The sequence below is a fragment of the Amblyomma maculatum genome, chromosome 1 (genome assembly GCF_055883805.1).
Source record: "Amblyomma maculatum isolate TAMU_Amacu chromosome 1, ASM5588380v1, whole genome shotgun sequence".
Taxonomy (NCBI): domain Eukaryota; kingdom Metazoa; phylum Arthropoda; class Arachnida; order Ixodida; family Ixodidae; genus Amblyomma; species Amblyomma maculatum.
In genome coordinates, this window is record NC_139344.1 from 499,381,470 (window position 1) to 499,636,080 (window position 254,611).

Below are 254,611 nucleotides of genomic sequence, written 5' to 3' on the forward strand. Positions count from 1 at the left end.
GGAGTATACAAGCCCTTCTGCGCATGTTACGGCGGGATTCTTGTGCCTTGTGGTGCAGCCATTATCTCTCTGTCGTTTTGTTGACCATGCGACAAAGTCTTGATAGGCGGTGCGGGGCTGAAAAGACCACGTGAACGCCTGCCTTCTTACCAATCTTCTTGACATTATGAAAAATCTTGTGGATATAAGGTATTATTGCTACCTTATTTCGCTGTTGGACTTCAGCTGAAGGGCCTGTCATCTTCATTTTGTAGTTCTTTAACATTTTTCTAGCGACAGAAGAAAGAAGTTTCTGCGGGAAACCCGACTGCGTCAGCCTGCACACTAGAGCTGAAAAGCTATCCTGAAATTTATGCTTGCGTGACTTCGTCAAGGCGTTGCTAAAACCAGATTGCACAATATTCCTTTTAACCAACTTTGAATGAGCAATACCATAAGCTAAAATGGGTTTCTTGCTTCTTGGTTCGAACGCCCAGCAAACATGATTAGGAGTGAAAATAAGTCTTAGCTCGAGAAAACGAATGGAATTCTTGTCTGGCACTTCGTGGGTCAGCTCAAGTGGCGCCATTGTGTTCGCAAACACAGTCAGAACTTGAGGTACCCGACTTAAAATGGTTTTATTATTGCAACCTAAGATAACTAAGTAATCATCTACGAACCGGAAGATCTTTAAAACGCATGAGTTATCAAAGCTTTCATTAAAAGCTCTGTCATGCATGCCGAGGTAAAGGTCACTGAGAACTGGGGCAATGCATGATCCTATACAGATCCCCTGCCTTTGTATAAAAAGAGACCTATTCCAATCTGCAAAGGTTGATTTGAGGTAAACCGACAACAATTCCAAAAAACCATCAACAGTAATGGCTGTCCAAATATGGCGCCGTGGCTTTTCAGAATAAGTGCGGCATTAGTGTTGATGGTTTTTTGGAATTGTTGTCGGTTTACCTCAAATCAACCTTTGCAGATTGGAAAGGGTCTCGTTTTATACAAAGGCAGGGGATCTGTATAGGATCATGCATTGCCCCAGTTCTCAGTGACCTTTACCTCTGCATGCATGACAGAGCTCTTAATGAAAGCTTTGATAACTCATGCATTTAAAGATCTTCCGGTTCGTAGAAGATTACTTAGTTATCTTAGGTTGCAATAATGAAACCATTTTAAGTCGGGTATCTCAAGTTCTGACCGCGTTTGCGAACACAATGGCGCCACTTGAGCAGACCTACGAAGTGCCAGACAAGAATTCCATTCGTTTTCTCGAGCTAAGACGTTTTTCCAATCCTAATCATGTTTGCTGGGCGTTCGAAACAAGGAGCAAGAAACCCATTTTAGCTTATGGTTCTGCTCATTCAAAGTTGGTTAAAAGGAATATTGTGCAATCTGGTTTTAGTAACGCCTTGACGAAGTCATGTAAGCACAAATTTCAGCATAGCTTTTCAGTTCAAGTGTGCAGGCTGACGCAGTCGGGATACCCGCAGGAAGTTCTTTCTCCTGTCGCTAGAAAAATGTTAAAGGACTACAAAAAGAAGATGACAGGCCCTTCAGCTGAAGTCCAGCAGCGAAATAAGGCAGCAATAATACCTTATATCCACAAGATTTCTCATAATGTCAAGAAGATTGGTAAGAAGGCAGGCGTTCACGTGGTCTTTTCAGCCCCGCACCGCCTATCAAGACTTTGTCGCATGGTCAACAAAACGACGAGAGATAATGGCTGCACCACAAGGCACAAGAATCCCGCCGTAACATGCGCAGAAGGGCTTGTATACTCCATCCCTCTATCGTGTGGCAAAGCATACATCGGCCAAACTGGCCAATGTATTATTCATCTTTAATGAAGCATAGCAATGATTTTTCAGGGTCATCATACAAAAACCTGCCAGTACATTGTCGCACATGTGACCGCAATAGAAAATGCTCCCCTGTCTTTCAGAAAACGACCCTTCTAAACCGATCCCATAACAAGCTTACACGCGAAATAGTGGAAGTCGCTTTGATTGCTAAGCACAAGGATGAATCCGTCAGCACATCCTGTTTTCCTTTCGAACAAAGAAATTGCTTTTCTCTCTGATTGTGCTTGATTTTATCTTTGATTTTATTTGTACTCTTTACATGCCTTCGTTTTATACATTTTGAATTGCAGTCCGTCATATTGTTTAATTCATTGTTGTTTTTTTGTTTTGCAGTGTTAATTGTTGGCTTTCAATTTTGTTTCAACATTTGCATCTCTCTCTCTTCTTTTTTCATGTTTAACTTATTATTTTTTGTCCATCTCATAGGTTTCTCTGCGGTTTTTTTAAACAAGTTCTAATATAAGAAATGTTTTCTGCGCATCCACCTTTTTTAGCCATTGTTGCTTGTTAAGGACTGGGAATTTTTGTTAATTTTTCACGCACTTTCCCTACGGCCACTATTATCATGTTATTTCACTGTACCATGTCAATCGTGTGTTAAGCATTTAGATTTATCGAATTTTTATACTCGTATTTGATTTTGTTGCACCTGTTTCCGCCACGTGTAGATTTTGTTCCTCTAATGGGCGTTTCTCTGTTATATATATATGACATGGTTGGCTGATTTCCAAAAATAAAGTCGCAGTTCAGTGCCTCTGCATCTTACGTGTTCCTCCGTCTTCGTCCTTGTTCGGCTACGCGCTGCAATAACTATGGAAAACCAACTAGCCCGACAGCTTGTCCTCTTTGTATTTTTTGTTCACACGAAACTATGGGTGATGTGTATATGACCTACATGTAAAACAAATAAAATGACCTTGATAAAATGTTCGTTATGGCAGCACAATATCCATTCTAAAGTGTTATGCAGCTTTTCCTTCATTTTCCCAAGAAAGCTGCCATTAAAATCTTAGTGTGCTACTTACCAATTTCATGCAATGGCAAGTTCACATTTTATTTCTATTGTTCTCGCTTGTGCGACACACTTCTGCTCCCTCTTTCCTCGTATGCCAATGCGACTAGGAACCTAACAAAATAATATAGCATGCTTTCGTGTCATGCACGTCCGTTACCCAGAGGTGCAGACTAACCATTGAAGAACCAATCAGGGATCGTGCACGAACATGCCTGCAGGCAGCCAAATGTACAATTGCTTCGTGACGTTTCTCGCGTAGCAAGTGAATGGGACAGCATGGCTTCAATCTTCATGAAACTGCAAAGTGCCATAATTGCATCTTCCAATCTTTCACTTCCTAAAAACTCATCTTAGGTATATGTTAAAATTTGTTTTCGTGTGCTTGAAAAACTCATTGAAACACATAAATTTAGGGGCACACTGGTCTCGAGGGTGCAATAAAAACCACAATTCTAATTTTAAAACTATCAGGTTTCTAAACTCTGTAAATATTTCAGGTGTAATATGAATTTATAAGAAGTCGGGAAACTAACTTTAAGTCAGTGTTTACACTAAAATAGCCCATTGTCATAATATAACGTATGCTTTCCGTTCCCTGCGCACGTTAGCTGCGGTCTTCGTCTCGTTTGGAAGAGTACATCTTCGTTTCAAATTACATGCTCCAGTGTATAGTTTGAATCATTGGCTCGATAGATAGCAAAAGAAAACTAGCACATGTTCCTATTCACTGCCTGCCACACTATACTGAAAGGAACCCTGCATCTCTCACCATCGGCTGCACAGGTCGACGTCGTGCCCCAGGATGCCATCTTGTCTAGTACCTTCGGCCTTGGACACTGGAGATTCCGCAACAATGTGCTGCCGACGAGAAAGCATGTGACGCTGCACAAGTATAGCAAAATGTCATTGATCGTTAATGTTAGAAATGTGCCTTTGTGTTGTGAGACACAGAGGAAAAGCATATTCCTGTGCCAAGTGACAGCGTCAAGGAAACGGGACCAATTAGGCAAGCGGGCCCATTAAGTAAGAAAAGTTGCAGTGTGGTCGGACCCGTCATGATACAACACTTTTGATGCCTTTTGATATGGAAAATGAAGACTAGAGCTGACATGAAACTGTGGGATTCGGAATTAACACCGGGAATGAAACGTAAGGCCAACTTAGTCCCCAGCGATGTCGCTGACCATCTGCTTAATCCCGACGAGCTTTGCGTTGGTTTGCAATGAGTTGCTCAACCGCCTGCTGAATGGGAAAACAGCTAGGTACGATAGTGGTGGTCTGCAAAAAGAGCTGAGACACAAAGTGCAACACGTTTGGAAGTAGAGTAAGAACCGTTTGGGGCGATCGAGAATACGACCTCTCTATTATGCTTTTCAAGACGTGTGATAACTGCTAGGACAAGAGATCAGTATGGAGTATGCTGCCTGTTGAAGAAAAACAAATAAATCTTTTAGCTGCGAACATTCTGGCTGCGTCCACTATGCAAAATACTAGACCCAATAAAAGTTTTTCAGTACCTTCACTGATAAAAATTTCTCGCGTGGACAACCACAAAAACATGGAAGAACACCATAAAGGAAAACCTGACACCTGCCACGGCGTGCTCCGCTACGGAAGTGGAAGTGCAATGCGCGAGAATTCACCAGTTTCCTATCTATGTAGCCTTGTCGTATGAGGGGCATTGGATGACTCGTGGACTCATTCACACATCAGAGCCGCCCCAAAGTACTCTAAAGACATCACCAGTGAAGACGGCAAGGATGCAAACACAGAGTTGTTCGCGAAAATGTTCGCCAGCAGGGTACTTCAACGCTACCGATGAATCTCCTGTGTTGGCCCCTCTGCATGCTCTCCCCAGTCAGCACTTGGCAGCATGTGCATGGTTGTACTGCAGAAGTGGTGACATTTTTTGAGCGGAATAATCTTCGATTACATCAAATGGACAAACAAGGGGGTTTTGCTGTGCTACCAGCTGGGCTCTTTGAAGAGAAGGCGACAGTTTAAATTACAATAACTTTGTTAAAGAGAAGGAGAAAGTCAGCAGATCAAAAGCTATTGCGTTATGTAATGATTAACCACCTACAGTTGAAACACAATTAATGCTCTCTTGGAGGCCATGTTTTGTTGTTGCTGTGTTGGGTTTAGTGGCGCATAGGCAGCTTAGGCTATCATGCGCCAACTTCAAGGTTAAGAGTGTTGCATTTATGTAATTTAAGCTTACATTCTGTTTAGAACGCTTGCTTCTTTTAAAAACCTGAAAACCCAGGGCAAATCAATGAGCGAATTTTCACCTAAAAGCATCGCTCGATAAAGAGGAATGTGTTGTTTGTAAAACTGCGTAAAATGTTTTTTTCTTAGTTGTTCAAGTTGTCTGCATGAGATTAAAATGTGGGTGACTGTTAGCTCGTGTCCGCATGAATCACACAGGGGCTTATCCTGTTTAGTTAAAATGACACTGTGTTAAATGTGTGTGTCTTATGCGAAGACGGAATAGAGATACTTTGGAACGTTCAAGGTGGGTGCTCGATTTCCACTCTTCTATTACAGGCTTTATGAGGTGTATTTTGTTATTTGTTTCAATGTTCCAAGCCAACTGCCATTTTTGTATCAGCTTACTTTGTATCAATTTCATGCAGTCTTGAGATGGTACCTGCACTTCTTTTATTTTCTTGTCTCGAGCTTTGGCAGTGCACATATCTGCTTTTTCATTACCTTGAATTCCGACATGACTGGGAACCCAGCAAATTTTTTTGCTTTGTCCTTCATTTGTAAGTGTTGCTATGCTGTGTATGATGTTTCCCAGAATTGGTATAACTGCGTTTCTTAGGAAATCTGTGTAAACAATGCTTCTCCTGAGGTTTTCTTTTATTATTTTCTCTATGGCAACAGACACAGCATAGCATTCAGCAGTAAAGATGGACGCGCACTGTGGAAGTCTTATTGTTTTTTCCCATTCACTTTGAACAACTGCGCTTCCGACATAATGATCTGTTTTTGAGCCATCCGTGTAAACGTCTGTGAAGCTACTGTACTTTTCTTTCAGCTGAAGGAATTCTTGTATGATGAGCTCTTGTGGGGTTATTGTTTTTTGGAACTGTGTAAGTGAGAGGTTGCAAACTGCAGGGACCAGGTACCAAGGAGGCAGAGGGTTAGGTCTTTTGGCAATACTAGGTAAACAATCCGGTAGCTCAACCTCTTGACACATTTGCTCAAATCTTAGGAGCAGTGCTCTCGCTGCATTGGGTTTGTTGGTGAATAGTGTTCTAGAAGGGCATTTAGTTACTAGGGAATAGCAGATATGCTTTGGCAGAGATCTGATTTTAAATATATGGGCACATGTAAGTTATGTTCTTCTGATTTCAAGAGGAGGTTCATTTGTTTCCACAAGCAGACTGGATATAGGAAAAGTTCGGTATGCTCCACATGAGAGTCGAAGTCCTTTGTTATGTACCTGGTCTAGTTCTTTTAAGTATGATGGTCTAGCTGACCCATACACTATGCAGCCATAGTCAAAGGAGGAGCGTACGACAGATCTGTAAATGTGTTTAAGGCATGTCCTGTCAGCGCCCCAGTGTTTACGGGAAAGAACCTTTAGTATGTTTAGAGATTTGGAAGCCTTTTTCTTCAGGACATTTATATGAGGAAGAAAGGTGAGTTTTTTGTTGTTCAGGTGTAGTATAGGATCTGTCTGTAAGCTTCGTTTGAGAGAGAATAGAACAGCCACTGTGCTATCGCCATCTATGAACCGGCAATGGCACCAACCTTTTCATTCTTTCTTTCCTTCTTTCCGCTCACCCCTCTGACTATATAATACCCCTTGATCTGGAAATAAACCGTCATACTTTTGGCCTGGCTATGCTGTCAGATGCATCACTCGGGAGCGGCGCTCCCATTGACTACGCCTTTCCAACAGTGGCGTTCCCATTGACTGCGCCTTTCCAACAGTGGCGACGAGGCTGAAGCAAGGATATCGGGCCCAGGACAGCGCCAGACATGGGTCACAAGCTATCGGACTTCGATGAGGAAGAAGATAAGTGGCAAGCTTACCTGGTGAAAGTAGAAGCGTACTTTGAGGCCAATGAAATCTCAGCTGATGCAATGAAGATCGCTTTACTAGTAGCCGCCCTTGGGACGAAGACCGTTCAAGTTTTATGCAGTAAAGTAGCGCCGGCAAAAACAAGTTCGTTGAGCTACGACAAGGTAGTCGAGACCTTGAACAGCTACTATGATCCTACACCAAATGAAATAGCAGAAAGTTTTAAGTTCTTCAACCGCTATCAGAAAGAAGAATCCGTGCAGGAATTTATTGTCGCTATACGACAAATAGCACAGAACTGCAATTTTTCGTCTGTGCTAGAAAGAATGATCAGCGACCGCATCGTGTGTGGCGTCCGATCAAAGAGTTTACAAAAGCAGCTTCTGGCAATAAAAGACCTGTCGCTAAAGGAAGCAGAGGCTCTAGCACTAGCTGCAGAAAGCGCCGAACTAGATTTGCGAGGCATAACCGGCGAGGCTCGGGATCCAAACGTGTTCAAGATAACTCATCGGCGCCAATCAGCGATACGAAAGCAACCGCGAACGCAATGCCAGTGCTGCGGTAACTACGGCCACAAGACTGCAGCATGTCGCTTTAACAGAGGGCAATGTTTCAAATGCAGACGATACGGGCATCTAGCGAAGATGTGCTTAGCGGCCGACAGCGTTAACAGAACTGGTACCATGGAAGCACAGAAGCGGCAGGAATCGGAAGACAGTGATAGCAGTACATCGCAGATATCTACCGCCCATTCAGAAAACATTCACATGGAACGGCGTTGACCTAAAAATGGACACTGATACTGGATCCCCAGTCTGCTTCATTTCAAAAGCTATTTATGACAAACATCGCAATGAATGGCCTCCGCTAGCGGAATCTACGATAAAGTTATCGTGCTATCTTGGAAAGCTACCAGTGCTGGCCGTCATGAACATGGACGTGCGTTATCAAGAACTACAGTGGAATGCAATCTGGTGGTGTTAAACTGCAGAGGCCCCAGTCTTTGTGGCCGGGATTTATTGCAGAAACTGAAGGACACCGGAATGACTCTCCTGCACGTAAAGGCGTAGACTAACGTGGCCAGCACGGTTCCGCCAGCTGCCCATCAACCTGCCGGGGAAATTCTGAACAGCTATGCTGATCTTTTCAGCGAGGGCACCGGACTCTTGAAAGGCCCGCCAGCACGGATTCATCTCAAGAGCGGAGCAACCCCCAAGTTTTTCAAAGCAAGGAAGGTTCCTTTTGCGTACAAACAAAAAGTTTCACAGGAGTTGGATAGGCTTACGGAAGCAGGGATAATATCGCCTGTACCATATTCGGAATGGGCCACACTCATTGTTCCCGTCTTGAAGAAGGACGGCTCAGTGCGCCTTTGCGGAGATTTTAAAGCCACACTAAATCCTGTGTGTGAGATTGAGCAATACCCGCTACCAGTTATTGACGACATGTTTGCCAATTTAGCGGGAGGAGAACGGTTCAGTGTGCTAGACCTGAGAGACGCCTATAGCCAGGTAGCGTTGGACGAGGAGTCGCGGAAACTGGCCGTCATCAACACTCAAAAAGGGCTATACTGCTACAAGCGGCTACCATTTGGAATCTCTTCTGCGCCAGCAATCTTTCAGCGGAAAATTGAATCCATGCTCCAAGGGTTAACCAGCGTGCAGGTCTATCTTGACGATGTGCTGATAGCTGACAAGAGCCAAGATGACTCAAACCTGAAAGCAGTACTGCAACGCTTCAGGGGAAATGGCATTAAGCTACGCTCTGACAAATGTCGCTTCGCCGAGCAAGCAGTTTATCTCGGTCACCGCATTGATAAAAACGGGTTGCACCCGGTTGAAAAGAACATCGACGCTATCAGACTAGCCTCTTCTCCGCGTAATGTTACAGAGTTGCGTGCCTTTCTTGGGTTTATCACCTTCTACCATAAGTTTCTCCCTAACCTGTCCACCTTACTTGCGCCTTTGTATAAGCTACTGAAGAAAGGAGCCAGGTGGATGTGGAGCGATAAAGAACAAGCAGCATTCAAACTGTCGAAAAAGGCTCTTTGCGCAGCCCCTGTGTTGACATATTTCAATCTGAAGCTCGAACTACTTTTGGAATGCGATGCCTCACCTCACGGTGTGGGAGCGGCACTTTTCCATTGCATTAATGGGGAAATGAGGCCCATCGGATTTCGGTCCCGGACCTTAACTTCGGCTGAAAAGAAGTATTCTCAGATCGAACGTGAAGCGTTGGCTCTCGTTTTTGGTGTTTCACGTTTCCGGGACTATCTCCTTGGCCGGGAGTTCAACCTGGTGACGGATCATCGGCCACTGCTCGGCCTCCAACGAATGGATCGTCAGACCCCCATCATGGCCGCCGCGAGAATACAAAGATGGGCTCTTCTGCTGGGAGCGTACAAATACAAGCTGCTTTGCAAATCCGGAAAAATGATGGTTAGCGCGGACACCCTAAGCCGTTTACCTCAAACCTTGCAGGAAACGAAGACCGCACCGGAAGGAGACGCAGAGTTTGTCCTCGCCATCGACCAGTGGGACCAGTCGGCCATCACTATAGAAGAATTGCGGTCACTCACAGAAACGGACGTGGTACTAGCACTTGTCCGCAGGTACGTCCAGGAGGGTTGGCCCAAAGCATGTTGCTCCGGTAACACGGAGGTGTTGCATTACTACAAAAAGCGACATGAATTATCTGTTCAGGATGGCCTCCTACTGTGGGGACATCGTGTTGTAGTCCCCAAACAGGCACGCGGTAGACTGCTGATGATATTGCACGAAGCCCATTAGGGCGTCTGCACCATGAAGAAGGTAGCAAGATCAAAAAAACAGCGCGGCTACTTGGGACAAATAGAGAAGGGAGAATAACGGACAAGCGCCGACCGTTATTCCGTTATTCTCCCTTGTCAGCGCTTGTCCGTTATTCACCCTTCTCTGTTTGTCCCAAGTAGCCGCGCTGTTTCTTGATCTTGCAATGCACCAACTAGCTCAGATTTCCGTTCTTCTGAAGAAGGTAGCACATCCCAACTTTTGGTGGCCGGAGATCGACCGGGACATTAGCCGAATAGCCGATGAATGCAGAAACTGTGTCCAGGCTTTACCAATGCCTCCAGCACGTGAACCAGTAAACGGGCCAGCTACAGAAGAAAAATGGCCCCGATAGCACCTCGATTTCGCTGGACCTATCAGGGACAAAATGTTGCTGATCGTCGTTGATTCCCACAGCAAATGGATCGAGGCCCTTCCACTCTCGAGTGCAACGTCAAGCAGCATGGTAAACGCGCTGCGTACGCTCTTCAGCCAGTTCGAGCTACCGCGCACTGTAGTAACTGAAAACCGCACCCCCATTACCGGGTCGGATTACGCCGAATTCATGAACAGGAATGGCATTGCCCACATTCGAAAACCGCCCTACCACCCACAAAGCAATGGGCTGGCAGAACGCGCGGTCAGAACCGTTAAGGATGGGTTAAAGAAGATGCCTGGCGTGGATCTCTCAACCGCACTCGCACGAGTTTTGTGTCGATAACGGAATTCCCCAAGGCAGTCGAGCCTATCACCTACAGAGTTACTGTTAGGTTATCGACTACGCACCAGACTTGACATGTGTTTTCCTCTCAGGAGCAAACCTGTCCAGAGCAGAGCAGCTACACCAGAGTCGGACGACGCCAGCGGGAGTTTAGCTCCGGAGGACCCTGTACTGGTCCGTAACTACGGTGTTGGTGACAAGTGGACACCAGTTGTTTATGAGACCTCAGCAGTTCCAGTGTATGAGGAACGCCATATTTTTTTATGGAATGTACCTGAGTTTAGGTTTCAGGTTTGTCTGGTCCTGTAATAAGTTTTTCTCTCCGTTATCTTTCCAGAGAGTTATGCCGCCGCTGCAGCGTGGACGAGGAAGGGGTTGTGTCCATTGTCTCGGGGGCTTTGGACGTTTGGGGAGAGTTAGGAGTGTTGGTTGCAGGCTTCCCTTCTGGGGGAGAAGCCTTTTGGGCTGTTGGTTCTGGGACCAGTGTGCCCTGTTTCTGCGATGGCAGGGCAGCTTTCACTGCTTCTGCCTGGGGCAGGGATGGCCCTGCCTGAGGCTTAACCTCGGCGGAGACCAAATCCTGTTGTGGTGTGCTGCCCCTATGCTCCACCACATTGAAATAGTTCGGTTTGACTGTGAACAAAAAGTGCCGTTTAACAAGATATCGCTGTCGCGCCTCTTTAAACCTTATGTTTTCATTGATTTTTATGGTAATGATGTCCTTTTCCTTCTTCCAAGAAGGACATGACCGTGAGTATGCGGCGTGTTCACCTGCACAGTTCGCGCAGTGTGGCGCAGCTTCACACTAGTCAGATTTATGTTGAGTTGAGGCACATTTTGCGCATGTTTGTCGGCCACGGGAAATCTGGGAGCCATGACCGAATCTTTGGCAGTTGAAACAAAGCCTAGGGTTTGGGATGTAGGGCCGGATGTCTACTTTGATGTAACCGACTTCAATGGATTCAGGGAGTTTGCTAGAGTTAAAAGTGAGAACTATGTGCTTTGTTGGTATTTCTTGGTTGTTCTTTCGGATTTTGACCCTGTGTACACCGATTACATTTTGCTCGGAAAGACCTTCTAGAAGTGCTTCAGTGAGTGACAGGAAGTCAATCTCTGATATCACGCCTTGGACTGTGTTCAAGCACTGACTGTTATTGGGCTATCCCCAAATGTAGCAAGTTGCTGAAGGTTGCTGTACTGGAGTTTGCTTTGCAGCTCAAGCAGGAGATCCCCGCTAGCCAGTTTACTAACTTTGTATCCTGGGCCTAGTATGGTTGTGAGAGACCTAGATACTGTAAAAGGGGATATAAGCCGAGCTTGTTTGAAAAGGCTTTCACTGTGGATCACATGATATTTAGAGAAAGTTTCATGCTTCGCTGAAAAGAACTGGGCTGATACATTGGTCCGCCCTTTCTTGGAAAGGCAATCAGTTTGGAGCAAGGAGCCATAAATAATGTATGATGTTCGGCTGCTGTGCCAGCAGCCCACCATTGAGCCCAATGAGGGGAAGGGGCAGGAATTGGCAGGCAAGTCCTGTCCACGTCAACTGTACACAGTAACTATAACCTAATATGGCGTAACTCAGGGTAGTCAGCCACACAAGGTTAACCCTCGCCGCCTGGAAGTAAGGAAAAACCAAGAAGAGAGTAGAGGACAGGAGAGTTGTAGGATAGAAGATAGGAACGTGAAAGATGAAGGGAAGGATAGGAAAAGGCGACTGCCGGTTTCCCCCGGGTGGGTCAGCCCGGAGGTGCCGTCTATGGGAAGCGTGGGCCAAAGTGGTGTGTTGCCTCCGTCGAGGGGCCTTAAAGGTTCAAACACTCGGCATCGGCTCAACCACCAGGATCCCCTTTTCCCCAGACACGACGATGCCACGCACGGCTAAGCGTGGGTGCTCGGGGTGCGTGGTGTCGCACAAAACACACAAACACCTGCTTTAACAGGTGCCCCCTGTGGGGGGAGGCCATGTTTTGTTGGGACCCCAGGTCTATTACAAAATAAAGTAAAAACAGAGTCTTATCAGACGCTGATTGTACTTGATTTTGTGCCTGTCTATTTTATAATGATTATTTTTTGTAATTTTAATGACATGTATAATGTGTTACGACACTTCTGATTTTCAATGCATGCAGTTGTGACAACGAGCAAGTTTGAGCGGGAGATGCATGCAGTACTCGTCACTACTAAAGCGAGCAGCCCCGTTGCACAGGAAGCCAGTGAGTTATCGATCCATAAAACGCACTGCGTCAAGAGGCAAGACGTCGCCGCCTGCTACGACCCACAGATGGATCCGAGACCCAAGATTGCACATACAAGGAGAAATGGAAAGCAGACTATGCCTGGATCATGGCCACCTCCAACGACAGCCGCCAGGAGCAAGGTAAAAGCAAACTATGAATAAACCTGCCAGCAGTTCTAACAGTTTGTGCGATCAGACCGAGCTATTTGAAGGTGTTTCGGTCAGGTGCCCATTCTTACGTAGGTATTGAGAAATTTGTTCATGTTCGAGCATTTTAATGCGATTTATTTCAAAACGATATGCATCTGAACTTAAACTTGCGTCATGAACAGCAGTTTCTACTTCATATATGGCAATTTAGTGCAAAAACAATTCACGTAAAAGTGGAATATAAACTATATTTCTCAGGCGGCATGCGTCAAAGACACCCCCCCCCCCCCCCCCCCCGCGGTAAGCGCATGCCCAATTTCCCTAGCAGGAAGTTGTGGTCAGCCTATGCTGCGGACAAGAATTGCTCCTTGCACTTTGTCTCTGATTTCCTCCATTTGTTGAGGAATCTGCAGAACAGTTTGTTCAGCCCCCTATAAAAACTGCATCGTATGGATCCATGAGAAATGCCAGTTAGATCAACACAGGCATTATCATATAATGCACAAAGGAAAAAGCACCGTTCTAGCATGATGAGACTGTATGAGCAGTTCTTGTTCACGACGAAGCCTGGAACGACAAAAAATTCAACTACATATTTCTCTCTTTTACACCTTCCTAGTGTCCGCTCGATGCTCTCGTATATTCTGATCTGCTTTTTATGTAGCAGGTTAAGCAGGTTTCAATGCATGATCTTGCACATAAAAACCATCAGCTTGACAATACTGACAAAGGTGACGATTTCCATTTGTGAACTCCTAAAAAGGTTTTCTCCTTTCAGTTTTATATTTTTAAATCCAACTTCTATAGCCCCATATTGGTGCTTCGCTTGCCTTATTCATGAATGGACTCTATTCCTCCTGTAGCACCATCTTTGCTCGTTGCAGATCTGGAAATGAACTGATGCTGCTGACGACAGACTATTAACGTGATTTCAGAAATGAAGATGCCGAAGACATCCTTGTCAGCGACAGTTAGAGTTCCCGCTGGCCAATCTTTGAAGATCGATCATCTGCGCTGACGACCAGGACGTAATGCCTAGCTCGCGTGGTCATCCTGTGTTACACAAATGCAACGAGCACCGCAGGTTTTCCGCGAAAAACGCTACGCTTTTCCTCAAGGGACACTGACGGTAGACGGCATGGCTCCTATATAACATCGAACAAGCCTGGGGGGACTATCACTCTGGAGCAGACCAGGCAGCCGTAAGGTTGAGCAGAGATTTACCTTCTGTTTACCATTTGTGCAGGCAGCTTTGTTTGTATTTTAGCCACTCAATATCTAGCTCCTGGTCTGCTCCAAGTGTGCTTGGTTTTTTGTGTGTTTGTTTTTTTAGTGTTCTGTGGTGTGTATCTTGCAAACGAGTCCTACTGTGTATATGAAGATTACCTTTTCAGCCTTTTGCGCTCTGCGGCTGAACTACAAGTAATTTTTTTATCAGACTGGCTACTAGCTTATATAGCTATCGGCCGAAACAGTGTTTGTACATATTGTTATCGCAATAAAGTTCCCCCCCAAAACCAATCACGCAACTTCTTTATCCAGGTGTAACCACCGCTTGTGGCACATGCAGGAAGTTTCTCTTAAGATATTACAGTTGATGAAGATGACGGTTTCACTGCAGTGAAGAAGGCTGCACCAGAACTTATGCAGCAACCTTAGACACCACCAGGAGAAACATCGGTGCAGAGCCTGGTCCAGTGCACCCATTACAGCCCAATGTTGACAAGACGTGTTGGCAACTTGCCTCCTTAACAAAAAGAGTGCGATGTCATACCATTGCTACCCAGGTACCAGAACATTTGTCTTGTACCAGCCTAAATCACCATGTTTAGAGAGATGTGTAAAGCCATTCTAGAGTTGTTTTTATTAAAAAGAGCAGCATTACATAAAAGCAGAACTGGGAATTCGTGAGCAGCATTATCAAAGACAACAGCCCGTTTCCATAAAACTATGGTGTAAAGCCAACAGATCTGTCGGCCTAGATGACTCACGCCGTTCTCAGTCGTCTATGGCAGAACACCCTACATCCCTCTCGACGCGCAGTTGGGCCTTCACCGTTAGACTACGTCACCAATTGACTCTGCCCAACGACTTCGTTACGCCCACCTCGACGCTCAGTGCAACCTTCTCACGGCTCATGCGCGTGTGAGAGTGGCCAATGCAGCATCACCACCACATCCCACCTTCCGGTTGGGTGACTTGGTCCTCGTTCGCCGCACCATCTGCACGACTGGCCCTTACAGGAAGCTCATGCCCCGATACTGGGGCGCTTACCGTGTCGTTGAACGGCTCGGCCCCGTGACATACCACCTCGAAGACCTCCCCGAGCATAGACGATGCGGTGTGCACCACATTTTCACGGAGCATGTGTAAACATGAATCAATATGTCAACAGCGCCAGCATTGACTCCGACTTAGATATCAGGCCATCACCACTACTGTTGTCGCCAGCTGCCTCACTGCATTCCCCACGAAACGCCAACTAATAATTGGAGCGCCTGCAGCAGCTCACTGAACCCCCCCCCCCCCCCCCCGGTGGAAGGATGTTACGGTACACGCCGAGGAGCGCTGCGCCAGAAAACGAAGAGGCGCAGGACAAGCGCGAGACTAGCGCGCGGCGCCAGCGCGAGGGTTAGAGAACGAAAGAAGAGCGCTGGGGCAAGTGGTGTTTGCCTGGTGTCCTCTGTTCTGTGTCTCTCTAGGCGGGCACAGGGTCCCGCAACATTATATAACACATTACAAGTTCTTCAATAAAATGACTGAAGGACAAATTTTGCAGCTTATGTGATGTGTCGCACTGAAACCAAACTTGTCAACATGCATGGCAGTTTTCTTGCCTCGCAGTGTTGTGTGCAAAAGCTGCCGCAGAAACAAAACGATCTGTTTCTGTGGGACGGAGCCACGAAGGAGGCGAGTATATCCGTGATGGTGCGGTTAACACGCTCCACGAGGCCATTGCACTGGGGATGATTGACGGATGTAGTGGAATGTGCAATGCCAAAGGAGCGGAGGGCTCGCTCAAATTCATGGGACAAACACGAGTATAAAAATCGATGTATCTAAATGCAGATAACTACGGATTTGCTGAAGGACGGGGGGATATCGTGTTAGAAAAACTGGCCACCTTGTATACGCAGTGCCTGATGTCATCGACAGTACCGGAACCATGGAAGAATGCAAACATTATCCTCATTCATAAGAAAGAGGACTCTAAGGACCTTAAAAATTACAGACCAATCAGCTTACTGTCTGTTACGTATAAGGTATTTACTAAGATATGCGGAAAGTGAAGTGGGACTCAAGAGACTTCTGATGCGCGTACAAGAAGAGAGTGAGAAGTTTGGGCTTAAACTGAACATTAAAAAGACGAAGATCATGGCGTCTTGCCCTATCAAGTCCTGGAGCATCAATGGACAAGAATTGGAAGCTGTGACAGATTTTCTCTTCTTGGGCGCCAAGATTACCTCGGAGGGAGACTGCAGCCATGAAATTAGGAGACGCCTGCTTCTGGGAAAGAGAGCAATGGTTAGCCTTGACCGCCTAGTAAAGAGCAGAGACATTAGTCTGCCAACCAAGATCCGTATAACCCGTGCTATGGTCTTTCCAGTTGTGATGTATGGATGTGAGAGTTGGACTGTGAAAAAGGCTGACCGCCGAAGAATTGACGCGTTTGAATTGTGGTTCTGGCGAAGACTTAACAGTTCCTTGGACTGCCAGAAGATCAAATCAGTCGATATTGTCGACCATAAACCCTGACTGCTCATTGGAGGGTAAAATTCTAAAGTTAAAGCTCAGCTACTTTGGTCATCTGATGAGAAGAGAGGAGTCGCTGGAGAAAGATTTGATGTTGGGAAAGGTTGAGGGTCGCCGGAGAAGGGGTAGGCAGCGAACGCGATGGTTAGATGGCATTCTCGAGGCATTGCAGATGAAACTATATGATGTTAAGAAGATAGTGAGAGACCGGAAAGCGTGGCGTGACATGGTCCATAGGGTCACGAAGAGTCGGACACGACTGAACGCCTGAACTGAACTGAAGGTAATCGCTAATAGAATCAGAACAACCTTAGACTTCAATCAAGCAAAGGATCAAGCAGGGTTTCGGAAACAGTACTCTACTATCGATCATATCCATACCATCAATCAGGTGATAGAAAAATGCTCGGAATATAACCAGCCCTTATACATAGCATTCATTGATTACGAAAAAGCATTTGACTCAGTTGAAACCTCGGCGGTGATGCAGGCATTGCGAAATCAGGGGGTAGACGAGCCGTACGTGAAAGTGCTGGAAGATATATATAGTGGCTGCACAGCAACCATAGTTCTGCATAAAGAAAGTAACAAAATTCCCATAAAGAAAGGTGTTAGGCAAGGAGACACAATCTCCCCAGTACTATTCACAGCTTGCTTAGAGGAAGTATTCAGAGACTTGGAAGGGGAGCAGTTAGGGATAAGGGTAGATCGAGAATACCTCAGTAATCTGCGATTTTCTGATGACATTGCCTTGCTAAGCAACTCGGGAGATGAACTACAAATAATGATTGATGACCTAAACAGGAAAAGTAGAAAGGTAGGCTTGAAAATCAATATGTAGAAGACTAAGGTAATGTTCAACAGCTTCGGGAAGGAACAGAAGTTTACATTAGGTAGCGAAGTACTGGAAGTAGTAGGCGAATATGTCTACTTAGGACAGGTAGTAACCGCAGATCCGGACCATGAAAAGGAAATAACAAGAAGAATAAGATTGGGATGGAGCACATTTGGCAAGCACTCGCAGATTATGTCTAGCAGCTTACCGGTATCGCTCAAGAGGAAAGTATACAACAGCTGCATCTTACCTGTACTCACCTATGGGGCTGAAACGTGGAGGCTAACCAAGAAAGTTCTACTTAAGTTGAGGACAACCCAGAGGGCTATGGAACAAAAAATGGTAGGGGTAACATTAAGAGATAGGAAGCGTGCAGAGTGGGTCAGAGAAATAACTCAAGTTACCGACATTCTAGTGGACATTAAGAAGAAATGGACATGGGTAGGACATGTAGTGCGACGAGAGGATAACCGATGGCCGCTTAGGGTAACAAACTGGATTCCAAGGGAAGGAAAGCGTAGCAGGGGGCGGCAGAAACTTAGGTGGGCGGATGAGATTAAGAAGTTCGCAGGGGTCAAGTGGATGCAGCTAGCACAGAACCGGGTTAAGTGGAGAAATATGGGAGAGGCCTTCGCCCTGCAGTGGGTAAAGTCAGGCTGATGATGATGATGATCTAAATGCCTAACATATCATTGTCATGATACAGTGACATAACATGATAATAGTGGCCATAGTGAAAGTGCGTGAAAAAGCAACAAAAATTAACAATCCTTACCAACCAACAAAGGCTAAAAAAGGTGGATGCACAGAAAAAAACGTTTTATATAAGGACTTGTTTAAAAAACCGCAGAGAAATTTATGAGATGGACAAAAAATAATAAGTAAGTTAAACATTAAAAAAGAAGAGAGAGAGATGCAAATGTTGAAACAAAATTGAAAGCCAACCAATTGACACTGCAAAACAAAAAACCAACAATGAATTAAACAATATGCCTGACTGCAATTCAAAATGTATAAAACGAAGGCATGTAAAGAGTGCAAATAAAATCAAAGATAAAATCAAGCACAATCAGAGAGAAAAGCAATTTCTTTGTTCGAAGTGAATACTGAGGATGTGCTGATGCATTCATCCTTGTGCTTAGCAATCAAAGCGGCTTCCACTATTTCGCGTGTAAGCTTGTTATGGGATCGGTTTAGAATGGTCGTTTTCTGAAAGAAAGGGGAGCATTTTCTATTGCGGTCGCATGTGCGACAATGCACTGGCAGGTTTTTGGACGATGACCCTGAAAAATCATTGCTATGCTCCATTAAAAATGAATAATACATTGGCCAGTTTGGCTGATGTATGCTTTGCCACAAGAAAGAGGGATGGAGTATACAGGCCCTTCTGCGCATGTTACGGCGGGATTCTTGTGCCTTGTGGTGCAGCCATTATCTCTCTTTGTCGTTTTGTTGACCATGCGACAAAGTCTTGATAGGCGGTGCGGGGCTGAAAAGACCACGTGAAGGCCTGCCTTCTTACCAATCTTCTTGAGATTATGAGAAATCTTGTGGATATAAGGTATTATTGCTACCTTATTTGGCTGTTGGACTTCAGCTGAAGGGCCTGTCATCTTCATTTTGTAGTTCTTTAACATTTTTCTAGCGACAGAAGAAAGAAGTTTCTGCGGGAATCCCGACTGTGTCAGCCTGCACACTTGAGCTGAAAAGCTATCCTGAAATTTATGCTTGCGTGACTTCGTCAAGGCGTTACTAAAACCAGATTGCACAATATTCCTTTTAACCAGCTTTGAATGAGCAATACCATAAGCTAAAATGGGTTTCTTGCTTCTTGGTTCGAACGCCCAGCAAACATGATTAGGAGTGAAAATAAGTCTTAGCTCGAGAAAACAAATGGAATTATTGTCTGGCACTTCGTGGGTCAGCTCATGTGGCGCCATTGTGTTCGCAAACACGGTCAGAACTTGAGGTACCCGACTTAAAAAGGTTTCATTATTGCAACCTAAGATAACTAAGTAATCATCTACGAACTGGAAGATCTTTAAAATGCATGAGTTATCAAAGCTTTCATTAAGAGCTCTGTCATGCATGCCGAGGTAAAGGTCACTGAGAACTGGAACAATGCATGATCCTATACAGATCCCCTGCCTTTGTATAAAAAGAGAACTATTCCAATCTGCAACCGGTTGATTTGAGGTAAACCGACAACAATTCCAAAAAACCATCAACAGTAATGGCTGTCCAAATATGGTGCCGTGGCTTTTCAGAATAAGTGCGGCATTAGTGTTGATGGTTTTTTGGAATTGTCGGTTTACCTCAAATCAACCTTTGCAGATTGGAATAGGTCTCGTTTTATACAAAGGCAGGGGATCTGTACAGGATCATGCATTGCCCCAGTTCTCAGTGACCTTTACCTCTGCATGCATGACAGAGCTCTTAATGAAAGCTTTGATAACTCATGCATTTAAAGATCTTCCGGTTTGTAGATGATTACTTAGTTATCTTAGGTTGCAATAATGAAACCATTTTAATCGGGTATCTCAAGTTCTGACCGTGTTTGCGAACACAATGGCGCCACTTGAGCAGACCCACGAAGTGCCAGACAAGAATTCCATTCGTTTTCTCAAGCTAAGACGTTTTTTCACTCCTAATCATGTTTGCTGGGCGTTCGAACCAAGAAGCAAGAAACCAATTTTAGCTTATGGTATTGCTCATTCAAAGTTGGTTAAAAGGAATATTGTGCAATCTGGTTTTAGTAACGCCTTGACGAAGTCATGCAAGCATAAATTTCAGGATAGCTTTTCAGCTCAAGTGTGCAGGCTGACGCAGTCGGGATTCCCGAAGAAACTTCTTTCTTCTGTGGCTAGAAAAATGTTAAAGAACTACAAAATGAAGATGACAGGCCCTTCAGCTGAAGTCCAACAGCGAAATAAGGTAGCAATAATACCTTATATCCACAAGATCTCTCATAATCTCAAGAAGATTGGTAAGAAGGCAGGCATTCACGTGGTCTTTTCAGCCCCGCACCGCCTATCAAGACTTTGTCGCATGGTCAACAAAACGACAAAGAGAGATAATGGCTGCACCACAAGGCACAAGAATCCCGCCGTAACATGCGCAGAAGGGCTTGTATACTCCATCCCTCTACCTTGTGGCAAAGCATACATCAGCCAAACTGGCCAATGTATTATTCATCTTTAATGGAGCATAGCAATGATTTTTCAGGGTCATCATACAAAAACCTGCCAGTACATTGTCGCACATGTGACCGCAATAGAAAATGCTCCCGTCTTTCAGAAAACGACCCTTCTAAACCGATCCCATAACAAGCTTACACGCGAAATAGTGGAAGTCGCTTTGATTGCTAAGCACAAGGATGAATTCGTCAGCACATCCTCAGTTTTCCTTTCGAACAAAGAAATTGCTTTTCTCTCTGATTGTGCTTGATTTTATCTTTGATTTTATTTGTACTCTTTACATGCCTTCCTTTTATACATTTTGAATTGCAGTCCGTCATATTGTTTAATTCATTGTTGTTTTTTTGTTTTGCAGTGTTAATTGTTGGCTTTCAATTTTGTTTCAACATTTGCATCTCTCTCTCTTCTTTTTTCATGTTTAACTTACTTATTATTTTTTGTCCATCTCATAAGTTTCTCTGCGGTTTTTTAAACAAGTTCTAATATAAAAAATGTTTTCTGTGCATCCACCTTTTTTAGCCATTGTTGCTTGTTAAGGACTGGGAATTTTTGTTAATTTTTCACGCACTTTCCCTACGGCCACTATCATCACGTTATGTCACTGTACCATGTCAATCATGTGTTAAGAATTTAGATTTATCCATTTTTTATACTCGTGTTTGATTTTGTTGCACCTGTTTTCGCCACGTGTAGATTTTGTTCCTCTAGTGGGCGTTTCTCTGTTATATATATGACATGGTTGGCTGATTTCCAAAAATAAAGTCGCAGTTCAGTGCCTCTGCATCTTACGTGTTCCTCCGTCTTCGTCCTTGTCCGGCTACGCGCTGCAATAACTATGGAAAACCAACTAGCCTGACAGCTTGTCCTCTTTTTATTTTTTGTTCACAAGAAACTATGGGGGATGTGTATATGACCTACATGTAAAACAAATAAAACGACCTTGATAAAATGTTCATTATGGCAGCACAATATCCATTGTAAAGTGTTATGCAGCTTTTCCTTCATTTTCCCAAGAAAGCTGCCATTAAGATCTTAGTGTGCTACTTACCAATTTCATGCAATGGCAAGTTCACATTTTATTTCTATTGTTCTCGCTTGTGCGACACACTTCTGCTCCCTCTTTCCACGTATGCCAATGCGACTAGGAACCTAGCAAAATAATATAGCATGCTTTCGTGTCATGGACGTCCGTTGCCCAGAGGTGCAGACTAACCATTGAAGAACCAATCAGGGATCGTGCACGAACATGCCTGCAGGCAGCCAAATGTACAATTGCTTCGTGACGTTTCTCGCATAGCAAGTGAATGGGACAGCATGGCTTGAAGCTTCATGAAACTGCAAAGTGCCATAATTGCATCTTCCAATCTTTCACTTCCTAAAATCTCATCTTAGGTATATGTTAAAATTTGTTTTCGTGTGCTTGAAAAACTCATTGAAACACATAAATTTAGGGGCACACTGGTCTCGAGGGTGCAATAAAAACCACAATTCGAATTTTAAAACTATCAGGTTTCTAAACTCTGTAAATATTTCAGGTGTAATATGAATTTATAGGAAGTCGGGAAACTAACTTTAAGTCAGTGTTTACACTAACATAGCCCATTGTCATAATATAACGTATGCTTTTCGTTCCCTGCGCACGTTAGCTGCGGTCTTCGTCTCGTTTGGAAGAGTACATCTTCGTTTCAAATTAAATGCTCCAGTGTATAGTTTGAATCGATGCCTCGATAGATAGCAAAAGAAAACAAGCACATGTTCCTATTCACTGCCTGCCACACTATACTGAAAGGAACCCTGCATCTCTCACCATCTGCTGCACAAGTCGACGTCGTGCCCCAGGATGCCATCTTGTCTAGTACCTTCGGCCTTGGACACTGGAAATTCCGCAACAATGTGCTGCCGACGAGAAAGCATGTGACGCTGCATAAGTATAGCAAAACGTCATTGATCGGTAATGTTAGAAATGTGCCTTTGTGTTGTGAGACACAGAGGAAAAGCATATTCCTGTGCCAAGTGACAGCGTCAAGGAAACGGGACCAATTAGGCAAGCGGGTCCATCAAGTAAGAAAAGTTGCAGTGCGGTCGGACCCGTCATGATACAACACTTTTGATGCCTTTTGATATGGAAAATGAAAAGACTAGAGCTGACATGAAACTGTGGGATTTGGAATTAACACCGGCAATGAAACGTAAGGCCAACTTAGTCCCCAGCGATGTCGCTGACCATCTGCTTAATCCTGACGAGCTTTGCGTTGGTTTGCAATGAGTTGCTCAACCGCCTGTTGAATGGGAAAACAGCTAGGTACGATAGTGGTGGTCTGCAAAAAGAGCTGAGACACAAAGTGCAACACGTTTGGAAGTAGAGTAAGAACCGTTTTGGGTGATCGAGAATACGACCTCACTGTTATGCTTTTCAAGACGTGTGATAACTGCTAGGACAAGAGATCAGTATGGAGTATGCTGCGTGTTGAAGAAAAACAAATAAATCTTTCAGCTGCGAACATTCTGGCTGCGTCCACTATGCAAAATACTAGACCCAATAAAAGTTTTTCAGTACCTTCACTGATAAAAATTTCTCGCGTGGACAACCACAAAAACATGGAAGAACACCATAAAGGAAAACCTGACACCTGCCACGGCGCGCTCCGCTATGGAAGTGGAAGTGCAATGCGCGAGAGTTCACCAGTTTTCCATCTATGTAGCCTTGTCGTATGATGGGCATTGGATGACTCGTGGATTCATTCACACATCAGAGCCACCCCAAAGTACTCTAAAGACATCACCAGTGAAGACGGCTAGGATGCAAACACAGAGTTGTTCGCCAAAATGTTCGCCGTCAGAGTACTTCAACGCTACCAATGAATCTCCTGTGTTGGCCCCTCTGCATGCTTCCCCCAGTCAGCACTTGGCAGCATGTGCATGGTTGTACTGCAGAAGTGGAGACATTTTTTGAGCGGAATAATCTTCGATTACATCAAATGGACAAACAAGGGGGTTTTGCTGTGCTACCGGCTGGGCTCTTTGAAGAGAAGGCGACAGTTGCAATTACAAATAACTTTGTTAAAGTGAAGGAGAAAGTCAACAGATCAAAAGCTATTGCGTTATGTAATGATTAACCACCTACAGTTGAAACACAATTATTGCTCTCTTGGAGGCCATGTTTTGTTGTTGTTGTGTTGGGTTTAGTGGCGCATAAGCAGCTTAGGCTATCATGCGCCAACTTCAAGGTTGAGTGTTGCATTTATGTAATTTAAACTTATTCTGTTTAGAACGCTTGCTTCTATTACAAACCTGAAAACCCAGGGCAAATCAATGAGCGAATTTTCACCTAAAAGCAATGCTGGATGAAGAGGAATGTGTTGTTTGTAAAACTGCGTAAAATGTCTTTTCTTAGTTGTTCAAGTTGTCTGCATGAGATTAAAATGTGGGTGACTGTTAGCTCGTGTCTGCATGAATCACACAGGGGCTTATCCTGTTTAGTTAAAACGACGCAGTGTTAAATGTGTGTGTCTTATGCGAAGACGGCATAGAGATACTTTGGAACGTTCAATGTGGGTGCTCGATTTCCACTCTTCTATTACAGGCTTTATGAGGTGTATTTTGTTATTTGTTTCAGTGTTCCAAGTCGACTGCCATTTTTGTATCAGCTTACTTTGTATCAATTTCATGCAGTCTTGAGATGGTACCTGCACTTCTTTTATTTTCTTGTCTCGAGCTTTGGCAGTGCACATATCTGCTTTTTCATTACCTTGAATTCCTACATGACTGGGAACCCAGCAAATTTTTATGCTTCGTCCTTCATCTGTAAGTGTTGCTATGCTGTGTATGATGTTTCCCAGAATTGGTATAACTGCGTTTCTTGTGTGAAGGACTGTGACTATACTTAAGAAATCTGTGTAAACAATGCTTCTCCTGAGGTTTTCTTTTATTATTTTCTCTATGGCAACAGACACAGCATAGCATTCAGCAGTAAAGATGGACGCGCACTGTGGAAGTATTATTGTTTTTTCCCATTCACTTTGAACAACTGCGCTTCCGACATAATGATCTGTTTTCGAGCCATCCGTGTAAATGTCTGTGAAGCTACTGTACTTTTCTTTCAGCTGAAGGAATTCTTGTATGATGAGCTCTTGTGGGGTTAGTTTTTTGGAACTGTGTGAGAGGTTGCAAACTGCAGGGACCAGGTACCAAGGAGGCAGAGGGTTAGGTCTTTTGGCAATACTAGGTAAGCAATCCGGTAGCTCAACCTCTTGACACATTAGCTCAAATCTTAGGAGCAGTGCTCTCGCTGCATTGCGTTTGTTGGTGAATAGTGTTCTAGAAGGGCATTTAGTTACTAGGGAATAGCAGATATGCTTTGGCAGAGATCTGATTTTAAATATATGGGCACATGTAAGTTGTGTTCTTCTGATTTCAAGAGGAGGTTCATTTGTTTCCACAAGCAGACTGGATATAGGAAAAGTTCGGTATGCTCCACATGAGAGTCGAAGTCCTTTGTTATGTACCTGGTCTAGTTTTTTTAAGTATGATGGTCTAGCTGACCCATACACTATGCAGCCATAGTCTAAGGAGGAGCGTACGACAGATCTGTAAATGTGTTTAAGGCATGTCCTGTCAGCGCCCCAGTGTTTACGGGAAAGAACCTTTAGTATGTTTAGAGATTTGGAAGCCTTTTTCTTCAGGACATTTATATGAGGAAGAAAGGTGAGTTTTTTGTCAAAAGTTACGCCTAGAAATTTGTGTTCGTTTTTCACCGGTAATTTAGTTTTGTTCAGGTGTAGAGTAGGATCTGTCTGTAAGCTTCGTTTGAGAGAGAATAGAACAGCCACTGTGCTATCGCCATCTATGAACTGGCAACGGCACCAACCTTTTCATTCTTTCTTTCCTTCTTTCCGCTCACCCCTCTGACTATATTGTCACGTACACGGTGACTAAGGATACCAATGATAGCAGGGGGTAGCCCAGACACAAGAACACAGCAGCACAGACGCAAACGTGCAAGCGACACTTCGTCCTCCTTTCACACCTCAGTCATGCGCCACCTGGCAACGCTAGGTGGCATTACCCCCTCCCTCCGAAAAAATGAGAAGGGCCGGTAAAAATGGTGTGAAAAGCAAGAGAGTGGTCACAGCGGGTGGCCATACGCTATCGGTGGTAGTACGGCTTCAGTCGCACAATGTGCACAATGTCCGAGCTGTGCTTTCGACGTTTTGGTTGTGTGGCACCGTCTGGGATAACTTCATAACTGAGGTCACTCACACGGCGCAACACTTTGTACGGCCCGAAGCCTGGACGGCGAACTGGTGTCCATACCCAGACTTGGTCTCCAGGCTTGTAGTCAACCTGGCGGTGCCGGAGGTTGTAACGATGGGCGTCAGTGGTCTGCTGCTGCCCAATGTGCACACGGGCGAGCTGGCGGGCTTCCTCAGCGCGGATGGCATATTGCTGGGCATCTGAGGATAGCTGGTCATCATCTGGGCACGGGAGCATGGAATCGAGCATGCTCTGAACTTCGCGTCCGTAAACAAGTCGAAATGGTGTGAAGCGCGTTGTCTCTTGTAAGGCTGTATTATACGCAAATGTAACGTACGGCAGCACCTCGTCCCAGGTCTTGTGCTGCACATCGACGTACATTGCCAACATGTCCGCAATCGTCTTATTCAATCTTTCTGTAAGGCCATTGCTTTGTGGATGGTACGCTGTGGTTTTGCGATGGGTCGTGCAACTCAGCTCAAATATGCGGTCGATCAGCTGTGAAGTGAAAGCTGTCCCTCTGTAGGTAATGACGTAGGAAGGGGCGCCATGCCGCAAGACTGTTGTGCATGAAAAACTCTGCTACTTCGGAAGCTGTGGCATGAGGGATTGCCTTTGTCTCAGCATATCGAGTCAGGTAGTCAGTAGCGACTACTATCCATTTGTTTCCGGCCTGCGACAAAGGGAAAGGGCCAAGGAGATCCATTCCAATTTGGTCGAACGAAATGCGGGGTACTTTAACGGGCTTGAGAAATCCGGCAGGCTTCTGGGGTGGTGTTTTACGGCGCTGGCATTCGCGACAGCTTCGTACATAGCGTTTCACTGCTGCGGAAAGTCCTGGCCAGTAATACATGTTGCGCACTCGAGCAAGAGTCCGTGAGCAACCCAAATGACCAGACGTTGGTTCATTATGGCAAGCAAGGAGAATATCCTCACGGAGCTCGCATGGCACTACCAGAAGGTAAGTTCTGTCTTGGCTCTGGGAGTTTCTTTTATACAAGACGCCTTGCCGTATGCAGAAGGAACCAAGGTGCCGAGATAGGTGTCGAGGCAGAATCGTATCACGCCCTTCCAGATAATCGATGAGTGGAAGGATGTCTGGATCAGCTCTTTGTCGATCCCTGAGCTCAGATGCGCTGAGGGCTCCTAGAAAACCGCTATCGTCATCGGCTGTAGTATCGCCAGTGTCAATGGGTGCTCGTGACAGCGTGTCGGCGTCTTCGTGTTTGCGGCCGGACTTGTAAACAATGGTTATGTCAAACTCCTGAAGCCGTAAACTCCAGCGTGCAAGTCGTCCAGATGGGTCTCGCAGATTTGCCAGCCAGCACAAACAATGATGGTCGGTGACGACTTTAAATGGCCGGCCGTAAAGATAGGGACGAAACTTCATAGTAGCCCATACGACCGCCAGGCATTCCTTTTCTGAGGTGGAATAGTTCATTTGGGCACGAGAGAGAGTGCGGCTAGCATAGGCTATTACTCGCTCAAACCCGTCTTGATGCTGAACAAGGACCGCGCCAAGACCGATACTACTGCCGTCAGTGTGTACCTCAGAGTCAGCCGCTTCATCGAAGTGCGCCAGAACAGGGGATGTTTGAAGGCGCTCACGAAGCAAAGAGAAGGCCATCTGCTGCTCAGAGTTCCACACAAAGGAGGTGTCCTTCCTTGTAAGGCGCGTCAGAGGTTCTGCGATCTCAGAAAAGTCCGCAATGAAACGCCGATAATATGCGCACAGGCCGAGGAAGCGCTGAACAGCCTTCTTATTAGCTGGAACGGGAAATCGTGCGACGGCAGCAGTCTTATCGGGATCCGGGCGCACCCCATCAGCGCTTACAACATGGCCGAGGAACTTGAGTTCTGTATACCCGAAGTGGCATTTCTCGGGCTTCAGCGTGAGATCAGCAGAACGGAGGGCTTCCAGGACAGCTCGAAGGCGTTCGAGGTGTTGATCAAATGTTTCGGAAAAAACAGCTACATCATCCAAGTACACAAGACAGATCTGCCACTTGAGGCCAGTGAGGACGGTGTCCATCATCCTTTGGAATGTAGCTGGGGCAGAGCACAATCCAAATGGGAGTACTTTGAATTCATATAGGCCATCTGGAGTGACAAATGCGGTTTTTTCTCGGTCTCTTTCGTCTACTTCAATTTGCCAATAGCCGCTTTTTAAATCAATAGATGAAAAATACTTCGCACGTCGCAATCTGTCCAGTGAGTCATCGATGCGCGGCAACGGGTATACATCTTTCTTTGTCACATTATTCAATTTCCGATAGTCGACGCAAAATCGAAGAGTGCCGTCTTTCTTTTTGACAAGGACTACTGGTGAAGACCCCGCACTTTGTGAAGGCTGCACAACACCATCATCCAGCATCTCCTGAACTTGCGTCTGGATCACTTCTCGTTCTTTGGCAGACACACGATAAGGCTGCTGTCGTATTGGGCGAGCGTCGTCATAAGTAATGATGCGATGTTGTGTGATGGGCGTTTGACGAACCTTCGAGGAAGAAGCAAAGCAGTGCTTGAAGTCTAGCAGCAGTTGCTCTAAAGCCCGCCGTTTCTCCTTCGACAAGTGGCAGTTAATGTCGATGTTGTCAAGAGATGGCTCGTTAGTTTCTACTGCCGTGGATGCAAAACAGACCGGATCGTGCGCAACATGGTCAGCAAAAGCGATAGCAGTCCCCGGGAACAAGTGTCGGTACTCATTAGAAAAATTTGTGACAAGGAGTGCAGCCCGGTCATTGTGAAACGACAATAAACTTCGGGGAGCGCAAATGCCATGAGCAAGCAGGAGTGTATGGTTCGCCTCCGCTACAGCATCACCAGTGCGGAAATCGTCACAGGTAACTTCCACAAGAGCACTGCTTCGCGGCGGCAGCGAGACGCTCTCAGCGGAAACACGAAGTGCGGTATTGCAAGGACTGCTACTATCTTGTTCGGTAGATTGTCCCATCGAAAACGTGACGAGTCTGTTTCGCAGGTCGATAACTGCTCCGTACTCCCGCAGAAAGTCAATGCCGAGGATAAGGTCACGGGAGCAGTCACTTAAAACAACGCAACTAACGACGAACGTACGTCCGTTAATCTGAATTCGAGCCGTGCACATCCCCTTTGGAGTAACTATATGACCGCCGGCGGTTCGAAGGCACACACCTGGCCAAGCAGTAAGCACCTTCCTCAAAACAGTCGCCATGCGACCACTCAAAATTGAATAATCGGCACCGGTGTCCACTAATGCATTGACCGTAGTGCGACCGTCTAAAATAACCGGAATGTCCAGAGAAACGCTTTTTGCTTCCCTAGGTGACGGTACCAGCAGCTCGCGGTCGGATCGAAGCGACGACGACGGGAGGTCTTCAACGCAGCGACTACCAGCGGCCTCGCCCCCGAAGGTCGCTGTTTTCAGTTTTCCCGACCAGGGCTAGACGAGCGGCCTTGGTCCTCTCGCGAGGAACCGTGAGTGAACGAGGAGCGCCTTGGCGAAGGGGAGCGGGGCTGACGCTGCGAACGAGATGAAGAACGCAGCTCCGCCAGGTACTCCTCAATAACTCGGGGTCGTTGACCAAACCGGGGAGAAGGCGAGTCGATGCGGAAACCGTGGAGACCAAGGCGTCGATACGGACAATCCCGGTAGAGATGTCCTGGTTCACCGCAGTGGAAGCAAAGCGGACGGCGGTCAGGCGTGCGCCAAATGTCGGCTTTGCGTCGGGGTAGCGGACGATTGTCGAAGTTCTGCACTGGCTGCACCGAGGGCAGCGGAACTGTAGGTGACGCGAGAATGGGCGGTGGTGAAGGGGGAGCCTGACTCTGCAGAACTTCCGCATATGTGGGACGATTGTCGGTCCCCGACAGCAATGGCGGGCTCGGAACTACAGGCGAAAGAGGGCTCTTGAGTGCCTGCCGCACCTCCTCCCGCACTATAGCAGAAACGGAAGATGGCGATTGCTGCAGAGGGCTCCAGAACTTGCTTAGTTCTTCGCGCACGACGCTGCGAATCAGTTCGCGCAATGCATCGGGATGCCGCTCTGAAGATGCAAATGATTCCGCGATTGTGCTTGTATGAAAAGGTCGGTCATAAGCCATGGCACGTTGGTGTAGCACCTTTTCCATTGTGGTGGCCTCCGCAAGGAATCCGTTTACAGTCGACAGTGGGTTTCGCACAAGGCCTGCGAACAACTGCTCTTTCAAACCCTGCATCAAGTACCTGACCTTTTTGTCCTCGGACATGGCGGGATCGGCTCGCCTGAAGAGGCGCGTCATGTCCTCGACGTATGCTTGGACACTCTCATTCGGCCTTTGGATGCGAGAGTGAATGGCACGTTCTGCATGCTCGCGACGATCTGCGCTAGTGTAAGCCTCGAGCAGTTGACGACGGAATTCCCGCCACGAAGTTAATGCTTGCTCTCGGTTCTCGAACCAGATACGGGCGCCGTCCTCAAGGCTGAAGTAGACGTTCCTTAGTTTGGCAGCATCGTCCCACTGGTTGAATGCAGCGCCACATTCAAACTGAAGGAAACAGTCCTCCACATCCTCAAAGAGGTCCCCATGGAAAGTCTTCGGTACCCGAGGGGCCTGCAAGGTGTAGTTACAGGCCGGCGTGACGCCCGTCACCTGCTGCGCAGGAGCACTAGATGTCATGGCGGCGGGTGATGGCTGAAACTCCGGAGACAGTCCCTGGAGCCGTCGACTGGAGCGATGCACGGGGGTGTCCAATGGTACAGGGCTGGCGCGACGTCTTGTAGATGGAGATTCTTGCATAGGCGATCGTTTTTACCCCGCACCTCCACCAGAATGTCACGTACACGTTGACTAAGGATACCAATGATAGCAGGGGGTAGCCCAGACACAAGAACACAGCAGCACAGACGCAAACGTGCAAGCGACACTTTGTCGTCCTCTTCCACTTCGTCCTCCTTTCACACCTCAGTCATGCGCCACCTGGCAACGCTAGGTGGCAATATAATACCCCTTGATTTGGAAATAAACCGTCGTACTTTTGGCCTGGCTACGCTGTCAGATGCATCACTCGGGAGCGGCGCTCCCATTGACTACGCCTTTCCAACAGTGGCGTTCCCATTGACTGCGCCTTTCCAACAGTGGCGACGAGGCTGAAGCAAGGATATCGGGCTCAGGACAGCGCCAGACATGGGTCACAAGCTACCGGACTTCGTTGAGGAAGAAGATAAGTGGCAAGCTTACCTGGTGAAAGTAGAAGCGTACTTTGAGGCCAATGAAATCTCAGCTGATGCAATGAAGAGGGCTTTACTAGTAGCCGCCCTTGGGACGAAGACCGTTCAAGTTTTATGCAGTAAAGTAGCGCCAGCAAAAACAAGTTCATTGAGCTACGACAATGTAGTCGAGACCTTGAACAGCTACTATGATCCTACACCAAATGAAATCGCAGAAAGTTTTAAGTTCTTCAACCGCTATCAGAAAGAAGAATCCGTGCAGGAATTTATTGTCGCTATACGACAAATAGCACAGAACTGCAATTTTTCGTCTGTGCTAGAAAGAATGATCAGAGACCGCATCGTGTGTGGCGTCCGATCAAAGAGTTTACAAAAGCAGCTTCTGGCAATAAAAGACCTGTCGCTAAAGGAAGCAGAGGCTCTAGCACTAGCTGCAGAAAGCGCCGAACTAGATTCGCGAGGCATAACCGGCGAGGCTCGGGATCCAAACGTGTTCAAGATAACTCATCGGCGCCAATCAGCGATACGAAAGCAACCGCGAACGCAATGCCAGTGCTGCGGTAACTACGGCCACTAGACTGCAGTATGTCGCTTTAACAGAGGGCAATGTTTCAAATGCAGACGATACGGGCATCCAGCGAAGATGTGCTCAGCGGCCGACAGCGTTAACAGAACTGGTACCATGGAAGCACAGAAGCGGCAGCAATCGGAAGACAGTGATAGCAGTACATCGCAGATATGGTCCCTCCGTACGGCGGCGCAGACGCTGCTACCGCCCATTCACAAAACATTCACATGGAACGGCGTTGACCTAAAAATGGACACTGATACTGGATCCCCAGGCTGCATCATTTCAAAAGCTATTTATGACAAACATCGCAATGAATGGCCTCCGCTCGCGAAATCGCCGATAAAGTTATCGTGCTATCTTGGAAAGCTACCAGTGCCGGCCGTCATGAACATGGATGTGCGTTATCAAGCAACTACAGCGGAATGCAATCTGGTGGTGTTAAACTGCAGAGGCCCCAGTCTTTGTGGCCGGGATTTATTGCAGAAACTGAAGGTCACCGGAATGACTCTCCTGCACGTAAAGGCGCAGACTAACGTGGCCAGCACGGTTCCGCCAGCTGCCCATCAACCTGCCGGGGAAATTCTGAACAGCTATGCTGATCTGTTCGGCGAGGCCCCGGACTCTTGAAAGGCCCGCCAGCACGGATTCATCTCAAGAGCGGAGCAACCCCCAAGTTTTTCAAAGCAAGGAAGGTTCCTTTTGCGTACAAAGAAAAAGTTTCACAGGAGTTGGATAGGCTTACGGAAGCAGGGATAATATCGCCTGTACCATATTCGGAATGGGTCACACCCATTGTTCCCGTCTTGAAGAAGGACGGCTCAGTGCGCCTTTGCGGAGATTTTAAAGCCACACTAAATCCTGTGTGTGAGATTGCGCAATACCCGCTACCAGTTATTGACGACATGTTTGCCAATTTAGCGGGAGGAGAACGGTTCAGTGTGCTAGACCTGAGAGACGCCTATAGCCAGGTAGCGTTGGACGAGGAGCCGCGGAAACTGGCCGTCATCAACACTCATAAAGGGCTATACTGCTACAATCAGCTACCATTTGGAATCTCTTCTGCGCCAGCAATCTTTCAGCGGAAAATTGAATCCGTGCTCCAAGGGTTAACCGGCGTGCAGGTCTATCTTGACGATGTGCTGATAGCTGACAAGAGCCAAGATGACTCAAACCTGAAAGCAGTACTGCAACGCTTCAGGGAAAATGGCATTAAGCTGCGCGCTGACAAATGTCGCTTCGCCGAGCAAGCAGTTTCTCTCGGTCACCGCATTGATAAAAACGGGTTGCACCCGGTTGAAAAGAACATCGACGCTATCAGACTAGCCCCTTCTCCGCGTAATGTTACAGAGTTGCGTGCCTTTCATGGGTTTATCACCTTCTACCATCAGTTTCTCCCTAACCTGTCCACCTTGCGCCTTTGTATAAGCTACTGAAGAAAGGAGCCAGGTGGATGTGGAACGATAAAGAACAAGCAGCATTCAAACTGTCGAAAAAGGCTCTTTGCGCAGCCCCTGTGTTGACATATTTCAATCTGAAGCTCGAACTACTTTTGGAATGCGATGCCTCACCTCACGGTGTGGAAGCGGCACTTTTCCATTGCATTAATGGGGAAATGAGGCCCATCGGATTTCGGTCCCGGACCTTAACTTCGGCCGAAAAGATGTATTCTCAGATCGAACGTGAAGCGTTGGCTCTAGTTTTTGGTGTTTCACGTTTCCGGGACTACCTCCTTGGCCGGGAGTTCAACCTTGTGACGGATCATCGGCCACTGCTCGGCCTTCAACGAATGGATCGTCAGACCCCCATCATGGCCGCCGCGAGAATACAAAGATGGGCTCTTCTGCTGGGAGCGTACAAATACAAGCTGCTTTGCAAATGCGGAAAAATGATGGTTAACGCGGACACCCTAAGCCGTTTACCTCAAACCTTGCAGGAAACGGAGACCGCACCGGAAGGAGACGCAGAGTTTGTCCTCGCCATCGACCAGTGGGACCAGTCGGCCATCACTATAGAAGAATTGCGGTCACTCACAGAAACGGACGTGGTACTAGCACTTGTCCGCAGGTACGTCCAGGAGGGTTGGCCCAAAGCATGTTGCTCCGGTAACACGGAGGTGTTGCATTACTACAAAAAGCGACATGAATTATCTGTTCAGGATGGCCTCCTACTGTGGGGAGATCGTGTAGTAGTCCCCAAACAGGCGCGCGGTAGACTGCTGATGATATTGCACGAAGCCCATCGGGCGTCTGCACCATGAAGAAGGTAGCACGGTCCAAATTTTGGTGGCCGGAGATCGACCGGGACATTAGCCGAATAGCCGATGAATGCAGAAACTGTGTCCAGGCGTTACCAATGCCTCCAGCACGTGAACCAGTAAACGGGCCAGCTACAGAAGAAAAATGGTCCCGATTGCACCTCGATTTCACTGGACCTATCAGGGACAAAATGTTGCTGATCGTGGTTGATTCCCACAGCAAATGGATCGAGGCCCTTCCACTCTCGAGTGCAACGTCAAGCAGCACGGTAAACACGCTGCGTACGCTCTTCAGCCAGTTCGGACTACCGCGCACTGTAGTAACTGATAACGGCACGTCCTTTACCGGGTCGGATTTCGCCGAATTCATGAACAGGAAGGGCATTGCCCACATTCGAACACCGCCCTACCACCCACAAAGCAATGGGCTGGCAGAAGGCGCGGTCAGAACGGTTAAGGATGGGTTAAAGAAGATGCCTGGCGTGAATCTCTCAACCGAACTCGCACGAGTTTTGTGCCGATACCGGAATTCCCCAAGGCAGTCGAGCCTATCACCTTCAGAGTTACTGTTAGGTTATCGACTACGCACCAGACTTGACATGTGTTTTCCTCTCAGGAACAAACCTGTCCAGAGCAGAGCAGCTACACCAGAGTCGGACGACGCCAGCGGGAGTTTAGCTCCGGAGGACACTGTACTGGTCCGTAACTACGGTGTTGGTGACAAGTGGACACCCGAAAAGGTGAAGTCAACAACAGGAGCTCGACTAGTCACCGTCAAGACGGAGGATAATGTGGTGGTCCGTCGTCATGCTGATCAAATCCGCAAGCGCAACGTCGTGGGATCCACACTCACGGGTACAGACAGTCCAGCAGCAGAACCAGTGGACCACCCACTGGCTAATCAGAACAACGCACCCACGTCAGAGCCCGCAGACCCTGCTCCCCAAGAGACACAGCTGCGCAGGTCTACCCGGGTCAAGAAACCTATGGATCGCTATGGTTATTAGGAGGAAGGAATGCTATCGCCATCTATGAACCGGCAACGGCACCAACCTTTTCATTCTTTCTTTCCTTCTTTCCGCTCACCCCTCTGACTATTACCCCTTGATCTGGAAATAAACCGTCATACTTTTGGCCTGGCTACGCTGTCAGATGCATCTCTCGGGAGCAGCGTTCCCATTGACTACGCCTTTCCAACAGTGGTGTTCCCATTGACTGCGCCTTTCCAACACACTGCTTTTTGAGGAGAAAACTGAAATCCATTTGTGTCTGCCCATGCTGCTAGTTTATTTATGGTCAACTGCACCTGTCTCTCACATGTAGATACGTCGAGGATGTGTACGCAATCTGTAGATCGTCAACATAAGCTGAATACATTATGGATTTCGGGATAACTGTGCTTATGGAATTCATTTTTACTATAAAGAGAGTTGTGCTTAAGACGCATCCCTGTGGTACGCCATTCTCCTGTACAAAGTTCTTTGAAAATGTTGAGCCCAAGCGCACACGGAATGAGCGATTTGACAAGAAGTCCTTTAGACAGTTTAACATCCTACCACGTATGCTTAAATCTGCTAGGTCACGGAGGATGCCAAATCGCCATGTAGTGTCATAAGCCTTTTCCATATCAAAGAAGACTGCAAGGCAGTGCTGTTCGTGAATAAATGCTTCACGAACAGTGTTTTCAAGGCAGACTAGATGGTCCGTGGTAGAACATGCTGTTTTGAACCCACATTGGTGAATGTCTATAAGTTCTCAGGAATGAAGAACAAAGGCTAATCTGGTATTAAGAACACTTTCAAAAGGCTTTGCAAGGCAACTTGTGAGAGCTATGGGTCTATAACTGCTGGGGGCCGTTGGTGGCTTTCCTGGTTTCAGGAAAGGCACAATAGTAGCTTTTTTCCAGGCCTCAGGAATACTCCTAGATACCCATACTTTGTTGAAAAATTTCAGAAGTGTTTCTAAAGCAGGTGTAGAAAGCTATGCAAGCATCTGATAGTGAATTTGATCTGAGCCAGGTGCATTCTTCTTGCCGGCAGATAGAACAATGTTTATTTCTTGTAGCGTTATTAACTTGTTATATGCTTCATTTATACTTCCACTTGTTGGCAGTTTTTGTTTTTCAGCCTTGTTTTTGTATGTTATTGAAGATTTTGGGTAATGTAGTGAGCTGGAATTGCAGAAAAGCTCGCCTAGAATATCTGTCTGTTCCTTTAAGTTTGTTTGGGTGCTAGATGTTAGAAAGGGGACTGTGTACAGGGAGAAGTTACCATCCAGTTTGTGAACAAGCTCCCACATTTTTTTTTATGTGATTCAGCTATTTATTGATATGTATTTTTGCCAAGAAGCCTTCTCAGCGTTTCGGCAGACGTACCGTGCCCTAGCTTTCGCCTGATTGAATTTTACAAGGCTTTCGTTTGTAGGGCACCTCGGAAAAGACCTTTTCCAGGCTGGCTTCAGACTGGAATAGAGCCCAGTTCTCAAGGTGCAGCTTCCACCGCTTGGGTTTGTTTAGAATGATGGAGGGTGAGGGTGTTAGGCTGATAATGACAGGCAAATGATCACTTCCTAGAGGATTGTCAAAGACGTCCCATTTAAAATCAGTAAATATTGATGGGGAGCTAAATGATAAATCTAAACGCTCATTTTCCCCGTGCTTGGGGAGCTCTATGTATGCTTTCCTGTATTTAGCAGGCAGACATCATTGCATAATATAAAATCTTCTAATATACGACCTCTAGTGTGTGTGATCGCTTCTCCAGAAAGTGGAGTGCGCATTAAAATCTCCAACCGGACATGGTTTTGCCAGTTGTTCTAAAAGCTCTTCCAGATCATGAAGGGTTACAATTAGGTGCGGTTGGAGATACAGTGAACATAAAGTTATTGTTTTATAATGAATGATAGACAGCAACAGCTTTCAACTTGGTTTTGAGGCTAATTTCACGTGTTGCTACTCCATTCTGCACTACAATAGCGACATCTCCAGATAGCCTATTTGCTTCTTTTCGGTCGCAGTGAAAGACGTGTAATTTTAAAATGTTTTGGTGTGGTCCTAAGTTAGCTTCCTGTAGGCAAAGGGCTACAGGAGAAAATGAATGTAAAATGTCTTTTATATCGTAGTTGTTTATGAGACCTCGGCAGTTCCAGTGTATGAGGAACGCCATATTTTTTAATGGAATGTACCTGAGTTTAGGTTTCAGGTTTGTCTGGTCCTGTTATAAGAGTTTTTTCTCTCCGTTATCTTTCCAGAGAGTTATGCCGCCGCTGCAGCGTGGACGAGGAAGGGGTTGTGTCCATTAACTCGGGGGCTTTGGATGTTTGGGGAGAGTTAGGAGTGTTGCTTGCAGGCTTCCATTCTGGGGGAGAAGCCTTTTGGGCTCTGGGGACAGTGTGCCCTGTTTCTGCGATGGCAGGGCAGCTTTCACTGCTTCTGCCTGGGGCAGGGATGGCCCCACCTGAGGTTTAATCTCGGCGGAGACCAAATCCTGTTGTGGTGTGCTGCCCCTATGCTCCACCACATTGGAATAGTTCGGTTTGGCTGTGAACAAAAAAGTGCCGTTTAACAAGATATCGCTGTCATGCCTCTTTAAACCTTATGTTTTCATTGACTTTTATGGTAATGCTGACCTTTTTCTTCTTCCAAGAAGGACATGACCGTGAGTATGCGGCGTGTTCACCTGCACAGTTCGCGCAGTGTGGCGCAGCTTCACACTAGTCAGATTTATGTTGAGTTGAGGCACATTTTGCACACGTTTGTCGGCCACGGCAGCTCTGGGAGCCATGACCGAATCTTTGGCAGTTGAAACAAAGCCTAGGGTTTGGGATGTAGGGCAGGATGTCTACTTTGATGTAACCGACTTCAATGGATTCAGGGAGTTTGCTGGAGTTGAAAGTGAGAACTATGTGCTTTGTTGGTAATTGGTTGTTCTTTCGGATTTTGACCCTGTGTACACCGATTACATTTTGCTCGGAAAGACCTTCTAGAAGTTCTTCAGTGAGTGACAGGAAGTCAATCTCTGATATCACGCCTTGGACTGTCTTCAAGCACTGACTGTTATTGGGCTATCCCCAAATGTAGCAAGTTGCTGAAGGTTGCTGTACTGGAGTTTGCTTTGCAGCTCAAGCAGGAGATCCCCGCTAGCCAGTTTACTAACATCGTATCCTGGGCCTAGTATGGTTGTGAGAGACCTAGATACTGCAAAAGGGGATATTAGCCGAGCTTGTTTGGCAGGGCTTTCACTGTGGATCACATGATATTTAGGGAAAGCTTCATGCTTCGCTGAAAAGAACTGGACTGATACATCGGTCCCCCTTTTCTTGGAAAGGCAATCAGTTTGTTTGAAGGAAGAAGCCATTAATAATGTATGATGTTCGGCTGCGGTACCAGCCACCCACCATGGAGCCCAACGAGGGGACGGGGCAGGAATTGGCAGGCAAGTCCTGTCCACGTCAGCTGTACACAGTAACTATAACCTAATATGGCGTAACTCAGGGTAGTCAGCCACACAAGGTTAACCCTCGCTGCCTGGAAGTAAGGAAAAACCAAGAGGAGAGTAGAGGACAGGAGAGTTGTAGGATAGAAGATAGGAACGTGAAAGATGAAGGGAAGGATAGGAAAAGGCGACTGCCGGTTTCCCCCGGGTGGGTCAGCCCGGAGGTGCCGTCTATGGGAAGCGTGGGCCAAAGTGGTGTGTTGCCTCCGTCGAGGGGCCTTAAAGGCTCAAACACTCGGCATCGGCTCAACCACCAGGATCCCCTTTTCCCCAGACACGACGATGCCACGCACGGCTAAGCGTGGGTGCTCGGGGTCCGTGGTGTCGCACAAAACACACAAACACCTGCTTTAACAGGTGCCCCCTGCGGGGGGAGGCCATGTTTTGTTGGGACCCCAGGTCTATTCCAAAAGAAAGTAAAAACAGAGTCTCTTATCAGACACTGATTGTACTTGATTTTGTGCCTGTCTATTTTATAATGATTATTTTTTGTAATTTTAATGACATGTATAACGTGTTACGACACTTCTGATTTTAAATGCATGCAGTTGTGACAACGAGCAAGTGTGAGCGGGAGATGCATGCAGTACGCGTCACCACTAAAGCGAGCAGCCCCGTTGTACAGGAAGCCAGTGAGTTATCGATCCATAAAATGCACTGCGTCAAGAAGCAAGACGTCGCCGCCTGCTACGACCCACAGATGGATCCGAGACCCAAGACTGCACATACAAGGAGAAATGGAAAGCAGACTATGCCTGGATCATGGCCACCTCCGACGACAGCCGCCAGGAGCAAGGTAAAAGCAAACTATGAATAAACCTGCCAGCAGTTCTAGCAGTTTGTGCGATCAGACCGAGCTATTTGAAGGTGGTTCGGTCAGGTGCCCATTCTACATAGGTATTGAGAAATTTGTTCATGTTCGAGCATTTTAATGTGATTTATTTCAAAACGATATGCATCTGGACTTCAACTTGCGTCATGAACAGCAGTTTCTACTTCATAGATGGCAATTAAGTGCAAAAACAATTCACGTAAAAGTGCAGTATAAACTATATTTCTCAGGCGGCATGCGTCAATGACACCCCCCCCCCCCCCCCCGCGGTAAGCGTATGCCCAATTTTCCTAGCTGGAAGTTGTGGTCAGCCTATGCTGCGGACAAGAATTGCTCCTTGCACTTTGTCTCTCATTTCCTCCATTTGTTGAGCAATGTGCAGAACAGTTTGTTCAGCCCCCTATAAAAACTGCATGGTATGGATCCATGAGAAATGCCAGTTAGATCAACAGAGGCATTATCATATAATGCACAAAGGAAAAAGCACCGTTCTAGCATGATGAGACTGTATGAGCAGTTCTTGTTCAAGATGGAGCCTGGAACAACAAAAAATTCAACTACATTCTCTCTTTTACATCTTCCTAGTGTCCACTCAATGCTCTCATATATTCTGATCTGCTTATATGTAACAGGGTAAGCAGGTTTCAATGCATGATCTTGCACGTAAAAACCATCAGCATGACAATACTGACAAAGGCGACCATTTCCATTTGTGCACTCCTAGCAATGTTTTCTCATTTCAGTTTTATATTTTTAAAGCCAACTTCTATAGCCCCATATTGGTGCTTCGCTTGCCTTTCATGAATGGACTGTATTCCTCCTGTAGCACCATCTTTGCTCGTTGCGGATCTGGAAACGAACTGATGCTGCTGACGACAGACTATTAACGTGATTTCAGAAATGAAGATGTCGAAGATATCCTTGTCAGCGACAGAGTTCCCGCTGGCCAATCTTTGAAGATCGATAATCTGCGCTGACGACCAGGACGTAATGCCTAGCTTGCGTGGTCATCCTTTGTTACACAAATGCCACGAGCACCGCAGGTTTTCCACGAAAAACGCTACGCTTTTCCTGAAGGGACACTGACGGTAGACGGCATGGCTCCTATACAACATCGAACAAGCCTGGGGGAATTATCACTCTGGAGCAGACCAGGCAGCCGTAAGGTTGAGCAGAGATTTACCTTCCGTTTACCATTTGTGCAGGCAGCTATGTTTGTATTTTAGCCACTCAATATCTAGCTCCTGGTCTGCTCCAAGTGTGCTTGGTTTTTTGTGTGTTTGTTTTTTTAGTGTTCTGTGGTGTGTATCTTGCAAACGAGTCCTACTGTGTATATGAAGATTACCTTTTCAGCCTTTTGCGCTCTGCGGCTGAACTACAAGTAATTTTTTTATCAGACTGACCACTAGCTTATATAGCTATCGGCCGAAACAGTGTTTGCACATATTGTTATCGCAATAAAGTTCCCTCCCAAAACCAATCACGCAACTTCTTTATCCAGGTGTAACCACCGCTTGTGGCACATGCAGGACGTTCTTCTTAAGATATTACAGTTGATGAAGATGACGGTTTCACTGCAGTGAAGGAGGCTGCACCAGAACTTACGCAGCAACCTTAGACCACCAGGAGAAACATCGGTGCAGAGCCGGGTCCAGTGCACCCATTACAGCCCAATGTTGACAAGACGTGTTGGCAACTTGCCTCCTTAACAAAAAGAGTGCGATGTCATACCATTGCTACCCAGGTACCAGAACATTTGTCTTGTACCAGCCTAAATCACAATGTTTAGAGACATGTGTAAAGCCATTCTAGAGTTGCTTTTATTAAAAAGAGCTGCATTACATAAAAGCAGAACTGGGAATTCGTGAGCAGCATTATCAAAGACAACAGCCCATTTCCATAAAACTATGGTGTAAAGCCAACAGATCTGTCGGCCTAGATGACTCACGCCGTTCTCAGTCGTCTATGGCAGAACACCCTACATCCCTCTCGACGCGCAGTTGGGCCTTCACCGTCAGACTACGTCACCAATTGACTCTGCCCAACGATTTCGTTGCGCCCTACTCGAAGCTCAGTGCAACCTTCTCACGGCTCATGCGCGTATAAGAGTGGCCAATGCAGCATCACCACCACTTCTCACCTTCCGGTTGGGTGACTTGGTCCTCGTTCGCCACACCATCCGCACGACTGGCCCTAACACGAAGCTCATGCCCCTATACTGCGGCGCTTACCGTGTCGTTGAACGGCTCGGCCCCATGACATACCGCCTCGAATACCTCCCCGAGCATAGACGATGCGGTGTGCACATTTTCACGGAGCATGTGTAAACATGAATCAATATGTCAACAGTGCCAGCATTGACTCCGACTTAGATACCGGGTCATCACCACTACTGTCGTCGCCAGCTGCCTCACTGCATTCCCCACGAAACGCCAACCAATAATTGGAGCGCCTGCACCAGCTCACTGAAACTCCCCCCCCCACCCCCGTTGGAAAGATGTTACGGTGCCCGCCGAGGAGCGCTGCGCCAGAAAAGGGAGAGGCGCAGGATGAGCGCGAGACAAGCATGCGGCGCCAGCGCGAGGGTTAGAGAACAAAAGAAGAGCGCCGGGGCAAGTTGTGTTTGCCTGGTGTCCTCCGTTCTTCTGCGTCTATCTCTTGGCGGGCACAGGGTCCCGCAACATTACATAACGCATTACAAGTTCTTCAATAAAATGACTGAAGGACAAATTTTGCAGCTTATGTGATGTGTCGCACTGAAACCAAACTTGTCAACATGCATGGCAGTTTTCTTGCCTTGCAGTGCTGAGTGCAAAAGCTGCCGCAGAAACAAAACGATCTCAGTTTTTGTGGGACGGAGCCACGAAGGAGGCAAGTATATTCGTGATGGTGCGTTTAACACGCTCCACGAGGCCATTGCACTGGGGATTATTGACGGATGTAGTGGAATGTGCAATGCCAAAGGAGCGGAGGGCTCGCTCAAATTCAAGGGAACAAACGCAAGTATAAAAAATCGATAAATTAAATGCCTAACACACGATTGACATGATACAGTGACATAACATGATAATAGTGGCCATAGTGAAAGTGCGTGAAAAAGCAACAAAAATTCTCAGTCCTTAACAAGCAACCATGGCTAAAAAAGGCGGATGCACAGAAAAAAATGTATTATATAAGAACTTGTTTAAAAAACTGCAGAGAAATTTATGAGATGGACAAAAAATAATAAGTAAATTAAACATTAAAAAAGAAGAGAGAGAGATGCAAATGTTGAAACAAAATTGAACGCCAACCGACACTGCAAAACAAGAAACCAACATCGAATTAAACAATATGACTGACTGCAATTCGAAATGTATAAAACGAAGGCGTGTAAAGAGTGCAAATAAAATCAAAGATAAAATCAAGCACAATCAGAGAGAAAAGCAATTTCTTTGTTCGAAAGGAAAACTGAGGATGTGCTGACGCATTCATCCTTGTGCTTAGAAATCAAAGCGGCTTCCACTATTTCGCGTGTAAGCTTGTTATGGGATTGGTTTAGAATGGTCGTTTTCTGAGACGGGAGCATTTTCTATTGCGGTCGCATGTGTGACAATGCACTGGCAGGTTTTTGGACAATGACACTGAAAAACCATTGCTATGCTCCATTAAAGGTTTATTAATACATCGGCCGGTTTGGCCGATGTATGCTTTGCCACAAGATAGAGGGAGGAGTATACAAGCCCTTCTGTGCATGTTACGGCGGGATTCTTGTGCCTTGTGGTGCAGCCATTATCTCTTTGTCGTTTTGTTGACCATGCAACAGTCTTGATAGGCGGTGCGGGGCTGAAAAGACCATGTGAACGCCTGCCTTCTTACCAATCTTCTTGAGATTATGAGAAATCTTGTGGATATAAGGTATTATTGGTACCTAATTTCACTGTTGGACTTCAGCTGAAGGGCCTGTCATCTTCATTTCGTAGTTCCTTAACATTTTTCTAGCGGCAGAAGAAAGAAGTTTTTGCGGCTATCCCGACTGCGTCAGCCTGCACACTTGAGCTGAAAAGCTATCCTGAAATTTGCGCTTACATGACTTCGTCAAGGCGTTACTAAAACCAGATTGCACAATATTCCTTTTAACCAACTTTGAATGAGCAGAACCATAAGCTACAATGGGTTTCTTGCTCTTTGGTTCGAACACCCAGCAAACATGATTAGGAGTGAAAAAAATGTCTTAGCTCGAGAAAACGAATGGAATTCTTGTCTGGCACTTCGTGGGTCAGCTCAAGTGGCTCCATTGTGTTCGTAAACACCGTCAGAACTTGAGGTACCCGAATTAAAATGGTTTCATTATTGCAATCTAATTTAACTAAGTAATCATCTACGAAACGGAAGATATTTAAAATGCATGAGTTATCAAAGCTTTCATTAAGAGCTTAGTCATGCATGCCGAGGTAAAGGTCACTGAGAACTGGGGCAATGCATGATCCTATACGGATCCCCTGCCTTTGTATAAAAAGAGACCTATTCCAATCTGCAAAGGTTGATTTGAGGTAAACCGACAATTCCAAAAAACCATCAACAGTAATGGCTGTCCAAATATGGCGCCGTGGCTTTTCAGAATAAGTGTGGCGTTACTGATGATGGTTTTTGGAATTGTCGGTTTACCTCAAATCAACCTTTGCAGGTTACAATAGGTCTCGTTTTATACAAAGGCAGGGGATCCGTATAGGATCATGCATTGCCCCAGTTCTCAGTGACCTTTACCTCGGCATGCATGACTAAGCTCTTAATGAAAGCTTTGATAACTCATGCGTTTTAAATATCTTCCGTTTCGTAGATGATTACTTAGTTATCTTAGATTGCAACAATGAAACCATTTTAATTCGGGTACCTCAAGTTCTGACCGTGTTTGCGAACACAATGGCGCCACGTGAGCTGACCCACGAAGTGCCAGACAAGAATTCCATTCGTTTTCTCGAGCTAAGACTTTTTGCACTCCTAATCATGTTTGCTGGTCGTTCGAACCAAGGAACAAGAAACCAATTTTAGCTTATGGTATGTTTTAGTATGTACTTTAGTACTTTTAGTATGTTTAGAGATTTGGAAGCCTTTTTCATCAGGACATTTATATGAGGAAGAAAGGTGAGTTTTTTGTCAAAAGTTACGCCTAGAAATTTGTGTTCGTTTTTCACCGGTAATTTCGTTTTGTTCAGGTGTAGTGTACGATCTGTTTGTAAGCCTCGTTTGAGAGAGAATAGGACAGCCACTGTTTTTTGAGGAGAAAACTGAAATCCGTTTGTGTCTGCCCATGCTGCTAGTTTATTTATGGTCAACTGCACCTGTCTCTCACATGTAGATACGTTAGAGGATGTGTATGCAATCTGTAGATAGTCAACATAAGCTGAATACATTATGGATTTCGGGATAACTGTGCTTATGGAATTCATTTTTACTATAAAGAGAGTTGTGCTTAAGACGCATCCCTGTGGTACGCCATTCTCCTGTACAAAGTTCTTTGAAAATGTTGAGCCCAAGCGCACACGGAATGAGCGATTTGACAAGAAGTCCTTTAGACAGTTTAACATCCTACCACGTATGCCTAAACCTGCTAGGTCACGAAGGATGCTAAATCGCCATGTAGTGTCATGCCTTTTCCATATCAAAGAAGACTGCAAGGCAGTGCTGTTTGTGAATAAATGCTTCACGAACAGTGTTTTCAAGGCGGACTAGATGGTCTGTGGTAGAACATGCTGTTTTGAACCCACATTGGTGAATGTCTCGAAGTTCTCGGGTATGAAGGACAAAGGCTAATCTGGTATTAAGAACACTTTCAAAAGACTTTACAAGGCAACTTGTGAGAGCTATGGGTCTATAACTGCTGGGGGCCGTTGGTGGCTTTCCTGGTTTAGGGAAAGGCTTTTTTCCAGGCCTCTGGAATACTCCCGGATACCCATATTTTGTTGAAAAATTTCAGAAGTGCTTCTAAAGCCGGTGTAGAAAGATGTGCTAGCATCTGATAGTGGATTTGATCTGGGCCAGGTGCAGTGTTCTTGCCGGCAGATAGAACCGTGTTCATTTCTTGCAGCGTTATTAACTTGTTATATGCTTCATTTGTACTTCCACTTGTTGGCAGTTTTTGTTTTTCGGCCTTGTTTTTGTATGTTATGAAAGATTTTGGGTAGTGTAGTGAGCTTGAAATTGCAGAAAAATGATCGCCTAGAATATCTGCCTGTTCCTGTAAGTTTGTTTGGGTGCCAGGAGATGTTAGAAAAGGGACTGTGTACGGGGAGAAGTTGCCATCCAGATGGTGAACAAGCTCCCACATTTTTTTTATGTGATTCAGCTATTTATTTATTATATGTATTTTTGCCAAGAAGCCTTCTCAGCGTTTCGGCGGACGTACCGTGCCCTAGCTTTTGCCTGTTTGAATTTTACAAGGTTTTCGTTTGTAAGGCACCTGCGAAAGGTTCCCCAAGCTTTGTTTTGTTTCTTCTTTGCATCTCTGCACTCCTGAGAATACCAGACTGCGATTTTTCAGTACCACTCCTGAAGACTGTGGTATAGCTACAAGTGCTGCGTCAATGATGCAGGCCGTAAATTTTTCACTTATCTCGTCAACACTGAGTTTTTCGGAAAAGCCCTTTTCCAGGCTGGCTTCAGACTGGAATAGAGCCAAGTTCTCAAGGTTTCCACCGCTTGGGTTTGTTTAGAGTGATGGAGGGTAAGGGTGTTAGGCTGATAAAGACAGGCAAATGATCACTTCCTAGAGGATTGTCAAAGACGTCCCATTTAAAATCATTAAAAATTGATGGGGAGCTAAATGATAAATCTAAAACGCTCATTTTCCCCGTGCTTGGGGAGCAGTATGTATGCTTTCCTGTATTTAGCAGGCAGACACCATTGCATAATATAAAATCCTCTAATATACCACCTCTAGTGTGTCTGATCGCTTCTCCAGAAAGTGGAGTGCGCATTAAAATCTCCAACCGGACATGGTTTTGCCAGTTGTTCTAAAAGCTCTTCCAGATCATGAAGGGTTACAATTAGGTGCGGTTGGAGATACAGTGAACACATATAGTTATTGTTTTATAATGAATGATAGACAGCAACAGCTTCGAACTTGGTTTTGAGGCTAATTTCACGTGTTGCTACTCCATTCTGCACTACAATAGCGACACCTCCAAATAACCTATTTGCTTCTTTTTGGTCGCAGCGAAAGACGTGTCCTTTTAAAATGTTTTGGTGTGGTCCTAAGTTAGCTTCCTGTAGGCAAAGGGCTACAGGAGAAAATGAATGTAAAATGTCTTTTATATCGTTGTAGTTGTTTATGAGACCTCGGCAGTTCCAGTGTATAAGGAACGCCATATTTTTTTATGGAATGTACCTGAGTTTAGGTTTCAGGTTTGTCTGGTCCTGTAATAACAGTTTTCTCTCCGTTATCTTTCCAGAGTTATGCCGCCGCTGCAGCGTGGACGAGGAAGGGGTTGTGTCCATTGTCTCGGGGGCTTTGGACGTTTGGGGAGAGTTAGAGTGTTGGTTGCAGGCTTCCCTTCTGGGGGAGGCCTTTTGGGCTGTTGGCTCTGGGGCCAGTGTGCCCTGTTTCTGCGATGGCAGGGCAGCTTTCACTGCTTCTGCCTGGGGCAGGGATGGCCCTGCATGAGACTTAACCTCGGCGGAGACCAAATCCTGTTGTGGTGTGCTGCCCCTATGCTCCACCACATTGGAATAGTTCGGTTTGGCTGTGAACAAAAAAGTGCCGTTTAACAAGATATGGCTGTCGTGCCTCTTTAAACGTTATGTTTTCATTGACTTTTATGGTAATGATGTCCTTTTCCTTCTTCCGAGAAGGACATGACCGTGAGTATGCCGCGTGTACACCTGCACAGTTCGCGCAGTGCGGTGCAGCTTCACACTCGTCAGATTTATGTTCAGTTGAGGCACATTTTGCGCATGTTTGTCGGTCATGGCAGCTCTGGGAGCCGCGACCGAATCTTTGGCAGTTGAAACAAAGCCTAGGGTTTGGGATGTAGGGCCGGATGTCTACTTTGATGTAACAGACCTCAATGGATTCAGGGAGTTTGCTAGAGTTGAAAGTCAGAACTATGTGCTTTGTTGGTAATTGGTTGTTCTTTCGGATTTTGATCCTGTGTACACCGATTACATTTTGCTCGGAAAGAGCTTCTTCTTCAGTGAGTGACAGGAAGTCAGTCTCTGATATCATGCCTTGGACTGTGTTCAAGCACTGACTGTTATTGGGCTATCCCCAAATGTAGCAAGTTGCTGAAGGTTGCTGTACTGGAGTTTGCTTTGCAGCTCAAGCAGGAGATCCCCGCTAGCCAGTTTACTAACTTTGTATCCTGAGCCTAGTATGGTTGTGAGAGACCTAGATACTGCAAAAGGGGATATTAGCCGAGCTTGTTTGGCGGGGCTTTCACTGTGGATCACATGATATTTAGGGCAAGTTTCATGCTTCGCTGAAAAGAACTGGGCTGATACATTGGTCCGCCCTTTCTTGGAAAGGCAATCAGTTTGGAGCAAGAAGCCAAAATAATGTATGATGTTCGGCTGCGGTGCCAGCCACCCACCATGGAGCCCAACGAGGGGATGGGGCAGGAATTGGCAGGCAAGTCCTGTCCACGTCAGCTGTACACTGTAACTATAACCTAATATGGCGTAACTCAGGGTAGTCAGCCACACAAGGTTAACCCTCGCCGCATGAAAGTAAGGAAAAACCAAGAAGAGAGTAGAGGACAGGAGAGTTCTAGGATAGAAGATAGGAACGTGAAAGATGAAGGGAAGGATAGGAAAAGGCGACTGCCGGTTTCCCCCGGGTGGGTCAGCCCTGTGGTGCCGTCTATGGGAAGTGTGGGCCAAAGTGGTGTGTTGCCTCCGTCGAGGGGCCTTAAAGGTTCAAACACTCGGCATCGGCTCAACCACTAGGATCCCCTTTTCCCCAGACACGACGATGCCACGCAAGGCTAAGCGTGGGTGCTCGGGGTCCGTGGTGTCGCACAAAACACACAAACACCTGCTTTAACAGGTGCCCCCTGCGGGGAGAGGCCATGTTTTGTTAGGACCCCAGGTCTATTCCAAACTAAAGTAAAAACAGTCTGTTATCAGACGCTGATTGTACTTGATTTTGTGCCTGTCTATTTTATAATGATTACTTTTTGTAATTTTAATGACATGTATAACATGTTATTATACTTCTGATTTTCAATGCATGCAGTTGTGACGAGCAAGTGTGAGCCTGAGATGCATGTAGTATGCGTCACCACTAAAGCGAGCAGCCCCGTTGTACAGGAAGCCAGTCAGTTATCGATCCATAAAACGCACTGCGTCAAGAGGCAAGACGTCGCCGCCTGCTACGACCCACAGATGGATCCGAGACCCAAGAAAAGACTGCACATACAAGGAGAGATGGAAAGCAGACTATGCCTGGATCATGGCCACCTCGGACGACAGCCGCCAGGAGCAAGGCAAACTATGAATAAACCAGCCAGCAGTTCTAACAGTATGTGCGATCAGACCAAGCTATTTGAAAGTGGTTCGGTCAGGTGCCCATTCTTACGTAGGTATTGAGAAATTTGTTCATGTTCGAGCATTTTAATGTGATGTATTTCAAAACGATATGCATCTGAACTTCAACTTGTGTCATGAACAGCAGTTTCCACTTCATAGATGGCAATTTAGTGCAAAAAAATTCGCGCAAAAGTGCTCAGACGGTATGCGTCAATGACACCCCCCCACGGTCAGCGTATGCCCTATTTCAATAGCAGGAAGTTGTGGTCAGCCTAAGCTGCGGACAAAAATCACTCCTTGCACTTTGTCTCTGAATTCCTCCATATGTTGAGGAATGTGCAGAACAGTTTGTTCAGCCCCCTATAAAAACTGCATGGTATGGATCCATGAGAAATGCCAGTTAGATGAACAGAGGCATTATCATATACCGCACAAAGAAAAAAGCATCAGTCTAGCATGATGAGACTGTATGAGCAGTTCTTGTTCAAGATGGAGCCTGGAACAACAAAAAATTCAACTACATTCTTCTCTCTTTTACATCTTCCTAGTGTCCACTCAATGCTCTCATATATTCTGATCTGCTTATATGTAACAGGGTAAGCAGGTTTCAATGCATGATCTTGCACGTAAAAACCATCAGCATGACAATACTGACAAAGGTGACTATTTCCATTTGTGCACTCCTAGAAATGTTTTCTCATTTCAGTTTTATATTTTTAAAGCCAACTTCTATAGCCCCATATTGGTGCTTCCCTTGGCTTATTCAGGACTGGACTCCATTCCTCGTGTAGCCCCATCTTTGCTAGTGGCGGATCTGGAAACGGACTGATGCTGCTGACGACAGACTATCCAACGTGATTTCAGAAGTGCAGATGTGGAAGATAGAGTTTTCAGCGACAGTAAAAGAGTTCCCGCCGAACATTGAAGATCGGTCATCTGCGCTGACGACCAGGACGTAATGCCTAGCTCGCGTGGTCATCCTGTGTTACACAAATGCAACGAGCACCGCAGATTTTCCACGAAAAACGCCTGTGCTTTTCCTGAAGGGACATTGACGGTAGACGGCATGGCTCCTATATAACGTCGAACAAGCCTGGGGGGACTATCACTCTGGAGCAGACCAGGCAGCCGTAAGGTTGCGCAGCGATTTACCTTGTTTACCATTTGCGCAGCTATGTTTGTATTTTAGCCACTCAATATTTAGCTCCTGGTCTGCTCCAAGTGTGCTTGGTTTTTTGTGTGTTTTGTGGTGTGTATCTTGCAAACGTGTATATGAAGATTACCTTTTCAGCCTTTTGCGCTCTGCGGCTGAACTACAAGTAATTTTTTTATCAGACTGGCCACTAGCTTATATAGCTATCGGTCGCAACAGTGTTTGCACATATTGTTATCGCAATAAAGTTCCCTTCCAAAACCAGTCACGCAACTTCTTTATCCAGGTGTAGCCACCGCTTATGGCACATGCAGAATGTTCTTCTTAAGATATTACAGTTGATGAAGATGACGGTTTCACTGCAGTGAAGGAGACCGTACCAGAACTTATGCAGCAACCTTAGACACCACCAGGAGAAACATCGGTGCAGAGCCTGGCCCAGTGCACCCATTACAGCCCAATGTTGACGTGTTGGCAACTTGCCTCCTTAACAAAAAGAGTGCGATGTCATACCATTGGTACCCAGGTACCAGAACATTTGTCTTGTACCAGCCTAAATCATCATGTTTAGAGAGATGTGTAAAGCCATTCTAGAGTTGTTTTTATCAAAAAGAGCTGCATTACATAAAAGCAGAACTGGGAATTCATGAGCAGCCTTATCAAAGACAACAGCCCGTTTCCATAAAACTATGGTGTAAAGCCAACAGATCTGTCGGCCTAGATGACTCACGCCGTTCTCAGTCGTCTATGGCAGAACACCCTACATCCCTCTCAACGCGCAGTTGGGCCTTCCCCATTAGACTACGTCACCAATTGACTCCGCCCAACGACTTTGTTACGCCCGCCTCGACGCTCAGCGCAACCTTCTCACGGCTCATGTGCGTGTGAGAGTGGCCAATGCAGCATCACCACCACTTCCCACCTTCCGGTCTGGTGACTTGGTCCTCGTTCGCCGCACCGTCCGCACGACTGGCCCTGCACGAAGCTGATGCCCCGATACTGCGGCCCTTACCGTGTCGTTGAACGGCTCGGCCCCGTGACATACCGCCTCGGAGACCTCCCCGAGCATGGATGATGCAGTGTGCACCACATTTTCACGGAGCATGTGTAAACATGAAGCAATATGTCAACAGCGCCAGCATTGACTCCGACTTAGATACTGGGTCATCACCACTACTGTCGTTGCCAGCTGCCTCACTGCCTTCCCCACGAAACGCCGCCCCATAAGTGGAGCACCTGCAACAGCTCACTGAAACTCCCCCCCCCCCCCCCCCCCGGCGGAAAGATGTTACGGTGCATGCCGAGGAGCGCTGCGCCAGAAAAGGAAGAGGCGCAGGACGAGCGCGAGACAAGCGCGCGGCGCCAGCGCGAGGGTTAGAGAACAAAAGAAGAGCGCTGGGGCAAGTGGTGTTTGCCTGGTGTCCTCTGTTCTGTGTCTATCTCTAGGCGGGCACAGGGTCCCGCAAAATTATATAACGCATTACAAGTTCTTCAATAAGATGACTGAAGGACAAATTTTGCAGCTTATGTGATGTGTCGCACTGAAACCAAACTTGTCAACATGCATGGCAGTTTTCTTGCCTCGCAGTGTTGAGTGCAAAAGCTGCCGCAGAAACAAAACGATCTCAGTTTCTGTGGGACGGAGCCACGAAGGAGGCGAGTATATCCGTGATGGTGCGGTTAACACGCTCCACGAGGCCACTGCACTGGGGATGATTGACGGATGCAGTGGAATGTGCAATGCCAAGGTAGCGGAAGGCTGGTTCAAATTCATGGGACAAACACGAGTATAAAAATTGATGTATCTAAATGCAGATAACTACGGATTTGCTGAAGGACGGGGGATATCGTGTTAGAAAAACTGGCCACCTTGTATACGCAGTGCCTGATGTCATCGACGGTACCGGAACCATGGAAGAATGCAAACATTATCCTCATTCATAAGAAAGAGGACTCTAAGGACCTTAAAAATTACAGACCAATCAGCTTACTGTCTGTTACGTATAAGGTATTTACTAAGATATGCGGATGATACCACTTTAATGGCAGAAAGTGAAGTGGAACTCAAGAGCCTTCTGATGCGCGTACAAGAGGAGAGTGAGAAGTCTGGGCTTAAACTGAACATTAAAAAGACGAAGATCATGGCGTCTTGCCCTATCAAGTCCTGGAGTATCAATGGACAAGAAGTGGAAGCTGTGACAGATTTTCTGTTCTTGGGCGCCAAGATTACCTCGGAAGGAGACTGCAGCCATGAAATTAGGAGACGCCTGCTTCTGGGAAAGAGAGCAATGGTTAGCCTTGACCGCCTAGTAAAGAGCAGAGACATTAGTCTGCCAACCAAGATCCGTATAACCCGTGCTATGGTCTTTCCAGTTGTGATGTATGGATGCGAGAGTTGGACTGTGAAAAAGGCTGACCGCCGAAGAATTGACGCGTTTGAATTGTGGTGCTGGCGAAGACTCTTAAGAGTTCCTTGGACTGCCAGAAGATCAAATCAGTCGATATTGTCGACCATAAACCCTGACTGCTCATTGGAGGGTCAAATTCTAAAGTTAAAGCTCAGCTACTTTGGTCATCTGATGAGAAGAGAGGAGTCGCTGGAGAAAGATTTGGCGTTGGGAAAGGTTGAGGGTCGCCGGAGAAGGGGTAGGCAGCGAACGCGATGGTTAGATGGCATTCTCGAGGCATTGCAGATGAAGCTATGTGATGTTAAGAAGATAGTGAGAGACCGGAAAGCGTGGCGTGACATGGTCCATAGGGTCACGAAGAGTCAGACACGACTGAACGCCTGAACTGAACTGAAGGTAATCGCTAATAGAATCAGAACAACCTTAGACGTCAATCAAGCAAAGGATCAAGCAGGGTTTCGGAAACTGTACTCTACTATCGATCATATCCATACCATCAATCAGGTGATAGAAAAATGCTCGGAATATAACCAGCCCTTATACATAGCATTCATTGATTACGAAAAAGCATTTGACTCAGTTGAAACCTCGGCGGTGATGCAGGCATTGCGAAATCAGGGGGTAGACGAGCCGTACGTGAAAGTGCTGGAAGATATATATAGTGGCTGCACAGCAACCATAGTTCTGCATAAAGAAAGTAACAAAATTCGCATAAAGAAAGGTGTTAGGCAAGGAGACACAATCTCCCCAGTACTATTCACAGCTTGCTTAGAGGAAGTATTCAGAGACTTGGAAGGGGAGCAGTTAGGGATAAGGGTAGATGGAGAATACCTCAGTAATCTGCGATTTTCTGATGACATTGCCTTGCTAAGCAACTCAGGAGATGAACTACAAATAATGATTGATGACCTAAACAGGAAAAGTAGAAAGGTAGGCTTGAAAATCAATATGCAGAAGACTAAGGTAATGTTCAACAGCATCGGGAAGGAACAGCAGTTTACATTAGGTAGCGAAGTACTGAAAGTAGTAGGCGAATATGTCTACTTAGGACAGGTAGTAACCGCAGATCCGGACCATGAAAAGGAAATAACAAGAAGAATAAGATTGGGATGGAGCACATTTGGCAAGCACTCGCAGATTATGTCTAGCAGCTTACCGGTATCGCTCAAGAGGAAAGTATACAAAAGCTGCATCTTACCTGTACTCATTAATGGGGCTGAAACGTGGAGGCTAACCAAGAAAGTTCTACTTAAGTTGAGGACAACCCAGAGGGCTATGGAACAAAAAATGGTAGGTGTAACATTAAGAGATAGGAAGCGTGCAGAGTGGGTCAAAGAAATAACTCAAGTTACCGACATTCTAGTGGACATTAAGAAGAAATAGACATGGGCAGGACATGTAGTGCGAAGAGAGGATAACCGATGGTCGCTTAGGGTAACACACTGGATTCCAAGGGAAGGAAAGCGTAGGAGGGGGCAGCAGAAAGTTAGGTGGGCGGATGAGATAAGAAGTTCGCAGGGGTCAAGTGGATGCAGCTAGCACACAACCGGGTTAAGTGGAGAAATATGGGAGAGGCCTTCGCCCTGCAGTGGGTAGAGTCAGGCTGATGATGATGATGATCTAAATGCCTAACATATGATTGACATGATACAGTGACATAACATGATAATAGTGGCCATAGTGAAAGTGCGTGAAAAAGCAACAAAAATTCCCAGTCCTTAACAACCAACAAAGGCTAAAACAGGTGGATGCGCAGAAAACATTTTTTATATTAGAACTTGTTTAAAAAACCGCAGAGAAACTTATGAGATGGACAAAAAATAAGTTAAACATTAAAAAAGAAGAGAGAGAGATGCAAATGTTGAAACAAAATTAAAGCCAACCAATTGACACTGCAAAACAAAAAACCAACAATGAATTAAACAATATGCCTGACTGCAATTCAAAACGTATAAAACGAAGGCATGTAAAGAGTCCAAATAAAATCAAAGAAAATCAAGCACAATCAGAGAGAAAAGCAATTTCTTTGTTCGAAATGAAAACTGAGGATGTGCTGACGCATTCATCCTTGTGCTTAGCAATCAAAGCGGCTTCCACTATTTCGCGTGTAAGCTTGTTATGGGATCGGTTTAGAATGGTCGTGTTCTGAAAGAAAGGGGAGCATTTTCTATTGCGGTCGCATGTGCGACAATGCACTGGCAGGTTTTTGGACGATGACCCTGAAAAATCATTGCTATGCTCCATTAAAGATGAATACATTGGCCAGTTTGGCTGATGTATGCTTTGCCACAAGATAGAGGGATGGAGTATACAAGCCCTTCTGCGCATGTTACGGCGGGATTCTTGTGCCTTGTGGTGCAGCCATTATCTCTCTTTGTCGTTTTGTTGACCATGCGACAGTCTTGATAGGCGGTGCGAGGCTGAAAAGACCACGTGAACGCCTGCCTTCTTACCAATCTTCTTGAGATTATGAGAAATCTTGTGGATATAAGGTATTATTGCTACCTTATTTCGCTGTTGGACTTCAGCTGAAGGGCCTGTCATCTTCATTTTGTAGTTCTTTAACATTCTTCTAGCGACAGAAGAAAGAAGTTTCTACGGGAATCCCGACTGCGTCAGCCTGCACACTTGAGCTGAAAAGCTATCCTGAAATTTATGCTTGCGTGACTTCGTCAAGGCGTTACTAAAACCAGATTGCACAATATTCCTTTTAACCAACTTTGAATGAGCAATACCATAAGCTAAAATGGGTTTCTTGCTTCTTGGTTCGAACGCCCAGCAAACATGATTAGGAGTGAAAATAAGTCTTAGCTCGAGAAAACAAATGGAATTATTGTCTGGTACTTCGTGGGTCAGCTCAAGTGGCGCCATTGTGTTCGCAAACACGGTCAGAACTTGAGGTACCCGACTTAAAATGGTTTCATTATTGCAACCTAAGATAACTAAGTAATCATCTACGAACTGGAAGATCTTTAAAACGCATGAGTTATCAAAGCTTTCATTAAGAGCTCTGTCTGCATGCCGAGGTAAAGGTCACTGAGAACTGGGGCAATGCATGATCCTGTAGAGATCCCCTGCCTTTGTATAAAACGAGACCTATTCCAATCTGCAAAGGTTGATTTGAGGTAAACCGACAACAATTCCAAAAAACCATCAACAGTAATGGCTGTTCAAATATGGCGCCGTGGCTTTTCAGAATAAGTGCGGCATTAGTGTTGATGGTTTTTTGGAATTGTTGGCGGTTTACCTCAAATCAACCTTGCAGATTGGAATGGGTCTCGTTTTATACAAAGGCAGGGGATCTGTACAGGATCATGCATTGCCCCAGTTCTCAGTGACCTTTACCTCTGCACGCATGACAGAGCTCTTAATGCTTTGATAACTCATGCATTTAAAGATCTTCCGGTTCGCAGATGATTACTTAGTTATCTTAGGTTGCAATAATGAAACCATTTTAAGTCGGGTATCTCAAGTTCTGACCGTGTTTGCGAACACAATGGCGCCACTTGAGCAGACCCACGAAGTGCCAGACAAGAATTCCATTCGTTTTCTCGAGCTAAGACGTTTTTTCACTCCTAATCATGTTTGCTGGGCGTTCGAGCCAAGAAGCAAGAAACCCATTTTAGCTTATGGTATTGCTCATTCAAAGTTGGTTAAAAGGAATATTGTGCAATCTGGTTTTAGTAACGCCTTGACGAAGTCATGCAAGCATAAATTTCAGGATAGCTTTTCAGCTCAAGTGTGCAGGCTGACGCAGTCGGGATTCCCGCAGAAACTTCTCTCTTCTGTGGCTAGAAAAATGTTAAAGAACTACAAAATGAAGATGACAGGCCCTTCAGCTGAAGTCCAACAGCGAAATAAGGTAGCAATAATACCTTAAGATTTCTCATAATCTCAAGAAGATTGGTAAGAAGGCAGGCGTTCACGTGGTCTTTTCAGCCCCGCACCGCCTATCAAGACTTTGTCGCATGGTCAACAAAACGACAAAGAGAGATAATGGCTGCACCACAAGGCACAAGAATCCCGCCGTAACATGCGCAGAAGGGCTTGTATACTCCATCCCTCTATCTTGTGGCAAAGCATACATCAGCCAAACTGGCCAATGTATTATTCATCTTTAATGAAGCATAGCAATGATTTTTCAGGGTCATCATACAAAAACCTGCCAGTACATTGTCGCACATGTGACCACAATAGAAAATGCTCCCCTGTCTTTCAGAAAACGACCCTTCTAAACCGATCCCATAACAAGCTTACACGCGAAATAGTGGAAGTCGCTTTGATTGCTAAGCACAAGGATGAATCCGTCAGCACATCCTCAGTTTTCCTTTCGAACAAAGAAATTGCTTTTCTCTCTGATTGTGCTTGATTTTATCTTTGATTTTATTTGTACTCTTTACATGCCTTCCTTTTATACATTTTGAATTGCAGTCCGTCATATTGTTTAATTCATTGTTGTTTTTTTGTATTGCAGTGTTAATTGTTGGCTTTCAATTTTGTTTCAACATTTGCATCTCTCTCTCTTCTTTTTTCATGTTTAATTTACTTATTATTTTTTGTCCATCTCATAAGTTTCTCTGCGGTTTTTTAAACAAGTTCTAATATAAAAAATGTTTTCTGCGCATCCACCTTTTTTAGCCATTGTTGCTTGTTAAGGACTGGAAATTTTTGTTAATTTTTCACGCACTTTCCCTACGGCCACTATTATCATGTTATGTCACTGTACCATGTCAATCGTGTGTTAAGCATTTAGATTTATCGATTTTTTATACTCCTGTTTGATTTTGTTGCACCTGTTTACGCTACCTGTAGATTTTGTTCCTCTAGTGGGCGTTTCTCTGTTATATATATGACATGGTTGGCTGATTTACAAAAATAAAGTCGCAGTTCAGTGCCTCTGCATCTTACGTGTTCCTCCGTCTTCGTCCTTGTCCGGCTACGCGCTGCAATAACTATGAAAAACCAACTAGCCCGACAGCTCGTCCTCTTTGTATTTTTTGTTCACAAGAAACTATGGGGGATGTGTATATGACCTACATGTAAAACAAATAAAACGACCTTGATAAAATGTTCATTATGGCAGCACAATATCCTTTCTAAAGTGTTATGCAGCTTTTCCTTCATTTTCCCAAGAAAGCTGCCATTAAGATCTTAGTGTGCTACTTACCAATTTCATGCAATGGCAAGTTCACATTTTATTTCTATTGTTCTCGCTTGTGCGACACACTTCTGTTCCCTCTTTCCTCGTATGCCAATGCGACTAGGAACCTAGCAAAATAATATAGCATGCTTTCGTGTCATGCACGTCCGTTGCCCAGAGGTGCAGACTAACCATTGAAGAACCAATCAGGGATCGTGCACGAACATGCCTGCAGGCAGCCAAATGTACAATTGCTTCGTGACGTTTCTCGCGTAGCAAATGAATGGGACAGCATGGCTTGAAGCTTCATGAAACTGCAAAGTGCCATAATTGCATCTTCCAATCTTTCACTTCCTAAAATCTCATCTTAGGTATATGTTGAAATTTGTTTTCGTGTGCTTGAAAAACTCATTGAAACACATAAATTTAGGGGCACACTGGTCTCGAGGGTGCAATAAAAACCACAATTCGAATTTTATAACTATCAGGTTTCTAAACTCTGTAAATATTTCAGGTGTAATATGAATTTATAGGAAGTCGGGAAACTAACTTTAAGTCAGTGTTTACACTAAAATAGCCCATTGTCATAATATAGCGTATGCTTTCCGTTCCCTGCGCACGTTAGGTGCGGTCTTCGTCTCGTTTGGAAGAGTACATCTTCGTTTCAAATTACATGCTCCAGTGTATAGTTTGAATCATTGGCTCGATAGATAGCAAAAGAAAACAAGCACATGTTCCTATTCACTGCCTGCCACACTATACTGAAAGGAACCCTGCATCTCTCACCATCTGCTGCACAAGTCGACGTCGTGCCCCAGGATGCCATCTTGTCTAGTACCTTCGGCCTTGGACACTGGAGATTCCGCAACAATGTGCTGCCGACGAGAAAGCATGTGACGCTGCATAAGTATAGCAAAACGTCATTGATCGGTAATGTTAGAAATGTGCCTTTGTGTTGTGAGACACAGAGGAAAAGAATATTCCTGTGCCAAGTGACAGTGTCAAGGAAACGGGACCAATTAGGCAAGCAGGCCCATCAAGTAAGAAAAGTTGCAGTGTGGTCGGACCCGTCATGATACAACACTTTTGATGCCTTTTGATATGGAAAATGAAAAGACTAGAGCTGACATGAAACTGTGGGATTTGGAATTAACACCGGCAATGAAACGTAAGGCCAACTTAGTCCCCAGCGATGTCGCTGACCATCTGCTTAATCCCGACGAACTTTGCGTTGGTTTCCAATGAGTTGCTCAACCGCCTGTTGAATGGGAAAACAGCTAGGTACGATAGTGGTGGTCTGCAAAAAGAGCTGAGACACAAAGTGCAACGCGTTTGGAAGTAGAGTAAGAACCGTTTGGGGCGATCGAGAATACGACCTCACTGTTATGCTTTTCAAGACGTGTGATAACTGCTAGGACAAGAGATCAGTATGGAGTATGCTGCGTGTTGAAGAAAAACAAATAAATCTTTTAGCTGCGAACATTCTGGCTGCATCCACTATGCAAAATACTAGACCCAATAAAAGATTTTCAGTACCTTCACTGATAAAAATTTCTCGCGTGGACAACCACAAAAACATGGAAGAACACCATAAAGGAAAACCTGACACCTGCCACGGCGCGCTCCGCTACGGAAGTGGAAGTGCAATGCGCAAGAGTTCACCAGTTTTCTATCTATGTAGCCTTGTCGTATGATGGGCATTGGATGACTCGTGGATTCATTCACACATCAGAGCCGCCCCAAAGTACTCTAAAGACATCACCAGTGAAGACGGCTAGGATGCAAACACAGAGTTGTTCGCCAAAATGTTCGCCGTCAGAGTACTTCAACGCTACCGATGAATCTCCTGTGTTGGCCCCTCTGCATGCTCTCCCCAGTCAGCACTTGGCAGCATGTGCATGGTTGTACTGCAGAAGCGGTGACATTTTTTGAGCGGAATAATCTTTGATTACATCAAATGGACAAACAAGGGGGTTTTGCTGTGCTACCGGCTGGCGTCTTTCAAGAGAAGGCGACAGTTGCAATTACAAATAACTTTGTTAAAGTGAAGGAGAAAGTCAGCAGATCAAAAGCTATTGCGTTATGTAACGATTAACCACCTACGTTCAAGGTGGGTGCTCGATTTCCACTCTTCTATTACAGGCTTTATGAGGTGTATTTTGTTATTTGTTTCAGTGTTCCAAGTCGACTGCCATTTTTGTATCAGCTTACTTTGTATCAATTTCATGCAGTCTTGAGATGGTACCTGCACTTCTTTTATTTTCTTGTCTCGAGCTTTGGCAGTGCACATATCTGCTTTTTCATTACCTTGAATTCCTACATGACTGGGAACCCAGCAAATTTTTATGCTTCGTCCTTCATCTGTAAGTGTTGCTATGCTGTGTATGATGTTTCCCAGAATTGGTATAACTGCGTTTCTTGTGTGAAGGACTGTGACTATACTTAAGAAATCTGTGTAAACAATGCTTCTCCTGAGGTTTTCTTTTATTATTTTCTCTATGGCAACAGACACAGCATAGCATCCAGCAGTAAAGATGGACGCGCACTGTGGAAGTATTATTGTTTTTTCCCATTCACTTTGAACAACTGCGCTTCCGACATAATGATCTGTTTTCGAGCCATCCGTGTAAACGTCTGTGAAGCTACTGTACTTTTCTTTCAGCTGAAGGAATTCTTGTATGATGAGCTCTTGTGGGGTTATTGTTTTTTGGAACTGTGTGAGAGGTTCCAAACTGCAGGGACCAGGTACCAAGGGGGCAGAGGGTTAGGTCTTTTGGCAATACTAGGTAAGCAATCCAGTAGCTCAACCTCTTGACACATTAGCTCAAATCTTAGGAGCAGTGCTCTCGCTGCATTGGGTTTGTTGGTGAATAGTGTTCTAGAAGGGCATTTAGTTACTAGGGAATAGCAGATATGCTTTGGCAGAGATCTGATTTTAAATATATGGGCACATGTAAGTGATGTTCTTCTGATTTCAAGAGGAGGTTCATTTGTTTCCACAAGCAGACTGGATATAGGAAAAGTTCGGTATGCTCCACATGAGAGTCAGAGTCCTTTGTTATGTACCTGGTCTAGTTTTTTTAAGTATGATGGTCTAGCTGACCCATACACTATGCAGCCATAGTCTAAGGAGGAGCGTACGACAGATCTGTAAATGTGTTTAAGGCATGTCCTGTCAGCGCCCCAGTGTTTACGGGAAAGAACCTTTAGTATGTTTAGAGATTTGGAAGCCTTTTTCTTCAGGACATTTATATGAGGAAGAAAGGTGAGTTTTTTGTCAAAAGTTACGCCTAGAAATTTGTGTTCGTTTTTCACCGGTAATTTAGTTTTGTTCAGGTGTAGAGTAGGATGTCTGTAAGCTTCGTTTGAGAGAGAATAGAACAGCCACTGTGCTATCGCCATCTAAGAACCGGCAACGGCACAAATCGATGCTATCGCCATCTATGAACCGGCAACGGCACCAACCTTTTCATTCTTTCTTTCCTTCTTTCCGCTCACCCCTCTGACTATATAATACCCCTTGATCTGGAAATAAACCGTCGTACTTTTGGCCTGGCTACGCTGTCAGATGCATCACTCGGGAGCGGCGCTCCCATTGACTACGCCTTTCCAACAGTGGCGTTCCCATTGACTGCGCCTTTCCAACAGTGGCGACGAGGCTGAAGCAAGGATATCGGGCCCAGGACAGCGCCAGACATGGGTCACAAGCTACCGGACTTCGATGAGGAAGAAGATAAGTGGCAAGCTTACCTGGTGAAAGTAGAAGCGTACTTTGAGGCCAATGAAATCTCAGCTGATGCAATGAAGAGGGCTTTACTAGTAGCCGCCCTTGGGACGAAGACCGTTCAAGTTTTATGCAGTAAAGTAGCGCCAGCAAAAACAAGTTCATCGACGACAATGTAGTCGAGACCTTGAACAGCTACTATGATCCTACACCAAATGAAATAGCAGAAAGTTTTAAGTTCTTCAATCGCTATCAGAAAGAAGAATCTGTGCAGGAATTTATTGTCGCTATACGACAAATAGCACAGAACTGCAATTTTTCGTCTGTGCTAGAAAGAATGATCAGAGACCGCATCGTGTGTGGCGTCCGATCAAAGAGTTTACAAAAGCAGCTTCTGGCAATAAAAGACCTGTCGCTAAAGGAAGCAGAGGCTCTAGCACTAGCTGCAGAAAGCGCCGAACTAGATTCGCGAGGCATAACCGGCGAGGCTCGGGATCCAAACGTGTTCAAGATAACTCATCGGCGCCAATCAGCGATACGAAAGCAACCGCGAACGCAATGCCAGTGCTGCGGTAACTACGGCCACAAGACTGCAGTATGTCGCTTTAACAGAGGGCAATGTTTCAAATGCAGACGATACAGGCATCTAGCGAAGATGTGCTCAGCGGCCGACAGCGTTAACAGAACTGGTACCATGGAAGCACAGAAGCGGCAGAAATCGGAAGACAGTGATAGCAGTACACCGCAGATATGGTCCCTCCGTAAGGCGGCGCAGACGCTGCTACCGCCCATTCAGAAAACATTCACATGGAACGGCGTTGACCTAAAAATGGACACTGATACTGGATCCCCAGTCTGCGTCATTTCAAAAGCTATTTATGACAAACATCGCAATGAATGGCCTCCGCTCGCGAAATCGCCGACAAAGTTATCGTGCTATCTTGGAAAGCTACCAGTGCTGGCCGTCATGAACATGGACGTGCGTTATCAAGCAACTACAGTGGAATGCAATCTGGTGGTGTTAAACTGCAGAGGCCCCAGTCTGTGGCCGGGATTTATTGCAGAAACTGAAGGACACCGGAATGACTCTCCTGCACGTAAAGGCGCAGACTAACGTGGCCAGCACGGTTCCGCCAGCTGCCCATCAACCTGCCGGGGAAATTCTGAACAGCTATGCTGAACTTTTCGGCGAGGGCACCGGACCCTTGAAAGGCCCGCCACACGGATTCATCTCAAGAGCGGAGCAACCCCCAAGTTTTTCAAAGCAAGGAAGGTTCCTTTTGCGTACAAAGAAAAAGTTTCACAGGAGCTGGATAGGCTTACGGAAGCAGGGATAATATCGCCTGTACCATATTCGGAATGGGCCACACCCATTGTTCCCGTCTTGAAGAAGGACGGCTAAGTGCGCCTTTGCGGAGATTTTAAAGCCACACTAAATCCTGTGTGTGAGATTGAGCAATACCCGCTACCAGTTATTGACGACATGTTTGCCAATTTAGCGGGAGGAGAACGGTTCAGTGTGCTAGACCCGAGAGACGCCTATAGCCAGGTAGCGTTGGACGAGGAGCCGCGGAAACTGGCCGTCATCAACACTCATAAAGGGCTATACTGCTACAATCGGCTACCATTTGGAATCTCTTCTGCGCCAGCAATCTTTCAGCGGAAAATTGAATCCGTGCTCCAAGGGTTCACCGGCGTGCAGGTCTATCTTGACGATGTGCTGATAGCTGACAAGAGCCAAGATGACTCAAACCTGAAAGCAGTACTGCAACGCTTCAGGGAAAATGGCACTAAGCTGCGCGCTGACAAATGTCGCTTCGCCGAGCAAGCAGTTTCTCTCGGTCACCGCATTGATAAAAACGGGTTGCACCCGGTTGAAAAGAACATCGACGCTATCAGACTAGCCCCTTCTCCGCGTAATGTTACAGAGTTGCGTGCCTTTCTTGGGTTTATCACCTTCTACCATAAGTTTCTCCCTAACCTGTCCACCTTACTTGCGCCTTTGTATAAGCTACTGAAGAAAGGAGCCAGGTGGATGTGGAGCGATAAAGAACAAGCAGCATTCAAACTGTCGAAAAAGGCTCTTTGCGCAGCCACTGTGTTGACATATTTCAATCTGAAGCTCGAACTACTTTTGGAATGCGATGCCTCACCTCACGGTGTGGAAGCGGCACTTATCCATTGCATTAATGGGGAAATGAGGCCCATCGGATTTCGGTCCCGGACCTTAACTTCGGCCGAAAAGAAGTATTCTCAGATCGAACGTGAAGCGTTGGATCTCGTTTTTGGTGTTTCACGTTTCCGGGACTACCTCCTTGGCCGGGAGTTCAAACTTGTGACGGATCATCGGCCACTGCTCGGCCTTCAACGGATGGATCATCAGACCCCCATCATGGCCGCCGCGAGAATACAAAGATGGGCTCTTCTGCTGGGAGCGTACAAATACAAGCTGCTTTGCAAATCCAGTAAAATGATGGTTAACGCGGACACCCTAAGCCGTTTTCCTCAAACCTTGCAGGAAACGGAGACCGCACCGGAAGGAGACGCAGAGTTTGTCCTCGCCATCGACCAGTGGGACCAATCGGCCATCACTATAGAAGAATTGCGGTCACTCACATAAACGGACGTGGTACTAGCACTTATCCGCAGGTACGTCCAGGAGGGTTGGCCCAAAGCATGTTGCTCCGGTAACACGGAGGTGTTGCATTACTACAAAAAGCGACATGAATTATCTGTTCAGGATGGCCTCCTACTGTGTGGACATCGTGTAGTAGTCCCCAAACAGGCGCGCGGTAGACTGCTGATGATATTGCACGAAGCCCATCAGGCGTCTGCACCATGAAGAAGGTAGCACGGTCCAAATTTTGGTGGCCGGAGATCGACCGGGACATTAGCCGAATAGCCGATGAATGCAGAAACTGAGTCCAGGCTTTACCAATGCCTCCAGCACGTGAACCAGTAAACGGGCCAGCTACAGAAGAAGAATGGTCCCGATTGCACCTCGATTTCGCTGGACCTATCAGGGACAAAATGTTGCTGATCGTGGTTAATTCCCACAGCAAATGGATCGAGGCCCTTCCACTCTCGAGTGCAACGTCAAGCAGCACGGTAAACGCGCTGTGTACGCTCTTCAGCCAGTTCGGACTACCGCGCACTGTAGTAACTGATAACGGCACGTCCTTTACCGGGTCGGATTTCGCTGAATTCATGAACAGGAAGGGCATTGCCCACATTCGAACACCGCCCTACCACCCACAAAGCAATGGGCTGGCAGAAGGCGCGGTCAGAACGGTTAAGGATGGGTTAAAGAAGATGCCTGGCGTGGATCTCTCAACTGCACTCGCACGAGTTTTGTGCCGATACCGGAATTCCCCAAGGCAGTCGAGCCTATCACCTTCAGAGTTACTGTTAGGTTATCGACTACGCACCAGACTTGACATGTGTTTTCCTCTCAGGAACAAACCTGTCCAGAGCAGAGCGGCTACACCAGAGTCGGACGACGCCAGCGGGAGTTTAGCTCCGGAGGACCCTGTACTGGTCCGTATCTACGGTGTTGGTGACAAGTGGACACCCGGAAAGGTGAAGTCAACAACAGGAGCTCGACTAGTCACCGTCAAGACGGAGGATAATGTGGTGGTCCGTCGTCATGCTGATCAAATCCGCAAGCGCAACGTCGAGGGATCCACACTCACGGGTACAGACAGTCCAGCAGCAGAACCAGTGGACCACCCGCTGGCTAATCAGAACAACGCATCCACGTCAGAGCCCGCAGACCCTGCTCCCCAAGAGACACAGCTGCGCAGGTCTACCCGGGTCAAGAAACCTATGGATCGCTATGGTTATTAGGAGGAAGGGATGCTATCGCCATCTATGAACCGGAAACGGCACCAACCTTTTCATTCTTTCTTTCCTTCTTTCCGCTCACCCCTCTGACTTTTATCCCTTGATCTGGAAATAAACCTTAACTTTTGGCCTGGCTACGCTGTCAGATGCATCACTCGGGAGCAGCGTTCCCATTGACTACGCCTTTCCAACACACTGTTTTTTGAGGAGAAAACTGAAATCCATTTGTGTCTGCCCATGCTGCTAGTTTATTTATGGTCAACTGCACCTGTCTCTCACATGTAGATACGTCGAGGATGTGTACGCAATCTGTAGATAGTCAACATAAGCTGAATACATTATGGATTTCGGGATAACTGTGCTTATGGAATTCATTTTTACTATAAAGAGAGTTGTGCTTAAGACGCATCCCTGTGGTACGCCATTCTCCTGTACAAAGTTCTTTGAAAATGTTGAGCCCAAGCGCACACGGAATGAGCGATTTGACAAGAAGTCCTTCAGACAGTTTAACATCCTACCACGTATGCCTAAACCTGCTAGGTCACGAAGGATGCTAAATCGCCATGTAGTGTCATGCCTTTTCCATATCAAAGAAGACTGCAAGGCAGTGCTGTTTGTGAATAAATGCTTCACGAACAGTGTTTTCAAGGCAGACTAGATGGTCCGTGGTAGAACATGCTGTTTTCAACCCACATTGGTGAATGTCTAGAAGTTCTCAGGAATGAAGAACAAAGGCTAATCTGGTATTAAGAACACTTTCAAAAGGCTTTGGAAGGCAACTTGTGAGAGCTATGGGTCTATAACTGCTGGGGGCCGTTGGTGGCTTTCCTGGTTTCAGGAAAGGCACAATAGTAGCTTTTTTCCAGGCCTCAGAAATACTCCTAGATACCCATACTTTGTTGAAAAATTTAAGAAGTGTTTCTAAAGCAGGTGTAGAAAGCTATGCAAGCATCTGATAGTGAATTTGATCTGAGCCAGGTGCATTCTTCTTGCCGGCAGATAGAACAATGTTTATTTCTTGTAGCGTTATTAACTTGTTATATGCTTCATTTATACTTCCACTTGTTGGCAGTTTTTGTTTTTCAGCCTTGTTTTTGTATGTTATTGAAGATTTTGGGTAATGTAGTGAGCTGGAATTGCAGAAAAGCTTGCCTAGAATATCTGTCTGTTCCTTTAAGTTTGTTTGGGTGCTAGGAGATGTTAGAAAGGGGACTGTGTACAGGGAGAAGTTACCATCCAGTTTGTGAACAAGCTCCCACATTTTTTTATGTGATTCAGCTATTTATTGATGATATGTATTTTTGCCAAGAAGCCTTCTCAGCATTTCGGCAGACGTACCGTGCCCTAGCTTTCGCCTGATTGAATTTTACAAGGTTTTCGTTTGTAGGGCACCTCGGAAAAGACCTTTTCCAGGCTGGCTTCAGACTGGAATAGAGCCCAGTTCTCAAGGTGCAGCTTCCACCGCTTGGGTTTGTTTAGAATGATGGAGGGTGAGGGTGTTAGGCTGATAATGACAGGCAAATGATCACTTCCTAGAGGATTGTCAAAGACGTCCCATTTAAAATCAGTAAATATTGATGGGGAGCTAAATGATAAATCTAAACGCTCATTTTCCCCGTGCTTGGGGAGCTCTATGTATGCTTTCCTGTATTTAGCAGGCAGACATCATTGCATAATATAAAATCTTCTAATATACGACCTCTAGTGTGTGTGATCGCTTCTCCAGAAAGTGGAGTGCGCATTAAAATCTCCAACCGGACATGGTTTTGCCAGTTGTTCTAAAAGCTCTTCCAGATCATGAAGGGTTACAATTAGGTGCGGTTGGAGATACAGTGAACACATATAGTTATTGTTTTATAATGAATGATAGACAGCAACAGCTTCGAACTTGGTTTTGAGGCTAATTTCACGTGTTGCTACTCCATTCTGCACTACAATAGCGACACCTCCAGATAGCCTATTTGATTCTTTTCGGTCGCAGCGAAAGACGTGTCCTTTTAAAATGTTTTGGTGTGGTCCTAAGTTAACTTCCTGTAGGCAAAGGGCTACAGGAGAAAATGAATGTAAAATGCCTTTTATATCGTTGTAGTTGTTTACGAGACCTCGGCAGTTCCAGTGTATGAGGAACGCCATTTTTTTTATGGAATGAACCTGAATTTAGGTTTCAGGTTTGTCTGGTCCTGTTATAAGAGTTTTTTCTCTCCGTTATCTTTCCAGAGTTATGCCGCCGCTGCAGCGTGGACGAGGAAGGGGTTGTGTCCATTGTCTCGGGGGCTTTGGACGTTTGGGGAGAGTTAGGAGTGTTGGTTGCAGGCTTCCCTTCTGGGGGAGGCCTTTTGGGATGTTGGCTCTGGGGCCAGTGTGCCCTGTTTCTGCGATGGCAGGGCAGCTTTCACTCCTTCTGCCTGGGGCAGGGATGGCCCTGCCTGAGGCTTAACCTCGGCGGAGACCAAATCCTGTTGTGGTGTGCTGCCCCTATGCTCCACCACATTGGAATAGTTCGGTTTGGCTGTGAACAAAAAAGTGCCGTTTAACAAGATATGGCTGTCGTGCCTCTTTAAACGTTATGTTTTCATTGACTTTTATGGTAATGATGTCCTTTTCCTTCTTGCGAGAAGGACATGACCGTGAGTATGCCACGTGTTCACCTGCACAGTTCGCGCAGTGCGGTGCAGCTTCACACTCGTCAGATTTATGTTCAGTTGAGGCACATTTTGCGCATGTTTGTCGGCCATGGCAGCTCTGGGAGCCACGACCGAATCTTTGGCAGTTGAAAGAAAGCCTAGGGTTTGGGATGTAGGGCCAGATGTCTACTTTGATGTAACAGACTTCAATGGATTCAGGGAGTTTGCTAGAGTTGAAAGTCAGAACTATGTGCTTTGTAGGTAATTACTTGGTTGTTCTTTCGGATTTTGATCCTGTGTACACCGATTACATTTTGCTCGGAAAGACCTTCTAGAAGATCTTCAGTGAGTGACAGGAAGTCAGTCTCTGATATCATGCCTTGGACTGTGTTCAAGCACTGACTGTTATTGGGCTATCCCCAAATGTAGCAAGTTGCTGAAGGTTGCTGTACTGGAGTTTGCTTTGCAGCTCAAGCAGGAGATCCCCGCTAGCCAGTTTACTAACTTTGTATCCTGAGCCTAGTATGGTTGTGAGAAACCTAGATACTGCAAAAGGGGATATTAGCCGAGCTTGTTTGGCGGGGCTTTCACTGTGGATCACATGATATTTAGGGCAAGTTTCATGCTTCGCTGAAAAGAACTGGGCTGATACATTGGTCCGCCCTTTCTTGGAAAGGCAATCAGTTTGGAGCAAGAAGCCATAAATAATGTATGATGTTCGGCTGCGGTGCCAGCCACCCACCATGGAGCCCAACGAGGGGAAGGGGCAGGAATTGGCAGGCAAGTCCTGTCCACGTCAGCTGTACACTGTAACTATAACCTAATATGGCGTAACTCAGGGTAGTCAGCACACAAGGTTAGCCCTCGCCGCCTGAAAGTAAGGAAAAACCAAGAAGAGAGTAGAGGACAGGAGAGTTCTAGGATAGAAGATAGGAACGTGAAAGATGAAGGGAAGGATAGGAAAAGGCGACTGCCGGTTTCCCCCGGGTGGGTCAGCCCGGTGGTGCCGTCTATGGGAAGTGTGGGCCAAAGTGGTGTGTTGCCTCCGTCGAGGGGCCTTAAAGGTTCAAACACTCGGCATCGGCTCAACCACTAGGATCCCCTTTTCCCCAGACACGACGATGCCACGCACGGCTAAGCGTGGGTGCTCGGGGTCCGTGGTGTCGCACAAAACACACAAACACCTGCTTTAACAGGTGCCCCCTGCGGGGAGAGGCCATGTTTTGTTAGGACCCCAGGTCTATTCCAAAATAAAGTAAAAACAGTCTGTTATCAGACGCTGATTGTACTTGATTTTGTGCCTGTCTATTTTATAATGATTATTTTTTGTAATTTTAATGACATGTATAACATGTTATTACACTTCTGATTTTCAATGCATGCAGTTGTGCCGAGCAAGTGTGAGCCGGAAATGCATGTAGTACGCGTCACCACTAAAACGAGCAGCCCCGTTTTACAGGAAGCCAGTCAGTTATCGATCCATAAAACGCACTGCGTCAAGAGGCAAGACGTCGCTGCCTGCTACGACCCACAGATGGATCCGAGACCCAAGAAAAGACTGCACATACAAGGAGAGATGGAAAGCAGACTATGCCTGGATCATGGCCACCTCGGACGACAGCCGCCAGGAGCAAGGCAAACTATGAATAAACCAGTCAGCAGTTCTAACAGTATGTGCGATCAGACCGAGCTATTTGAAAGTGGTTCGGTCAGGTGCCCAATCTTACGTAGGTATTGAGAAATTTGTTGATGTTCGAGCATTTTAATGTGATTTATTTCAAAACGATATGCATCTGAACTTCAACTTGTGTCATGAACAGCAGTTTCCACTTCATAGATGGCAATTTAGTGCAAAAAAATTCACGCAAAAGTGCAATATAAACTATATTCCTCAGCCGGCATGCGTCAATGACACCCCCCCACGGTAAGCGTATGCCCGATTTCAATAGCAGGAAGTTGTGGTCAGCCTAAGCTGCGGACAAAAATCACTCCTTGCACTTTGTCTCTGATTTCCTCCATATGTTGAGGAATGTGCAGGACAGTTTGTTCAGCACCTTATAAAAACTGCATGGTATGGATCCATGAGAAAAGCCAGTTAGATGAACAGAGGCATTATCATATACTGCACAAAGAAAAAAGCATCAGTCTAGCATGATGAGACTGTATGAGCAGTTCTTGTTCAAGATGGAGCCTGGAACAACAAAAAATTCAACTACATTCTCTCTTTTACATCTTCCTAGTGTCCACTCAATGCTCTCATATATTCTGATCTGCTTATATGTAACAGGGTAAGCAGGTTTCAATGCATGATCTTGCACGTAAAAACCATCAGCATGACAATACTGACAAAGGCGACTATTTCCAATTTGTGCACTCCTAGAAATGTTTTCTCATTTCAGTTTTATATTTTTAAAGCCAACTTCTATAGCCCCATATTGGTGCTTCCCTTGGCTTATTCACGAATGGACTCCATTCCTCGTGTAGCCCCATCTTTGCTAGTGGCGGATCTGGAAACGGACTGATGCTGCTGACGACAGACTATCCAACGTGATTTCAGAAGTGCAGATGTGGAAGATAGAGTTTTCAGCGACAGTAAAAGAGTTCCCGCCGAACATTGAAGATCGGTCATCTGCGCTGACGACCAGGACGTAATGCCTAGCTCGCGTGGTCATCCTGTGTTACACAAATGCAACGAGCACCGCAGATTTTCCACGAAAAACGCCTGTGCTTTTCCTGAAGGGACATTGACGGTAGACGGCATGGCTCCTATATAACGTCGAACAAGCCTGGGGGGACTATCACTCTGGAGCAGACCAGGCAGCCGTATGGTTGCGCAGCGATTTACCTTGTTTACCATTTGTGCAGCTATGTTTGTATTTTAGCCACTCAATATTTAGCTCCTGGTCTGCTCCAAGTGTGCTTGGTTTTTTGTGTGTTTTGTGGTGTGTATCTTGCAAACGTGTATATGTAGTTTACCTTTTCAGCCTTTTGCGCTCTGCCGCTGAACTACAAGTAATTTTTTTATCAGACTGGCCACTAGCTTATATAGCTATCGGTCGAAACAGTGTTTGCACATATTGTTATCGCAATAAAGTTCCCTTCCAAAACCAGTCACGCAACTTCTTTATCCAGGTGTAGCCACCGCTTATGGCACATGCAGAATGTTCTTCTTAAGATATTACAGTTGATGAAGATGACGGTTTCACTGCAGCGAAGGAGACTGCACCAGAACTTATGCAGCAACCTTAGACACCACCAGGAGAAACATGCAGAGCCTGGTCCAGTGCACCCATTACAGCCCAATGTTGACAAGACGTGTTAGCAACTTGCCTCCTTAACAAAAAGAGTGCGATGTCATACTATTGCTACCCAGGTACCAGAACATTTGTCTTGTACCAGCCTAAATCACCATGTTTAGAGAGATGTGTAAAGCCATTCTAGAGTTGTTTTTATTAAAAAGAGCTGCATTACATAAAAGCAGAACTGGGAATTCGTGAGCAGCATTATCAAAGACAACAGCCCGTTCAAAGACAACAGCCCGTTTACATAAAACTATGGTGTAAAGCCAACAGATGTCGGCCTAGATGACTCAAACCGTTCTCAGTCGTCTATGGCAGAACACCCTACATCCCTCTCGACGCGCAGTTGGGCCTTCACCGTTAGACTACGTCACCAATTGACTCCGCCCAACGACTTTGTTTCGCCCGCCTCGACGCTCACCGCAACCTTCTCACGGCTCATGTGCGTGTGAGAGTGGCCAATGCAGCATCACCACCACTTCCCACCTTCCGGTCTGGTGACTTGGTCCTCGTTCGCCGCACCGTCCGCACGACTGGCCCTGCCACGAAGCTGATGCCCCGATACTGCGGCCCTTACCGTGTCGTTGAACGGCTCGGCCCCGTGACATACCGCCTCGGAGACCTCCCCGAGCATGGACGATGCAGTGTGCACCACATTTTCACGGAGCATGTGTAAACATGAAGCAATATGTCAACAGCGCCAGCATTGACTCCGACTTAGATACCGGGTCATCACCACTACTGTCGTCGCCAGCTGCCTCACTGCCTTCCCCACGAAATGCCGCCCCATAAGCGGAGCACCTGCAACAGCTCACTGAAACTCCCCCCCCCCCCCCCCCCGGTGGAAAGATGTTACGGTGCACGCCGAGGAGCGCTGCGCCAGAAAAGGAAGAGGCGCAGGACGAGCGCGAGACAAGCGCGCGGCGCCAGCGCGAGGGTTAGAGAACAAAAGAAGAGCGCTGGGGCAAGTGGTGTTTGCCTGGTGTCCTCTGTTCTGTGTCTATCTCTAGGCGGGCACAGGGGCCCGCAACATTATATAACGCATTACAAGTTCTTCAATAAGATGACTGAAGGACAAATTTTGCAGCTTATGTGATGTGTCGCACTGAAACCAAACTTGTCAACATGCATGGCAGTTTTCTTGCCTCGCAGTGTTGAGTGCAAAAGCTGCCGCAGAAACAAAACGATCTCAGTTTCTGTGGGACGGAGCCACGAAGGAGGCGAGTATATCCGTGATGGTGCGGTTAACACGCTCCACGAGGCCATTGCACTGGGGATGATTGACGGATGTAGTGGAATGTGCAATGCCAAAGGAGCGGAGGGCTCGTTCAAATTCATGGGACAAACACGAGTATAAAAATCGATGTATCTAAATGCAGATAACTACGGATTTGCTGAAGGACGGGGGGATATCGTGTTAGAAAAACTGGCCACCTTGTATACGCAGTGCCTGATGTCATCGACGGTACCGGAACCATGGAAGAATGCAAACATTATCCTCATTCATAAGAAAGAGGACTCTAAGGACCTTAAAAATTACAGACCAATCAGCTTACTGTCTGTTACGTATAAGGTATTTACTAAGATATGCGGATGATACCACTTTAATGGCAGAAAGTTGTGTTGTGTTGTGTTGGGTTTTTTTGGCGCATAAGCAACTAAGGCTATCATGCGCCACGAGCAAGGTGAAAGTTTTGTTTTGCAAGAAATGGGAAAATGAGTGTGTTAAAAACTAATTTGTTTAAAAATCTCCTTTTAAAAGCTTGGGTTGTTTTAGATCCAATGGCGCTTAAGCTGCCAACACCATGATGTGCCTAGCACAAGGTTTCAGTTTCTCTTAGTGACGTATGTTTCATTTTTTCCTACAGTTTGTGTAAAACATTTGCTTCCCTTATGAAACTAAAAACACAAGATAAATCAACAAGTCCATCATCATCTAAAATCAGTTTAGGGTGAAAAGGAATGTATTCTTTGTAAAACTTTGCAAAAAATTGTTTTCTTATCCTTTCAAGACTTGCGCATGTGAATAAAATGTGGTTAATAGTTAGTTCCTCTCCGCATTTTTCGCATCGTGGTTTCTCTTCTTTTTTCAACAAAAAATTGTGTGTCAGGTGCGTGTGTCCAATGCGGAGACGGCATAGGATCACTTCTATAAAACGCTCCTTATGCCGGCACGACATCCATTCTCCCAAAATGGGCTTTACCAAGTGTAGTTTATTTCCCACTTCACTGTCCCAGGCAGACTGCCATTTTTCTTTTAATTTGAGATGTACAAGTTTCGTACAGTCTTTGTAAGGTATGCTTATACTCTTTATTTGCTTGTCGCGGGCTTCAGCAGCACATGTGTCTGCTCTGTCATTGCCTTTAATGCCCACGTGACTCGGGACCCAGCAGAATTTTACGTTGTATCCTCGAGCTATGGCTGTTGTTATATTGTGTATTATGTTTCCGAGTAAAGGAGCAGCTGCATTTCTGGAATTTAGAGCTGTGAGAACACTTAGAGAGTCTGTAAATATAATGCTGTTTATGACATTCTCTTTTAATATTTTCTCTACGGCAACAGAAATGGCATAGGATTCAGCAGTGAAAATAGACGCACAGTGTGGAAGTCTTATGATTTCCACAGAATCTCCTTGCACAACTGCACTTCCAGTGTACACAGCAGTTTTAGATCCATCGGTATAAAAGTCTGTGAAGTTTTTGTACTTTTCCTGCAAATTTAGGAATTCCTGAATAATGTGCTCTTGTGGGGTTTTGGTTTTTGGAAACTGTGTGAGAGTGAGGTCACAGATTTCAGGAAGACTGTACCATGGAGGTAGAGGGCTGTTGTTTTGTGCGACATCAGGCAAGGTGTCCAGGACCTGCAACTCACTGCACATGCTTTCGAATCGCATGATCAGTGGCCTTGTTGCTTTGGGTTTATTTGTGAAAATTAATCGAGAGGGGCAAGTTGTGACAACTGGATAACAGAGGTGTTTTTTCTGTGACCTTATTCTTAGAATGTAAGCACACGTGAGGGCTATTCGTCTGTCTTCCAGTGAAGGCTCATTTGTTTCTACATACAGGCTGCTTATAGGGGATGTTCTGTATGCACCGCATGCAAGGCGCAGACCTAAGTTATGTACAGGGTCCAGTTTTTTTAGATATGAAGGCCTAGCTGAACCGTACACTATACTCCCATAGTCCACGCGGGAGCGTACAACAGAACGGTATACATGTAAAAGACATGCCCTGTCGGAACCCCATTGTTTCCGCGAAAGAACTTTCAGTATGTTAAGAGATTTTGAGGCTTTCTTTTTTAGTGTGTTTATGTGAGGTAGAAATGTGAGTTTTTTATCGAAAGTAATGCCTAGGAATTTGTGCTCTTCTTTAACTGGTAATTCGGTTCTATTTAAGTGCAAGACAGGGTTGTTCTGAATACCCCGTTTGAGTGAAAACATAACTGCCACCGTCTTTTGGGGGGAAAACTGAAACCCATTTTTGTCGGCCCATGCCACTAGTTTATTTATTGTTATTTGTATTTGTCTCTCACACGTTGATATATTGGAAGAGGTGCAGGCTATCTGGAGGTCATCTACGTAGAGTGAACACATAATGGAATTTGGGATTTCATTGGTAATGGAATTGATTTTTACAACAAAAAGCGTTGTGCTTAGAATGCACCCCTGAGGTACCCCATTCTCCTGAATGAAGCTTCTTGACAAGGTGGTACCGAGGCGCACTTGGAATGAACGATGTGAAAGAGTCTTTTAAAACACTGAGCATTCGACCACAGATGCCCAAAGCTGCTAGATCACGTAGGATGCCGAATCTCCAAGTTGTATCATATGCCTTTTCTAGATCGAAGAAAACAGCGAGACAATGCTGTCTATGTATAAGCGCCTCGCGGACAGTGTTTTCGAGGTGCACTAGATGGTCTGTAGTTGAGCACCCTTTCTTAAAACCGCACTGATGAATATTAAGCAGTTTACTTGATTCTAAAATAAAAGTTATTCTAGTGTTTAAAATACTTTCAAAAGATTTTGCTAAGCAACTCCCAGGACAGGTCGGCGGCTTGCCGGGTTTTAGGAACAGCACAATTATGGCTCTTTTCCAAGTCTCCGGTATTTTAGCTAGTACCCAGATTTTGTTAAAAAAACTTTAGAAGCGCTTCTACAGATGCTTCTGATAGATGGGCGAGCATCTCATAATGAATCTCATCAGGACCAGGTGCAGTTTTTTTACCGCAAGCGAGAACATCCTTCAGTTCTTGCAGCATAATCAACCTATAGGGTGTGTTCGTGCTGCCCCTCGTAGGAAGCCTATTTTTCAATCCTGTCCTTGTACTTAAGAATGTTTCCGTATAGTGTGCAGAACTCGAAATTTTGTGGAAATGCTCCCCTAGTATTTTAGCTTGTTCTTCGATGCTTGTCTGTGTATTAGGAGCTGTGAAGATTGGAATTGTAAATGGGGAGAAGCTGCCATTTAGTTTATGAATTTGTTCCCACATTTTTTTTTGATGTTGTGGAGCTGTTTATAGATGTGACATACTTCTGCCATAATTTTTTTTCGGCATTACGACGAATATATCTAGCTTTGGCTCTTGCTTTTTTAAAAACTCAGATTTTCATGGTTGGGTATCTCCGAAAAATACCCCAGGCTTTATTTTGTTCTTTTTTGGCCTCTTTACAGTCCTGTGTCCACCAGACTTTGTGGTTTTGGTGCACTACTCCTGTGGATTGGGGAATAGATAGACGTGCTGCCGCAACAACTCGCTTTGCCTGTGGCTGGGGAGTAGTATGTTGGATTGCCAGAGTTTAGGAGACACACGTTGCTGCTTAAAATAAAATCTTCGATAAGCTGACCATGAGTATCTGTTTGCTCGCTGCCCCAAAGACACGAATGAGCATTAAAATCACCAACTAAAAGATACGGCTCGGGAAGCTGTTGTAAAAGGTCTTCTAAATCATCTAGTGCTATCTTGATGTGTGGTTGGAGGTATACTGAACATACTGTGATGGTTTTATGTGTTAATAATGTGGCTGCTACCGCTTCAAGTCTGGTATTAAGAGTCAGCTCCTGAGCAGCGACTCCAGTTTTCACGACGATGGCTACACCACCTGAGAGTCTGCTGGACAGCTCCCGGTCCCGGCGGATGATTTTATAATTCTTAAGGAAATTTTTGTTCTGAGGACCTAAGTTGGTTTCCTGGAGACACAAAGCCAATGGGGAGAATGTAGCCAGGATGTCCTTTATGTCGCTGTAATTATTTAGTAGTCCTCTACAATTCCAATGTATTATACACGCCATCTTATTTTATGAAAAACGTGAAAACTAGCTTAGGTTTTTTTTTGGCCCAACGACTCGGGGCCTGTCTTTTTTTTTGACGGCCTAAGCTGTGCCGTTGTCCGTCTGACGTCGAAGGCACAGCCCTACCGGGGCTCGTGTCCACTGCCTCCTCTTCAGAGGCAGCGGAGGAGCGCGCCCCAGATAAGTGTTCTTTCGTGTTAGGCCTCGCCTCATGAGGAGAGACCTTCAGGCTTGTCAACCCGGAGGGCTGCATAGCCTTCTTTTGAGATGGAGGTGGGGGAGCAGCATGAGCCACTTTCACCTGGGGCACGGGTAGCTCTGCCCGAGGCTCACTCTGTGTGGCCTGGGCAGGTGCTAAATGCTGGTGTGGCACCCTGCACCGTTGTGCCATACCAGAATAACTTGGTTTTGCAGTGAACTGAAAAGCAGGAGTAGTAGCCAGTTTTTGTCGCGCTTCTTTATATGACAAGTTTTCTTTTGTTTTGATAGTGATTACTTCTTTTTCAGTTTTCCACGTGGGGCAAGACCTTGAATAAGCAGGGTGTTCTCCTTCACAGTTAGCACACTGCAATGTGGTTTCGGTGCATTCATCAGTTGAGTGTTCTTTTGAAGCGCATTTCGCACAAGTTCGGCGACCGCGACAACTCTGTGAGCCGTGGCCGAATTTCTGGCAGTTAAAGCATCGTCTAGGGTTCGGTATATAATATCTTACACTAATCTTCAGGTAGCCTACTTCAATGGTGTCAGGGAGAGCACTGGAAGCAAATGTAAGGACAATGTGCTTCGTTGGGACTTCTTTGTTTTCGTTTCTTATCTTAATCCTCTGGACATTTACAACGTTCTGATAAGCAAGTCCTTCTAACAGTTCTTTTTCTGTCAAGTGTATGAAATCATTTTCTGAAATCACACCTCGGACAGTGTTCAGTGATCGATGAGCAGTGATCGAGACAGGTATGTCCCCGATAGACTCAATGTTGGACAGTTTCGAGTATTGCATGTAGTCTTTCAATTCAAACAGTAGGTCTCCACTTGCCAGTTTTTTCACCCTGTAACCTGCACCTAGTGCACTTGTCAGTGATTTCTCAACTATGAATGGGGAGATAATTCTTGCTGATTTTTGCTTTTCACTCATCATCATCATCATCATCAGCCTGATTATACCCACTGCAGGGCGAAGGCCTCTACCATATTTCTCCACTTAACCCGGTTCTGTGCTAGCTGCATCCACTTGACCCCTACGAACTTCTTAATCTCATCCGCCCACCTAACTTTCTGCCGCCCCCTGCTACGCTTTCCTTCCCTTGGAATCCCGTTTGTTACCCTCAGCGACCATCGGTTATCCTCTCTTCGCACTACATGTCCTGCCCATGTCCATTTCTTCTTCTTAATTTCCACTAGAATGTCGGTAACTTGAGTTATTTCTCTGACCCAATCTGCACGCTTCCCATCTCTTATTGTTACCCCTACCATTTTTCGTTCCATAGCCCACTGGGTTGTCCTCAACTTAAGTAGAACTCTCTTGGTTAGCCTCCACGTTTCAGCCCCATAGGTGAGTACAGGCAAGACACAACTGTTGTATAATTTCCTCTTGAGCGATACCGGTAAGCTGCTAGTCATAATCTGCGAGTGCTTGCCAAAAGCGCTCCATCCCAATCTTATTCTTCTTATTTCCTTTTCATGGTCTGGATCTGCGGTTACTACCTGTCCTAAGTAGACATATTCGCCTACTACTTCCAGTATTCCGCTACCTAATGTAAACTGCTGTTCCTTCCCGAGGCTGTTGAACATTACCTTAGTCTTCTGCATATTGATTTTCAAGCCTACCTTTCTACTTTTTCTGTCTAGGTCATCAATCATTATTTGCAGTTCATCCCCCGAGTTGCTTAGCAAAGCAATGTCATCAGCAAATCGCAGATTACTGAGGTATTCTCGATCTACCCTTATCCCTAACTGCTCCCATTCCAAGTCTCTGAATACTTCCTCTAAACAAGCTGTGAATAGTACTGGAGAGATTGTGTCTCCTTGCCTAACACCTTTCTTTATGGGAATTTTGTTACTTTCTTTATGCAGAACTATGGTTGCTGTGCAGCCACTATATATATCTTCCAGCACTTTCACGTACGGCTCGTCTACCCCCTGATTTCGCAATGCCTGCATCACCGCCGAGGTTTCAACTGAGTCAAATGCTTTTTCGTAATCAATGAATGCTATGGTTATATTCCGAGCATTTTTCTATCACCTGATTGATGGTATGGATATGATCGATAGTAGAGTACAGTTTCCGAAACCCTGCTTGATCCTTTGCTTGATTGCAGTCTAAGGTTGTACTGATTCTATTAGCGATTACCTTAGTAAATACCTTATACATAACAGACAGTAAGCTGATTGGTCTGTAATTTTTAAGGTCCTTAGAGTCCCCTTTCTTGTGAATGAGGATAATGTTTGCATTCTTCCATGGTTCCGGTACCGTCGATGACACGAGGCACTGCGTATACAGGGTGGCCAGTTTTTCTAGCACGATATCCCCCCCGTCTTTCAGCAAATCTGTAGTTATCTGATCCTCTCCAGCTGATTGCCCCCTTTTCATAGTTTCTAGTGCTTTCTTGACCTCGTCCTTCGTCACTGGTGGAACGTCTGACTGTTTTTCCCTACCGCCAATCTCATTACGGTCCAGACTACTTTGGCTATTGTAGAGATCTGTATAGAACTCCTCGGCTACTTTGACTATCTTGTCCATATTAGTGATGACGTTGCCCGCCTTGTCCCTTATCGCATACATCTGGTTTTTACCTATGCCCAATTTCTTCTTTACCGCTTTAAGGCTTCCCCCGTTCTTTACAGCATGCTCAATTTTCTCCATGTTATACTTCCTTATATCGGCCACTCTGCGCTTATTGATTAGCTTTGATATCTCGGCCAATTCGATCTGGTCTGTTGGATTGGAAGCTTTCATAATCTTACGTTTCCTAATCACATGTTTCGTCTCCTTAGACAGCTTACCGGTATCCTCTCTAACTATCCTACCGCCTACTTCTACAGCGCACTCAGTAATGATATCTCTGAAATTATTGTTCCTTGCCTCTAGGGTAATATCGCTATCCTCAGAGCTGAATACCTATTCTGTAGCGAGATCCTGAACTCTTCTGCCCTCCCCCTCACCGCTAATTCGTTGATGGGTTTCTTTCTTACTAATCTGTTGCGTTCCTTCTTCAGATTTAGGCTAATTCGGGACCTCACCATCCTGTGGTCACTGCATCGCACTTTCCCGATTACCTCTATATCCTGCATAATAGCGGGGGTTGAACACATTATGAAGTCGATTTCATTTTTAGTCTCTCCGTTAGGACTTTTCCATGTCCATTTCCGGTTCTTCCGTTTGCTGAAGAAGGCATTCATGATTCGTAAGTTATTGCGCTCTGCAAGCTCAACTAGTAACTCTCCCCTGCTATTCCTAGAGCCAATGCCATAGTCACCTACTGCCTTGTCTCCTGTCTGTTTTTTCCCTACCTTGGCATTGAAGTCGCCCGTTAGTACAGTATACTGCGTCTTTAATTTTCGCATTGCCGATTCTACATCTTCATAGAAGCTTTCAACTGCCTGGTCATCATAACTACATGTAGGTGCATAGGCCTGTACAACCTTCAGTTTATACCGCTTATTAAGCCTAATTACGATGCCAGCAACCCTCTCATTAATACTATAGAATTCATCTATATTACCCGCTATATACTTCTCTACAAGGAAACCTACTCCTAGTTGTCGCCTCTCTGGTAAACCTCAATAACACAGTACATGCCCATCCTTCAGTACAGTGTATGCCTCATTCGGCCTCCTAACCTCACTAAGCCCTATGACATCCCATTTCATGCCCTCTAGTTCCTCTAACAGCACTGCTAAACTAGCTTCACTAGCTAGGGTTCTAGCATTAAACGTTGACAGGGTCAGTTTCCAATGGCGGCCTGTCCAGCAGAACCAGGCTTTCTTAGCACCCCCTGCTGCGTCACAGGTCTGACCGCCGCCGTGGTCAGTTGTTCCGCAGCCGCTGGTGACTGAGGGCCGGGGTTTCATGGAGCTTATCATAGGAGGTTGTGGCCAATTACAGCACCAGGGTGGCCAACTCCTGTTCTGGTGAAAGAGTGCATTGCCGGAGGTGTTCATCGGCATCAGGTCGCACCCCAAACCTGTTTATGCAATTCCATCGACACGTGGATTTTTTTTTTTTTTGTTCCGGTGGAGAATTGCGCGGCACCGGGATTTGAGCCCCGGTCCTCTTGCATGCGAGGCGGATGTTCTACCGCTACGCCACCGCTGCACCCTTCACTGCACCCTTCACTCTTCACTATGTATCACTTAGTACTTTGGGAAAACTTCTTTGTTTTTTTGGAAAAATTCATGGGTTACATCGGTCCGCCCTCTTTTGAGAGGGCGATCAGTTCCAGAAAGAGAAGCAGCCATAAAATGTGTGATATTTTTCGGCCAAAGTGGCAGCCACCCACCATAGAGCCCAACAAGGGGACGGGAAAGGAGCTTGTACAGAGTCCTGGCCATGTCAGCTGTACACTCCGACTATAACCAAACACGGCGTAACGCAGGGTGGTTAACCACACAAGGTTCCCTCGCCGCCAGGAAAAAGGAAAAAGCGAGAAGGGAGGAGAAGACAGGAAAGTTCTGAGAAAGAAGATAGGAAAGTGAAAGATGGAGGGGAGGTTAGGAAAAGGCGACTGCCGATTTCCCCTGGGTGGGTCAGCCCGAAGATGCCGTCTATGGGAAGCGTGGGCCAAAGTGGTGTGTTGCCTCCACCAAGGGGCCTTAAGGGTCCAAACACTCGGCATCGGCTCAACCACCAGGATGCCCTTTTCCCCAGACACGACGATGCCACGCACGGCTAAGCGTGGGTGCTCGGGGTTCGTGGTGTCGCACAAAACACACAAACACCTGCTTTAACAGGTGCCCCCTGCGGGGTGTAATTACAGCATTGCACCACAAAAATGCAACGGAGGCCTTAATTGGAGATATCACCCACGATTTTGTAAAAGCCGATAAAAAAGGACAGGTTTAAAAATATGCTGGGTCCCCAGCCACATGTGGATCAGGGGGAATGAAAAAGAGGACGAATGTGCATCACGCGCCCATAACACTAAAATAAAATCACGAGGCTTCAAGGGATAATGAAACAAATAACAAGCTACACTTCGTAAAGCCTATTATTCAAGACTGAAATTATCGAGTTTTATAGAGCGTTTTTTTTTTTTCACGATCCTGTGTCGCCTTCGCATTGGACATACACATCTCACACACAACTTCATACAAGGGGAGTAAGAAAAACCTACATGTGAGACATGCAATAAACAACTGACAGTTAACCCCATTCTAATATTATGTACGAAATATGAGGAAACATTTTATGTGTTTCGATAGTAAACAAATCCCATTTCATCAGTTTCTCACAAAGAGAGAATGCTATTGTCGAAATTTCTTCTATTTTTGATGTTTTTAAACGAAGTAAACTTATTAATCAAAGTCTTGGCGCATGATGGCCTTAGTTTCCCATGTGCCCTAAAACCCAACACAACAACAACAGCCTCTTCGGTAACCAAATTTCTGTTGGTAACAACATTCCGGTAATGCATTCCTTTTCTGTCATCATGGGCTTTTTTCCTTTATATAAAACATCCATTCATTCCAGCTTAACCACCTTCCTGAAGGAGAAATTTGCATTTTCACTGGACCTCGTGGGATAAGTCGTGATGGCGAAACTCGAGTCTGCGGCGTGAAAGCAGGTGGCGCTGCAGTCGAGGACAGCTCTCTCACAGGCTTCACGGAAATTGCAACGGGTAAGCATGTGTTCAGTATTCAGCTAGGTGGACAGTTTCGCCTCCAAGCCAATAAACCATAACCATTACCCCTGGAGCGGAAGCTAATGCCTTACATTTATTCCAAAGCGGCTGCCACAAATACTACAGTACCAGTATGAAATATTTGCTCTCCGTCGATACTGCAGGTATCAAGTGTGTACAAGGCACAGTGGTGCTTACCTGTGCCTAGAGAATTTATGCACTTGCTGCAACCACCCATGACACAACAGCAGAAGAGGTGGATATACCTGTGTTAATGTCAGGATTTCCTCGCTTCCGACAGTGATCAACCGATAACCCCAAGCTAACATTAAACAGTTGTGGATACCTGGTCACTAGTGTGACCAGGTATCCACAAATAATAAAGATCGGACCTTAATGTGATGGTGGCGGTCCCCACGGCAGAAAGCCTGAACCACGCACGTACGTGATCCACCGGTTATGCCTGTAAGAGGGAGTGCCGCGGCGCCGTCTTGAAGACCGGAAGTCAATGAAGGGGATGACAGCTGTGCCCTGATGTCTCTGTGAACCCTAAAATCATGCGTAACCTCGCGTGATAATTACGCGTGGCTGTTACAGTGTGACAGAACATGTCTCCAAATAAATATGGGGAAATATGCAATATTGCATAAAAATTATAAAAAGGGGAGAAACAATTAGCAAAAATCCATACTCGTTGATTTCAATATGAGCATGCTAATTAATAAGCAGTAACATTAAGAAAGAACATCTGCAAACAACTAAAATCAATAATATTGGAAAAGTAAAATGGTAGGCTATCAGCACAATTTGGTAGAATTTTCTTGATTATGTAATTACCACCGTAATCTAAACTGCTCGCATAATCTCAGAATTTCAACGAGGCAAACGGAGCAGTCCGCGCACGAGGGCACCAGTCAAGTAGCACAGTAGAGCAAGAAAACCGAAATAAAGGGAAGCATGGCTTGCCGAGCGATGAAGAAAAGAGCACACAAAGCGTGAATTGCTGCACATCCTGTCTTTTTCTTGGCTCTTTCATTTCCTCAAAAGTAACAAATAAGCCAGCGATATAATGCGTTCCTATATATATATATATATATATATATATATATATATGCACACATCAAAGTAGCTATTTGCTATTCCTAGCACGATTTTCGGTTTTGAAGCTTTGATCGTCACGCCGCCTTAAAGGTATGCGCCGGAGCTACGTGGGCAGGGAAAATTTTGTAGGCTGTAGGAAATCTTCACTACATTGCCACGCATAAAATTTTTTATCGCAAGATGAAGCTTAACTATTTAGCCCAAATTGACATTCTTCTAAACCATTAATCATGTTGGCTATAGGGGCCATATGTAACAGAAAATATATTTAGAAAGCTGTGTATTCATAAGTCACTGAGAACAAAATATATCAGAAAGGCTGCGTTAATCATATCTGGTTCACTTTTCATACCCTTCTACTTCAAGATGACAGACATGGAGTACGACTGAAATCGACAATATGCAGATTGTCTTCCAACTTGAGCATCACAAGAATTTTGTATCTTTTTCCCAGCTTTACAAGAGACAATAACAGATTTTTTTGCAGATAGTGACAGTGTAGGGCAGTATTGTTTATGCATCCAGAAATTATGACACCAGAGCTTAATGGTTTTTGCTTGGTGCATGTGAAGAAATTAAGCAGGAATAAGTTCTTAAAAGAGGTCCATATTTTAAAGCAATGAAACTGCTCATGGATCTTTTTCTCAATGTGAAAAATACAGGTGTATGTTAATGAAGCAATGAAACTGAATTGAAAATGAAAAATAGGTTATGTATAAACAAAGAAGGAGGGTAAAAAAGTAGGAAAGGAAAAGCTCGGAAGCACATCACATTTTTCACTGTGGCCATGGAAAAAGTCTGGCTCTTCTGGACGATGACACCGGCTAGGCAGTTTCCATCAACCTTAGCCTCAGACCATTTGTGCCAAGTGAACACCTTACTGCAACATTTCTAACTAAAGACCACTATTGATAATACGTCTATGGAAAAGTTTCGCTTCTCGTCTTGCAACTCATTACATGATGAAGCTGAAAAAAGTTCCGCTTATAATAAAGTTGGCTATGAGCTTGACAGTTTTCACTGGTGACAGTTTTCACTTTTTGACAGTTTTCACTGGTGCAGTATGTTACTGTGAATGGTACATCTGGCCACTCTATTGATGTGCACTCCACTGGTGTCTTATTCATGACATGCAGTGTTTATTCCCTTCAAATTTAATTTATCCTAAGAGTGGCACAAGGTTGCTGCTGCAAGGTGCACGATGCAAACCAGCAACTTTCACTTGATGTACTAGTGGTGAAAGTGTGTTGCTATTGCTAGGGGGAAGGACTATACAACCAAGGCACAGCAGAAGCCAAACATTATAGTGATTGTGGACAATCCCTGCCAATTCTAGTTCATCGGGACAGTTTGTCCATATCGTAACAGTAGCAACTGGTGGCTGCATGGGCAGCAAGAGCGCAAGTATGCTGCAAAGGTTAAAACATGCCAATGATAGTACCTTTTTGCTTCATGCACGTTGGCTACAAATGAATTATTTCTTCTCTATTCCTCTATGTGAAAACAGTTGTTTCATGCATTCTGTCTCGCTTAACTGATCAGTATTAGACATATACCTTCACCAGACATGGCACTTTGGGCTGGTGGCGGAGAGAAATGGATTAATATATTGTAGCAACAAATTGTCATTAAACTTTTATCCCTTACTTCGTTTGCAAAAAAAAAAAAAACTTGCTTTTAGAAGTTGAACCACTTATACCACACCAAAAGAGCAACAAAACGCTGTTTAGTCACCAAACTAACGAAACAAAACTCGCGAGTGCAGTCAGAGGCAGCAGATGGCAACGGGGCATAACACAAACAAGATTGTTCTCAAAAGTGCCACATGGCTGTCATTTATCGAAAAAGTAGCATACAAAAACAATGTTTCATACTGTAAAAGTCTGATGGTAGTGCGGATGATATACAAATTTTGGAATTGGTTTCCAAGATCAAATAAAGGGTGTGCGTTTGACTGCGTAGATCACAGCAGATTGTGGCAAGCTCTCCGAGAGATGGGAGTTCCAATTCACCTCATCTGTCTCCTCAGGAACCTGTATGAAGGGCAAGAGGCCACAGTCAGAACTGGGCATGGTCTTACTGATTGGTTTCCGATTGAGAAAGGGGTGAGGCAAGGCTGCATACTGTCGCCCTGCCTATTTAACCTATATGCAGAGTGCATCATGAGGAAGGCCGGTCTGGACGAGTCTTCAGCTGGAGTGAAGATTGCTGGAAAACGTATCAACAACCTTAGATATGCGGATGATACCACTTTAATGGCAGAAAGTGAAGTGGAACTCAAGAGACTTCTGATGCGCGTACAAGAAGAGAGTGAGAAGTTTGGGCTTAAACTGAACATTAAAAAGACGAAGATCATGGCGTCTTGCCCTATCAAGTCCTGGAGCATCAATGGACAAGAAGTGGAAGCTGTGACAGATTTTCTGTTCTTGGGCGCCAAGATTACCTCGGAAGGAGACTGCAGCCATGAAATTAGGAGACGCCTGCTTCTGGGAAAGAGAGCAATGGTTAGCCTTGACCGCCTAGTAAAGAGCAGAGACATTAGTCTGCCAACCAAGATCCGTATAACCCGTGCTATGGTCTTTCCAGTTGTGATGTATGGATGCGAGAGTTGGACTGTGAAAAAGGCTGACCGCCGAAGAATTGACGCGTTTGAATTGTGGTGCTGGCGAAGACTCTTAAGAGTTCCTTGGACTGCCAGAAGATCAAATCAGTCGATATTGTCGACCATAAACCCTGACTGCTCATTGGAGGGTCAAATTCTAAAGTTAAAGCTCAGCTACTTTGGTCATCTGATGAGAAGAGAGGAGTCGCTGGAGAAAGATTTGATGTTGGGAAAGGTTGAGGGTCGCCGGAGAAGGGGTAGGCAGCGAACGCGATGGTTAGATGGCATTCTCGAGGCATTGCAGATGAAGCTATGTGATGTTAAGAAGATAGTGAGAGACCGGAAAGCGTGGCGTGACATGGTCCATAGGGTCACGAAAAGTCGGACACGACTGAACGCCTGAACTGAACTGATGTCATTCATGAAAGCGGACGAGTAACGAACTTCGTGCTTTACACATAACCAAACGTCAATCACAGCTGTTTCATTTAGAGTTCCAACAACAGAACTCACTTGAAAGCTTGCAGAAGCCGCACATTACTGTCAGTAGAACAAAACCAGTCATCCCGAAAGCAGCCAGGTGCTTTTAATCTCCGCATTTTCATTTCATTGTCGCCTTGCGAAATGCACAAATCATTCTCACTGCATGCACGGTGGAACGTGTCTGCACGCAATAGAGGCGGCCAGAAAGCACAGCTGCGGATGACTTGCTTGTTTTTAAATGCAGGTCTTTTCCTTACCGGACGGCGTAAGTAATACAGTCGTACCTTAGTGGGGATCTTGCCGAAATACAAGGTTCGGGTTACCTCGTAAAATAGATCGCACTTCGGGGCCGATTTGCATGTAAGCAGTATGTAACAAACCTGCGTCTGAGCCACGAAGGGCTCCGTGGAGCGGCCGTGCACCAGGGATTGAATCAATGCAGAAATCGCATTTAGTTCATCCGGGGCAAGACAAGATGACTAGCCTCATGCGGTCTTCGGAGAAGACTCGTGGCACAAGTATAGCACAAGAGCGCACACACACATCCACACAACAACACGGGCACCAAGGCCCACGGGTCGCTAGCATGGAATGGGGGTGCTGGCCGCAGCTCATAACAGCCAGCAGACGGCCTCTTCTCCCTCTCCATCTTCGTTTTCCCCCTCGAGCCGCTGTCCGCGGCTCGCACGTGTCCTTGATGCTTTTTCGAAGAGATGTGGATCTTAATGTCGGACTTGCCACCATGTGAAACATTAACATCACAGGCACCACGCGGTGCAAAATCCGAACTTCTTTCCTTTCTTAGACAGCACGAAGCAGGGAAATCCTCCCGCGTACGACTTCGAAAATACTTGTAAGTACTGTCGTGGCTTTGAGCCCGCCATTGCACTGCGAAATCGCTACTACTAAAACTTCAGAGTCATACTGAGTCGGATGCGGCCGCAGATCACGCAAAAATAGAGGCCAACACCAAAGTTGTCCAAACACGTGAACAAAGGAACAGCCACTAGCCTGGCGGAGGCAGTATTGAGTTTTGGATATGGATTCGTGTTCCCCCGAGTAGACGACAGAAGTAACTACAACGTTTGCAGCTGCTGATGATGATATCACAAATATGTGTTTCCCTCTCGTAGCTGCCAAAGGTACCATAATAGTGTTAACATGGCCTCCGGGATTACCCTTCCGCGCGTACAGTGGCTAGAATGATAAAGTGTGATTACCGCCAAGCGGCGCCTATGGGAGCATTGAAGCCGCCTGGTGATGCTTCCGCTGGTGATGCGGACAGCTGACAGCCGTGTGGTGCGGACGCGTGTTCCATCGCTCCTCCGATTGCACGTGGCTACCGGAAACGGACGGACTGGCGACAGCGGGCGCTTCCGAAGCGTCAAATAGATGAGTTCTTTCTTTTATTACCTTATTTCTTTTTCAGCTAGTTAGGTTAGGTGCAGCCTAAAGAATAGATTTTAGCTCTTGGTCCTAGCGGCCTGGTTTTTCGTGCCGGCAGCTAGGTTTTCTTGGCGGTTATTGTTTAGCTATCTTGTTTAGATAGATATTTTTCTTTCTAGGCTATTGGCATTCGCAGATTTGGTTTTTAACGCGTGTTTGCTAGTCGTTTCTTGTGTCTTCTTTTGGCAATTTGTATATTCTAAGAATTCGTAACAGTTATAGTTCAGTCGATGAGCGCTTAAGATGTGCAATCAAAATAAGGTAAAGTGCACTCAGTGTGAGGCGCAGGTTAATCTCAAAGAAACGCGTTTTGATTCTGTAGGTGAAGCGGAAGGCAGCGACTTTTTGTGCCAATGTTGCGTACTGAATGCACGTCTAGATAGATTTGATCAAGAAAGGGGCAGTTTAGTGTCTCGTGTGGAGGATTTAGAACATGAAGCACATTTGCTAAGGACGGAAAATCAGAAACTGCTTGGACAGCTTACTCAGATTGAAAAGAAAGGGGCCGACTTTGTCCTTGGAACCAACAAGGACGAACATTCCAATGCGGGCCACGTGGCTGGGGCCAGCACTGGCATGGAAGGCATAAGCAAAGTAGGTCAGGCGGATCCGAACCGTCAGAGTTATTTAGAAGCAGCTAAGACGCCGGAAAAAAAGGAAGAAGTAAGGAAGAATGAAAATCCCAGAGATAAGGACACAGATAACCGAAAGCAGGAGCCAACAGTTGGGAGAGGGAGAGAGAAGGCCCAGGTGCTTATCGCCGGAGATTCTAACATGAGCAGATGCAAGCGAGATATCTTGGAACGTGTAAGGGGTGATAAAAGAGTGTTGGTTGGAGCCTTCCCAGGGAGAACAATGAGGGATGTACTAAAAGAGAGTAAAAATAGGCTGTTGAAGGATTCCGCAGAGCGCAGTATGGTAATAGTAGCCGCGGGTCTAAACGATGTCCTAAATGGTGACGCTCCAGGAGTGGTGGAAAGTTTAGCTAAGGGAGTTGACGAGATCAGGGAGATAACACAGCAGACGCAGATAGTTGTATGCACAGTACCAGAGGTGCTAGGATTGAACGGAAAGATGGAAAAGGACGTGGTGACAGTTAATCAGGACATAAGAAAGTTAAGCCTGGAGAAGCGTTTCGAAGTGGTTGAGGTAAACAGGGAGGTACATAAAGCAGGTTTTGGTAAGGCTTTTCAGCGAGATGGCATTCATTTTAACAGAAGAGTCGGAGCAGAGATCGGCTGGCGCTTGGCAGGCAGGGCTGTAGCGTTTTTAGGCGGTCCGCAAGGACTCCGTGCACAGAGGTAGTTAGAAGTGAAGCAGAAGAAAGTGTAATAATGGAGGCTGAGCTCCCAAAAATGGCAAAGAGTATGTCGAGAAAGAAAAGTACAAAAAAGAAATTTAACACTAGGATCAGCTACATAAACATGCAAGGAGGTAGAAAAAGAGCGAAATGGCTAGAGATAGAACAGCAGTTGAAGGATGACAAAATAGGTGTGTACGCTCTTTGCGAGACTCATCTCAGGGATCTAGAAGATCCGCCGTTTATAGAAGGCTACGTCTGGGAAGGGTGCAACAGAACGAGAACGGAAAGAAAGGGTGGAGGCGTAGGTATGTTGATACACCAGGGAACAAATTGGCAAAGAATTAAATCATCTTGTAAAGAACATATCTGGGTTTCAGGAACCATTGCCGGCACAAGGACATGGCTAGGGGTAGTTTATTTAGGAACAGGACATCAATGCAGGCAAGAAAACAGGGATCTTGTTGAATGTCTCAGTGACGATATAAGCCAGTTTGGAAATGGGGCCAATATTATTCTGCTGGGGGACATGAACGGCCACATCGACGATCTGGATGGATACACGGATTGTACCGGGAAGCTAATGCTAGATTTCTGCGAGCGACACGATCTAGTTATAGTAAATAGAGAAACAAAATGTGAAGGCCAAATCACGTGGGAATTCCGCAACAGGCAGACGACCATTGACTATTGTCTAATGTCGCAGCAAATTTATAGCAAGGTCACAAAAATGGAAATAGACGAAGAAGGGGAGTGTAGTCTGGGAAGTGATCATAAACGTATTAGTCTGCAGATGGGGCCCTTGATGAAATGAGAAATGGAACTTAGACAAAACGTAAACGCAAAATTAAACGACGATCAAATAGCGCAGATAGCAGCAGACACAGAGGAAGCAATAGAGAAAAGCCCCATAGAGGACTGGGATTATGAACAGGTAGAACTACTCATAAGGAGTAAAATTCAGGAGGTTAAAGTAGCAAACCGCTGGAATGGAAAGAGGAAGCCACGGAGCTGGTGGAATAAGGAAATCCGGGAAGCTATTGAACAACGACGGGCTGCTTCAAGGGAACACTGAATGGCAGAGAAAGCACAGGCTTCTCAGGAGGAAATCGACCAAAAATGGGAATCATATCGACAAAAGAAACTTCAAGTGCAGGCCCTCGTCCAAAGTAAAATAAGACAGTCCACCGATCGCTGGATGGCTGATATACATGATGCCTCTAGAGGCGGAGCAAGAAAATTCTGGAACCATATAAGCTGGCTAGGGAAGAAGAATCAAAGAAAGCAAGATCGGATTCAAGATAACGAGGGAAATTGTTTAAAGGGGGACAACGCAGTGAACTACATTACATCAGTTATAGCGCGGCGCCAGCGCGAGGGTTAGAGAACGAAAGAAGAGCGCTGGGGCAAGTGGTGTTTGCCTGGTGTCCTCTGTTCTGTGTCTCTCTAGGCGGGCACAGGGTCCCGCAACATTATATAACACATTACAAGTTCTTCAATAAAATGACTGAAGGACAAATTTTGCAGCTTATGTGATGTGTCGCACTGAAACCAAACTTGTCAACATGCATGGCAGTTTTCTTGCCTCGCAGTGTTGAGTGCAAAAGCTGCCGCAGAAACAAAACGATCTCAGTTTCTGTGGGACGGAGCCACGAAGGAGGCGAGTATATCCGTGATGGTGCGGTTAACACGCTCCACGAGGCCACTGCACTGGGGATGATTGACGGATGCAGTGGAATGTGCAATGCCAAGGTAGCGGAAGGCTGGTTCAAATTCATGGGACAAACACGAGTATAAAAATCGATGTATCTAAATGCAGATAACTACGGATTTGCTGAAGGACGGGGGATATCGTGTTAGAAAAACTGGCCACCTTGTATACGCAGTGCCTGATGTCATCGACGGTACCGGAACCATGGAAGAATGCAAACATTATCCTCATTCATAAGAAAGAGGACTCTAAGGACCTTAAAAATTACAGACCAATCAGCTTACTGTCTGTTACGTATAAGGTATTTACTAAGATATGCGGATGATACCACTTTAATGGCAGAAAGTGAAGTGGAACTCAAGAGACTTCTGATGCGCGTACAAGAAGAGAGTGAGAAGTTTGGGCTTAAACTGAACATTAAAAAGACGAAGATCATGGCGTCTTGCCCTATCGAGTCCTGGAGTATCAATGGACAAGAAGTGGAAGCTGTGACAGATTTTCTGTTCTTGGGCGCCAAGATTACCTCGGAAGGAGACTGCAGCCATGAAATTAGGAGACGCCTGCTTCTGGGAAAGAGAGCAATGGTTAGCCTTGACCGCCTAGTAAAGAGCAGAGACATTAGTCTGCCAACCAAGATCCGTATAACCCGTGCTATGGTCTTTCCAGTTGTGATGTATGGATGCGAGAGTTGGACTGTGAAAAAGGCTGACCGCCGAAGAATTGACGCGTTTGAATTGTGGTGCTGGCGAAGACTCTTAAGAGTTCCTTGGACTGCCAGAAGATCAAATCAGTCGACATTGTCGACCATAAACCCTGACTGCTCATTGGAGGGTCAAATTCTAAAGTTAAAGCTCAGCTACTTTGGTCATCTGATGAGAAGAGAGGAGTCGCAGGAGAAAGATTTGACGTTGGGAAAGGTTGAGGGTCGCCGGAGAAGGGGTAGGCAGCGAACGCGATGGTTAGATGGCATTCTCGAGGCATTGCAGATGAAGCTATGTGATGTTAAGAAGATAGTGAGAGACCGGAAAGCGTGGCGTGACATTGTCCATAGGGTCACGAAGAGTCAGACACGACTGAACGCCTGAACTGAACTGAAGGTAATCGCTAATAGAATCAGAACAACCTTAGACGTCAATCAAGCAAAGGATCAAGCAATGTTTCGGAAACTGTACTCTACTATCGATCATATCCATACCATCAATCAGGTGATAGAAAAATGCTCGGAATATAACCAGCCCTTATACATAGCATTCATTGATTACGAAAAAGCATTTGACTCAGTTGAAACCTCGGCGGTGATGCAGGCATTGCGAAATCAGGGGGTAGACGAGCCGTACGTGAAAGTGCTGGAAGATATATATAGTGGCTGCACAGCAACCATAGTTCTGCATAAAGAAAGTAACAAAATTCCCATAAAGAAAGGTGTTAGGCAAGGAGACACAATCTCCCCAGTACTATTCACAGCTTGCTTAGAGGAAGTATTCAGAGACTTGGAAGGGGAGCAGTTAGGGATAAGGGTAGATGGAGAATACCTCAGTAATCTGCGATTTTCTGATGACATTGCCTTGCTAAGCAACTCGGGAGATGAACTACAAATAATGATTGATGACCTAAACAGGAAAAGTAGAAAGGTAGGCTTGAAAATCAATATGCAGAAGACTAAGGTAATGTTCAACAGCCTCGGGAAGGAACAGCAGTTTACATTAGGTAGCGAAGTACTGAAAGTAGTAGGCGAATATGTCTACTTAGGACAGGTAGTAACCGCAGATCCGGACCATGAAAAGGAAATAACAAGAAGAATAAGATTGGGATGGAGCACATTTGGCAAGCACTCGCAGATTATGTCTAGCAGCTTACTGGTATCGCTCAAGAGGAAAGTATACAACAGCTGCATCTTACCTGTACTCACCTATGGGGCTGAAACGTGGAGGCTAACCAAGAAAGTTCTACTTAAGTTGAGGACAACCCAGAGGGCTATGGAACAAAAAATGGTAGGGGTAACATTAAGAGATAGGAAGCGTGCAGAGTGGGTCAGAGAAATAACTCAAGTTACCGACATTCTAGTGGACATTAAGAAGAAATGGACATGGGCAGGACATGTAGTGCGAAGAGAGGATAACCGATGGTCGCTTAGGGTAACAAACTGGTTTCCAAGGGAAGGAAAGCGTAGGAGGGGGCGGCAGAAAGTTAGGTGGGCGGATGAGATTAAGAAGTTCGCGGGGGTCAAGTGGATGCAGCTAGCACACAACCGGGTTAAGTGGAGAAATATGGGAGAGGCCTTCGCCCTGCAGTGGGTAGAGTCAGGCTGATGATGATGATGATCTAAATGCCTAACATATGATAGACATGATACAGTGACATAACATGATAATAGTGGCCATAGTGAAAGTGCGTGAAAAAGCAACAAAAATTCCCAGTCCTTAACAACCAACAAAGGCTAAAAAAGGTGGATGCGCAGAAAATATTTTTAATATTAGAACTTGTTTAAAAAACCGCAGAGAAACTTATGAGATGGACAAAAAATAATAAGTAAGTTAAACATTAAAAAAGAAGAGAGAGAGATGCAAATGTTGAAACAAAATTGAAAGCCAACCAATTGACACTGCAAAACAAAAAACCAACAATGAATTAAACAATATGCCTGACTGCAATTCAAAATGTATAAAACGAAGGCATGTAAAGAGTGCAAATAAAATCAAAGATAAAATCAAGCACAATAAGAGAGAAAAGGAATTTCTTTGTTTGAAATGAAAACTGAGGATGTGCTGACGCATTCATCCTTGTGCTTAGCAATCAAAGCGGCTTCCACTATTTCGCGTGTAAGCTTGTTATGGGATCGGTTTAGAATGGTCGTTTTCTGAAAGTAAGGGGAGCATTTTCTACTGCGGTCGCATGTGCGACAATGCACTGGCAGGTTTTTGGACGATGACCCTGAAAAATCATTGCTATGCTCCATTAAAGATGAATAATACATTGGCCAGTTTGGCTGATGTATGCTTTGCCACAAGATAGAGGGATGGAGTATACGAGCCCTTCTGCGCATGTTACGGCGGGATTCTTGTGCCTTGTGGTGCAGCCATTATCTCTCTGTCGTTTTGTTGACCATGCGACAAAGTCTTGATAGGCGGTGCGGGGCTGAAAAGACCACGTGAACGCCTGCCTTCTTACCAATCTTCTTGACATTATGAGAAATCTTTTGGATATAAGGTATTATTGCTACCTTATTTCGCTGTTGGACTTCAGCTGAAGGGCATGTCATCTTCATTTTGTATTTCTTTAACATTTTTCTAGCGACAGAAGAAAGAAGTTTCTGCGGGAATCCCGACTGCGTCAGCCTGCACACTAGAGCTGAAAAGTTATCCTGAAATTTATGCTTGCGTGACTTCGTCAAGGCGTTGCTAAAACCAGATTGCACAATATTCCTTTTAACCAACTTTGAATGAGCAATACCATAAGCTAAAATGGGTTTCTTGCTTCTTGGTTCGAACGCCCAGCAAACATGATTAGGAGTGAAAATAAGTCTTAGCTCGAGAAAACAAATGGAATTATTGTCTGGCACTTCGTGGGTCAGCTCAAGTGGCGCCATTGTGTTCGCAAACACGGTCAGAACTTGAGGTACCCGACTTAAAATGGTTTCATTATTGCAACCTAAGATAACTAAGTAATCATCTACGAACTGGAAGATCTTTAAAACGCATGAGTTATCAAAGCTTTCATTAAGAGCTCTGTCATGCATGCCGAGGTAAAGGTCACTGAGAACTGGGGCAATGCAAAACCATCAACAGTAATGGCTGTCCAAATATGGCGCCGTGGCTTTTCAGAATAAGTGCGGCATTAGTGTTGATGGTTTTTTGGAATTGTTGTCGGTTTACCTCAAATCAACCTTGCAGATTGGAATGGGTCTCGTTTTATACAAAGGCAGGGGATCTGTACAGGATCATGCATTGCCCCAGTTCTCAGTGACCTTTACCTCTGCATGCATGACAGAGCTCTTAATGAAAGCTTTGATAACTCATGCATTTAAAGATCTTCCGGTTCGTAGATGATTACTTAGTTATCTTAGGTTGCAATAATGAAACCATTTTAAGTCGGGTATCTCAAGTTCTGACCGTGTTTGCGAACACAATGGCGCCACTTGAGCAGACCCACGAAGTGCCAGACAAGAATTCCATTCGTTTTCTCGAGCTAAGACGTTTTTTCACTCCTAATCATGTTTGCTGGGCGTTCGAACCAAGAAGCAAGAAACCCATTTTAGCTTATGGTATTGCTCATTCAAAGTTGGTTAAAAGGAATATTGTGCAATCTGGTTTTAGTAACGCCTTGACGAAGTCATGCAAGCATAAATTTCAGGATAGCTTTTCAGCTCAAGTGCGCAGGCTGACGCAGTCAGGATTCCCGCAGAAACTTCTCTCTTCTGTGGCTAGAAAAATGTTAAAGAACTACAAAATGAAGATGACAGGCCCTTCAGCTGAAGTCCAACAGCGAAATAAGGTAGCAATGATACCTTATATCCACAAGATTTCTCATAATCTCAAGAAGATTGGTAAGAAGGCAGGCGTTCACGTGGTCTTTTCAGCCCCGCACCGCCTATCAAGACTTTGTCGCATGGTCAACAAAACGACAAAGAGAGATAATGGCTGCACCACAAGGCACAAGAATCCCGCCGTAACATGCGCAGAAGGGCTCGTATACTCCATCCCTCTATCTTGTGGCAAAGCATACATCAGCCAAACTGGCCAATGTATTATTCATCTTTAATGAAGCATAGCAATGATTTTTCAGGGTCATCATACAAAAACCTGCCAGTACATTGTCGCACATGTGACCGCAATAGAAAATGCTCCCCTGTCTTTCAGAAAACGACCCTTCTAAACCGATCCCATAACAAGCTTACACGCGAAATAGTGGAAGTCGCTTTGATTGCTAAGCACAAGGATGAATGCGTCAGCACATCCGCAGTTTTCCTTTCGAACAAAGAAATTGCTTTTCTCTCTGATTGTGCTTGATTTTATCTTTGATTTTATTTGTACTCTTTACATGCCTTCGTTTTATACATTTTGAATTGCAGTCCGTCATATTGTTTAATTCATTGTTTTTTTTGTTTTGCAGTGTTAATTGTTGGCTTTCAATTTTGTTTCAACATTTGCATCTCTCTCTCTTCTTTTTTCATGTTTAATTTACTTATTATTTTTTGTCCATCTCATAAGTTTCTCTGTGGTTTTTTAAACAAGCTCTAATATAAAAAATGTTTTCTGCGCATTCACCTTTTTTAGCCATTGTTGCTTGTTAAGGACTGGGAATTTTTGTTAATTTTTCACGCACTTTCCCTACGGCCACTATTATCATGTTATGTCACTGTACCATGTCAATCGTGTGTTAAGCATTTAGATTTATCGATTTTTTATACTCCTGTTTGATTTTGTTGCACCTGCTTTCGCCACGTGTAGATTTTGTTCCTCTAGTGGGCATTTCTCTGTTATATATATGACATGGTTGGCTGATTTCCAAAAATAAAGTCGCAGTTCAGTGCCTCTGCATCTTACGTGTTCCTCCGTCTTCGTCCTTGTCCGGCTACGCGCTGCAATAACTATGGAAAACCAACTAGCCCGACAGCTTGTCCTCTTTGTATTTTTTGTTCACAAGAAACTATGGGGGATGTGTATATGACCTACATGTAAAGCAAGAGTGGGCACGGTGGACCCGGCACTGCAACGATGCTGACCAGGCAACTGTTCTTCGTTGTGCAGGCTTTGCTGGGAACCGCCGCAGTATCAACGGCTTCGAACTTCAACTGCGCAGATCACCATATCAGCATCGACAAGAGCGAACTCGTGCGAACCATCGAACACTTTGCAGTATCAGCTCCTCGTGGCCCTGATCTTCTGGCGACACCTTTTGGTCAGCGCCGCGTGACGTCATGGGTAGCCATACCTATAAAAGAGACCCTCTGTTGCTTCAGCCTCAGTGGGCACGGTGGACCGGCACTGCAACGATGCTGACCAGGCAACTGTTCTTCGTTGTGCAGGCTTTGCTGGGAACCGCCGCAGTATCAACGGCTTCGAACTTCAACTGCGCAGATCACCATATCAGCATCGACAAGAGCGAACTCGTGCGAACCAGCGAACACTTTGCAGTATCAGCTCCTCGTGGCCCTGATCTTCTGGCGACACCTTTTGGTCAGCGCCGCATGACGTCATGGGTAGCCATAGCTATAAAAGAGACCCTCTGTTGCTTCAGCCTCAGTGGGCACGGTGGACCCGGCACTGCAACGATGCTGACCAGGCAACTGTTCTTCGTTGTGCAGGTTGGTCCTTCTGAAACATTTAGCAGCGTTCGTAGTGACAACCGTTGCATTGTGGTCCTGCCGTGCCCACAGCAGTGTGCCAGTCTTGCTTACGAGTGTTTTCTGGTGTGTAAATTAGTTCTATGCGGCGATGTAGAAACCAATCCAGGACCAACGCAAAAGGAATTGTACGAACAAATATTTGAGGGCCAAAAAACTATTCTTGATGAAGTAAATGAAATTAAAACACAGCTATGCAGCCTTAACAATGTACTTGCCACCCTGCAAAGTGCAGTAAAAGAAATAGACACCAAATTACATCAGTCTTCTACAACCGAGTTCCAAGCTGGTCAAGTAGGTGTGTTGTGTTGTGTTGGGTTTTTTGGCGCATAAGCAACTAAGGCTATCATGCGCCACGAGCAAGGTGAAAGTTTTGTTTTGCAAGAAATGGGAAAATGAGTGTGTTAAAAACTAATTTGTTTAAAAATCTCCTTTTAAAAGCTTGGGTTGTTTTAGATCCAATGGCGCTTAAGCTGCCAACACCATGATGTGCTTAGCACAAGGTTTCAGTTTCTCTTAGTGACGTATGTTTCATTTTTTGCTACAGTTTGTGTAAAACATTTGCTTCCCTTATGAAACTAAAAACACAAGATAAATCAACAAGTCCATCATCATCTAAAATCAGTTTAGGGTGAAAAGGAATGTATTCTTTGTAAAACTTTGCAAAAAATTTTTTTCTTATCCTTTCAAGACTTGCGCATGTGAAAAAAATGTGGTTAATAGTTAGTTCCTCTCCGCATTTTTCGCATCGTGGTTTCTCTTCTTTTTTCAACAAAAAATTGTGTGTCAGGTGCGTGTGTCCAATGCGGAGACGGCATAGGATCACTTCTATAAAACGCTCCTTATGCCGGCACGACATCCATTCTCCCAAAATGGGCTTTACCAAGTGTAGTTTATTTCCCACTTCACTGTCCCAGGCAGACTGCCATTTTTCTTTTAATTTGAGATGTACAAGTTTCGTGCAGTCTTTGTAAGGTATGCTTATGCTCTTTATTTGCTTGTCGCGGGCTTCAGCAGCACATGTGTCTGCTCTGTCATTGCCTTTAATGCCCACGTGACTCGGGACCCAGCAGAATTTTACGTTGTATCCTCGAGCTATGGCTGTTGTTATATTGTGTATTATGTTTCCAAGTAAAGGAGCAGCTGCATTTCTGGAATTTAGAGCTGTGAGAACACTTAGAGAGTCTGTAAATATAATGCTGTTTATGACATTCTCTTTTAATATTTTCTCTACGGCAACAGAAATGGCATAGGATTCAGCAGTGAAAATAGACGCACAGTGTGGAAGTCTTATGATTTCCACAGAATCTCCTTGCACAACTGCACTTCCAGTGTACACAGCAGTTTTAGATCCATCGGTATAAAAGTCTGTGAAGTTTTTGTACTTTTCCTGCAAATTTAGGAATTCCTGAATAATGTGCTCTTGTGGGGTTTTGGTTTTTGGAAACTGTGTGAGAGTGAGGTCACAGATTTCAGGAAGACTGTACCATGGAGGTAGAGGGCTGTTGTTTTGTGCGACATCAGGCAAGGTGTCCAGGACCTGCAACTCACTGCACATGCTTTCGAATCGCATGATCAGTGGCCTTGTTGCTTTGGGTTTATTTGTGAAAATTAATCGAGAGGGGCAAGTTGTGACAACTGGATAACAGAGGTGTTTTTTCTGTGACCTTATTCTTAGAATGTAAGCACACGTGAGGGCTATTCGTCTGTCTTCCAGTGAAGGCTCATTTGTTTCTACATACAGGCTGCTTATAGGGGATGTTCTGTATGCACCGCATGCAAGGCGCAGACCTAAGTTATGTACAGGGTCCAGTTTTTTTAGATATGAAGGCCTAGCTGAACCGTACACTATACTCCCATAGTCCACGCGGGAGCGTACAACAGAACGGTATACATGTAAAAGACATGCCCTGTCGGAACCCCAATGTTTCCGCGAAAGAACTTTCAGTATGTTAAGAGATTTTGAGGCTTTCTTTTTTAGTGTGTTTATGTGAGGTAGAAATGTGAGTTTTTTATCGAAAGTAATGCCTAGGAATTTGTGCTCTTCTTTAACTGGTAATTCGGTTCTATTTAAGTGCAAGACAGGGTTGTTCTGAATACCCCGTTTGAGTGAAAACATAACTGCCACCGTCTTTTGGGGGGAAAACTGAAACCCATTTTTGTCGGCCCATGCCACTAGTTTATTTATTGTTATTTGTATTTGTCTCTCACACGTTGATATATTGGAAGAGGTGCAGGCTATCTGGAGGTCATCTACGTAGAGTGAACACATAATGGAATTTGGGATTTCATTGGTAATGGAATTGATTTTTACAACAAAAAGCGTTGTGCTTAGAATGCACCCCTGAGGTACCCCATTCTCCTGAATGAAGCTTCTCGACAAGGTGGTACCGAGGCGCACTTGGAATGAACGATGTGAAAGAAAGTCTTTTAAAACACTGAGCATTCGACCACGGATGCCCAAAGCTGCTAGATCACGTAGGATGCCGAATCTCCAAGTTGTATCATATGCTTTTTCTAGATCGAAGAAAACAGCGAGACAATGCTGTCTATGTATAAACGCCTCGCGGACAGTGTTTTCGAGGCGTACTAGGTGGTCCGTAGTTGAGCATCCTTTCTTAAAACCGCACTGATGAATATTAAGAAGTTTACTTGATTCTAAAATATAGGTTAATCTAGTGTTTAAAATACTTTCAAAAGATTTTGCTAAACAACTAGTTAGGGCTATAGGCCTGTAACTCCCAGGACAGGTCGGCGGCTTGCCGGGTTTTAGGAACGGCACAATTATGGCTCTTTTCCAAGTCTCCGGTATTTTAGCTAGTACCCAGATTTTGTTAAAAAACTTTAGAAGCGCTTCTACAGATGCTTCTGATAGATGGGCGAGCATCTCATAATGAATCTCATCAGGACCAGGTGCAGTTTTTTTACCGCAAGCGAGAACATCTTTCAGTTCTTGCAGCGTAATCAGCCTATTGTAAGGTGTGTTCGTGCTGCCCCTCGTAGGAAGTCTATATTTTTCAATCTTGTCCTTGTACTTTAAGAATGTTTTTGTATAGTGTGCAGAACTCGAAATTTTGTGGAAATGCACACCTAATATATTAGCTTGTTCTTCGATGCTTGTCTGTGTATTAGGAGCTGTGAGGATTGGAATTGTGAATGGGGAGAAGCTGCCATTTAGTTTATGAATTTGTTCCCACATTTTTTTTGATGTTGTGGAGCTGTTTATAGATGTAACATACTTCTGCCATGATTTTTTTTCGGCATTACGACGAATATATCGAGCTTTGGCTCTTGCTTTTTTAAAAACTGTCAGATTTTCATATGTTGGGTACCTGCGAAAAATACCCCAGGCTTTATTTTGTTCTTTTTTGGCTTCTTTACAGTCCTGTGTCCACCAGACTTTGTGGTTTTGGTGCACTACTCCTGTGGATTGGGGAATGGATAGACGTGCTGCCGCAAGAATGCATGCTGTAAATATTTCATTCATTTTGTCTATATCAATTTTCTCTGAATAAATTTCATTTAGACTGGCTTCTTGCCTGAACAAAGACCAGTCAGCTAAATGCAGTTTCCACCGCCTGGGTTTTGTCGGGATGACTGATGGTGAGGATGATAAGCTGATCATGACAGGAAGATGGTCGCTTCCGTACGGATTATTTAAAACTTCCCATTTAAAATCTGTAAAAATAGAAGGTGAACTAAAAGACAGATCTAAACAACTCGCTTTGCCTGTGGCTGGGGAGTAGTATGTTGGATTGCCAGAGTTTAGGAGACACACATTGCTGCATAAAATAAAATCTTCTATAATCTGACCACGAGTATCTGTTTGCTCGCTGCCCCAAAGACATGAATGAGCATTAAAATCACCAACTAAAAGATACGGCTCGGGAAGCTGTTGTAAAAGGTCTTCTAAATCATCTAGTGTTATCTTGATGTGTGGTTGGAGGTATACTGAACATACTGTGATGGTTTTGTGTTAATAATGTGGCTGCTACCGCTTCAAGTCTGGTATTAAGAGTCAGCTCCTGAGCAGCGATTCCAGTTTTCACGACGATGGCTACACCACCCGAGAGTCTGCTGGACAGCTCCCGGTCCCGGCGGATGATTTTATAATTTTTAAGGAAATTTTTGTTCTGAGGACCTAAGTTGGTTTCCTGGAGACACAAAGCCAATGGGGAGAATGTAGCCAGGATGTCCTTTATGTCGCTGTAATTATTTAGTAGTCCTCTACAATTCCAATGTATTATACAAGCCATCTTATTTTATGAAAAATGTGAAAAACTAGCTTAGGTTTTTTTTTTGGCCCAACGACTCGGGGCCTGTCTTTTTTTTGACGGTCTAAGCTGTGCCGTCGTCCGTCTGACGTCGAAGGCACAGCCCTACCGGGGCTCGTGTCCATTGCCTCCTCTTCAGAGGCAGCGGAGGAGCGCGCCCCAGATAAGTGTTCTTTCGTGTTAGGCCTCGCCTCATGAGGAGAGACCTTCAGGCTTGTCAACCCGGAGGGCTGCATAGCCTTCTTTTGAGATGGAGGTGGGGGAGCAGCATGAGCCACTTCCACCTGGGGCGCGGGTAGCCCTGCCCGAGGCTCACTCTGTGTGGCCTGGGCAGGTGCTATATGTTGGTGTGGCACCCCGCGCTGTTGTGCCATACCAGAATAACTTGGTTTTGCAGTGAACTGAAAAGCAGGAGTAGTGGCCAGTTTTTGTCGCGCTTCTTTATATGACAAGTTTTCTTTTGTTTTGATAGTGATTACTTCTTTTTCAGTTTTCCACGTGGGGCAAGACCTTGAATAAGCAGGGTGTTCTCCTTCACAGTTAGCACACTGCAATGTGGTTTCGGTGCATTCATCAGTTGAGTGTTCTTTTGAAGCGCATTTCGCACAAGTTCGGCGACCGCGACAACTCTGTGAGCCGTGTCCGAATTTCTGGCAGTTAAAGCATCGTCTAGGGTTCGGTATATAATGTCTTACACTTATCTTCAGGTAGCCTACTTCAATGGTGTCAGGGAGAGCACTGGAAGCAAATGTAAGGACAATGTGCTTTGTCGGGATTTCTTTGTTTTCTTTTCTTATCTTAATCCTCTGGACATTTACAACGTTCTGATCAGCAAGTCCTTCTAACAGTTCTTTTTCTGTCAAGTGTATGAAATCATTTTCTGAAATCACACCTCGGACAGTGTTCAGTGATCGATGAGCAGTGATCGAGACAGGTATGTCCCCGATACACTCAATGTTGGACAGTTTCAAGTATTGCATGTAGTCTTTCAATTCAAGCAGTAGGTCTCCACTTGCCAGTTTTTTCACCTTGTAACCTGCACCTAGTGCACTTGTCAGTGATTTCTCAACTATGAATGGGGAGATAATTCTCGCTGATTTTTGCTCTTCTTCACTATGTATCACATAGTACTTTGGGAAAACTTCTTTGTTTTTTTGAAAAAATTCATGGGTTACATTGGTCCGCCCTCTTTTGAGAGGGCGATCAGTTCCAGAAAGAGAAGCAGCCATAAAATGTGATATTTTTCGGCCAAAGTGGCAGCCACCCACCATGGAGCCCAACAAGGGGACGGGAAAGGAGCTTGTACAAAGAGTCCTGGCCACGTCAGCTGTACACTCTGACTATAACCAAATACGGCGTAACGCAGGGTGGTTAGCCACACAAGGTTAACCCTCGCCGCCAGGAAAAAGGAAAAAGCGAGAAGGGAGGAGAAGACAGGAAAGTTCTGAGAAAGAGGATAGGAAAGTGAAAGATGGAGGGGAGGATAGGAAAAGGCGACTGCCGATTTCCCCCGGGTGGGTCAGCCCGAAGGTGCCGTCTATGGGAAGCGTGGGCCAAAGTGGTGTGTTGCCTCCACCGAGGGGCCTTAAGGGTCCAAACACTCGGCATTGGCTCAACCACCAGGATCCCCTTTTCCCCAGACACGACGATGCCACGCACGGCTAAGCGTGGGTGCTCGGGGTCCGTGGTGTCGCACAAAACACACAAACACCTGCTTTAACAGGTGCCCACTGCGGGGGGTCAAGTAGGAACGACGCTGAAATCTTTAGAACAAGTGATGCCCTTTCAGACAAAGAAGCTAACCAATTTGGAGGACTATAGCAGGCGTTCCAATCTGATTATATATGGAATTAAGGAGTCGGATGATGAAACAGAATCTACGATAAAAGAAAAAGTAGTCAATGAGGTATTTCAGGACAAGCTGGGCGTGAAGTGTGAGTCAATTGGCCGAATACACAGGCTAGGAAAAAACAAGGAAAACCAACCAATAATTATCCACCTTCAAGATTACAACGAAAAGAAGGCGATTTTTGCAAACTGCAAGAAACTAAAAGGGTCCAATATTTATGTCCAGAATGATTATTCTCCATCCATATTAAAAAAACGAAAACTTCTCTGGGAGAGTTGTAAACGGGAAAGAGATCTTAAAATAAAAGCTTCACTAATCCATGATAAGCTTAAAGTTGGTAAAAACACTTTTTATTGGGATGAAAGTTTAAACAAACGTGTAAAAATGTCCCTAACAACCTCTCCCGGAACGGACATATCTAGCGATTCCTCAAACATACAGGATTGGCGGGACACTAAAGGACCTCTTAAGCAGCTCAGGCTTATAAATGTCAATGCCCGCAGTGTGAGAAATAAAACTGATGAATTAGGAATGTTATTACTGAAGTATGATCCTCATATTACAGTATTAACGGAGACTTGGCTAAATGACGAAATAGGTGACGATGTATTTCCTTCACGCTATACTGTTTTCCGAAAAGATAGAGGCACCAGAGGTGGCGGTGTAGCCATCCTTATCAAAAATAGCATATCTGCCTATCAGCTGGAAGATATCTCTGACCTTGAATGTTTGCGTGTCAAGATAAAGTGTTGGGGACACAACTTTATTGTTTATGCTATCTACAGGCCACCCGATGCCCCTGTTGAATATTTGCAGAAATTGGAAGAAGGAATGGTCAGACATGCGAATAATAATATTGTATTAATGGGAGACTTTAATTTGCCAAATATTGATTGGGAGCGCCTTAATGTGGGGAATGTGCAGAACAAAAACATTAGCCTTACTTTCAACATTATGCTGCGTTACAACCTAACGCAGGTGGTACATGAACCAACACGTGTGCAGGGAACATGCAGCTCAATTCTGGATTTGGTTTTTGTTAGCCGGGATTTCCCAGAATATTTCGTTTCTATAGAACAAGGACTGTCTGATCACTGCATGGTGAGCGTCACCCTTCCACTTATGCAAATAGCGGAAAACTATTCTTCAGTGCTTTCTTACAAAGATTATTCTCATGCTGATGACGTTTCTATCATAAATTACATGGAAAATTGTCTTCCCGATTTTAACAGCGCCAGTGTCTGTTCCCTTTGGAATACTTTCAAAAGTATGTGTCTTCACTGCGTAGAAAAATTCATACCTACTAAGAGAAAGAAAGTTCATAAGCGTACAGCCTGGATGACACGCGATGTGATTCATGCTAAACGAAAGTTAAAAAGGTTAAAGAAAAAGCGTATCAATCCGAATAAAATAAAAGAAGCTCAGGATGTGCTTGAACAGAAGGTGAACGCAGCTAAACATTATTACTATAATACTTCACTGCCCAACTTCATTAAAAATGATCCTGATAAATTCTGGAAGCATATGAAGGAGAAAAAGAAATCAATTCCGCAATTAACAGTGGATGACACACTGATAACTGATGACAGACATAGCGCAGCACTTTAATGAATATTTTCAAAGTGTCTTTTCAGTATCAAATGTTATTACCGGGTTTTCCGAGAAGCGTGAATTTGATGCCAGTTTTGTTTCTTATGCTGGTATTGTCAATATGCTGGTAAATCTCAAAACCAAAACTACATGTGGCCCTGACGAAATACCGAATATCTTCCTAAAGCGGTATTCTGAACATGTCGCGAAATTTCTTGTTAAAATTTTTTCTGTTTCACTTTCATCGGGGGAGCTCCCGGCTGACTGGAGGGTGGCCCAAGTTGTTCCGGTATTCAAAAAGGGAGATCGAAAAATACTCCAAAATTATCGCCCCATCTCTTTAACATCTCAATGTTGCAAGCTCTTGGAGCACATTGTGGGAAATTGCATCAATGAATTCTTGGCTGAAAACAATGTGCTTACAGAGTTTCAGCACGGTTTCAGAAAGGGTTATTCGACTGTAACACAACTGGTATCCGTAATTCATAATTTTGCGTTATCCCTCGACAATAATGGACAAATAGATGTAATATTTTTAGATTTCACCAAAGCGTTTGATAAGGTGCCGCACGACAAATTAATATTTAAACTAAGAATGATTGGCATACCTGACATTTTTGTACACTGGATTATTGCTTACCTCACTAAACGAACGCAGTACGTTAAAATTGGCGAATGCAGCTCGGCCATTCTTCCAGTCACGTCGGGGGTGCCCCAAGGTAGTGTTCTGGGTCCCCTGTTATTCCTGATATATATTAATGACATCGTGAATGTTGTGAGTCCAGGTGTTCAAATCAGACTGTTTGCTGATGATTGCATTTTGTATAAAGATGTAACAACTCCACATGATCACATTGTCCTTCGAAATGATTTAAGCAACATATTAAATTGGTGCAGTGAATGGGGGATGTTGATAAACGCTGACAAATCAGTATTCCATGTTACTCGTAAAAAAGCCCCGCTTGTTTTCTCTTACTCACTTGGTTCTTCATCACTGCGCAGTACTAACAGCTACAAATACTTGGGTGTTACCTTAACTTCTACTCTGTCCTGGAGCTTACATATTAACACTATCTGCTCCTCTGCCTTCCGCAAACTCTGTTTCTTGAGACACAAACTAAAAAATGCACCCTCTTCCGTAAAGTTACTCTCTTACATCTCTTTCATTAGACCGAAGCTAGAGTATGCATGCATAGCATGGGATCCTCACACTAAGTCAGATATCAAGCACCTTGAGAAAATACAAAGAAAATCAGTTCGGTTTATATTTAATAAATTCGCTAGGTTTGACTCACCCTCTCAAACAATGATAGAAAATTCTATTCCCACACTTGAATCCCGCAGAAAACGGCTGAGGCTAGAATTCCTTTCTCTCCTGATAAATAACAAGCTTGCAATAAACCAGTCCCCATATATATCTCCTGCATCAACACGCTATACGAGACATCATCATCCTGACTCACTGGCGCCCTATTATGCTCGAACTAACACGTTTATGTTTTCCTTTTTCCCTCGCACAATATCAGATTGGAACACTATTTTACAGATGGCTATGCATTGCGATTAATATTGTATAATTTCTTATTACTTTTGTTGTTGTTCTTTGCTCTTTTTTGTACTCAACTATGCCCCTCTGCTTGGACCCGAGGGTCTGCAGTATGTAATAAATAAATAAATAAATAAAACGACCTTGATAAAATGTTCATTATGGCAGTACAATATCCTTTCTAAAGTGTTATGCAGCTTTTCCTTCATTTTCCCAAGAAAGCTGCCATTAAGATCTTAGAGTGCTACTTACCAATTTCATGCAATGGCAAGTTCACATTTTATTTCTATTGTTCTCGCTTGTGCGACACACTTCTGCTCCCTCTTTCCTCGTATGCCAATGCGACTAGGAACCTAGCAAAATAATATAGCATGCTTTCGTGTCATGCACGTCCGTTGCCCAGAGGTGCAGACTAACCATTGAAGAACCAATCAGGGATCGTGCACGAACATGCCTGCAGGCAGCCAAATGTACAATTGCTTCGTGACGTTTCTCGCGTAGCAAGTGAATGGGACAGCATGGCTTGAAGCTTCATGAAACTGAAAAGTGCCATAATTGCATCTTCCAATCTTTCACTTCCTAAAATCTCATCTTAGGTATATGTTGAAATTTGTTTTCGTGTGCTTGAAAAACTCATTGAAACACATAAATTTAGGGGCACACTGGTCTCGAGGGTGCAATAAAAACCACAATTCGAATTTTAAAACTATCAGGTTTCTAAACTCTGTAAATATTTCAGGTGTAATATGAATTTATAGGAAGTCGGGAAACTAACTTTAAGTCAGTGTTTACACTAAAATAGCCCATTGTCATAATATAACGTATGCTTTCCGTTCCCTGCGCACGTTAGGTGCGGTCTTCGTCTCGTTTGGAAGAGTACATCTTCGTTTCAAATTGCATGCTCCAGTGTATAGTTTGAATCATTGGCTCGATAGATAGCAAAAGAAAACAAGCACATGTTCCTATTCACTGCCTGCCACACTATACTGAAAGGAACCCTGCATCTCTCACCATCTGCTGCACAAGTCGACGTCGTGCCCCAGGATGCCATCTTGTCTAGTACCTTCGGCCTTGGACACTGGAGATTCCGCAACAATGTGCTGCCGACGAGAAAGCATGTGACGCTGCATAAGTATAGCAAAACGTCATTGATCGGTAATGTTAGAAATGTGCCTTTGTGTTGTGAGACACAGAGGAAAAGCATATTCCTGTGCCAAGTGACAGCGTCAAGGAAACGGGACCAATTAGGCAAGCGGGCCCATCAAGTAAGAAAAGTTGCAGTGTGGTCGGACCTGTCATGATACAACACTTTTGATGCCTTTTGATATGGAAAATGAAAAGACTAGAGCTGACATGAAACTGTGGGATTTGGAATTAACACCGGCAATAAAACGTAAGGCCAACTTAGTCCCCAGCGATGTCGCTGACCATCTGCTTAATCCCGACGAGCTTTGCGTTGGTTTGCAATGAGTTGCTCAACCGCCTGTTGAATGGGAAAACAGATAGGTACGATAGTGGTGGTCTGCAAAAAGAGCTGAGACACAAAGTGCAACACGTTTAGAAGTAGAGTAAGAACCGTTCGGGGCGATCGAGAATACGACCTCACTGTTATGCTTTTCAAGACGTGTGATAACTGCTAGGACAAGAGATCAGTATGGAGTATGCTGCGTGTTGAAGAAAAACAAATAAATCTTTTAGCTGCGAACATTCTGGCTGCGTCCACTATGCAAAATACTAGACCCAATAAAAGTTTTTCAGTACCTTCACTGATAAAAATTTCTCGCGTGGACAACCACAAAAACATGGAAGAACACCATAAAGGAAAACCTGACACCTGCCACGGCGCGCTCCGCTATGGAAGTGGAAGTGCAATGCGCGAGAGTTCACCAGTTTTCTATCTATGTAGCCTTGTCGTATGATGGGCATTGGATGACTCGTGGATTCATTCACACATCAGAGCCGCCCCAAAGTACTCTAAAGACATCACCAGTGAAGACGGCTAGGATGCAAACACAGAGTTGTTCGCCAAAATGTTCGCCGTCAGAGTACTTCAACGCTACCGATGAATCTCCTGTGTTGGCCCCTCTGCATGCTCTCCCCAGTCAGCACTTGGCAGCATGTGCATGGTTGTACTGCAGAAGTGGTGACATTTTTTGAGCGGAATAATCTTCGATTACATCAAATGGACAAACAAGGGGGTTTTGCTGTGCTACCGGCTGGGCTCTTTGAAGAGAAGGCGACAGTTGCAATTACAAATAACTTTGTTAAAGTGAAGGAGAAAGTCAACAGATCAAAAGCTATTGCGTTATGTAACGAATAACCACCTACAGTTGAAACACAATTATTGCTCTCTTGGAGGCCATGTTTTGTTGTTGTTGTGTTGGGTTTAGTGGCGCATAAGCAGCTTAGGCTATCATGCGCCAACTTCAAGGTTAAGAGTGTTGCATTTATGTAATTTAAACTTATTCTGTTTAGAACGCTTGCTTCTATTAAAAACCTGAAAACCCAGGGCAAATCAATGAGCGAATTTTCACCTAAAAGCAACGCTGGATGAAGAGGAATGTGTTATTTGTAAAACTGCGTAAAATGTTTTTTTCTTAGTTGTTCAAGTTGTCTGCATGAGATTAAAATGTGGGTGACTGTTAGCTCGTGTCCGCATGAATCACACAGGGGCTTATCCTGTTTAGTTAAAATGACGCTGTGTTAAATGTGTGTGTCTTATGCGAAGACGGCATAAGGATACTTTGGAACGTTCAAGGTGGGTGCTCGATTTCCACTCTTCTATTACAGGCTTTATGAGGTGTATTTTGTTATTTGTTTCAGTGTTCCAAGTCGACTGCCATTTTTGTATCAGCTTACTTTGTATCAATTTCATGCAATCTTGAGATGGTACCTGCACTTCTTTTATTTTCTTGTCTCGAGCTTTGGCAGTGCACATATCTGTTTTTCATTACCTTGAATTCCTGCATGACTGGGAACCCAGCAAATTTTTATGCTTCGTCCTTCATCTGTAAGTGTTGCTATGCTGTGTATGATGTTTCCCAGAATTGGTATAACTGCGTTTCTTGTGTGAAGGACTGTGACTATACTTAGGAAATCTGTGTAAACAATGCTTCTCCTGAGGTTTTCTTTTATTATTTTCTCTATGGCAACAGAAACAGCATAGCATTCAGCAGTAAAGATGGACGCGCACTGTGGAAGTCTTATTGTTTTTTCCCATTCACTTTGAACAACTGCGCTTCCGACATAATGATCTGTTTTCGAGCCATCCGTGTAAACGTCTGTGAAGCTACTGTACTTTTCTTTCAGCTGAAGGAATTCTTGTATGATGAGCTCTTGTGGGGTTATTGTTTTTTGGAACTGTGTAAGTGAGAGGTTGCAAACTGCAGGGACCAGGTACCAAGGAGGCAGAGGGTTAGGTCTTTTGGCAATACTAGGTAAGCAATCCAGTAGCTCAACCTCTTGACACATTAGCTCAAATCTTGAACCTTTTTTTCTTGAACCAACATTTTTGGTTCATGGCCCCTTTTCCCAACCATTTCACCCCAGAAGAGCCGAGCACCAGGCCGGGGGAAATCTTGTACCCATTGGAAACCGGTGGGTACCCGGCGGTACTGGCGATCGAATTCCGTACCTCCCGAATGCGAGGCGGAGCTACTGTACTTTTCTTTCAGCTGAAGGAATTCTTGTATGATGAGCTCTTGTGGGGTTATTGTTTTTTGGAACTGTGTGAGAGGTTCCAAACTGCAGGGACCAGGTACCAAGGAGGCAGAGGGTTAGGTCTTTTGGCAATACTAGGTAAGCAATCCAGTAGCTCAACCTCGACACATTAGCTCAAATCTTAGGAGCAGTGCTCTCGCTGCATTGGGTTTGTTGGTGAATAGTGTTCTAGAAGGGCATTTAGTTACTAGGGAATAGCAGATATGCTTTGGCAGAGATCTGATTTTAATTATATGGGCACATGTAAGTGACGTTCTTCTGATTTCAAGAGGAGGTTCATTTGTTTCCACAAGCAGACTGGATATAGGAAAAGTTTGGTATGCTCCACATGAGAGTCGAAGTCCTTTGTTATGTACCTGGTCTAGTTTTTTTAAGTATTATGGTCTAGCTGACCCATACACTATGCTGCCATAGTCTAAGGAGGAGCGTACGACAGATCTGTAAATGTGTTTAAGGCATGTCCTGTCAGCGCCCCAGTGTTTACGGGAAAGAACCTTTAGTATGTTTAGAGATTTGGAAGCCTTTTTCTTCAGGACATTTATATGAGGAAGAAAGGTGAGTTTTTTGTCAAAAGTTACGCCTAGAAATTTGTGTTCGTTTTTCACCGGTAATTTAGTTTTGTTCAGGTGTAGAGTAGGATCTGTCTGTAAGCTTCGTTTGAGAGAGAATAGAACAGCCACTGTGCTATCGCCATCTATGAACCGGCAACGGCACAAATCGATGCTATCGCCATCTATGAACCGGCAACGGCACCAAACCAACCTTTTCATTCTTTCTTTCCTTCTTTCCGCTCACCCCTCTGACTATATGATACCCCTTGATCTGGAAATAAACCGTCGGACTTTTGGCCTGGCTACGCTGTCAGATGCATCACTCGGGAGCGGCGTTCCCATTGACTACGCCTTTCCAACAGTGGCGTTCCCATTGACTGCGCCTTTCCAACAGTGGCGACGAGGCTGAAGCAAGGATATCGGGCCCAGGACAGCGCCAGACATGGGTCACAAGCTACCAGACTTCGATGAGGAAGACGATAAGTGGCAAGCTTACCTGGTGAAAGTAGAAGCGTACTTTGAGGCCAATGAAATCTCAGCTGATGCAATGAAGAGGGCTTTACTAGTAGCCGCCCTTGGGACGAAGACCGTTCAAGTTTCATGCAGTAAAGTAGCGCAAGCAAAAACAAGTTCGTTGAGCTACGACAAGGTAGTCGAGACCTTGAACAGCTACTATGATCCTACACCAAACGAAATAGCAGAAAGTTTTAAGTTCTTCAACCGCTATCAGAAAGAAGAAGAATCCGTGCAGGAATTTATTGTCGCTATACGACAAATAGCACAGAACTGCAATTTTTCGTCTGTGCTAGAAAGAATGATCAGAGACCGCATCGTGTGTGGCGTCCGATCAAAGAGTTTACAAAAACAGCTTCTGGCAATAAAAGACCTGTCACTAAAGGAAGCAGAGGCTCTAGCACTAGCTGCAGAAAGCGCCGAACTAGATTTGCGAGGCATAACCGGCGAGGCTCGGGATCCAAACGTGTTCAAGATAACTCATCGGCGCCAATCAGCGATACGAAAGCAACCGCGAACGCAATGCCAGTGCTGCGGTAACTACGGCCACAAGACTGCAGTATGTCGCTTTAACAGAGGGCAATGTTTCAAATGCAGACGATACGGGCATCTAGCGAAGATGTGCTCAGCGGCCGACAGCGTTAACACAACTGGTACCATGGAAGCACAGAAGCGGCAGGAATCGGAAGACAGTGATAGCAGTACATCGCAGATATGGTCCCTCCGTACGGCGGCGCAGACGCTGCTACCGCCCATTCAGAAAACATTCACATGGAACGGCGTTGACCTAAAAATGGACACTGATACTGGATCCCCAGTCTGCATCATTTCAAAAGCTATTTATGACAAACATCGCAATGAATGGCCTCCGCTCGGGAAATCGCCGATAAAGTTATCGTGCTATTTGGAAAGCTGCCAGTGCCGGCCGTCATGAACATGGACGTGCGTTATCAAGCAACTACAGTGGAATGCAATCTGGTGGTGTTAAACTGCAGAGGCCCCAGTCTTTGTGGCCGGGATTTATTGCAGAAACTGAAGGTCACCGGAATGACTCTCCTGCACGTAAAGGCGCAGACTAACGTGGCCAGCACGGTTCCGCCAGCTGCCCATCAACCTGCCGGGGAAATTCTGAACAGCTATGCTGATCATTTCGGCGAGGGCACCGGACTCTTGAAAGGCCCGCCAGCACGGATTCATCTCAAGAGCGGAGCAACCCCCAAGTTTTTCAAAGCAAGGAAGGTTCCTTTTGCGTACAAAGAAAAAGTTTCACAGGAGTTGGTTTGGCTTACGGAAGCAGGGATAATATCGCCTGTACCTTATTCGGAATGGGCCACACCCATTTTTCCCGTCTTGAAGAAGGACGGCTCAGTGCGCCTTTGCGGAGATTTTAAAGCCACACTAAATCCTGTGTGTGAGATTGAGCTATACCCGCTACCAGTTATTGACGACATGTTTCCCAATTTAGCGGGAGGAGAACGGTTCAGTGTGCTAGACCTGAGAGACGCCTATAGCCAGGTAGCGTTGGACGAGGAGTCGCGGAAACTGGCCGTCATCAACACTCAAAAAGGGCTATACTGCTACAATCGGCTACCATTTGGAATCTCTTCTGCGCCAGCAATCTTTCAGCGGAAAATTTAATCCGTGCTCCAAGGGTTAACCGGCGTGCAGGTCTATCTTGACGATGTGCTGATAGCTGACAAGAGCCAAGATGACTCAAACCTGAAAGCAGTACTGCAACGCTTCAGGGAAAATGGCATTAAGCTGCGCGCTGACAAATGTCGCTTCGCAGAGCAAGCAGTTTATCTCGGTCACCGCATTGATAAAAACGGGTTGCACCCGGTTGAAAAGAACATCGACGCTATCAGACTAGCCTCTTCTCCACGTAATGTTACAGAGTTGCGTGCCTTTCTTGGGTTTATCACCTTCTACCATAAGTTTCTCCCTAACCTGTCCACCTTACTTGCGCCTTTGTATAAGCTACTGACGAAAGGAGCCAGGTGGATGTGGAGCGATAAAGAACAAGCAGCATTCAAACTGTCGAAAAAGGCTCTTTGCGCAGCCCCTGTGTTGACATATTTCAATCCGAAGCTCGAACTACTTTTGGAATGCGATGCCTCACCTCACGGTGTGGGAGCGGCACTTTTCCATCGCAATAATGGGGAAATGAGGCCCATCGGATTTCGGTCCCGGACCTTAACTTCGGCCGAAAAGAAGTATTCTCAGATTGAACGTGAAGCGTTGGCTCTCGTTTTTGGTGTTTCACGTTTCCGGGACTTCCTCCTTGGCCGGGAGTTCACCCTGGTGGCGGATCATCGGCCACTGATCGGCCTTCTACGAATGGATCGTCAGACCCCCATCATGGCCGCCGCGAGAATACAAAGATGGGCTCTTCTGCAGGGAGCGTACAAATACAAGCTGCTTTGCAAATCCGGAAAAATGATGGTTAACGCGGACACCCTAAGCCGTTTACCTCAAACCTTGCAGGAAACGGAGACCGCACCGGAAGGAGACGCAGAGTTTGTCCTCGCCATCGACCAGTGGGGCCAGTCGGCCATTACTATAGAAGAATTGCGGTCACTCACAGAAACGGACGTGGTACTAGCACTTGTCCGCAGGTACGTCCAGGAGGGTTGGCCCAAAGCATGTTGCTCCGGTAACACGGAGGTCTTGCATTACTACAAAAAGCGACATGAATTATCTGTTCAGGATGGCCTCCTACTGTGGGGACATCGTGTAGTAGTCCCCAAACAGGCGCGCGGTAGACTGCTGAACATATTGCACGAAGCCCATTAGGGCGTCTGCACCATGAAGAAGGTAGCACGGTCCAAATTTTGGTGGCCGGAGATCGACCGGGACATTAGCCGAATAGCCGATGAATGCAGAAACTGTGTCCAGGCTTTACCAATGCCTCCAGCACGTGAACCAGTAAACGGGCCAGCTACAGAAGAAAAATGGTCCCGATTGCACCTCGATTTCGCTGGACCTATCAGGGACAAAATGTTGCTGATCGTGGTTGATTCCCACAGCAAATGGATCGAGGCCCTTCCACTCTCGAGTGCAACGTCAAGCAGCACGGTAAACGCGCTGCGTACGCTCTTCAGCCAGTTCGGACTTCCGCCCACATTCGAACACCCGCATTGCCCACATTCGAACACCGCCCTACCACCCACAAAGCAATGGGCTGGCAGAACGCGCGGTCAGAACGGTTAAGGATGGGTTAAAGAAGATGCCTGCGTGGATCTCTCAACCGCACTCGCACGAGTTTTGTGTCGATACCGGAATGCCCCAAGGCAGTCGAGCCTATCACCTTCAGAGTTACTGTTAGGTTATCGACTACGCACCAGACTTGACATGTGTTTTCCTCTCAGGAGCAAACCTGTCCAGAGCAGAGCAGCTACACCAGAGTCGGACGACGCCAGCGGGAGTTTAGCTCCGGAGGACCCTGTACTGGTCCGTAACTACGGTGTTGGTGACATGTTGACACCAGTTGTTTATGAGACCTCGGCAGTTCCAGTGTATGAGGAACGCCATTATTTTTATGGAATGTATATGAGTTTAGGTTTCAGGTTTGTCTGGTTCTGTAGTAAGAGTTTTTTCTCTCCGTTATCTTTCCAGAGAGTTATGCCGCCGCTGCAGCATGGACGAGGAAGGGGTTGTGTCCATTGTCTCGGGGTGCTTTGGACGTTTGGGGAGAGTTAGGAGTGTTGGTTGCAGGCTTCCCTTCTGGGGGAGAAGCCTTTTGGGCCGTTGGCTCTGGGGCCAGTGTGCCCTGTTTCTGCGATGGCAGGGCAGCTTTCACTGCTTCTGCCTGGGGCAGGGATGGCCCTGCCTGAGGCTTAACCTCGGCGAAGACCAAATCATGTTGTGGTGTGCTGCCCCTATACTCCACCACATTGGAATAGTTCGGTTTGGCTGTGAAGAAAAAAGTGCCGTTTAACAAGATATCGCTGTCGTGCCTCTTTAAACCTTATGTTTTCATTGACTTTTATGGTAATGCTGACCTTTTCCTTCTTCCAAGAAGGACATGACCGTGAGTATGCGGCGTGTTCACCTGCACAGTTCGCGCAGTGTGGCGCAGCTTCACACTAGTCAGATTTATGTTGAGTTGAGGCACATTTTGCGTATGTTTGTCGGCCACGGCAGTTCTGGGAACCATGATCGAATCTTTGGCAGTTGAAACAAAGCCTAGGGTTTGGGATGTAGGGCCGGATGTCTACTTTGATGTAACCGACTTCAATGGATTCAGGGAGTTTGCTAGAGTTGAAAGTGAGAACTATGTGCTTTGTTGGTATTTCTTGGTTGTTCTTTCGGATTTTGACCCTGTGTACACCGATTACATTTTGCTCGGAAAGACCTTCTAGAAGTTCTTCAGTGAGTGACAGGAAGTCAATCTCTGATATCACGCCTTGGACTGTGTTCAAGCACTGACTGTTATTGGGCTATCCCCAAATGTAGCAAGTTGCTGAAGGTTGCTGTACTGGAGTTTGCTTTGCAGCTCAAGCAGGAGATCCCCGCTAGCCAGTTTACTAACTTTGTATCCTGGGCCTAGTATGGTTGTGAGAGACCTAGATACTTTAAAAGGGGATATAAGCCGAGCTTGTTTGGAAGGGCTTTCACTGTGGATTACATGATATTTAGGGTAAGTTTCATGCTTCGCTGAAAAGAACTGGGCTGATACATCGGTCCGCATTTCCTTGGAAAGGAAATCAGTTTGTTTGGAGGAAGAAGCCATACATAATGTATGATGTTCGGCTGCGGTACCAGCCACCCACCATGGAGCCCAACGAGGGGACGGGGCAGGAATTGGCAGGCAAGTCCTGTCCACGTCAGCTGTACACAGTAACTATAACCTAATATGGCGTAACTCAGGGTAGTCAGCCACACAAGGTTAACCCTCGCCGCCTGGAAGTAAGGAAAAACCAAGAATAGAGTAGAGGACAGGAGAGTTGTAGGATAGAAGATAGGAACGTGAAAGATGAAGGGAAGGATAGGAAAAGGCGACTGCCGGTTTCCCCCGGGTGGGTCAGCCCGGAGGTGCCGTCTATGGGAAGCGTGGGCCAAAGTGGTGTGTTGCCTCCGTCGAGGGGCCTTAAAGGTTCAAACACTCGGCATCGGCTCAACCACCAGGATCCCCTTTTCCCCAGACACGACGATGAAACGCACGGCTAAGCGTGGGTGCTCGGGGTCCGTGGTGTCGCACAAAACACACAAACTCCTGCTTTAACAGGTGCCCCCAGCGGGGGTAGGCCATGTTTTGTTGGGACCCCAGGTCTATTCCAAAATAAAGTAAAAACAGAGTCTTATCAGACGCTGATTGTACTTGATTTTGTGCCTGTCTATTTTATAATGATTATTTTTTGTAATTTTAATGACATGTATAATGTGTTACGACACTTCTGATTTTCAATGCATGCAGTTGTGACAACGAGCAAGTTTGAGCGGGAGATGCATGCAGTACTCGTCACCACTAAAGCGAGCAGCCCCGTTGTACAGGAAGCCAGTGAGTTATCGATCCATAAAATGCACTGCGTCAAGAGGCAAGACGTCGCCGCCTGCTACGACCCACAGATGGATCCGAGACCCAAGACTGCACATGCAAGGAGAAATGGAAAGCAGACTATGCCTGGATCATGGCCACCTCCGACGACAGCCGCCAGGAGCAAGGTAAAAGCAAACTATGAATAAACCTGCCAGCAGTTCCAACAGTTTGTGCGATCAGACCGAGCTATTTGAAGGTGGTTCGGTCAGGTGCCCATTCTACATAGGTATTGAGAAATTTGTTCATGTTCGAGCATTTTAATGTGATTTATTTCAAAACGCTATGCATCTGAACTTCAACTTGCGTCATGAACAGCAGTTTCTACTTCATAGATGGCAATTTAGTGCAAAAACAATTCACGTAAAAGTGGAATATAAACTATATTTCTCAGGCGGCATGCGTCAATGACACCCCCCCCCCCCCCCCCCCCGCGGTAAGCGCATGCCCAATTTCCCTAGCAGGAAGTTGTGATCAGCCTATGCTGCGGACAAGAATTGCTCCTTGCACTTTGTCTCTGATTTCCTCCATTTGTTGAGGAATGTGCAGAACAGTTTGTTCAGCCCCCTATAAAAACTGTATGGTATGGATCCATGAGAAATGCCAGTTAGAACAACAGAGGCATTATCATATAATGCACAAAGGAAAAAGCACCATTCTAGCATGATGAGACTGTATGAGCAGTTCTTGTTCACGACGAAGCCTGGAACGACAAAAAATTCAAATACATTTTTCTCTCTTTTACACCTTCCTAGTGTCCGCTCGATGCTCTCGTATATTCTGATCAGGTTTTTATGTAGCAGGGTAAGCAGGTTTCAATACATGATCTTGTACGTAAAAACCATCAGCTTGACAATACTGACAAAGGCAACGATTTCCATTTGTGCACTCCTAAAAAGGTTTTCTCCTTTCAGTTTTATATTTTTAAATCCAACTTCTATATCCCCATATTGGTGCTTCACTTGCCTTATTCATGAATGGACTCTATTCCTCCTGTAGCACCATCTTTGCTCGTTGCGGATCTGGAAACGAACTGATGCTGCTGACGACAGACTATTAACGTGATTTCAGAAATGAAGATGTCGAAGATATCCTTGTCAGCGACAGTTAGAGTTCCCGCTTGCCAATCTTTGAAGATCGATCATCTGCGCTGACGACCAGGACGTAATGCCTAGCTCGCGTGGTCATCCTGTGTTACACAAATGCAATGAGCACCACAGGTTTTCCACAAAAAACGCTACGCTTTTCCTCAAGGGACACTGACGGTAGACGGCATGGCTCCTATATAACATCGAACAAGCCTGGGGGGACTATCACTCTGGAGCAGACCAGGCAGCCGTAAGGTTGAGCAGAGATTTACCTTCTGTTTAACATTTGTGCAGGCAGCTTTGTTTGTATTTTAGCCACTCAATATCTAGCTCCTGGTCTGCTCCAAGTGTGCTTGGTTTTTTGTGTGTTTGTTTTTTTAGTGTTCTGTGGTGTGTATCTTGCAAACGAGTCCTACTGTGTATATGAAGATTACCTTTTCAGCCTTTTGTGCTCTGCGGCTGAACTACAAGTAATTTTTTTATCAGACTGGCCACTAGCTTATATAGCTATCGGCCGAAACAGTGTTTGCACATATTGTTATCGCAATAAAGTTCCCTCCCAAAACCAATCACGCAACTTCTTTATCCAGGTGTAACCACCGCTTGTGGCACATGCAGGACGTTCCTCTTAAGATATTACAGTTGATGAAGATGACGGTTTCACTGCAGTGAAGGAGGCTGCACCAGAACTTACGCAGCAACCTTAGACACCACCAGGAGAAACATCGGTGCAGAGCCTGGTCCAATGCACCCATTACAGCCCAATGTTGACAAGACGTGTTAGCAACTTGCCTCCTTAACAAAAAGAGTGCGATGTCATACTATTGCTACCCAGGTACCAGAACATTTGTCTTGTACCAGCCTAAATCACCATGTTTAGAGAGATGTGTAAAGCCATTCTAGAGTTGTTTTTATTAAAAAGAGCTGCATTACATAAAAGCAGAACTGGGAATTCGTGAGCAGCATTATCAAAGACAACAGCCCGTTTACATAAAACTATGGTGTAAAGCCAACAGATGTCGGCCTAGATGACTCAAACCGTTCTCAGTCGTCTATGGCAGAACACCCTACATCCCTCTCGACGTGCAGTTGGGCCTTCACCGTTAGACTACGTCACCAATTGACTCTGCCCAACGACTTCGTTACGCCCACCTCGATGCTCAGTGCAACCTTCTAACGGCTCATGCGCGTGTGAGAGTGGCCAATGCAGCATCACCACCACATCCCACCTTCCGGTTGGGTGACTTGGTCCTCGTTCGCCGCACCATCTGCACGACTGGCCCTTACACGAAGCTCATGCCCCGATACTGCGGCGCTTACCGTGTCGTTGAACGGCTCGGCCCCGTGACATACCGCCTCGAATACCTCCCCGAGCATAGACGATGCGGTGTGCACATTTTCACGGAGCATGTGTAAACATGAATCAATATGTCAACAGCGCCAGCACTGACTCCGACTTAGATACCGGGTCATCACCACTACTGTCGTCGCCAGCTGCCTCACTGCATTCCCCACGAAACGCCAACCAATAATTGGAGCGCCTGCAGCAGCTCACTGAAACTCCCCCCCCCCCCCATGTTACGGTGCCTGCCGAGGAGCGCTGCGCCAGAAAAGGGAGAGGCGCAGGACGAGCGCGAGACAAGCGCGCGGCGCCAGCGCGAGGGTTAGAGAACAAAAGAAGAGCGCCGGGGCAAGTGGTGTTTGCCTGGTGTCCTCCGTTCTTCTGTGTCTATCTTTTGGCGGGCACAGGGTCCCGCAACATTACATAATGCATTACAAGTTCTTCAATAAAATGACTGAAGGACAAATTTTGCAGCTTATGTGATGTGTCGCACTGAAACCAAACTTGTCAACATGCATGGCAGTTTTCTTGCCTCGCAGTGTTGAGTGCAAAAGCTGCCGCAGAAACAAAACGATCTCAGTTTTTGTGGGACGGAGCCACGAAGGAGGCAAGTATATTCGTGATAGTGCGGTTAACACGCTCCACGAGGCCATTGCACTGGGGATGATTGACGGATGTAGAGGAATGTGCAATGCCAAAGGAGCGGAGGGCTCGCTCAAATTCATGGGACAAACACAAGTATAAAAAATCGATAAATTAAATGCCTAACACACGATTGACATGATACAGTGACATAACATGATAATAGTGGCCATAGTGAAAGTGCGTGAAAAGGCAACAAAAATTCTCAGTCCTTAAAAAGCAACCATGGCTAAAAAAGGTGGATGCACAGAAAAAAATGTTTTATATAAGAACTTGTTTAAAAACTGCAGAGAAATTTATGAGATGGACAAAAAATAATAAGTAAATTAAACATTAAAAAAGAAGAGAGAAAGATGCAAATGTTGAAACAAAATTGAAAGCCAACCAACTGACACTGCAAAACAAGAAACCAGCATCGAAGTAAACAATATGACTGACTGCAATTCAAAATGTATAAAACGAAGGCGTGTAAAGAGTGCAAATAAAATCAAAGATAAAATCAAGCACAATCAGAGAGAAAAGCAATTTCTTTGTTCGAAAGGAAAACTGAGGATGTGCTGATGCATTCATCCTTGTGCTTAGAAATCAAAGCGACTTCCACTATTTCGCGTGTAAGCTTGTTATGGGATCGGTTTAGAATGGTCATTTTCTGAAAGACGGGAGCATTTTCTATTGCGGTCGCATGTGCGCCAATGCACTGACAGGTTTTTGGACGATGACACTGAAAAGCCATTGCTATGCTCCATTAAAGGTTTATTAATACATCGGCCGGTTTGGCCGATGTATGCTTTGCCACAAGATAGAGGGAGGAGTATACATGCCCTTCTGCGCATGTTATGGCGGGGTTCTTGTGCCTTGTGGTGCAGCCATTATCTCTCTTTGTCGTTTTGTTGACCATGCAACAAAGTCTTGATAGGCGGTGCGGGGCTGAAAAGACCATGTGAACGCCTGATTTCTTACCAATCTTCTTGAGATTATGAGAAATCTTGTGGATATAAGGTATTATTGGTACCTAATTTCACGGTTGGACTTCAGCTGAAGGGCCTGTCATCTTCATTTTGTAGTTCTTTAACATTTTTCTAGCGACAGAAGAAAAGTTTTTGCGGCTATCCCGACTGCATCAGCCTGCACACTTGAGCTGAAAAGCTATCCTGAAATTTGCGCTTACATGACTTCGTCAAGGCGTTACTAAAACCAGATTGCACAATATTCCTTTTAACCAACTTTGAATGAGCAGAAGCATAAGCTACAATGGGTTTCTTGCTCCTTGGTTCGAACACCCAGCAAACATGATTAGGAGTGAAAAAAAGTCTTAGCTCGAGAAAACGAATGGAATTCTTGTCTGGCACTTCGTGGGTCAGCTCAAGTGGCTCCATTGTATTCGTAAACACCGTCAGAACTTAAGGTACCCGAATTAAAATGGTTTCATTATTGCAATCTAAGATAACTAAGTAATCATCTACGAAACGGAAGATCTTTAAAACGCATGAGTTATCAAAGCTTTCATTAAGAGCTCAGTCATGCATGCCGAGGTAAAGGTCACTGAGAACTGGGGCAATGCATGATCCTATACGAATCCCCTGCCTTTGTATAAAACGAGACCTATTCTAACCTGCAAAGGTTGATTTGAGGTAAACCGACAATTCCAAAAACCATCATCAGTAATGCCACACTTATTCTGAAAAGCCACGGCGCCATTTTTGGACAGCCATTACTGTTGATGGCTTTTTGGAATTGTCGGTTTACCTCAAATCAACCTTTGCAGATTGGAATGGGTCTCGGTTTATACAAATGCAGGGGATATGTATAGGATCATGCATTACCCCAGTTCTCAGTGACCTTTACCTCGGCATGTATGACGGAGCTCTTAATGGAAGCTTTGATAACTCATGCGTTTTAAAGATCTTCCAGTTCGTAGATGATTACTTAGTTATCTTAGATTGCAATAATGAAACCATTTTAAGTCGGGTACCTCAAGTTCTGACCGTGTTTGCGAACACAATGGCGCCAAATGAGCTGACCCACGAAGTGCCAGACAAGAATTCCATTCGTTTTCTCGAGCTTAGACTTTTTTTTCACTCCTTATCATGTTTGCTGGTCGTTCGAACCAAGGAACAAGAAACCCATTTTAGCTTATGGTATGTTTTAGTATGTACTTTAGTACTTTTAGTATGTTTAGCGATTTGGAAGCCTTTTTCTTCAGGACATTTATATGAGGAAGAAAGGCGAGTTTTTTGTCAAAAGTTACGCCTAGATATTTGTGTTCGTTTTTCACCGGTAATTTAGTTTTGTTCAGGTGTAGTGTAGGATCTGATTGTAAGCCTCGTTTGAGAGAGAATAGGACAGCCACTGTTTTTTGAGGAGAAAACTGAAATCCGTTTGTGTCTGCCCATGCTGCTAGTTTATTTATGGTCAACTGCATCTGTCTCTCACATGTAGATACGATAGAGGATGTGTATGCAATCTGTAGATCGTCAACATAAGCTGAATACATTACGGATTTCGGGATAACTGTGCTTATGGAATTCATTTTTACTATAAAGAGAGTTGTGCTTAAGACGCATCCCTGCGGTACACCATTCTCCTGTACAAAGTTCTTTAAAAAGGTTGAGCCCAAGCGCACACGGAATGAGCGATTTGACAAGAAGTCCTTTAGACAGTTTAACATCCTACCACGTATGCTTAAATCTGCTAGGTCAAGGAGGATGCAAAATCTCCATGTAGTGTCATACGCCTTTTCCATATCAAAGAAGAGGGCAAGGCAGTGCTGTTTGTGAATAAATGCTTCACGAACAGTGTTTTCAAGGCGGACTAGATGGTCTGTGGTAGAACATGCTGTTTTGAACCCACATTGGTGAATGTCTCGAAGTTCTCGGGTATGAAGGACAAAGGCTAATCTGGTATTAAGAACACTTTCAAAAGACTTTGCAAGGCAACTTGTGAGAGCTATGGGTCTATAACTGCTGGGGGCCGTTGGTGGCTTTCCTGGTTTAGGGAAAGGCTTTTTTCCAGGCCTCTGGAATACTCCCGGATACCCATATTTTGTTGAAAAATTTCAGAAGTGCTTCTAAAGCCGGTGTAGAAAGATGTGCTAGCATCTGATAGTGAATTTGATCTGGGCCAGGTGCAGTGTTCTTGCCGGCAGATAGAACCGTGTTCATTTCTTGCAGCGTTATTAACTTGTTATATGCTTCATTTGTACTTCCACTTGTTGGCAGTTTTTGTTTTTCGGCCTTGTTTTTGTATGTTATGAAAGATTTTGGGTAGTGTAGTGAGCTTGAAATTGCAGAAAAATGATCGCCTAGAATATCTGCCTGTTCCTGTAAGTTTGTTTGGGTGCCAGGAGATGTTAGAAAAGGGACTGTGTACGGGGAGAAGTTGCCATCCAGATGGTGAACAAGCTCCCACATTTTTTTTTATGTGATTCAGCTATTTATTTATTATATGTATTTTTGCCAAGAAGCCTTCTCAGCGTTTCGGCGGACGTACCGTGCCCTAGCTTTTGCCTGTTTGAATTTTACAAGGTTTTCGTTTGTAAGGCACCTGCGAAAGGTTCCCCAAGCTTTGTTTTGTTTCTTCTTTGCATCTCTGCACTCCTGAGAATACCAGACTGCGATTTTTCAGTACCACTCCTGAAGACTGTGGTATAGCTACAAGTGCTGCGTCAATGATGCAGGCCGTAAATTTTTCAATTATCTCGTCAACACTGAGTTTTTCGGAAAAGACCTTTTCCAGGCTGGCTTCAGACTGGAATAGAGCCCAGTTCACAAGGTGCGGCTTCCACCGCTTGGGTTTGTTTAGAGTGATGGAGGGTGAGGGTGTTAGGCTGATAAAGACAGGCAAATGATCACTTCCTAAAGGATTGTCAAAGACGTCCCATTTAAAATCAGTAAAAATTGATGGGGAGCTAAATGATAAATCTAAAACGCTCATTTTCCCCGTGCTTGGGGAGCAGTATGTATGCTTTCCTGTATTTAGCAGGCAGACATCATTGTACAATATAAAATCCTCTAATATACGACCTCTAGTGTCTGTCTGATCGCTTCTCCAAAAAGTGGAGTGCGCATTAAAATCTCCAACCAGATATGGTTCTGGCAGTTGTTCTAAAAGCTCTTCCAGATCATGAAGGGTTACAGTTAGGTGCGGTTGGAGATACAGTGAGCATATAGTTATTGTTTTATAATGAATGATAGAGACAGCAACAGCTTCGAACTTGGTTTTGAGGCTAATTTCACGTGTTGCTACTCCATTCTGCACTACAATAGCGACACCTCCAGATAACCTATTTGCTTCTTTTTGGTCGCAGCGAAAAATGTTGTGTCCTTTTAAAATGTTTTGGTGTGGTCCTAAGTTAGCTTCCTGTAGGCAAAGGGCTACAGGAGAAAATGAATGTAAAATGTCTTTTATATCGTTGCAGTTGTTTATGAGACCTCGGCAGTTCCAGTGTATGAGGAACGCCATATTTTTTTATGGAATGTACCTGAGTTTAGGTTTCAGGTTTGTCTGGTCCTGTAATAAGAGTTTTTTCTCTCCGTTATCTTTCCAGAGTTATGCCGCCGCTGCAGCGTGGACGAGGAAGGGGTTGTGTCCATTGTCTCGGGGTGCTTTGGACGTTTGGGGAGAGTTAGGAGTGTTGGTTGCAGGCTTCCCTTCTGGGGGAGAAGCCTTTTGGGCTGTTGGCTCTGGGGCCAGTGTGCCCTGTTTCTGCGATGGCAGGGCAGCTTTCACTGCTTCTGCCTGGGGCAGGGATGGCCCTGCCTGAGGCTTAACCTCGGCGAAGACCAAATCATGTTGTGGTGTGCTGCCCCTATACTCCACCACATTGGAATAGTTCGGTTTGGCTGTGAAGAAAAAAGTGCCGTTTAACAAGATATCGCTGTCGTGCCTCTTTAAACCTTATGTTTTCATTGACTTTTATGGTAATGCTGACCTTTTCCTTCTTCCAAGAAGGACATGACCGTGAGTATGCGGCGTGTTCACCTGCACAGTTCGCGCAGTGTGGCGCAGCTTCACACTAGTCAGATTTATGTTGAGTTGAGGCACATTTTGCGTATGTTTGTCGGCCACGGCAGTTCTGGGAACCATGATCGAATCTTTGGCAGTTGAAACAAAGCCTAGGGTTTGGGATGTAGGGCCGGATGTCTACTTTGATGTAACCGACTTCAATGGATTCAGGGAGTTTGCTAGAGTTGAAAGTGAGAACTATGTGCTTTGTTGGTATTTCTTGGTTGTTCTTTCGGATTTTGACCCTGTGTACACCGACTACATTTTGCTCGGAAAGACCTTCTAGAAGTTCTTCAGTGAGTGACAGGAAGTCAATCTCTGATATCACGCCTTGGACTGTGTTCAAGCACTGACTGTTATTGGGCTATCCCCAAATGTAGCAAGTTGCTGAAGGTTGCTGTACTGGAGTTTGCTTTGCAGCTCAAGCAGGAGATCCTCGCTAGCCAGTTTACTAACTTTGTATCCTGGGCCTAGTATGGTTGTGAGAGACCTAGATACTTTAAAAGGGGATATAAGCCGAGCTTGTTTGGAAGGGCTTTCACTGTGGATCACATGATATTTAGGGAAAGTTTCATGCTTCGCTGAAAAGAACTGGGCTGATACATCGGTCCGCATTTCCTTGGAAAGGAAATCAGTTTGTTTGGAGGAAGAAGCCATACATAATGTATGATGTTCGGCTGCGGTACCAGCCACCCACCATGGAGCCCAACGAGGGGACGGGGCAGGAATTGGCAGGCAAGTCCTGTCCACGTCAGCTGTACACAGTAACTATAACCTAATATGGCGTAACTCAGGGTAGTCAGCCACACAAGGTTAACCCTCGCCGTCTGGAAGTAAGGAAAAACCAAGAATAGAGTAGAGGACAGGAGAGTTGTAGGATAGAAGATAGGAACGTGAAAGATGAAGGGAAGGATAGGAAAAGGCGACTGCCGGTTTCCCCCGGGTGGGTCAGCCCGGAGGTGCCGTCTATGGGAAGCGTGGGCCAAAGTGGTGTGTTGCCTCCGTCGAGGGGCCTTAAAGGTTCAAACACTCGGCATCGGCTCAACCACCAGGATCCCCTTTTCCCCAGACACGACGATGCCACGCACGGCTAAGCGTGGGTGCTCGGGGTCCGTGGTGTCGCACAAAACACACAAACACCTGCTTTAACAGGTGCCCCCTGCGGGGGTAGGCCATGTTTTGTTGGGACCCCAGGTCTATTCCAAAATAAAGTAAAAACAGAGTCTTATCAGACGCTGATTGTACTTTATTTTGTGCCTGTCTATTTTATAATGATTATTTTTTGTAATTTTAATGACATGTATAATGTGTTACGACACTTCTGATTTTCAATGCACGCAGTTGTGACAACGAGCAAGTTTGAGCGGGAGATGCATGCAGTACTCGTCACCACTAAAGCGAGCAGCCCCGTTGTACAGGAAGCCAGTGAGTTATCGATCCATAAAACGCACTGCGTCAAGAGGCAAGACGTCGCCGCCTGCTACGACCCACAGATGGATCCGAGACCCAAGACTGCACATGCAAGGAGAAATGGAAAGCAGACTATGCCTGGATCATGGCCACCTCCGACGACAGCCGCCAGGAGCAAGGTAAAAGCAAACTATGAATAAACCTGCCAACAGTTCCAACAGTTTGTGCGATCAGACCTAGCTATTTGAAGGTGGTTCGGTCAGGTGCCCATTCTACATAGGTATTGAGAAATTTGTTCATGTTCGAGCATTTTAATGTGATTTATTTCAAAACGATATGCATCTGAACTTCAACTTGCGTCATGAACAGCAGTTTCTACTTCATAGATGGCAATTTAGTGCAAAAACAATTCACGTAAAAGTGGAATATAAACTATATTTCTCAGGCGGCATGCGTCAATGACACACACCCCCCCCCCCCCCCCCCCCCCCCCCCCCCCGCGGTAAGCGCATGCCCAATTTCCCTAGCAGGAAGTTGTGGTCAGCCTATGCTGCGGACAAGAATTGCTCCTTGCACTTTGTCTCTGATTTCCTCCATTTGTTGAGGAATGTGCAGACAGTTTGTTCAGCCCCCTATAAAAACTGCATGGTATGGATCCATGAGAAATGCCAGTTAGATCAACAGAGGCATTATCATATAATGCACAAAGGAAAAAGCACCGTTCTAGCATGATGAGACTGTATGAGCAGTTCTTGTTCACGACGAAGCCTGGAACGACAAAAAATTCAAATACATTTTTCTCTCTTTTACACCTTCCTAGTGTCCGCTCGATGCTCTCGTATATTCTGATCTGGTTTTTATGTAGCAGGGTAAGCAGGTTTCAATACATGATCTTGCACGTAAAAACCATCAGCTTGACAATACTGACAAAGGCGACGATTTCCATTTGTGCACTCCTAAAAAGGTTTTCTCCTTTCAGTTTTATATTTTTAAATCCAACTTCTATATCCCCATATTGGTGCTTCACTTGCCTTATTCATGAATGGACTCTATTCCTCCTGTAGCACCATCTTTGCTCGTTGCGGATCTGGAAACGAACTGATGCTGCTGACGACAGACTATTAACGTGATTTCAGAAATGAAGATGTCGAAGATATCCTTGTCAGCGACAGTTAGAGTTCCCGCTGGCCAATCTTTGAAGATCGATCATCTGCGCTGACGACCAGGACGTAATGCCTAGCTCGCGTGGTCATCCTGTGTTACACAAATGCAACGAGCACCGCAGGTTTTCCACAAAAAACGCTACGCTTTTCCTCAAGGGACACTGACGGTAGACGGCATGGCTCCTATATAACATCGAACAAGCCTGGGGGGACTATCACTCTGGAGCAGACCAGGCAGCCGTAAGGTTGAGCAGAGATTTACCTTCTGTTTAACATTTGTGCAGGCAGCTTTGTTTGTATTTTAGCCACTCAATATCTAGCTCCTGGTCTGCTCCAAGTGTGCTTGGCTTTTTGTGTGTTTGTTTTTTTAGTGTTCTGTGGTGTGTATCTTGCAAACGAGTCCTACTGTGTATATGAAGATTACCTTTTCAGCCTTTTGCGCTCTGCGGCTGAACTACAAGTAATTTTTTTATCAGACTGGCCACTAGCTTATATAGCTATCGGCCGAAACAGTGTTTGCACATATTGTTATCGCAATAAAGTTCCCTCCCAAAACCAATCACGCAACTTCTTTATCCAGGTGTAACCACCGCTTGTGGCACATGCAGGACGTTCCTCTTAAGATATTACAGTTGATGAAGATGACGGTTTCACTGCAGTGAAGGAGGCTGCACCAGAACTTACGCAGCAACCTTAGACACCACCAGGAGAAACATCGGTGCAGAGCCTGGTCCAGTGCACCCATTACAGCCCAATGTTGACAAGACGTGTTAGCAACTTGCCTCCTTAACAAAAAGAGTGCGATGTCATACTATTGCTACCCAGGTACCAGAACATTTGTCTTGTACCAGCCTAAATCACCATGTTTAGAGAGATGTGTAAAGCCATTCTAGAGTTGTTTTTATTAAAAAGAGCTGCATTACATAAAAGCAGAACTGGGAATTCGTGAGCAGCATTATCAAAGACAACAGCCCGTTTACATAAAACTATGGTGTAAAGCCAACAGATGTCGGCCTAGATGACTCAAACCGTTCTCAGTCGTCTATGGCAGAACACCCTACATCCCTCTCGACGCGCAGTTGGGCCTTCACCGTTAGACTACGTCACCAATTGACTCTGCCCAACGACTTCGTTACGCCCACCTCGACGCTCAGTGCAACCTTCTCACGGCTCATGCGCGTGTGAGAGTGGCCAATGCAGCATCACCACCACATCCCACCTTCCGGTTGGGTGACTTGGTCCTCGTTCGCCGCACCATCTGCACGACTGGCCCTTACACGAAGCTCATGCCCCGATACTGCGGCGCTTACCGTGTCGTTGAATGGCTCGGCCCCGTGACATACCGCCTCGAAGACCTCCCCGAGCATAGACGATGCGGTGTGCACCACATTTTCACGGAGCATGTGTAAACATGAATCAATATGTCAACAGCGCCAACATTGACTCCGACTTAGATACCGGGTCATCACCACTACTGTCGTCGCCAGCTGCCTCACTGCATTCCCCACGAAACGCCAACCAATAATTGAAGCGCCTGCAGCAGCTCACTGAAACTCCCCCCCCCCGCCCCCCCCCCCCATGTTACGGTGCCCGCCGAGGAGCGCTGCGCCAGAAAAGGGAGAGGCGCAGGACGAGCGCGAGACAAGCGCGTGGCGCCAGCGCGAGGGTTAGAGAACAAAAGAAGAGCGCCGGGGCAAGTGGTGTTTGCCTGGTGTCCTCCGTTCTTCTGTGTCTATCTCTTGGCGGGTACAGGGTCCCGCACCATTACATAATGCATTACAAGTTCTTCAATAAAATGACTGAAGGACAAATTTTGCAGCTTATGTGATGTGTCGCACTGAAACCAAACTTGTCAACATGCATGGCAGTTTTCTTGCCTCGCAGTGTTGAGTGCAAAAGCTGCCGCAGAAACAAAACGATCTCAGTTTTTGTGGGACGGAGCCACGAAGGAGGCAAGTATATTCGTGATAGTGCGGTTAACACGCTCCACGAGGCCATTGCACTGGGGATGATTGACGGATGTAGTGGAATGTGCAATGCCAAAGGAGCGGAGGGCTCGCTCAAATTCATGGGACAAACACAAGTATAAAAAATCGATAAATTAAATGCCTAACACACGACTGACATGATACAGTGACATAACATGATAATAGTGGCCATAGTGAAAGTGCGTGAAAAGGCAACAAAAATTCTCAGTCCTTAAAAAGCAACCATGGCTAAAAAAGGTGGATGCACAGAAAAAAAGGTTTTATATAAGAACTTGTTTAAAAAACTGCAGAGAAATTTATGAGATGGACAAAAAATAAGTAAATTAAACATTAAAAAAGAAGAGAGAAAGATGCAAATGTTGAAACAAAATTGAAAGCCAACCAACTGACACTGCAAAACAAGAAACCAGCATCGAATTAAACAATATGACTGACTGCAATTCAAAATGTATAAAACGAAGGCGTGTAAAGAGTGCAAATAAAATCAAAGATAAAATCAAGCACAATCAGAGAAAAAAGCAATTTCTTTGTTCGAAAGGAAAACTGAGGATGTGCTGATGCATTCATCCTTGTGCTTAGAAATCAAAGCGACTTCCACTATTTCGCGTGTAAGCTTGTTATGGGATCGGTTTAGAATGGTCGTTTTCTGAAAGACGGGAGCATTTTCTATTGCTGTCGCATTTGCGCCAATGCACTGACAGGTTTTTGGACGATGACACTGAAAAACCATTGCTATGCTCCATTAAAGGTTTATTAATACATCGGCCGGTTTGGCCGATGTATGCTTTGCCACAAGATAGAGGGAGGAGTATACATGCCCTTCTGCGCATGTTACGGCGGGGTTCTTGTGCCTTGTGGTGCAGCCATTATCTCTCTTTGTCGTTTTGTTGACCATGCAACAATGTCTTGATAGGCGGTGCGGGGCTGAAAAGACCATGTGAACGCCTGCCTTCTTACCAATCTTCTTGAGATTATGAGAAATCTTGTGGATATAAGGTATTATTGGTACCTAATTTCACTGTTGGACTTCAGCTGAAGGGCCTGTCATCTTCATTTTGTAGTTCTTTGTAGTCCCGACTGCGTCAGCCTGCACACTTGAGCTGAAAAGCTATCCTGAAATTTGCGCTTACATGACTTCGTCAAGGCGTTACTAAAACCAGATTGCACAATATTCCTTTTAACCAACTTTGAATGAGCAGAACCATAAGCTACAATGGGTTTCTTGCTCCTTGGTTCGAACACCCAGCAAACATGATTAGGAGTGAAAAAAAGTCTTAGCTCGAGAAAACGAATGGAATTCTTGTCTGGCACTTCGTGGGTCAGCTCAAGTGGCTCCATTGTGTTCGTAAACACCGTCAGAACTTAAGGTACCCGAATTAAAATGGTTTCATTATTGCAATCTAAGATAACTAAGTAATCATCTACGAAACGGAAGATCTTTAAAACGCATGAGTTATCAAAGCTTTCATTAAGAGCTCAGTCATGCATGCCGAGGTAAAGGTCACTGAGAACTGGGGCAATGCATGATCCTATACGAATCCCCTGCCTTTGTATAAAACGAGACCTATTCTAACCTGCAAAGGTTGATTTGAGGTAAACCGACAACAATTCCAAAAACCATCATCAGTAATGCCACACTTATTCTGAAAAGCCACGGCGCCATTTTTGGACAGCCATTACTGTTGATGGCTTTTTGGAATTGTTGTCGGTTTACCTCAAATCAACCTTTGCAGATTGGAATGGGTCTCGGTTTATACAAATGCAGGGGATATGTATAGGATCATGCATTGCCCCAGTTCTCAGTGACCTTTACCTCGGCATGTATGACGGAGCTCTTAATGAAAGCTTTGATAACTCATGCGTTTTAAAGATCTTCCAGTTCGTAGATGATTACTTAGTTATCTCAGATTGCAATAATGAAACCATTTTAAGTCGGGTACCTCAAGTTCTGACCGTGTTTGCGAACACAATGGCGCCACATGAGCTGACCCACGAAGTGCCAGACAAGAATTCCATTCGTTTTCTCGAGCTAAGACATTTTTTTACTCCTTATCATGTTTGCTGGACGTTCGAACCAAGGAACAAGAAACCCATTTTAGCTTATGGTATGTTTTAGTATGTACTTTAGTACTTTTAGCATATTTAGAGATTTGGAAGCCTTTTTCTTCAGGACATTTATATGAGGAAGAAAGGCGAGTTTTTTGTCAAAAGTTACGCCTAGAAATTTGTGTTCGTTTTTCACCGGTAATTTAGTTTTGTTCAGGTGTAGTGTAGGATCTGTTTGTAAGCCTCGTTTGAGAGAGAATAGGACAGCCACTGTTTTTTGAGGAGAAAACTGAAATCCGTTTGTGTCTCCCCATGCTGCTAGTTTATTTATGGTCAACTGCATCTGTCTCTCACGTGTAAATACGATAAAGGATGTGTATGCAATCTGTAGATCGTCAACATAAGCTGAATACATTATGGATTTCGGGATAACTGTGCTTATGGAATTCATTTTTACTATAAAGAGAGTTGTGCTTAAGACGCATCCCTGTGGTACACCATTCTCCTGTACAAAGTTCTTTAAAAAGGTTGAGCCCAAGCGCACACGGAATGAGCGATTTGACAAGAAGTCCTTTAGACAGTTTAACATCCTACCACGTATGCTTAAATGTGCTAGGTCAAGGAGGATGCCAAATCTCCATGTAGTGTCATACGCCTTTTCCATATCAAAGAAGAGGGCAAGGCAGTGCTGTTTGTGAATAAATGCTTCACGAACAGTGTTTTCAAGGCGGACTAGATGGTCTGTGGTAGAACATGCTGTTTCGAACCCACATTGGTGAATGTCTCGAAGTTCTCGGGTATGAAGGACAAAGGCTAATCTGGTATTAAGAACACTTTCAAAAGACTTTGCAAGGCAACTTGTGAGAGCTATGGGTCTATAACTGCTGGGGGCCGTTGGTGGCTTTCCTGGTTTAGGGAAAGGCTTTTTTCCAGGCCTCAGGAATACTCCCGGATACCCATATTTTGTTGAAAAATTTCAGAAGTGCTTCTAAAGCCGGTGTAGAAAGATGTGCTAGCATCTGATAGTGAATTTGATCTGGGCCAGGTGCAGTGTTCTTGCCGGCAGATAGAACCGTGTTCATTTCTTGCAGCGTTATTAACTTGTTATATGCTTCATTTGTACTTCCACTTGCTGGCAGTTTTTGTTTTTCGGCCTTGTTTTTGTATGTTATGAAAGATTTTGGGTAGTGTAGTGAGCTTGAAATTGCAGAAAAATGATCGCCTAGAATATCTGCCTGTTCCTGTAAGTTTGTTTGGGTGCCAGGAGATGTTAGAAAAGGGACCGTGTACGGGGAGAAGTTGCCATCCAGTTTGTGAACAAGCTCCCATATTTTTTTTGATGTGATTCAGCTATTTATTGATGATATGTATTTTTGCCAAGAAGCCTTCTCAGCGTTTCAGCGGACGTAACGTGCCCTAGCTTTCGCCTGTTTGAATTTTACAAGGTTTTCGTTTGTAAGGCACCTGCGAAAGGTTCCCCAAGCTTTGTTTTGTTTCTTCTTTGCATCTCTGCACTCCTGATTATACCAGACTTTGCGATTTTTCAGTATCACTCCTGAAGACTGTGGTATAGCTACAAGTGCTGCGTCAATGATGCAGGCCGTAAATTTTTCAATTATCTCGTCAACACTGAGTTTTTCGGAAAAGACCTTTTCCAGGCTGGCTTCAGACTGGACTAGAGCCCAGTTCACAAGGTGCGGCTTCCACCGCTTGGGTTTGTTTAGAGTGATGGAGGGTGAGGGTGTTAGGCTGATAAAGACAGGCAAATGATCACTTCCTAGAGGATTGTCAAAGACGTCCCATTTAAAATCAGTAAAAATTGATGGGGAGCTAAATGATAAATCTAAAACGCTCATTTTCCCCGTGCTTGGGAAGCAGTATGTATGCTTTCCTGTATTTAGCAGGCAGATATTATTGTATTCGCCTACTACTTCCAGTATTTCGCTACCTAATGTAAACTCCTGTTCCTTCCCGAGGCTGTTGAACATTACCTTAGTCTTCTGCATATTGATTTTCAAGCCCACCTTTCTACTTTTCCTGTCTAGGTCATCAATCATTATTTGCAGTTCATCTCCCGAGTTGCTTAGCAAGGCAATCTTACTTAGGCAATATCTACTTAGGACAGGTAGTAACCGCAGATCCGGACCATGAAAAGGAAATAACAAGAAGAATAAGATTGGGATGGAGCGCATTTGGCAAGCACTCGCAGATTATGACTAGCAGCTTACCGGTATCGCTCAAGAGGAAAGTGTACAACAGTTGCATCTTGCCTGTACTCACCTATGGGGCTGAAACGTGGAGGCTAACCAAGAGAGTTCTACTTAAGTTGAGGACAACCCAGAGGGCTATGGAACGAAAAATGGTAGGGGTAACATTAAGAGATAGAAAGCGTGCAGAGTGGGTCAGAGAAATAACTCAAGTTAACGACATTCTAGTGGAAATTAAGAAGAAGAAATGGACATGGGCAGGACATGTAGTGCGAAGAGAGGATAACCGATGGTCGCTGAGGGTAATAAACTGGATTCCAAGGGAAGGAAAGCGTAGCAGGGGGCGGCAGAAAGTTAGGTGGGCAGATGAGATTAAGAAGTTCGCAGGGGTCAAGTGGACGCAGCTAGCACAGAACCGGGTTAAGTGGAGAGATATGGGAAAGGCCTTCGCCCTGCAGTGGGTATAATCAGGCTGATGATGATGATGATGATGATGATGATGATGATATTATTGTATAATATAAAATCCTCTAATATACGACCTCTAGTGTCTGTCTGATCGCTTCTCCAAAAAGTGGAGTGCGCATTAAAATCTCCAACCAGATATGGTTCTGGCAGTTGTTCTAAAAGCTCTTCCAGATCATGAAGGGTTACAGTTAGGTGCGGTTGGAGATACAGTGAGCATATAGTTATTGTTTTATAATGAATGATAGAGACAGCAACAGCTTCAAACTTGGTTTTGAGGCTAATATCACGTGTTGCTACTCCATTCTGCACTACAATAGCGACACCTCCAAATAACCTATTTGCTTCTTTTTGGTCGCAGCGAAAAATGTTGTGTCCTTTTAAAATGTTTTGGTGTGGTCCTAAGTTAGCTTCCTGTAGGCAAAGGGCTACAGGAGAAAATGAATGTAAAATGTATTTTATATCGTTGTAGTTGTTTATGAGACCTCGGCAGTTCCAGTGTATGAGGAACGCCATATTTTTTTATGGAATGTACCTGAGTTTAGGTTTCAGGTTTGTCTGGTCCTGTAATAAGAGTTTTTTCTCTCCGTTATATTTCCAGAGTTATGCCGCCGCTGCAGCGTGGACGAGGAAGGGGTTGTGTCCATTGTCTCGGGGGCTTCGGACGTTTGGGGAGAGTTAGGAGTGTTGGTTGTAGGCTTCCCTTCTGGGGGAGAAGCCTTTTGGGCTGCTGGCTCTGGGGCCAGTGTGCCCTGTTTCTGCGATGGCAGGGCAGCTTTCACTGCTTCTGCCTGGGGCAGGGATGGCCCTGCCTGAGGCTGAACCTCGGCGGAGACCAAATCCTGTTGTGGTGTGCTGCCCCTATGCTCCACCACATTGGAATAGTTCGGTTTGGCTGTGAACAAAAAAGTGCCGTTTAACAAGATATCGCTGTCGTGCCTCTTTAAACCTTATGTTTTCATTGATTTTTATGGTAATGATTGGTAATGATTTTATGGTAATGATACTTTTATGGCAAAGAAGAAATTGTAATTCAGGATACTGCAAAATACAGTCAGCGCGTAACTTAGGAGAATGAAATGCGAAAGCTTTACATAGTACTATATAAAACATTGTACCTTGCGAAAGCAACCTGTCGTTTGCAATATCTCACATAAACAACAGACAAGACCTTTCCTTAAGAGAGCTATCAAGACACCGACCAGTCTCAAGGAGTTCTTAATTTGCCGGTCAGCCAGACAAGTTGTGAAACGTTTGCAGTGGAAGCTCCACATTGTAAATATGTAGCTGATTGATTGGGAATGCTCTGCTCTGTACCAGCACCGGAGGTGTTCGGATCTGCGAATATGACTTCACATAAAGCGTGTGGTAGAGATGTGAAGGAAATGAAATTTCACTCATTGTTTGCTTACGAGCATACAACGCGAACGTTTAAGTGTTATCTGCAACGGGGCCTTAAGTCAGATAATGCTTTCAGAATTGCCAGGACTACAGCTATGCTATGAACACAGAACTAGAAACTTGCGTTGTGTTTATAGAGCGAAATTTAAATGAAACAATGGGTGCCGTGTTGCGTAACTGCCGGAATTCACACCTTGGCCGCGTTAGAACAGAATGCAATGGTACTTATCTGCTTTCACCAGCCATATTCTGACCATCCACATCATCCCACCGCTGTTTTTACCGGTGTACCGCAAAGTAGAATTTTAGAGCCTCTTCTGTTCATGTTATACATAAATGATATAGTTTCTATTCATAATAAACCAAAATATATTATTAATGCAGATGATAAGAGTTTATTTTTTCAAGGCTCCTCCCTTCAGCTTCTTCTTCCAATTATAAATAATGCAATAAATAAATTAAAAATGTGGAGTGAAAGCATGCACTACTGAAAATACTCAAAAAACTAAAGCAGTTGTTTTTCACCCAAGGCAATTAGCAATTAGTCAGAACTTCGACATAAAGATTGCTAACATCAACATAGAATTAAAAGACGTGCTTAAAACACTAGGAGTACTTTTCCCGTCAAATGAGCTGGAACGTTCAAGTAGTCTTGAGCGTTCCTGTCATTTCATCTGTCGAGGTGCGTTGGTATTCTTGCTCAATTTCGATACTGTCTACCGGTCTCCGTCAAGTTAAAAATATATAACGCTATTTTTTTGTCTCATTTAACCTACTGTTTTTTTTGGTTAGGGCAACTACATCTGAAACAAATATGCATAATATATACATGTTGCAAAAAGCTGTTCGTGGCATAGCCCATGTTGACTACCGTGCTCCAACCGATCAACTATTTTTACAATACCATATTATACCCGTTTATTGCTTGTACAAATATTTCTTAGTAATCAGATACAAAACATCTTCGAAATATAATAATCGAGTGTTTCTAGATTTAACTTGCCTCTCACAAACAGTACCGGCTTAGATCCTCCAAAATACAGGAAACTGGTTTATCCCTTTTTGCCACACTAGTTATAGAAACCAGATGCACGATTCAATGTGCCCAATTTACTGAACAAACTAGTCTATGAATATTGATATTAAAAAAAAACAGTTTGTGCAAACTTTGAGCCGCATTAACAAGAAACCATAAAAGAATTCATCTTAAAATATTTGGCATGTATATACTGTGTGTGTGAAAAAGTGTTGTTTGAAGATGATTCCGAATAGGAGTCATCTTCTGTTTCCTCCCTGTTACTGTGTTCTGATACTGTTCCCTCCCCGTGATGCTGTTTCCTCCCTGGTTCAATACTGGCTGCAGCTGCTGCGCTTCGATGGAAACGACCCACAAGACACCCAAGTATATGTGATATCCATGCATATAATGCTGCGTGCTACATAGCGGTATTTCGAAATTTAGCCGGAGCAGTGCTATTGATATGCGTTTTTGGGACTCTAATAATAATAAATATAAAACGGCCTCCATCAGAAGCAGTCTGTTAGCATGAAGGATAGATAGTGAGGGCTGTAATGGGAAGTGGTATAAAGTATGCTGAACAATGCTGCGGGTAAATATGTATTATCTAGAACGCTGTTCCAGACAGTCGTATATAAGACACTGTTGGGAAGGGCATTAAGAACTTGCATTTGGCCTCTGCTTTGTTTTCCAGATACATTGGAGGTTCTGGCGGCCGGCCTCAGTACGGAAGCAGGTGGCTCTCTGGTAGCATCGTGTCTGTACGTCACCGTCTCTAATTGGTCTGGTAAGCATGTGGGCAATTTTACTTCATTAAATGAAACGAATGTTTCGGGTCACTCCTCGTGTATTAAACTGCCTCTTGCCGCGTACTGCTAAGCGATAAGAGCCATTATGTAGCAGATACGGGTGGTCTGATACCTCTGTCACATGGTCACTTTTGACCCTCATTGAACTCTATCTGCATTGAGGTTTTCAAGAAGGGTTGAAGCATCCCATGCTACACGAGCATTTTCAATGAGCATTGAGAAATTTTCCTCGTGTGCGCTACGAGGGTGTCGACGACCGCTTTCGAGTGTGCTTGAAATCTCGAGAGCGATTGAGGAAGCAGCTTGAAGTCAAGCAGGCTCGAGCTCGATTGCATTTGAAAGTTGCCGTGTGACAACCTCGATCTGCATTGAGTTGAATGCAGATCGAGTTCAATGAGGATCGAAACCGTCCGTATGACAGGGGTATTAGTTCCTGCAACGAGTGTCACAGCTCCGCACTTTAGTACGTTTTCTGAGGTACTGAAACGGTTGTACAACACAATGACAGCGCTTTAAGTGGCCTCAACGGACACCGCTTCAAGTGGCCTCAAAGGTTTTTAGTATCTGTCTATTCATGTTTAATGCTGAAGGTGCGCAGTTTCATTTACTTGCAATGTGACAGAATATCGAATTCATAGAGGCGTTTTTAAAGAGTTTCGTTGTTATCATGCTAGATGAGGTGGACATTTCTAAGTCAAAGATTGTGGGCCCCTACTTTGTCGTGGAAGTTAGGGAGCAATAGCTTCGGCACCTACGTGATAAAAAATTGTAAGACAGGTATTCAGCTCTGAAATGGTCACCATGATCAATAAAGAGAATGGTGACAATCATGTTCAGCACCCCCAACTTTGTGGGGGAAGTTAGGGAGTAATGGCTTCGGCACCAACGTGATACATAATTGTAAGACAGGTATTCGGCTCTGACATATATTCGCCATGATCAATAAAGAGAATGGCGACAATCATGTTCAGCGCCTAATGCTCATGAAAGGCGACGACAATGCTATGACTGATCGCCGCACGTTCTGTTCACTGTTCACGACGTAGCGCCCTGTGCAAAATCTTCGATTACAAGTAGTGGGCGTGACAGCAATCCCCTCAAACTGGAGCTCTGCAGCCGAGCGTTGCCTACCACTTCCGCGATGCCTGAGACTGCCAACCAATCACCAAACCCACCTCCTCCATCGTTTGTCATCTGTTTCGGCGCAGCGCGGCTGCATGACCCAGCCATCTTCAGTGGCACCGGTCGATGACAAGGATGTGGAAGACTGGTTGGAGTCTAATGAACGCGCAAGTGCATATAAGTGGGACGATGTCGCGAAACTCACAAACGTTATCTTTTACGTGAGTGACGTTGCCAATTTGTGGTGCCGAAACCATGAGGCTGTCATCTCTACCTGGACTACTTTCAAGATCAGCCTGACAGAAGTGTTTGGCTGTCCCGCTATCTGTAAACTTCGTGCTGAGCAACGCTTGCAACGAAGTCGGGCACTCCACCAGTTACATAGAGGATGTCGTCGACGTCTGAAAGCCCATCAACCCTACCATGAGTGAGGCCGATAAGATCAGACATATTATGCAAGGCATTGACGATGATTCCTTTCATATGCTCGTCGCCCACAACAATTCCTGAGGTGCTGAAACCCACAAACTGTATCCAATGTTATCAGCTGCCAAAGCTTCGATGAGCTGCACAAACAGCGGCTTCCCACACGTCGTGCTGGTCTTCAGCAAGCCACCCTTTCGAGCTTGGCTCTATTCGGGGATGGTGCCCTAGACCAACAGTCGCTCATTTAGCACATTCAAAAGTTCATGAGGAAGTCGCACGCCAGCTTTTTTTGTATACCTGCCCACCAGCGCCTGGCCAGCGCCGCCACTCACTCAGACCCTTCAGCGTGTCATACAGGAGCATGTCAATCAATCAATCAATCAATCAAAGTGATCTTTAATTGTAGGAAACGAAATACATAAAGAATATTTGGACCGATAGCCGGGGGGCTAGTAGACGGTCCAGTACAGAATAATCTTGGTCAGGCAGCCGTAATGAGCGCATACAAACACACACACACACAAACATACAAAAAAAAAACGACTCAAACAGACAAGCAAAAAGAATCAACAGGCACGGAGAAAAATACTTTTCAGCAAGCAATTCATAGGCAATTAATACAAAACGCAAGCGCACACACACACAAAAAAAAATGGGGGGGGGGAGGGGATCATAACTCTCCTTGGCTGTTAATAAAGAACATTTTACAACTCATTTTAAAGTTACCTGCAAGTTTTACATTAATAGGCAACGTGTTCCAATGTTTTGCTCCAGAAAATTGTACTAAACGTTCTCCGTACACATTGTGGCAGGCAGGGAGGTTGAAATTGCCATTTAATGCGTGTCTTGTATTGCGAGATGGCAACAAGAAAATATCAAGTGGCAGAGGAATACTAGTATTAATGATGTTATTTACCAATACACAGATTTTGTATTTAAGCATTGATTCTAAAGAAAGTACTCGATTTTCTAGAAATAAATTATTGTTGCTGCAGTCGAAAGATACGCGGTATATTATACGCAATGCTCTCTTCTGCAGTCTCTGTAAGGGAAGTAGATAAGTTTTGTACGTTTGTCCCCAAGACTCACAGCAGTAGCTGATGTGGCAGTGAAATAACGAAAAATACAGGGAACGTAGTATGGTGTACGGGAAATACCTTTTCGCCTTGGTAAGCGCGTAGCAACTGAAAGCTAGCTTTTTAGATAGCTTATCTATCTGCTCTTGCCAGTGCAAGTGTTGGTCAAAGATGATACCAAGGTATTTGAAAGAACAAACTTGCTGAATACAATCGTTGTTTAGAGATATGTGAATCGTACTAGGGTCAATGTTTCTTCTCTTGGAGTGGAATACTACATATTTAGTTTTATCTACATTTATTGTTAGTTTATTAGCACGAAACCATTCTGAAACATTAAACAGTTCGGACGTTATCGTATTTTCTAGGCCCAAGAGTGACTTAGATGTGAACAAAAGAGCAGTGTCATCTGCATACATAAAGACTTTTGAAAATTGAACGGCCTGCGGTAGGTCGTTCACGAAAATGGAAAACAAAACAGGACCCAATACAGATCCTTGCGGGACCCCGCAAGTCACAGGTAGTAGTGTGGAGTGTCTGTCACTCAGCACTACTTTTTGTTTTCTAGCGGAAAGGTAGCTATCAAAAAACTGGAGAGAGGCATTAGTAATACCACACAATTTTAATTTTTCCAATAACTCTGAGTGACAGACGCACTCAAATGCCTTTTTTATGTCGAGGAATATTACTATTGCAATTTGATTTTTGTGAAGAGCAGTGTTAATATGGTGAGAAAGTGATGTGACAGCAGTGGTTGTTGATTTGGCTGAGATAAAGCCATGCTGCTCAGCACAGATTACATTATTATCAAGCAGAAACTTGTTCAATTGTAAGGATATTAATTTTTCAAAAACAGTATTGATTATACTAAGCACAGATATGGGTCTGTAACTACTGGGGTCATTGGGATCTCCTGTCTTGTAGACTGGCACAACTTTCGCAATCTTCAAGCTTATTGGATACTGAGAGCTAACCATCGCATGGTTAATTATGTTGCATAAGGGGGTGCAAAGAATGTCGATATTGTCTTTTAGCACCTTCGATGGTATTCCGTCATACCCACAAGCTTTGTTTTCTCGCAGATTTTTAACTACTGACCTCATTTCTTCTTCAGTTATCTCCCGGAAAGCAAAGGTATTATTTGTTGCAATAGGTCTTCCTAGGTGAGGCGTTGTTGAAGGAAAGCCATTAACCAGTTTTTTTCCTCGATCGACGAAATTATTATTGAAGGTATCAGCCATCTCCTCTGAGATTAAGTCTGGAAGGATATGTTCTTTTTTCTTTAATCCAACAACATCGCTCACAATTCCCCATATCTTTTTGGAATTTCCTTCCTGTCTCATAATTAGATTAGTGTAGTATTGTTTCTTTGAGTTCCTCATCATGGCGACCGATTTGTTTCTGTAGCATCGAAACTGTTCCCGGTAATACCTATTAGTTCGATTGTTTTTCCACTTATGATAGTATGAATCTTTCTTTTTCAAGACTTCAAGTATAGCTTTTGTCATCCAAGGGCATATACCATGGTCGTAGTTACGCCTAGTGTATGTGTAAGTGGATCGGTCAATGACGTCTGTGATTTTCCTTATCAGGTATTGATATTCAATATCTATGTCATCATCATGCACGCCTTCGAAATCTGTGCACTGAAGCAGCGATCGCACTTGAGCGTAATCGATTCGGGTGGTACGTTTTTTAAACTGCTTGGGAGGATAAAGCAAAGGGTCACAGGGATAAAGAATAAAGATGGGATTGTGGTCTGAGATGGCAATGTCGCACACACCAGCAAACACATTTATGTCCTTGTTGCAAAGCACATGGTCAATCAGAGAGGCAGATTGGTTAGTGACTCGAGTTGGCTCATCTATAACATTTGTCAAGTTAAAGGACTGTATCAGCAAGAGGTAATCACGGCAATCATCTTTCAACAAATCAATGTTGAAATCACCACATACAATCAAAGACGATTTACCCGTCGCAAGTGATAATAGCGTAGTTTCCATTACGGAATAGAATTTGTTTAGACAAGCGCTAGGTGGGCGGTAAACAACACCTATAATGATGCCACACTTCATTTCAATGAACAGTGTTTCAACTACACCTGCTTCATAACTAGCATTGCATTTACAGCAGTGGTCGATCCCTTTTCGAACAAAAAGTGCGAGGCCACCACCACGTGATACACTATCCCGCGGTCGCGAGAGGAAATTGTATCCAGGAATTTCAACAGTTTCACCTTGCTTGAGCCATGTTTCTGTCAGCGCAATAACATCAAAACGATACGAGTAATGTGACAGATAAGCAACCAAATGATCGAGGTTTTTCCTAGCACTCCGGATGTTGCAGTGTAACACAGATACCTGACCGCGCCCAAGCCATTTGTTTTCGATTTGAGCAGAAGTGTAAGTCATTCGGAGATACAGCGACTACAGGGTAGCCTATTTATTACTGTACCTGGGCGAGGTCAGCCATTCGCGTCACCTGCAGTACGTGCGAGTTGTCTGTCTTGCGCATCAAGATTTTACCTTCTATGACCCAGGCATACTTCCAACCCTTCTCTTTTTTTGCCTTCAAAGCGTGGCCCAGCAGCACTTTTTTTGCCGGGCACAAATGCTCGTTAACATAGACTGGTGAACTCTTTTCTTCTGAGCTGTTGAAACCCAGGTGAAATGTGTTTAGTCTTTGTTTTTTGGCAGCTTTCAGCATTTTGTCTCTAGCGGCACGGGAATGAAATTTGACCACCACATTTGACTCTTTTTTGTTCATCGATGGCACTCGGTGAACGACATCAATGTCACTCTCACTGATTTCAATTTGCAAATGGCGTGATATATCTGTCAAAGTAGCGACAAGGTTTTCACCCTGGACTACAGGAAGCCCCTTGATTTCCAGATTACTTCTCCTGCTGTACTGCTGCAAGTCAATCACCTCTTTCTTCACGTCTTCTAGTTCTTTTGAGAGGCGATCGTTGTCTTTTTTTATTTCTACGCTTTCAGCTTTCACATATTTCAGTTCCTTTTTCATTTCAGCTATTTCTGCCTTAAGCTCCTCAAAAATTGTGTTAATGAACTCCATGGATTTCCGCACTGGCTCAAGCTCATCTTCAATTACCTTTTTGAGGGCCTCTTTCAGCTCTAGCTGATTTGTCTCAAAATGTGCTGACATGTCAGCAAGTGCTTTCACGACTTCCTTTATAGTCGAAGGTGCCTTGTCTCCCATAATATCATGTACAGACGGACGGAGCAGTCCAAGAGCCGCTATATAGCAACAAGCACCTTAAGTAAAAGAAGGCTCACACACGTACCTGCACAGAATGAAGCAGGCAGTTAGTTGCAGCTCAACGTTACGGCGTCCTGGACTGCTCCGGAATGGTGCTGAGGATGGGCTAGACAGCGGATTTTATAGCCTTCCTGTGACGTCGATGGCCCTTCGAGCTGCGCAAGCGCAGCTGGCTGCCGGATGATAAAGTGTCGCCGACGGCCCTCCAACAGTCCAACAGCAAAGCGCAGGCACAAACAGGTATCTGGCGGACGCAGCACGTGGACGCTCGGTGTAGGCAATAAGCAGGATTTCAGGCGATGGCTTGAGGATTTTTTTCCCGATGACAGGCTGCACAGAATGAAGCAGGCAGTTAGTTGCAGCTCAACGTTACGGCGTCCTGGACTGCTCCGGAATGGTGCTGAGGATGGGCTAGACAGCGGATTTTATAGCCTTCCTGTGACGTCGATGGCCCTTCGAGCTGCGCAAGCGCAGCTGGCTGCCGGATGATAAAGTGTCGCCGACGGCCCTCCAACAGTCCAACAGCAAAGCGCAGGCACAAACAGGTATCTGGCGGACGCAGCACGTGGACGCTCGGTGTAGGCAATAAGCAGGATTTCAGGCGATGGCTTGAGGATTTTTTTCCCGATGACAGGCTGCACAGAATGAAGCAGGCAGTTAGTTGCAGCTCAACGTTACGGCGTCCTGGACTGCTCCGGAATGGTCTGAATGGTCGCTGAGGTTCTGCCATCACTTCCTCTGCAGCCCCTGGTCACGACTCCTCTCATGTACGCTGATGTTTTGGTGCTGCCACGGCCCTCGCCAGTTGCCCCTGTGTATAGCCAGCCGCCCCTCTTACGCGAACCTCAGGGACCACAGCAAACTCCGCAACCTGCAACCCCCGCTTATCGTCCGGTTCTCTGCCGTCGATGACAGCCAAAGCTTTTCAACCCCCGGCACACGCAAGACAACCGACCTATTTGCTACGTCTGTGGAGTCGCCGGCCATGTGGCTCGTTTTTGCCACAATCGTGACTCTCGTCCCTACAACTATACACGCCAGCCGACGTACAATCTTCCCTCGTCCCCCTCACTCGAGTTCTCTGAGCCTCTTCCGCAGCCCTCTTTAGGATCGCCACTCCCACCACTAGCAGTCTTCTGGCCGTCGCTTCCGTTCTCCGATACTCCACCGCCAACCAGCCGTCCACACGGAAAGCTAATGGCCGCAGTTCCGGACGGAAGAACTGCGCATTCAGGAACTAACTCAAAACCTGTACATTAATTACCGTATTCATTAAGGGCGTTCCTGTAGAAGCATTTGTAGGCCCTTGCGCAGCCATTTCAGTTATCGCAGACTCAAAAAGGGTAATGGCCGCTTCTTGCCGTTTCTCTTCGCATCACCAGCACTCAGGACATGAATATATATATCATCGAATAGGTTGGGCTCCTAGCTTTCTTGTGTGGCCGGTTCACAGGGTGCACTTACGATACCCAGTATCAGAGCCGGCAGCATAAATCACACTATTAACCTCGACATATCAAGTCTTGAAGCTATTACATACAGCTCTCGCACTAAGCATTCGTTAACGTTGACTGCAGCGTCCTGGCACATAGGGAGCGAAATTTCTCTGTTGTTAACGGCCGCCCGTGCTGGAGCGGTAGAGATCCTGGGCTCACAGTTATTGCCATTTAAGCGAACAACGATCTAGGTTTTTTATGTCTCCCGAAAGAGTGTTCTGCTTTGACTCCGCAACTGTCTCTACACTCTTGATATATCTTACGAAACTTCTCGTTGACACGCTAACATAAATAGCAAGCCCCACGTGAATACTTATTACAGGCGTTTTTCGCAGTAGATGAAACATACAAGCAATATACAGCATTTTAAACTGATGGTTCGAACACAAAAAAATCTGTTGGAAGTGCAGCGGCCCAAAAAGTGAGACTACCTGAACGTTCATCAATTTTCACAGCGGAATGTTATGCAGTCTCTGTAGCAGTTGAAAACAGTATAAAACATCAAAAACAGTGTTATTTACTCTCACTCTAAGTGTAATTACAACTGTTCTTGTTGTGTTGGGTTTTTTGGTGCATAAGCAACTAAGACTATCATGCGCCACGAGCAAGGTGAAAGTTTTGTTTTGCAAGAAATGGGAAAATGAGTGTGTTAAAAACTAATTTGTTTAAAAAACATCCTTTTAAAAATTTGGGTTGTTTTAGATTCAATGGCGCTTCAGCTGCCAACACCATGATGTGCCTAGCACAAGGTTTCAGTTTCTCTTAGTGAAGTATGTTTCATTTTTTCCTACAGTTTGTGTAAAACATTTGCTTCCCTTATGAAACTGAAAACACAAGATAAATCAAAAAGTCCATCATCATCTAAAATCAGTTTAGGGTGAAAAGGAATGTATTCTTTGTAAAATTTTGCTAAATATCTTTTTCTTATCCTTTCGACTTGCGCATGTGAATAAAATGTGGTTAATAGTTAGTTCCTCTCCGCATTTTTCGCATCGTGGGTTCTCTTCTTTTTTCAACAAAAAATTGTGTGTCAGGTGCGTGTGTCCAATGCGGAGACGGAATAGGATTACTTCTATAAAACGCTCCTGATGCCGGCACGACATCCATTCTCCCAAAATGGGCTTTACTAAGTGTAGTTTATTTCCCACTTCACTGTCCCAGGCAGACTGCCATTTTTCTTTTAATTTGAGATGTACAAGTTTCGTACAGCCTCTGTAAGGTATGCTTATACTCTATTTGTTTGTCGTGGGCTTCAGCAGCACATGTGTCTGCTCTGTCATTGCCTTTAAGGCTCACGTGACTCGGGACCCAGCAGAATTTTACGTTGTATCCTTGAGCTATGGCTGTTGTTATATTGTGTATTACGTTTCCAAGTAAAGGAGCGGCTGCATTTCTGGAATTTAGAGCTGTGAGAACACTTGGGGAGTCTGTAAATATAATGCTGTTTATGACATTCTCTTTTATTATTTTCTCTACGGCAACAGAAATGGCATGGGATTCAGCAGTGAAAATAGACGCACAGTGTGGAACTCACGATTTCCACAGAATCTTCTTGCACAACTGCACTTCCAGTGTACACAGCAGTTTTAGATCCATCGGTATAAAAGTCAGTGAAGTTTTTGTACTTTTCCTGCAAATTTAGGATTTCCTGAATAATGTGCTCTTGTGGGGTTTTAGTTTTTGGAAACTGTGCGAGAGTGAAGTCACAGATTGCAGGAAGACTGTACCATGGAGGTAGAGGGCTGTTGTTTTGTGCGACATCAGGCAAGGTGTCCAGGATCTGCAGCTCACTGCACATGCCTTCGAATCGCATGATCAGTGGCCTTGTTGCTTTGGGTTTATTTGTGAAAATTAATCGAGAGGGGCAAGTTGTGACCACTGGATAACAGAGGTGTTTTTTCTGTGACCTTATTCTTAGAATGTAAGCACATGTGAGGGCTATTCATCTGTCTTCCAGTGAAGGCTCATTTGTTTCTACATACAGGCTGCTTATAGGGGATGTTCTGCATGCACCGCATGCAAGGCACAGACCTAAGTTATGTACAGGGTCCAGTTTTTTTAGATATGAAGGCCTAGCTGAACCGTACACTATACTCCCATAGTCCACGCGGGAGCGTACAACAGGTAATGGAATTGATTTTTACAACAAAAAGCGTTGTGCTTAGAATGCACCCCTGAGGTACCCCATTCTCCTGAATGAAGCTTCTTGACAAGGTGGTACCGAGGCGCACTTGGAATGAACGATGTGAAAGAGTCTTTTAAAACACTGAGCATTCGACCACAGATGCCCAAAGCTGCTAGATCACGTAGGATGCCGAATCTCCAAGTTGTATCATATGCCTTTTCTAGATCGAAGAAAACAGCGAGACAATGCTGTCTATGTATAAGCGCCTCGCGGACAGTGTTTTCGAGGTGCACTAGATGGTCTGTAGTTGAGCACCCTTTCTTAAAACCGCACTGATGAATATTAAGCAGTTTACTTGATTCTAAAATAAAAGTTATTCTAGTGTTTAAAATACTTTCAAAAGATTTTGCTAAGCAACTCCCAGGACAGGTCGGCGGCTTGCCGGGTTTTAGGAACAGCACAATTATGGCTCTTTTCCAAGTCTCCGGTATTTTAGCTAGTACCCAGATTTTGTTAAAAAAACTTTAGAAGCGCTTCTACAGACGCTTCTGATAGATGGGCGAGCATCTCTTAATGAATCTCATCAGGACCAGGTGCAGTTTTTTTACCGCAAGCGAGAACATCCTTCAGTTCTTGCAGCATAATCAACCTATAGGGTGTGTTCGTGCTGCCCCTCATAGGAAGCCTATTTTTCAATCCTGTCCTTGTACTTAAGAATGTTTCCGTATAGTGTGCAGAACTCGAAATTTTGTGGAAATGCTCCCCTAGTATTTTAGCTTGTTCTTCGATGCTTGTCTGTGTATTAGGAGCTGTGAAGATTGGAATTGTAAATGGGGAGAAGCTGCCATTTAGTTTATGAATTTGTTCCCACATTTTTTTTTGATGTTGTGGAGCTGTTTATAGATGTGACATACTTCTGCCATAATTTTTTTTCGGCATTACGACGAATATATCTAGCTTTGGCTCTTGCTTTTTTAAAAACTCAGATTTTCATGGTTGGGTATCTCCGAAAAATACCCCAGGCTTTATTTTGTTCTTTTTTGGCCTCTTTACAGTCCTGTGTCCACCAGACTTTGTGGTTTTGGTGCACTACTCCTGTGGATTGGGGAATAGATAGACGTGCTGCCGCAACAACTCGCTTTGCCTGTGGCTGGGGAGTAGTATGTTGGATTGCCAGAGTTTAGGAGACACACGTTGCTGCTTAAAATAAAATCTTCGATAAGCTGACCATGAGTATCTGTTTGCTCGCTGCCCCAAAGACACGAATGAGCATTAAAATCACCAACTAAAAGATACGGCTCGGGAAGCTGTTGTAAAAGGTCTTCTAAATCATCTAGTGCTATCTTGATGTGTGGTTGGAGGTATACTGAACATACTGTGATGGTTTTATGTGTTAATAATGTGGCTGCTACCGCTTCAAGTCTGGTATTAAGAGTCAGCTCCTGAGCAGCGACTCCAGTTTTCACGACGATGGCTACACCACCTGAGAGTCTGCTGGACAGCTCCCGGTCCCGGCGGATGATTTTATAATTCTTAAGGAAATTTTTGTTCTGAGGACCTAAGTTGGTTTCCTGGAGACACAAAGCCAATGGGGAGAATGTAGCCAGGATGTCCTTTATGTCGCTGTAATTATTTAGTAGTCCTCTACAATTCCAATGTATTATACACGCCATCTTATTTTATGAAAAACGTGAAAACTAGCTTAGGTTTTTTTTTGGCCCAACGACTCGGGGCCTGTCTTTTTTTTTGACGGCCTAAGCTGTGCCGTTGTCCGTCTGACGTCGAAGGCACAGCCCTACCGGGGCTCGTGTCCACTGCCTCCTCTTCAGAGGCAGCGGAGGAGCGCGCCCCAGATAAGTGTTCTTTCGTGTTAGGCCTCGCCTCATGAGGACAGACCTTCAGGCTTGTCAACCCGGAGGGCTGCATAGCCTTCTTTTGAGATGGAGGTGGGGGAGCAGCATGAGCCACTTTCACCTGGGGCACGGGTAGCTCTGCCCGAGGCTCACTCTGTGTGGCCTGGGCAGGTGCTAAATGCTGGTGTGGCACCCTGCACCGTTGTGCCATACCAGAATAACTTGGTTTTGCAGTGAACTGAAAAGCAGGAGTAGTAGCCAGTTTTTGTCGCGCTTCTTTATATGACAAGTTTTCTTTTGTTTTGATAGTGATTACTTCTTTTTCAGTTTTCCACGTGGGGCAAGACCTTGAATAAGCAGGGTGTTCTCCTTCACAGTTAGCACACTGCAATGTGGTTTCGGTGCATTCATCAGTTGAGTGTTCTTTTGAAGCGCATTTCGCACAAGTTCGGCGACCGCGACAACTCTGTGAGCCGTGGCCGAATTTCTGGCAGTTAAAGCATCGTCTAGGGTTCGGTATATAATATCTTACACTAATCTTCAGGTAGCCTACTTCAATGGTGTCAGGGAGAGCACTGGAAGCAAATGTAAGGACAATGTGCTTCGTTGGGACTTCTTTGTTTTCGTTTCTTATCTTAATCCTCTGGACATTTACAACGTTCTGATCAGCAAGTCCTTCTAACATTCTTTTTCTGTCAAGTGTATGAAATCATTTTCTGAAATCACACCTCGGACAGTGTTCAGTGATCGATGAGCAGTGATCGAGACAGGTATGTCCCCGATAGACTCAATGTTGGACAGTTTCGAGTATTGCATGTAGTCTTTCAATTCAAACAGTAGGTCTCCACTTGCCAGTTTTTTCACCCTGTAACCTGCACCTAGTGCACTTGTCAGTGATTTCTCAACTATGAATGGGGAGATAATTCTTGCTGATTTTTGCTCTTCACTCATCATCATCATCATCAGCCTGATTATACCCACTGCAGGGCGAAGGCCTCTACCATATTTCTCCACTTAACCCGGTTCTGTGCTAGCTGCATCCACTTGACCCCTACGAACTTCTTAATCTCATCCGCCCACCTAACTTTCTGCCGCCCCCTGCTACGCTTTCCTTCCCTTGGAATCCCGTTTGTTACCCTCAGCGACCATCGGTTATCCTCTCTTCGCACTACATGTCCTGCCCATGTCCATTTCTTCTTCTTAATTTCCACTAGAATGTCGGTAACTTGAGTTATTTCTCTGACCCAATCTGCACGCTTCCCATCTCTTATTGTTACCCCTACCATTTTTCGTTCCATAGCCCACTGGGTTGTCCTCAACTTAAGTAGAACTCTCTTGGTTAGCCTCCACGTTTCAGCCCCATAGGTGAGTACAGGCAAGACACAACTGTTGTATAATTTCCTCTTGAGCGATACCGGTAAGCTGCTAGTCATAATCTGCGAGTGCTTGCCAAAAGCGCTCCATCCCAATCTTATTCTTCTTATTTCCTTTTCATGGTCTGGATCTGCGGTTACTACCTGTCCTAAGTAGACATATTCGCCTACTACTTCCAGTATTCCGCTACCTAATGTAAACTGCTGTTCCTTCCCGAGGCTGTTGAACATTACCTTAGTCTTCTGCATATTGATTTTCAAGCCTACCTTTCTACTTTTTCTGTCTAGGTCATCAATCATTATTTGCAGTTCATCCCCCGAGTTCCTTAGCAAAGCAATGTCATCAGCAAATCGCAGATTACTGAGGTATTCTCGATCTACCCTTATCCCTAACTGCTCCCATTCCAAGTCTCTGAATACTTCCTCTAAACAAGCTGTGAATAGTACTGGAGAGATTGTGTCTCCTTGCCTAACACCTTTCTTTATGGGAATTTTGTTACTTTCTTTATGCAGAACTATGGTTGCTGTGCAGCCACTATATATATCTTCCAGCACTTTCACGTACGGCTCGTCTACCCCCTGATTTCGCAATGCCTGCATCACCGCCGAGGTTTCAACTGAGTCAAATGCTTTTTCGTAATCAATGAATGCTATGGTTATATTCCGAGCATTTTTCTATCACCTGATTGATGGTATGGATATGATCGATAGTAGAGTACAGTTTCCGAAACCCTGCTTGATCCTTTGCTTGATTGCAGTCTAAGGTTGTACTGATTCTATTAGCGATTACCTTAGTAAATACCTTATACATAACAGACAGTAAGCTGATTGGTCTGTAATTTTTAAGGTCCTTAGAGTCCCCTTTCTTGTGAATGAGGATAATGTTTGCATTCTTCCATGGTTCCGGTACCGTCGATGACACGAGGCACTGCGTATACAGGGTGGCCAGTTTTTCTAGCACGATATCCCCCCCGTCCTTCAGCAAATCTGTAGTTATCTGATCCTCTCCAGCTGATTGCCCCCTTTTCATAGTTTCTAGTGCTTTCTTGACCTCGTCCTTCGTCACTGGTGGAACGTCTGACTGTTTTTCCCTACCGCCAATCTCATTACGGTCCAGACTACTTTGGCTACTGTAGAGATCTGTATAGAACTCCTCGGCTACTTTGACTATCTTGTCCATATTAGTGATGACGTTGCCCGCCTTGTCCCTTATCGCATACATCTGGTTTTTACCTATGCCCAATTTCTTCTTTACCGCTTTAAGGCTTCCCCCGTTCTTTACAGCATGCTCAATTTTCTCCATGTTATACTTCCTTATATCGGCCACTCTGCGCTTATTGATTAGCTTTGATATCTCGGCCAATTCGATCTGGTCTGTTGGATTGGAAGCTTTCATAATCTGGCGTTTCCTAATCACATCTTTCGTCTCCTTAGACAGCTTACCGGTATCCTCTCTAACTATCCTACCGCCTACTTCTACAGCGCACTCAGTAATGATATCTCTGAAATTATTGTTCCTTGCCTCTAGGGTAATATCGCTATCCTCAGAGCTGAATACCTATTCTGTAGCGAGATCCTGAACTCTTCTGCCCTCCCCCTCACCGCTAATTCGTTGATGGGTTTCTTTCTTACTAATCTGTTGCGTTCCTTCTTCAGATTTAGGCTAATTCGGGACCTCACCATCCTGTGGTCACTGCATCGCACTTTCCCGATTACCTCTATATCCTGCATAATAGCGGGGGTTGAACACATTATGAAGTCGATTTCATTTTTAGTCTCTCCGTTAGGACTTTTCCATGTCCATTTCCGGTTCTTCCGTTTGCTGAAGAAGGCATTCATGATTCGTAAGTTATTGCGCTCTGCAAGCTCAACTAGTAACTCTCCCCTGCTATTCCTAGAGCCAATGCCATAGTCACCTACTGCCTTGTCTCCTGTCTGTTTTTTCCCTACCTTGGCATTGAAGTCGCCCGTTAGTACAGTATACTGCGTCTTTACTTTTCGCATTGCCGATTCTACATCTTCATAGAAGCTTTCAACTGCCTGGTCATCATAACTACATGTAGGTGCATAGGCCTGTACAACCTTCAGTTTATACCGCTTATTAAGCCTAATTACGATGCCAGCAACCCTCTCATTAATACTATAGAATTCATCTATATTACCCGCTATATACTTCTCTACAAGGAAACCTACTCCTAGTTGTCGCCTCTCTGGTAAACCTCAATAACACAGTACATGCCCATCCTTCAGTACAGTGTATGCCTCATTCGGCCTCCTAACCTCACTAAGCCCTATGACATCCCATTTCATGCCCTCTAGTTCCTCTAACAGCACTGCTAAACTAGCTTCACTAGCTAGGGTTCTAGCATTAAACGTTGACAGGGTCAGTTTCCAATGGCGGCCTGTCCAGCAGAACCAGGCTTTCTTAGCACCCCCTGCTGCGTCACAGGTCTGACCGCCGCCGTGGTCAGTTGTTCCGCAGCCGCTAGTGACTGAGGGCCGGGGTTTCATGGAGCTTATCATAGGAGGTTGTGGCCAATTACAGCACCAGGGTGGCCAACTCCTGTTCTGGTGAAAGAGTGCATTGCCGGAGGTGTTCATCGGCATCAGGTCGCACCCCAAACCTGTTTATGCAATTCCATCGACACGTGGATTTTTTTTTTTTTTGTTCCGGTGGAGAATTGCGCGGCACCGGGATTTGAGCCCCGGTCCTCTTGCATGCGAGGCGGATGTTCTACCGCTACGCCACCGCTGCACCCTTCACTGCACCCTTCACTCTTCACTATGTATCACTTAGTACTTTGGGAAAACTTCTTTGTTTTTTTGGAAAAATTCATGGGTTACATCGGTCCGCCCTCTTTTGAGAGGGCGATCAGTTCCAGAAAGAGAAGCAGCCATAAAATGTGTGATATTTTTCGGCCAAAGTGGCAGCCACCCACCATAGAGCCCAACAAGGGGACGGGAAAGGAGCTTGTACAGAGTCCTGGCCATGTCAGCTGTACACTCCGACTATAACCAAACACGGCGTAACGCAGGGTGGTTAACCACACAAGGTTAACCCTCGCCGCCAGGAAAAAGGAAAAAGCGAGAAGGGAGGAGAAGACAGGAAAGTTCTGAGAAAGAAGATAGGAAAGTGAAAGATGGAGGGGAGGTTAGGAAAAGGCGACTGCCGATTTCCCCTGGGTGGGTCAGCCCGAAGGTGCCGTCTATGGGAAGCGTGGGCCAAAGTGGTGTGTTGCCTCCACCAAGGGGCCTTAAGGGTCCAAACACTCGGCATCGGCTCAACCACCAGGATGCCCTTTTCCCCAGACACGACGATGCCACGCACGGCTAAGCGTGGGTGCTCGGGGTCCGTGGTGTCGCACAAAACACACAAACACCTGCTTTAACAGGTGCCCCCTGCGGGGTGTAATTACAGCATTGCACCACAAAAATGCAACGGAGGCCTTAATTGGAGATATCACCCACGATTTTGTAAAAGCCGATAAAAAAGGACAGGTTTAAAAATATGCTGGGTCCCCAGCCACATGTGGATCAGGGGGAATGAAAAAGAGGACGAATGTGCATCACGCGCCCATAACACTAAAATAAAATCACGAGGCTTCAAGGGATAATGAAACAAATAACAAGCTACACTTCGTAAAGCCTATTATTCAAGACTGAAATTATCGAGTTTTATAGAGCGTTTTTTTTTTTTTCACGATCCTGTGTCGCCTTCGCATTGGACATACACATCTCACACACAACTTCATACAAGGGGAGTAAGAAAAACCTACATGTGAGACATGCAATAAACAACTGACAGTTAACCCCATTCTAATATTATGTACGAAATATGAGGAAACATTTTATGTGTTTCGATAGTAAACAAATCCCATTTCATCAGTTTCTCACAAAGAGAGAATGCTATTGTCGAAATTTCTTCTATTTTTGATGTTTTTAAACGAAGTAAACTTATTAATCAAAGTCTTGGCGCATGATGGCCTTAGTTTCCCATGTGCCCTAAAACCCAACACAACAACAGCCTCTTCGGTAACCAAATTTCTGTTGGTAACAACATTCCGGTAATGCATTCCTTTTCTGTCATCATGGGCTTTTTTCCTTTATATAAAACATCCATTCATTCCAGCTTAACCACCTTCCTGAAGGAGAAATTTGCATTTTCACTGGACCTCGTGGGATAAGTCGTGATGGCGAAACTCGAGTCTGCGGCGTGAAAGCAGGTGGCGCTGCAGTCGAGGACAGCTCTCTCACAGGCTTCACGGAAATTGCAACGGGTAAGCATGTGTTCAGTATTCAGCTAGGTGGACAGTTTCGCCTCCAAGCCAATAAACCATAACCATTACCCCTGGAGCGGAAGCTAATGCCTTACATTTATTCCAAAGCGGCTGCCACAAATACTACAGTACCAGTATGAAATATTTGCTCTCCGTCGATACTGCAGGTATCAAGTGTGTACAAGGCACAGTGGTGCTTACCTGTGCCTAGAGAATTTATGCACTTGCTGCAACCACCCATGACACAACAGCAGAAGAGGTGGATATACCTGTGTTAATGTCAGGATTTCCTCGCTTCCGACAGTGATCAACCGATAACCCCAAGCTAACATTAAACAGTTGTGGATACCTGGTCACTAGTGTGACCAGGCATCCACAAATAATAAAGATCGGACCTTAATGTGATGGTGGCGGTCCCCACGGCAGAAAGCCTGAACCACGCACGTACGTGATCCACCGGTTATGCCTGTAAGAGGGAGTGCCGCGGCGCCGTCTTGAAGACCGGAAGTCAATGAAGGGGATGACAGCTGTGCCCTGATGTCTCCGTGAACCCTAAAATCATGCGTAACCTCGCGTGATAATTACGCGTGGCTGTTACAGTGTGACAGAACATGTCTCCAAAGTGTATATGGGGAAATATGCAATATTGCATAAAAATTATAAAAAGGGGAGAAACAATTAGCAAAAATTCATACTCGTTGATTTCAATATGAGCATGCTAATTAATAAGCAGTAACATTAAGAAAGAACATCTGCAAACAACTAAAATCAATAATATTGGAAAAGTAAAATGGTAGGCTATCAGCACAATTTGGTAGAATTTTCTTGATTATGTAATTACCACCGTAATCTAAACTGCTCGCATAATCTCAGAATTTCAACGAGGCAAACGGAGCAGTCCGCGCACGAGGGCACCAGTCAAGTAGCACAGTAGAGCAAGAAAACCGAAATAAAGGGAAGCATGGCTTGCCGAGCGATGAAGAAAAGAGCACACAAAGCGTGAATTGCTGCACATCCTGTCTTTTTCTTGGCTCTTTCATTTCCTCAAAAGTAACAAATAAGCCAGCGATATAATGCGTTCCTATATATATATATATATATATATATATATATATATATGCACACATCAAAGTAGCTATTCGCTATTCCTAGCACGATTTTCGGTTTTGAAGCTTTGATCGTCACGCCGCCTTAAAGGTATGCGCCGGAGCTACGTGGGCAGGGAAAATTTTGTAGGCTGTAGGAAATCTTCACTACATTGCCACGCATAAAATTTTTTATCGCAAGATGAAGCTTAACTATTTAGCCCAAATTGACATTCTTCTAAACCATTAATCATGTTGGCTATAGGGGCCATATGTAACAGAAAATATATTTAGAAAGCTGTGTATTCATAAGTCACTGAGAACAAAATATATCAGAAAGGCTGCGTTAATCATATCTGGTTCACTTTTCATACCCTTCTACTTCAAGATGACAGACATGGAGTACGACTGAAATCGACAATATGCAGATTGTCTTCCAACTTGAGCATCACAAGAATTTTGTATCTTTTTCCCAGCTTTACAAGAGACAATAACAGATTTTTTTGCAGATAGTGACAGTGTAGGGCAGTATTGTTTATGCATCCAGAAATTATGACACCAGAGCTTAATGGTTTTTGCTTGGTGCATGTGAAGAAATTAAGCAGGAATAAGTTCTTAAAAGAGGTCCATATTTTAAAGCAATGAAACTGCTCATGGATCTTTTTCTCAATGTGAAAAATACAGGTGTATGTTAATGAAGCAATGAAACTGAATTGAAAATGAAAAATAGGTTATGTATAAACAAAGAAGGAGGGTAAAAAAGTAGGAAAGGAAAAGCTCGGAAGCACATCACATTTTTCACTGTGGCCATGGAAAAAGTCTGGCTCTTCTGGACGATGACACCGGCTAGGCAGTTTCCATCAACCTTAGCCTCAGACCATTTGTGCCAAGTGAACACCTTACTGCAACATTTCTAACTAAAGACCACTATTGATAATACGTCTATGGAAAAGTTTCGCTTCTCGTCTTGCAACTCATTGCATGATGAAGCTGAAAAAAGTTCCGCTTATAATAAAGTTGGCTATGAGCTTGACAGTTTTCACTGGTGACAGTTTTCACTTTTTGACAGTTTTCACTGGTGCAGTATGTTACTGTGAATGGTACATCTGGCCACTCTATTGATGTGCACTCCACTGGTGTCTTATTCATGACATGCAGTGTTTATTCCCTTCAAATTTAATTTATCCTAAGAGTGGCACAAGGTTGCTGCTGCAAGGTGCACGATGCAAACCAGCAACTTTCACTTGATGTACTAGTGGTGAAAGTGTGTTGCTATTGCTAGGGGGAAGGACTATACAACCAAGGCACAGCAGAAGCCAAACATTATAGTGATTGTGGACAATCCCTGCCAATTCTAGTTCATCGGGACAGTTTGTCCATATCGTAACAGTAGCAACTGGTGGCTGCATGGGCAGCAAGAGCGCAAGTATGCTGCAAAGGTTAAAACATGCCAATGATAGTACCTTTTTGCTTCATGCACGTTGGCTACAAATGAATTATTTCTTCTCTATTCCTCTATGTGAAAACAGTTGTTTCATGCATTCTGTCTCGCTTAACTGATCAGTATTAGACATATACCTTCACCAGACATGGCACTTTGGGCTGGTGGCGGAGAGAAATGGATTAATATATTGTAGCAACAAATTGTCATTAAACTTTTATCCCTTACTTCGTTTGCAAAAAAAAAAAAACTTGCTTTTAGAAGTTGAACCACTTATACCACACCAAAAGAGCAACAAAACGCTGTTTAGTCACCAAACTAACGAAACAAAACTCGCGAGTGCAGTCAGAGGCAGCAGATGGCAACGGGGCATAACACAAACAAGATTGTTCTCAAAAGTGCCACATGGCTGTCATTTATCGAAAAAGTAGCATACAAAAACAATGTTTCATACTGTAAAGGTCTGATGGTAGTGCGGATGATATACAAATTTTGGAATTGGTTTCCAAGATCAAATAAAGGGTGTGCATGTCATTCATGAAAGCGGACGAGTAACGAACTTCGTGCTTTACACATAACCAAACGTCAATCACAGCTGTTTCATTTAGAGTTCCAACAACAGAACTCACTTGAAAGCTTGCAGAAGCCGCACATTACTATCAGTAGAACAAAACCAGTCATCCCGAAAGCAGCCAGGTGCTTTTAATCTCCGCATTTTCATTTCATTGTCGCCTTGCGAAATGCACAAATCATTCTCACTGCATGCACGGTGGAACGTGTCTGCACGCAATAGAGGCGGCCAGAAAGCACAGCTGCGGATGACTTGCTTGTTTTTAAATGCAGGTCTTTTCCTCACCGGACGGCGTAAGTAATACAGTCGTACCTTAGTGGGGATCTTGCCGAAATACAAGGTTCGGGTTACCTCGTAAAATAGATCGCACTTCGGGGCCGATTTGCATGTAAGCAGTATGTAACAAACCTGCGTCTGAGCCACGAAGGGCTCCGTGGAGCGGCCGTGCACCAGGGATTGAATCAATGCAGAAATCGCATTTAGTTCATCCGGGGCAAGACAAGATGACTAGCCTCATGCGGTCTTCGGAGAAGACTCGTGGCACAAGTATAGCACAAGAGCGCACACACACATCCACACAACAACACGGGCACCAAGGCCCACGGGTCGCTAGCATGGAATGGGGGTGCTGGCCGCAGCTCATAACAGCCAGCAGACGGCCTTTTCTCCCTCTCCATCTTCGTTTTCCCCCTCGAGCCGCTGTCCGCGGCTCGCACGTGTCCTTGATGCTTTTTCGAAGAGATGTGGATCTTAATGTCGGACTTGCCACCATGTGAAACATTAACATTACAGGCACCACGCGGTGCAAAATCCGAACTTCTTTCCTTTCTTAGACAGCACGAAGCAGGGAAATCCTCCCGCGTACGACTTCGAAAATACTTGTAAGTACTGTCGTGGCTTTGAGCCCGCCATTGCACTGCGAAATCGCTACTACTAAAACTTCAGAGTCATACTGAGTCGGATGCGGCCGCAGATCACGCAAAAATAGAGGCCAACACCAAAGTTGTCCAAACACGTGAACAAAGGAACAGCCACTAGCCTGGCGGAGGCAGTATTGAGTTTTGGATATGGATTCGTGTTCCCCCGAGTAGACGACAGAAGTAACTACAACGTTTGCAGCTGCTGATGATGATATCACAAATATGTGTTTCCCTCCCGTAGCTGCCAAAGGTACCATAATAGTGTTAACATGGCCTCCGGGATTACCCTTCCGCGCGTACAGTGGCTAGAATGATAAAGTGTGATTACCGCCAAGCGGCGCCTATGGGAGCATTGAAGCCGCCTGGTGATGCTTCCGCTGGTGATGCGGACAGCTGACAGCCGTGTGGTGCGGACGCGTGTTCCATCGCTCCTCCGATTGCACGTGGCTACCGGAAACGGACGGACTGGCGACAGCGGGAGCTTCCGAAGCGTCAAATAGATGAGTTCTTTCTTTTATTACCTTATTTCTTTTTCAGCTAGTTAGGTTAGGTGCAGCCTAAAGAATAGATTTTAGCTCTTGGTCCTAGCGGCCTGGTTTTTCGTGCCGGCAGCTAGGTTTTCTTGGCGGTTATTGTTTAGCTATCTTGTTTAGATCGATATTTTTCTTTCTAGGCTATTGGCATTCGCAGATTTGGTTTTTAACGCGTGTTTGCTAGTCGTTTCTTGTGTCTTCTTTTGGCAATTTGTATATTCTAAGAATTCGTAACAGTTATAGTTCAGTCGATGAGCGCTTAAGATGTGCAATCAAAATAAGGTAAAGTGCACTCAGTGTGAGGCGCAGGTTAATCTCAAAGAAACGCGTTTTGATTCTGTAGGTGAAGCGGAAGGCAGCGACTTTTTGTGCCAATGTTGCGTACTGAATGCACGTCTAGATAGATTTGATCAAGAAAGGGGCAGTTTAGTGTCTCGTGTGGAGGATTTAGAACATGAAGTACATTTGCTAAGGACGGAAAATCAGAAACTGCTTGGACAGCTTACTCAGATTGAAAAGAAAGGGGCCGACTTTGTCCTTGGAACCAACAAGGACGAACATTCCAATGCGGGCCACGTGGCTGGGGCCAGCACTGGCATGGAAGGCATAAGCAAAGTAGGTCAGGCGGATCCGAACCGTCAGAGTTATTTAGAAGCAGCTAAGACGCCGGAAAAAAAGGAAGAAGTAAGGAAGAATGAAAATCCCAGAGATAAGGACACAGATAACCGAAAGCAGGAGCCAACAGTTGGGAGAGGGAGAGAGAAGGCCCAGGTGCTTATCGCCGGAGATTCTAACATGAGCAGATGCAAGCGAGATATCTTGGAACGTGTAAGGGGTGATAAAAGAGTGTTGGTTGGAGCCTTCCCAGGGAGAACAATGAGGGATGTACTAAAAGAGAGTAAAAATAGGCTGTTGAAGGATTCCGCAGAGCGCAGTATGGTAATAGTAGCCGCGGGTCTAAACGATGTCCTAAATGGTGACGCTCCAGGAGTGGTGGAAAGTTTAGCTAAGGGAGTTGACGAGATCAGGGAGATAACAAAGCAGACGCAGATAGTTGTATGCACAGTACCAGAGGTGCTAGGATTGAACGGAAAGATGGAAAAGGACGTGGTGACAGTTAATCAGGACATAAGAAAGTTAAGCCTGGAGAAGCGTTTCGAAGTGGTTGAGGTAAACAGGGAGGTACATAAAGCAGGTTTTGGTAAGGCTTTTCAGCGAGATGGCATTCATTTTAACAGAAGGGTCGGAGCAGAGATCGGCTGGCGCTTGGCAGGCAGGGCTGTAGCGTTTTTAGGCGGTCCGCAAGGACTCCGTGCACAGAGGTAGTTAGAAGTGAAGCAGAAGAAAGTGTAATAATGGAGGCTGAGCTCCCAAAAATGGCAAAGAGTATGTCGAGAAAGAAAAGTACAAAAAAGAAATTTAACACTAGGATCAGCTACATAAACATGCAAGGAGGTAGAAAAAGAGCGAAATGGCTAGAGATAGAACAGCAGTTGAAGGATGACAAAATAGGTGTGTACGCTCTTTGCGAGACTCATCTCAGGGATCTAGAAGATCCGCCGTTTATAGAAGGCTACGTCTGGGAAGGGTGCAACAGAACGAGAACGGAAAGAAAGGGTGGAGGCGTAGGTATGTTGATACACCAGGGAACAAATTGGCAAAGAATTAAATCATCTTGTAAAGAACATATCTGGGTTTCAGGAACCATTGCCGGCACAAGGACATGGCTAGGGGTAGTTTATTTAGGAACAGGACATCAATGCAGGCAAGAAAACAGGGATCTTGTTGAATGTCTCAGTGACGATATAAGCCAGTTTGGAAATGGGGCCAATATTATTCTGCTGGGGGACATGAACGGCCACATCGACGATCTGGATGGATACACGGATTGTACCGGGAAGCTAATGCTAGATTTCTGCGAGCGACACGATCTAGTTATAGTAAATAGAGAAACAAAATGTGAAGGCCAAATCACGTGGGAATTCCGCAACAGGCAGACGACCATTGACTATTGTCTAATGTCGCAGCAAATTTATAGCAAGGTCACAAAAATGGAAATAGACGAAGAAGGGGAGTGTAGTTTGGGAAGTGATCATAAACGTATTAGTCTGCAGATGGGGCCCTTGATGAAATGAGAAATGGAACTTAGACAAAACGTAAACGCAAAATTAAACGACGATCAAATAGCGCAGATAGCAGCAGACACAGAGGAAGCAATAGAGAAAAGCCCCATAGAGGACTGGGATTATGAACAGGTAGAACTACTCATAAGGAGTAAAATTCAGGAGGTTAAAGTAGCAAACCGCTGGAATGGAAAGAGGAAGCCACGGAGCTGGTGGAATAAGGAAATCCGGGAAGCTATTGAACAACGACGGGCTGCTTCAAGGGAACACTGAATGGCAGAGAAAGCACAGGCTTCTCAGGAGGAAATCGACCAAAAATGGGAATCATATCGACAAAAGAAACTTCAAGTGCAGGCCCTCGTCCAAAGTAAAATAAGACAGTCCACCGATCGCTGGATGGCTGATATACATGATGCCTCTAGAGGCGGAGCAAGAAAATTCTGGAACCATATAAGCTGGCTAGGGAAGAAGAATCAAAGAAAGCAAGATCGGATTCAAGATAACGAGGGAAATTGTTTAAAGGGGGACAACGCAGTGAACTACATTACATCAGTTATAGCTGAGTCATTTAAGAATGACGATAGGGTAATCACCGCAAATCAGGAAGCAACACAAGGTAGCAGAATACAAAGCACCTTAGAACTGACCAATCTAAACTGGAAAAAGGCAGAAAAAAATATTCCTAAAAACACATCTACAGGAATAGATGGAATTCCGATCAAGCTGATTAATGAACTCGGTCCAAAAAGTAAGGAAACGTTGTTAAAAGCTTTGGAAACAGTCATAGCGAATAAGCAAATTCCAGACAGCTGGCGACAGAGTAAAATGAATTTGATTTATAAAGGGAAAGGAGAAAGGATGCACATAAAATCCTACAGGCCGATTACCGTAACATCTGTAATGTACAGGTTAGCCATGCAGGCGGTGAAATTAAAGGTGCAAGCATGGGTTGAAAGTAACAAGATACTCGGAGAACTTCAGAACGGCTTTAGAAATGGTAGGCGCTTAGATGATTGCCTGTTCGTGCTTACCCAATGCATCGAAATATCTAGAGTGGAAAATAGACCTTTGTATTTGGCCTTCCTGGACATAAACGGGGCGTATGACAACGTAAGCAGGGAACTCCTGTGGAACATATTAAAAGAAGAAGGTAGCGGTTATGAGATAATAGAGTTCCTACAGGAAATATACCGGGATAACAAAGTAGAAATTACGTGGGAAGGGATAAGAAGTACGGAGGTTGTCAAAGTATGCAAAGGATTAAGACAAGGCTGTCCTCTATCACCGGTGCTGTTCATGCTTTATATGATAAACCTGGAACGGAGGATACAAGACAGTAACCTAGGTTTTAACCTGTCATACAGATTAGGTGGAAAGGCGGTAGAGCAGCGCCTCCCCGGTTTGATGTATGCAGACGATATTGTGCTGCTAGCTGAGAGTCTGGAAGAATTGCAAACTCTAGTTAAGTATTGCGGAGACGAAGGGGACGCTCTAGGCTTCAGTTTCAGCGCAGTTAAGTCGGGTCTGATGATTTTCAACGGCTCAACTGATCAGGGTATTAAAATTCAAGGCCTTGAAATACCTAGAGTAGCAGAATATAAATAGTTGGGGGTATGGGTAAACGAAGGATTGGCATACATTGGAAAGCATGAGCAATCACTTAAGGCCAAAGGGCGAAGGAATGCCGGGATAATGAAGCATAAGGCATTGTGGGGATACAATAGGTATGAGGTATTGAGGGGTATTTGGAAAGGAATTATGGAAAGGAATTTGGAAAGGCCTTACTTTCGGAAATGCGGTTTTGTGCCTAAAATCAGAGGTACAGTCGACATTAGAAACAAATCAGAGATCCGTTGGACGATTAGCACTAGGTGCCCACGGCAAAACTACAAATGAGGCGGTACAGGGAGATATGGGCTGGGCATCTTTCGAAGTACGGGAAGCTCAGAGTAAAATATTATATGAGGAACGCCTGAGGAAATTGGACAGTAACAGATGGGCAGCTAAGGTATTTAAATACCTGTACCTGTAAGCGTTGACTCACAATGGAGGAAAAGAACTAGGAAACTAACTAGTAAGTATGTTAGTAACAAGGATGGAGAAATAAAGAGCATTAAGCAACAGGTAAAAAACACAGAAGGATAAATTCGATGGAAAAAAATCAGATTTTGGAATTATACCGAAAGTGGAAAGTGCAGATCAGGAAGGAAGATTTCTTTGATAACTCAAGAGGTAGTGCCCTACTTTTTGAAGCTAGATCAGGGTGCCTTAGAACATGCAGCTACAAAAAGAAGTTTAACAATGGAGATGACGCATGTGCTGTATGTGGAAACTCCAGTGAAACAATTGACCATATTATACTCGAATGCAATGGTATCCATCCGGAAGTTGATACAGGCGCAATCACTGTTCCTGAAGCTCTGGGGTTTAGAGATAACAGTGGCCGCGTGAATAAACCGGCGGTGGAAACTAGCAAAAAACGGCGGGAAGATTGGTGGCTTAAAAGCAGAGAAGTGACATAATGTTAGTAATGTAGGAGCAAAAATTAATAAATAGAATGATGGTTTAGTTAACAATTCTAAATCAATAATTAAGATATATGGAGAAAAATGAGCATGATAGCTACTGCTACCACCCCGTTTCAAAGGGGACACTCCTATATTCCATCTATCCATCCACGTCAGGTCGGCGCATGAAATGCGTGCTTGAACCCTGGAGTGCGCACGGGATGTGGGCGCTTTGCGTTGTTTTTTGGTGCAAATTCTGCCTCACGGCTCATCATACACCGGTATGATGAGCCGGCGACAAAGTCATTGTTTTGTACCTCGTTACAAAACCGAGTACAAATCGTACTAGATATGGTTGTTCGGTGTGCGAAATTATTGAAAGGCGCAACGCTGCTGTTTTGCGAGCTGCTTTAGAAAATAATTACTGTCACGTCAGCTTTGGCACGTTATTTATGGCACAACTGCTATGTTAATTGATAGAACGAGCGTGGGTGGCCCCTTTGTACGGCGTATTCCGGACTATTTTTCTGATTGTGCCTTGATATGCATGTGTCAAAAACCGTTTCAAGGAAAATTTCAACAGCACTTAGGAAGCCAGGTGTACAGACTACATCATTCGAAGGCTTATTCCAGTTCAGAAGAGCGTGTTGTCGGGCTAGTTGGTTCTCGTGAACTGTTTGTGTGTTTCTTCCTGTGTCCTGTTGAAGTTGTTGCGCATTTCTCTTATATACTTATTCCAGTCCAGAATTGTTTTAGGAAAAAATGAAAACTTAAATACATTAATGCGGCATTGATAACTCAATCTTTTTCATGTTGTCTTGAATACCGGTACAATCATTGTAAATGCTGTACAAGAACTTCAGTCAGCAGATTTTTCTACGGGTTGCTAAAGTCTTCCACCCAATACGGTCGCCAAGTTCAGAGCTCGATACAAAAGTGATAACTGCCAGTTATTTAAATAACGCCACTGAAGAACTGAAAAAAAAAAAGTGGCGGTAATTTAGAAATTTTCCCAATGCTTCAGTGCCTGCTAATCAACTATAAAATGAAATTTGTTGTGCAGCAGAGGTGTTTTTTCTTGTCTCACAGAAGAAAAACAGCCAATTAAGCAGCCCAGGCAAAATGAGTAGCGAAGCAAGACAGTAACTGCAAAAACAAAATTACTACTATCCCCAAGTGATTCTTCAGCTGCTCACCTATCTATTCGGAAAACAAAAAATTCAGGGGTGGTTTACTAGCGTGGATATGCATGCAATGTTTACAGCTCATGTTTAGAAAAGTATTGCCTCCTGTAGCTTTGTTATGCCATGCCTTGCCACGTTTAGCTAAGTACTTAATTAGGTCTCCTTAATCCTAATGAAAACCCAAGGAACTATTTAACGTCTTTAGTGCAACTGTGTCATATAGGATGAAACCAACGACCGTCGATCAAAGCGCAGCTTGAATGACTGGCAGCTTAATACGTGAAAAAGAAAAAAAAACTGGGTACCAAAATTGCGGAGTGGTCTATCTAGCACTGTGGCCAGCAAAGTTAATCTTTTTACCTCGGCCAGTGTCTGGTGGCAGTTACTGGCGGCAAGTGTTTCTTGGAGTGATTGCTCAAAGGAGGTTTTAAAGCCACCCCAGCGAAGTCCCGCTTAGAATGCTGGTTGTAATTCTTCCGCTTAAAAATGGCCGCTGCATAGCATAATAAAATTACATCGGCATGACTTAGATAGTTGACAAATAAATAAAGATGCCGTGTAAAAGTGGAGGTCGCAGTAAGAGCAGAAAGTATGCATCGGATCTTGAAGGGATGTCTCAAACGTGGCTGATTAACTGCGCGGCGAGCAGACGACAAGCAGTGAGCGGACGTGTAAGCGTTTGTCAACGCCCCCTGGATCTCCCGCTCCGTAGCATCACGGAAGGGCTTCAGAATCGGTAGCGCGGTCTGCACACTTCCCCTATTCTAGCCACTGTACCGTGCACGTGTGATGTTATCTCGGAGGCCATGATGTTAATAGATGTCCGCACTTTTTTTTTTTTTCCGAAAATGAAACATTTTCCGAAAAATTTTCTGCAAGAGTCGTAAAATCGTAAGACTCGTCAAAATTCGTACATTTTACGGAAAATTCGGAAGAGTTGGCAGGTATGCTGAGAAAACCTCAGACCATCGCGCCGTTCTTGTCTCCTTAAAGTTCTCGGTTACTAAACAGAATATATATTTTTTTAATTTTCTGAATTCGATTCCCCTGATGACATTTCAATAACAGACACCCTGGCTGATGAATTTGAAGAATTTCTTGTGCCGAGTTCCACTTGTGATGTGAACACATTTGGCAAGTTATTTTTAACCTTGGCGAAAAAATGTATTCAACACTTTGTTCCTCTCAAGATAAAGAAATATCAAACTTCGGTGGATGACGCATGATATCTTTCATCAAACACGGTGTGCACACAGGCTAACCCATAGCAAGAAAATGGGCCACAATAGCACGTTTCAATAAAGCAAAAGAGGAGCTTTGACTGAAAATCAACTCTGCTAGGAATTTCTTCTTTCGTGTGCAGCTGCAAGACCTGCTAAAACTAATCCATGTAAATTCTGGTCATCGGTATTGCCAAGTGTTTTATGACAGCTACTTCAATGATGATTAACAATAATTCTGCAAATGATTCATTTCTCATATCGAATGCATTTATTGAGTATTTCCACTCAGTTTTTGCTTGTGACAATATTATTCCGCCAGTTACCATTGCTCGTAGTGACGTGTCCATTAATAACATTAAGATTTCCGAGGAAGGCGTATTTACCTTATATTGAAACTCGACATCAAGATGTCAGCTGGGCTGGATGGCATCCCAAACTTATTTCTGGTATGGTACTCATTATGACCCTGTCTTTGCACCTCACCCACTGACGCCCATGCTCCGGATCACGCCAGTAGCACATGCGCCCCGAAATTTTAGCGAAACGATCACGATCCACAATTTCCCAACAGACATGCTTCACGCTTTATGTACTTACCTCGGTACACGCCTGGCTCGATCGAGGCGGCCGCGGCTGACATATCTGTTTGACGAAAAGGAAAAACGCGTGTGCGCTTATGCCTTTTAATTGAAATGAGCGCTTTACTGCTACAACATGATTGATAAAAACTGGTGCGTTTAAGTGCATACTTTGAAAAGCCAACTAATGTACCAACGCGTGCCCGCAAAAACAGCGTACGATATGCGCATGTGGGAAGCCCGAGAGCACTACATTTGATATATTCTCACTCGCTTCCGTAACCACGCCGAGGCGTTCAATACATTCCGCGGTTAAACTGGTGGCATTACAGCTGTTGACACATATTCTGGGCACCCGCTACAGATATATACATATACATATATTGTTCCTTTTCCGCACCATTCATAGTTTCGCAAAGCGCACGCGATCTGCAAAAGCGGCATTTCGATTCAAACTTCAGTAATTAAGGTCTTTCAAATACACCTATTTTGCGAAATACTTATTTCAGGCTCCAGAAAAAAAATAAATTTTTGTTCAGACTTACTGCGCCGCTGAAGATGCTTCCGATTGACAGCCCGAGAACAAGGCCCTCCCAACCCCCCCGCCCCACCAAAAAAAAAAAACGACGCTCAAGCAACAAGTAAGTAAACACTGGAAAGGCGGGGAGCGGATAACCACCATAGCTGGAGCGCAGGGGCACATTGTCCAGGGGCAAAGACCGAGCAGAATGAAACTTAAAAGAAAACAAAACAAAACAGCAGTATAAAAATAAAATTTTAATAATAAGGTTTTATAATATTGTAGTTTTTAAATCTTGTAACAGCTATTTTATCAATAAAAAAACATGTTTCACAATTCACCGTGGCACTAGTGAAATGCTGCTGTCACGTTACGTCATCATAAACTAAGCAAAGGAAAAAATGTGTGCAACAGCAAGTGAAACATTGATAATACTATTTATAACTTAAAATTACGGCTAAAAAAAGGGTTACTGTTTATTTTATTAATAATTTTAACTTATGTAGGTATCGTCAGCGTTTGGCGCGTTGGAACTTGGTCATTGTCGCACATGGCCACGGTGCTCATTGTATATTTCAGTCGAAGCGTTTCGCGTACTCATATATCAAATCCTCCAGAGATTAGCAAGGAGGATGTGAGAAATCCGAGCTTGATTGCTACAATCAAGCGCGTAGTTTTGGACGCGCTTGATTGTGACGTACAGTTGCAGACGAAGTTTTTCTCGTGTAGTGCAATTTCTAGCTTCGCTCTGCATTGTGCGCTTTACTCGACGCAAGGAAATTTGGCTCCCCGTGGCCTGCTTATCTTGTTGTTTTGCCGAAGGTATTCCGCCTTCAAATACGCAATTACTGCAGTGTTCTGTTCCACAGCTCTAAGGCTGTACTACAGTGTCTACGTCGCCCTTGTGTAGAGCACTCGATCGGCGCATTTCTCTCGCATGTAGATACGTTAGAGGATGTGTATGCAATCTGTAGATCGTCAACATAAGCTGATGTCCTGTTCACTGCAGTTCTCTGAGACTCTCGAAGTTGTATACTAACCGCGTCGTCTGCCATCTAAGCTGCAGCCATGGATGGTATAACAGAATCGGCAGGCGAAAACTAAAACACACAATCTATGCGAACCTTTATAGAGCCTAAAATTTAAGTACAATATTTTCATTTGCGGTTGCTTTCGTTTTCTTTTTTCGTCAACAAATGGTACAGTGCGGCACTGCTGCAGGCTACTTTCACTGCGGGACGTATTACAAATGGCGGCGAAGAGATCTTTCCAGGCACTACATTGAGAACACTCTCTTAGCATTACTGAAGGAATTCACAGGGCATCATAGATACTTCAATCATTTGTGCTCCTGGAAACTAAGAGGTACGGTTTCTTCACGTCGTTGGGATACAAGCGGGACAGTGTGTACAGTGCGAGTTGCTTACAGCCCCTTCGGTTACGTCTTCTCCAAGTGTGCAGTTCTGTACTTACAGTAGTATGTAGTACATGTTAATTTGGTGCAGTAGCTACCGCTACTCGCTGTTGCAGTATTTTTTTTTATGTTGCTTTCCTGAGAACTGGCCCTCATATGTAAGTGCATCGTTGTTGCTTTCAGCTGTTTTGCCCCTCCCCCCCCCCCCCCCCCCCTTTCCACTTTTGCCCCTTAGGCACAGCCTGTCTGTATGCCACTTTTGCCCCTTAGGCACAGCCTGTCTGTATGCTAGCACACCGTTTGTTGTGTATGCTTCGCCCCCTCTGTACCTGTGCACTGCAGAGAAGCACCAGGACAGATGACCATCACTGTATTTTAGTTCATGTCATGGGCCGCCGGGACTTCATGTTCTGCCTTGTTGTACGTGCTTACATTTTAGTTAACTGTTAATTGGTAAAATATAAACAAAGGTTAACTTTTCTCGTATAGCTGTAAATATTTCGTCATACTGTCCAGGATGCCAAATGAGTTGTTGAAATGTCAGGATGACGCTAGAAATATATTGACCCTTGTTTACCCTTTTGTGCTGTGCTACTACCACAAATTCTGAACAGAAACAGTCAGTTCATTTTCTATTGCTGTCCAAAAGAACTTAAGTATACTTTCTTCATCAGTTTAAAAGCAGCTGCTTGTGTTGCCTCATATATGTTCTGTTTTCACCCAGAACCTCTCCACCTTCCCCAGTACTTCAAGAAATAAAAGTAGTCACTGAGCCGAGCTTAATTGTCCTTTGCTATTTTCACTAGAAACACATAACCCTGCTCGTCCATGTCATGGGCACGGTTAATACAGACTTTGCAGAGTATCCTTTTCTTTTCTGCAATATTTGGGCATTTTCAAAACATATTCATCACTGCTCGTAGCAGGCATGCCCATGTGGACGAAATACTGACTCTTCTAGAAATGAGCCCCGCCTCGGCTTAAGTGTCATGGCATCAACTGTAGTTGATGTTGGGACTTGAGTCGCAGGTGCTGACTCTGTAACTACAAAAGGCCTCAATTCAACCGGGAAGGGCATTCTTACACATCTCTTGACTGTGGACCAGTGCACTTGTGCTATTTCGAAAACATGAAAAAATACAGATTAAAACAGGATTGCTGTACTGGGTGTTTAAATGTTTAGTTACTGGACAGTAGGTACAGCAATTTCGCAAGAGTCCATGTGTCTGGTACCTTGTCGCAAGAATGCACGCAGACATATGTATTACTTTGGTTGTTTTTATTCTAAAAGTCTTGTGAGCTTGAAACATTCCTTCATGCTGACAAAAGTATGTTCTCTGTGCAAGTTCAAAGTGTTGTGGTGGTGCCTGTTGGCCACAAGGTCAAAAGACATGCGCAGAGAGAGAGAGAGACCCTTTAATGAAGAACAGAGATTTTATCCGCGTTTAAATTTCGCTGACATGCTACTCTGTGTAGGAAGGGGAATTCCGGAGGTAAAGATGGAAAAAGAATCCTGAGGAGAATAAAAGAAATGAAGGGGGAGATAAAATGCGGCCATTAAGTGTGTTCTAAGGTGCATTGTGGAGTAATGGTATAAAATGAAATGATGAAATTCATAGTCCGATAAATGTGCTTATAGAGTTCACAGCGTGAAAAATGCTGAAGGGTAACGTTCAAGGTGAACTTAAAGTTTGTCTAAATGTCCAATGTCTTTAAAATGCGTAAATAAAAAGGTCATTGCGAGTCTCTGTTGCCTAGTGCAGGCTAAGGGACCTAAAACAATGCCCATTGTTAAAGGCACTGGGGAGAGCTTTTTCATGCTATGTTCGTAGTATGCACGCTCGTCAGCCTACGCAGGACACTCAAAAGACATGCACATGTTTATTCAAACCTTTAGGCACTAAAAAAAAAATTATTACTGTTTAGAAGTGTGCTTCCTGTGGTAGCAGTATGCGCACCCATGCATGTCCTTTTAAGAACCAGCTGGCAGTAAATTTACTACCAGTAGATTATTATACCTACAGCTGTATGCGCTCACATTTCTGTAATTCAGTTCTTTTCAGCCGTATAATGTGCTACTCCTGTGTGGGTAAAGAAAGATCACTTGGGGTTTACTTCTTTAGTTAATGGGTTTAACATCTCAAAGCAATTCGGGCTATGAAAGACGCCATAGTAGAATGGTCCAGAAATTTCAACCTCCTGTGTTTTATAACGTGCACTGACATCACACAACCCAAGGGCGCCTTGGTTTACCCATCACAAAAGAGGTCGCCGTAGCGTGGAACTTAGGGTCTACCTTAGTCTTTTTGTGAGCCCAAGTATTCAATGTAAGTGTAGTTAATGCAAAAATGGTCATACTTAGATCTGTGCTTTAACAAAGAGGTGCCGCTCTTTTGCTGTTATATACACCTGAAAAAAAGGCTTAATGTGGGAAATTTAATAAAGCAAGCAAGAGCACTAGTTTGGCGTAGTTTATTTTGATATGCGTGATATATGGCGTATGTACATGGCTTTGTCTGTATCTTCTTGCCTGCTGTTCCTTGCATCGCTTAGCGCAAGCTTCTCAGCATTTGACAAGTGCCGCAAAGGACCAGGCCTGCTATCTTGAGGCAGATTGAAGATCAGGACAGTTTACATGGTTAAACCACATGAGAACATATGTCGCTGCTGACGTCAAACACGCATTTAATGCAAGCAAACACAAAGGCAGGTAATTTTAAGACATGATGTCATAGAAACAGCCGAAAAGTGGCCAGCCATGCCATCTGCCAGAGGCATGCTGTGAGGTGGGCCGTAAATGTGTGCTGCTCAAGCTTCCTGGAGTGACATAGATATAAAGCCAAACTTTAACCAAGCCATATGAATGTGCATGTGTGACCTAGGGTAGCATGTCTAGCCTGTGACCCAAAAGTCCTAGAAGGCGATTCTAATCTCACTGCTATCAAGCCTTATGGGCCACAATGTCATGCAAAAGGTGCTGTCACAGATACCAAAGCCAAGGGAGTAAGTAGACTGGGCGACAAAAGCAAGCATTTTTGAAGAGTAACAAAATCATAGAAAGTTCCAGGCAACTCTACTCTCTGCTCTTGCAGAGAATCAGGGATGCTATTATGGTACTCCTTGGTGGGGTGGCACAAAGAAAAAATGAGGGAGAGTACTGCTGCTCTTCATAAACATAATTAAAAACAAACAAACAATTGTAACAATGAGAGCTTCACATGCTTATCAGGAAGGAGGCATTATATGAAAGTGTTCTTTCTGTCGGGGCCCGAAAGGGGCTATCGGATAGCTTTGTAGATGGTGGCCGCCTGCCACCGTCTCTCGCCTTCCTTTGCCATAGTCATTGCATACAGTGCATTAGCAGTGCGCATCTTTGCTACCTGTCACCAAAGTTGCAAGATCACTTGACTGGGTGGCAGCAGTGCCCTGAGCACTGCATGGGCTAAGATGGCCTTAGAGCTTGGGTTTAAAGTTGCGGCTCCATACGCAGAATTTCAATGTCTGTTTATATGGGGTTTTACGGCGCATAAGCAACTGTGGCTATCATGCACCAAACACCAATGTCTTGGCTTTTGATCCATTATTGTCAAGTGAAGTACACTTAGGGTATTACAGCAGAGACATGGATGAAATAAACTATGGTGTGTGCCGAGAAAAAAAGTCAAGGTTTATATACCTTTTTTTTACTTTTACCCCGCCACAGTGGCTCGGTGGTTAAGATGCTCAACCACTGAACCAGGGTACCGCGGTTTGATCATGGCCGTGGCAGCCATGTTTGGATTGATGCAGAAAGCATAGCACCCGTGTACTATGCACAGTCAGTACCTGTTAAATGGATCGAAATGATCTAGAGCCCTCCCCACAGTGTCGCTCATAGCCCAAGTTGGTCTGGAATGTGTACAGCTGTTGTGCTTTTCGGCCGGTTCGATCATGAATTCAACCCATAAAGCTATTGATTACAAAATGTAATTCCACTGGCTGCGAGGATGTTTTAATATTCAGACATAGTAGGTTAAAAAATATGACTGAATAAACATGCTTAGTAAATGCTAAGTAATTTAACTGCATGTGTATGCAACATTCTCCATTTAGGCTCTTGGAACGTCCGATCACTGTTAAAGAGGGAGCTGATCAGTGTCATGCCTTAACAAAGGAGCACTATTTAATTATTTGTTTCATGTAAACCTAAGTAAAAGCAGATAATCATGTTGGTGGAAAGTCGTCCTAATAAATGGCATCGCTGGTCAGCTCCAGCCCAGAATGGGGAGACTACTATTCCTCCAGTAGGTGCGCTGAATGGAGCACCTCTCAACTCCAGCCAAGGAACAGGCCTACTGGTAGAGTCTACCAGATATGGTTCCCTCACCACCTTGGATGCACAATGCAGTGCCTGCCTATAAGGGTCGCTTGTGTGTAGCAGCCGAGTGGTCTGGCTTACATTACCTGTGTACTTGTTCTGACAGGAGAATGGCGAAGAAAGTGATTTACGCCAAAGGCTTGCTCTCGACAATGCCGTAAGCTAACCGGTCAAGTGAGTGGTAAACGAGAACATAGATGTCATTTGCCCCGTGCAAACATCTTTAGCTATTTCTGTCTGCTCGTACAAAATCGTGACTGCGACATGATGAAAAATATTGGTCAACGTAATTCACTGTTCTAGTCACTATGCAGCCACCACACAACACACTATTTGAAGGTGAGCAAAAGTAAGGAACATCCCTTTAAACTGAACCGCTCAGAAATGTTCACGTCACTAAAGCCAGACTCTTGCGCGCGACGAAAAGGCCAGAAGGGCTATGTAATACGCAAAAGACTGGCTCATTCATACCAAATGCCTATACATGAATTGAGAAATACTGGAGCACCCCGGTTTGAACCGAAGAAACATAAGGCAACTGCAGTAACCTCTCAAGCTCGAGCGCCCCTTCTCCTTGCGTCCCCTCAGCGCCTTTCAGGGGTCCAGCCCGCTCTGCCTTTTCGTCCTCATTTGACCGGCGTGCGCTATTTTCCTCCCTCTGCTTTCTCCACGACGCACTCTGGCTGCATTGTGACAGGCCAGATTAAAGTTTTGTACATCAGCAGTTTGGCCTGTTTAGGAACTGCTCTTGCTGTGTGCTTTGAGTAACGAACCTTGTTACGAGCTTTAGCAACAATGTAATCGATGCGTTTTGATCATAACATATTGTGAGTAAAAATGACACCAAGGTATTTGTATTCATGTACTCTATGCAATGATCCATAGTCGTAATATGAAGGTGATAGGTGATGGACCTTGCTGTAGCCGAAACATCTCGCCTAACTAGAGAAAGCTAACTTAGTTCAAATGATTTTGGTATTTTTGCGCTGAGAAGGCAAATCAGAAATTTTACGGAACCATATCAGGCCGGAAAAACCACGGATCGGCGTTTGACTGAAGCAAGCCAGCTTTTTTCTGGTGAACACAACTCGGTGCTGTGCTGGATAAAATTTGCACCCGCATTGGACCACATTTTAATAAATGGCCATTTTGCACAATTTGTTCAACCTCTTGGAGATCCGGAGGCATATGCAGAGGTCAAGTGAAGCCGCCTGGGCCTGTACGTTGCTGCCTGCTGCCCTGCGTCCGTGAGTCCCCTACGGTGTCTCATGGAACCAGTCCGGCTTAACGGGAGAGGAGGCCAACCCCCTGCCTACCAACAAAGGCATGTCAATGGGAACTACACCCTCCCATCACGCTGGCTTCTGGGACTTGCCGATGGACAGTGGGGGTCCCTTCACCTTGCTGTTCGTCGGATGGCACTGGCGCCTTGCCTGTGCTGCAAGCTCCACGTGTACCTCGTGGATGGCATCCAAGAAGCAGCTCTTGAGGGGGGGGGGGGTAGAAAACCAGTTGCCTCCCCCTTCACCTTGGCCGATCACCATCACCCCAGCGAGCGTCGGGCAGCACTGGCTTGGAGAGGGGGTAATTACCTCCCCTTGGGGGAACGAGAACCGGTGATGGGTGTGCCACCAAAGCGTCTACGCGGATTACTGCGAGAAGACAACATGGAGCTTCTATATCTAGTCGGCAACACGTGCGGTCATCTCCCGCCGCCTCTCCCAGCAAATGCTGGGGGATATTTGGCACGGAGTATGTGGAGCACACGGGAGGACTCGTCGTACACGGCCGCCCGTCTTCTGGTTCCCAACAGCGCAGCAAGCGGTAAATACCACACGCTCTCGTAACCGCCCGCGGCAGACGCCTTCTTACGTAGCCTTGCCCTTCCAAGGAAAACCTTTTTGATGTATGGCTAGCCGACATGCTGTGTATTATTTGCAAATGCAATAGACCTTATGCAAAATTGCTGCCATCTATCGGCCGCCGCGTGGGTTTCCACCATATTTGTGGCTAGCTGAATTGAGCAGCGGAAGCGGCATAGTAGGGGGTCGCGTCGTCAGATTTGTTAATGCCGACCTATTGTGTCCCTTGTTGTATGCAAGACTAAAATAAGGGTGTAGAAGAAAAGAAGCAGCAAGTTATATGCCTTGAGCTTTTTTTTTCTGAGGCTTGTATTAATTTGCTCTCGTGTGGTTGTTGCGCTAGGCACACTTTCGGTCAACGGCGCGCCTGAATTGTAAAATGGTATCTTATTTAGCGTGCTTTAGAAGTTTGCGAATCCATGCTCTGTGCTAAGTCAGACGAAATATATAGCCCATATATTTTTTTTTTTACGCATTTAACCGTGCTATTGCTGAAGGGTAATAGTCGCCGCTCGCTTTGTTTTATCACAAATATATCAATGCTTTGAGGCTCCGAAATGCATGGCTGATTAGTTCACGCAGTCACCGCAATTTTCTTCATGGGCTTTGAACGCCCCTCTAGAGTTTTCCCATCTTTCCCTACGCCTTCCTTCTCGTGGCTTGTTTAAATACCTCGACGCATTACAAAAAACTTTCGGGATGGCATTTTTGGCAAGGCTCCCTTGTTCAGTGGCAATTACAGCAGATTTGCGTTCGATTACAGGAACGCAAGTTTTTCAGAATGTCCTTATCGTGAAAGTGACGATTGCACACTCTCGACTTGGTTGAAAGGTTGTCTGCACGTGGAATAGCCCTGTTCCATGCAACGAGAAGCGCTTCGCGCTTGAGCGAAAATGAATGCTGGTCTGAGCTCTGCTCTTGTCCGTTCGATAGCCACTCGTGCAGTCAGTCACGCAGCATGTCGGCATGGCTCCACTGTGCGTTATATTATTCCACGAAAACCACAAAATCATCACACAAAAGCGACAACTGCCATTCTTGCCAGAACGTCGCGGTCACGATGACTACAAGACTCCGTTGACTGCGTTGCTCGTCGTTGGGAGCCTCCATGGCTTCCTGCAGCTAGAGCCTAATGCGACTCCAGCGCCACTGACTCGCCCGCGTGGTGCGGTGCCGCGCATCCCGCCGCAGTTTGAAAACTAACCTAGTCTGCTAACATTAGTGAGGAGTGCCTGCCGAGACTTGCGTTAGGCCTGACCCAACATCGGAGTGCTTTCTTAACAGAGAGGTGAGAGGAGTAGCAGCGAGAACAAATGGTCGAGCATGTATTTTTTCTTTATGTGTGTGGAGCATTTTCTTTTTTTTTTTTTTTTGTGCCTAGACCTTTGAGAGGTGCAGTGCAGCCAGGAGGTCCACATATGGAGTGCAAGACAACCGTCCACAGAGAACAGCAAACCAGAAGCGAGTGAGTGCCTCAGCCTGGATGGTGACTCTATTTTTCTTTGTAAATAATCTTTTTTCTGTCTCTTTGGCCCTGGGATCTGGGTGCCGCAATCTGCTGACTGGTATTGATGATTGCTGAAAATCACTGTGGTGCTCCGATACCGCTGGACGCGGTAGGCGTCGTTCGCTCATAAGTTGCTTTTGGATCGCAGCGAGCCAGTAGGGCCACCCTGGGTTCCTTGGCAGAGATGCACATCCTTGTGGCGTTATGTTCTAGACAATGTCCTTAGTCCTAAGGGACTAGGCTTAAGGCTCTTTTTGGGGGCTGCCTGTCGCACATCGGAGGACAGTCTAACCGTGGCACACAATAAGCAAATGTGTTTTGCTTGTTTTACATTTTTATTTATTTGAAAATACTGCAGCCCAATTCAGGGCTATAGCAGGAGCGAGTATTTTCAGACAATCCAACGCATCAAATACATATAACAACAACAAAGGATGTTATCATAACACATGATACCTTCTGATGCTGCGACTCAATTGCCGATGCAGATTCAGAAATTGATGATGAACGGATGTTTCCATGCAAGGAATTCCAACTCTCCACAATGTGAGGAAAGAAACTATTTGAAGGCATTGGTACGGGCAAAAAAAAAAAAAGGTCCTATATTAAGATTATGATGGCTCATGGTTGCATATGGTTCGGCAAACAATATATGCTCTGAAAGGCAATTGGAAGAATGGACTATAGACTGAAAACGTTTGAGGGACTTGGTTTTACGGCAGGATGAGAGCGGACTTTGTTTTAGAGAAGACATTGCAGGTACGGGTGAAAAATGGAAGTCGTTGCAGCAACAAGTAAATCTTGCAGCTTTCTGTTGTACACATTCGATTTTATCAATTTAACGGCTTTGTATGGGTTCCAGACATTTAACGAATCTTCAGGAACAGGCAGAGTTAAATGCAAACAAAACGAACGCCCTCCACTTTGACTGATTGTTAAGTCAGCGGAAAGGCTTCCCTCTCAGTTGATGGTGATGGATGCGAGAGGAGGGCCTCTTGCTGGACCCTGGGGGACTTGCTTTGTGACAGACGGCTGCAGAGTTGAGCACACGTCGTCCATCAAATGAGTGACCACCGTCTGATGCTTTTCCAATGCTGACTAAACATTTATTAACTCAAAATAAAATAAGCAGAACTAACACACTTTTCATTACGTTCAGATTACACGACGCCGAGCCTACTATCGGCCACCGCCACGAACTCCTCTCTGCTTCATCCACGTTGTCCCTACCGCTCCGGGCCACCACCAGTCACGCATGACTGGCCCGCACGGCTGCCGTCCGGCAAAAGCCTCGTTCTCTCATTCCCGCATCCCGATCTTTAGCCAAAGACAACCCCCTTGCAACACCACAACCAATGAACAATTTTCCCGCCACTTTCTCCTGAATTAAACACTTCATATAGAAAAGAACAAAAAACATCATCACACACAAGCGAAGCTGCTCACCGCCCTGGCTACCTATGCCAAAAAGAAAACATACAGAGATGCACAGTGCTGGCCATTTCTATCGTCGCCTCACGCACAGAGCGTCTCTGAAAGACAACACGCGTTTCGGCCCAAAAACCCCAAACCCGAGCTTCCGCACTCCCGGAGAGCCAAACTCCCGTCATTCTGGGAAGTGCGACGTCGTTTGTGGGACAAGCTACAGTAACCTCTCAAGCTCAAGCACCCCTTCTCCTTGCGTCCTCGCAGCGCCTTTCGTGGGTCCAGCCCGTTCTGCCTTTCCGTTCTCATTTGACCGGCGTGCGCTATTTTCCTCCCTCTGCTTTCTCCACGACGCACTCTGGCTGCGTTGTGACAGGCCGGATTAAAGTTTTATACATCAGCAGTTTGGCTTCATTAGGAGCTGCTCTTGCTGTGCGCTTTGAGTAACCAACCTTGTTAAGAGCTTTAGCAGTGATGTAATCGATGCGCTTTGATATTGTGAGTAAAAATGACACCAAGGTATTTGTATTCATGTACTCTATGTCGTAATATGAAGGTGATAGGTGATGGACCTTGCTGTAGCCGAAACATCTCACCTAACTAGAGAAAGCTAACTTAGTTCGAATGAACTTGGTATTTTTGTGCTGAGAAGGCGAATCGGAAATTTTACGGAACCATATCAGGCCGGAAAAACCACGGATGCGCGTTCGACTGAAGCAAGCCAGCTTTGTTCTGGGGAACTCAACTCGGTGCTGTGCTAGATAAAATTGGCACTCGTATTGGACCACATTTTACCAAATGGTCATTTTGCGCAATTTGTTCAACCTCTTGGAGATCCGGAGGCATATGCAGAGATCAAGTGAAGCCGCCTGGGCCTGTACGTTGCTGCCTGCTGCCCTGCGTCCGTGAGTCCCTGAAGCTACGGTGTCTCATAGAACCAGTCCGGCTTAATGGGAGAGGAAGCCAACACCCTGCCTGCCAACAAAGACGTGTCAGTGGGAACCACACCCTCCCATCACGCTGGCTTCTGGGACCTGCCGATGGACAGCGGGGGCCCCTTCACCTTGCTGCTCATCGGATGGCAGTGGTGCCTTGCCTGTGCTGCAAGCCCCACGTCTACCTCGCGGATGGCATCCAAGGAGCAGCTCTTAATAACCATTAGGTGAGCATTTGAAGAGGGGGAGAGGAGTAGAAAATCAGTTGCCTCCCCCTTCACCTTGGCCAATCACCATCACCCTAGCGAGCGTCGGGGCAGCACTGGCTGGGGGAAGGGGTAATTACCTCCCCTTGGGGGAATGAGAACCAGCGATGGGTGCGCCACCAAGGCGTCTACGCGGATTACCGCGAGAAGACGGCATGGAGCTTCTATATCCAGTCGGCAACACGTGCGGTCATCTCCCGCTGCCTGTCCCAGCAAATGCTGGCACGGAGTATGTGGAGCACACGGGAAGACTCATCGTGCACGACAGCCCATCTTCTGGTTCGCAACAGCGCGGCAACCGGTAAAATACCGCACGCTCTCGTCGCCTCCCGCGGCAGACGCCTTCTTACGTAGCCTTGTCCTTCCAAGGAAAACCTTAAAACCTTGTTGCTGTATAGCTAGCCAACATGCTCTGTATTATTTGCAAGTGCAATAGACCTTATTCAGAATTGCTCCCATCTATCGGTCGCCACCATGTTTGAGGGTATCTGAATTGAGGAGCGGCAAGCGGTGTAGTAAGGGGTCGCTTGGCCGGCTTCGTTAATGCTCGTTGGGGCCAATAATGCTGACATACTGTTATGTCCCTTGTTGTATGCAAAACTAAAATAAAGGTATAGAAGAAAAGAAGCTCCAAGTTGTATCCCTTGAGCTTTTTTTTTCTTGAGGCTTGTATCAATCTGCTCTCGCGTGGTTGTTGCGCTAGGCACACTTTCAATCAACGACGCGCCCGAATTTTAAAATGGTATCTTATCAAGCATGCTTTGGAAGATTGCAAATCCCTACTCAGTGCTAAGGCAGACAAAATATATCGCCCACAGTGTGTTAAATTTGTCTGTTTCATCCCAGCTTTTACGGTTTCATGCATACAAGCTGTCAACAGATTTTGCCCGCATGTATGCATCCAAGTATCCAGATAGAACACGTTTCAGGACTTCAAAGGCGCCAGACTGTTCTCTTAAATGTCAGCGCGATATTCTAACTTCTTTACGCATTTAATTCATTGATGAATGGAATATAGTCGACTACTTTTAGGCTTCAGTTGCTGAGATGAGTCTCCAGAACACGGCTTGCAAAAGGTAAGACGCTAAGTATACGTGACAGCAATCGCCTATACCTTTTGCTGCTCTCGTCTACCGCAAGTTTGCACAATTGTTGTTGCTACAGTGATGGCAGTCACCATGCTGTTTATTATTTTTTTTATTAGTGCGAGGTTTGTTTCTCTGCGAGGTATGTGAGGTGCATCAAAAAGTTAGTCCTTAATTTTTACCACGGCAATTTTGTATTCTCTTATTCATATAGCTGAATAATGCCGTTTTTTTTTCATTTAACCTTCATGGCACGCCATAAAAACATTATAATGAGGTAGGGGTTGAAACTGTCAACTATTTGTCATTATCCATAGAGCAATATTGTTTGTAGCGAGCCTTACCGCGCTTAGCAGTGAGGAAATGCTACTGCGGTTATCACAATAGAAATTAGAATGGGCGCACACGTCTCCCAACTTTATTTGTTACCCAGCCCTATAAATGCATGGATCACATTTTCTGTATGCCCATTGCTCGCTACATTACTACTTCACTGAACTGCTGCTGGCAAATAATGTTTGTTGTTTTCCAATATGGCAAAAAAAATATTGCATTACAGCTCCATTGTTGACATTTATGTTCTTTCAGGTGTCAACTGACTGCACTCCCCATAAGTTCGGACTTTTCAAAGTATGTTTGGCAGCTTTAAATAGAAAACTGCCATTCAACATTAGACAGTCTTGTACTAGTCTCGACAATTTCGATGCAAGATGTTTGCAGCATGCACATGCACGATAAAGCCTTGTTTCAACCCAAAGGCTACTCATAAAAACGCTAGTGTGCTCCCCGGTTTGCATGGAAGTGCTCATATGTTCGGATGATGCACAGACGATTGTGATGGCTCTACGTACACAGCACGTACGTGTACGTGTACGTACACGTACCTCGGAAGGAGACTGCAGCCATGAAATTAGGAGACGCCTGCTTCTGGGAAAGAGAGCTATGGTTAGCCTTCACCACCTAGTAAAGAGCAGAGACATTAGTCTGCCAACCAAGATCCGTATAACTCGTGCTATGGTCTTTCGAGTTGTGATGTATGGATGCGAGAGTTGGACTGTGAAAAAGGCTGACCGCCGAAGAATTGACGCGTTTGAATTGTGGTGCTGGCGAAGACTCTTGAGAGTTCCTTGGACTGCCAGAAGATCAAATCAGTCGATATTGTCGACCATAAACCCTGACTGCTCATTGGAGGGTCAAATTTTAAAGTTAAAGCTCAGCTACTTTGGTCATCTGATGAGAAGAGAGGAGTCGCTGGAGAAAGATTTGATGTTGGGAAAGGTTGAGGGTCGCCGGAGGTGGGGTAGGCAGCTAACGCGTTGGTTAGATGGCATCCTCGAGGCACTGCAGATGAAGTTACGTGATGTTAGGAAGATAGTGAGAGACCGGAAAGCGTGGCATGACATGGTCCATAGGGTCACGAAGAGTCGGACACGACTGAACGACTAAACTGAACTGAACACAGCAAAGAATGACTGCTGCAAACACTGCGCATTGCTCAAAGCACTGCTCGAATGTGTGTCCACCAATGAGCTTGACACTGCATCTGGGTATAAGGCAGACCTCTGCGATGCGACTTCGCAGACAGCAGTATCTGTTAATATATTGATTTTTACGAAGTAGAACCACGATGCGACGGCAACAAGTGCTACATATCTGAGGAGGATCAGCGGGCACGGAATCACGTCGTTGACCCGTTACGTTTCGCTGGCAAATTCGCGAGGTTGTGTGTTTTAGCCAATAGCATATGGAATATGGGAACTGCTATGTGATTTTTTACATGCTAACGAGATACATCAGCGGTCAAACATTCAGACAGAAAATGGAACAGGAGTGCGCGGGCTGTACTGGGAATTGTAAAGGCCCATAAGAGCGCAGTGTTTATTATGCATCAGTCCTATATTTAAAAAAAAAAAAGAAACAATATTAAGCTCCTACGTATATGTACGCATATTCTTACACCATACTATATGGAACGACAACGATCACGGCCAAGTGCCGGGCACAGTAACAAGTTGTGCCTTGCCTGCGCTGGACTCGAAAACATTCTGCTGCGACTCGCGCAGCGTACTGACATCGCAGACATGCTTTACACCAGGAAGCAGTATCAGTATGTTTTGCACTTTCATGGACACGTATTTGAGCACTGTATTAAGGAATCCGCTGGAGGTGCAACAAAGGCTTTGCCGTTTGTAGCTACGCTGACGTCACCATTCGAAGAAGTTTTGGCAGTGCAGTATTGCTTCACGAAGTAAAATTGGAATATAGGCAGCATGGACAAGTCAATCGTCTATTATTCGGTAATTTTTTGCTCTGAATGCAAACAAATAGCACAAAAACCACAGCATAAAGCAGACTCAGCTAGCATTACGGCAGCAACCATATAGTGTCCTAGCAACTGTAAGCGGAGCCGACTCACTTAACCCTTGAACATGGCGTCGTTTTGCCACGTCTTCGCATCAAGACTGCAGTGAGGAACGTTTATTGCAGAAAAGAAATGTAATTTGGAGCTGTTTGCTGCTTCCCAGTGCTCTGCATTGCATGGGAAGCAAGTGTATTCACTAAGGACTATGAACGAGGTCCGATCGGCACAAACGCGCGGCAAGCTCTACAAAGACTACGTGTCCTACAGTTTACGCATTGGAGAATAAGTCTGACACCGATTTCTTATTCACGTTCACTTTTTTAAATGCCAATATCGCCGCCGTATGTTTTACACTTCGCCAATCTCGGCAAACTGTTTAGATCTGATGATCGTGAACTCAGCCTCGCCAAGCGGACTGTCCGCCGCGCTGCCGTCGTCATCACGATAACAATCCGACTACCGTTTCGTTGCTGGAGTTAGCGCGATTTCAAGCGTTTTCTGTTTTGAGCTTATCTTTCTGCTCATCTGCGATATCACTGTCTCGGCGGGTGCGACCGCTGGCAGTAGCAGTCTCCCGTGCTGTGGAACACGCTAGGCCTACTTCAGGCTCGTACACACGATCGTTCGGCACACGACTTTCGTCGGCCTGAGCGCGCACAGCCGAGGCAGGGCATCACTTGAGATGATTAATCAACTATTTATTTCACTTTCTTTCACAAATTCTTGCCGTGAATGCACCTCGCGGTTCGGAACCAAGCGTGGCCGGCGTCACGTCTCCGCCGTCTCCCCGCGGCTGGGGCACGCCGAGCAGACGCCGTCAGGCAGCTCCGCCAATGCGGTGACGCCTTATCGTCACGTGCACCCCAAAAGCCAATGGGATTGCAAATGCACGTTTTTTTTTTGCTATTTTTTATGCGAACAATGGGCAAATGTAAACAGCAGAGGCGGCAATTTGAAGACGAAGGGCGGCTTTTTCGAATGAGACCAAGATAACTACGGTGCTGCGCACAAAATGGGAGCTACGCCTCGTGGAAAATGGTTGTTTCGGGGGCTGTTTTCGGCCCAAATTCGGGCGACATCGATTATATAAATTGGTATTGTTACTAAAATACCTATCCTAGAGATGAAAAACTTAGCAGATAGGTAGATGAAGAGCTACTGATTTCGCAAATCACATTTTCTAAATTGATTTTTTCGCGATTTTTTTTTTGGCCTGAAAGACCCGTGTCCCCCCTTAATGCTCCCAGCAAGTCGATCTTCAAGCTCTGCTTCGTAAGAAGCTTCACAAGATGAGTGTCAATCAGTCTCCTCTTGTAAACTGCATTCCAGGCCCTGATTTTATCTTGAGCTTGGTCTTTAACGTCAGTGCTGCTCTTTTTTTCACGTTCACCGCCATCACAGCACTACGCACACCCACACACCACACTTGACTCGACGACCGACGCAGCCTCTGCCGAACGCTACAACGGCCACGCCGCGACGCCGCTGCTAACACTAAAACCAAAAATCGCGAAAGACTCAAAAACCAAAAAGGCAAAAGCAACATTCGATCGCAGCGCTGTCAGCGATTGTGAAATGCGAACGATTTCTTATGACCTCCGAGATACCTCCGTGCACACAAACAGGCACGCGGGGGTGATCTCGGAGGCCATTGATTTCTTTGGCTGTCAACTCCTAATGCCGTTGTGGCATCTGTGGTGCTGTCAGCGCCTGCGGGGTAGAATCACTGGAAAATTTCAGAGTACCGCATTCGCTTTCTACGCGCCGCCGGCTCACCTACTGGCTGATGCGCGTCACGTGACCTCACGTCGCCGTGTCCCTTCCAAGCGTGCGCACGGAATACGTGTCTTGTGCTGGAGTTCCTCTTTTGTCGATTGTTTCTCGCCATGTACACGTGAGACATTATGTTGTGCTTTTGGGTGCGGCACCGGGCCTGAGTTAGGAAAGGTGTGTTCTCTGTGCCTGAACGAAAAAAGTGATCTGCATTGGTGATTAGTGTGGCTTCTTGTGTTAGGTACGCTTGTTCATTGGTTTCAAATTATTTTCGTTTAGACGTGAAAGAAGCGTAGGAAATACTCAACGTGAACATGGTGCGCCTGGTCACAACATGTGTACCTTCCAACGCAGTATATGTGTTTACCTTCCAGCACAGGAATATGCAGCATCCGTTTTACTTGCGTAATTTTGCAAAAGCTACCCTCACAGTAAGGTAAACATCTAGCCAGCTGGCAGCAGATACATCTATCTTCAGTACTCGTGCATGAAAGCGTATGGGCTCGTGTGCGGATCGATGTCAGCGCGCACCTCTTCGTTTTTATTTTTATTGGTAACGTAAACGTACATATAACGCTTTATGCACAGATTTATTAGTTATTTATTTCTGTTAAAGAAACCCAGGTGGTGGAAATTTCCGGAGCTCTCCACAACAGTGTTTCATAGTCTGAGTCGCTTCAGGATGTTAAACCCCATAAACTTAAACCATATTTGTTGTGTGTTTGCAGCTGGCGACTTCTGGACAATGTGTGTCAACATTCAATGTACGATGTGGATGCCATTTCAATTTTTGATGGCAGTTAATGAGCGAGGTTCTGCCAAATTGGCGGCACAAGGTGTACGGCGATGAAATATCAGGCGATACCATGAAACAATGAAAAGTGGAGATTGCAGTACTTTACAGTACTGCAATCTCCTCGGCACAGTATTGCTTTTGAACACATCGCAGGAAGATGCCCATAATGAGGACAAATTATGAGAGGCAACACATACAGTACCAAATTCCTTGTTTGCTTAATCGCACTAAACACCTGCTAGATTTTCAAAAGTCAGTTCCCAAAAAGCTGCTCAAGAATATAATACTACAAGAAAATATTGAGTTTCTCTGACTTGTTTCCCAGTGCTTTGTTCACCTATATGGTGTTTTAATGTTGTTTCTTTTATCCTTAGTTTCCACAAAAACGTGACGACATGGTTTTATGCCTGTATTATATCTTCATTGTGTCATTATGTAATGTGTTCACTGTCATTGATATTGCTAACCGATATCTATATTCTGTCATACACTTTGCAAGTTTTTTTTGCATGTTTTTTTTTTTTTTTGTCAGATAAATTTTCTTGACATGTTTTTAGGTTTTTATGTCCACATATGCAAGATTATCCCTGATGTATTAGATAAACGTTTGCATTTTATATTTGAATGAAAGTAATTATCTTGCAATTGTGGTTATATATACGAGTGTGATCTCTGTGTGCTGAACTGAGTACGGAGCAGAAGCCTTTGTCAGGCTTCTAGCCTTTTGCCTTTGCTTCGGTTTCTGTAACCAGAATAAACCGGATAGATTAAAAAAAAAAATAATAAAAGACTTGAAAAAGAAAATCAGGTATAAAAGTATACAAATTTATATAGTGAGAAAACATTGTATGTGAAATGCTATCTCTTCATACCCTTAACGGCGGAGCTTAAGCGTCCCCGTATTTTTGAGGGGGAGCTGATTTCGCAAAAGAAAAATGTGGTTCATTGTTATCTTCCTATATTGTATAAATTTACTTGTGATATCTTGATTGCTTTGCATTTTATTTTATTTGTTTTTTCTAAAAACGTCAGCACCTTATTCAACTTGACTACATTTTTCTGACTTGATATATGTTTACTCGTGTGTAATTGATGTAATTAAATAGTCACATACAGTAAAACCTCGTTAATTCAAATAATTCAGCCTGCTTCAAAAATGTACATAAGTGTATGGCAGCAAACTTATTTGGCGCTAAATTACGTGCGCACCAGTTAATTTGGACTAGAGACGGGCCGAGGCTGTTGCGGAAATTAGTTTTCGGAGCACACATCGCTACGGCCATCATTCCCTAAGAACCATGTAAGAACCGGAAACGACGGAAACCACTATTTCAAAAACGTACGGATGGCGGCGCTGCTTTACACACACACACACTAGGAGCGCGCATGGCACGCTTCGCTACAGCCATCATCTATCCATCCGCAACTCTGCTGCTATGCTGACGATCCGGCTCGTGCTTCTGCCTCCAAAAACTACCGCCGCTCTTCACCCTATGGATAAAGGTGTTATCCAATATGTAAAAAAAGTATTATAAACAAGTGCTGGAGCATATGCTTCTTTGCATGGATCGGAAGCAGGCGTGCGTCATCACGCTCCTGAGTGCCATTCATATTCTGGCTCAAGTGTGGCCACACACGCCGCCAGGCACTGTGGATTTGTGCAGTCTGCCACCACCTTGGAGCCTGCAGCGCCAGCAGCTGCTCCCCACCGAAGTGAATCAAAAGACGTTTACAACTTACCCGGTATTCATTCTTAGATTTGACGGGCAGCAGGAACCTTGCATGTTCCTGTATGTGCCAGCTTGTAATCCACATTAATGGAGAGGTGAGGTCTAAAAGCTTCAATGGTGAAGCAAGCACTTGAACAGCAGGCCTGTAAGGCACTGAGCATGCCTGTTGGATTGTTTGAAATCTTGCGGCTCTTTTGAGGGCACAAGGCGGATATAAGGGGCGGCTGGCTTTGCATTTGACTCCCATGTAGCTGCACAGCCACAGCTTCTTGCAAAGGTGCACCTTGCCACTGATGTTTCGTAAATATCCTGCACAATCTCTCTAAGCTCTGACTGTGCCATGCTGGTAACTATGACTGCATTTTGATGAAGGCAAAATGCAAAAATGGACTGTGTGATGTGTGGTGTACATAAAAGACCTCAGATAGTTCATTCATGGGCCCATTGGCCTATGTGCAGCTTCAACATGTCAGACTCCCATACTATGCCATACCGTACGTCACCAGATCTTGTTTTTTCAGCTAGCGTCACGGTGGATAAATCATTCACCATTCACGTCTTCACCCAGTAGGCAGGCATTTCAGGGTTTCAGTTGGATGCCCTATAAACATTTGCGGCCAACAGTAACTCTGAAAAGCATGACTTTAAGTATTGTTACTTGCTGAGATTCCATTACAGTTCAAGTACTCTTCTGTTCTTTTCTTTTTTTGTCTTCTGTTTTCAGGAGCAGAATGACCAGTTCATTGTACAGCTGCAAAAAACTAGCCAACAAGGTGTGCGGCCTCTCCAGTTTAAATGATGGGTCAGTCCCAGGAATTTTTATGCCTTGGCCGGCGCTGTGCAGCGGCCCACAGAGGAATGCAGCTCCTTGCATGAGAGGTATGTAAAAATGATGAAGGAATCTCTGCAGGCACATGGTATTCATCCTGGTATTGTTTCATAATCAGTAGGGTTGAGCCCACTGCAGTATGACAGCTCGCTCTAATAACCTTCAATTACTCTAGTTTTTCTGTATATGGGTGTCCTTGGGGAAAATGAAGTAGTGTGGTTTATATGATGTGGTGCCAATATACTAGGCAGGAGTTAAGGGGGCACCCTGGTCTTAAGACAATATTTTTTATTTACAGGTAGATTTTGATGAAAGTTGCACCTCTTCTGTTCTTTTCTTTTTTGTCTTCTGTTTTCAGGAGCAGAATGACCAGTTCATTGTACAGCTGCAAAAAACTAGCCAACAAGGTGTGCGGCCTCTCCAGTTTAAATGATGGGTCAGTCCCAGGAATTTTTATGCCTTGGCCGGCGCTGTGCAGTGGCCCACAGAGGAATGCAGCTCCTTGCATGAGAGGTACGTAAAAATGATGAAGGAATCTCTGCAGGCACATGGTATTCATCCTGGTATTGTTTCATAATCAGTAGGGTTGAGCCCACTGCAGTATGACAGCTCGCTCTAATAACCTTCAATTACTCTAGTTTTTCTGTATATGGGTGTCCTTGGGGAAAATGAAGTAGTGTGGTTTATATGATGTGGTGCCAATATACTAGGCAGGAGTTAAGGGGGCACCCTGGTCTTAAGACAATATTTTTTATTTACAGGTAGATTTTGATGAAAGTTGCACCATTTATGCAGCTTTTTATGCTGATTTCAAATATGCACATTAATTTTATGTAAGCCATTTAGTTCTGAAGATATTGAGCACTTTACGTTCTTTGTTTGGAGGTGAGCTGTCAGTAAAACTACAGGAGTTATAATAAAAACTGACATATCAAATCAATTTAGAACACACAGAGAATGCAAAAATCAAGACTGAATGTCCTAGTTCCATTTTAACCAAAGTTACAGCTTGTCAAAGTTCAGAGACCAAAAAGCCACCTTGACACTCCAGAAAACATGAAATTTCTAAAATCTTTCCACATTAAATACCACAAATTCATTTATATTTTTGCACTGTACATGAGTTTACCTTTCTGGTGCAAAAGAAATTATAGCAATATCATAAGTAGAACCAGAGATATCGCACCTCCAAACATGTACCGTCCTCAATATTTTGATTTTGAGAAATTGGGGAAAAACGTGTTGATAAATTTTTGAAGCACCAAAGCTAACAGTAATTTATTAAAGTTGTTTCTGACTAGCTCCTGATGCCAATCATTTCCCATCGATATAATTCGCCCTCAAAGAATGAAATTTCCGGCGAACGGAACGCATGGTCCGGAGGACGCCACCAAGACGAGTGCGTTTGCATCGTAATCTCCGCAAAAGTTGGTGCAACGTTCTGGCGCGCGATCGCCATTCTCAAGTTCATGCAGTAAACGCAGTCGGCCTGCAACTAGTGATAAGCGACCGCTGCTTGTCTTGCACCGCTTGGCATTCAGAAGAAAGTTTATTTCTACAAGATTTGGGATTCCGCGCAATCTTCTTTATGTTCCACGTGTCGCGGCACACTGCTTCGCGACTGCCGCTGCGGCTAGTCGCGGCACTGCCTCACAGGGCGATCTATCCCGGCGTTGAAAGCTGCACTTGCTCATCTGCACCCTCACGGTTCCGTACGCGGCAGATCGTGCCGCTCCTCGCTATCGCACTGAGCACGACCGGCTATGCTATGCCGTTATCAGGCCATCGCGGACTCGTCGGCGCTTCGTCATTGATTGCAGATAACCAGATGCGGCGATGCAGCATCCTCGGCGCGTTTATCTTCTCTCGCTACTTTTTTTTAGCTAATAACGAAGCGCAAATCTCAATACTGCGCATTTCGCATTGTGGTTACGATGAGGGAACGGCGCTAGGCCGACTAGGCCTAAAGGAGAGACCTTTTCAAAATGGCGCCGGACCGCGAGCAGTCGACGCCGCCAGCCAACCAAAGCTCGCCTTTTGGTCATGTGCGGTGGGAGTCAAATAGCAGGGCGTGTTTCACGCATTTATTCCTTTGTTTTCCGCTTTGTTGGGCTCGCTCATGGTCACCAACCGAGATGGTTTGATTCAACATCGTACCATTGTACACTTCTGCTTCTGATCATGTTTCAGGAGCAGCACTTAAAATAGGCGGCGTCAACCTTCGTGCACCGACCAACGGTGCAGTAACAGCATGCTGTATTTTCGTCTCGTCTTTGCCGCATTGATCATTTATGCGGCGTGTTGATAATGAAATGGAATGTGCGTCGGAAATGTCGGCCTTTAGCTGCATCGCGAAAGTACACAAATTCGCATCGGTTAAGTGCAGTACCGGATGCCGCCAGGTTACTGCAGAGATGCCGTCCGCGAGCACTGTGGCTGATGGCACTCTGGTCGTGCGCAGCTCCCTGGCCATTGCTAGGCCTTGTTTGTTTGGCATTGAAGCTACGGTGAACGGTGTTTTAGAATCGGCCACTTCACTGTCTCTCTAGCCTAGCCGCTCGCGTGCTCCGTGCAGGATTCTTTCGTGTAGCTGCGGATTGGTGATAGCCTGCACTGCTGCATGTGCTGAGCTGCTTTGCTGATGTTTTGTGCCATCGATTCTGGCTCGGGTGATGCCTAACACACGTGCACGTTACGCATTGACACTTCCTAAATAGTGTGCGAGAGGACTTGAAACAAAAATACACTATACTACCCTTCTTGCTAATCTCAAGTCTTAAGATTCGCGGACGAGTAACTCATGCTCACCTGTAATCCAAACTTTGTAGCAATCTCTTTAAATGATCAGTCCGTGCTCACGCCGATGATAAGTTTACATTCCATTCATTATACACCACAAGAGATGCCGTCGACTATCATGAAAGTGCTCTTGGCTAAAGACAGTGGCATGTTTGCAAGCGTGCCAGCTTCCATGCAGAGTTGTTGCTCCGCGACAAGAAAGGCCACCGTTGGTCAAACTGCAGAAGACAGTACCGCTGACACCGGACACTGACCAGTAGTGCAAGATAAGAAAGGGGTCTTGTAGAAAGCCATACTCGGCAGGAGTGCATGCTGATTTGCGCTCAATGGGACAGGGATATGTAAGGAAGTGCTTCTCCGCGGCGGCCACCGGTGTGTGTGGACCCACCATCAAAGGGCGATGGCAGGGCGAGCATACCGGGCACAATTCGCCAGATGCTAAAGGTTAGCTCCCTTCCCCGGAACATGGACCCCAAGTTGCATGTGGCCCATAGGGCAGCTTGGGCGAAGTATGTACAACAAAATTTAGCTACAAAATCCACAACGGTATACACGGACACGGCTCCGTATACAGGAAGCTCACATAGCGCTCTGGCGGTAGCTATTGATTCCAACATAAAAGAACTAGCTAGCGCCTCAGTCAGGGATTGCACGTAAAGGAGCAGCTGGCCGTTGCTCTAGCGGCGGTAGCCGGGTATCGAAGCAACACGCTTACCATTCTTACAGATTCGAGAGAAGCGTGCCGTAACTACATGAACGGCCGCATAGGTCGCGCCGCGCTCAGGCTCTTCCAGAGCACGACCCCATCAAAGGTCGCACACAACATCTACTGGGTACCAGGACACACCTACATGCGGGGAACGAACGCGCCGATGAGGTAGGTCGAGGGTACACGAGCCGAGCTTCCTCCCAATTGGACAATCTACCCGAGCGAATCAGCCCTACGTACTCAGACATTCTGAACTACTATAAGGGGGTACGGATCTGCTATCCGCCGCCTCATCGAGATCTAAAACAACAAGAGGCAGTGTACTGGCGAAGACTGCAGACAGGGACATTCCCTAACCTGCATATCCTAAGCAAAATTTACCCGTAACAATATCGGGACACCTGCCCATGGTGTGGTAGGAAACCTTCGTTATACCACATCACTTGGCAATGTAGAAATAACGATAGCATTTGTAAAGACTTGAGTCGGAGCAACTGACAACGTTGTCGCGGAACAGTAATGGCTGCCAGAAAAAAGTAGAGCTAGGTCTATGCCACTGTATAGCGTCGTGTTGTTTGGCTGCATCCACGTGCCCCCACCACCGTTCTGGTGTAGTTGGTTGCCACTGGCTCCTGAAAGTTTCGTATTGAAAGTTTCCTGGAAGTTTTGTTGTGGCTGGGGGGGGGGGGGGCATTTTAGGAAAAGAGTGCTGAGAAGGTGCCACGTGGCTGCTGCTTCTGCTGCCGTGACAACAGGCGGATCGAGTGAAGTGGGAAAGCTACAGCGCAGCCGTTTGTGGGACTGCGAAGGACGAAAGTTGGGGGCGCGTTTATTATGTGGCAGAAAAAGTGCAAATTTTGACGACTAAATTTGGGGGTGCTTTCATTATGCGAGCAAATATGATATATGCCCGAGGATGCAGGATTGAATCTCTGCCACAGTGGCCACTTTTCGATGGAGGCGAAAAGAAAGGTGCTTTGTTTGTTGTGCGATGTCAGTGTGTCAGTGCACGTTAAAGAACCCTGTTCTGTTAAAGGGAGACACTGGTCTTAAAACAAATTTTTTTATTATTAGAGATATCACAATGAAATTCGGTGTGTATATGTATTTCTCCCTGCTGTTTTTAAAAATATAATTTGTTTTGCTATATCTCAATTAGTTCTCATGCTATGGAAATATAACTGATGCCTAATTAGGTCATTTCTTACGGGTGATTAAGACACTTTCCCTAATTATTTGACTCTGAATAAAATGTAGCTGTAGCCAAAGACCTGCCATGTGGAGCTATGCTGTTTAATTATCACAAAGGTGCGTTATCATATAAAAATGGCCAATTTTGCCGATGCCCCATAATTTTTAAATATAATTAGTTGACTTACGCTCCCCCATGTTTGATATGTTCAACCTAGCAACATAAAAATAGCATAGCTCCATAGTTCAGTTCTTTCTGAATGCAACGGTGTAAGACTTATTAAAATTGTACCACAAGAACGTAATGAAAAGTTCCGTAAGGCTAGTCATGTTGGCAAAAAATATGAAGTTGAGAAAATTGCATTTGAAGTTTTGACTGACTGCAGAAAATTTTGGGAGGAATCTTCAAGTGCAGATTTTATTTCAGTGTTCCCTATCTGTCCCCCTGCAAAACAAAACAAAAAATGTCTTATTCCATCCAACAAAACATTTCCTAAAAATTTTGAAGATGTGTACATGACAAAATTGTAAAAAATTCATAAAGTTATGGACTTTTTTTTTTTTTTATGCCGACGAGAGTGCGGGGCTAAGATGTCCAGCTCCAAGTATAATATCTTGAGCCCTGCAAACAGTTTCTTGAGGGAATTAGCGGTCCCGTGCCAAGGGGGCTTGTGACAAACAGTTTGGTGGCCCTGAAAAGCTCTATTGTGACGCTCGTGTGATTGACTGCTCGCATCTTCGCGATCTTGCCGCAGGTTCCACGCTTCGTGTGCGCAATAAAGTTGTTAACGCTTTCATGTCCACAATCGCGAATTCTGTACTGGCATTGCATTCCGTGCTGTGGCCGCAGTGAAACTCTCGTTGGGTCGCCGATTTTCCCGACAAAATGGTCATTGCACCAACCGCTCAACACAGTGCGTCTGCTTCGCCATAGAGTAGTATGCGGCGGTGGCATCAGTGTATCGTGATCTGGGATGCAGTTCGCACTGTAATTTGAACCCACGGTGTCGTTGTAACGCAAGTCCCGACAGCAGGCTTGCGGCTTTTGTTCCATGCCTACGCCAGTCTGGAGTCCTCCACTACGGCGTCTCTCATAGCCTTAGTCGCTTTGGGACGTTAAACCCCACAAACCAAACCAAGCCTGTTCCTTACGGCTTCCAAAGCTCGTTGCGTGCACGGTTACAATCCACCGTTTTCCGGCATCTCGATCGCAAGGGGAAAAAAAGGAAAAACGATCGGCACAAAACGATGCTTCGAGAAACGCGAGCGCAAACGCAGACGCACGCGAAGAGCCAGCCATGGCGGCGAACGCAAAACAAAGAAAAAATGACGCGCTGGTCACGCCAGCCAATAGGAGACGCGGAACGCGACAGCCAATCAGAGACCATCAACGGCCTTCAGAAAACCGGCGCTCGCAGCCGTGCCGCTTGAGCGACCCCATTTTGAGATAGCGCAAATTGCACACAAAGAAAGCAGGTTCAAACCAAGCCCAAGATGGCGGCAATCGGCCAGCTGGAACGGCTGCGGCGCGCGCGGCAATTTCAAACAAATTTTCTCTTCTCGGGGGGCATTTCGCAGCTGCCGTGATGTTTTGAAAACCGATTTTATCGCATTTCCTGACCGACTTCATCGTTAATAATTTGAGTGCAGGTGCTCAAAAGGTTAAACCTTCAGAAATAGGGTATTTTCAAAATCGTTTTTTTGACCATTTTCGGCCGTTCTAAGACCCGCGTCTCCCCTTAACAGTCGGCACTTATGTCTTGTAGGTTTATATTTTGTAGTTGTGTGTGGTAGCGCTGTTTCAAATTTTCCTATAGCCAAAATGAACCAGTTTGCTCAAAAAGAAGTGTATTTTTATGAATATTTCTCAAACCACGCACCTAGCGGCCTCCTGCGAAAGCTCTGACAAACCTGGATATCATTTCACATTTACCCGCCTCCCTCATGCCTCCCTAGCCACCCCCATCGCGAGCGATCGCACCCGCCAAAGGCACCTGTTCATTTTTTCTTCCTCCATGGCACTCGCGAGGCACATGGACGGACTTCTTTTTTTTAATAAAGTTGAACACACCCTTAAACTCCTCCTCGTGTTCCTACGGGATGGCAGACTCAGGGCTCAGCTTTCAACCATGCCGCACATTACTCATCCTTCCATACGTACCCTTTGTACGCATCCCCCCCGAACTCCCTCGTCAGAAGCATTCCACACTCCATGCTCGCAAGGCTTGCAGAAAGTCTTGTGCATTTCCTGCGCTGGCCCTCTCACCTGCGCGCCAAAAACAATTCGCTCTCTCGCCCAGCAAGCGCCTTGCCCCCCCCCCCTCCCATTCCAGCTTCTTGCATCTCTTGCACAGGCCCTCTCTCTGTGCGGAGGCGACAGCAATGGGGCCATGACGTTCACATCAGTCGGGAGCGTGCTGCCTGGGGCCCTGCGGCCGCTTAGTAAACGTAAAAAATAAAGCCATCCGCTCAAAACTAACCCGAATGATATGTCTGTGCTAGTGTAATCATGTCTTAAGAATGCAATTGTGGTGCTGTCTCATATTCTTGGATATTTGTTCAGTATACCTTTAAACCCCGCAAATTAAACCAAGCCAAACTGTTTAATTAACTCTCTAATTTGCACAGTTGGGTGGTTAGTGTCATTGAGGAGTCTGAAGCCATGGGCAAGACAGTGCTGTATATCAGTTTCTGAAGCAAAGAAAAGCTCAATTTTTAAAGTCGAGCAACGTAAGAAAATCTGGTGCTTTTTTCTTTCGCTCTAAACCAAAGCAGAGCGCATTAGACGTGCTGGAAGCTTGGTGGTAGTAAGACGTTCACAGACAATATATTGCAGTGGCTATGGCACCCAATTGAAATTTCGTGCACTGTTCTGTCACATTATATACGGTTTTGCATCTCCATTTGATAAATGAAAAGAAATCATTGTCACCGGCATGGTTTTTAGTTTTTAGAGAAACAGATGAAAAAATAGTGCACAAATGAAATGTAGAGATTCAGCCATCCTTAAACCAAGTTTCACGGGTGTTGTAATCGCCCGCAGTCACATTCGCAGCTGCCTCTTCAATGTTGGCTCGTTTCCGCACTTGGTAAGCTTCTTGGCAATGGCCAGTCTCATTCAATGGTTTTGGCAACCTGTCTGGCATGGCTGTGGTCTCTCTCTTTAGCAAGGTGAGAGGTGCATATGGTGTATTATGATGTTACTGCACAACGCGAGAGTGTATTGCAGTTTTACACGAGGCAAGGTCGGCAGCGGTGATAGCACGGTGCTCTGTTTCCTGGGCACGACGACGTTTGTTGTTCGGCGCAATATGAAACATGTGGCGCACTAGAGAGCCTACATGTTGCGCCACTGCACCTAGCTTAAGGCATTTGAAGGGGCACTTATCGCCGCCCGCTATAGACCAGTGTTACCAGTTGAGCTAAAGATGCCATTTTGGTCCCCTACTGAACTGGCGCTCTGCATGCAGGGGAGATTTGCCACTCGTACACTGCGGAGGCCAGACTTTTGCTTCACTGCTCAACTGCATGAAATTGTAGTTGCGCACTGCAGTGAATATTAAGTGATAGCTTATACAGCTCGTTTGGACGAAAAGCCATCGGCACAATAGTAGTAGTAGTCTGCACCACGTGTCGGAAATAATCGGGGCTGCATAAAAAGTCCTGTCATGGTAATTTGTGGTTTAGTATTGATGATTTATTGGTAATGATAGACAATGATGAGTCAAGAAAAATAATTGGTGAGTTGAAGAAATTAAAAAATTGAAAAAGAGTTCAAGAGTGTCAAAATGCTCAGAATGTAAAGTCAGGGCTTGATGATGCTAATTAAGAAAATGAGTCCTTAATTGATAAATTTATCATTTGATATATTCGAAAAATGTGGCAAAGGGGATTTAAAGCTGTCAAAGTGCTCACAATAAAAAGCTAATGCTTGACGATACTAAGTGTTGGCATATCACAAATAAAAAAAAAAATCGGTTGGTCGGTTTGTGGGCTTTAACATCCCAAAGAGACTCAGGAAAATTTAAAAATTAAAAAAGTAAATTGGCGTAATATATCGTCTGTGTGTCAGAAACTCCATACCATCATACCTTTAACAGTAGAGCTTTCCAAAGCAACATGCTGTCATGTATGGAGGGAGGATGTACAAATAGTCGTAACATGACTCGTAGTCATAATGCAACATAGCAAGCCTCAGTTGTTTAAAAAGTTGCGTGCTGTGAGGCGTTGAGCCTATATAAACATTGTGTATAGTCATCACTTGTCATAGTCATGATTTGTAATACTAAGGGAAATTGGCATGACTTAGCACTTTCAAAAGCACCGTACTGCAAGCTGTGGATGTTGTACAAACATTATGTGTAATCAATAGTCATAATGAAATTAGCAGTACTCAGGGCCTTTGAAAGTCATCAGCCTGACTATGCACACAGCAGGGCATAGGCCTTGCCCATATCACTCCAATTAACCCAGCCCTGTGCCAGCTGTGTCCCTTTGAACTCTGCAAATTTAATCTCATCCTTCTAACTTTCTGCTGCCCCCTGCTACGCTTGCCTTCACTTGGAATCCAGTCTGTTACTCTTAAGGAGCAGCTGTTATCTTGCCTTCACATGCACATCCTGCCCATGCTCATTTCGACCAGAATGTCATCAACTTGCGTTTGTTTCCTGACCTGCCTCTGTTAACCTGCCTGCCAGTTTCCATTCTATAGCATTCTGTATTGACCTCAGTTTAGCAGTTTTTGTTAGTCCACATTTCTGCCTCATTGATTAGTACCGAAAAGGTGCAACTGCCTGCATACTTTCCTCTTGAGGGACACTGGTATGCTGCCATCAATGATCTGACAATGCTTGTTAAATACACTCTATCCAAATCTGTTTCTCATAGTCATTGCCCTCTCGTTGTCCTGATCTGCAGCCATTACCTTTCATTAGCAGACATATTCTTTTACCATTTACAGCACCTCGCTACCTATTTTAAACTGTTGTTTTCCTAGGCTCTTGAACATTACTTCAACATATCTTCTGCTTATTAATTTTAACTCTGCCATTGTGTTTTAAGTTATTCATCATCCTTTGCAATTCTTGCACAGAGGTGCATAGCAAGACAGATGCCATCAGCAAATTGCAGATTACTCAGGTTTTCTCCAGCAACCCTTATCTAGATTTCCAACCTAGATTTCCAAGCAAGCAAACTCGAGATATCATGTCTTCTTACCTAACACCTTATTTAATGGGAATTTATAACTTTATGGAGGACTATCGTTGATATGCAGCCACTACAGATACCAAGGTCACGTCGGCTACTGCAACATCTGTGCCCTCATTCATGAGCTGTTCTACATGCAAAGTGCGCAGAAAGATTGAAGCAGAGTTCCAATGCAGCACAGCAGACGTCTGTAACGAATAGCAGATGTGCACAAGAGCGTTCAGAGGACTCTTAACATCCCTGTGCTCTGTTACCGCAGTTACTACGATAACCATCATGCATTTGCGGAAAGCAGCTGAAGAACATGTGTGGGAGCCAATGTCCAGACAGCAACCCATAGCATAATGGTCAGATTTCCGGAAACCCCGAATGGCCGCAGAGGTAGGGGTGTGCGTCTTTAGATCGCTGACGAGACTGCTTACTTCGTACCCGGCTTGAAGCAGGATGGAAGCTGTGTAGCAACAGTTAACCCCAATTCCCAGTTCAGTCTCATTCCTGAAACTGTTAGAAAATAAATAAAAAAATAAAACGGAATGAGAAAATGCTTACACCTGCGGAGCATTAACAGGCTTAAGCCAATCAAAATAAAATGAATTGGGCCCAGTCGGCAAAAAGTTTAATTTGGTGGAAAAAGCCAACTGAAAAAATAAAATTGGGAATGGTAACGCGTCTATGTCCTGAGGGTTCAACGAGCAGAGGGTGGGCAGTCCTTGCAGAGCTGGTTTAATTTACGATTTTTTTTTAATAGAAATGCCCGAATAATTTACACACACGCAGAAAAGAAAGGAAAAGAAAAAACGAAAGAAATAAAAGTAATAATAAAATAATAAAGAAAAATAAATAAATAAATAAAAAGAAATTACGTTTTATTGATAACATGATAAGGTAAATTTAGGAAAATACATAAATAAAAAAACCACACAAAAAGGATCAAAATAAACGAAGATCTATGCAGCTGCAGGTATAGGCTGGGTTTGTGAACTGCAATCGGTAATAAAGAAAAAATGCAAAAAGGCAGAGCAATACGTACAAGACATAATATAATCGAAGTTATATGTACATATTATTTGGGAGAAAAAGGAAATAATAATAATATTTATATATTTACATTAGCTGTTCTGTACAAAATCTGTACAATATTTAGATTAGAGAAAAGAAGTGATGAAAAATAGATAATAATAAAGAGAATACTTATAACAGCAGTAATGAAATTGATACTTATGGAAAAAGTTAAAACAGAAATAAAAATCAATAATCTGATATGGTAACAGCTGCATTTCTCCATTCCAGAGAGGGCTGACATGAATGTCTGCCTCATATGGCCTGAATGACCCTCCCCAGAAAAGGAAAAACTGCAGCTACATTTACGTGTTTGTGTTCGTGTGTAGTCAGGTAGGTTAGAACTAACCACTGATACTATGCGCATTAATAGCACGCAACATCTTTTGTCGTCAAGCCAACGTCTCCAGTTGGCCGTTGGTTGGTCATTCGGCTGAATGTTAGGTAGTCGAGACACCAAATGTGATGTGATGGGACATGATGTCAAGTAATGAAACACATCTCCCTCGGCATAACCGCATTGACAGGCTGACGTGGTAGTGAGTCCAAAGCGGTTAAAATACTTCGGGAAGCGACCGTGTCCCGTTAGAAAAGTAACCAACGGCTTCGCCGGAAAGAAATTTTGAGGTATGTTAAATATGTTCGGTATCCAATTATAAGTTAAAGTATTCTCATTGTTGTCCCGCCACCACGCCTCCCATTTCGCTCTTACTGATTTTTTCAATGCCATACATACGGAATTTTTGGATTTAGCAGAATATCGAATTCGAATTGATTTATATGCTTTGGATGCAATTATGTCAGCTATTTCATTCCCTACGACGCCCGAATGAGCTGGGACATGAAATAGATTTACTGTGCGAATAGAGGCGACCGTATTTAGAAGTTGTATGATAGTATCAATTTGTGGGTCTAATGTGGAATAATTTGAAAGGGCATTGAGGAGTGAGAGTCCGTGTAGATGTGGACAGGTGTTCGTCCATTCTGATGCTTCACATACCTCAATGCCTCTCCAAATGCTATTTTTTCGACGCAATACGTGCTGTTTGCCAATTCGACCCTAAACCGGCCTACTGAAAAAATTTGGCCAGTTTGTGTAATTGCTACGAATGCAGCACCTGCAGCCGTGCAAGTATAGGAACCATCCGTGAAGACATGGAGCGCTGGCAGCGACGCCTTCGCCGCTGCCGCAACCATGTCCAAAAGAAACTACTTCCGAGGGATGTTGAAGGGCCTCATTAAAAGGAGACACTATCTCCGAGACAAGATATGAATTTTGGCCGAATGTCATGTATCGCAATACGAATAATCTAAACTCCGCGCTTAACCTATCAAGGTCAAACTGCAACGAAGCGGCATGCGTTAAAATTTGAAGTGCCCTCGTGCTTGTTGTGGAGTAAGCTCCAGCCAACGCCATTAGCGGAGCCCGCTGCACAGTTATCAATCTTGCACGGAGTCCCGAGTGGGGACATTCAGTCCACCACACAGGGGAGGCGTAAGTTAGAGTTGGCAGAATGACCTGACGGTATAGCCTTCTGAGCTGTTCCGGTGCCAGCGTGCCACTCATGCGCAAAAGGGTTCCAAGACGCGCAGTAAGCATTTCAGCACGCTCCTTGAGATATTCGCCATGACCGACAAAGTGCGGTCTATGAAGACTCCGAGCACCCGGAGAGACGGTCTGAACTTAAGACAGACGGCATCCAGGTGAACGGTTGGTGGCGTGCGCCCCATGCCTCTTCTCGGAGGCGAGAACAGGACGCACGCCGTCTTCTGAGCGCAGATGGTTACCCTGGCCGTCGCCGCCCATGTCGTCACTCGTCTGAGTGCATCCTCTGCCAAAGTCTGCAGAAACCTAGGCAAAAGAACGACAACGTCGTCTGCATAGGAGCGACACGCCCTCTGGCATCGGCAGCTCTAGCAAGCCACGCACCACTATATTCCAGAGGAGCGGTGACAGTGGAGAGCCCTGTGGGCTGCCCAAGGCGGGACGCGCAACCAGGCGAAAGGCAACAGACCATTGTGCTGAGCGACTGCGTTAAAGAACCCCAGGTGGTCAAAATTTCCTGAGCTCTCATACATGGCGTCTAACCAATGAGGTGCTGGGCTGACCAAACATGCCCACTTCCGTCGATTTCTGTGGCCTGCCTACGAGCGCGTAGATCAAAATGCGTGTCATGAGTGCTCAGGTAGGCGACGAATTGAGAAAGGAGCACCGTACGGAGGAGAGGCTCTCTACTTTGAAATCAAAAGGTTTTCGCTCAGCCACGCGTGAGGCTGATACTAGACCAGACCACCACCCAAAAAGGACTTCAGAATGCTACAGCTACGACTTGTGGCGTTCTTCAATGTCATCCTGAAGAATGCGCCTAAATGCACACACACGAATGCATTTGCAGAGGGAATAAATAGCGGCGCTCATGCCAAAACGCGCGAACGATAATACAGTTTAAATGCGTTTCATCGAGTACACAAGACTGTTATTCTAATTAATTAATTATTTTTTTGCCAAAAGTACCCGTGCACGCAAAGTACGCTTTCCTTCCAAGGGAAGGAAAGCGTAGCAGGGGGCGGCAGAAAGTTAGGTGGGCTGATGAGATTAAGAAGTTCGCAGGGGTCAAGTGGATGCAGCTAGCACAGAACCGGGTTAAGTGGAGAAATATGGGAGAGGCCTTCGCCCTGCAGTGGGTATAATCAGGCTGATGATGATGATGATGACCCGTGCAGCCCCGCTGGCCGGCGACACGACCCGAGCGGTGGCGATACGGTCACGGTCGCTGGCCGCTGCTTTCCAGCAGCAAGCGTAAGCTGGCTGACGTAAGCTCCCTTGCTCTCCTTCGTGGCATGATAAAAAAAAAGTGGCTAATCGTGTGCGGCGTCTGATTTGGAGCAATCGGAACGTTGTGATACTGATTCGCTCAGTATAATTCGCTCAGTGCTGCTTTTTTTTCTTTAGTGGCTCTGTAAAGCCGTGCTCTTTATTAGAATAACTAGCACGTTTAATACCAGCGCGCGCCGGTCACGATCGGGCAAATTCGCGAAGGGAAAGTAAGGTGTGAAACATATCAAAAAATTCGATGCGCCGTTTCCTGCAGGTCCCAGCCTTCTTTTTTTGAACACGGCCGACTTTGTTGTGCCGCTTCGTTAGTGGAGGAGAAAAAAATAGGCAAGATCTGGAGCCATTTCAAGTATTACGGTATTAATCCGTTTCAAGTGCTCCTGTTACTTCGTACTGCGTCATTCGGAAACGTACAAAAGCGCTTAATCACTTTCGTCCGGCAATTCGTTGCATTGATCGGCGTCACTGTTGTTAACAAAGTCTGACATACAGCATTCAATTTAGCAATACGGCTAACGCCAATATGTTATCGATATGAACAGAAAGCTGAACAGGCGGCATTAGGACTGCTAACTATTTTCGTGTTAATATCTATTTCCCAGCCAGTTGATTGATGGTGCAGTGTCCGCCGAGAGAATGGTAGTCAGCAATTCTTTTAAAGTGCTGGATGCAACATTCAAGTGGCACGCAGCATCACGTTCGGAGGCCGAAACTTGCCGCCCTTGCTGAAATTGATCGCGGGAAATGGTGAGAGCGGAAGTTCGATGCACTAGTAAAACAATTTATTCGTAGTCAACCTTCATAACAGTGAGACATTTTTGGTGGGCAGTACGTTAGGGAGCATTCACCGGTGCCTCGTAAATGGAGCATGTTATTTGCTTCTAAATTTTTTCACGTTTTGCAATATTGAAACTTGTGGTCGTGGTATATGTGAACCGGTAGTAGACGCCAGTGGCCTTTCACTTGTACAAGTATTGTCTCCAGTGCAGGAGGCCTGATTTTAATTTGAAGGGATAAGCGTGCTTCGTTTACTTATGTCCGCACCTGTACATCACACATTTGCTTTACTGCCCAAATATTTTTGAGGCAGTTGCACTCTATACTCAAATTTACCCCATTCGCTTTTGCGTTACAATCGCCAAAACATTACGCACTTCTGTCCGTTACCCAGCGGCTGCAAATGCGGCGCTGAAGGATACGCCTCATTACATATGCAACAATAGCCGCTCTTTCAACACAGGGAAATATTGCCTCGTTATTCTCTCTCCTCATGCTCAATGAAGCGTCACAACCGAAAAATAGGAATCGTGGGAAAAGTTAGCATGGTAAAAACATGCTAAAAACAGAAATCCAGGACTAGGCGCTGAAGGAACCGATCAGTGAAGAACGGTGGACTGTTGTGCCTTATATTCATAAAGTGTCACCCGGATTGCGAAAGGTGAAAAGAAAACGCAAAGTGAAGCGTCTGTTTATGATGAAGAGTAAAATGTATTAGTTAAGCCTGAACGTATATGCACACAATTTCCTGGTCCGGAGGAAAGCTAGAGAAAAGAGGTAGCGACACTCCGACCAAGTATTGTTTTCAAGAGCTTTTGGTCGAAGTGCCGCAGACTTTTCGGTCTATAAATGAAGGCACATGTCGCAACGCAGGTGAAGTGGAAGAATAAAGTAAAAATCTACCTAACACTCAACCACACCATTCTGCAAACTTTAGCCGGTTGTGCGAAAGGTCTAACCAAAAATCTTTATCGAATGGATCGGACCACGTGATATTGTTGCTCCGGCGATTAGGCTAAGCATTATTAGCTTGTCCAGGATTATCCGACATGTGACTGCACTGCCGGCTGAACAGCGAGGCTTCATCGATCGGCGTCGTGTACTCGTCGTGCCGTAGGGTGTCTCCAAAAGCGCAGGGTATTCTCACTCCATCAGGTGCCATGGCTGCCATCCCTCCTACGCCGAACCTTCTGCGCATGTTGCGGCTAAATGATAAGATTCTTAAGAACCTTTTATCCATGCTTTAGCCTCATAGGACATTCTGCAGATGCATAGTAACGCTGAAACCGCAATTGGTTTTCTCAAACAAAAATGCGGCAAGGGTTCAAGAGCGTGTCATCTCATGCTACCCGATACGGTCGCTGGGCCTTCATGACATCCGCCGCCTTTTAAAGCTCGTAAATTCAAGCAGACTCGCGATGTCCGCGGCGAGCTGAAAATAACGCCAAAACACCGAATAGGCCACGTTTATCCGATTATAAACAATGCGGCAAACGTTTGGAGCTGCACTTGCTGTGCTTCCATGGAGCTGGCGCCTGTGACCAGGTGCGGGGTCCGCCTAAACATTCGCACGCAGTTTTATGACCTCTCAAGGTGCTACGTCGTTTCACTGCGCTGTCGAGCAGTTTTCATTCTGTGCGCTGCTTCTGCAACGGACGCAGACGAATCGCTTTACACCGTCTGGTTTTTTCCCAGTAGGGAGATCTTCACAGCTGTCGGCGTGCGAAAAATGGCGGCGTCTGCGGAAGCGCTTGTCACATCCTCTTGTTTATGGCTGGTAGGGTGTGGCGTCTTTGTCGCCTTCTGCGCTGCCTATATATGCTCGTAGAGCGGCGAAACTATCTGGAACATTGTTCCACACGCTTTGCACACGGATTCGCTGTCACCTTTAAGGCTGCCGACTCTTCATGAGACTTGCGTTAAGTGTATACGATGGCACATCGAGGTTTGTGGCTGGTATTCAAGTGTCGTCGGCGCCGTTTTCTGGTGCAGAGCATAACCTTTGCAGTGAAAGCAGGAACAGGCGGTGGTAAGTCGATAAGCGGTAGCTTTTCAGTGTGCACCACGAAATAGTCGCAACTGTGACGTATTAGCATAATCTTATAGTTTCCTGCGTCGTTTTCATATCACTATACACGTCCTTCAGCCCTGCCGCGGTTACGCAGTGGTTAGGGCACTTGACTACTATGCTCAAGGATGCGGGATCGAATCCCTGCCGCGGCGGCCTCTTTTTGACGGCGGCGAGAAGCGAGGCACCTGTGTACTGTGCGATGTCGGTGACTGCACCACAGCGCAGCCACCTAATCCGCTTACCTTTGCGATGCAGACGACCGTCCTCGCATTTGCCAGCCTGCTGCTGCCGTCCCTGGCAGGCCTGTCTACGGGGGCGTCATCGGTGTGCGCACTGCCGTACACTGGAGATGACCCTGGCTCCTGCCATCCACCGCCCGGCGAGTGCTCGTCCCTACTGGATATGCCGCCAGAGGAGCTGCACACACCGGAAATCACAGTACCATGGATGGCCACATCGACATCAGGAACAATGCCAACATGTATAAAAGAGCTTCACCCGCTGACACCGCTTCGTGGGCTCGGTGACTGCACCACAGCGCAGCCACCTAATCCGCTTACCTTTGCGATGCAGACGACCGTCCTCGCATTTGCCAGCCTGCTGCTGCCGTCCCTGGCAGGCCTGTCTACGGGGGCGTCATCGGTGTGCGCACTGCCGTACACTGGAGATGACCCTGGCTCCTGCCATCCACCGCCCGGCGAGTGCTCGTCCCTACTGGATATGCCGCCAGAGGAGCTGCACACACCGGAAATCACAGTACCATGGATGGCCACATCGACATCAGCAACAATGCCAACATGTATAAAAGAGCTTCACCCGCTGACACCGCTTCGTGGGCTCGGTGACTGCACCACAGCGCAGCCACCTAATCCGCTTACCTTTGCGATGCAGGTCAGTACACCGTATGCCCTCTTCGCTAAAAAATCAAGTAATTATATCTTGGTGCAGTTTCCGAGCCCGCACTGCTGTGCCGCCATTGCCGTCTAGTGTGCTCACGTAATTCATTCCTTGCTCATGCTATCAGGTGACGTTGAGACTAACCCTGGTCCTGAGGGCAACGCTGCTGTACTCGCTGAACTACAGAAGCTAAATGCGGGACAGACCCTGTTGATTACGGAAATACAGGGCCTCAAAACACAGCTGAACACAACAGATCAAACCATAGCAAGCCTAGACAAACGAATGGCCGATCTCGAAACGCATTACCAAACACTTCTTCACCTCAAAAACGATATTGAAATAATGCAGTCAACCACAGTCGACCAAGCCAAAAAGATTAAAAAACTAGAAACACGCCTGGATGACGCGGAAAACCAATCACGTCGGAATAACCTTATTTTCTATGGCATCCCTGATCCTGCTAGCGCTGAAACGTGGGCTGAGTCAGAAAAACTAGTCATTGATGTTTGCCGCAATAATCTTGATATAACCTTGGAACCTAACGACATTGAAAGAGCGCATCGCCTCGGAAATCATTCAGCTGACCGAATTCGTCCCGTAATCGTAAAATTCCTATCTCATAAAACCAAAGACGCACTGTTATCAAATGGCCGTAAATTGAAAGACACCAACTACAGTATCGGAGAGGACTTCTCCCGCACCGTTCGACACGCGCGTAAACAGTTGCTAGCGTTTGCCAAAGCAAATTCTAACAAGTACTCCTTGCGCTTCAAAACCCTGCACATCGGCTCAAAACGCTACGTATTTGACGCATCATCCCAAGCCGTTAAGGAAATAGCATAGCAATTGCCCCGTCACAAAACTTTAACAAATCGTCGACCCGCTCCACCGCACAATGTTCTCTCGTTTTCGACAATATTCACTAACATCCGTAGTCTTCTTCCAAAGCGCGAACTCATATCAAACATCATGTCGTCATCCGGGAGCAACATACTAATACTAACAGAAACTTGGCTAAATAGTGACGTAACGGATGCGGAAATTTTGGCCGATGTACCCAACTACGAAGTGTATCGAAACGATCGGAAAGGCAAACGGGGGGGCGGTGTTCTCGTTGCCATTCATCGAGGCATATCATGCTCTGTTGTTGACGTCGCATCCGACATTGAAGCCATATGGCTCATCTGTCGCGCTCCCCCCGTAACAGTTTTGCTTGGCGTTTGCTACAGGCCCCCCCAGGCTAATCCAGACTTCCCACGTCATCTGAACAACATCCTTCATAAACTTGTTTTCACATATCCAAATGCCCGTTTTCTTCTTTTTGGTGATTTTAACTACCCGGATATTGATTGGCAGAACATAGCTAGTTCCACAATAACGTGTCATGCAGAGGCGAAGAACTTCATCGATGTCTGTTTAAATTTTAACCTCGCTCAATTAATTTCCCAACCAACCCGTGTCTCAGGAGAATCAGCAAACACGCTCGACCTGATACTAACAAGCAGCCCCGAGAATGTATCATCCATCAGTTACCTTCCTGAAATCAGCGATCACAAAGTCATGCATGCTTTATTCTCATTTACCTCGACTCAAAAACAGACATCCGATAAAACGATACAACTCTACGATAAGGGTAACTATAATGCAATAACTGAAGAACTTAACACCTTTTTTCCTGAATACGTATCCGCATTTCACACTCGCTCAATTCATGAAAACTGGCTGATATTCAAGAACAAATTAAATCATCTCACTAATATGTTCGTACCAAGGATTACCTTTCATACTAATCGCAATAAACCATGGTTTACCCAGCACTTAAAACGACTCGAAAACAAAAAGAAACGATTGTTTGGTACCGCCAAACGAAACGACACGCCTGCCGCATGGGAAAAATACTTCGAGGCCGAAAAATGATACCTACTTTCTGTTCGTAACGCCAAGTACTCATTTTATCACAATGACTTACCAAACTTACTTATAAGAAACCCCAAGCAATTCTGGCAAGTTTTAAACCCAACACATCCTCCCGATATTAAACTGACGAATGATTCACATGAAGCGGTGACTGACCATGATTGCGCAGAAATATTTAACCATGCATTCACATCTGTGTTCACTACCGAACTCGACGCACCTTCCCAATTACCACCCTTTAACTTAGAAACCCCCATGCCGGCAGTCACGTTCGTCGAAGAAGGCATTTCATCCATAATTCATAAAATGAAACTTTCATCATCAGCTGGTATGGACCTGATTAATTCAAAACTATTGAAAAATGTGGAATCAATTTGTGCATCATATTTATGTCTCATTTTCTCAGTTACTCTCCTCAGGAATTTTGCCTCTTGATTGGAAAACGGGGAAGGTCGTTCCAGTCTACAAATCAGGTAACAGAGACTCGCCCTTGAATTACCGCCCCATTTCATTGACTAGTGTGCCTTGTAAAATCATGGAACATGTCATCTACTCACAAATCGTAAACTTCTTGGACCGAAACCATTTTTTTTCACCCTTCACAACACGGGTTTCGTAAGGGCCTCTCTTGCGAAACCCAACTAGCGCTTTTCCTTCACGACTTGCACACTAATCTAGACCGTAATATGCAGACCGACACCATCTTTCTTGATTTCGCCAAAGCTTTTGATAAGGTTCCCCACCGCCGGCTATTACTAAAACTCTCAAAGCTGAACCTACCCCCTAATATTCTCAAATGGATTGGAGAATTCCTAACTAACCGTTCTCAGTCAGTCTATCTTAACGGCCATCTGTCTACATCTCTCCCGATTACTTCAGGCGTCCCACAAGGTTCTGTCCTCGGTCCCCTCCTATTCTTAATATATATTAACGACTTGCCCCTGCATGTTTCCTGTAGTATTTGAATTTTCGCAGATGATTGTGTTATTTACCGCACCATTAATAACTGTTACGATCAATACACTCTTCAGACAGAGCTTAACAACATACTAAATTGGTGTAATAACTGGCTAATGTCCCTCAATTCTAGTAAATGTAAACTCATGTCCTTCACTCGTCGTCACAATCCATATCTCTTTCATTGTTCAATTTCTAACACACAGATTGAGCAAGTACAATCATATAAATATCTAGGAGTCACTCTCTCTTCTAATCTATCATGGCAGGTTCATGTCGGTAACATCATTTCAGCATCAAACAAAACACTCGGTTTTCTAAAACGTCACCTTCGTCTTGCCCCACCACATGTTAAATTGCTCGCAAATAAATCACTTATAAGACCCAAATTAGAATATGCATCCCCCATCTGGAGCCCACATCAAGCATATTTAATCACCGCATTGGAAGCTGTGCAGAATCGTGCTGCCCGATTCATTCATCCCTCATACTCATATGACGTCAGTGTTTCATCCTTGAAAGCTACATCCGGACTGCCACCCCTCTCTTTACGTCGTCGCATTGCTAGCCTCACCCTTTATCACAAATGCTTTTATTCTCCTCTCAATCAAGCACCGTATATCACCGCCGCATCACGCATATCTCACCGCACCAGTCATCCCCTTCAAGTTGCCCGCCCACTATCACGCACTGCTACGTTTTCAGCTTCGTTGTTTCTTCGAGCAGCCACGGACTGGAACGGCCTACCCCATGACATCGTCGCCATCGCTTCAACATCTGCTTTTCAAGAACGCGTAACAGATCACCAGATCGCGCAGATCGTGTTGGTCTTGATCGCCCAGCTTCCCCGTCGACCTCGACGCCGTCCTCAACGTCCTTCTATATTTGATGGAGGTGCGGCCTGATATCCTTGCCTCACGCTGCAGCTTCGCACCCGCACGCTCTCGGTAGATCGTATGGCTAACAACGAACACTCCCCGGTCACCCCGATGACCCCGCCGATTGTCTGCTCTGGCTCCTTACGCCAGCGAGACCCTATGCTCTTCAGCGGGACAGACGATACTGACTGAGATGACTGGCTTGCTTCGTACGAGCGAGTGAGTTCGTACAATAAGTGGGATGACGCCACAAAGGTAACAAACGTCATCTTTTATTTGACCGGCATTTCCAACTCACCCCCCTTCATGGATCACTGCCTTGTCGTGGCGGAGGGGCTTGCGAAACTCGATGAAGTCGTGAGCTCTGCTGTGTAGGGCCACCCAAGATAGACAAGTTACGGCAGAGAGTTCTGACAAAATGTGATTCACTGGAGAAGGTAATGGCAACCCACTCCAGTATTTCCTGCCAAGAAAACCCTATGGCCAGTCACAATACCATTATCGATATGGCACCAGAAGATAAGCCCCCCAGGTTGGAAGGCGTCCCACATGTTACTGGGGATGAACAAAGGGCGATTCCTAGTAGCTCCAGGACGAATGAAGCGGCTGGGCTAAAGCCAAAAGGACGCTCAGTTGTGGTTGTGTCGGGAAGCGACCGGAAAGTCCGATGTTGCAAGGAGATATATCACATAGCAACATGGAATGTAAGATCTATGACGCAAGGTAAACTGGATATCGTCAAGCGAGAAATGGACAGATTGAACATTGATATCTTGGGTATCAGCGAGCTCAAGTGGACCGGAATGGGAGAATTTAACTCCGGCGACCATTACGTCTTTTATTGTGGGCACGAATCCAAGAGAAGGAATGGGGTCGCTCTCATAGTAAACAGAAGAATGGGCAAAGCAGTGCTAGGGTACAACCCCAAAAACGACAGAATGATTTCACTTCGGATCCAAGGTCACCCTTTCAACATAACAGTTATCCAAGTCTATGCACCGACCACTGCTGCTGAAGAAGCTGACGTTGAGAGATTTTATGCGGACCTACAATGCCTTTTAGACCGCACCCCATCATCAGACGTCGTTTTTCTCATAGGAGACTGGAATGCTAAGGTCGGGAGTGAAGAAATATCCGGAATTACAGGCAAGTTCGGTCTTGGTGAGCCAAATGAAGCTGGGCAGAGGCTAGTAGAGTTCTGTCAAGAAAACAACCTGATCATAGCAAATACTCATTTTCAACAGCACAAGAGGCGCCTGTACACATGGATTTCACCGGACGGTCTGTACAGGAATCAGATCGATTATATTATTTGCCGGCAGAGATGGAGAAGCGCTATACAAGCAGTAAAAACAAGGCCTGGGGCCGATTGTGGCACCGATCATCAGCTTCTTGTTGCCAAAATTAAGCTTCGATTGAGGAAAGCGCAGAAAACTAGAAGGCCTTTCAGGTATGATCTGGATCAGATTCCATTAGAATATGCTGTGGAAGTGAGGAATCGATTTCAAGAATTAGATCTAGAAGACAAAGAGCCCGAAGAGATGTGCACTGATGTTCGTGATATAATACAAGAAGTTGCTACTAAGGTAGTTCCAAAGCCAAAGAAATGCAAAAAAGCAAACTGGTTATCTGAAGAGGCTTTGCAAATAGCTGAGGAAAGGAGGATGGCAAAAGGTATGGGGGAAAGAGAAAGATACAAGGTGCTCAATGCGGATTTTCAGAAAATAGCAAGGAGAGATAAGAATGCCTTCCTGAACATACAGTGTCAAGCAGTTGAGGACAACAGCCAATTAAGGAACACAAGAGCTCTGTATAAGACAATCAAAGATATCAAAGGAAGCTTCTGTGCTAAGCTGGACGTGATAAAGGACAAACGAGGCAAGGACCTCACTGAAGCCTCAGAGATAAAGAAGAGGTGGCAGGAATACACAGAAGAACTGTACAAGAAGGACCCGGATGTGCAAACCCAACATAGGACGGTTGTGATTTCTGATCTCGAGCCGGGCATCCTGAAGAGTGAAGTTGAATGGGCCTTAGCCAGCCTTGCTAAGAACAAAGCTAGCGGAATTGATGGTATTCCAGCTGAGTTGCTTCAAAACCTCAACCACGACGCTGTTAACACACTGCATACATTATGTCAAAAGATTTGGACAACCCTGCAGTGGCCACAGGATTGGAGGAGGTCAGTTTACATCCCCATTCCAAAGAAAGGCAGTGCCAAAGATTGTTCCAACTACCGCACGATCGCGCTTATTTCGCATGCTAGCAAGGTGATGTTAAAAATCCTGCAAGGTAGGCTGCAGCAGTATGTGGATCGGGAGCTTCCGGATGTGCAAGCTGGGTTTCGCAAGGGCAGAGGAACTAGAGACCAAATTGCCAACCTTCGCTGGATCATGGAAAAAGCAAGAGAGTTCCAGAAACCCATTTACTTCTGCTTTATTGATTATGCGAAAGCGTTTGACTGCGTAGATCACAGCAGATTGTGGCAAGCTCTCCAAGAGATGGGAGTTCCAATTCACCTCATCTGTCTCCTCAGGAACCTTTATGAAGGGCAAGAGGCCACAGTCAGAACTGGGCATGGTCTTACTGATTGGTTTCCGATTGAGAAAGGGGTGAGGCAAGGCTGCATACTGTCGCCCTGCCTATTTAACCTATATGCAGAGTGCATCATGAGGAAGGCCGGTCTGGACGAGTCTTCAGCTGGAGTGAAGATTGCTGGAAAACGTATCAACAACCTTAGATATGCGGATGATACCACTTTAATGGCAGAAAGTGAAGTAGAACTCAAGAGACTTCTGATGCGCGTACAAGAAGAGAGTGAGAAGTTTGGGCTTAAACTGAACATTAAAAAGACGAAGATCATGGCGTCTTGCCCTATCAAGTCCTGAAGCATCAATGGACAAGAAGTGGAAGCTGTGACAGAATTTCTATTCTTGGGCGCCAAGATTACCTCGGAAGGAGACTGCAGCCATGAAATTAGGAGACGCCTGCTTCTGGGAAAGAGAGCAATGGTTAGCCTTTACCGCCTAGTAAAGAGCAGAGACATTAGTCTACCAACCAAGATCCGTATAACCCGTGCTATGGTCTTTCCAGTTGTGATGTTTGGATGCGAGAGTTGGACTGTGAAAAAGGCTGACCGCCGAAGAATTGACGCGTTTGAATTGTGGTGCTGGCGAAGACTCTTAAGAGTTCCTTGGACTGCCAGAAGATCAAATCAGTCGATATTGTCGACCATAAACCCTGACTGCTCATTGGAGGGTCAAATTCTAAAGTTAAAGCTCAGCTACTTTGGTCATCTGATGAGAAGAGAGGAGTCGCTGGAGAAAGATTTGATGTTGGGAAAGGTTGAGGGTCGCCGGAGAAGGGGTAGGCAGCGAACGCGATGGTTAGATGGCATTCTCGAGGCATTGCAGATGAAGCTATGTGATGTTAAGAAGATAGTGAGAGACCGGAAAGCGTGGCGTGACATGGTCCATAGGGTCACGAAGAGTTGGACACGACTGAACGCCTGAACTGAACTGAACAGATCACCTTCAATGTTAAATTACCATCGCTGTTTGTTTTCCTCACTACAAATGTAATCCCACCCCTTATGTAACACCCCCTGAAATGGGGGCCTTTAAGGAATAAAACTGAACTGAACTGAACTCATTAAAGAAGCCTAGGTGGTCGAAATTTCCAGAGCCCTCCACTATGGCGTCTCTCATAGCCTGAGTCGCTTTGGGACGTCAAACCCCATCAACCAAACTAAACCAATTTATCACGTCGCCTTCCGCTCAAGTATTCCGTGTAAGAGCTAGAGGAACTTAGGTTGGCTCCTTGAGGATTTATTGATTTCCAAGAACCAAGAATTTATCTTAAGGAATGGGCGTGTGTAATTCCTAAAACATTTGCATCGAGAGAAAATAGGTAAGGATGCTCCATTTATTTATGATTTGGCTGCCAGCAGAATAGCAGCTGTTATTTTTATGCATGCACTATACTTTACTCTTGTAAAATTTCTTTTGGAAATATAGAGAGGTTTTCCTAAAGGGAAACAGACACCAGTATTAGTGGCCGTAAAAGGCCTGCTGTGGGCTTCCTCTGTTTAGACTTGGGAAATGTATTTCAATTCGCTTGGAAAGTCTGCCTATAAAGGCTCGTTCTCGTGATCTAACCCTAGCGCGATTGACAATACCATCACTGTGATGGAAGCGCAACCAAAGTTCTAGTAACGTCATACCACAATAAAGCAACCTACTATGAGTAATACCTCTGTCACACGAGCAGATTTAATGTCATTCGGTTTCGGTGCTACACGGTAAAATATGTCATTTGCAAATGGTAGCAATTACAATCAGCTACAAAAAATACTCCACTTAAGGAGCATCAGTGCGCATAAAAGGCGTCTGAAATCACTCTGTAACATTTTAAAGCTGATCAAAACATTTCTGTACGATAATTCAAGCGAAAAACGTTACTTTTGGCTGTGCTGTAGCACTTTAGCCATAAAAATCCAAGCCAAGTATCGAGTCACCCAGAAATCCGAAATATGTAAACAAACAATATGGCTGAACACAGCGGAGCGCGGATACACAGTGCGGAGACGCACGGAGACACGTAGAGCATGCAATTGGCGTCCAAACTGTGAGGCGCTCAGTCAAAACTTTAAATAGTTCCGAGATAAACATACGGGGAGATGCGGTTACCAAGGAACACAGAGCCCAAAATGATCGTGAGTCGCTGCCATTACTGGACCACTGCTGTGACCGAGAATAATGCCGTTCCGCGAGAGTCTGCAGTGCTAATAATTTTACACCTAAATTAACAGGTTTTAAAACAAAACCTTAGAAATATAATTTTTAAATTTCAATGTGCGCAGAATATTGTCACGTAGGGGGGACAAGGTCGACGACACAAATGAAGGGGTCGATGATTGCACTAAAGAAACTCTTTATTTGGGCTGACTTGCGCCCGCAAAAGAGCTAAGCAACTCGGCGGCGGCGATAGAAACAAACGTGCTCTTCGATCGTCGGACAAAGAATGCTCGTCACACTCGGCAACGCTCAATTTAAAGGCTGCACAGAACAATCTAGATAACGTCGCAGACAGCTACCAGCACGGGCTGGAACATTTGGAAAGACACCCAAGTGGCCAGAACCTTCGAGACAGATCTCGGTGCATCTTGCGCTACAACAAAACTGATAAAGGTGTGACTCGCGACATCGAGCATTAACAAACAAAGATTACGGAACTGATACGCGGTCCAGAATCAGAGTGATAAGCCTGTATGCCGGCGGCTGTTAAAAAACAACAAATACTGTTTTGAAGGTTTCGCGGCAATATGTTGTTGCGTTACTTGTTTCTGCTGCGTATCTGGCGTCAAGAGTACACATTCGGTTCGCGATCGAATGCGAATGAGTTCCCCAAACTCATTCGATGAAGAATGTCATTCGAACCTAATGACATTAAATTTTCTCGTGTAGCATGGGAATAATGACATTAGATGCTAATGTCATTCGATACGAATGACATTAAATTTGCTCGTGTGACAGGGGTATAATACCCATGCCACACGGGAAAATTAATGTCATTTCGACGCGCTGCTACACGACCAAAGCTAATGTCATTTGCAAATGATGGCAATTGCGATAGATACACAAATGTTGGTGCGCCTTTGAGAGAATGATGAGTGCTGTGAACGAAAACAGCCTTTAAAGTCATATTTATGCCTTGCATGACTCGTAACTAACCTGTTGATTACGAAGTTAGCGACTGCGCCGGTTGCGTTTGTTTACGAAAGGGTAGGGAACGTGCGCGCGTCGGTGCCTGGGTGTGGAAAGCGGACGAATTGTTTCAACAACGTACCTTTTGCACACTCCAAGTGCAACACGTAAACTAGGCAGTGGCTAGTGTATTGACCGACGACGCTTTTTTGAATTTTCGAGTATCGCCCGACGGCGTAGCGCACCACAGCCCCGTCGAGTCTCGTCATCGCAAGATCGTTTGCTGGGCATAAATGCCCGTCGAAAAATGCCGGACCCCAGCCTCATCAAAAAAGCAGACAACAAAATAGCATCACTTGCTGCGCCGGATCCCATGACCGAAACGGTGCTGCCCGCGAGAGCGGTGGACGACGGCGCTCTAGCCGTGCGCTACGCCCTAGTCGTCGCTAGGCCTAAACGGTTTCGCATCGAAGCCACAGCGGACGGCGCGTTGGGAATAGTCATGCCTATTCATGGAGCTGCTTACTGTAATTTCAATGGTGTCATAAATTTTCTGACGGTAAACGGAAGGTGTAATTTCGGCGACGCATTAGCATTGGAGCTACGTACTACGTACAGCACGAAATCGGATGAGCTGCCTCACACCGGCGCTGCGGCTGCTACGGGGCTGCGAGTAGAAAATCGCTCTGGTTACTTATCACCGATCCTCAGTAAAGGTTATTTTGGAGGTTCCTTTATCCAACCGCGTATTATTTAAGGTCAGCAGATTTTGACGTTTTCTGACGGTGGCGAAAGAAAACCACTGTGCCTGCGCCCATGGACTGCGGCAGCCGCGGCCATTGCCGCTCGCGCAGAGTACGGTGGCTGGTAGCGAGGGTTCGATATTTTTTTTTCGCGATGCTATTTGGCATGTTTCACATAATTTATTGACTAGCTACAAAATTGTAAATGCACAGTAGTACTATAATGCCTGCGGCACGTTTGCAGTTTATTTTGACTATATATTCTCGCTGAGTCTCTGGTGTTGAGACAACACATGCCCTCGTTAGTCGCATTCGAATGAGTTCCTGCTGCCACACGGGAAAATGTAATGACATTCGATGAAAACGATATTAGGCATTCGAATGAGTTCCTCAAACTCATTCGATGCCTAATATCGTTTTCATCGAATGTCATTACATTTTCCCGTGTGGCAGCAAACAAATGTCATTTTGAACAAGTGTCATTCGATGGAAATGACACTTGTTCAAAATGACAAGCCTTAAGCAAGCCTAGAAGCTCGAAAACCTAGAGCGCAGTTGGCACATCAGCGAGCCGCTTCGGCTGTGCGCCGTCGCTCGCTTGCTAGTTTTTCTGCGATTCTGCTAAAGTAGTCAAGCTTTTTGGGCTTTTGCAAAGCGCTTCGGATCGTCACGTAAATCTGCGATGGCGAAATTTCCCGTGTGATCGTGCTCGAGGCATCCGAACGGTTGCTCCTGCCGCGACTACCATATCATTTTACTAATGTGCAGTTTGCTTCGCTCGAGTAGATTCGGAGATGTTCGCTCGGTACGATGCGCAAGAAAAGCCTGAATTGACTTCGTTCAAGCTATCCAACACTGGAAGAAGCTCTGCTCTTAGACTATGGTGGCTACTTAGACTCGTACCAGAGCAGGCGGTGTTACCCCTCCTTTCAACCTCATTGTTAAATTCCTCTTGCATAGAATTTGCCTCTTTGGCTAGTGGAACAAATATGAAATTATTGTCCGCATTCTGTGCTCATTGTCGCTGATCGATGCGAAAAGCAAGGCGCCCGTGCGCTGTGCGATGTCAGTGCACGTTGAAGAAAACCAGGTGGTCTAAATCTCCGGAACCCTCCACTACGGCATCTTTCATAGCCTGAGCGATTTTGGGACGTTAAACCCCATAAACAAAACGAAGTCATACCATGAACAAATAACCATAATAATATGGTAATAAGCAACCATATTTCGTGAAACGTTACAGTTTAAAGCCGCGCTTTAACAAATTCGTACGAACGTGCTTATGTCATGGGTTCGATCCCCATCTTCTGCAACCTTCTTCCATCCTAGCGATGCCACGTGATCCCAATCAGTTCTCCGCTGGTCCCATATTCTGAGTTTGCGCCCGAAGTGTCTCACCTGATTGGTCGAAACGCCAATACAAAACCACATCATATTGAAGGGTTTCCACCAATCAGATTACTCGAGATAGCGACACTTTCGATAACAACGCAAACTCTGGGCCAGAGATAAGCCTCTAATTTGGGGCTCACAACGCACGAATAATGATCATATATTGTTGAAAAATGTTTCTCGGCTGTAGGGTGCTGAACGACAACAAAATTAACGTGAATGGCAAACTTGAACCGCGCATGTAATCTTGCTGCTACCCCGGTGAAAAAATATTTGACATTTTTTCAGCGATGCTACCGTACATGCGCAGCCGTGGAGCGGCCGTTCTCGGAAGATGTTCAGAATCTCGTCAGATTATCTTGTACCCATATTAATCTAAAGTAGAAAACTGTGATACAATGTCATACTAATGGCAAATGATTGCGGATGGCCATGTACCCTCTGTTTAAGCATTTCATTGAATTTTCGCGAATGTTTCTTGAGTTCTGTCACAACTTGACCGCTCAAGTACAGCCGCATTCCAAGCAGCCTTTCTTGGCCTAGTCGAAAAGCAGTGCATGCATGGGGGTGTCTAATTACATCGTTATCATGCATCCATGCTAGTTGTTTACCCTGTGCGTACAACCAAAAATATATTGCAGGATGCATATCTGAGAATGTATTGCACTTCTAACGCGCTACCCATTTGCGTGGTACCATCGAATGCCCCCCTTACGCGTTTTAGACGCGACAAACCTGTCTCTGCGCACTCATGTCCTGTCTAGCAGACCGTAGTCTATATCCGAGAGAGGGATCCTAGTAGATGCACAAAATTGACCCAGTTAACTTTGTAGCCACTTAAAAAATATGGCAGGCCCGAAACAATTTGTCTGAATTACTGTAGTAAGCTAAATGAAGGTAGAGCTCGTCAATTCGGTTCAGCCACATTTAAACTCTACCAATTTCGTGTTTTACGGTTCGAAAAATAAATAATGAAATTGGAAAGGACTTGAGGCAGTAAGAGTAGGAATTGAAAACAAATGAAGCGCTAAGCCCGACCGGCAAACTGCGCTCCACAAATTTCACGCTTGGGGAATTAAATTAGCGGCAAGTGAAAGCTGCTTCATAGACGTCGTTCACAGGAGCTTGCCTCGATCCGTTGCAGGGCGTACAAAGAAACATTTTACACCAAGTGCTTGAAGCGAATGCAATGTGTTTGAGACAGCGCGCTACGATTTCTTCCTCTGCGCCCCAAATTATATAGGAGAAAGTTGCTTCCAGAACTCAAGTGATGCCGCGAACCATTTTAATTTTCCACGTCATGCAGTGATTTCACAGAGCCTTCCTTACCGGCAACAATGGAGCGTCGGAAACGAGACGTGTTCGCATTTTCCAAACTTTCCGGTGTGCAGGGACTCTCGAGGCGCGCGACGATCGTCTGCGATGCCTTTCGTAAGGAGGGTGCTTCAGACATAGGCTGATGATCTTCAGTTTGTCATCTAATCATTGTTTTACATGCACTGAGTAATAGAAAGGGCTTAGGTGGACTGAGGCGCTCACCCTAAATGATCAAGTAATAGTCTTGTTTGGGCGAGTTGGTTCATCTTTGAAAGGTTACGTATACTTGCGCGAACAAGACGGGACGCAAAAAAAAGGCACATATACGACATGTACGGAGCGCACCTTCCAACTGGTTTTAAATTTTGAAAAGGCCGATACATTTATACCGGCACTGAGCAAACACAAGAAAAATAAACACGTAGCATCCCGCCGCCAAGTGTTCCGCCAGATAGCAAACGTGTAAAACTGATATCCTTCGATATACAGTAATCAAATACAAGAAAAGGCCACGACACGGATAAAAGGGAAGATGAAGCATGAGTGAACGATGAACAGATAACATTTCTTAGCAAAAGCACAATGAGCAATTTTTGCACATTGTACGAGTTTTTCTTTTTTGTTTTCTTTTTTCTTGTTTTTATTTCCTTGCATTGCTTTTGATAAGAAATGTTATATGTTCATCGTTCACTCATGCTTCATCTTCCCTTTTACCCGTGTCGTGGCCTTGTATTTGATTACTGTATATCGAAGGATATCAGTTTTACACGTTTGCTATCTGGCGGAACACCTGGCGGCGGGATGCTACGTGTTTATTTTTCTTGTGTTTGCTCAGTGTATCGGCCTTTTCAAAACCAGTTGGAAGTTGCGCTCCGTACATGTCGTATAGACCGTTTACAGCGAGTAGTTCAACTCTTCCCTAACAGGTGGCGCCACTAGGACGGCCGTCATTGCTGGCCTTCGGAACGCATCGGCGCGCAGTGCTAACTGCATGCTGCTGTGTATCTTGTGTAAGAATACCAGCTGACTTTTAAACAGCGTTGCTTTGATGCAGGTGTCATCTGTATTATCGAAGTATTCTGCGAGGAAGTAGAGCTAATGACCCTGTTGTTTATTGGCGGAAGAACAGAAGACGCTTTCTACATAAGGTGCACATCATGGCCTAGGCAACCGTTTTTCTGGGAGATGTATCACGAGTTCATGTTCCTTGCTGGGACAAGAAAGCGCCTGCGAATTGAAGAGAATGGCTATACCTCACGCCCCAGCTCGTTATAGCACCGGCTGTAGCCATGGCAATGCGAGAACGACCCTGACGTTTTCTCAGGAATTGGATATTGAGTCTTTGCACTGCTGCCGAGTTTTTTTCGCAGGGCGTTAAGAGGTACCTTGACGTTGCTATTAATGTCTATGCAGTTATACGAATTGATTGCGCAGAGAAGGAAAGTTAGTGTGGGCATGTAAGTGGATCTGTTTACTTTAATTAGGTACTATATTCCCTAGGATATGCGGGATTGAATCTTGGCCTCGGCGGCTGCTTTTCGCTGCAGTCAAAAACCCAAGCGCCCGTGTTTTGTGCGATATCAGTGCACATTAAAGAACCCCAAGGGGATGGGAATTTCCGCAGTCCTCCACTCATAGCCTGAGTCGCTTTGGGACGTAACACCGCACAAACAAAACCAAACTTTAATTAGACAAGTACTGTTGAAATACATGTAATAACTGCTGCTTTTATGAAACTAATGCACGGGTCAATGATGAAATTTACCATGATAAGATTTTTTTATATCCCCGCTTGCTTGGGCTGCGTACTGTGCGTTCTGAATTCCGGTGCAGTTTCCAGTCACCTTCGCCCGAGCGCAGGTGAACGCCGCTGAGCGCCTGATGCGGCCTTCAAGCAGCGTAATAGTCTTTTGAAGCCAGGACGTTTACAGGAGATAAAATTATATCATCAACTGTCGGGGATTACACGCGTGTCCATATTGAGCAGTAAGTATTGTGCACAATGTTAAATGAACATTCATAATGCGTCTCAGCCAGCATAGTCTGAGCATGCGTTCGCCCTTTGCGCAAGAAAATTAAAAAAAAAAAGTTTGAGGGAATATTCAGTTTGTAATCTATTCAGTTTTACAGAAAGTCACGTTTTCCACAAAGAGTGCTAGAGAGGGAATTGATAAAAAAGCAAAAAAAAAAAAAGAGTCGACGGCTGATGGGTTTGTCGAAACGTTCTAGCCAATGCAGATAGTTAGGAGGATGCAATAAATGAAATACGTGGTTAAATTAAATATTTTTTAGCACCTACACGCACTATACCGGAAGTTTTTCGGCTGTCTACAAGCTCGTTGTCCCCAGCGATAGCGGGTACGCCGCACCGTGCAGCCGAGTACTAGCGCGCCGAAAGCCGTCAAACTAGTCAAACCAGAAGGCCCGAAGGCCAGCGATGGCGGAAGGGTCACATGATCAAATATGGCAGCGCCCATGCGCTCGCGCTGTAAAGGGTCTATATGCGCCTTTTTCCGTGTCCCGTCTTCTTCGCGCAAGTATACGTAACCCTAAATGAGGGATTTAATAGTGAAATCAAAGAAACTTGTTATTGCACAAAAGCTGATAACACTTGCCATACATTTTACGGTCGCCATCTTGGCTCGATTGGGGCATTGCTTATAGTATCGGCCCGAACTGTAGGTAGCGCCACAGTCAGGCCAAGGTGTCGACCGCTGGAAGAACAGCACCTGTGCGGACCTTGGGCGCAATTCCAGGTTTTCTTGACAGCACGATTCAGTCGCGCTGTTCCTTTCAAAGATTGCACCGAGAATTATCTCAAGGCATTGTGTTAGTCGATGTAAAGCAAAAAATGGAGGACATACTTGTGCGCCCTAGCTGTATCTGCAAACGTCCCTTGTGCGAGCGAAACCATGCGCATATGATCGCAGTCCGCCTCTAGAGCGTTTTTCGCGAACGTCGCCAAAGTTCCCCTGCATGTAGGGAAAGTTAGAAAAATACGATCACGTCTGATGCTCTATTGTTGCAGGTAAGCAAGGCCTTGTAATAATGGCTCGATGCTTAAAGCTAAAATGATTCGCAATGGTTTCATTTTTGAAGTTTGAAAGCCAAACCCTAGTGCCATTTACGGTTGGCCATCACTTTAGTCTAGCTTGTAACGTCCGTGCGCGTGGTAAATTCGAGAGCAGACTTATTTAGAGCTCTAGTGCGGTGTGTTGTGAAATAAATCCTAGCGGTTAAAAGTACTTGTTTCTGCGTTTCTTTCAATGCAGTTGTTTAGTTTGGTGCAAACACTGAAGCCCAGTACCTGGTGTAAAATTTTGCTTCGTTTGATCTACAGGGGACCTCTCTAACGCTTCCAGAAAAGCTTGCTCACGTCTGTACCTCGCGACGTGAACTCGAGGCGCGCCCTTGGCTTCGCGATGCCGTGAGTCTTCCGTCACTTGTAGGTAATACAATTTCTAGGCGTGAAACGGACCGTTTTGAGATAGGGTTTTGCCCTTCACCGGTCTGGCTTGCTGCTTTATTTTCTTTGCATGCCGCTAGCTCCAACTTTAACAGATGGTCCGGCCTTTTCACTTCGGTGCATTATTCTAAGAGCCGTGAAACACAAGTGTTTAGAATCAGCAAGCGCGAAAGTGTGAAACTCGGGGAGAAAAAATGGAATCGCCGCAGTTGAATTGTATGACGATGTACGTTTTTGTGAGCTATGTGATCGCATCGAAGTTGAATGTAGCACTCACGAAACGTTAGAAGAAAACTAAGCCTTAATGGGACCGAATCCTTAACGGGGATGTCGTCTCAGCATCGAAGCTGTCATTGCCACTCTACAGTTTCGAAATTCAAGGCTGCGTTTCATTTAGACTGCGAAAGCATTGAAATCATGCCTCCCGGTTTTCGCCATCTATTTTATTACAAAAAGGCACGTACACTAGCGTTGCCGAGCTTTCTGTTTGCCATGACAATCCTGAAAGAACAACCGGTTGCCATGCATCGCCAGTAGACGCAGCTCAAATGGATCAGTTCTCCGTCGATAGGATCGCGGTGTGGCGCAATGACGTGAAATTCGCCGGTGCTTTCACAATGGTTAAATTGCACTGGTGAAATATCTACTATACGGTTCCGTGCGCATCCTATTTCATCTGAGAATAGTTCGCGGCTGCACTAAAGCGTGAGGTCGATTTGGTGATAATTGATGAAAATTGTCGGTAGTATGCGGAACTGAGCGCTGCTGGGTACAGCCGAGGGACTCAAGAGGGGAAGATATTTCGGTTTACATTATACGTGCATACATACGTACTGTCACAAGCTGCCTCACATATAGAGTGGAAGTTACGGTATCTCCCCTCTCATCCGAGCATGCTTCTACATGATTTCGGGGCAGCGACCGGCCAGCGCGCGTCCTTCACGGTGGGCCGAGCGCAACCAGCCGAGAGTACAAAAAAACATTGCCCACGATTAGGTTTTTTCCTAATGCGAAATTTGAGCGCAGCTCATCAGTTGTTTCACCTTTTCGATAAATTGAGGCAACGATTTCTAGCAAGACACGTATGTACAATTACAGACAACTTTTTTTTTAATTTTTCACACGTATTCTTTCAAGAAACACTCCACTGACAGTTCTTGGCTGTCATGAAAGAAGCTTTGTGGTCGGAGTAATGAAGAGAGCAATTGAGTTATCGGCAGGTTGCGGGAGGCAGCGCGTGGGTCCATAGGAATGTTGCGCGACGAACAGGTAGCAGCGACCGACTGATGCCGCTGACGCCGCTAGCGAGTGAGAACGGGATGCACGCACCGTGATTCGCTTAGCAGGTCGGCGTTTCGGCAACCGGAGAGTACCCTCGCCGCCACTTAGGAAGAGGGAGGGAGGGGCTCCTCCTCTTTCTGCATGGCGGCGACGGCGTTCTACGCAGCACGTTGTCTTGACTCGCCGATCACTGCTAACGCTGCCTCCGGCGAACCCCCCCCCCCTCCTTTCCTCGTGTTCTCCGGTTGCTGCGCGCGCTCCTGCCCACATCGTTCGCCGCTGAGTGTAAACCCCCCCCTCCCCCTCTTCCTGCGAGGCTCCGGTTGCCGAAGCGCCGGCTCGAACTGGGGGGCTGAAAGGAGGGCGGAACTGGTTGCGAGGCCGACGACGCCGCCGCAAAACCCAGCAACGGGCGCCACAGAGCTGCGCTGTAAAAGGTAGACCGCAGCACGCCCGCGGCAGTGCGTTCTGGGGAGATGTAGTGATGTAGTCTTTCGGCCCACTCTCGCATCCGCTCTCTCTGGGAAAGCTTCTTGTTTTTTCACTCAGTCCGCGATCAACTCATCATTTCTTCTCTTGTTGTACGGCCGCCGCTACCGATCAATTCTGCGACGCCTCATCGAACAAGAAAGCCGTGAGAACTCCTTTTTACTGTCGGTTAACTGAATATTGTTTTCGCCTCTGTTTGATCTGGCTTAGTATTTTACGCTGTGGTGTAACTCTTGCGTATCTGTGCTATCTTTATAGCCTTCTTTTATTGCAGTTTTCGCTCTTGTCATTTACAGAGTCGCCTTTTATCGTGTCGTGGCGTTTTTTTTGTGTTCGATTATTATGCAGTGTAATTTGAACTACCAGCTATAAAGATCCAATTGTTGCAAAAAACGTTACTTTCTTGGAGTTATTCCTTAATAACACACATACTTCATGGGTCTTTTCAACTGTGTCCTCATAGAGGGACGGCGGGTAACCGTAAAGGGCGCCTTTGTTGACCGTAAAGGCGGGACATAATTGGCGCCCGCGGCAGGACTGGTCAAGCAAGTGTTGGTGAAGGAGTAGGTGCAAATATTTTTTTGTGTTGTGTATAGCTCTTCCCACCTAAAATGGCCGAAGCAGAGTTAGAACTACTTGTTGACTTTGAGGGTCAAGAGCTGCTCAAGTGGTTAGACCAGGAGCGAGCTCGTCGCAGAGAAGAACGCAATGAGGAACGTGCGCGACGGAAAGAGGAGGCAGAACTAGAGTTGTAGAAGGCCCACGAACAGTCTAAACTCCGGATGCCTGACATGGAGACAGAAGTACGGACATGGGGAAAGAAAAACAATTACTCCGACGAGACCTATCGAATAGTCTGGCAACTGACACCGGTCAGAAACGTGCGAGGGTAAAGTTGCTCGGCCCGAACGCGTAAGCCCGCACAAGCCGGTTTTTAATGAAAGCAGGGACGACCTTGACGCCTCATGCGTTTCGAGCGCATCGTTGAGAGTCAGGGTTGGTCTCGCGATCAATGGGCCCTTAGTCTGTGTTTAAGCGGCGAAGCACTCACTGTTTTTAGTCTCCAAGTGCTTGGACTACAACAAGCAGACACTCATGATTCGCTTCCGTATGACAGGGGAGGAGTTCAGGGAAAACTTTAGGTCTGCTAATGCCCGGAACGAGGAATACTGTTCACAGTTCGTGACGCGCCTACAGAACTTCTTGGAAAGATGGATATAGCTGTCAAAGAAAGAGTACGCAGATCTCTTTAACCTGATTCTAAGGAAACAGTTCTTGTCTAACTGCGCCACTTGGCTACAAATTGTTTGGAAAGAAAAGGACACATCCTGCGCGAAAACAGTAGCAAGGGCAGAAAGTATGCAGAGGCCAATGGCTGGTCGAACTTCGGTAAGCGAAGCACCCCGCAGAATATGGCAGTTATCTCCAAGAATACTGAGAGAAGGGAAACTTTGCTGCAGTCATCGGACGCGAAGAGCCGCGCTGAAATGTTTTATTTGTGCGCGTACGGGACCTGAAAATTGCCGCCACCTCCGATGGCCGCCCAAGAAATGCAGCAAGTCAGGTCATCCAAGCTGCTGAGCAAATGTGGCCTCAAAACAGAGAGAGGAAAATCGGCTGCATTGAGAACGGATACCCGTCATCAATGTCACCAGTAAGAAATTCGCAGCCAGGGACCTTTCGTGGCCGACATGATTGGGGGCCGTTCGAGCCCTGACACAGATTTGGTACGAAAGGAAGATACGAAGGTTTACTTACTTGACCGCTCGGTCCTGTACTTTCAGGGACGACTTCGCGCTAAGTGCGTATCCTCTGTATGATTTAGTGCTGGGCAATGTGGAAGGTCAGCAGACGACCCCGATCCAAACTGGCGCAAGACAAAAGAAAGCGAGACTACAAAGCCAACTGAAGTAAAAGTTGGAGTGCCTGACAACATGCAAGGATAAATCGCTGAAAAAGCTTAAAGACCTGCAAAGTCTCCCTAGTATATGGCGCCAAAGGTTGGTTCAAGAGCAAGGAAATGACGCGACCCTACGCTTGTGCTTCCATCGCGTGGGCGAACAAAGGAAAGGGTAGTGACCAATTTTTTATTGCTACGGCGTCCTTCAGAAGAAATACGTCGCCGAGTTTGGCGGGGAGTGCACCGAAGTTGTTGCGCCCCGAAAGTACAGATCAGGTGTTCTCAAGCTGGCACATGATGATGGGAGGCCACCAAGGCGCGAAGAAAACTCCAAGCTGCAGACAGAATTCTTCTGGCCCGCAATGCAGGCTGAGTGGTTCGTTGCGTCCTGCCAACGCACAAATCCGAAGGGCACCTTTGGTCCGAGTTCATTGATACCCCGTTTAAGAGGGTCGACATTTTTGGCCTACGCAACCCGAAGGCAATCGGTACATCCTGACCATGATGGACTATGCTGCTCGGTACCAACCCTGATACAGTCGCGCTTCCTAGCATCGAGATCAAAAGGGCAGCTCTTGTCGAAATATTTCCCGTGTAGGAGGGAGGCGCCCTATTTATATTGTTATTTGATTATTGACACTTCTGAATAATATCACGCATCAGTTTTGCTCATTAAGTCAAACACATCCGGTGCGTGATGTCATTCCTATGACGTTGACAATTGTCGTATGGCTATTTCGACGTCTGATTGATTTTACTTTTACGGCAATGGCTCTCATTAAATAACTAATTGTCCTATTGACACAATTTTAGAGCGCAGCGCTTTGGCGCTTGTTCCTGGGTTTCGTGGCATCGGCGTTGTCCCTCATAACCAGCTCCACTTTCACTCCCATCTTCCTTCCCTTACTGCATAATTCAGGTGTCCACAGAAGCAAGCGTGAAAGATACGGCGCCTTTCCATTCCTGTGAACCAATTATGAAAGACACGCTTCAGAGCTCAAGTGGAAGACGTTACAACACATGGTACACATTGCTAAGATAATAATTCATGAATAATGCGAGCGCCTACACCGAACTGCAGGTCAACATGTGCAGTAACCGAGAATTCACACAGCCACAGAGAAAAGCTTTATATTTTGATGTAGTTTGCGCACATACAGCGAGTTTGATGCTACGGATCTCTAGCCGATCGTCCCTTGGCTTTCGAGGAAGGCCTGGCCCGGATCTAGCCCATCCTCATTTTTTTTAAAACATATATTGCTAGAAATGCGATGAGACACTTGCTAACTTTGGCTAAAGCGTTTTCAAGTCAGTATAAGATATTTAATATTTCTACGATTCCTCCATCTGTAGTGTTAGATGGGAAATAAACTTTGACTTTGCAAAGGTTCTTTCTTCTCGTCTGGAGCTTGTGGCATTAGTCTTTTCGCCGTGCAACGTTTCTCTGGGCCCACGCTCTGCCTCCCGAAAACCTAATTGCTGTCTTTATTTCTCCGACCACAAGCTTCCTTCATGACAGTCAAGAACTGTTAGCGGAGTGTTTCTTGAAGGAATATGTGTGAAAAATAAAATGGTTTTCTGTAATAGTACATTCAGGTCTTGCCCAAAATCTTTGCCTCAATCTACCGAAAAAGGGGAAACAAGCTGCGCTCAAATTTCGCATTAGGAATAACGTAATCGTCTTAGCATCCTCCTCTCGATTACAACCACCCTTTTGATCGAAACTCTTACGAGAAAGACAGAAGAATGTACACACGTTTTGTACACACGACCTTGCCCTAGTAATGCTTTCGCATTAATAACTCACTTCTCCGCTAACCACTCAGCGACTCCGGTTGGCATAATGGTGAAATTATTTCCATTTGTTTTAATTTGCACTTGTTGGTACGTTGATAAGCTGAGGAAACATTTATTTTTTCATCTTTTTTCTTGCGTTGACATGCATATGCTATCATGAGCAAGAACTCACGAGCGCGTGGCTCGAAACCCACTTGGGGGAAACAGCCGTTGTCACTCCCGCCTTACTAGCATTACTGCGAAACGGATTGCAAGTCACCCTGTCGGAAGTGATGAGGCATTTTTACGTTCTTCGCACATTTGAACGTTTGCCTGTGACTGGCCATATCATAGGCCATTAAAAAAAACGTCGACCAGAAAAAGCTTACTGCAGCATGCAAGAAAAAGTAAGAAACGAAAAAGTAAACAGCGGTATCTGGCGCAGATACCACGGTTCACAATCTGCGCTTCAAAACCGCCTTATCATCGCTAGCGGCCGGTGCCTCGCAATCAGCTGCCGTTTCGCAGTAATGCTAGTAAGGCGGGAGTGACAACAGTTAACGGAACCGCAGCGCCCTTTTGTTTTCCACAGCGGCCGCACCGTATCGCCCCAAGTGGGTTTCGAGGCTATGTGCCTCGCGCTCGTGTGTTCTTGCTCATATTGCTCATGATAGTACGTACTTCTTTATATACTGTGGGCCCGTGACTTTGTCAGCTTCTGCTATGGGCTCCCGCCATCATTTCTACCATGATGGCAAATAAATTGATTTGTACACGATGCCCGTTATTGTTTTTCTTTTCTTCGATTGTACACTGCGATCTGTTGCTCTCTATCGTACTGTAAGGGCCCTTTAAATAGGGGTTCGGAACGGGGTTATGAAAGCGTGCATTATGATACAAAGTGCCTATGAACGTTCATACCGCCCACAAGTCCACAAAAACAAGCCGATAATTTGGTCGACTTATTAAAAATTCCTGCTTTCGCGCCACATGGCGACCATGGTGGCCCGTGTTCTCATCATCTCGAGGTAGATGACGTAAGCAGTGCTTCGCATTGCTATCATTGGTTCGCGGCCCCACAGCGGTGAAGGCTCGCCCAGGCAAGAGACGCGTCCTTCTTTCCACACTCTCCAGCGCTGTCTAGCTCTGCGGGGAGCCAAACAAACGTAAGCCAAGGCTCGTAGCGCTTTCGCCGGCGAATCTCTAGTTAAGCTTTTTTTTTTTTTTAACGCTCAGGCCTGTATATGAGTTGAGAGGCAAAACACGGGGGCTATTTCTGCGGTGCTACACATTCTAGACGTTTTGAGAGAATATGATAGGGAATTCAAAATCAATATCACCCTCGGCGATTTTAAAAACTTCACTTGATTATATCCTTCTTTTTTGCTCCCATTTGGGTCCTTCGTAGCGTGAAGCATCGCTGGTGTTCTCGTACATGATCTCAACGTGTGGTGTTTAGGCTCAACCACCGTGAAAATTGCCCCGCTCTCGCATACTTCGTGAGTGGGCTGCGTAAGTTGTTTGTGCTTTTTCCCGGCACAGTGCGTGGCCGATTTATTTGTTTCCGATGACCGCCCGGATTCCCACCCGAGTGAAAATAAAAAGGCGAGACAAGTCGGCCGGAGGCTGCTCTATGCGAGGGGCGTGTGGATGGATGGAATATAGGAGCGTCCCCTTTGAAACGGGGTGGTAGCATGCTCATTTTTCTCCATATATCTTAATTATTGATTTAGAATGGTTAACTAAACCATCATTCTATTTATTAAATTTTTGTTCCTACATTACTAACATTATGTCACTTCTCTGCTTTTAAGCCACCAATCTTCCAGTCGTTTTTTTGCTAGTTTCCACCGCCGGTTTATTCACCCGGCCACTGGTGTGTGTTTTTCACCTGTTGCTTAATGCTCTTTATTTCTCCGTCCTTGTGACTAGCATACTTACTAGTTAGTTTCCTAGTTCTTTTCCTTCATTGTGAGTCAACGCTTTTTAGGTACAGGTATTTAAATACCTTAGCTGCCCATCTGTTACTGTCCAATTTCCTCAGGCGTTCCTCATATAATATTTTATTCTGAGCTTCCCGTACTTCGAAAGATGCCCAGCCCATATCTCCCTGTACCGCCTCATTTGTAGTTTTGCCGTGGCCACCTAGTGCTAATCGTCCAACGGATCTCTGATTTATTTCTAATGTCGACTGTACCTCTGATTTTAGGCACAAAACCGCATTTCCGAAAGTAAGTCCGGGCACCATAATTCCTTTCCAAATACCCCTCATACCTATTGTATCCCCACAATGCCTTATGCTTCATTATCCCGGCATTCCTTCTCCCTTTGGCCTTAATGATTGCTCATGCTTTCCAATGTATGCCAATCCTTCGTTTACCCCCAGATATTTATATTCAGCTATGTATGCGCTGTTGTGCTGGTGTGCGCGTCCTCTTTGAGTCCGAGTGGTGTGGTGGTGCGAAGCTGGGCAGAAGATGTATGAACTCTGCCGTCGTCTCACGAGAGCTAGAAAGCTAGAGGGATCTGTGTTAAAGTAACTCGTGGTGGGTGTCCTTTCTGGCTGCGAGTTTTCTGTTCCTTGCTTGGTTTCATTGGACTTGTGATATGTTTCGAGCTCCCTTCCCACTCGGTGAGCCGGAGCACAAGACTAGCCGTCAGCAGAGCCGGCGTGCGAATTAACAAACTCTAGGTAACTCGTACTGCGTTGTCGTAGAAGGCACCTTATTATCTGTGTTCTCTAGCAAGTGCGAACACAGTGAGAATTGGAACCATGATTAGATTTCACGACACGTATTGGCTACGCTCATTCGCTATGTAACAACTGTGGTAGGCGTTGACTGATATGGTTGCCAATATTTAATTACCTGTACATCAATGCCGTCGTACATTTAAAAGTGGAACTTAATTGTTTTCTGAAATTTCTGAAATGTTATCTAATATTAATTATAAGTAGAGTATTTTTGCGCGTACCAAAAGCTGATCATGTAAAATGCGCCAGTTTTTAAAGCTTTGACGCTAGCGTACGTTAGTGTGAGGTGATACATTACTATATAGTGGCGTCAGTAGCTTCCTTATTAAGCTGCAATTGCTACGTTCAGGGCTGTCCTTGCCACTTTTGAACTCCAGGGGTTGCCGCCCGAATAGCCCATGCTTGCTTTCTTGATGTTGTGGTCGGAAACCTTAGACAATCGTGACGGATGCAGTGATGAAGCCATTCTGCTACCTAAATTACACGTTTGCTTTCTTGTCACAGGAAACGTGGTTGTTCTAAGTATAGAAACCAAACTTCACAAAGCAGCCCTCGTTTAATTTATCTAAAATGCAGACCGTCACAATCCACTCTGAAGATATAGCGAAACTAATAGACAACTTCAAGGTGTAGCAATCCACGCTGCGACAATATATCGCCTGAAATTCTAAAAGGCACAAAACTGATTGCCAGTTTGATTTTATCGACAATTTTCACTCGGTACATCGCCACAACATCAATTTCAAGCGACTGGAAAAACTAGCAGCCATTCTGACCTTCGAATTACCGCCCTTTTTCTTTGACGTACATTTTTTTTTTTTTTTTCAAACTACTAGAGCATGTACTGCACTCCATCATTGCATCACACCTTGACACAAATTCTTTTTTCATTCCGAAACAGCACGAAACGGCGGAAACAGCACGGTCGAGGCCTCTCATGCGAAACAGAGCGAATCCACAGCGGATATTCGCCTTAATCTTAATGCCGGCTTTCAAATTGACGTCATTTACCTCGAGTTTTCGAAAGCATTCGACTGCGTACCCCATCCTCGCCTCATTGCTAGACGGTCGAGCCTTTGTGTTGACCTACTTGTTTTATCGTGGGTTTACTGCTTCCTTTTGTCACCGTTCATAGGCACTGTCAAGAAAACCACCAATCTTCAGCCAAAACCGTCTTTTCGGTTGCTCCTCCCAGCCCTATTTTTTTCTTCTTAGTTTTAAACGACCTTCCTTGCAACATATCGTCACTTTGCCTATTCGCAGGTGACTGTATTCTGTACCGACATGCGTCAATACATAATGCAGTCGATACATTTTGTAGCGATAGTTGCATTACGCCCGGTTTTCGCCACCGTGGCCGCACTGTGACGTCACACCACGGCCCTCGATTCTCTCGCAACTCGGCTCGGTTATCGCGGTCACCGCGCAGCCACCACTCCTGCTGCGCTCGCTGCACCCCCTGTATGACGGCATACCACCCGCAACCATAGTTGAGGCCAGCCTGAAGTAGGCCAGGAATGAGCGTGCCGAACGGTTGACCAAACACCATGAAAGCGATGACGGGCTCGCTTCTAACAATTGTGGGCGATTTTTCTGCCCGAGGCATGCGCATGACAAAACACACAGTGGGCCGTGTAACAAACATTCTTTATCTCACGTTACGCGCGGGGGTCGTCGAGGCCGTCCGGGGTCGTCGTCCGGGTGGCTGCGGGTCGTTCTCGTGGAGAGAGCCAGGGGAGAAGCGGGAGCGACGAGCCAGGAACCAAGAAGAGCCCGAGACCGCGGCGCGTGCCTTATTTTATAGCCCCCTCGCGCGGGACCGGTTATCCCCGCGCGAGCGGGGAGAGGGAAACAGGCACGCGCGCAGGGAGCATTGGGAAGTGGCGCGGCCTTCGAATGCGCGGCGCGCCACGAGCCCTACATCTTCCCCCCCCTCAGTGTCCGACCCGGGCTCCGCCAACAGCCGGGCCATGTCCATGTCCGAGCCCGGGTCAGCGTAAAATATGAAGGCTTGTCGCCTGGCTCTGGCGGGATGCCATCTCAGCTGGTCCGTGGGACGGGAGAAGCAGCAGGCATGGCGGGACTGTTCCGGCTGGTCCCTCTCCGGAAGTGGCCACATCCTCGGGGTCACAGCGCAGCTGGGCTTGGCCCCGGACACGCCTGGCAGCGGCCCTGAGCCGCTGCTCTACATCGTTGACTCCTTTCCACGTGGCGCCGTGCTGGATGCACATTGCAGCAGGCGTTTTCGCCCCGGGCACACCTGGCTTCCTGAGGCCCGTACTCCAGGCCTGGGCAGCGGGCTCCACTCCAGACGCGTTGAAGACGGCCAGCATGGCCGCGCTGGTCACAATAATGGACCACAAACTAGGGGGGTACCCCCTGTTTAAGTGGCCCCTCCTTGAACCAAGCGCTGGGTGCGGTTTCCCGCCCCAGCGACGGGGGTTCATCTGGCTGCTGCAAAATCTTATCAGAATGCATTCTGATAGAAGCAAACATGTTAGACAAAGTAGTGCACTACCTTGGCCTTAGGTTATAGCGTCGGTTGCGAACCGGGTTGCTACCTGCATCGTTTTGAGCTTCCCCCGCTTCGCAGTTATCGTCCTTGCGAAGGTGGTAAGCTTTCAAGTCTGCGACGTGCACCGGACCAGCGGTTTCACCGCTCGCCAACAACCGCAGCTGGTAGGTGAGTGGCGTAGTCCGTGCCGTAACTTCGAACGGTCCAACCCACTTGTGCGCTAGCGACGCGGCGAAACCACGCGCTGCGTTACTAAGCGGGTGCGTTCTTTTCAGTACCAAGTCGCCCGTGTTGAAAACGACGTGACGACGACCTTTGTTGTACTGATCCGCTTGCTCCATGCGCGCGACATCGAGGTTTTCACGAGCCGCGCGCTGCGCTGCCTCAAGGCGCTCGCGGAGCTTTGCCGCGTACTGTGTAAGCGGAGGGGGCGCGGGCCCCGCCGCGTCAAGTAGGGCGTTCTCTAGCGGAAAAGCGATCTCTTTCCCAAAATTCAAGTAAGCAGGTGTCATACCCACCGACCTGTTCACGGTTGTTCTAGTGGCGAAAGCCAGTTCGGACAACCGTGCGTCCCAATCTCTGTGCTGCTCGGTCGTCGCAACCAGCATACTCTTAACATTCCGATTCACTCTCTCGGTTATGTTGCTCTGAGCGTGATAGGGACTCGTTTTCCTGTGGCGGATTTGAAGCGCCCGACAGGAATCAACAAAGACTTTGCTTGTGAAATACGAAGCATTGTCTGTAATGAGGTCGGAAGGGAAACCGAAACGAGTGAATGTCTCCAACAGTTTCTCCCAAATCCGTTCTGACACAAGCTTCCTAAGGGGGAAAACCTCAACCCACTTGGAATAGTGGTCCGTTATTACCAGGATATATTGGTGTCCGCGCGCGGAGCGAGGGAGGGGTCCCATGATATCGCACGCGACCACTTGCCACGGATAGTTGCTAACTACCGGCTTCATCATGCCAGCGGGTTTCCCCGCCCGAGGCTTGGCTACCTGGCAAACAGGACATGTACGGGCGTAACCCAGCACATCCTTTCTCATACCTGGCCAGGTCGCGACACGGCATAACTTATCGTAAGTCTTACTGCCGCTGCCATGGCCTGCCAGCGCTGAGTCATGGAAGTACTGGAGGAATCGTTTCCGCAACTTCCTCGGGACCACGACTCGGAAGGGGGATGCAATCGCCTCTTCCTCGTCAAGTTGGGGGATGTAGCGGAGCAGTAAGCCATCCTCGCCCAGCAGATACGCGTCGTACTTGCCCTCAGCGTTCCCGGTGCAAGCTGCACTACTCGCAAGCTCTGTCAGCACCCGCTGGCATAGACCATCTGCTTTCTGGGCCTCAATTAGCTCTTCCCTACTGACCGCTACTCCCCAAGACAGATTTCTCTCTGCCTCACTTCTTGGCAGGCGAGTAGTCGCCGCCACCAGCTGCTGCGCCTTCTCTCTCTCGCAGCACCGCGCGGCAACTCTGTCCGCCTCCTTCCTCTCTTTAACTACGCAGGGCGCGACACTCGCGTCCGCCCTCTCCTCCTCTCCACTGGCGGCGACGCCGCTTTCAGCAATGCTGGTCTGCGCCTCTTCTGCGCATCTGCCTGCCTTCAACGGTGCGCGCGATAAAGCATCGGCCACCTTATTCATGCTGCCCCGGCGGTACTCAATGGCGTACGCGTAACGTTGCAACGTCAGCGCCCATCTCGCGAGTCTGCCTGCGGGGTTTTTCAGCCTCTTTAACCACGAAAGTGCCTGGTGATCTGTCTGCACGGTGAAAACCGCTCCGTCTAGGTACATGTCGAACTTTGACAATGCGAACATTATCGCCAGGCATTCCTTTTCGGTCACGGAGTAATTCCGCTCCGCCGATGTGAGCGTGCGGCTAGCGAACGCGACAGGGCGCAGTTTGCCCTCGTGTTCCTGCAACAAAACAGCTCCTACACCGGCATCACTAGCATCTGTCTGCAAGACAAACGGCTTGTTCAGGTCGGGGAGGCGCAAACTAGCGGTGTTCGCTATCGCGCGAGCCAAGGCAACAAAAGCGTCGTTCTGTTCCTTGCCCCAGACCCACTTCGAGCCTTTCCGCAACAGCTGGTTCAACGGCCTAGCGAGCTCTGAACAACTAGGGATGAATTGTCTGTAGAAGGCAACCATTCCCAAAAACCTCTGCAAGCTTTTCACGTCCGTCGGGCAGGGGTAGTTCAGAATTGCCTGCAGTTTGTCATCGTTCGGTCTCAAAGTGCCATCATCAACCACAAATCCCAAGAGGTTCACTCTCTTCGATGCCAACTGCACTTTATTTGGGTTGATCGTTATACCCGCACGTCTCATTCTTTCAAGAACGGAATTCAAGTGAATGAGATGCTCTTCGAACGACTGTGAGAATATCACGACGTCGTCGAGGTACGCCATCGCGTAGTTGAACCTTGCATCACCCAGCACGATGTCCATCAATCGCATGAACGTGCTCGGTGCATTAGACAAGCCAAACGGGAGTCGAGTAAATTCGACGAGCCCGCGGTGACAGGTGAATGCGGTTTTCTGAATGTCACCTTCCGCCACCTCAATCTGCAGGTACCCTCTGCTTGCATCCAGGACTGTGAAGAACCTTGCGTTCCCTAACGCGTACATCACAGCCTCGATCGACTGGAAAGGGTACGCAACCGTAGGCGTCAGTGAGTTGAGCTTTCGATAATCAACACACAGCCTGACCGAACCATCTTTCTTTGGCGCTAGAACCACTGGGGACGCCCAGGGACTTTGTGAGGGTCTCACCGCGCCGGTATCTATCATCTCGTCAAGGGCGCTGTCGAGAAGTTGTCTCTTATGCGCGCTTAACGGCCGCGGGTTACATCTGAAAGGGCGCGCATCACCCGTTTCGATCTCGTGCTGAAGCAAGTCGGTCCTGCCTGGTTTCTCTGTGAAACAATCCGAAAACGGGAGTAAAGTTTCTACGAGCCTTCGGCGCTGACTACCGGTTCCCGAGAAGGACGCGATAATTGCTTCTAATGGGCTACCATTCAGTGTCACGGGGGAGCCCTCTGCGACAAAAGCGTGAACGCTCGCTCGCTCAGCGACGCATTCCTGCTTGGGTGCGCTAACAAAGGGAATGAGGGGGGTGAAGGGGCTGTAGCGATAGCCATTCTCCCCCATGTCAAGCACAATGCCTTCGCTCGAAAGAAAATCTCTTCCCAGAATAACTGGTATGGTTAAGCCGGGCAGATAGACGAAGCGATGCCTCCGCTTCCTGCCGTCAAAACGCAGGACCAGACGCACCGCTCCTTCCGCTTTTGTCGTCCCTGCTGCTAAGCTCAAAGGGGTTTCTGCTGGCCTGACACGGATGTTACATCTACGGCACGCCTCGAACACATCATCACCGACCAGTGACAGAGTTGAGCCCGTGTCAATGAGTGCCGAGTAGCTTTGACCAGCTAACCGCACTAGCATAAAAGGGCTCGAGCGCGACAACATTCCTTGCGCTCTACAGGCGAGGGGGACAAAAGCCTCAGCGCCCGGTGACGCGGCGTGGGAGTACATTTCCCATTTTCCGCCGTGGCTACCACGAAATTCTCCCGCCGACGGCGACAGGCTGGTGTTACCAATTATGGCCGCCGGCGGTCCGCGTTTCCCTGCATACGCCTTGCTTGACACTCTCGTGCCACGTGGCCCGGCTGGTTGCAATTCCAGCAAAGCCGGTCGTTCACCTGCCGCGCGGACGGGGGATGCCGCGTTCCACGAAGCGGTTGGGGACGTCTTTCCCCTCTCTCCGCGCCTGTGCGTACGTCGCTGGCGAGCCCAGCTCGACGCCGCTGCTCGAACGCGTACGGGTCAAGAGCGCGAGGAATATCGGAGCCTTCCGCTGGCCTTTCCTGCCCTACCGTCATTACGTCTGCGCCTCTGGCGCGCGGCGCGGAGTCTTGGCCTCCGGCCCAGGCGCATCGCGGCTCTAGCGATTCGGCTGGCCTGGGGGGTGGCTGGTAGCGCAATTCAGCGAGTAAATCCGCCTGTACTACCTTCGCTTCCTGTGCTAGGGCATCGAGGTTTGCAAAACCACGTCCCCGCAAATACGGCTTGAAGCGCGGATGGCATTGCCTCATCACGCGCGTGACCTGTTCTAGATCGGTTGCCGTGGGATCTGCCCTCTTGTAGAGCTCCTGCATTGCGCGTACATACTCGAGGAGGCTCTCCTCTGGGTGCTGTGTGCGCAACGCTAGCTCCTCAAGCATCCGGCGTTCGTAATCAGGCGGCAAGAACTCGGCGCGGAAGCGATCTGTGAAGTCTGCCATCGACTGGAAGGCCGGCTGGCAGCGTCTCCACCGCGCCGCGCTCTCAACAAGTGCCACGGGTATTACCTGCGCTAGCACCACGTCGTCTGGGGAACCCAGTGCCGTCCGATAATCCTCGAGCTCTTGCAAGAACTCGTGGACTGACTTCACGTCCGTGTAGCCGGAAAAGGAGGGAACCTCTACATTTATCCGCGGACGCGAGACTGCCGCCGCAGCTGTGGCTTGGTTGGCGCTAGCCACCGAACCGAGCTGAAGGGCGAACACCGACAACACCTCGTTCATCTGCCTCATCAAGGCGGCCGCATCGGTAACCTGCACAGACTCTACCGCGTCCTTTACCTCACTTCCGGACGCACTGGCGTCCGAAGCGGCGGCCCTATCTGGCACGTCTTTTCTCGGAGGCATTGCACTCAACAACTAAGGCCGGCCGGGAGTCTACACGCGCACGACTACCACCTAGCCCGCATCAAGAGGCTAGTCACAAGGCTAAACACTTCATAAAACTAACATATGCACAAAAAAATTAAAACACAAACCGCCCGATACTAACAAACACACACATAACCCAAAACAAAATTAAAACACTGTACAAACACTACTATACTAGTACACTCCGCGTCATCTGCACACACGATAGCCCTAAACTCAAAATGGCGTCGCGCCTAACATACAAAGGACCGGCCCGTCGTGTTGCCGAGCGCTGCCACGTTGGCAGAAAAATCGTCCACATGGGTGCTAATTCAGCCCCACGTTGGGCGCCAGTTGTGGGCGATTTTACTGCCCGAGGCATGCGCATGACAAAACACACAGTGGGCCGTGTAACAAACATTCTTTATCTCACGTTACGCGCGGGGGTCGTCGAGGCCGTCCGGGGTCGTCGTCCGGGTGGCTGCGGGTCGTTCTCGTGGAGAGAGCCAGGGGAGAAGCGGGAGCGACGAGCCAGGAACCAAGAAGAGCCCGAGACCGCGGCGCGTGCCTTATTTTATAGCCCCCTCGCGCGGGACCGGTTATCCCCGCGCGAGCGGGGAGAGGGAAACAGGCACGCGCGCAGGGAGCATTGGGAAGTGGCGCGGCCTTCGAATGCGCGGCGCGCCACGAGCCCTACACAATGAATCTGATGATGAATGCTGCTCGAGTTCTGCGTAGAGCGAAGCTTAAGCGTAGCCGGTGGTCGCTACTCGACTAGGTTTAACCAGAGCTAAACCACAGCCAATTTTTTTTACCCTCATAAATTCGGCGAAAGTGCACGGAATGAATATCCTTCAACCTATTATATCGACTCATGATATTGAAAGCATTGCATGCTCCTATTTTCTGGGGCAACATTGCAGTAAAACACCTCACTAGGCTGCTTGCTCAACTGATATGTTTTAAATGCATTTATAATGTATATACTCGGAATAAGCGCTGTATTGTGCCATCTTTATTAAGCCAACCACTCCTGATAAAAAAAGTTCGGAGGAAAGCGAATTGTGACTGCCGCTGAAAGGTTGAAGGGGGGGGGGGGGGAGGTCAGGAGCACGGTGTAAGAATAATATACTGAGGTGTTGACACTCTCCTCACCCCGCGCGCAAAAGCAAGGCCCGCTCGCGGTCAGAAAATGTTCGGGGGCGTGGCCAGGCGTGGCCATGGCAACCGGTCGCTAACTTAGAGGGCGCTGCGAAACGTGGGCCCACGTGGGAAGGGATAAGAAGTACGGAGGATGTCAAAGTATGCAAAGGATTAAGACAAGGCTGTCCTCTATCACCGGTGCTGTTCATGCTTTATATCATAAACCTGGAACGGAGGATACAAGACAGTAACCTAGGTTTTAACCTGTCATACAGATTAGGTGGAAAGGCGGTAGAGCAGCGCCTCCCCGGTTTGATGTATGCAGACGATATTGTGCTGCTAGCTGAGAGTCTGGAAGAATTGCAAACTCTAGTTAAGTATTGCGGAGACGAAGGGGACGCTCTAGGCTTCAGTTTCAGCGCAGTTAAGTCGGGTCTGATGATTTTCAACGGCTCAACTGATCAAGGTCTTAAAATTCAAGGCCTTGAAATACCTAGAGTAGCAGAATATAAATATTTGGGGGTATGGGTAAACGAAGGATTGGCATACATTGGAAAGCATGAGCAATCACTTAAGGCCAAAGGGCGAAGGAATACCGGGATAATGAAGCATAAGGCATTGTGGGGATACAATAGGTATGAGGTATTGAGGGGTATTTGGAAAGGAGTTATGGTGCCCGGACTTACTTTCGGAAATGCGGTTTTGTGCCTAAAATCAGAGGTACAGTCGACATTAGAAACAAATCAGAGATCCGTTGGACGATTAGCACTAGGTGCCCACGGCAAAACTACAAATGAGGCGGTACAGGGAGATATGGGCTGGGCATCTTTCGAAGTACGGGAAGCTCAGAATAAAATATTATATGAGGAACGCCTGAGGAAATTGGACAGTAACAGATGGGCAGCTAAGGTATTTAAATACCTGTACCTAAAAAGCGTTGACTCACAATGGAGGAAAAGAACTAGGAAACTAACTAGTAAGTATGTTAGTAACAAGGACGGAGAAATAAAGAGCATTAAGCAACAGGTGAAAAACACAGAAGGTAAAAATTGGATAAATTCGATGGAAAAAAAAACAGAGTGTGGAATTATACCGAAAGTGGAAAATGCAGATCAGGAAGGAAGATTTCTTTGATAACTCAAGAGGCAGTGCCCTACTTTTTGAAGCTAGATCAGGGTGCCTTAGAACACGCAGCTACAAAAAGAAGTTTAACAATGGAGATGACGCATGTGCTGTATGTGGAAACTCCAGTGAAACAATTGACCATATTATACTCGAATGCAATGGTATCCATCCGGAAGTTGATGCAGGCGCAATCACTGTTCCTGAAGCTCTGGGCTTTAGAGATAACAGTGGCCGGGTGAATAAACCGGTGGTGGAAACTAGCAAAAAACGGCTGGAAGATTGGTGGCTTAAAAGCAGAGATGTGACATAATGTTAGCAATGTAGGAGCAAAATTTAATAAATAGAATGATGGTTTAGTTAACCATTCTAAATCAATAATTTAGATATATGGAGAAAAATGAGCTTGATAGCTACTGCTACCACCCCGTTTCAAAGGGGACGCTCCTATATTCCATCCATCCATCCATCCACGCTAGCCCGGCGTGGCGCGGCGGCGCGGCACTTGGCACGTGGTTTGCATATTTCAGTGTGCGGCTGCACTTCCGTGCTGTTTTAAACGTGTTCTTTTATTTTGCTTAAACACCGTCTGTTTGCCTACCGTCAGCAGAGTAGCCCACAATGGTGAGTTTTGCGCAATGGGAAGAAAGTGCTTCGTGCCGAACTGTAATTCGGGGACTTGTGCGGAGCGTTGTTCAAAGCTCCGTCCGACAATGTTCGTTTGGAGGCGGCGTGCAATTCCTAGGGCATACCGGACGTTAATGCCCACCGACCACGTCTGTGCTAAGCATTTTGCAGAGGACGCGATATCCCGGGCATATTACGCGGCGCTCGATGGAAAAGAGGCCTTTCCAAAGATGGTGTGCCTACTTTATTTCCGAACTGTCCCCTCACGCGGCCAGAGAGACCTCGGAAGAGGGAACCTCAGAGACGTCGGCCGAATGTCGACGACAACGGTGCGATGCAGCCTCTCCAAGCTTCCTTGCCTGCTGCGATGCCTGCAGAACTTGGCCTTGGAGCCAGAGGTTAAGCGACTCTGATGTCTGGCTTCTACAAATACATCATCTAGTGATGCTCGACCAAGTGATTTTTTTTTAGCTGCAAACATTGTATACACAATTTTGTCTCATGCAAATTTATTCAGGACTCCACTGCAGACGCTACTTGGTCTGATTATTAGAATCCAGAAGAGTACCTGAAAGACATGAATTTGCTGCACCACATTACACTGAGAGAGAAGAATGCCAGGTAAACTGGCTCTGCGGTTGACTCAGTGTTGTTTTTATTGGCATACTGTCTCACTATTACCTGCATCATTGTGAAATGAGCTCTGCATTATCGGTGTGGCAAGTGGTGCAGTTGTCAGGTCTCGGATTGTTGCCGCAAATTGCTTGTTTATCCCGATATTCTAGCTTTGTTTAATATATTAACCTTCCTTTTGTCGTCTAGATTGGCTGCCCAGCAGGCGACGACTGTCAAGTCACCAGCGTTAACAGGATTCCTGCTGAGCCAAAAGGCAAATACAAGGCACGTCTACCCTGGGAAGAGGCGCTGTCATTTTCACTGCTTTCTGAACATGGGCAGTGCCGAGGATGTTGTGATTTTTTCTCAAGTGGCTTTGCCAAACACTCTAACCACCCAGCTCCGCAAAACACTGCACCTTCCTCTTTCAATGATGTAACTATCGAGAGTGTCAACATTCTATAGGTACAGTAGAAAGTGGTCTTCAATATTTTCATGACCTTTAAAGAAAAATTTAATAACATCCATCCAGAGTGTGCATATGTGGAATGTGGCTGCTTACTGATGGAACAACCTGCAGGGCTTGCGAACGATTGAAAGATGTGCTGCGTATCCATCATGCCAGGCAAATGAAAAAAGCCCAAGTAAGGCGGCTCCTAGCAAGTCTATCAAAAAAAAAAATCCAGAGTTGAGACGCAAAGCGAGAATTGCCTGTTATAAATCTAAGATAAGGCTTCTCAACGGGAAAAAGAAAGCAGAAATTGCTAAGTGCCAAAGAAAGCTAAAGAATCTCAATGAGGAAACCATTGAACGTCTGCTTAAGGAGGCAAACCTTCCCGAGGCTCAGAAGCTCGTTTTCAAAGAGTGTGTGGCAGCCGGAAAGGCTCACTCAAAAAAGGGCCGGAGGTATTCTGACAACTGGATACTGCTCTGTCTGCTCCTGCATATTTGGTCACCTGCAGGGTACAAATTTCTAATGGAAAATGAAATTGTAGCATTGCCGTCGGTCAGAACAATACGTCGTTACATGGCGACGGTCGGCTTCAAGTCTGGATTTGACAGCAAGTTCTTTGCTGCTCTAAAAAAGAAGTTCGCGAAGAAGGACAGTTTTCAACAACATGGTATAAAAATGTTTGACGAAATGCAAGTCCGCAAAAGCAAACGCGTCAATTCAAGTACAATGACATATGTAGGATTAACTTCAGAGACGGAAGACTCAGGCCACGGCCGCTCAATGGAGGGTGCGGCCCGTCGCGTCGCCCAGAAGAGCCGTATTGCGCCTAGTTCTCATCGCCACCGCTCCGGGACGAGTCCGGGCGGAGAGCTGCGCGCAGCGGCTGTGCTTTCGTTTCGGCGTCCGCGTGGTCGGCGCTTGCTCATTTTAGGATTATGAGCGGCGTTTCACACAGTATGTGATGCTATGTGCAAGTTTGCTATTGATAAGGTGATAGCGGCAAGTCATCATCACTAGGCTTTTCCAAGTCATTCGTGGTCTTCCGTTTACAACGAGGCAGTCGTGTGCTTCGCTGAGTGCGCACCCATTTAGTTGCGTTTCAACCACTGTAATAACGTATTAGATATTGCAATCTTGAAATCGGGACATGGTCTGGGGCCATTTATTCAGCGTGCACTTTTCTGGAAACTTACAATTCAGGAAGTAGCGTTCAACATTATTGTTCAGCCTGCTCCTCCGTTTTCACTGGAAATAATATTCAAGTGGGTACCATCACCAAAACATACTAGCTAACGCAAACTGTTGCAAAAGAAACAACACAAGACAGCCAGTTCAACGACACGCCCGCAGGCTGAGACAATTTTTTTCTCGTTTGATTATGAAGCCACGTGATGCACAGAAGACACGCAAGCTTATTTTACAAGCGAAGAACTTTTCTCGAAAAAGGTTTATGTGCAAGCGTGATTTTTTTCACTGTCTAATTGATGTTGCCTGTCCAGTTGGTCAGCAGTGGTCGCATTAGTTTGGTTAGGTCCTTAGTGTGACTGCGGTCTTCTCTCTCGCAAATCAACTCCGGAAATTGCACAAAATAGGGAAGAAGGGATGAAACTAACATGTTGCATAGCTTGCTGCTTCTTATGACCTGCGGGCACTTTATCACCTTGCTAACAAAGGTGCATGGTGATTTTCAGATACATTAGGCGTCCATCATCAAGAATTTTGATAAGTCCAGGGTTTTGCAGGAATCACAAGGCACAAAGTTAATAAATGGATGGGGACTAATAAAATAAAATTATTGACACTCTAAAGTAAGCACTAGAAGTTATTTAAACTTTGGTAATATATAAATAATGAAAACACGGGCAGGCACTGAAAACAGAATAAATAAAAATGTTTCATGAGATTCTGTAAAACTATTCATACTTTCTCTTCAAATGGACGTAACCAGCCAAGAATGCGATCGGTGCTAACTGCTGCTGGTTCACACCACACGTGAATGAATCCAAGCTGACTCGAAAACGCTCTCGCAGCAGACGGCAAGGTACGTACTTTCAAGTTTTATAGCTGCCTATTGTTGATAGGTGCATTTGCAGACTGATGCTTGCAAGATGCCAACCTGCACAAAGCATGGCAAAGTGTGTATAATCTCAGTCGATATATTTTTTTTGCTAGTGGTACCTTCAGTATTTTCTCCGAGGTGAAAACTGCAGCCCTTGTGTCAACTTTGTCGTTCCCGCCTTTGAATTGCCTTAGGCTGCTAAAAAGCGATACTATAGACCCGATTTCAGAGCCTGCTTTAGGGCGTATCGGAAGCTGATTCGGTTAAATGCAATGCACTAGTAAGGCACACAGAATACATTGTTGTAAGATTCTTGCTGTGATCAAGAAGGTACTTAATTGGCGCCACTGTGGATCTGGTTGTCATGATTGTTGCTTCTACGTGCCTCCTTGGACCTGAATGTCTTCGATATGGCAAAGCCCAACCAAGAGAGTCGCTCGTCATCTGACAAATAGAGCGGCTCCTCTTGGTGTCCCCACGGCTTACTTGTGCGATGTTGGGCAAGGCATACCATTTTGACATCATCGTCATAAAAGTGATCGTGGCGCAGCTATCTTGAAACACACATGCTTCAGAATGACACGGGGGGTTGTCCAGGAGGAAATAAAGTGTAGCTATATCAAGTAGGGAAAATAAAGCTATTGACGTATTCAGATATGTGGCGCAAATAAACACAAACACAGGAGAAGATACACAGCGCGTGTGCTGTGTATCTTCTCCTGTGTTTGTGTTTATTTGCGCCACATATCTGAATACGATGATGCACCAACTTGCCCCTCAAGCCGTTATTTTAAAGCTATTGACCTGCGCACATAATTTTTTTCGAAGTTGTTTGGCCCAACATGAGCCCGCGTGAGTAACTTAACTTGTAATGTGGGCAGTTTGGGAACACAGAGGGGACAGCTGAAGGAAGCAGGATCTTCAGTTTTATGTTCTTCCTTTAATCTTCACCTGTGAAGTACAGTGAGCACACCAGTGACTTGTCACTCGGCTCCCACCGGCTTCCTTTTCCGTCCTAGTCCTCCCGAGATATGTTTTTCAGCCATGCTGCTCGACGTTGTGAATCGAACGGGAACTCATGGTAACCAATCTTTTCTTGCTTTCGTGGTGCACAGCGGCACACAGCAGTTGCCTGGCATGGTGCTGCATACGCTTAGGACCCTGTTGACACAGGCACCGATGAAACGCATGCAGAACTATCAGAACAACGCTGTTATGCTGAGTAGTCAAAACGATAACACGCGCCAACCCAGCCAGCGCGCTCCTTCCGCGTCGTCTGCTCGTCCGTGCCCGGCGTGCCGGAGGCGCTTTGTCCTGGAGTGGTGGCGCCCCCGCGGAGAATGACGGCGAAAACTGTAACTTCTCCCAATACGCGTTTCCCCAGCCATTGAGGCGCGACGCGACAAGCCGCACCAAGTGCGCCTCCATTGAGCGGCCGTGCTCAGGCGAGCTTGCTGACCATGCTCTGGTCTTCATGTTTTGCCCTTTTGGTGACAGCTATGCCCAACCAATTGGAGTCTTTGCTGCCAAAGGTGCAACAAAAGGCACCGTTCTTGCACAGTTGCTACTTGAAGCACTTGTGCTTATGGAAGAAGCTGGTGCCAAAATTCATGGATTTGTTTGTGATGGGGCATCGACGAATAGGAGTATGTGCAGCACACTAGGTATAAGCGGATGCTGCAACTCGTTCACCCACCCAAGTGACCCTACAAGAAAGGCCTTTTCGGATGTGCCACAATTATTTAAGTGTATTAGGAACCGCCTCAAGCAGCAGAGGTACCTGAAGAAGGAAGGCAAATGGATTGGAAGATTGTAGTAAGGAAGACCAGGACAAAGGCTTACGAGTGTGTCCAAAAATAACACACAGTCATATATCTAACTACATGTGAAAAAATGCGCGTGAAATTGGCAACGCAAGTGTTCAGCCGCATCGGGCATTAAATTCTACAGAGAACAAGGTGCCCGCCGCCTGAGTGACAGCTGCGAAGCAACTTTATTTTTAAATGATCTTTTCGATGCACTAAACCGACGTTTTCCGGCTGAAGGCATTACAAGGCAGAATTCAGACCTTGGAGTTATCAGCCGCGGCATTCAATGGCTTGATAGCTGGGAAAAGGAACTTGAGTGTGGCTTGATAACAAAAGACATGTTTCTCACTAAGCGTACATCCGAGGGCCTTCAGGTAACACTAAAATCCACAAGAGACCTTTTCAATGTTCTCTTGCAGGATTTGGATTTTAAATATGTTTTAACAAGCAAGTTGAACCAAGATCCAATTGAACGCTTCTTTGGAGAGATAAGACTGGCTGGAAGACAAAATGACCATCCCTCAATGTCTACTTTTTTTGCAGCTGTATCAGACATTGTCTATTTACACCCTTCTAAAGCCTCCTAAATTTGGCAACTGCAGGGTAGTTGAAGGAGAAAAGCCACTACTAGATGTATCCGATTTCAGGGCTCTGATAAGCACAAACAATGCCAAAGCGTCATCAGCCGACATTGTAGATGATGTGAAGCAGAAACTAGAGAGCCTTATCTGCGTAGACGACTGGGAATGTGATGACATCATCAGGCAAACGAAAGGGGCAGCAGAAACTGAAGTTGAAGACTGCATTGTCTTTTATTTAGCAGGATTCATAAGCAGAAAAATGAAAAAGATCACCAACTGTCCGACATGCAAATCAGCGTTCAGTTCAGAAACGAGCATTACTCCCCAGGCAGCACTGACAAATGCAAAGAACAGAGGAGGCCTTACGCTTCCAAATATGCACTTTTATAATTTACTGAAGCAAACTGAACGTTTGTTTGCAGCATATGCAGACACCCAGACCGTGCACTGGGACATAATTGATGGTGTTCTTGACACCTACACCATTACTTTTCCATGTGATGAGCACAAGGAAGAAACAGTGGCTCAGTTGCTTCACTGTTATGCTAGCATGCGGATGAGGCAGCATTGCAGGCATGTTAACGTGACCATGAAAAAGGAGGCTCAAGAAAAAAAGAAGTTTTGTTCCTCTTAGCCGCAATTTTTATTTATATGCTCCTATGTGCCACAGTTCTTGCGACTTTTCTCGGGTACATTAGATAAAAAACTGCTGCTATCGCGCAGTGACACTGTGTATATTTTGAACATTTCGCCCAGTGACTGCATTTTTTGTTTGCACTGGGCATATGGTGTGTAATAAAGTTCTGTAAGTTTTCATTTAGTTTCTTTTAATTGTGGGAATACATGACAGTTTAATCTTGTGAAGTGGCGCTTCCCTTGTGTTTTTTCACTCTATTGTTCGTTTTGAAAACGTACTTAAGTAGTGCCGAAAATTGGGCGAGTTGGTGTAAGTTCATAATGAAAAAAAAAAAAAAAAGTAGAGAGAGCACCCGCTTCGCATTCGGGAGGTACCGGATTCGATCCCCGGTGCCGCCGGGTATCCACCGGTTTCCAATGGGTACAAGATTTCCCCCGGCGTGGTTGTCGGCTGTTCTGGGGTGAAATGCTTGGGAAAATGGGCCATGAATAGTTCAAGAATAAAAAAGGGCCACATAACGGGCGTTTGCCGCGCAAGGCGGACTTATTGTTGTCCGATGGCGGAACGGATTTCTGTCACAACGGCGCAACTATTTGGGCCTATGACCCCTTTCCCAAGCATTTCACACCTAAGAGCCTAGCACCAGCCCAGGGCAAAGCTTGTACCCATTAAAAACCGGTGGGTACCCGGCGGCAACGGGGATCGCTCTACCGCAAGGCCACCGCTTCGGCTTTTTTTTTTTTTTTTTTTCATCAAGAAAGCGTTCTTGGCTGAACGCTAAGCCCTGCACACCTGAGTCCTTCAAAATACATTTAGCCTCCAGTAGAAACGAGCTTATTGAAAATTATGCCCGTTCTATGATAATTTGCATCGGAATAAAAATGTCATTTTCTCAAGTTTTCGTGTTGGGCCCATGTTGTTGGGTCCATCCGACATTCCATCCATTCATCCCTGTGACACATTTCCCGCGTGAGAAAGTTTTTACCTAATACGCAGCCTCTTTACAACTTAAGTCGTAAAAAGCCGCTCTATACTAGTGCGCTGCGCCTTGAATATTGTCCCACTCAACGAAACGATGTTTGAACAGTCTTCATACAGAGTGAAGAAGCAACGATAAGCGTGAAGCAAAACATTTCCTGTGCAATAATTTTCTACCATTTTGAGCGGAAGGAAGGGAACACGAGGACCCCATTTATATTTACTACGCATAAATGTATGATTAAATTGTTGGAAACAAGGATTGAGCGCGGAAGAGAAACTTGAATGGGATTGAAGTGCTGCTCGACCGTGTTCATATCATTAACTGCTTTACAGAGATAATTTCCAACAAAGTTTTAAGACTGGCACACTGCTGATTTTAATTTCAAGCAACGAATTTCCTTAGCGTTTTGAATTCAAGCTACGCCAGCAAAGCGAAAATCAAGCTTGGGCACCGGAATCACAAGGCGCCAGCACCGCTCAACTGGATGGGATGGATGGATGGATGGAATATAGGAGCGTCCCCTTTGAAACGGGGTGGTAGCAGTAGCTATCATGCTCATTTTTCTCCACATATCTTAAATATTGATTTAGAATTGCTCACTAAACCATCATTCTATTTATTAAATTTTGCTCCTACATTACTGCAAAATGGGAATTGTTTGAGGTAAAAAAAGAAATGCAACAGAAACACTTTGAGCGACAAATTTGTTGTGCCATTAAAACAGCGCAATTCATATTGATTACGTGTAAATTGTTTTCAAGCAAAAATTAAAATATTTTTTTTTTTAATATTTCAGTGAGGCAATCTTTTCGCACTCCGCTGTGAAATTCTAAGAGCTGTGATGACCAGGATATTTTTTCCACAAAGTTATTGAGGGTGATTACTTTAATGCGTTAAATAAAGAGCCACGAATTTTATCGACAAGTTCGGAGGGGGTCGAGCGCGAACTCTGGTACGTGCATGGAAAGACCCATCTGCTAACCCGCCAGAGGTAATGCAGTCGTTAGGGTGCTACACTTCTGTTCCCAAAGATGTTGGATAAAATCCCGGCCGCCTCTTTTCTATGTAGGAGAAAAGCAAGGCGCTCGTGTGCTGTGCGATGTCAGGGCACGTTAAAGAACCCCAGGGGGTCGAAATTCCCGGAATCCTCCGGCGCTTTTCATAGCCTGAGTCGCTTTCGGACGTTAAACCTAACAAGCCAAAAGGTACACGTCGTTTTTGTCGCTTTGTTGAGCTTGTGGCAGTCAATACTGTAACCTAAGCTGTCTACTTTTCATTTTAACCAGCGCCATGTGGGAAGCCCAGGGATCTTGCGACGGCCGGATAACGTCGTCTCTCAGCATTCCGGCGACTTGGCGCTGGGTCGCTCGTTTTCTCTAAAAAAAAGGCAACACGATACATGATGTTCCGATTATTGGACGAAGGCGTTTGGCCGACCTGCTCTAGCGAAACCGTCACGAAACTGGCCTACCTGTCTGGTCAAGAATGCGCTCCCGTTCTAAATGCGAGAATACGATTGTGTCACACACTTCCGTCACTCTAATGCGACGTCACATCCGGGTAGGTGAAAATTTCGAAATTTGTAGTGAAAGTGCGGGATACCGCGGAATTCCACTTGTCAGCATCCTGATGACGTTATCAGAAAAATAAAATCCTCTCTCAACTGGGAATCTCCATCCCTCGAATCCCCAGCCGAGTGCTTTAAGCCCGGGATTTTTTTTTCCGCATGGTATTTAAATTCAGTGTAGAGCTATGTACATTATTTACAGAGTAATCAGCCTGTAGGCGAAAAGTCCAATTGAAACATACAACACCACACAACTAGAATACGACTTAGCACAACTTCACTAAAACGGTGGCTATGAAAGACAACACATCAACAATGGCAGCCAGACCGGTTGGTAGTCGCTATCTTCGTAAGTGTCTCTAAGTTGGTGTGCCATCTGACCGAAATGAGTAGCGGGGGAGACTAGAGGCTCAGCATTCCGATCCAACATACGCGTTTTCCACAGGCTGTGCAGTCCAATGAGGAAAATCATGTCAAAGGGTTCGTGGTCATGTTCGGTGGTTATCAAGTAACGCACACTGTGGGAATTTAAAATAGAGTCTTTCTTCAATGTTTTTGCAGAACGTCTCCAAATAATATTGCATCAAAACAGTGTTCGATGGGACTACAAAAGCCGGGATCGTGCACATCGTAAATCCCCTTGCAGGATGATAGTAGCAATGACGCTGCAATTAATGACAACAGTAGCAATGATAACGCGGTGCATTTAGTTGATAATGAGAGCAAACGTGTTGCACCGTGTGCACCAGCAACGATTAGGCCTTCGCATTTCTGCAGTGTAGATTCCATAGTGCTCTCGGAATTTCGCGCCCTGGGTGTCATACCTACGAAAGTAAAAACATCTACAGTCGTGCCTCGTTAATATGGACACTTTGGTTCCCGACCAAAACTGTCCATAAAGCGAGTCATCCATAATAACGAGTCATGAATAAAAACAAAAAGGATTTTATTTAGAAAAGAGAATTGTAATTAACGACTGCTTTTGTACATAACGGTGTGCACTGGACTCAAAATTTCACAGAACACCAGCACATTTGAGTGCATTATCCTTGTCATTGTTGTCTTCGAAAAATTGTAGTGCAGCCTGAAGCGACTCGCTTACCATGACACCCGTGATGCTGGGCTTTGTGTTGGTCGAACTTTCGAGCACGAACTCCCCACTGGCCGATGAATCAGCGGCTGATTCTCTACTCACCGCCACTTCCAAAATGTGCTCTTCACTGAGCTAAGTAGCCGCTAAGTAGCTGCTTGAGATTCTCCTGAGGCGAGGAAACAGCTGAGCTGTCGATACTAGTCCCTCGCAGCCTGGATTGACTGAGATGGCTTTTGCCGCTTGTATTCACAGATTTCTTCGCGCCTACGTTCAGCTCTGTTCTTTTGCGTTTAACTTCCGCCATGCCAAAAGCCAGACTCAAGTTCAGGGCTACAGGCTCCTGATGTAAAGCTGAGGGGCTTTATCCTGATGCTGTGCACTTTTTTGCCTAGTTAACCTTTCTGCCTTTCCGTTCTTCTGATTCTTTCTTTTTTTGCCTTGCACTGTTTCTGTAAGAAAGCGAAGGAGTCAAGCTGGCAAGCTGCTATGCAGAGGGCAAATCGAACATCCCATCTTCTTGGCGCCGTTTTTATGTGTTCCCATAAAACAAACACTGCAAGCTGAAGTACAGTTTAGAGCGATGGCTAGCCGACTACGAAGAGCTCAGACCTTGTCAAGGCCGCATCGTTGACTCAAAGCGGAGCCGACATACGGACCGCCTAGTGGGCAAAGTTTGGCCGTTTGACAGCGCAACAAGGACGAAAACCAGGAGCATGAGAGGAAAGCGCGTCCAGGACGGGACGCCCGGTCCCGGTTGCGTGTTCGTACGTCGCCTCTTTTGTCGCTGTACTTTGTGAGCGTGTCTTAACTCTCACCGAAAAGCGTTAACGGCTTCATGGAACACACATTGCGCTTTGGGAAAGAAAACTTCAGTTCCCACCGCCACTGTAGGCACTTGTCTTTCTTCCTGTCGTTTCTTTTTTACGCTTTTACCGGCCACTCTGTTCACGTTCAGCAGAATTTATTGCAACCACATGTTGCTGTTTTCCCGACTGCGGCGGCACTTCCGCTGCACCCAGAAGCCTCCTGGTTCCCCTTTCGGGGTCTTTCTTACGCGGGCCCTCGGTTTGCTGTGTACGCTCCTCTCCGCTCTTGCGCTCCCCCCCCCCCCCCCCCCCTTCCTTAAAACGGCGACACACCGGCTTTGGTTCTTTCCAACCCCACAGGACTCGTTCAGGCATCCCGCCGTATCGGCTGTCGCGTAGGTTCGCGGGCGGCGCGCCCTTCTTTAACTTGCATTCGGACTACTCTGCTTTTTTTCAAGCACTGTCCATATTAACGAGACAAAAATACATAGGCCCAAGTGGGGCGCGTGCATTCTTCCCCTGTCCATTGTCCGGACAGCGAGTTTCCATATTAACGAGGCATAAATACATTGAAAAGGTTTCGTCCCCAGAAAAACTGTCCATAATACGGGTCGTCCATATTAACGGGGGTCATATTAACGGGGCACGACTGTATATCTGTAGCCATAATTTATGTGCACTTTCAAGGCATAACTAGACCGGAAAAAATTCATTAGTCCGTTAGCGACAACGAAATAGTGTTTTTGGGCATTTGTTGGTAACTTGAAAGTGATCCTTTACGCACGAACCTTGCTCTGCATACCTTAATTGAGTGAACGCGGTTCCCGTAAATGCTTCTAAAATCCACTCTAGATGCGCAGCCGAAAGCATCTGTTCGCGAAGGATGCGCCGACTATGTGCTTTGTCATGAAAAAATCCGCAGCAACGACGACTGCGACATCACGTTAGGGCTGAATAACCACATCTGCCTGTTGAGATTTTTCTGCTTCCTCGTTCCTTTCGAGATGCATGCGGGCGTTCTTTGTGTTTTCACACAGCTAGGGTTGCCCCGCCGGGGTGGTGCAGTGGTAAGACGCCCGACTACTGTGCCGGAGTTCCCGGGTTCGAACCCGACCGCGGCGGCTGTGTTTCGATGGAGGCGAAACGAAGTGGCGTCCGTGTGCTGTGCGATGTCAGCGCACGTTAAAGATCCCCAGGTGGTCGAAATTACTCCGTAGCCCTCCACTACGGCTCCTCTTTCTCTCTTTCCACTTTCATTCCCACCTCCCTCCTTTCCCTTACGGCGCGGTTCGGGTGTCCACAGAGCAAGTGTGACAGTTACTGCGCCTTTCCCTTCCTGTGAACCAATTTAACTTTTAACTTTTAACAGCTAGGGAAAATTCGCTGCCTTTGTGGTGCTGAGTAAAACCTAAAACTTTATCAAAGATTTGCTTGTCGTTCATCGCTCTTTGCCTTCCCTTGACACCCGGGGTGAGGAGAAGAACACGGCCGGGTTTGAGACGCGTTAGTGGGAAAATTCTATTTGTTGACATTTGCTCTGTGATCAAACTTGTGCGGTTATTCTCGCTGCTTGGCTTCACCGCTTCCTGCGTTGGCAAGCCGCATGGTCGACACTCGCGCGGTACTGCCAAATAATTGCCCCAATGGCAAATGATGGCCCGATTACGTTTGCAATCAGCCACGTCCTGCGTATGCGACATTGTTCCACGCACTCGAATAATATTTCGCTATTTCTGTATCCTAATGCCCTATCACTTGCTTTGTCACGAGTACCCAGGAAAGTATTCAATTGCCCATGAGGAAGGATGACTTTTCTGCGCCAAAAGACTGCTTGACATTGCCTAAGAAGGGCGTCCTCTCCTTAAAGGCCCACTGTCCACCCTCCGGTCGAAAATGTTTTCTTCCCCGGCGACTGTGAGACTTCGCCGCCAGAACGCAAGGCCGCAAAATGTTTTTAAAAAGAATAGCTAATAACGCAGTTACAGCCAACCAATCACCCGATTCTGCCGTGTCTCTCTCCTTCCGTTCCCTCGCAAAGGTTTTTCACTCTCCTACCCGGTCGTCTAGCCTCCGCAAGACAAATTCCCCTTCCTCCTCCGCGTTTGGCGGGAGGTGGGTCGTGGCACTCCGCCTGCGCCAAAAAAAAGAAAAGAAAACGGGCGAGGGAGCGCGCGCCTCTGGATTCAGTCGGGCCGTGGCGAGGGAAAAGCGCGCAGCGAGCGGTAGACGCCCATCCTTCACCCTCAGACAGCGAGACGGACCAATGGACGTCGTTCGCAGGAAGCACGTCATTACTGTGGTTCGACGGGCCAGCGCAGGAAACGGGGGAAGCTGGCTTCCCGAAGGAGAGCCTGAGAGAGCTTTGATTTGTATTTTTGTTGCTTTGCGGCGCGCGTGTCACTGTAGCATTTTGGACAGACTATCTCCAGTACCTGATCGAAACACTGGGCTCCTTCGCCCTGGACAGTGGCCCTTTAACCCTGTCAGCCTAATTACTCCTGCAGATCTCACTTTACTCCTGCCATATGCGAGGAAGAGTGAAATGGCCTTTCAATCTTCCAAGAAAAAATGAGTAAAGTGAACATTCTACTCCTGCAGATTTAGATAGCGTTAAAGGTTGTTTTACTCCTGCGATAAAGAAATTATAACTTTCCGTACCACACATGTTTCGATTGTTGCTCGGGCAGCACAAGTGTCCGTATTGGACATTGAAGCAGGCTTCTTTTTCATTTTTTCCTCCTGTCTGCGTGATACCGCATTAAATAGTAGTAATCAGCTATCAAGGGTAAAGGCTTCCAGGCGTGTCGTCTGCTACTGTTTTCAACTACGAAACTGTCAACTGCTCAAACCAAATTTACCTTTATTTATACTTTTTTATTTATACAAGTACCTGCAGCGCCCAGGGGCATTATAGCAGGGGGGGCAATAACGGAAAAAAATACCTAAAATGAGCATGTTACAATACTGAAAGTATACAGTAAAGCACATTTGTTTAACAATAAAAAGAACAACACTGAAAATGTGAGTGCGAGAAACAGGTTTAAAAGGGTGGAGAGCTACTACGACAAATTGGACGCCAGGAAAGACTGAAAATGTTTACCTGTTTTACATTGTGCTATGCTCTTAGGAAGACTATTCCAAAGTGAAAAAGTGTGAGGAAAAAAGGAATTACGGAACACATCAGTTCGACATCGCGTTACAAGAACTTTCAGCTTATGGTCGCGGCGTTCAGAGATAAAATGTGGAGGTAGAATGTACAAGCTCTTGTTTATTCCCGTAAGATCAGAGTATATTTGGTAAAAAAGTTCTAATTTTGCGGTTAGTCTCCGGTGAGCCAAAGTTTTGTTTTCCATCTAAGGTTTTCTTTGAATAACCTTTGAATAAAGAAACGAAGTGTCTAAAGGTACGTCCGACGTATCCATTCGATTCTCGTAAAGATACGGCGGACGTCGATATACAGGCTCATGGCTATATGCACGTCGAACGCGGCTACATTCCGCTTGCTACGCGTGAATGATTTTATCCTCTATGATATCAGCTAGCCGGACTCTCGATGAGGTGCTACGAAGAGTGCATCCGTTCTAACATAGAATACGGTCTTCACTTAGGGTTGTGTACGGCAAGCATCGCTGTCACGCACATAGCTGCAGGCGATGCTACGTACTGCACCAGCTCCACCAGCTGGCATCGAGATACGCACATTCACGAGCAGCTTTCGCTTCGCACTAAACTATCACCTCGATCTGCCCGTAATGCGAGCGAGCTATTCCTAGCATTTACGCTGTCTTAGGTCGTGCATCGACCTCCGAAGATCTAGCGCTGGCACAACACACACGCACCTCGCCGTGCAGAACATTCAGCAGTCCAAAGTATGTATGTGAAATGGCATTATGCTTGTTCCTCACATGCAGACCGAGGAAACAGGATGTTTCTAGCTAAATTCTTCGTTTAAATTCTACCTCAGAGTCGTGGCAGAAGACATGCCGAATCTACTAGAGGCCTGCGCTGCTACTGCGGCGAGCTGCACATCGACTCGTCGAGGCGAAGACCTACTGCACCGCACCGCAAGAGTGCACAACCGGAAAGACGGAAGCGCGAATGATCCGATTTCCATGTGAACAGCAATGTTCTTTGTGCTTAGCCTGCATCTTTTTCTTGTCGTTGAATTTTGCGTACATGTAGTTTAAACCTCCGCATGCTCGAGGTTAGCGTGACCCGACTGAACGGCCGCGCAGCTTTGAAACGATCGGGATCGATATGCATGCATCGCCGGACTTAGGTACACGGTAGAAAATGTGCGCTGCACATTTCGTTGCAGAAGCTGACTCTTGGAATTTTGCAGAGTGTGCCATGCAAGTGATCGTTGCTACAACCACGCATCCATGTTCCAACGGCTGGCCTACCCCGAGGCGCATAAATGTTCAACCGTGGACGTATCAATGATCGAGGAGAGGACAGATTTTCACAATATTGGGCGCGAAATCGATAGCTACCAGTGCTCAGTGTTAGAGAAATTCTGCCTTGATCATGCGCAATTCAGTGTTTCAGGTGTGGTCTGTAGCTATAAGGAACAGT

The 254,611-nt window shown here is 45.7% G+C and overlaps 2 protein-coding genes and 1 pseudogene across 14 annotated transcripts; 2 read left to right on the top strand and 1 right to left on the bottom strand.

Moving 5' to 3' along the window:
• Window positions 1-2,076: 2,076 nt before the first annotated feature.
• LOC146210312 (uncharacterized) lies at window positions 2,077-167,533 on the bottom strand. Of its 10 annotated transcripts, XR_014708832.1 has the most exons (6): window positions 166,899-167,532; window positions 166,373-166,417; window positions 107,270-107,382; window positions 58,184-58,296; window positions 22,408-22,496; window positions 2,077-3,720 (listed from the first exon to the last, which is right to left on the bottom strand). XR_014708832.1 is itself a non-coding variant. In XM_084609264.1 (5 exons), exons 1-4 carry the CDS (start codon window positions 167,054-167,056, stop codon window positions 58,229-58,231), a joined length of 384 nt encoding a protein of 127 aa, XP_084465390.1. In that variant the 5' UTR covers window positions 167,057-167,532; the 3' UTR covers window positions 21,180-22,496; window positions 58,184-58,228. The 10 variants fall into 10 exon arrangements, 9 of the variants coding, with proteins under 9 accessions (XP_084465390.1, XP_084465416.1, XP_084465398.1 ...); XM_084609264.1 differs by lacking the exon at window positions 2,077-3,720 and having other exon boundaries at window positions 21,180-22,496; XM_084609290.1 differs by lacking the exon at window positions 2,077-3,720 and having other exon boundaries at window positions 21,180-22,496; window positions 58,184-58,272; window positions 166,899-167,209.
• Window positions 167,534-168,037: 504 nt separating this feature from the next.
• LOC146210313 (uncharacterized) lies at window positions 168,038-207,076 on the top strand (annotated as a pseudogene). The gene is made up of 3 exons (XR_014708845.1): window positions 168,038-174,468; window positions 175,888-175,971; window positions 204,120-207,076. The product of XR_014708845.1 is annotated as an uncharacterized LOC146210313 (transcript).
• A 4,062-nt stretch (window positions 207,077-211,138) lies between these two features.
• On the top strand, window positions 211,139-240,732 carry LOC146210314 (uncharacterized). Of its 3 annotated transcripts, none has more exons than XR_014708857.1 (3): window positions 211,139-213,230; window positions 221,014-221,122; window positions 240,257-240,285. XR_014708857.1 is itself a non-coding variant. In XM_084609320.1 (3 exons), exons 1-3 carry the CDS (start codon window positions 213,195-213,197, stop codon window positions 240,512-240,514), a joined length of 381 nt encoding a protein of 126 aa, XP_084465446.1. In that variant the 5' UTR covers window positions 211,139-213,194; the 3' UTR covers window positions 240,515-240,732. The 3 variants fall into 3 exon arrangements, 1 of the variants encoding a protein (XP_084465446.1); XM_084609320.1 differs by having other exon boundaries at window positions 221,014-221,100; window positions 240,257-240,732; XR_014708855.1 differs by lacking the exon at window positions 221,014-221,122 and having other exon boundaries at window positions 240,257-240,383.
• Window positions 240,733-254,611: the final 13,879 nt, after the last annotated feature.

Excerpts from the sequence above, each read along its gene's own strand:
- LOC146210312 (XM_084609254.1), bottom strand. The coding sequence starts at position 167,056 with ATGTGCCCCTGCGCTCCAGCTATGGTGGTTATCCGCTCCCCGCCTTTC. Across the intron at positions 166,418-166,898 it reads GAAGCATCTTCAGCGGCGCA|ATATGTCAGCCGCGGCCGCC; the intron begins GTAAGTCTGAAC and ends TTCGTCAAACAG. Across the intron at positions 143,700-166,372 it reads CGAGCCAGGCGTGTACCGAG|CCTGTCATCGGGAAAAAAAT; the intron begins GTAAGTACATAA and ends CATTCTGTGCAG.
- LOC146210314 (XM_084609320.1), top strand. The coding sequence starts at position 213,195 with ATGCGGTTACCAAGGAACACAGAGCCCAAAATGATC. Across the intron at positions 213,231-221,013 it reads ACACAGAGCCCAAAATGATC|GGGACCTCTCTAACGCTTCC; the intron begins GTGAGTCGCTGC and ends TTTGATCTACAG. Across the intron at positions 221,101-240,256 it reads GCCCTTGGCTTCGCGATGCC|ATTGGCTGCCCAGCAGGCGA; the intron begins GTGAGTCTTCCG and ends TTTGTCGTCTAG.